Genomic DNA, 288,358 nt, shown 5'->3' on the forward strand with positions numbered 1-288,358 from the left:
GGAATGGCTCACTAATTATGAGGAATGAACTATACTAATGGATGATGTTAATGGTAGGTTAAGCTGGGCGAGGAATATATAAAAATTATTTATACTATCTTGGCAATTTTTCAGTAAATAGAGTCTACATTTTTTAAAGTTTATTTAGAAAAACATGCCTTTGAGGAGTGTAATTTATTGGGGAGATATGAATTCAACTAAAGTATTTATATCTTGAGGGGAGAATCCTCCTGCTGTAAATATGTTTGGTAGAAGAATATTATTGAAAAGAGAGCCTGTCTGGAAGAGATGGTGGTTTTCTCAACAAAGGAGGAAATATTTGGGCTGGGGTTTGAGGAAAAATATAGCCACTCTACTGAAGAGAAGAGAAAGAAGTACTTTTTAAATTTAGTTTGCATTTAAACAACACAAAATTGTGAGAACAACACCGTTTTTGTTTTTTGTTTTTCACTGTGGGAACACCACCATTTCTTTTTTCTTTTTGGTGGTTTTGGGGTCTGAACTCAGAACTTGTGCTTATTAGCCAAGGGATCTGTCATTTGAGCAACGCCCCTACCTTTCCTACTTTGAAATGCATCTTGGGATATGTCTCATCGTTTTTTTTTTTTTTTGGTCTGTGGTGGGGCCTGAACTCTGTGCCTGGGTGCTGTCCCTGAGTTCTTCAGCTCAAGGCGAGCTCTCTACCACTTGAGCCACAATACCAAGTCCAGCTTTTTCTACTTATGTGGTACTTAGGAATCAAACTTAGGGATTGATGCATTCTAAGCAAGCACTTTACCACTAAGCCACATTCCCAGTCCTCATCTTAATGTCTGCTTTTTATTGTTGTTGTTGTTTGTTTGTGTTATTTTAGATAGGGTCTTGCTAGATGTTACTTAGGTGCTGGTCCAAAACTCAAGGGCTCAAGTCATCCTCTTGCCTCAGTGTTTTTAATAGTAGACTACAGGTATGTACCATTCCAATCTGTCTCTTTCTTTTTGTTGGGTTTTGATTTCTAGAATTATGGCGCATTTCTCACTAAAGTTTCTAGTTATTACAATCATGAGAGCTCAGGATGGAGCTGAATAGTAGAGAACTGCCTAACATATATGAGGCCCTCTCAATCTCCACACAGTAAAAAATAAAAGCAAAGTACAAAAATAAGAGGATGATGGCACTGGTGGCTCATGCCTGTAATCCTAGCTACTCAGGAGGCTGAGATTGAGAATCATGGTTCAAAGCCAACCCCGGGTGGGAAAATCTGTGAGATTCTTATCTCCAACAAACAACTCAGAAAAAGCTGAAAGTGGCACAGTTGTTCAAGTGGTAGAGAGTTAACTTCAATCACAAAGAGGCTCAAGGAGGTGCCCAAGCCCTGAGGAGTACCCCTAAATAAATAAATTAAGGAAAAAAGAAAAAAAGCAAAAAAGGATAAATGAATTCTTTGGTTTTAACTTAAAGATTTTGTTATCAAATTCATAAAAACTTCCACTATTAAAATTTGGGCAGCTGGGCACCAGTGGCTCACGCCTGTAATCCTAGCTACTCAGGAGGCTGAGATCTGAGGATCACAATTTGAAGCCATCCTTTTCAGAAAAGTCCATGAGAGTCTTATCTTCAATTAATCACTAAAAAGCCAGAAGTTATGCTGTTAGCATGCTAACCTTGAGCACAGAGGCTCAGGGACAGTGCCCAGGCCCTGATTTTAAACTCTAACCAGCACAAACAAAATAAAAAAAAAATTGGGGGTCTGGGAATGTGGCTTAGTGGTAGAGTGCTTACATAGTATGCATGGAACCCTGAGTTTGATTCCTCAGTACCACATAAACAGAAAAAGCTGGATGTGGTGCAGTGGCTCAAGTTGTAAAGTGCTAGCGAAAGAAGCTCAAGAACAGTGCCCAGGCCCTGAGTTCAAGCCCCAGGATTGGCAAAACAAACAAACAAACAAGTAAATAAATAAAATGGGGCAACACCATTTGTTAAGAAATGGAAAGACCTGGAAAAAATTATATTAAGTGAAGTAAGCCAGGGGCAAAGAAACATAAGTCCCATGGTTTCCCTTATTTGCAATAACTAGTATATGTCTGAGACAAGCAGAAAATGTCAGATAAGATGATGTTAAGTGAAATGAACCCCAAGATAGGGACACAAGTGATTTTTCTTTTTTTTCCTTTCTTTTTTGGGGGGGAGGTCTGGTCATGGGGCCTGAACTCTGAGCCTGGGCGCTGTCCCTCAGCTCTTCAGCTCAAGGCTAGTGCTCTACCACTTGAGCCACAGTGCCACTTCCGGCTTTTTTCTTTTTGCATATGTGGTGCTAAGGAATCGAACCCAGGGCCTCAGGCAAGTAAGGTAAGTATTCTACCACTGAGCCACCTTCCCAGCCCCGTGATTTTTTTCTTTCTTGCTATAGTTTCTAATGTATTTATAAGGAACCACATGATTTTTTGTTGCTCTGTACGTCCCTCCCCCACGGTAAACCCCTGTTTTCACTGTATTTGATGTCGGTATAATTTGGGGAGCAGAAGGGAAAAAACAAATTGTTTAAATAGGGATACAGGTTGACCTCTTGCAACAATGAGATGTATAAGACGCTATGTCAAAAAATGAACTTTACAGTTTAGGCAGGGGATGGGAGTGGGGGTGGGGAATGTAGCCGTGGAGAAGGGAGGGCAGGGATGGTAGGGGAAAAACAAAGGAGGAGGCAACAATGCTTGATAAGAAATGTACTCATTACCTTGCTCATGTGATTGTAACCCCTCTAAACAGTATTTTCACAATAAAAAACTTATTTAAAAAATGGGGCAGCCAATGCTCTTTGAGGGCATGTTTTATGCATTGTAACATGTTTAGTAGCATTCTTGGCCATTACCCACTGGATAACAGTACACCCCTCTACCCCCTATGTCTCCCCCCATGTCTCTCCCTTTTTTTTTTGTATTTGTCCTAGGACTTGAACTCAGGGCCTGGAAGCTGTCCCTTGGTTTTTTTCTTTGCTTAAGGCTAGTCTTCTACCACTTGAGCCACAGCTCCACTTTTGACTTTTTGGTGTTTAACTGAAAATAAGAATCTCATGGACTTTCCTGCCTAGGCTGGCTTCAAACTGTGATCCTCAGATTTCAGCCTCCTGAGTAGTGAAAATTACAGGGGTGAGCCACCCGTGCTCAGCTCTCCTGCCTCTTATGACAACCAAAAATGTATCAATATTGCCACATGCTTCTGGAGACATGAGAGAAATACTGCTGAGTTTTAGTGCACATTGCAGTTCATTGAGGTCCTAAAGGCAAGCGTTGGTTGCCAAGAATTGATAACCCTCTGAGGACGCTTCTGCCGGCACTCATGATCTTAAGATCGCTTCAGCCCAAGTTGTGCCTTCAAAATTTAGTACAATATTAGAACTTATTTGTGTTGGAATGCCAAAAAATAAGTGGGGGAGTATTTTGAAGTGTTTTTGATGTTTTATTTCACATTTATTCAATCCCAAAATATTTATTGAGGACCTGCCATGTATTGGGTTTCATGCCATGTTTGCAGATTTGGTGTTTAACAACTTGGATCTAGCTCTGTTGCCAAGATCCTTGGCTCAGTTTTGTTGTAAGCCCCAGATCCAAGAACACTGAAGAGTGGATTTACATGAAATGGTAGGATTTTTTCCTCCCTCCCTCCCTCCCTTCCTCCCTCTCTCTCTTCCTTCCTTCCTTCCTTCCTTCCTTCCTTCCTTCCTTCCTTCCTTCCTTCCTTCCTTCCTTCCTTCCTTCCTTCCTTTCTTCCTTCCTTCCTTCCTTCCTTCCTTCCTTCCTTCCTTCCTTCCTTCCTTCCTTCCTTCCTTCCTTCCTTTCTTCCTTCCTTCGTACCACTGGGGCTTGAACTCAGGGCCTGGTTGTTGTCCCTTAGCCTTGTTTCACTCAAGGTTAGCACTACCACTTGAACCAGAACTCTCCTTCTGCTTTATGGTGGTTAATTGGAGATGAGACTCTCATGGACCTTACTGCCTGGGCTGACTTTGAACCACAAGCCTCAGATCTCAGTATCCTGAATAGACTGGATTACAAGTGTGAGCCACCAGGGCTTGACTATCACAGAGTTGTCTATAATCTCCAGCCCTTTCACAATCTCTGAGATAAGAAAGAGAGAGACTGGTACTCCTGGAATCCTACGGGCTTCTGGTCGTTGACACTCATTATCAAGGTAGATAATTTCGCTGATCCCTACCTACAGAAACTGCTCCCAAGAGAGGAATTTAGAAGTGGAAAGCCTAATCATTTTGACCTTGATACTCTATTCCGAGCTTTCTTGGCTACGTACTGTGAAGTCTTTCTGTACAAGTATGGACTCCAGCTTGCAGAATTGGTCAGATCAGGACTTTTGTGCTTGTCTCAGCCCCTGGTAATGCCCAGGAATTCCTGTGATGGTGTCTTTTAATCTTGTCTTTAAACAATTTCTTTTCTCATTTTATTCAACTTATTTTCAATCAGTGAGACTTGTTAGTTGCTGCTGTTTCCCTAAATCTTTGCCAAGATTTTTCCTATGACTTCATTCACAAATCAAGAAGGTTCAGTTGTCATATTAGACCTACAGTTTTCATTTTTGGTGCAGAAATTATGGCTAGTAGAAGGCTGTCCCTTTAGGTATTGGTGAGGTTTTCTTAGCCCTGATAATCCACCAGGAACATGCAGCTAACTAATAGCTCAGGACTGTTTCTGAAACTGACAAGTTGAAAGTAACTAGGCAAACAATGCCAGAAATTCTTTGGCTGTTAGTAGATGAGCTACCTATGATGTCTTCTCTTTAGACACTCTTAGTTGTTGCTGTTGTTGTTAGGGATTGAATCCAAGGTTTCGGACATGTTAAGCCTTTTTTATTTTCTTGTCAGTTGTGAGGGCTTGAACCCAGGCTTAAGCTCTTTTGCTCAAGGCTAGTGCTTTACCACTTTGAGTGCTACTTCTGGTTTTCTCATGGTTGATTAGACATAAGACTCTCACAGACTTTCCTGCCTTGGCTGGCTTTGAACTGTGATCCTCAGATCTCAGCCTCCTGAGTAGCTAGGATTACAGGTCTGAGCCACCAGTGCCCTGCAAGCCTGAGTTCTTTTTTGTTGGTACTTTTGTTGTTGTTGTTTGGCTGTTTTGAGAAAAGGTCTTGCTACTTGACTCAGGGTGGTGTGTGCTGGTCCCATGGCTTGAACTCATGGCCTGGGTGCTGTCCTTGAGCTTCTTTGCTCAAGGTTGTTGCTCTAACACTTGAGCCACAGCTCCATTTTTCTACTTTTCTGGTAGTGAATTGAAGATAAAAGTCTCAAGGGCTTTTGGCTTTCCTACCCTGGCTGGCTTTGAACTGTGGTCCTCAGACCTCAGCCTCTTGAGTGAGCTACCAGTGTCTGACTGGTTTTGAGATGGTTCTCTTCCTTCATAGGCCTCCCAAATGATAGAATTACAGATGTGTGTCTCCATACCTTGGCCATTTTTGGAACTTTTTTTGGATTCAGCCTGGGTGTATTTTACAAGGGGCACAAATCCACTCAAGCTCACTGAAGCAAGAGGAGGACTTTTGTAAGGATCCACTTGGTTATAAACTAAAACCTGGAGAGCTACCAGCAGTTATGCAAACTATGAACCTATCTCTCTTGGTTAGGGCTCTTAATTAATGGCTTTAAGGCTGGAGATGAAGATAGTACATTTGCAGAACCCTGTGAAGTATGGATGAACTGTCACGTGAGGTGTGGGAGGTAGACAAGGAACAGGTCATACAGGGGCTCAGATCTGAGCAGAAATTTTTTGGAATTTATTGTAGAAAACAATGGGAAAATATTGAAGAGTTATAATCAGGAAAGTGATGCAATCTGCTAAATGATTACAACAATATGGTTTTGGCTATAGTGATGGAAGGCCAGGGAAAGTCAGGAGTGCTGGGCTGAGGGAAGTAGAGAGCCCTGGGGACATCTTTGATTTCTGATAATATCCTTTAGGGTTATTTTTAACCCCTATTGCAAGACCTACCTCAGGATTATGTGTTGTGTGGAGTTGTGATATCTCTAAGCACTTTCTCAAGCCTTTCTTTGTCATTTACAATCTTTTTTTTTTTTAATGTGTGTGTGTGTGTGCCAGACTGAGGCCATACTTGAGGCCAACTCAAGACCTGGGTGTTGTCCCTTAGCTTTTGTGTAAAGGCTGGTGCTCTACCCCTGAGCCATAGCTCTACTTCCAGCATTTTGGTAATTAGAGATAAAAGAGTCTCTGACAGATAGCTTTTGTTGTTGTTGTTTTTGCATCTATATATTTTTATTAGCATACATTTGATGTACAGGGGATTATTGTAATATTTCTATGTATGCATCAAATCAATGTATTGTTGCACTTGCTTTGAACTGTGATCCTCAGATTTCAGCCTCCTGAGCAGCTAGGATTACAAGCATGAGGCACGAGTTCCTGGCTTTTACAACCATTTTTGAAGAATATAAGTTGGCTATTTCCCGGAATGTCCCTCAGTTTGGATGTTCTATAAAATGAGAAAAGATAGGTTTGTCTGATTTTGTTGTTGTTGTTATAGTTGTTGGTTGTGGGGCTTGAACTCTGGATCTGGGCGCTGTCCCTCAGCTCCTCAGCTCAAGGCTAGTGCTCTACCTCTTGTGCACAGCAATACTTCCAGTTTTCTGGTAGTTTATTGGAGGTAAAGGTCTCATGGACTTACCTGCCCCAGCTGGCTTTGAACTTCAATCCTCACCTCTAAGCCTCCTCAGTAGTCAGTAGTTAGGATTACAAGTGTGAGCCACTGGCACCTGGCTTTTATTTTATTTTTTCCTGTGGTGGGGCTTGAACTCAGTGCCTGGGTGCTGTCCCTAAGCTCTTTTGCTCAGAGTTCCACTTCTGGTAGTTAAATGGAGGTAAGAGTCTCATGGATTTTTTTCTGTGTGGGCTGGCTTTGAACTGTGTTCCTCAGATCTCAGCCTCCTGAGCAGCTAGAATTTCAGGCATGAGCCAGTAGTGTCCAGCTTGATTTTTTTTCATAATTAGGTTTAGATTATGTATCTTTTTTCTTCAAGTCTAAAAAAAAGGAAGCTGGGCCTTGGTGGCTCATGCCTGTAATCCTAGTTACTCAGGAGGCTGAGATCTGAGGATTGTGGTTCAAAACCAACCTGGGCAGGAACGTCTGTGAGACTCTTATCTCCAATAGCCACTCAAAAACCTGGAAGTGGTACTGTGGCTCAAGTGGTAGAGTGCTAGCCTTGGGCTGAAGATCTCAGGGACAGTGCCCAGTCCCAGAGTTCAAGCCCCACAACCTACAAAAAACAAAAATAAAATAAAAAAAACACTAAGTTTGGCTTTGAACTTCAATGTTTTTGTTTCAGTTTCCTGAGTCTTGGAACTATATAAGCTTATAGCACTATGCCTATTTAGATTGTGCATGCCTATCAGGAATATCACAGAAAGGTACCTGGGCCCATTGCTGTGTGTGTCATAGTAGGAGGCAGATGATGTCAATTTGTCTTTTATTCACTTCGTTAAGCTACCTTTGGCTCCTTGGTCAATGTAGTGTCTATTGTGTTGATCATTTTTCTGGCTTCCATAGGGTAATGTTTTAACATCCACCCCACTTACAGGTATTAGGCACACCTCGTTCTGGATCTGCTAACATACTTGCATCACTTTACCTTGACTTCTTGCCTGTTTTTTTATTTTTTAATTTAATTTTTAATTGTTATTATAAAGGTGATATACAGAGGAGTTATATTACATAAGTCAAGTAAAAAGTACATTTCTTTTTGGACAATATCACCCCTTCCCTTGCTCTCTCCATTTTCCCCTCTCATCTCCACTCACAAGTTGTATAGTTGGTTTTCAACAGTGTCTAGTGAGTATTACTGCTGCATTTGTTCACCCCTTTCCTGCCTGTTTTTCAAATACAAATTTAGTCTACCGTAATTCTGCTGACTCTGCCATGTCTGTCCCCGCCCATGGAAAGTACTGTAAAGACATGTATTGTGATTTCTCCCTTTTGCAACTTCTGCCTTCCTATGTGGTCCTCTATGGCATGATGCATTCTGTTTCTCAGGATCTGTATCATTTATTATATTCTTTAATTTTTTCATTGTACTTGTCACTTTTTAATTTTCCTTCTGTGATCTTTCCAGGTCTGACAGTCCAGAACTTCTTTGTTCAGTTGTTTGCAGTCATTGAAACGCTCTGGTGGATGTAGCTTGAGACTTGGGTAAAGATGGAGGGATTGTGGAGATGTTTGCACCTGAGAGCAGATCTGAAGCTGGCTGCACTGTGCACTTGCTAGGGACTGTTAGCAGCATGGTGACTTAGTGGTTCTTTGGCGTCTCCTGGGTTTTTTGTCTAGCCCCTTTCCATCATCTGTAGGGACAGCCATGTTTGTCTATACTGTATCTTCACCATCAACTATATTTTCAATGGTGGTTTTCTTTTGATTTGTTATTTTTACCATGATTAAGCAGAAATAGAACCTATTAAAACACTTGCCAAGTTTCACTACTTATCATTCTTCTTTAGCTGGGTGTTGGTGGCTCATACTTAGAATCCTAGGTACTTAAAAGACATGAGGATCACAGTTGAAAGCCAGTCCAGACAAAAAGTCTGTGAGACTCTTATTTTCAATTAACTAGCAAAAAGCTGAAAGTGGAGTATGGTTCAAGTGGTAAAATGCCAGCCATGAGCAAAAAAGCCAAGTGAGAGAGTGAGGGTCTCAGTTTGAGCCCCAATACTCTCTCTCTCTTTCTCTCTCTCTCTCTCACACATTACTCTTCTCTCTCTCTCTTTTTTGGTCCGTCATGGGGCTTGAACTCTGGGTCTGAGCATTGTCCCTCAGCTCTTCAGCTCAAGGCTAGCGTTCTACCACTTGAGCCACAGCACCACTTCTGGATTTCTGATGGTTTATTGGAGATAAGTGTTTCATGGCTTTTCCTGCCCAGGCTGGCTTTGAACCACGATCCTCAGATCTCAGCCTCCAGAGTAGCTAGTATTATGGTATGAGCCACCAGTGCCTGGCTCTTCTCTCTTTTTTTTTAAGTAAAGATACCTCAAACTCTTTTGCCTGAAATATGTATGAGAGATATATTTTGAAAGGGGCTGAAGGTATGATTCAAATAATAAAGTACCTGCCTAACGCATTTGATGCCCTGAGTTCAATACCCAATAGTGCCCCAAAAAAAGAATGAAGAAAAAAGACAGAAACGTATTTTACATGGTGATACATATTACCATATATATGAACTCATGGAAATAATAGTTTTATGAAACAATACATATGTTTTTCACATGAAGGTTATTTTGCTTTCTATTCTGTTCTATCACATTTGAAAATAATTCTTAGCCTTGGTTTCATAACTTTGTAATGGAGAGACTTATCTAGGATTTCCCAGATATAAGTGACAGACATCACTTTGAATCATCTGGTTGCTGAATGGAAAATAGATAGCAGGCTAAAATTGACCTGAGGATTCATTATTCTGGTGAGAGAGATTGGTAACTGACAATAAGGTTGAGAAAAGTGGGTAGATCTGAAGCAGTGAATCACAGAATCTCATGCTGGTTGCATGTGGTTGTAGAGAAAAAGAGTGAGGAGTCATGTTTCAGGTTTGGCATCTGGAGTGGATGGTGGTGCTCCTTCCTGAGACCCAGAAGCTTTGCAGTTCAGGCTCCAGCTGCTAAGATAGAGGTATAGGGACACTAGATCAGAGCTGAGCTTTGGACAGTTGGGTGTATAGCACTCAGGAGGAAAATCAGGGTTGGATTATTAAAACAAACACATGGAGATTTTTATCGCTTTATGGCCACTATAGGAAGCGTGAAACTTGTTCATGACAGACACAAAAGGTTTTGGTGGCAGAAGTCTGTCACCTCAACTGATCTAAATGATAAGTTTGAGGCTAGTTTGAGCAAAATTAGACAGACCTATTTAAAAAACAAAATAATAACCAAAGGACTTGGGTGTGTTACTCAAGTGGTAGATTGTCAAATGTAATTCCCTGGCTTCAATTTCTAGTACTGTAACAACAACAACAAAAAGTATTTCCAGTAATTTGATGTTGAGATGAGGAGGTTAAATAATATAGGTGAGAAAAATTTATCAAGGGAGCTGATTAACACAAATTGCTACAAAGAATTTAACTTTGTCTCATGTTCTCTTGTTCCTTTTGGTTGACTGTTCTTTAATATGTGTGTATGGAGAGAGAAAGAGGAAACACCATGCAATTATACGTTTGTATTACAGAGTGACTTAACGATGCTGGCCTAAATGACAGCTCCCTTGGTTTGGGTTTTCTCAGATGTTGGTCCATAGACTTAATCCTCTCAAATCTAGATGCTCAATCTAAATAAAATACGTGTATGGGGTGTTAACAAGAGCCACGGATTTGGGATCACTTTGAGAAAATGTTCTGTTTTAATCGTGTGTGTGTGTGTGTGTGTGTGTGTGTGTGTGTGATAAAGAGTGCTAAGGATGGATCACACTCTTAGTGGTCCTCTATCCCCACCCTCTTCTGATCTCCTCTTTTCTCCCCTTTTCCCCCTTCTGCGTTATTCTGGGATTAACCGTGGGGTCGGCCCCATACACAAACGCAGCTGGCTCACACGCTCAGACTGAGCCCCGCTGTGCAACCTCGTCAGGAATTCCAGTAAGTTGGCAACACTGGAGCACAAAGACAACAACAATGAGGAAAACCCTTCAGTGCAGAAAGGAATGTTTGTAGCCCCGACTGCTACAGTGAAAGGACACACACACACATTCACACACACGCACACACACACACACACAAATGCACGCTCGCGCCTGCGCACCCACACCGCGCACCGACCAAGCCCAGCCCCTCTTGCACACGCGGTCCTCTCTTCCCACCTGCCGGCCCAGGGCTGGCGCGCACTTCCTGGGCCTGGCGGCTTCTTTGTAACTCGGAGGTGCAGGGACGCCCAGTGATTCTGCAGCTTGGCCCCAGTGGGCATTGGTTCAGCCTGACCCCGGCGCGGTCTCGTACCATCGCCCTGGCCCCTGGCCGCCTGGAGCCCGCATAAATCACTGGAGTGCAGCGTCGGCCCCCTCACCGCTCCCCTCCTCCCACCCAGGCCGTCCTCTTCCCTCCCCAGCTCCCTCCAACCCTCGGGTCCCCAGCCCTCCCCCTTCTCGGCGCCGCACAGCAGGAGGCAAGGAAGGGTTCCAGTGCCTGTGGCCAGGTCACACAACTCTGGATCGCGCCCCCCCCCCTCAAAAGTCCTTCCACATCATGTTCTTTTTTTTAAAGTCAGCTCTCTCTCTCTCTCTCTCTCTCTCTCTCTCTCTCTCTCTCTCTCTCTCTCTCTCTCTCTCTCTCTCTCTCTCTCTCTCGTTTTCCCAAAGAAACACCTGTCCCTACAAACTAAAGCCCATCAAAGCCACACAGTCTGGATGTTTGGAGCCCTCTGAGTCCCAGACTGTGGGTGATCGGGACAGAGGGGTTCTAGTAACTGGCAGGTGGTGTCCCATGAAGAGGGGGGTGGGTAGTGGGACCTGGTCCGGGGACCACGTGGGTGTAGGTTTGCCGCCTCCACGCGTCACAGCCCAGCTGACTGAGCTGGGGGTGGGGGGTGGGGGGGGAGGAGGAGGAGGAGGAGGAGGAGGAGGAGGAGGAGGAGGAGGAGGAGGAGGAGGAGGAGGAGGAGGAGGAGGAGGAGGAGGAGGAGGAGGAGGAGGAGGAGGAGGAGGAGGAGGAGGAGGAGGAGGAGGAGGAGGAGGAGGAGGAGGAGGAGGTTGGGTTTGTGACTGCAGGACTCTCCCTCCCAGACTGAGGCTCGCTTTCAGGGGCAGGGGCGGAATATTCTGGGACCTCGGGCTCCTATAGAGCTCCTAGCAGCCCTCGGTTTTCCCCAGCGCGCGGGGACTCGTGTGAGGGGACGATCAGCCGCACACTCTGGGGAGTCCGTCTCGGCCAGCCCGCGCAACAAGTCTCCAAAGAAGGGACCCGCCGCTAACTTTAAACCACTTTGAGCACTGGCGCCACAGAGACGCTCGTGCTTTAATTTTTGAAACTTTTATTTCTTACAATAACACGTTTAAGAAGCGCGATCTAGCCATGACACCTGTAGATGTGCCTCTTACGGAAAGCTAAGCAAGTGAAACCTCGTCTCTTCCTCAATGTTCCAAACACCTCTCCAACTTGGAAAAAACACCACCCAACCAAGCAGTCTGAACTCGATTAGGAAAAGCAGGGGCTCAAAAGAGCCAAGACAGGGAATGAACGGGACAGATTTCTCCAGCCCGAGAAATCCTGCGCTCCCAACCTTGTCTCCTCTCTCTTCTTCTTTCCTTCTGTCTTGTCTTTCCTTTTTCCATCTGTTCCTCCTCCCCGCCTCTACGCTTGACGTTTCCTTTCTGCATTCCTTCCCACGGCTCACTTGGTTTGTACGAGTGTGTCGGTGGGAGATTTCACGTGGATTGCCCGGCCCACTTCTGTTTGGGGACAAATTCTGCGGAGAGCCGAGGGCCGCGCGCGCCTGCCAGTCAAGATTTCCATGAGGCTGGAATGTGGGTGAATGAGGAGTGTGTGTGTGTGTGTGCACGCGTGAGTGAGCGTGGGAGAATGTCAGTGTGTGTGCCGGGGAGGAGCGTGTGCTCTTGTAGCATTGCACGCACAAGTGTGCGCGCGTGTGGAGGGCGCGCGTGTGAGCGCGCATGTGTTCGGGTGCCCACTCCTCCCCGCGCGGCGAAGTGCAGGGGGCGGGCCAGGCGGCAGGGGGCCTGCCCCGCTGGATTCCCGCATGCTAGTTCCGGGGCGGTCGGGTCTAAAGGGCTTTATGCACCGTCTGGAGGGTGGGGACTGGCGCTGCTAGAAAACGGGATGCCTCAGGCGTCGGGGCAGCCTTTTCGCCACTAGGAGGGAGCTGCAGCACGGACGGGAAGGAGTCGCCGGGAGTGGAGACGCTGCCTGGTCTGTGTGCGGCGCGCGCGCCCACCTCCCGGGGAAGGAACGGCGAGGCCGGGCACGGTCGTGGTGATGGAGCGCCGGGCGGCGGCGGTGGCTGGTACGCTGCTGCTGGCGCTGGCCGCCAGCCTAGTGCCGGTCCGAGGCCAAGGTAAGCGACCAGTGGCCGGCGCCCTGCGCGCAGCGCGCCCGGTGGGGGTTGAGTCCACGGGCCTGCGGAGAGCGAGCGAGGGCAGCGTGGGGCGGTGGCGTGGGAGCTGCCCCCCGCAGAAGCGCTCTGGCGGCCCCGTGAGCGGAGGTCAGCAGCGCCCCTTCTGCGTCCGCCCGGGAACCCAGCAGTCTCCAATTTGGAAACGCAATCCCGTGCGATTGCGTGACAGCGCACCCCACGGAGAATCGCGTCTTTGTCCCCACGCGGGCTTGTTCCGACCCTTTACGGAAAGCCCTGTGGGCTGGAACCCGGAAGACGCGGAGCTTCCCGCGCAGGGCTGCAGCCTCGGCCGGCGGCCGGCGGCCCGCGGGCCCGGCCCGGCGCTCCGTTCCTCCGCGTGGCCGCAGCGCAGCGCTCCACCTGCAGCGCCCCGCCGGCACGTCGGCTGGCGCGCCCGGGCGCGGGCGCCGCGCACCCCTCCCACCTCCGGCGAAACTTGGTCTCTCGGTGACCCCCAAGAGACCGCATCTCACGACACAGATCCTTTGCCAGCCCAGATAAGGCCAGGAGATGGGATTGGTTCAGAGAGCTGCTGATAGACCGGAGACTTTTTCTCGAAGGGTTTTCCTTTCCACCCCGGAGTGGAGGCTTTTGTGTTGATGAATGGGGCCCGTTTGCTCCGCCAGAGTTTGGGAGTTCGAATGCAGAAAGTTTCTAGTGTGACTTTAAGCTCTCTTTCACGTTGTCGGAGACGGTTTTTACAGAAACAGACGAGAGGGACAGAGAGGAACAAGCGGGGGGGGGGGGAGCCTGCAAGAAAGGGAAAGACAATCTTCAACTAAGTAGAAAGGAATGGAGAGAGTGAGAAAGAGGGGAAGAGCAGGAAAGAGCGAGTGAGCGGGTGAGAGGGAGAGAGGAAGGGGGAGGGAGGGGAGGAGGAAGGGAGGGAGGGAAGGGGAGAGAGAGGGAGAGGAGAGAGAAAGAGATGGACAGAGACAGAGCGAGGGAGCGAGCGAGGGGGGATAGAAAGAGAGGAGAGAGGGGAGAGAGAGAGAGAGAGAGAGAGAGAGAGAGAGAGAGAGAGAGAGAGAGAGAGAGAGAGAGAGAGAGAGAGAGAGAGAGAGAGAGAGAGAGAGAGAGACCCGGCGCGCGCTCGAGACCGGGAGAGGCCCGGGATGAATGGGCCGGGCGCAGGAACCTGCGGGCTCTCTCCCTGGCTTTGCGTTGCTAGGTAGCGGCCGGGAGCTGCGTGTGACCCACCACCAGACAGACAGAGAGGACGCTGCTGCCACCGCGGTGACTAATCTGTCTGTGGGGACGGAGGAGTCCCCCCTTTCCCCTCCTGCTCTTTCCCGTCGAACAACTTAATTGCCCGACAATAAAAATGAAACCCCTATTGTTGCAGGATTAGCCAAAGCAATAAATTGATTTCCCTGGATCACACATTGGGCTTGACTGGGGTGGTGGTGGTGGTGGTGGTGGTGGTGGATGGTGGAAGTCTGGGCTTGTGGAGAAGAGAGGGGAAGGCTTGTGGATGGGCCGAGGTGCCATGTATTCAAATGGTTAATCTGCTTTCTTTCTCAATTCTTAGCGTAAGCGCCTTACAGGGAATCAAGTAAGTAATTATACGGCAACTCCTAGCAGCACCCATTTCAGACTTCCTGGGAAGTTCAGGAAAGGCCAACAAACTCTGACTGTCGGGAAGGGGGGCGGGTGTTGTGGGGGATGGCAGGGTTTCTTGGAGCACCTTTCCTTAGTGCTGGAAACACGGAGAGAGGGTTATGTTATTGGTGGGGGTCGCCCAGTGCTAGGGGTCTATATGTCTGTAAACCACCCAGATCTTAATATCTATCTGCAAAATCCTGGTCATATTTAGCACATTATATACCTGTATCTAGAATGTTTCTGTCACTTGGAAAAAGAAAATCTTGCAAGACAGATGTGGAACTGTGGCTCAAGCAGTAAAGTGCTAGCCTTGAGTGAAAAACCTAAGGGGCAGTGCCTAAGCCCTGAGTTCAAACCCAAGAACTGCAACCAAAAAAATAAGTTTCTGAAAAAAAAGATAGCTGTTTATGTAGCAGGTAGTTTACCTTATATGGAAAAGACTCACTTGCGTAGTAACATGGGCAACCTGACATTTCTGTTGGGGCAGGAGGGAGAAAGAACTCACGTCAAAGGGATATTATGAAGATTAAACACATGGGACCTGCCATGTTGAAAGGGTATGCTATGCCATTATTACCATCCATGTTATTACAAATTATTACATAGAATGGGATATCTCTGGGGGGCTAGGAAGGTGGCTCAGTGGTAGAGCGCTTGCCTTGCATGCATGAGGCCCTGGGTTCGATTCCTCAGCACCACATAAGCAAAAAAAAAAAAGCCGGAAGTGGCGCTGTGGCTCAAGTGGTAGAGCGCTAGCCTTGAGCTGAAGAGCTGAGGGACAGTGCCCAGGCCCCATGACTGGACCCCCCCCCCAAAAAAAAAGAATGGAATATCTCTGGATGTAAACCACCAAGACTAGCCTACAGGTTATTTAGTAACTGGACCATTAACCCGGGGAAAGAATGTATGTTTAGGTGACACAGGGACATCTGTAGATGCAAGTATTTTATATGGTTTTTAATTTGTTCTACAACATATTTCAATTTAATGGTTTATTGAGAACTTTTCTGAAGCAAGTACTCTTATGCCAATTTTACAGATAGGAAAAGCAGAGGTACAGAATATTTTATCCAGGTCATACAGCCAGAAAATGGCAGAGGTCTGAGAAGCCTAAGGAATTCTAACCCTAGAGTCCTTAATGTAACTGCTACATAGTGTAGCTCTCTCTCTCTCTCTCTCTCTCTCTCTCTCTTTTTCACACACACACATCAGAAATATAAGGTAAATTACTTGCTGCTTAACTGCATATTTTTTCAGAAACTCTGTGTGTTGTGTGTGTGTGTGTGTGTGTGTGTGTGTGTGTGACAATATGGCTTGAATTCAGGACCTTGGGCACTGTACCTTAGCTTTTTCACTCAGGGCTGATACTTTACCACTGGAGCCACAGTTCCATGTCTGGCTTTTTGGTGGTTAATTGGAGATAAGAGTCTCATAAACTTTCCTGTCCAGGCTGGGTTTGAACTGTGATCTTAGCCTCTGAGTAGGTAGGATTACAAACATGAGCCACTGGTGCCCAGCTTTTTTTTTTTTTTTTTTCTGAGACCCTTCAAAAACCTAAATCCACATATGGTATCTGTATGTCTCAGTGTGGTATGATGAGATCTTTTACTTATCCTATGAAGTAAAATATGATGAAATTGCAAATGTTTTTAATAAAATTTGGCTTATTTTTTTGGTTTGTCATGGGGCTTGAACTCAGGGCCTGGGCACTTTAATTGAAGGTAAGAGTCTCATAGGTTTTCCTGACAGGTCTGGCTCTGAACTGCGATCCTCAGATCTCAGATTCCTCAATGACTAAGACTACAGGTGTGAGCCACCGGTACCCTGCAAGTGTTCTTTTGATTATTTATTAATTTTTTATTATTATAAAGATGATGTACAGAGGGGTTACCATTTCATAGGTCAGGTTATGAGTATATTTCTTTCTGGACACTGTCACCTCCTTCCTTCACTCTCTCCTAGTTTTTCCCTTCCAATACACCCCTCCCCTACAAGTTGTTCAGTTCATTTTCAACACAGTATCTAGTAAGTACCACTGCTGAATTTGTTCATCCTTTGTTCCTCATTTCTATACCCCTTAACCCCCACAAAAACAGATGAATGAACAAACAAGACAAACTGAAAAGAAAAAAAAAACACTTCTTGTTTCCTGCTTGGATTGGCTTCAAAGCATGATCCTCAGATCTCAGCACCCTGAGTAGGCCTGAGCCACTTGCTCCTGGCATGGATCAAATTTTTAATGATACAATTGACATAAAGATATCCCAGGACATTTTATGAGTATAAAGACATGAATTATGTCAAGTACTTAGCCTGGTGGGAGGCATATATACAGCAAAATTAGCTAGTTGCTGTTTTAATTATCTTTATGGACACTGACAGTAGCTTAGCCTTTTGCTTGCTGTTCATATTTCAAAGGTACTTAGAAGTCTTCGTCAAGCACTTTTTTTTACTAGCAGGTCTTTGAGGAATTCAGAATGTACTCTTGATTTTGTTTTCAAGAAATTAGTATTGACCTTAAAGTTACATTTTTTGATCTAATAACATTTTGGTTATGTGTTTACGGAGTAGCAATAAGGTTTATCATGATCACATCTTGGAGTGGACTTTCTGTATAAAAAGGACTATGGGAACAATGTAAACATGTGGCATTCTTGACCCTGAGCATCTCTAGGACCACTCTGATGCTTTCTATTTCAGAGTTGCCTTCTATTTTTCTGTTCCCTTCAATCACTGTCCCTTTTAATAGAAACGGTAATAGAAACTTAGATATCAGTTTGTCTGAGTCTGTTATTTTAAGATCATCAGTTAATTCTGCGGAAGTTAACTTCTGGGAAGGCCTGAACGCTCTGAAAGGGAAAAGGATTGAATACCTTGCCAAGGGTATAAAGTCTGAAGTAGAAGTAAAATCGAATTCTGAGTCTCTCATTCCTAGTCCACGCAGTGGCTCACATTCAGACGTGTCCTCTGAATGTCCTCTCTGTCCTTGTTCTGGCAGATGTCTAGATTCCTTTCTGGTGATCCTGACTTATCAGATGAGGTAAAGTATGTCAAGTAGTAGATGATCTTGGCGAATCCTTAAAAAAAATTGGATGTGCTTCTTATCTCAGGCCTAAGAGGAATTCTGTGATAGGTCAATCTAGTCACATGCCAATGCTTTCAGCTAGGTCTGGAATTTGCCTTATAGACCAACTACCAGAGATTATACCCTTTTCCAACCTCAAAGACCATGCCCTCTATCCACTTTTCAAATTGATGGGCCATTCCTGAAGAACTTTGGGGTTTTTAGTATACACCGCTGGAGAATTAGGCTTTATCTTCTTCAAGGTAATTAGTAGATGGTGGTTAATCACTGTCCATGTTCTCTATGCACGTAGTCATAAACATTTTATTATATATTTTCATTGAAGTTTAAAAAACATTGATGTCAAGAGCCTACATGTATATCCTGTGTTACTAAAATCATATTGTTACATTGACTTTGGGGTGCCTGTTAAGTGCTAGTACCTAGATCAGGGTAACTAGAAAGTAAAGGGTGATTACAAAAGATTTTATTTATTTAAACTAGTTATTGTAGTTTTGGGGATAAAATCCAGGCCCTTATGAATGAGAGGCAAGCTTTCTACTCTGACCTAAATTCTCAGCCTACAAACGATAATAAATTGAAAGAGATTCTGTTTGCATGAACATTGAACGACTAAAAAGGAACTAACTATGGAGCCCTATTTTAGAATGAGGGAAATGAATTATATCCTACTTTCCTCACGCGCCCCCCCCCCCCCCCCCCCCCAGTCCTGGAGCTTGAACTCAGCGCCCGGGAGCTGTCCCTGAGCTTTTTTGCTCAAGGCTAGTACTTTAGCCTCAACTCCACTTCTGGCTTTTTGGTGAGGAGTTGGAGATAAGACTCTTCTGGACTTTCCTGCTGTGTAGATTCTGGCCAGGATTATCAGATCTCATCTTCAAGGATAGCTAGGGTTATAGCCTGAGGCACTGCTATATCCTACTTTTTGATCTTGAGGAATGTATACTACCATCTTGAATATTCCAAAGCCTTTTCTAGTACTGAGTTTCTACAGTGTGCTGGTGAGCAGTAGTTCCAGTACTACAGAAAGGCAGAGGAGGGTGTGAACCCCCAGAGGAGTCTGGAATCCCACTTTGCTCTTGATTTTAGACAGAACCCATATACTATGTCACTGGCATGAGAAAAATTTAACAAGTTTCAAGATCAAAATTTTGGACTTCTTATAAATGATCAAGTTAGTGGTTTTAAAATGTCAAGAACGTTTCTTTGGTATCTTAAATGTTCCATAGAAGTCCTTGTATATGTTTGCTAAATAGACCTGTATTTGGTGGTACTAAGATTTGAATTCAGGATCTTGCACTTGCTAGATAGGCACTGTACCATTGAGCCACCTTCCCAGCCCCCTAAATAATTTCTTGACAACTCAGCATTATGAGAGGAAGGGGAATTTCTCAAGATCGGCAATCCTGGAATAATTCAATGAATTACAGGGAGTAAAGTACTAGACACATGAAGATAAAAAGACGTGGTTGATCTGTGTTAATGGCAGCATTGTGCAACCTTAAATTTAGAAGAGGAAATGGAAGGATTAATAGAAGATTTATTTGGAGCCTAAAGGTTTCTTATTTGAAGTAGGTCTTTGTGATAAATAGGCAAGTTCTAGAAAATGAACTGAGAGAAATCAGGAGCAGGAGCTCTTGAGTCCATATCATTTTTCTGCGACACCTAGAACTTTATTCCTTTTTTTTTTCTTTTTGTCAGTCGTGGGGCTTGAACTCTGGGCCTGAGTACTGTCCCTGAGCTCTTCAGCTCCAGGCAAGTGCTCTCCACTTGAGCCACAGTGCCACTTCCAGTTTTCTAGTGGTTTATTGGAGATAAGAGTCTCATGGACTTTTCTGCCTAGGCTGGCTTTGAACCATGTTCCTCAGATCTCAGCCTCCTGAGTAGCTAGGATTAGAGGCATGAGCCACCAGCGCATGGCCCTTTGCTCCTTTTCTAACTTACTTGATTCCCTTGTTTATGTGTCTAATATTTTGTCCCTTTCCCAAGTGCTTGATCTTTGCCTAGAGACTGAGATAAAGAGGTAAAGAAGAGAAAGTTTGGAGACAGGTTAAGATGCTTCTATGGAGCACATCTAGGAGCATATCTAGGACTTAATCTTCCATTAATGGTAGAACAGGTTTCTTTCATCCTTTACTGAATTAATTCAGAATATCAGAAAAAAATGCATTCTATGCCAATGATTACTTTGTTCTTCTTTAATTTAAATCTTGTTTCTAATAACAGGTGCTGAGAAAATGGAACCATTATCATTCCTAAAATAGGATGGTTAATTTATATTTGCTCACCTCTGGTGTAGTATAGCATGACATGTGATGAAAGAAATATGTCTCCTCTCTCAGAAGATGACAGAATAGACAATATGAAGTTTCATGTTGAAATCTCAATACTTTTGGTCATTAGCTGTCAGATCATACTTGACCCCAAGGTTATAGGAAACAGAAATGAATAAAAGTAGGAAATGTAATTCCTATCCTATGCATTAAAAAAATTAAGCCACTGTTGCCAAGGATATAAGCTTTATTGCTTCTTTTAGGTTTATATAGTCTCAGCCAATAACACATAATTCCTCTAAACTTTGAAAATAAGCTTTTATTCACTTATCTATTGAAATATATTTGGTGACAGTATATCTATTTTTGAGGGCCTAATGGGTATTTAGGAATCCTGAAAAGAAAAAAAGGAAGAGGACTGTAGCTACAATTTTGTTATATTATATATATATTTTGGTGCTTGGCACTATAATCTTAGCTACTAAGGCGGTGAAATTTGAGGATCACAGTTTGAAGCCAGCCTGGGCAGGAAGTGGTGTGGCTCAGGTGGTAGAGTGCTGACCTTGATCACAAAGAGGCTCAGACACAGACCTGACTTCAAGACCCAGGTCTGGTAAAAAAAAAATAATTTTTTTGGTATTTTCACATAAAAATATGGAAATATCCTGTCATGGTGTCAGAGATAGACATACCACTTCGGATCCAAATCTTTGGTTTTTCAACTCAGCTTGGAGAAACTTTTCTCAGTAAAGTCTGAAAAAATTTAAATCCTTCATTGCTAAAGGAAATACTTAAATTCTGTTCGATTTTAAGAATGGAAATATTTTATACCAGGAGTAGTAGTTCACATCTGTAATCCCAGCACTCAAGAGACTGAAGCAAGAGGATCATGAGTTCACGATCAGCCTGGGTTACTGTGACCCTATCTCAAAGAAAAAAGCTAATCAAAAAATTGAAATAATATATATGAAATATATCAATTGTACCCACAATTTAAACTTGTTAAAGGGGAGTTAACAAAGCTAGCCTATACTTTGACACTGGTTTAATTTTAATGTAGGGAAGAGTGTGGAGGACCCTTTTTGTTTCAAGAAACAAGAAATAGAAAACCCAACTCAAATTGGCTTAAACAATACAGGCTATTTCTTGGCCCATGAAAGTGCAAAATCCTGAAGGCAAGTGGAGTTCAGGTGAGGTACAGTCAGGGTTTCCAGTTCCCTTCTTTCTTTGTATTTTTCTTGACTCCCTTCTCCTTGCAGAATTTCAGCTTTGTTTCAGTGTAGTTTTCCATAGGATTGTAATATGGCTGCCAGGGCAAATAGGGCTACACGTTTCCTTGATCGTATCTGGGGGATTCAGCTTTACAAAGGGTTCAGTTTGGTTCTTAAAAGCATTGTTTCACCATAATAACTTGGAATGTTACAATTTCTAACATCCTTGGATGACTGTCAGTCGGCTTTCCAAACTTGGGATAGTCAATAATTACCTGGGGAGTTTTATAAAGTATATAAATTCTTAGGCCAAAACCCATACGTACTAAGTCAAGAGTATGGTAATCTATATTTTGAAGAGCTCCCAGAGGGTGCATAGTTTGGGAACAACCAATTCTGGGTAGCCCCTCTCATGTTTTTGGTTTATAAATGGAGATGAACTGACATCACTGCATTCCTTCCTGTGACTGAGTCAAATTTTGCCTTCAAGTGTCCAATTTTGTCTTCCTTTTATATAGGGAAGTTACAAGGAAAAATCAGTCGCTTTCTAATCTCAGGATGGCAAGAAGCTGTAGCCTGTTCCTGCTCATCTCTTCTGGCGACGATAGATCCTAAAGCTCTATCGCTGATCGTGTCTTTTGTAGATTTTGCTCTTTCTCTAGACATCCTTGAAGCCTTCTTTGCACTTTAGGGGGTTATGACTATTGAAGGTCTTCTACCTTTCTTACCCGAGTCAGGAATTTATCACTAGCTTCTAGAGCTAGTTTATAGTTGGAATGAGTGTATTGCAAAACTCTCTACCTCATTTCCTTTATACCCTAAACTTAATCTCTGTTGACCTCCCTGGGACTTAAACTCCCCTGATCCTATTACCCCTTCACCATCCTTCTAATCATTTATTTACTTCCTCAGCTTATATTTTATGGCCTATTGTTAAAATTACTTCCTATTTTCAGCAACTTGGCTCCTTTAACTTACATATTGTGCTCTGTAAAACTCTTGGTTAATACTCATCTGCAATGTTTTTCCACAGAGTGGCTAAACAATATAAAAAACTATGCTAAGTATTCTGACTTTCCTCACTTGAAATTCATGAAATGAAAGCCAGCAGCCACCAATGACCTGTAATCCTAGCTACTCAGGAGGCTAAGATGCGTGGATTGAGGCTGGAAGCCAGCCGAGATTGGAAAGTCTGCAAGATCTATCTCCAATTAACCAGCAAAAAGCAGTAAGTAGAGTTGTGGCTCAAGTGGTAGAGCACTGGTATTGAGTAAAAAAGCCAAGTGAGAATGTGAAGCACTTAGTTCAAGCCCGAGTAGTAGCAACAAACAGTCATTTTTGGATTTGCTTCCACACTAGTCCATTCAGTTTCCTGCTTCCCCGTTTCTCCTCGAATTTCTAAGAAGTTCTGCTTAGATATTGATTTTTCTTTTATAGAGGTGCAAATAGAAACATTGAAGAGAGGACTATAAGCTCTCATGACTACCAGCATCATGTGTCCTTCACTGCAGTCTGTCTTTCTTCAGTGTTCTAGAAGAACTTGGCCATGCTCTTATATTCAAAACTCGCTCATATTCTAGATTCTATCTTCCCTATCTCCCAGTATGTTTCCTCTGTGTTTTACAAAATCCCCTCTTTCTCCCTTTTAGGTACCAGCACAGTTTTTCTAGTCTTCTTTATAGTAACTTTGTGTGTGTATGTGTGTGGGTGTGTGTGTGTGTGAGAGAGAGAGAGAGAGAGAGAGAGAGAGAAAGAGAGAGAGAGAGAGAGGGAGAGAGGGAGAGAGAGAGAGAGAGAGAGAGAGAGAGAGAGAGAGGGAGAGACAGAGACAGAGACAGAGTCAGAGACAGAGAGTGTCCTGGTGCTTGAGCCACAGCACCACTTCTGGCTTTTCTGTTTCTGTGGTACTGAGGAATCGAACCCAGGGCTTCATGCATACTAGGCAAGCACTCTACCATTAAGCCACTTTGCTAGCCTACAGTAACATGTTGATAGGCTTGGCAATATCCGCTGTCCTTTGCCTCCAATTTTTCCTCAATCAATGCTCTTCAGGATTTCAGGATTTTTTTGACTTTTTATCAAAGTCTCTAATGACCTCCATGTTGTTGAGTCCAAGGATTCATGTTCATGTCTGTTCTCTTTATATTTTTGTGGTGCTGGGAACTGCACTCTGGGCCTTGTACAGAACAGGCAAATGTAGGCAAGTGCTAGACTAGCTTTGGTCTTATTTAGCTAGTCAGCTTGACTCGACATAGTGTATCCTGTCCTGTTTCATGAAACAGTTCATCTGGTTTCCAAGAAACTACCTTTCTTTCTGCCTTCCTTCCTTTCTTGTTGGCCCCTCCTTATTATCTCCTTGGAATCCTTTGCCTGTTTCTATCTCCCTAACCTGTTTTCTGCTGTAAATGCTCGACTTCTTTGGTGACTTCATTCAGTCCCCTGGCTTTAAATACTATCAATATGGTGAGAAATTTCAAATTTAGGAATCTAGTCCAGACCACTGTCAAGCTACCCACTTGACATATCCACTTAATTGTCTGATAGTCCCCTTAAACTTAACAGATTCAGAGTTGGACTCCTGATCTCCACTAAAGCCCTAAATCTGCTTTCTATGCGGAATTCCTTATCTCAGTGATGGCTGCTCCAATCCCACTCAGGCTCCAAACCTTTGATTCTGTGTTGACTCTTCTTTTTCTTTTCAACCCCAATATCTAATCCACCGGAAAATCCCAATGTTAGAGTTGGGTGTGGTGATGCACACGTGTAATCTTAGCACTTCAGAGGCAGAGACAAGAGGATCACAAAGTTCAAGACTAATCTGGGCTGCATATTGTGAAATCCTGCCTGCCCCCCACACAAAAAAGGCCGTGGATGTGGTTCAAAAGATAGAATGCCTGGTCAACAAGCTGGAGGCCCCTGAGTTCAACCCACTGTACTCCTAAATACCAACCAACTAAACAACAGCAAAACAACAAAGAAAGAAAAATAAAAGAAAAAAATAGAATGAAGGAAAAGAAAAGGATAATAAACTACTACCACCAACAACAAAAAAGGTCAATCTTGAAAATACACAGTCAAATCTGTTTTATTTATTTTTATCATTTGGGGGGCTTGAACTCAGGGCCTGGGATCTGTTCCTGAGCTCTTTTGCTCAAGACTAGAGCTCTACCACTTTGAGCCACAGTGCCACTTCCAGTTTTTGAGTGGTTAGTTTGAGTAGTTAGTAGTTAGAGATAAGAGTCTCACAGGGACTTTTCTGTCCAGGCTGGCTTCAAACTGTGATCCTCAGATCTCAGTTTCCTGAGTACCTAGGATTATAGGCATGAGCCACCAGTGCCCAGCTGAGTCCAATCTTATAAAAACGTATTTTTAAAATTTTTAATCAATTAATTAATTAATTAATTAATATTTTAAACCAATTTTACCTCCATTGTATGGTCCAAGTGACCACTATGTCTTGTCTGGATTATTGTAATATGTTCTGATGGTCATCCTCTTCTCTCTTTCTTTCTGTCTGCTTCCACTGGTAACTATAGAAAGCCTCTTCTAACATCACAACCTTTCACTGCTTTAAAACTCCATTGGCAGCTGCTCCAGAGGCTCACGTCTGTAATCCTAGCTACTCAGGAGGCTGAGACTATGATCTGAGGGTCACAGTTCAAGGCCAGCCTGGGCAGGAAGGTCCATGAGACTCTTATCTCCAGTTAACCACCAAAAACTGGAAGTGGCTGGCTCAAGAGCTAGAGTGCTTGCCTTGAGCTGAAGAGCTGAGGGACAGCGCCCAGGCCCAGAGTTCACGCCCCACAACCAACCAACGAAACAAAACCAACAAACAAAAAAAGCTCCATTGGCTTCTGTTACATACCAGTTGAGTGGTCCAGAAGCAGACACTGAGAGTGTAAGTGAAGTATAAGACATTCATTAATGTCAATGCCTGTGCAAGGAAAGAGAGTAAAGAGGACTGGCAGAAGAAAACTTGAACTGTGATAAGACATTGGGCAATCTAGTTGAGGCTGTGGAATAAGAGCTGGCTGTCTTGATTCAGGTTGAAATGGCCTTGCTCAGTCACTGGACATGGCTGGGGCTTTCTCCAGCAGAGACAGATCCTAAAGGAGCTGATTGTAGGTGAATATCTTCCTTTGCAGGTTGAAGAGGAACCCTAGTGGTGCATCTCTACTTTCTCATTTCATAAATCCAAGTCCTACAAGATTCTCCCTGTCTGGCTTCTACACTACCTCCCAGACCCCTCCTCCTTTTCTTTTCCCCTGCTCACATGCTCCAGGCACCGTTGCCCTAACACGATGAGTGTTTCCAGGCCTCTGTACTTCCTTCTCTCTTCTTGAATGCTCTTGGCTCTGCATGTCTTATTTGTTTTACCTCCTGCAAATCTTTGCTTATAGTCCATCTTCTCTCATTCTTTGATGATTTCTTTTCTTTCCTCCTCCTCCTCTTCCTCCTCCTCCTTCTTCTTTAAAAGTACCTCTTACCATCTGACATTAGCTGTATTAAGTTACATACGTATTATTTGTTATTATTTTTTTGGAGGGTCTTGAATTTAGGGCCTTGCACCTTTTGTTAACTGTTTTGCTCAAGGTTGGCTCTTTACCCACTTGAGCCACATCTCCACTTCTGGCTTTTTGTTAGATAATTGGAAATAAGAATTGGGGATTTGTCTGATTTTGAATCTCAATTCTCAGGTCTGAGCCTTCTGAGTAGCTAGGAATACAGACATGAGCCATAATTGTCTCCCATTGTCTTAACTTCTTCCATGAGGCAGGGATTTTAATCTCATTCATTGCTGTATCCTTAGGATATTAGAGAGGACAAAATAAGGTTGAGTGAATGAATGCATAGATGCCCATATTGATTTCAAGAAGACACAATCTCCTAGCATTTGGGAGGCTGAGGCAGGAGGATTACAAGTTTGAGCCTTAGCCTGTGCTACATAGAAAGATTCTGTCTGAAAGTAAAATATAAAAAAAGGGCTGGGAGTATATTGCAGATGTAGAGTATTTGGCATCCTCAAATCATCCTTATGTGTGTAGTATTGGCAGTTCTAAATTCCCCCAGCTCCCTGGAGGCCCATCAAGATCTGATGGAGAAAAAAAGAAAATTGCTGTCTCTATCCAAGCAAGTGGCTTAGCAACGCTGTTGCTTTCCATTTGACTGTCCTCCTCTTCTCTCCCTCCTTGCCCACCCCTACTGGTGAGCCCCGATGTGTTTGAGAGTAGCCATATCTGTATCTGTCTTTTTAACTTCTCTCTCAGACCCTTGGTAACCCTCAGAATTCCCCAGTACATAGAGCACGGGTTATTCTGCTGTTTTTAAATCCCAGATTTTATACAGTAGCTCTTATAAAAAGATAAGCCGAAGTTTTTCCACATTATATTTGTGGACTGCCATTCTGTATTTAAACAGAACACAAAAGAAAGCTGTCTGAGACCACTGCACAGTGAAAACAGCCTGGATGAGACAAAAGGCCCTCTTTGAAGAGGGAGTGGCTGCCCAACTCAGGGAGGCCTTGAGACCCAGGACGGAGGTGGGAAGACCCTCCCATGTCCAGTCAGGACATTCATGAGTCTTGTTCCTGATGAATGAAGGAAAAATGGGTCCAACCAAAGGGCCTCAGGCTACTGAAAAAGGCCCTTTAGGTGCTTGTGCTATGGGCTGTTTTTCTTGATTCAGTTCCTCTTCTTTTGATGACTCTAGTAAATAAGTTTGAGACAGAGGGATGGCTGAGTTACATGCATGCTCATGTAGAGAAGTTGGAGGAATGAATGAAAAGAATAATGACTGCAATTTTTAGTGCCTTCTCTGAACCTGGCCTAGATAGTCCTAAGTGTGTTTGAGGTATTAGTTCACCTGCTTTATCAACAGTACAACTTTTTCTGGGTAAAATACCAATGCAAAAACAGGTAGGGTCTTTGCTCAAAGGCATTCAGTTACTAAATGGTAGAAACAAGGTTTGAACTCAGAACCCTAGTTTGTGTTTGATGTTGCTCTGGATAAGTAGAAGGGTTTATTTGATCATGTACAAAGGAATGCTAAAACCCTTCCTTATGATAAAGTTACTCATCTCAGAGGCTGGTACCGTCTCAGCTCAGCTTTGGGGCATTTTAGTGCCACTTTCAGAAGTTCTTTAATTCTTTCATCATATATTGATGGAGACCTTATGCTCCAGCCATGATATAGCTAGATACTGTGAGTATAATGTCTCCCTTGACATAGACCTTGTCTTATACAGCTTCATTTTGAAAAGAGTTCATTTCTCCCTCAACCTCACCTTCTTTTCTATTCTCTTTAGGTACAGGCTGATTTTTTTTTCCTGCTGAGTTGCTCCTAAACTACCATGATATTATCTAGGAACACCATTTTCTCCTTAATTACACAACTTTTAATTCAAAACACCCTTAGCGTATCAGAGAGTTCTATTTAAGGTTTAGTAAGGGATAGCAGAGACATAGAGACTTTCAAGGGATTTTCTTGCTTGATGTTGGTAGGAAAAAATTCAAAGTTCTCTTATATGAAGTGGTAGAAGAAGGTAATGTACAACCAAATGAGAAAAAGTCTCTCTGCACCCCAGTGGAGGCTGTTCTTGTGGGTTCAAAGACATTATCTCTTCCTTGCCAAACACGTTTAAAGGTCTCCTGGCTCCATAACATCTGTCTCTGTGGTCAGAGGTCTGTTCTGTCATCATTAAAGCCAGTTCTTCAGAGGAAGTCATTGGTTCTTGCTGAAACCTCTGGTTACAAAGCATAAATGTTTTCTGTAGCAGGGAAAACTCATTGGTTGAACTAGTAATGCACAATAATTGTCAGAAGAAGGCTTGGAAGGAATAGGACTCAAGCTGGGAGAGGGAGAGGTGGTGCCCATCGCTAACAGTGAGCATTCAGGAAGCTGAGAAGAGGATCCTGAGTTCCATGTCAACCTGGGCTATGTAATGTGATCCTGGAAAGAGAGAAGAGGAAGGGGGGAGGGAGAGGGAGAGACAAAGTTGGTATGTTTTGATAGTGTCTAAGAAATTTTTTAAAAAGCCTAATAGGCAAAAAGGCACACACATAATTCTGAGTCAATAGTTAAATGCTTAACTGAAAAGTGGCTAATGGCTTTTGCAACAAAATTCTGGATATTTTTTTCTAGCTCACTTCTGACATGAAAAATTTACTTCTTTAATATTTGGTGCAGTGAGGTGTTGAAAGAATTTGCTAAGTAATCACTGGAAGTTGAGAATCTAGTGAAAAACAAAATTCACAGCTTAAAAATTGAACCTACTAACTGGAAGGCAGTGAAAGTTTGATTCTCCCTGCTGTAAATAATTAAACCAACAAAAGCACACATGGTGTCAAGAGAAACTCCTTACTAAGAAGGATGCAATTGCAGTGGACTTGTGCACTTCTCTGCAAGGAAGTGTCATCAGAGAGGTCTTTAACTGTAGATTCCACGTGCAATAAAAACCCACTGTAATCTAGATCAGTTTTTCAAGCATTTAGATGTGATTAAAGGAGAGAAGAGAATGTAGAGGGACAAAGTTTTACTAAGGTCTTAACACTCTTTAGGAGGTCTAAGTGATTTGTCAAAGTGACCTGGAACTTTGGTCTCTTCCAGAGCTTTTCTGCTTCATGAACACATCGGCAGATCAAAGACAGCGGGCTCTATTTGTGTACAATAGAGCCACTAATTGAGAATTGGATGGACTGGACACATATAGGATGTATTTCTGATTTTTTCCCCCTAACGCTGCTAATTTTCTTACCTCCCCCTGTCATTTTTGTAGTGGTGGTGTGGTGGTGGTTGTGGTTGGGGTTGACTTTAATTTTTCTAAATGTGAAGTAGAGGATACGATTTTACAGTTTTCATAGAGGAAGGCTCTGAGTATTAATATTTGATATTTATTAATTTACCTATTTCTTTATGAGAAATGATCTTGCTATGTATGCAACCCAGGTTGGCCTTACACTCTTGATCCTCCTGCTTCAGTCTCCTCAGGGCCAAGATTATAGCTTGTTACCAACGTGCCTAGATAACTATTGGCATTTACAAAGTGTGTTGATTTATAAAGGAAACATGTAATTGATGTGTCTGTGTACATTTTATAATAAAAAGTGGGTTTTTTTTGGTGCTGGGGATTGAACCCAGGACATATCATTTATGCCCCACTGAACACCTATTTCTAGGTGTTGTATTTATTTGTATAATCATCACAATCAGGATTAGAACAATTCAACCTCCATCAAATATCCTGTGCCATTCCTTTATGCTTTTAAAGTTTTCTTTTTAGAAAACTCACTTTCCCATATGAAAGTTCCAATGACTTTCATTTGTTCATTTTCATTCAAGAAGTATTTCTTGCTCATTTTTGAGGTAATTCAAAATGACACAGTTGGTAAGGGTGCGTAGTTGGCTTTCTTTTATTATAACAGAGGGGATCCCCCGCTGCCCCCCACCCAAGTGATGGCAGCTCTTTCAGAATAGCTACATAAGAAATGTTGCTTGTTGCTAGATTGGAATCTGCAAAGAAAACACACTCAACTATCTCCTTTGAAAGGAAGGACAGAGGTTTATTTTTTATTTAACAATTTACCCCTTGACACCTGGGAAATGATTAGTTGATGTTTTCAAAGAAGATTAAGTCAGTGTGGTTCATTAACTGTGGTAATCAGCTGACTTGAATCAATTAACTCTTTGTTAACAATTTCCATTAAATTTGTAAATAAATGACTAAAATTAGTAAATTGCACCCTTAAGATTAAAGGCTACTTGCTGATTTATTTTGTTGATGACAAATTAGAGATAGTTTTTCTTTTCATCTCATACCCTCCCTGCCAGCCTTACGCTAATAAGGAGAATACTAAAGCTAATTTTAGATTGAGAGTGACACTTGAGGATAATGTCTAATATATGGTTTTAAAGAAAAGTTGGACTTCAAGACTCCTTGCTTCTTCATTTCAGCTTGTTTTGAAAGAAAGACTTAGGAGAATGAAACTTTTTTTTCTTTTTCTTTTTTTTTAGGGGGGGTCTGGTCGTGGCCTGAACTCTGGGCCTGGGTGCTGTCCCTCAGTTTTTCAGCTCAAGGCTAGCTCTCTACCACTTGAGCCACAGCACCACTTCTGGCTTTTTTCTTTTTGCTTATGTGATGCTGAGGAATCGAACCCAGGGCCTCAGGCATGCAAGGCAAGCGCTCTACCACTGAGCCACCTTCCCAGCCCCAAGAATGAAACTTAATAAACAAGCATGTATGTGGTTTGAGGAACAGCAAGATGGACATGTACTTCTGTTACTGTTTTAGTTCTTGGCTAAACTTTTTTTTTTAATGTGAGGTGTGTGTGTGTGTGTGTGTGTGTGTGTGTGTGTGTGTGTGTGTGTGTGTGTGTGTGTGTGTGTGTGTGTGTGTGTGTGTGTGTGTGTGTGTGTGTGTGTGTGTGTGTGTGTGTGCCAGCACTGGGGCTTGAACTCAGGGTCTTACACTCTTGCTTGTCTCTTTTGCTCAAACTGGCACTTGAACCACAGGTCCACTTCCAGCTTTGGGGTGGTTAATTGGTGGTGTTTCATGGACTTTTCTACCTGGACTAGTTGTGAACAAAGATCCTTAGAACTCAACCTGCTGAATAGCTAGGATTACAGGCATGAGCCACCTGTGCCCACCTAAGAAAACTTTAAGGGATGCCTTAGGTGATCTATTCAGAAGGAGTATATTAACATAGTGGGATATATATATATATATATATGTATATATAAATATAATTTTTGCAATGCTGGATGGAATCTAAGGCCTATTGCATGCTAGATAAGCACTCTGCAACGGGGCTACACCCCTAACCTATTTAGATGTATTGATGATATTCATATGTGAAGCTTGATTACATTAAAAAAAATCCCATACCAATTTACAATTAAGTTGTTACTTTATAGAATCTTTATAACTAAAGAATTTCTTCTATGCTTATTTTCTTCTCTGTCCTCTTGGAGCTTGGAGTTTGGAATGACATGGGGACAGAGTGAGTGACAATGTCAGGATTAGCCATATGTCTCTTGGATAGTATTTAATGCTCCTTCCTCCAGTATCTTCATGCTCTAGCCCTTGTTAAAAAAAAACAAACAAACTGGAGTTCTTACTGACTTTAATTCATGTTTCATTTAACTATTCTAAAACCTAAGGACCAATAATCTACATTCATTGGTTAACTCAAGACTGTAACTGTAGTTACTTAATTTTTAGAGTTGAGTGATTTACCGGAAACTTCATTTTTGACCAAATCACTAACATTAGTTTATTTTCTCTGCTTACCTTATCATTTAAAAATGTGTAATTTGGAGAAAATTCTATTAAGTAAATAGCTTTAATTATTTATGTGTCAGTTTATGTATGTATGTATGTATGTATGTATGTATGTATGTGTGGTTGGTGTGGGGCTTGAACTCTGGGCTTGGGTGCTGTCCTCAGCTCTTCAGCTCAAGGCTGGCGCTCTACCACTTGAGCCACAGTGCTACTTTTGGTCTTCTGAGTGGTTTATTGGAGATCAGAGTCTCACGGGCTTTCCTGCCGGAGCTGGCTTTGAGCTGTGATACTCAGATCTCAGCCTCCTGAGTAGCTAGGATTATAGGTGTGAGCCACCAGTACCTGACAGTTGATATTTTATTATGTGTATTTTTTAGTATAATTTATTACTACAACCATTACTTTTTTCAGCATTAAAATACCAAGATTCTATTTTAATGCATGTTTAGAATTTTATAATTGTAATGGTAACAAAAGTTTTTTTTTTTTTACTTTAACTTATGATACTAAAAACATAGATTAGGGAAAATCTGTAAAATACAGATTAGCAAAATATTAGGAAATCCATGCTCCTTTTAAAATTTCTGTTTTGGACAGTGGCTGCAAATAAACTGGATTTTCTTTAAGCTACTACTAATATTTGGGCAACAAAAATTCCCCATATTTGGGCCGAAGCAGAGCATCACTTATCATAAGTAGGTATCAGTTGGTGACAATATAATGTTGATTCAGTGTCAACAAGCCTCTGAGTTGTTTTGAGTCATCACAACCCCATTATAACACTACGTGATGACATTTATAGTGCCTGAAGTGATTTGGAGGCCTATAAATGCCATCGGAACCCAGGCATGACAAGGCAGGGCCAAAAGACTCAGTACAACAGATAACCTGCCTGGCAGATAGGTCCTAAAGTTGTCTTTGCTTAGTCTGTGATGATTAGCTCAGTGGAAGAAATACAAGAAGTTTAGTATTGTTCTATCATAAGACTTTGCAAATACAGGGGCTGGGAAGGTGGCTCAGTGGTAGAGCACTTGCCTTGCATGCCTGAGGCCCTGGGTTCGATTCCTCAGCACCACATAAGCAAAAAGAAAAAAGCCAGAAGTGGTGCTGTGGTTCAAGTGGTAGAGCGCTAGCCTTGAGCTGAAGAGCTGAGGGACAGCACCCAGGCCCAGAGTTCAGGCCTCATGACCGGACCCAAAACAAAACAAAACAAAACAAAACAAAAGACTTTGCAAATACAAACTAACAAAATCAGCTTTAGCTTTACCTGTGAAATTAAAAATTGTGATCAGGGTTTGGTGTATAATTCAGTAGTAGAGTGCTTGTCTAGCAAGCTCCACTCAGGCCCTATATACCCAGCATCACACATACAAAAAAAATCATGATTATACTTATTCACACATTGCAAAATTTTGATTTATAGAATCAAATGTTCTCTTGTAGCCAACCCTTCTTTTCTTTTTTCCCTTCCACTCACTTCCCTTCTCTTTTCTTTTCCTTCCTTCTTTCTGCTTCCAGGCTTTAGTTTACTAGATGATTGGTTAAAGTTTTGCTCAGGAGAAGTACCTAAAGCGTATTGGTGGAAATCTTTTGGCACCCTTGCTATGCAATATTTCTTTGTTCTGTTTTTTCATTGCTGGAGGTTGAACCCAGGGTTTGGCACATGTTAGGCAAACTTCTACTTCTGAGTTACACTCCCAGCCCTTTTGATTTCTTTACTAATTAATAAATAAATAAATTATTATTAATGTGTTGTACAGAAGGGCTACTGTTTCATTAGACAAGTAATGAGTACATTTCTTTTTTGGACAATGTCCCCCCCCCCTTTTTTTTTCTTATCCTGAACTCTGATCCTTGGCGCTGTCCCTGAGATCCTTTCACTCAACCACTTGAGCCACAGTGCTACTTCCAGCTTTTTCTGTGATTAATTGGAGATAAGAGTCTCTCGGGCTTTCCTGCTTGGGCTGGCTTTGAACTGTAATTCTCAGATCTCAGCCTCCTGAGTAGCTAGGATTACAGGTGTGAGCCAACAACAGGAAAAAAAATCCCTTATTTCCATTTCTTAGAGTTTATATAAATAGTATTTTAAATGCTCAGAGAAGTAACACCTTTGAGTTTCTCCCCTAGGGTATCCTCCTTTAGTCTGTTTCTGTGTAGATGCCTAGAGTCTTCTATGGACTATTATGTATATTTATATTATAGATCTAGTTTCCACATAATAGGGAAAACACATGTCATTTGTATGAGCTTGGCTTACCTCACTTAGCATGATTTGTTTTGGGTCTATCCATTTTCTGCAAAAGACATAATCTTATTCTTTCTAATGGATGACTAAAAGTCCATTATATATATATATATATATATATATATATATATATATATATATATATATATATATATATATATAGCACTTTTTTTCATGCACTTCTGTCATAGGGTATCTGGGCTGTTTCTATAACTTGGCTATTGTAAATAATTTAGCAATGCACATGGATGTGCAAGTGTTTTTATTGTATCCTGGCTTGTGGGGTTCTGGGTAGAAGCCCAGGAGTGTTATGGCTGGGTCTTAGGGAAGTTCTATGTTAAGTTTTTTTTTTTTTTAAGTAACTTCCAAACTGCCTTCCAGAGTGGTTGTAGTAGTTTACATTCCCACCAATAGTGCAATAGGGGTTCCATTTTCCCCACAGCCCTACCAGCATTTGCTGTTGTTTGAGTTCTTGATATTGCCATTCTAACTGGGGCGAGATGGGATCTCAGTTGTTTTGGTTTGCATTTCCTTTATGGTCATTGATGTTTGATGTGTCTATTTGCCATTCTTATTTCTTCTGAGAAGTTTCTCTTAGGCTTCTTTGACCATTTATTAATTAGTTTGTTCATTTTGGGGGAGGTGATGGTTTTTTAAGCTCCTTGTATATTTTGGATATTAGGCTTTTATTGGATGTATTGCTAGTGAAAATCTTCTCCCAGTCTGTTGGCTGTCTTTCTAGTTTAGTAGCTATGTCCTTTGCTGTGCAGAAACTTTTTATTTTCATGCAATCCCTTTTGTCAAGTCTCTCTCCTATTTGCTATGTACCTGGGACTTAAAAATTCTACCTATGCTATAACTTCTAATATTTCTCCTACTCCATCTTTTAAAAATTATTTATTTGAAAATACTAAAACCAGAGAGATTCCAGTTACATAAGTCAGGAAAAGAGTACATTTCCTTTTGGACAATGTCACCCTTTCCTTGGCTATCTCCTTGATTTTCCCTCCAACTCTGTCTTGCAGTAGTTTCAAAGTTTCTGGTCTGATGTTGAGTCTTTGATCCACGTTGAGTTAATACTGGTTCATGGTGACAAATAGGAATACAATTTTAGGGATGCCTAGGTTTCCCAACACTGATTATTGAAGAGGCTATCTTTTTTTTCTCCCTACCATATATCTTTGGCTTTTTTGTTAAATACCAAATAACTGTAGATATATGACTTTATTTCTGAGTCTTCTAGTCTATTCCATTGATCTTCTGGCCTGTTATTTTGTTCCAAGCTGCTTTTGTTATTATAGCTCTATAATAGAGGTTGAGGTTTGGGACTGTGATACCACAGCAATGCATTTTTTTTTTTTTGCCTAGAATTTCTTTGTTGTTCCATATGAATTTTTGGATTGTTTTCTCTGTCTCAGTGAAGAACATCAATGGAGTTTTGATAGGGATTATGTTAAATTTGTAGATCATCTTTAGCAGTATAGCTATTTTCACAATATTAATTCTACCTATCCATGAACATAAGAGGTCTTTATATTTCCTGATGTCTTCTATAACTTCTTTCTTCTGATTTTTATAATTTTCACTATAGAGATCTTTGCTTCTCTGGTTAGGTTTATTACTAAATATTCTATTTTTGTTTTTTGAGGCTTTTGCAAATGGAATTGTGTCCCTAATTTTCCTCTCTGCTTGTACATTGTTAGTATACAGAAAGGCTTCTGATTTTTATGGGTTGATTTTTGTATGCTGCTATTGTGCCAAAGTTATTGATCAGTTCTACGAGCTTGGGGATGGAGTCTCTTGGGTCCTTGAGATATAAGATCATACCATCCATAAACAGGGATAGTTTGATTTCTTCTTTTCCTATGTGAATCCCTTCTATGTCCTTCTCTTGCCTTATTGTTCTGGCTAGGAGCTCTAGAATTATATTGAAAAGTAGTGGAGAAAGTGTGGACATCCTTGCATTGTTTCTGATTTTAGAAGAAATGGTTCTAGTTTTTCACCATTTAGTGTAATGTTTGCTGTTAATCTGTTATATAGCTTTTATTATTTTGAGGTATTTCCCTTCTATTCCTAGCCTCTCCAGAACTTTCAACATGAATGGGTGTCAGATTTTGTCAAAGGCCTTTTCTGTAACTATTGAGATGGTCATGCGGTTTCTTGCCTTTAGTTCTGTTAATGTGTTTTTTGATTTAAGTATATGATCATAGTGTATGATTTCTATTCATCAGTTGTTGAATTCCGTTGGCTAGTATTTTATTAAAGAGTTTTGCATTTATGTTCATCAGAGAGAGTGGTCTATATTGGGTCTTTACATGGTTTTTGGATGAGTGTAGTCCTGGCATTATAAGGACTGGCAAAAAAATGTGCTTGATCTTTCCATTTCTACTTCATGGAAATGTTTGAGGAGTATTTATTGGTGTTAGTTTGTCTTTAAAGGTCTTGTAGAATTAAGCTGTGAATCTATCAGGACCTGGATATTTTCTTGCTGGATGACTATTACTTTCTTGATCTCATTGCTTGATATAGGTCTGTTTAAGTGGTTTATATCTTTTTGGTTCAGCTTAGGCAGCTTGTATGTCTGTAGAAATTCATCCATTTCCTCTAGATTTTCCATCTTACTTGTGTATAGTTTTTGAAAGTAGTCCCTTATAACCTTTTGAGAATGTTTATCATCTCTAGTTTTGTCCATTTGGATCACTTCTCTCCTTTTTTTTGAGGGGGGAGGTGTCAACTTAGCTAGGGGTCTGTAAATTTTATTAATTTTCTCAGAGAACCAGTTTTTGTTTTGTTGATTCTATGTTTATTTTGTTTTTGAGATAGGATCTCATTGCTACCTTTGTCCTGACTGGTGTCAAAGTCATGATCGTCTTGCTTCTGCTTTCTTGAGTGGCTGGGATTATAGGCCTGTATCATCACAACTGGCTTGCACAGTATTTCTTAAGATTTGAAGAAAGTTCTTACTTTGTTGACAGAAACCATGATGATCATAGCTAAAATGTCACTTTTCAGTCATAAACATGCATATTTCACTATTCTCCTAACAAATGAACTATTGATAAGCTCTATGTTATGTAACTAACAATGTAATATAATGATCCCTTCCAGAAGTATTAAAACTAATGATGGTCATCAGAGTTATTTTATTGGTGTTGAAGCTTCTGTTGCAGTACTTATATATATATATATATATATATATATATATATATATATATATGTATATATGTATCTTCTTCTGAAAATATACACAGACTGGGAAGTAACTTAGCTCCAAGCATGTGATTTTTGACTTTTAAACATACATAGAAATTATATAGTAGTCTAGTTTGGATTTGAGTCATAGCTAAATAAAGATATGTTGCTCTTTGTTAGGGTACAACATACTGGATATAATTTAAACCAAATTTAGGGCACAAGATGCTCAGTCTTATTAAAATTTAAGCTTCTGGACAGTGATTGTAACCTTGAAACCTCTCATTTCTGCTCTCTTTCTCTCTCTTGGTCTGTTGCCTCTTTTTTCTCTTTTCATGTCTTTAGAGCTTGTTGTATAAGCATTGTGACGTAAGAACCAAATGAGACCCAAATAGCATAGAGTCAAGAGAGAATGCAGCAAGGTGTTCATTTGACTCGGCCAAAAGATCTTAAGGAAATTAGCCTGTGACTGCGGTGACTTATCATATCTACCAATTGAAAGTCAAATATCTTCTCCTTTACTGCTGCAGTCATAATTTGCAGTGTCAGCCATGGTTTATTTGCTAGCCAGGTGATATCATCTATTAAGAAGACCAAAGTAACAGTGATGCCTGTGCTGTGATATAGTCATGTCAGTTTCACTTATAGTTCAACACCTGGGTCTAATGATTCAGAAAACCTGTGGTTAAACACTGTGGCTTGTGCTGAGAGATGGCCTGTTGTATCATTTAAACCCTTAGGCAAGGGCTGAGAAGGTGGCTCAGTGGTAGAGAGCTTGCCTTGCATGCTCAAGGCCCTGGGTTCGATTCCTCAGCACCACATAAGCAAAAAGAAAAAGCTGGAAGTGGTGCTGTGGCTCAAGTGGTAGAGCGCTAGCCTTGAGCTGAAGAGCTGAGGGACAGCGTCCAGGCCCAGAGTTCAGGCCCCACGACCGGATCCCTCCCCCCCAAAAAAATAAACCCTTAGGCAAGAAAGCTCCCTACCCGGAAATGTGTGAAGTCATTAATTTCTTGTGAACATTTTTTTTTTGTGCTTCAGTCCATTCAACCATTTCCCCAATAATTTCCATTGTTGTAATCAGAAAAGATATATTGGAATCTTTTGGGTGATTGAGATTGGAAATCAGCTCTCAAATGGGAGGTGATTTATAGTTTTGGTATGGAGCATCAGAAATCATTAAGTGTTGAAGGGCTTTTTCCTCTTTTCTGAAGCAGTTTGATTCATTGGGTCCTTATTTATCAGGGCAGGCAGACCATCTTAAATTGTCTTCTGTTTAGATAGTGTTCTTTTCAACAACCTATAAGTGTAACTCTTGTGCCATTAAAGATGTAAATAACCAGTTAGTCTCTAACAGGGGTTGGGATGGGGTGGGGAAGATTTGGGCTTAGCTTTAGGGGGAGTCTTTCTATATGACCTAGCATTTCCTGGGTGACTTAGGAGATAAGCACAGCCCCACATGAATAATTCACAGTAAGCACATAACTGCATATTAATGCAGTTTCAGTGCTTTGGTAGTTGCTGGAAGGAAGTTTCATTGCTGAGTATTAATGGTAACTTCTTGGAGAGTCTTTTGAATGGGGCATGTGAGAGATTGTAAATTTATAATTAATGTTGTGAGTGGATGTGATTAGCGTGAAGAGGATAAAACTTAACCAATTGGTATGATTTTCTTCTGATGATTATATGAACAGGAGAGGACTGCGTGACAAAGATGGTGTATTTATGGCTTTGTTTGTCATAGCCATAGTCCTTTTGCATTAATCAACTGCTTGAGGATTTTCAGCGTGTTTTCCCCTCTAAAATGGGGAGCATTCCAGGGCATTGCAGGCCTCCCTGGAACTTAGATTCCTTATCAGGCTCCCAGGGGAGTTCATTTGAAGTTGCTGGTACCAGTGGCTGGCTGCAGCATGATATTGCTCAATTCTAAGTCCTCTTATTGATGGGTAGAAAAGATTGAATTGCTGTTTAAGAAATTTTATGATCATAGGAAGGGAACAATTTAGTATAGGAGGTTTTTCTTAGATGATCCCTTTCATGTGCTTAAGACATCTTGAACTCTAGACTGTTCAAGCTACTTAGAGGTTATGAGTTGGTCTTCACTGGGGATGATAGCAACATCTTCGTGAGTGTATGGCCATATACGGGAGTGCTTTTTATTGTCAAGTGATGGGGGTGGGAGAGGGGAAGGAGAGCCAGGGTGCTCCACATCCTGCTTTGCTCATTACAGTTCTACACAGTAAGTAACTATCCAAATGCCAACAGAACCCTGAGAAACATGATTCTGCTTATAGATAGTTTGTGTAGTACAAACAGCCTGACTTACAGAGGCAGGAGCTGCTCAATGAAAAACAAGCAGTATATAAGGGGCCAGTGAATGGGAGAAAGGCAGGTTCCTGGGGGTTAAATGAACACAGAGAATAGACTGGTTATGGAAGATGATAACTTCACTTCCTTCCAAGAGCCTATAGAGACCATGCACAGACTGCGTCTTATTATTCTGCTGGCTTTTGGTCATTGAAAAAGCAGTATTTGAGTAAACAGTCTATCTGGCTGTCTGAATCCTATGGACAGGATGCACATTTAGCTTGGAGAGGATGGTGGGCAAATGTCACTAGGGCTTGGGTGGTGGTACTCCGTGGAACCTGTTGGCAATATGCCATACAAGTGGAGGCTCGGATCAGGCCTGGGGGAATAGCAGGGGGATGACAGGCAAGCTAAATCTCTGCTAGCAGCCTTTTGGGAAATCACCCATCAGCCTACTCCCTGGCTCATGCTGCGGGCCAGGTCCTGGGGAGTGAAGCAGAGCTCTATGTCTCTCTCATGGTCACTGTCTGTGTGCTAGTTCAGGCTTTCTCTACCCAGAGTAGCCTTAGTTTGAACATAATTTCTGGCACAGATGACTATTCTTTCACACCTTTGATGGTATCATTTATATTAGTTAATTGGTTTTTTTTTTTTGAGACAGGGTCTCATCTGTAGCTCTGGCTGTCCTCAAATTAGGAACCTTTTTGCTTCTGCCTCCCAAGGTCTGGGACTACAAGAGTGTCACCCAGCTTGGCAATGTTGATGTTGTCATTCTTTTGCTAGGCTTTTTCATCTTCTCAGCCTAGTTGCCCTAGTTTCCTAGCTGCTCCCTTTGCTGGGGCCTTAGAGGCCTGCTCACAATACCTTCACCCATGCTGAGCTATCCTTCAGTTGTTCTGATCCCACCTTACCCATTCAAGGAGTATGGGGCCACATTAGAAGAAAGCCAAGCAAGCATTGAAAAATCCTCAAGGGGAAGAAAGTGACCCTCTTTTCATCTACCCAAGTGCTGCTCATTCACAAATTCCTAGCATTGTCCTCCTTAACTCTAGCTGAGGTACTAGCCACACCATCTCCTGCAATTTTAGTTAATTCTAAAAACCTACTACCATCAGGGGCTGGGAAGGTGGCTCAGTGGTAGAGCTCTTGTCTTGCATGCATGAGGCCCTGGTTTGACTCCTCAGCACCACATAAGCAAAAAGAAGAAGAAAAAAGCTGGAAGTGGCGCTGTGGCTCAAGTGGTAGAGCGTTAGCCTTGAGCTGAAGAGCTGAGGGACAGTGTCCAGGCCCAGAGTTCAGGCCGCACGACCGAACCCTCCTCCCTCACCAAAAAAACCCACAAAAACCTGCTTCCATCAGGCACAGCTTTGGAGCCAGACTGCTTAGGGGGTGGATCCCTGTTCCAGTATCTACTAGCTGTGAGATTTGTCTGTGAAATGGTTATGAATCCTGTCTGATCAAGTCCATGGAAATGATGTAGAACATCGCTGGCAAGTTCTGGGTGGATGGGAGCGTGTCATTTGTTGCATGGAAAGCAGGATGATGAAGAAGCCTTTAGGGACGAGAACCTCACAGGTTCTATATCTGAAGTGGAGTAGCATCTTCATCGTTGTGGTTCTGAGGGAAGTAGATTATCACCGAGGCTCAGTCCCCTCCCATTACATAAGGATGACTCATTCTTTGTGTAGTTCTACATGGATATACATAAAACTTCGTTTAATATTGGCTCATAGTTGATACACAATAGATAACAACTTTAGTTGCTGCATAGGAGTTTAATCAATAATGCCTAAGTAACTTTTCTTCCTGTAAACTATAAGCTTTATGAAAAAAAGGGACCATATTTTATCCTTCCTTATTTTTTTAGTCTGGCTGTTTTAGTGTATTTTAAAATATATTTAAATGACATGCATTCATAATAATGCATTAATGATATAATTATAATATTACAAATATAATATTATATAATATATATTATGTTATAATATAACAATAATTTGTGGGTTTTTTCTTGTCTTGAAACAGTCTTGTGAAGCCTAGAAATGCACTTTTTTTTTTTGTAGGTTGTGGGCCTTGAACTCAGGGCCTGGGCGCTGTCCTTGAGTCTTTTTGTGCTCAAGGCTAGCGCTTTAGCACTTGAGCCACAGAGCCACTTTTTGAGTGGAGATAAGAGTCTCAGGGAAACTTTTCTGCTTGGGCTGGCTTCAAACTAGGATCCTCAGTTCTCAGCCTCCTGAGTAGCTAGGATTACAGGTGTGAGCTACTGGCGTCCAGCTAGAAATGTATTTTTTTTTAATTTTTAGTTTAAAAAATTTATTTATTCATTTATTTTATTTTATTTTATTTTATTTTGGTTGTGGGGCTTGAGCTCTAGGCCTGAGCCCTGTCCCTCAGCTCTTCAGCTCAAGGTGAACAATCTACCACTTGAGCCACAGCACCACTTCTGGTTTTCTGGTGGTTTATTGGAGATAAGAGTCTCATGGACTTTCCTGCTCGGGCTGGCTTTGAACTGTGATTCTTAGATCTCAGCTTCCTGAGTAGTTAGGATTAAAGGCATGAGCCACCAGCACCCGGAAAGAAATATATATTTTTAATATTTTTTTGCTCTTAACAAAATATCACAGGCTCTGATAAAACAGTCCAATGATGTGTAGACCGGATAGAAATATGAGCTATTTTTAGCCCCCATTTGGTAATCTGTTATCAAAGCAGGTAGAGAAGATATTCCATAGAAGTGAGCTATTCAATCCAGCACTGTTCTCTGCCTTGGACATAAGCCGCTGCTCCTTCCTCTTAGCACTTGCTGTTACCCTCATAGCTTATCTTACCATGTTCTTAGTCTAATACTGGAAGCATGGGATATGGCCATTTATAAAAAAAGATTATCCCAACCCTCCTTAAAAAAATGCATTTGATCTGGGCTCTGGTGGCTCACACCTGTAATCTTATTAGGAGGTTGAGATCTGAGGATCAAAGTTTGAAATCATCCGGGCTAGGAAAGTGTCTAACCACCAAAAAGTTGGAAGTAGAGCTGTAGCTCAAGTGATAGAGCAAAGAAATTAAGAGACAGTGCCAAGGCTCTGAGCTCAAGTCCCAGTACTGGCATACACATACAAAATTACATTTGAGTTCTATAAGGTTTGGGAAACAATTGATATACATTTTTTGGAAGGGATCAAAACTCGTGTATTTCTAATTTAATTTGTTGCTTTCATTGTTAGAAATTTTCTAGAGCTCAAGTTTTTTAAAGTGCCATATCAGTTGCTGGGTATTTTGTTCTCCATTCAAAGTCTGAATGAGATGGATTCCATATCCGTCTGTCCAATGAATGAGCCCAGTCAATATTGATACATAGTAAGTTTGGAAAATAAATCAAATTTTTACATTCATTCTAGAGTTTAGTAGAAGAGAAAATTATTCTAGAGAAAAAGATCACTAGGTCAATGTGGTACAGATGCTGGCATAGAACTGGCAGGTGAAAATCCCTGCTTTCCCTTTCTTACTGAACTGCTTTCTGCCTCAATTTCTGTGTTTGTAAAAAGTTCATAAGAGTGACATCTATCTCATAGGCTTTTGCTATGAGGATTGATAGTAACCGTTACAAGATTTTGGAGTAAAAACTACTTATTTAAAACACTACTTATTTAAAAAGCTACTTATTTAAAGCAGAAAATAATATATATCTAAACCAATTGAAATCAAAGCCACCTGCAGTTGTTATCAGATTCAACTTAGACCTTTTGACTATTTTTTTTTTTTAAACAGCACATAGTTTCTTTATAATAGAATGAATGATAAGCTTCTGACACCAGTTGTGCTGGTTGCTGAGAGGCCACCCAGTACTGATGAAATAGCTGTTTGTTTTTCTGGGGAGATATTTCCAAACAGTGGTCATTTAGGAGTTCTAACAGGCATGGATGTTACCATGGAAAAGGTAATCTGACAAATGAATGATCATGGATCTCTTGATAAATTGAGTCAACTGGATGTGATGCATGATTTTAGATAATGGAGTGATTGAGAAATAAACGGAAAATCAGTGCCTATAAAGAGTTACTTACTTACCTACAGCATTTCCCATCAGTTTCAGTTGTGTGTGTGTGTGTGTGTGTGTGTGATTTAAATAACTGGCATTGAGGTGTTTTAGAAATAGTTTTTGGGTCTGTATTTCATGCTCTTTTCGTGATATATTTATAATGTATGATATATTTATAGTGTATGCTGCAAATAATATTTTAACAAAAACAACCTGCCCCCTCAATCTGATTTGCAAATATAAGTTGCTTAAGAATTAGCAATAATTGTATGTATTTTTCAAAGAAGGCAGTATAGTGTCCTGAGAATTGTCTTCTAGAAACTTAGTTTCTAAGTTTGTGCTGTTTTTTTTTTCTTGCAGCAATATGAAGTATTTTTAAAATAAGAAGACTGTTCTTCACAGTTGTTATAATTTTTCAATCAGAACTGGTTAGATATTAAGGGAGACAAATTTGTTACATTGGCTTACTAACAATAGGCCTCATTGATAAAAGTGATTTAATGTATGTTGTGTTAATAGCTTAACCTCTGAAGCCCCTAATCTCCCATGGAAATATTGCTTTGTAGAACAAAATCCAATGAGAAGTTCTGGGATTCCAGAGTGAATTTGTACATTCCTTAGGGGCATTTTTGCAAGGGAGGTTGTTGTGTTTTAAAGGTAGTTGATAAGAGACCTGCACCACCAACCCCAGACCCGTACCACCAACCACCATCCTGCATTAGTCTATAGAAGGTATTTGGGTGTATGTACTCCTGTACCAGCCGGTACCACCATTTAGCCAAGTGAAGTTTCTGACCATTTGCAGCATACATTATAAATCAGGATGTCACTACCAGACAATCAGATTTGAGCATTCCGTGAACAAAGTAGCCTATATTCCCTAGGAATAGATCACTTCACTATGTTTATGTCATGCTGTCCATGTGCCTGCATTTATACAAGTCAGGGTAACACACTGTTTATTTATTCTAGGAGTAGGTAATTGATCTGTATATTTACCTAATTTGGGGTTCATTAGCCAAAAATTGAAGTGGGCAATTTAGCATGATTACTTTTATGGGGAGGAGAAGATAAAATTATTCTTCCAACTTTTGAAAGTGATTCCTCTATCCCTTGGGTTTGTGAAGCGATAATTTTGAGTCTTCTCCAAGTTGGGCTGGTGTTGGCTGTTCTCAAAAGAAATTTCCTATTTGGCACATACTGTGTGGGGAAGATTGCTGGCCAGATATATGGGGAAGCTTAGAGGATTTCCAACTGTCAAACGAGACCTCAGGAGAGACCCAGGAAAATAGCAGGATATATTTGTTGAGTGAATGAAGTTAAGTGATACTCTTTCCAGTGACATGGGGGGTGTCCCTGCCACTTGGGGGATGTGATAATTTTAGGGCTAAGTTTGTACAGTCTAGTTAGTTGTTGAAAAATTGGTTTTGCTTTAAAATAAATTTTCATGCTGGAGATATATTTTGGTGGGTGGCATACATAATTTAGAAAAATAATACAATAAAATATTTTTATTTGTGGAAATGACCTATTAGATTTGACATAGAAAATTGATGTTTCTCTTATTGGATATTTAGGGAGCTTGTAATTTTTTTTATTTTTTTATTTTTATTTTTTCCCCTTCCCACCTCTGTAATTTTTTTTTTGGTTTGTTTATTTTTAACAGTATTTTTTTTTTTCATCTTTTCTTTTTTGGTACTGGGGATCGAACCCAGGACGTTGAACTTGCTAGGCAAGTGCTTTACCACTGATCTACATCCCAGCCCTATATTTTTTTTTTTTAGCTATAAGTATTATTGTGATGAAAATATTTATAGTACTTAAAACTTTGTCCAGTCCTGTGGTTAGAAAATTTTAGTTCTTGGTGCCTTTTATTTTCTTTTTCTAAGTAAAAATACCAAAACAAATACCTAGAGGTCAAATAAATCAAATAAATCATTGCTTTTTCTATTGGCCCATCAAGGTATACTCTAACCTACTGTGCATGTAAATGACCTTTGTGGACACTGTCCCCTTCCCTCCTGCTCTCCCAGTTTTTCCCTCCCATTCCCAGTAAATGACCTTCTTAAATTCTACTTAAATCTCAACAAATATTTTTATGTTATCATTATGAAAAATGTTTTTCTAATTTTTTAAATGATGTGCTTGCCTTTATTTATTGAAATCGTTTTTCATTTCTTCCCCAGGGTTTGAATTTCCTTCATGAAATATTTGACGTTTTCTGAACTGTCATTCTATTTCTTGGGTGTTACAGAATGTGACAGTGGGCATTTTCGCTGTGGAAACGGACGTTGCATCCCTGCTGCCTGGAGGTGCGATGGGACCAGAGACTGCTTGGACGATACAGATGAAATTGGCTGCCGTAAGTAGAGATGAGCCAGAGTAAGGTCTGCTTCCGGTAACCTAAGTGTCGGGATATCAGCAGTATCCAGTAGAGCTGGGAGTGCAGTCCAGGGCTAGACTCAGTTCTTTTGAGATTTATGGGAGTGAATAGACAGATGATGGCATCAAGAATAGACAGATGATGGCATTAATAACAATTTCACTTCCTTTTGAGAGAGGGGCTCAGTTTTTTTTGGGGGGGGTCGGTCGTGGGGCTTGAACTCTGGGCCTAGGTGCTGTCCCTCAGCTCTTCAGCTCAAGGCTAGTGCTCTACCACTTGAGCCACAGTATCACGTCTGGTTTTCTGGTGGTTTATTGGAGATAAGAGTCTCACAGACTTTCCTGCCGGGGCTGGCTCTGATCTCAGCCTCTTGAGTAGCTAGGATTATAGGCAGGAGCCACCATCACCCAGCTAGGAGCTCCATTTTTTTTTTTAATCAGTATCTTTCTTACCCTCACCCTATAACCAGAGTCTGTCATTGGCTGTTACTGATTATTCACTCTGGAAAATTTCTGAGAAGGCAAATGTAATTCTTACCTTTGTTCTTGTGTAAACAAGGTTTTTGTCCTTGGCTTTCTTTCAAAAAATTTTTTCCTTTTCTTTTACTTTCCTTTTTTCCTCCCTTCCCTTCCTTTCCTGGTCCTTCTTTTCTCTGCTCTTTTCTTCTTTCTTTTTCTCATCTCAGTAATAACATAATGCCAGTGCCAGTAATGATAGCAACTACCATTGCATAGCACTTTTACTGACATTTAACTTAAATTTTTAATAACAAACCATGAATTGAATACAATTCATTTATGATACAAATATTAAGATTCAGAGAAGTTGCTAAGGATCCTAAGGTAAGTAAATTGTGGAAATAGTAAATATTTGCCATGTTTCCAAATCTTGTGGATTTTTCTACTTTTGCAGGATACTCACATTTAATTTTTTACTTAGAAATATAATTGAGTAATTTGTCCTTATTTTGTAGTCATACATTTATCTTTTATTCTCAGTGTGTGTGTGTTTTAATACTGCTCTGGGTCCTTAGTTTGTTTTGATGCCATGACTGAGACTTATCTGACAGTAAATTTTTAGCAGACTCTACTGGAAAGGTTGTTGACTATTTGCCTTCATGTACATTGAGCAGGAACTGACATTCACTTTTTGGGAGCACTGTGATGGTATGAAGGCACAGTCATTTGCCATAATAGGTCCTGTTTTGGTCTGTTTTAGCCCACTCTTCCTGCCAGACGGGCTATTTCATGTGTCAGGATGATGGAAGCTGCATCCCTCACTCTTGGGTGTGTGACCAAGAGGATGACTGTACGGATGGCTCAGATGAACATCAGCATTGCCGTGAGTGTTTCTAGAGGAACCCTCCTCCTCCCCCATCCCTCCCCCTGCCTCCCCTCCCCCATCCTCCTCCCCCACATCCTCCCTCCCCTCCTCTCCCTCCTCCCCCTCCCCCCTCCTCCTCCTCCCACTCCTCCTCCTCCTCTTCCTCCTCCTCCTTCTTCTTCTTCGGCTTGAACTCTGGGCCTGGGAGCTGTCTGTCAGCTCTTCAGCTCAAGGAGAGTGCTCTATCATTTGAATCACAGCACCACTTCTGGTTTTCTGGGGGTTAATTGGAGATAAGAGTCTCATGGACTTTCATTCCCTAGCTGGCTTTGGACCATGATTCTCAGATCTCAGCCTCCTGAGTAGCTAGGATTACAGATATGAGCCACCAGCACCCAGCTATCCTTTTGTTTTTGGGGCTCCAAAAATCTCACATGTCATAAGTTCTGTATTTTGGGATGGTTCTTCATGAATGCTCACCTGGGCCTTATGGATGAGGGAAGCTACGTATGTTAGCCATCTCATTCAGAGCTTGGATCATGCTAGAAGTGTGTACCCACAGGTTCCAAACTGGGAGAGGTCCCTACTTGTTTGGGTGATGTTATGCTCAAGAAAGAAAACAAAATATTTCCTGGTGATGGGGTCTTCATCCATGTGGCTCTCTGCTCCATGTCTCCCTTTGCTCCTGTGCATTCTGCATTCAGACTGTCCATCCCTTCTCCCTCACCGCTCAACTCTCTTTCAAAAAAAAGGGAAGATAAAAAGGTGTGTTTGCAGATGGAGTGGAAGTAGGAGAGGGTAGGAGGCTCTGTGGGAGGCATTGTTGTTGGTTTCTTCAAAAAGAGAATGCAGTAGTGTGGCTGGCTCTTGGCAAGTGCTTCATTCGGAGTACTCTCCAGGGGTAATGTTGCCATCTTTAAGATTTCACTGGCCCTCTGTGGGCTTATGCAACACAAGTTTGTGCTCAGGGCCCAGATACTTGACTCTGGTATTATTAAAATGGATTTGTATAAATGACAGGAAAGGTAGTGGATACATCCAATGAAAGGATTTCACAGTTTGTGCTCTGGAACCCAGGCTGGAAACTTGGAAGCAATTCCTGATTCTGTCTATCAATTTTACTTTACTATCTATCTAGTCTTCTCTATCACTGCTTGGTTTAATCACCAGCTTCTATCTGGTTTGCTTTATAAACATGTTGAAACTTAGCTTTCCTTTTTCATTTATGCTAATCATTCCATGTCAGCATCTCTCATCTGGGTGTCTGTAGCAGGGTCTGGACTGGTCCCCCTTCTTGTCCTCCTGGGCTTGTTCAGGGTCTTCCTGACATTGATGCTGGAAAGATCCAACCCACCTTTGCCACCTCTAATCCAGGAGAAAAGTTCTGACTTTCTAATAACTTTACAATGACTGCTGCTTATTTTTTTCCCATGGCATCCTCTGACCATTTCTGTCCTGAAATGTCCATTTTGAGGTCCAGATTGCTTACAGTTCCTTCTTCCAGTCTTTTGTTTCTGTGAGTGCTGTCTGGGTGCTCATTGCTAGGGGGAGGTGTCATCTCCTCAAGGAAATTGTCCCTGTCCCTTGCTCCTATCCCACAGAGAATGGGCCCCATGATACTGTTTCTGTAATTCCTATGTAGCTATGATACGCTTCCATAATGGCTTTCTAATTATTCTCGCTTCTCCTCCAGAAGACTGTGAGCTCCTTGAGGGGAAAAATATGTATTGTCTTCTTCTATTTTTGAGAAAGAGTCTAGCTGTGTAGCCCAAGCTGCTGGTGCACTTGGGATCCTTGTGCCTCTGTCTCCTGAGTGTAACAATAGGTGTTGAACTGTCTGACTCTTCTTCATCTTTCGGTTTCTATTGTTGGTGTACTGGTGGCACCTAGAATACCCTGAACAGATGTTTGCATAATGAATGAATAAATAAATGTCAGTTTTAGATTGGTTGATGGAATTATAGAAATTTACCTGGCCTTTTGTAACATTTGAATGAGCTTTTAATTGCTCCATTATAAACCTAATTGGAGATAAGAGTCTCATTCTCACTGGCTTTCCTGCCTGGGCTCTTGATCCTCAGATCTCAGCTTTCTGAGTATCTGGGACTGGAGGCGTGAGCAACCAGTGTCCCGGTCTTCTCATATTTTGTTTAAGACCACTCACTCATGACAGGAATAAAAGGAAGTTCTTTCATTTTTGTGGAAATTGGCAATACATATTTTGATGAATTATATAGCAATTAAATGAGGAGGTATCTTTTGAACCTTCTTCATAAAATTTTGTCTCTGCCATGTGCAGAATTTAGACATTTAGTTCCTTTTAGAAGAGTCCACCTATTCTGTACTCACTATAGAAGTAAAATTGAGCCCATAGGTACATAGTAGGAGAAAATAGGGAATCATAATATGAAAATATAAGAAATAGGAAGACTGGAAAAGTTTTATTTTCTATTCAAGAATTTTAAAATCACAATCAAACAAATGGATGGAAGAGACAAAGTGACAAGAAAGATAGAATTAAGCAAGTATAGAGGGATGTTTAAAATATTTTATGGGTAGCCGGGCGCTGGTGGCTCACGCCTGTAATCCTAGCTACTCAGGAGGCTGAGATATGAGGATCGCGGTTCAAAGCCAGCCCGGGCAGGAGAGACCGTGAGACTCCTATCTCCAATAAAACCACCAGAAAACCGGAAGTGGCGCTGTAGCTCAAGTGGTAGAGCGCTCGCCTTGAGCTGAAGAGCTAAGGGACAACGCCCAGGCCCAGAGTTCAAGCCCCATGACCGACAAAAAAAAAAAAAAATTATGGGTCACATGATCATATTAATGTTTGAATATTCAAGTACAAACTTTACAGCAGTCATTCTCATACAGCTGTGTGTGTGTGTGTGTGTGTGTGTATGTGTGTGCATGCGCATGTGCCAATCCTTGGGCTTGAACTCAGAACTCTGAGTTTTTTGCTCAAGGCTGGTATTCTATCAGTTGAGCCACAGCTCCACTTCCAGCTTTTTTCGTGCTTAATTGGAGTTAAGAGTCTCACAGACTTCCCTGCCTGGGCTGGCTTCAAATCCACAGATCTCAGCCTCCTAAGTAGATAGGATTACAGGCATTAGCCACGGGAACCCAGCTCTGTCATTTTTCTTTTATCTTTATCATGCCACATCACTTAACAGGTCATTTTTTTTTTTTTTTACTCCAGAAAACCAAGTTTTGCTAAACCTTATTTCTTTAGTACCTACGAAGTTCTACAAAAATGCAGAGGAACACATTTTTTTCCATCAAAGATTATATTCTTCTTTAAAATGCCTCTCTCCTCTCTCTTTTTGCTGGTCCTGGGGTTAGAATTCTGGGCCTGGGCATTGTTCTTGAGTTTTTTCACCAAAGGCTAGCACTCTACCACTTAGGCCATAGCTCCATTTCTGCATTTTTGTGGCTAATTAGAGAAAAAAAGTCATACAGACTTTCCTGCCCTAGCTGGCTTTGAACCATGATCATCACATCTCATTCTTTTGAGTAGCTAGGATTATAGTCATGACCACCAGCACCTGGCCTCTTCCATTATGTACTCTCTCTCTCTCTCTCTGTATTATCTTTTTTTTTTTTTTTTTTTTTTGCTGGTCCTCGGGCTTGAACTCAGGGTCTGGGTTCTGTCCCTGAGCCTTTCTGTGCTCAAAGCCAGTGCTCTACCACTTGAGCCATAGCGCCACTTCCTGCTTTTTTTGTTTATGTGGTAATGGGGAATTGAACTCAGGGCTTCATGCATGCTAGGCAAGCACTCTTCCACTAAGACACATTTTGAATCCTTTCTCTCTCTTAAAAATATTCTTTTATTGCTATTACTAAGGTGTTGTACAGAGTGGTTACCATTTCATAAGCACTTCTCTTTTTTATGTGGACAATTAAAAGAATGATAGGATACTGTTATGAAGTTGAAGTATTTCCTGCTTCAGATTTGCAAAATAGTTTTCCTATGATGCTTGTAAGTATCAACACATCTGATTGTCTTTTTCCAGAGGCTCATGTGATGAATTGTTAAAGCTTATCTGTATAGAATATAGAATATAAATATCCATAAAGAATATAGAATATCCATATAGAATAAAGTCATGCTTTGTGGCACATGATCAATGTTACAGTGTTTATAAAATAGAGAATGCAATAAAGAAAAAAAAAACAATGCATTCTCAAATTCCTGCCATTCAGGAATAACCAGTTATCACTTTGGCAAGTGTTCTTGTTTAGACAAGGCTTTGAAGGAAGTCAGTGGTGCTTCTCCACCTTGGTTGATACCTGTCTTATGTCATTCATTGTCCTTGCCATACATCGTTCTAACACATATTAAACATAGTGAAATTGTCTACCTTATCATGTTGGGCATTTTGGTTCTGTAATTTTTTTTTTTAATGTCTGCTCAGCTTGGTGGTAGCTGGCTGCTGCATCTAACTCCATGAACTTTATGTTCAATATATGCTCTGTTCACCTTTGCTTTCCACATCCTTGTTCATACTTGGTAATCATCAATAGATTAGTCTGTGTCAGGCAGCAATTATAAACTAAGTGCTGTTTTTTCTCCCCCCCTCACAGCTGGGGTAACCTGTTCAAGTCATCAGCTGACATGCTCCAACGGTCAGTGTATCCCGAGAGAGTATAGATGTGACCATGTGAGAGACTGCTCCGACGGATCAGATGAGAAAGACTGCCGTGAGTCCCTCCCCTCTGTCCTTGTGCTCTTATTTAATTTCACCCTTGTCCTTTGGCATTTTAATCAATTTGTTAGATTTGTTGATGGACAAAAATGCTTACAATATGCCCCTTGTTGTTGCAATCTCTTGGCAGATTCTTTTGTGGATTAGCGGTGATGTTCTGATAGGGGTCTATTTTTAACCAGACATTCTAAGTTTGTTCTGACTTACAGAACATCAAATTTGAAGTAAGAAATTGTTCACATTAATAGAGAATTCCCCAAACAAAGGTCATTGAATATATGGACTACAGGATTTAGTTTGGCTGATGTTAATTTTCATTACATTGCTATGGGAAGTTTCTAGGTAAAAATCCTCATAATTCTTTTTCTTGTGGGTTCAGATTACTTTTAGAAAATGTTACATTTTGAAAATGGCTTTCCTGGACTGAAGATATAGCATTATGGTAGAACATTTGCCTAACATGCTTAAGACTTTGGGTTCAATTTACAGCACTGCCAATAAACAAAAACAAAAAAAGGTAACTAGCTTTCTAAGCGATTGCCACAAAATAATACATACAAGATGGATGCCTGTAATCCTAGCTACTCAGGAGGCTGAGATCTGAGGATCATGGTTTGAAGCCAGCCTGGGCAGGAAACTGCAAGACTCTTATCTCCAATAAACCTTCAGAAGTAGCTGGAAGTGGTGGCTGTGGCTCAAGTAGTAGAGCACTATCCTTGAGCAAAAAGAAGCTCAGGGATAGCGTCCAGGCCCCAAGACCAGTATTAAAAAAATACACATCATCAAAAAAAATACACATCAGACTGTCTGTATAATATATAAATATAACTAATAAAAATGTGGAATTATGGTGCATTATAAACTAACACGTTAGTAAGGAGGAACCTACCTCTCAAGGTTTATGTAAACCTAATAGAACACAGAAACTAGCCTACTTCTCAGTCTAGTAGTTTTTCTAATTCTGTTTTTAATCTCGGAAATAACTCACTTTCTCTTGAAAGGCTATTATTTATGAATTTATTTTCAATTTCCATAGGTATTTTTTCCCTGACATTTCTTTTGGTTTAAAACCGCATTTCCAAAGATTTTTTTCCTTTGCTGTTGTTTATGCTTTAAATATCAAGGAGTTATTGTAGTATTCCAATAACTGGTGAACAGAATTTGTTCCTCCAACTGATTTTAGATTATAGTCTTAGCCTATTATTATGGGATACAACCTCTTTGTTTGATAATTTTGATTTCATTTTAGTTCTTTGGGCTGTCCTTAAATTCTCCCCTTTGGGGAGGAGGCTACAATGCTTGATAAGAAATGTACTCATTATCTTGCCCATGTAATTGTAACCCCTCTGTTCAGTATTTTCACAATAATAAAAAAAAAACTCTCCCCTTTGGTCCAAATAATATATTTTATTCCTCTTCATGAATGCACCACCTTGTATAATTTTAATGAAATGTTTCAGGTTGAGAGTTGAAACATTCTGCACTTTTCTTGGGTGGGGAGCTGGTACGGGAACTAGAACTCAAGACCACAAACCCTTTCATGACTTTTGCCACTCAAGGCTGGTGCTCTACCACTTGAGCTATGTCTCGATTCTGGCAGTTTTGGCTTGTCAGTTGGAAATAGCTTTACTGCTTAGGATTGCTTTGAACTACAATCATCAGGTCTCAGCTTCCTTCATACTAGGCATGAGCCCCTGGCACCTGGCTCCTATTCTGTATTTTTTTTTTTTTTGTGGTTTTGTGTTTTTTTTTTTAAATTCTGTATTGTTAATGGAAGGAAAGTTTGCACTGTAAAAAGCAAAAACATGTGCCTACATGGATTCAGATTCATGCTGCAGCCATACCATTACCGTTGCTTGTACATTTGTATTTTATTGAATTTTTTCTGGAATACTGGGGATCCAGTATGGTAAGCAAATGTTCATCCACTGAGCCATACCCCACCCTAGACTTTTGCAATTGAAAGACAAAAACTTCTCTAGTCTTTCTCCCTTTGCGTGCTATTTTATTCATTTACTTATTCATTCATTCATTGATTTATACTTTGAGAGCAAGTATAGGCTATTTGTCTTTCCATTTCCCATAAAAGAGTTCTTGGTATAGTTATATTCTGGGATGATTTCCATCGTACATGCTCTCTTTTGAAAGAGGTATGGTGAGAGAGCATTCATAGACTTAACACTGGCAATTGTAGAGAAGGCAGTATGTGTCTAGAGACTACATGTGTCATTGAAATGAAGAAAATAATTTGGATTAACAATGGTGATAAATGATATGTTTTATAGAATTTTGTAATTTCAGACCATCATATAAATTCCCCTTATCTTTATTAGAGTGCTGTATGAGAATAATGGGAGAGGTACTATTATACTCTCTTATAAATGAAGAAACTAAGCCCGGCACCCGTGGCTCATGCCTGTAACACTAGCTACTTAGGAGGTTGAGATCTGAGGATTGTAGTTTGAAGCCAGCCTGGGCAGGAAAGTTCATGAGACTTTCTCTATGATGTCTATGAGACATCTCCAATTAAATATTAAAAAAGCCAGAAGTGGAGCTGTGGCATAAGTGGTAGAGTACTAGCCTTGGGCAAAAAAGCTCAGGAATAGTGCCCAAACTCTGAGTTCAAGCCCCAGGAGTGGCACAAGAAGGAAAGGAAGGAAGGAAGAAAAAAGGAAGGGAGAAAGAATTCAATAGCTGTAGACTGGCTTGTTCAGGATTGTATGGCAGACTGTCTTTTGATCCCAAACTGTTCATCATGAAGGATTTTATTTACAGAAGGGGAAAGATCTATACTGGGTGCCAGTTTAACAGAGCACTAGAGGCTTGTGCCACCAGCCAACAGGCTGTGTCTTTATCCCTTACTTACAAGTGGATAAAAACACGTGTTTTATTGCAAATGCAGTGGAACAGAAGGTTGGGGAATGAAAAGCAGCTGAAATGCACTGCTTGGAACTCTTCCATTTAAGCTCTCTGCAGCCAAGTCTAAAGCTGCTAGTACCATGGCCTCTGATTTAGCCAGTGGATCTTCTGGAACACATCTGGCAGGATAAGAGCCTACAGTAGCCATGATAAAGAGAATGATAGGAAGCAACTGAGCTTTATAAAAAAAATCTGAATAAGAATCTTTAATAAAATTTTTTATTGAATTTTTTACTTTTGGTATAAATAAGGGTGAAATCAGGATTCCTTAAGGAAAAAAGCCAGATTTATAGTTCATTGTTTTTAAAATGATCAAGTTGCAAACTTTTGGGTTTATTGAGGCCCCAAAATGAATCTCACATGTCAGAGACTTTACAATGAAGTTTTCTATTTATTGTTGATTATTGACTGATTCATTGATTGGAAGTATTGAGGTTTGAACTCAGGACCTTCCTTGTCCCTGCTAGACACCACTTGAGTCACACTCCATTTGCAATGAATTATTTTTCACTGTTTCCCTCAGCCATATTTATTTGTTGCTATGTTTTATTTTGGATGAGTATTGTGGAATGCTCACAAATCAGAGGAAATTGAGAAAACAGCTCTTCAGATTTCCTTGTTAGGGCTTAGATCTGGTCATAGCCAGATACCTACAAGGATATGAATGGGGGTTGGAAGCGTGGCTCAGTTGGTAGAGTACCAGCCAACGGTGGTAGAATGAGGTACTGAATTCAAGTCCCATTCTCTGAAAAAGAAAAAAAGAAAAGAAAAAGATTAAGGAAAAGACATGAATGGCCAAAGTTCTTAGAAAGCGACAATAGGAAGGGGACAGGCTGACCCTATTTTGTTTCCTCTCTTTGTCCATAGCACTTGTAAAACCCAGGAAAGGGAACTTTTACTCACCCAGCCCCAACCATGTTCTTATTCACTTTCCACATGAGCACTATGAATAGTGTAATAGACACCCTACTTTATAGAGATTAATCACCAATTAAAAAAAAAAGCAGTCCTGAGGGACATGATACCTTTCTTCTAAAATAGATTAGGAGCCAGAATTTTAACCTAGATTTAAATTACCTGCCCTCCAGATATATACTTTATTATTTATTTATTTTCTTTTTTTGAAACAAGTCCCCCTTCCCTTCCCCCGCCATCAACCTCTCACAAGCTGGGCTCAAATTCCTGACCCTTTGGAGTGCTGAGATTACAGACATGAGCTACCATACCTGACAGCATTTTTCTTTACCCAGGGAAGTTTATTAAGTCTTTTTTGCCTAAAGTTTACTTAAGTGCTTTATTGCTTTAAAAATTACTGCTTAATTTTTATTATGGAAAGTTTTTAACCTATATAAGAGAAGTTGATGTTTTATAATCTCATTTACCTAAATCTATTTATTCCTCTTCATTATTTTGAAATAATTCTCAAAAATAATTTTATCTGAAAATATTTAATATTTTATGACCCAGCAATCCCACTTCTGGGCATTTACCCCCAATGATCACAAACAAGACCATACTAAAACTACCAGCACAATTATGTTTATCGTAGCATTATTCACTATAGCTAAGATATGGAACCAACCCAGATGCCCCTCAGTAGAATGGATCAAGAAAATGTATATGTATATATATATATATATATATATATATACACATATATATGTATTTCTATATGATGGAATTCTATTCTTCCATCAGAAAGAATGACATTGCCCCACTTGTTAGGAAATGGAAAGACTTGGAAAAAAACCTATTAAGTGAAATAAGCCAGACTCAAAGAAATATAGGTCCCATGGTTTCTCTCATTTACAATGGTTAGTATATGTCTAGGATAATCTTATCTGATGAGCAGAAAAACCCAAAATCTATGTACGTATGACCATATAAGATGATGCTAAGCAAAATGGACCCCAAGATATAGACACAAGAGGTTATTCTTTGTTGATACTGTGATTTTTTTTGTATGTTCTTCCTTCTATGGTATATCCCTGTTGTCACTGTATTTGATTTTGGTACCCTGCATCTTGTATATACATTTGTCTAGTTTGGGGAGGGGAAAGGGAATAACAAAATGCTAAAACAGGATGACCCATTGCAATAATGATACTCATAAGACACTATGTTGGAAATGAACTTTACAGCTTTGGGGGGGGGTGTGGTGAGGAGTGGGAAGGTGGGGGAAGGAAGGGAGAGTAGGAGAAAAAAAAAAGGAAAGGATAACAATGCTTGAAATGTACTCATTACCTTACTCATGTAACTGTAACCCTTCTGTACAGCATCTTTACAGTAAAATAAAATTTAAAAATATTTTAATATTTTCCCTAGAATATAAGGACAAAAGCATAACTACAATATCATAACATCATGCCTAAAATTAAATTCTATTCTTTAAAAGAATTATATATCCAAATCAGATTTTTTTGGCCATTGTTTTGGGTTTGCATTTGATTCTCAATGTTATTGATTAGTCATTTATTTATTTAGAAAAATTGTTCCTCATAGTTGTTAGACTTATTAAGTTAAAATGTAAGGTTAGGGCTGGAGACATGGCTCAGGTGATGGACATCAGCCTGTGAGTGGAAAACGTCAGATCCAGAGTTCAAGTCCTGATCCTGGGGTGAAGGGGAAGGGCAAGCTGGGAGCTGGTGGCTCACATGCCCGTAATCTTATCTACTCAGGGGGTTGAGATCAGGATTGTGGTTCAAAGCTAGTCTGGGCAGAAAAATCCATGAGACTCTTATCTCCAAGTAACCAGCAAAAAGCAGGAAGTAGAGGTATGGCTTAAGTTGTCAAGCACCGGCCCTGAGTGGAAAAAGCTAAGCAAGAGATTGAGGCTCTGAGTTCAAGGCCCCTCCCCCATCTGTGCGCGCGCGCGCGCGCACACACACACACACACACACACACACACACAATGTTAGGTGCACAGGGATGGGAAAGTGGCTCAGTGGTAGAGTGCTTGCCTTGCATGCATGAGGCCCTGGGTTCGATTCCTCAGCACCACATAAGCAAAAAGAGAAAAGCCAGAAGTGGCGCTGTGGCTCAAAGTGGTAGAGCGCTAGCCTTGAGCTGAAGAGCTGAGGGACAGTGCCCAGGCCCAGAGTTCAGGCCCCACAACGGGACCCCCCCCCCAAAAAAAAAGTGTTAGGTACACAGTTATATTTGAATTTCACATAAACAACAAACCCTTTAAAGTATAATATTCCCAAATATTACGTAAGTGTATCTGACAACTCTTCTCCTACCCTGAGGTTATAAAAATATTTATTTGTCAAGGTTATAGCACATTACAGTTTCACTTAGTTTTTTTCCTCTTTTTATTATTATTGTCTTCCAATAGTTGTACAGAGGTTTTAGTTTAACCTATCAATTTAGGTGTACCATGCATGTTGATCAGTTACCCTCTCTGTCATTCTCCCTCACCCTTCTCACTTATTCCATCCCCATTTGTCTCTTCAAGATTCCCAGTTCTATCCTCACATGTCTACATTGACTATTACAACTGAGCTCTCCCTCCATTCATCTCTATTCATTCGCGCTCATTTGCTTAGCTGCCACTCTCCTCAGTTTAAAGCTGTTCCAAGCTTTTTGCTACTCGTTTGGTGAAAAAATATAACCAGCTTCTAAAAATTTCTTAATTGTCTTGCTACTACTTTAGCAACCTGATTATTTAATTAAAAATCTAAACAAAACCTTTCTGTTGGACTTGGTAAATATATCCCATAAGACTTTTAATTTGTAGATTTTGATCTTTCTTTCAGTTCAGTTCTTTACCCTTTGCAAGTTATTTGGTGGAAAAAAACAAGATCGCTTGTGTATTTGTGTGTGTGCATGTATTGGGGCTTGAACTCGGACCTCAAGCTTTTGCTTTTTGCGTATAGCTGGCACTCTACCACTTGAGCTGAATTTTTACTTTTAGCTTTTTTCCTGATTAATTAGAGATCAGGGAGTCTTGGATTTGTCTGCCTCATCTGGCTTCTAACCAAGATCCTCAGATTGCAGCCTTTTGGGTCCAGTCGTGGGGCCTGAACTCTGGGCCTGGGCGCTGTCCTTCAGCTCTTCAGCTCAAGGCTAGCGCTCTACCACTTGAGCCACAGCGCCACTTCCGACTTTTTTTTTTTGCTTATGTGGTGCTGAGGAATGGAACCCAGGGCCTCAGGCATGCAAGGCAAGTGCTCTACCACTGAGCCACCTTCCCAGCCCCAAGATCGCAGCCTTTTAAGTAGCCGAGATTATAGGTGTGAGACACTAGCACTCAGCCAGCTCACTGGTTTTATAGTTTCCCACAGTAAGGGTTTTGCTTGTGGCATCTTCTGATATTCTTTAACACGTTCTTCTCCCTTGTATTTCCTAGAAGTTAGTTAGATCTAAAGCAGGGGTTTTCACCTTTATCACTAATGACATTTGGGACTAGATAATTCTTACTCTGCAGAGCTGTTTTATACATAGTGGGGTACCATTTATGCACCAAAAGTCAGTAACACATCTCAGCTCAGATAACCCAAAATGTCTTCAAAACATTGTCAACTGTCCTGGGAGTAAAATCACTCTCTTTCTGCTTCTGTTGAAGGTGAGAGTAATCTAGAGGGTGGGTAGATGCTTGGATATCATTGAGGGGTGTTCAAAAGGCAATGAAACTTTGTGTATTAGGGTGTGTGCCTCCTTCAGGATGCATTCTCTGTCTGGCCATCTTCTCTGTGCTGTTAGTGGCCATCAATGGTCATTGTTGAGATCTACTTTGTCATAGTACTACTTAGCTATTTGCACTTTCGACATAGCGGCTGGTACAGAGTGCTGGGAAGACAGATGTGAGCCACTACCCCCAGCTTCAAATTCGTTTCAAAGATAATCTTTGATGATCAAGGGTTAGCTGAGACATGACCAGAAACTATGATACTTCACTCAGTTGTTATTATAATTTTGGTATACAGGAATAATCATTATGTGTGGGCGAACTTAGAATCAGCTTTGAATATAACTTTTGATTCTCTGTTTCTTAGAAATTTGCTGCAGAAATGAACACTAATACATCATGTACCTAGAAACTAAGTACAGATAGTAACAGATATTGGAGAAGCTCCAGAGAACTCTCTCCCTCCTCTCCTTAGTATTTGAAGGGATTATGAAGCTTGACCCTGTAATTTGTAATGTTGCCTGTCAGACCAGATCCCTAGGTTTATGGTCCCTACTCTCTCAAGCTTCTAAAATCAGAACATTGAGCTCCAAGACAGAGCACCTTGTGTCGGTTCCAGGAATTCCTTTCCAGAACAAAGAATGGTGTGTGAGTCTTCTCAGGGAGGTGGTAAGAGAATGAATGGTTGTGATAGTAGGGAAGGTCCCAAGAAGAAAATTATCTTCGAAATAAATTTGGGAAGTGGGTGTGGTGGCTCACTCCTGTAATCTCAGCTCTTGGGAAGCCTGGGTTAAGAAGCTAGTTTGTCAATTTATGGAGATCTTGTTTAAAAGAAAAAAAAAGCCTAAGTTAATTAAGAATAAATCAGTTGAGGGGCTGGGAAGGTGGCTCAGTGGTAGAGTGCTTGCCTTGCATGCATGAGGCCTGGGTTCGATTCCTCAGCACCACATAAGCAAAAAGAAAAAAGCCGGAAGTGGCGTTGTGGCTCAAGTGGTAGAGCGCTAGCCTTGAGCTGAAGAGCTGAGGGACAGCGCCCAGGCCCAGAGTTCAGGCCCCACGACCGGACCCCCCCCCAAAAAAAATAAATCAGTTGAGAGATTCTTATGTCTGACCTTTTTGCCTGCTTTGTTCTCATATACTTAAAGAACATTAGAAGTATTTTGGAATGAAAATATACATTAAAAGCTGTGCCACAAATTTAAGCTCATTTCCCCCCCCTGTGCTATTTCACCCATTAATCTGGTCATCAGAAACATCTGTAAACATCTTGTCAACTAAGTTGATTTTTGTTTTTTAAAATTTATTTAAAGGAACAGAGATTCAAAAGGGCAGGCCATTTTACTTCTAATGGGATTTAGCATCAAGGAAAATCCAGTCATGCAGAGTCTAAGATAAACATCGGAACAATGCAGCAATTATGGGCCATTCAATTAATATATCCAAGTGACTTTCAGTTGCTCAAAAATAGTCCAGTTCTGTTTTTTTTTGTTTTTTTGTTTCTTCTTCAGTGAAGTAAAAAGATGATGTTTGATTGAGTGGGGATGAGAATGGTTTTGGGGTGGGCAAAATGATCGCTAATTATCCTTGCCTTGCCAATGCCTTGCCACGGGCCTTTGTTACTCCAGGAATGCCAGAGAAAGGGTAAAATCCTGCCACAATGGAGGCTTTCTTGCTGGTAATCAGCAGTGTTTGGTCTGCCTGCTACTGAGGCTGCTTTGTCCCTGGAGTTTCATTTCTACTGACTTTCTGTTCTTTAGAATTTAAACATTTTCCTTTATATATCTCACTGTGGCAACCCCAACGGGGGGCACCATTGGAAGAAGGGTCCGGAAGGTGGCTGAAGTCACTGTGTGCACTGTGGGGGACTTGTGGAGAACACATTGCTTTTTAAACTCGATTCCACACTTGTGCTGCCCAAAGAGCCTGATCCTGTGAGCCGGCTGCATGTAGTTTAGTGCTCCCACAGTGGAGCCCCAAAACCTGGCACCAAGAGAGGGGAAAAAAAAACTCTTTTGTTTAATCTTTGTCATATAAGCACTTTATAAATAGCTTCTGTCTTTCAAACGTTTGGAAGATCACTCTCAGCTTCTGCCTTATTTCTTTCCTGATTCACAATACAGATATATAAAATCTCCCTTAACAACTGTCTTCATTTACTCTCCTCACCCATATCCCCTTTTTTTCTTGTTTCTTTTTATTTGAGATGAGAGGATGGGGTCTCACTAAATTTCTCAGGCTGCGTTTGAATTTGTGATCCTCCTGTTTCAGCCTCTGGAGTATCTGGAATTATAGGTGTATACTACTGTGCCTTCCTTGTCTTTTCTTTCAGACAACAGCCCTTTATTTTCACCAGCTTCCTGTGAACATTCTTGTCAGTGTCACCAATGACTGCCATTTTGCTATACCTAATGGTTCTTTCAAATAACACCATACTGGAGAGCTAACCCCACTCCATTGCTTTTCATCATTTTACCCTGATTTATTTCAGTAATGTTTTCCCCTCATGTAATATTTATTTTAGTCTCCGCTATTCCACCTCCATTAACAAAAGATAAAAGTTCCATGAGTACAGAATTTTTATTCCATGAATTATGTTTCTTTATCTCTAGAACCTCACACACTTGTGTGAAATAGCTTTTTATTTTTGGGGAATGATTTTTAAGTCTATAGGAAATTCTATTTCACTTGTAATTTTTTTCTCTTTTTCTCTCCCCACCCCCCTGGGCCCAGTCCTGGGGCTTGAACTCAGGGCCTAAGCACTGTCCCTGAGGTTCTTTGGCTCAAGGCTAGCACTCTACCACTTGAGCCACAGTGCTACTTCTGGCCTTTTCTCTTTATGTGGTACTGAGGAATTGAGCCCAGGGCTTCATGCATGCTAGGCAAGCACTCTAACACTAAGCCATATTCCCAGCCTTGGGACAAGATCTTGCCATATAGCATAGGCTGGCATTAAACTCATTATGCAGTATAGGCTAGACTCCAACTCTTTGGCTTTTTTGTTTGTTTTTTAAATTTTGTTTTGCTTTTTGGTTGTGAAGCTTAAACTCCCAGCATGGGTTATCCCTGCGCTCTTTTTGTTCAAGGCTAGAGCTATGCTGCATTGAGCCACAGCCTCTACTTCTAGTTTTCTGGTGGTTAATTGGAGATAAGAGTTTCAGGAAATTTCCTGGCAGGGCTGGCTTTGAACCATGATCCTCAGATCTCAGCCTCCTGAGTAGCTAGGATTACAGACATGAGCCATTAGCATCTGGCTCCAGCTCATTCTTAAAGGCAATTTTTTTAACAGCATAAATTATATGAAACAGTGTCATTATGATATTTACACACATATACAAATATAACATATTTTGATCAAATTCTAGACTCTTAACTGCTGATGCAGTCACCTCAATCTCTAGAGTGCTGGATTACAGGAATGTACCACCATTCTTGGCTTTGGCATATCTCTTTACTTAGCTCTTAGCACATTATCTAGGAAGTCAGATTTGAATAGCAAACATTGAATGGAATACAGTATTAACTGAGAAGAAGGCAACACTGTCACTGTCTGGTTCTTAGCAACATTTAGTAGTAAAGTGTTTATGTGCAAATTTCCAGCAAAGGGTCTTGTCACACTATTTCTAGTTATTGGAAGGAGGCCAATTTTATCATCTGGGGTACAGCTGGTTCTCCTGTCTCTTTTTACAAGACTTGCCTCTTTATTCTTCCCAAACAACTTGGGAGATAGGACTGGGACCAAGGTATTTGTATCATTCCCTCGAGTGACAGCATGAAGCTCCCATAACACCTTCTACCTCTAGCCAGTGATATTAAATATGGTGTGTATTATAAACATTTATTCCTCTGGTGCATTTGATACATCATTTTCCATCTTGTTTCTTGTTTACCCCTGTGTCAGAAAATTTATATTGGCTTTTTAAGTTTTAATTTTCTTTTTTGGTTGTTACTTTAATTTGGAACTATACCAGTCTCAATCTACTTTTTACTTATAGGTTGTAGCTCTGTACATGGAAAGGAGGGATTCTAAATCCAAGACCTTAGGAGCAGTGCTTTAGGTTACAGTCTATCTAAGATCTAGCCTCTGCAGATAGAATCCAGATAGGAATTTGGAGCTTAACACCCAGATCTTACAAAGGGACCCGGATAAAAGGATAAGGAGGACTAGATAACACATTGTGTTTCCCCTTTGGTCATAGCTTCCTGAAAGTGGCTCAGAACAAATTTGACCTTCGTTCAATTCTTCCAGTCTATGGGGTGATTATGCTTTCTTTCTCTTTGCAAGGTGCTGATTATATATTTTCATTTTATAAACCTCATCATATATACCTTTTATTGAAGGTCATTTCAAATTGTATTTAGAAAGTTACAAGAACATTCCTTTATTGTTCTCTTGTTGTATCACTCTGCTCCCTGGGTGTTGGTTCTTTCTGGGGCTTAAATTGAGGTTGTTGGAGGTGGGCTGAGGAGTGGCAAGCTGCTACTTTATGGCCTGTTTTATTGACTCTCTTGTTTGTCTTGGTCCCTCTTTTGAAAGTTGGGATTCCTAACAGAGTTTTTTCTGGACTACCTAAATTGTTTCAGATTGACATCTTTTGTAGAATGTACCATATGGTTCAGAAATCTAGAGAGTTGCCTTCTTCTGGAGTTGGCCTCACCGCTGTAGGCTTCCCAGAGTGCAGAAGAGGCTGACTGGACGAAAGAAAGCAGCTTTCCCCCTTTTCATGTTTTTTCTGCAGTGTTTTCCATCTCCATTTCACTTAATACCACTCTTTCTTTGATAATTTTTTGCTTCCTCCTCCTTCCTTCCCTTAGTAGGAGCCTCGAAGAATTCCGAGGGTCATGTGAGTTTTTAAGGTGGTTAGGAATGAGGTGTGGAGCTAGCTTGCTTGAGTTTGAATTTTATCTCTTCACTTCACAGTCCTGTAGCCCAGTTTTCTCAAATTCCTTAACCTGTTGGTGCCCCAGGCTCTTCAACTATATGTCAGAAATAATCATACTGTTTGCCTCATGAAGTGGTTATAAAGATGGGAGATACTCATGCATATTGAACATTCTGACATTATTGTGATGCATACTTTTCTTATTGATTTCTTATTGATTGCTTTGTTAGCAATGGGTATTAGTGTTAACTAAGGGCTGGCAGCCAAACTTTTTCTGGGAAATCATGGCATTGACTGGATGAACCTTTCTGATAGCCAGATTAAGAAACTTGGTTGAAGATGACTCTTGGACTTTGAAAAGCTCCTGGTATCTGGGCTGCCTTTGTCTATCAGTAACTTTGTTTTCTGTGCAATCTTGGGCTTCAGTTTCTTAGTCTATGATTAAGATGCTTTCTTTTTATACTGTTTGCTTTCTTTTATCCATTTTTATCATTGTGAGAAAAGAACATACTTACAGTATGTATGGCAAGATAATAAAGAATAGTGTCCTCTATTAGTATCTTACTTAGCTGTAAATGATTTCCATTCTGGTTGGTTTACTGGGACCTCAAACTACATTCCTATGTTTTCCTCCTTGATTAAATAAGCAGGACTATTGTGTTAACTTTACCACTAACATGAATTATTAGCAGAGATTACATTTTCCAAATCTTCAAACACCAATCTTTGTATATTTGGAGGCAGCTCTCCTTTTGGCAGGAACAAACAAGTTTAGAACTGGGAGCTATTACGTAGAAGCAAGAAATGGTATGTGGACTGGTGTCTCACATTTTTGTGGCCGATAAAGATGAAAGGTTGCAGCCTGAGTTACTAGGTGCTTGTCAATCTTCTCCTTGGAGCGAATAGTCTTCTTCATGTCCTCTTGCATAATTTCCTGTCATGTTTCATTTTCCTCATGCTTATAATCCTGCAGGACATTGACTCACATAGTAGATTTGATCTATCTAGTTATATAGTTAAACCCAGGATCGCCAAGCAACTAGGCCCCCTAAACAAGATTATTTTAGCTTTCTCCCAATGGGAAGCTCATAGGATGGTGACTCCCCCCCACTTGTCCCCACCCCTGGATTACATCGAAACTCATTAATGGCTTTAGCAAAGGAAGTGGTGGGGCTATTCATTTCTTCCTTTTCTCAGAGTGAGCAATTAGAATGGATCCCTCGGTGTGGATCTCCAAAGGGGGGAAAACATTTGATTTCCAAACAGTTTCAGTGTTTAGTGAAGATTTCAGTATAGTGTTTTCTATGGTTTTGCACCTCTGGGGGTACAGGAGTTGAGGGGGTCCTCTATTGATGGAGAGAGAATCATAATCATTGTGGATAGAGACAAGAAGTCCAGTGTGACCATATAATACCTCCCTGATGACAGCAAGCTGGTCTTGGTGTTTTTTTTTTATCCCTATTTTGTATGCACACACACACACACACACACACACACATAATTATCTTTAAGTAATTGTACAAAAGAGTTACTATTTAACACAGCAGTTTATGAATACAATGCATCTTGATTAATGTCACCCCTTTCAACATTCTTACCCCTACCTCTCCTGTCTTTTTGAAGGAAGGAGCTGTCAGTAAACTTTTACTTGAGTCCGTGGATGCTGATTTATTGCTGAAGAAGGCAAGAGCTCTGTCCAGCACAACTCATAACTTACCCAGATCCCTCCTGGTTAGAACAACCACCTCTGTGGTAGCCACAATCTTAGCCCCTGTAAATTTCCCCTTGACAGCTAGCTTATCTAAGGCAGAGAGCTGCATTTTCTAAGATTTTTTTTTTTTCTCTGCTTGCTTGCTGCTGTTCTTGAAAGGCTAGTTACCATACTGATTCCAGGAGCTATATGGGGGTAGGGAATTGCTTGTTGGCCTCACCTGGTTTTTTGCATCCTCTTGAAGGCAGAATTAATAAACAGTGGAGTAACCAGTATAAAAGAACTTGGGCAAAGCTGAGCTTTTCCATGCTAGCGATGATATTGAACACTAGCTTCTTTGGAACTATTATAAAATAAAGTTCAGAAAAATGCAATATTTTAGTCAGCACTTAAAAATATCTTCCATTTCATTTATGTTTGATTCTATTTGTTTGCTATTCTTTTTTGTTGTTGTTGTTTAAATGTTTTTATTTAGTGCCTGTCCTGGGGCTCGAACTCAGGACCTAGGCACTGAACTTGAGCTTCTTTGCTCAAGGCTGGTGCTCCTCTACTTAAGCCACAGCTCCACTTATAGCTTTTTGGTGGTTGATTGGAGATAAGAGTCTCATAGACTTCCTGTCCAGGCTGGCTTTGAACCATGATTCTCAGATCTCTGTGATTACAAGTGTGAGCTACTGGCACCCAGTGAGTTTGCTATTCTTTTTTTTTTTTTTTATTGTGAAAATACTGTACAGAGGGGTTACAATTACATGGGCAAGATAATGAGTAAATGAGTACATTTCTTATTAAGCATTGTTGCCTCCTCCTTTGTTTCCCCTTCCCATCCCTTCCCATACCCACCTCCCGCCCCCACCTCCCCTACCTGATCCTCCCCCCACAAAGTTGTAAAGTTTGTTTTTCGACATAACGACTTGTACATCTCATTGTTGCAATGGGTCCACCTGTATCCCTATTTAAACGATTTGTTTTTTTCCTTGCCCTCCACAAATTATACCAACATCAAATACAGTGAAAGCGGGGGTTATACCATGGGGGAGGGACATACAAAGCAACAAAGAAATCATCTTATAAATAGGTTAGAAACAATTGCATGAAAGAAAAAAAACATTTGAATACTTCTTAAAGGAAACAAACAAACAAATCAAAGAGACAAACAGACTTTGATTTGAGTGGACTCAGAAGCGCTTAGAAGCAGGAAGCAGGAAATCTGCTCTGGATGTTTTTCTTTGGCTTCTTTTATTCTCTTGGCCAAAAATGTTCAGCATATTCTGAAGCCTTTTCCTTGTTTTTACCTCACTGTAATTTAATTTTACAATTTTAGTACACTGTTTTTTAGAGAAATATGCTGGCAAGTGCTTGAGGACTTGGAGTGACCAGATGCTGCATCGTGGTTGTAGGGGTCTTACCCTCTTCGTCAAGGGCTTATGGCAACATATTGGGAGAATGTCTTAATTTAAGGTTTGTTTTCTTTTTCCATTCTTTCTCAACATAGAATATCCAACATGTGAGCAGCTTACTTGTGCCAGTGGAGCCTGCTATAACACAAGTCAGAAGTGTGATCAGAAAATTGATTGCAGGGACTCCTCGGACGAAGCCAACTGCAGTAAGTCATGTGCTCGGGACGAGCAGTGGTATGTCCATGTCGCCTTAGGAGACGTGAGGCCCTCTTGGTTCTTGGAGAATTTGTTGGTTAAACATTTATCAGGAAACCATCGCCTAAGAAGAGTCACCTTGTAAACTTAAGGTAGAGATGAGATTAAATGGCTCGACTGGAAGTAAAATGTTTGTTTCCTTTTCCTTCTTGACTTTGTGCTCCAGCTGGGATGTGCACACACAGTGAGTTTGAGTGTGGCAATGGAGAGTGTATCCCTCGAGCCTATATCTGCGATCATGACCTTGACTGTGATGACGGCACTGATGAACATAACTGCGGTATGGTGATTTCCTTTTCCTGACTTATGTGGTTAGGGATATTTTTTATTGTTATTGCTGTTTTTCTCACTGTTATACCAGTATAATTACCACCCCCCCCAAGTTGAGTCACTGAATTTGATGGCAGATAGAACCAAAACCTTATATAGAGCTGGGTGCTGGTGGCTCACACCTATCATCCCAGATACTCAGGAGGCTGAAATCTGAGGATCTCAATTTGAACCCAGCCTAGGTAGAAAAGTCTGTGAATCTCCAACTAGCCACCAAAAAGCCAGCAGTGGAGGTGTGGCTTAAGTCGTAGAGTGAAAAAACCAAGTGAGAACACTAGATCCTGAGTTCAAGACACAGTACTGGCATAAAAACAAACAAAAGATCAGGTAGGGCCAGGTAGTCTTAGCAATATTGTTGGGCCTAAGACTCTGTGTTCTCTAAGGGTCTGTACAGAGCTGAAGTGTTGCTGCTGGATGGTTTGCTGACTTTCCTTCAGCTACAGGGTACAGGTAGTATTTATCCTAAGACTTTTAAATTACCCATACTTCAGGAATAGATTTCTAATAATGTTATCAGACTTTATTATAGACTATTTCATTTTTAATGTTGAGCAATAGAGACTGGCACCTGAGTTAATTTCCTGGATCCCAAGCTGCTGCTATCTTCTTTTTCTCCATTCTCTTTTACTCCACCCTCATTTCTAGTGCTGGTGTTGGGGCTTGAACTCAGGTCCTGGACACTGTCCCGGAGCTTTCTTTTTTCCTTCAAGGCTAGAGCCCTACCACTTGAAAAATAGCTCCTCTTCTGGTTTTTTTGGTGCTTAAAAATATAGATCTCATGCATTTTCCTGCTGGCTTTCAATCTTGCTCCTCAAATCTTAGCCTCCTGAATAGCTAGTATCACAGGTGTGAACAACTGGTGCCCAGCTCCTTTCTCTTTTCCTTACTTCTTTTTTTCATTTTGTCAAGATGTTAAAGGGGGTGATTGATAACAGAAATCTGCTTGGTGATCAGGGTAGGCAGTGAGTGAGTGCTTGGAATCTTTCCCAGGGATGATGTCTCTGATTGCTCTGTTGTCTTCTTCCAGAGTACGAGTCCTGTGGTGGCCATCAGTTCACTTGCCCCAGTGGGCAGTGCATTCATCAGAACTGGGTTTGTGATGGAGATGATGACTGTCAAGATAATGCAGATGAAGATGGATGTGGTAAGGGGTAGGGGTGTGAGAGCCTTGTAGAAATGTATTTTTCTTGAAGTTTTATTTCTGTTCCTCATTAGACATCTTTGGTATGATAAGCAAGCCTCAGGTTTGAGGAGTCATGTAGGGACTTAGTGGGTGATGGCTCTCAGCCTTCCTAAAAAGATGGAACTCATATAGCATCAAAAAGCCTTCTTCCCATTACTAAGGAAAAATAGAATACTTTCTCCTCTTTCTTTTTTCTTTCTTCTTAAATCACCAAATTATAGTACAAGAGGGTTATAATTTAACATGTCCATTTCTGTGTCCAGAGCATCTTGATTAGAATCACCTCCATCATTCTCCCTCATCCTACCTATCCCTTCCCCTTCAAGTCATACCAAATTTCCACTTCCTGTTTCTCTCTCTCTCTCTCTCTCTCTCTCTCTCTCTCTCTCTCTCTCTCTCTCTCTCTCTCTCTCTCTCTCACACACACACACACACACACACACACAGTGTCATGGTTGTATTTGTTCCCCATTCCCTTTTCCATTCATCTGCTTCTCTCAGTAACATCTCTGCTTCCAGTTTAAGCTATATTTCAACTTTTTTTTGTTGGTTATGGGCCTTGAACTCAGGCTGTGGGTACTGTCCCTGAGCTCTTTCGCTCAAGGGACTCTGCCTTGAGCTACAGCTCTACTTCTGGTTTTCTGGTGGTTACTCAGAGATAAAGTCTCATAGACTTTCCTGCCCCAGTTGGCTTTGAACTGTGATCCTCAGATCTCAGCCTCCTCAGTAGCTAGGATTATAGGCATGAGCCACCAGTGGCCTGGCATATTTCAACTTCTTCTTTTTTTTTTTTTCCGTCCTGGAGGTTGAACTCAGGGCCTGGGCACTGTCCCTGAGCTTCTTTTGCTTAAGGCTAGCACTATGTGGTACTGAGGAATCGAACCCAGGGCTTCATGCATGCTACCCAAGCATTCTAACACTAGGCCATACTCCCAGCCCATATTTCAACTTCTTGATACTTTTTTTTGTTGAATTGTCTCTTCTGACCTGTTCCCCTTAAGACCACCCATTTTATATATGTTAAAGTAGTAAGCTGGGAAATGAGGGAAAAACAGATTTAAATGTGATTTGACTTAGACTTTACAACCTTGAAAAGCGATTGAACTGTGGTAAGAGTTTTATTTTGATTTTTACAAATTCTGAACTCTAAATGGGTCAAGGTCCCCTGTGATGGAGAGGCCAACTGGAAACATTTGGCATGAAGCTAGGGATTGATGGGTGTAGGACATGTCACTGCCCAGGGATGGGGTGAAGGGTTATTTGAGAAGGAATTGCCAATGATATTCATCTTCTCCCCTGCTGCTGTCATCAGCAACACCTTCCAGAGTTTTTTTTTTTGTTGTTGGAGCTTGAACTCTGGGCACTATCCCTTAGCTCTTCAGCCCAAGGCAAGCAGTCTATCACTTGAGCCATAGCGCCACTTCCAGTTTTCTGTTGGTTAACTGGAGATGAGAGTCTCACAGACTTTCCTGCGTGGGCTGATTTTGAACTGTGATCCTCAGATCTCAGCCTCCTGAGTAGCTAGTGTTACAGGTGTGAGTCACCGGTGCCCAGCCCTCCCACAGTTTTGAAGTTACAAATACCCATACCATATAACACGTTACATGTGCTGTGCTAATCCCGGACATAATCAAGGTGATGCTTGTTCTGAGTTTATGTTTTCATGTTTTCAGCAGTGTTTTTCCTACATTTGAGTTATAGTTTTCCTTTTATTAACATTTCACTGAATGCAAAACAAATCAAACGAGAAAGCCTCAAACTCAGGAATCGTGGAGTTACCTTGATAGCCCTAGTTTATGAATAAATAACTGAATATTCTCTTAGCAGAATCTAGTTTGTTGATAATTCAGGCTCATATCTGCTTCTCACTCTTGTAGCCTATGGGGGCTATTTCCTCCGGAGGCAAAATTGCATTTTGTCATTTCTTAGAATCTCAGTAAAAGGTTAATGGTAGAGTTAGGAATGGAGTGTTTATCGTAAATTACAGAGTATTGCAAAGTATGAAGGATATAAAGATTTCTTTTATCAACCCAATCTTCTCTTAACCATGAATCAGAAAAGCCGCCTCCTCCTTGCAGTGGCCTGCAACTGTCTCTTGTTCCTCCACAGAAAGCAGTCACCATCGCTACCACACATGCTACCCAAGAGAATGGGCTTGTCCAAAGTCTGGAAAATGCATCTCCATTTTTCAAGTTTGTGATGGGGTTTCAGATTGTCCAGAAGGAGAAGATGAAACCAACACGACTAGTGGAAGAAATTGTGGTAAGTGTGGAACAATTTTGATGACTCCAAAAATACTTAGATTTTATTATTACGATTATTATTGATGGTGATGATGATGATGAAATTTTTATAATGCTAGGGATTAATCCCAGGGACTTGCACATGCTAGGCAAGCACTCTACTCTAAGCCCTGTCTAGAACATTTAATTTCTAGTTTCATCATTAATAGACAAAGGCCTTATCTGTCTTTACTGTTTCACATGATGCTCCTAATTTCCAGGGTATGTACTTTGAATTCTTTTCTTTGTTTTTTAACTATAAAATATTTGTCCTTTATTTTTAGACTTAGGAAGCCTTTTCCACCTAGTGATCAGGTCTATAGTAGCGTAATTCTTTTTATAGCAGTTTCTTTTCATTTAAAAAATTTTTTTATTATCTTTAAGTAGTTGTACAAAGAAGTTCCCATTCTATAAAACAGTATATGAGTACAAAGTGTCTGACAACATTGTCATCCATCCCTTCTCTCACTTTTTTTTAAATTGAGATTAGGTGATCACATAAAATTCACACATTTCACAGTATTGTGGAATAGTGATACTTAGTTATAGTCACAAACACATTTTAACCTTCACAAGGCCAATTGTCATTATCATGGTCTATAAAGTTTGTGAATTCTATGAGCTTTGACAATACAATTATATCTTCCACATCAGGTGATATGGACATTCTTTCCTTTTGCTTACTGTAAGCTGTTCCCTTTTTCCCTCTCATCCCTCTCTTCCCATTGCTGTCTTTGGGTTGTTTAGTTCATTTTCAGCTGATGGGCCCTTTTGTTGTATGTTTTCCCATTTCCCACTGATCCTGTGTCCTCCTCCTAGCTTCCCTCCGCTGTGCACATACATATACCATATATGTGGTCAGGAACATGGAGTCATTTAGCAATGATATGACAAAATGAGTGGCTGTCCTTTGTTTCTTGAGACCTGTTTACTTTGTCATATCTCCTTGCTTTGGCTTTGAATTGTTTTCTAAAAGTAAAATTGAATTGATCATGGCCAGTGTTGTATGTTGATGTTTTTTTTTGTGTCAATTTTCTTTTTATTTTACTACTTGTGTCAAGGAATAGAAACTGTGCAATATGTTTAAGATCAGTTATTTAACAAATTCATTTATGAGTTTAATATTCCATAAAAGACAAGCAGCTTAAATACAAATTTTGTGACTATCATTAATGATGTTTTATTTTGTGGGGAAACTGTGTGGCGTTCTTTTCTTTTATTCTTTTTGTGGCTGTAGAACATTCCTTTCACCATTAACAACTCTGGACAGCTGATAGGCCTCTAGGGAATGCAATATATAGACTTGATTTAATTGGCTGTGTATTTTCTAAATCAAGATTGTCCAAATGCATCTATAGTACTATAATAACCCCGAGGATTTTTCCATGAAAAAAATCTAATATTTAAATATGTTGAGATGTTCCATCTTATGTAGGAACTCTGCTGAAAAGCTTTAAAATTAACAGATTTATTGTCATTGCTGAAAGGATTAAAAAAATTAACGAAGGGAAATAAAAATGGAAACACCAACAAAAAAAACCACACAGAATCTCACCACTTGAAGATAGCCATGCTCTAACTTTTTTAGAGCATATTGTCAGTCAGTTCCTTGTGAGTTCTTTGTCCCCTTTAATGCTTAGACACAATGATAGACTTAGGATCTGATTTTTCCACAAATAGCATGTGTGATGGTTTTGTAATTGCACCTAACAGCATTGGTAATGCTTTATGGACAAGGCTTTTACTGGACAATATTGCAGGAAGGTTTTTAATGTGGAAAGACTTTTCCTCTTCTACCACATGGTTGTTTTGGCTTTTACTTACAGGAAAAGAAGCTGTTATCTAAACTGCTCTTTCCGGAAACTGTTCACTTAACAATGATTTTTTTCCCTCTCCTTCTGTTTAGATATGAGTATGTGCTCTGTTTTAAACTGTGAGTACCAATGCCACAAGACACCAAATGGAGGAGCGTGCTTTTGTCCCCCAGCATCTATCATCAACCACAATGACAGCCGTACCTGTCTTGGTAAGTGACAGGAGGGAGCTCCTGGGAATCATCACAGTGTGCTGATAGGCTCTGTGACCTCTGACCTCCATAGGGGTGATGGTCTATATATCAAAGAGTGCTCAGTTCTCACGGAAAACCTGCAAAGTGGGAAGTGTGGACTCTGAAGAGCTTGTGTGAGGTACACGAAGTTCAAGAGTGGTTTCATATGAGGGGGTTGACTAGAGCTACATGAACCTGTCCATTCCCTGATGAAGGGAGTGGTATTTTATGTTTCTTTCTGTAGTGTTTGGAAGAAGGGTCAGTACCATGTTGTATTAAGTAAGGAAATACTTTCACCCGCATGGTTGGTAGATATCTACTGCCCTAAGCCCATCAAGTGCCCCTCCTGGGCCTGCTTTCTTGGCCTGTTTTCTAGGATGCACAAATATCCATAAGATCCAGCAACTAAAGAGTTGTTACCTGATAGAGTGGAAGATCACTAGATGATTGCTCTGGTGATTGGCAGGGATAGGCAAAGTCAGTGCCTACGCTCAGCTGATGGCTAATTTCACCAATTTTACCTCTGCTGGAGCTCACATTCAAGACAAACAAGTTTTGTTTTTAAATTATGATGCTTCCAGCTCTGGCTATCCCTCACTCAGACACCGGTTCACCAATGATTTCCCCACATCTGTGCTATCTGAATCACAAGAATGATTTCTCCAACTGGGACATTTTTGGTTCTGATTGCAGCTTTACGTGCTGCTATGATTAGAGTGGGGAAATTAGGCATGACCATGGATTACCAAATCTTAGGCTATGAACAATAAGCTTTAATGCTTTCATTTCCTTTTCCCTTTTCTTCCTCCCGGATTTTTGTTTTCTTTTATTGTTTTGTTTGTTTTAACCAGTCTTGCTATATAACTGGCACTGCCTCTAGCTTTCTGTCTTCCTGCCTTAGCTTCCTGAGTGCTGACACACGTGCATGTGCCACCATGCTTAGCTCTTATTTCTGATTTTTTTTTTTTTTTTTTACCAGTACTGGGGCTTGAAATCAAGGCCTCAAGATTTCATGTGTTTTATTTTGCTCAAGGCTTGCATTCTACCACTTGAGCTGCAGCTCCACTTCCAACTTCAATGTTTTGTAACTTCTTAAATGAAAAGGTTATATTACACATACATATAACAAGGTTATTTTACACATAGCCTACTAATGAATACAATGAGTGTAATATAGAAAATGATACCATATGTTGTGTACATGATCGTTTCAGAATTCATAAGAACACTTTTACTTTGTTGTGACCCAATGCACAAGGGGTATTTGTTTAGCCTTCACAAAAAACATCTTTTAGTCTTCCCAGTATCTTTCTGGGACTTTTACTATGGACAACCTTATTTAGAGACAGGCTCATGAGTCCATATATATGTATATTTTTGTCAGTCATGGGTCTTGAACTCGGCCTGGGCACTGTTTCTGATCTCTTCAGCTCTATTGCTTGAGCCACAGTACCACTTGCGGTTTTCTGGCAGTTAATTGGAGATAAGAGTCTCAAGGAGTTTCCTGCCCAAGCTGGCTTTGAACTGTGATCCTCAGATCTCAGCCTCCTAAGTAGTTAGGATTATAGGCGTGAGCCACTGGTGCCCATCTTGATATTTGAAGCCTTTGTGAATGTGAGGCCCCTGCTACCTACCTGCTGAGATTGTTTTCCTGTGACCTTCCCTCTCCTTCAAAAGTGCTTGATGAGTTTTGAAGCTAGTTTAACATTTATTTCATCTTTGTTTCAAAGAAAACCATATTTTTCTGTAAAGAGAACTCTTTAAATACATGATATTATGAAACCAATTGTACTTGTTTAACTAGCTAAATTATTGTTTTGGTTTGCTATCTCATGCATTTCAAACCAACACATACTCATGAGAAGATTTCCTTGTGTGTGGCTGGATCATGCCAGAAGCTTCTTGTGTTGGAAATATATGCAGTGTTTCTCCTCTTTAGACATAGCCCATTGATGAAGGCCTTTTGGTAATCAAGAATAAAATTGAGTTGATCCTGACATGAGATCTGGCATCTTCCTGCCCTTTCTCTGTTCCTGGTAGTCTTGACTTTATAATGGACCCTCTATGGCATGCTGAAGCAGTTTAAAGGCTCATTGTTTCTGGTTGACAGGACACACTGTTTGTTGATAGAATGACAAGGTGGTGCAGAGTTAGGGTTGGGCAGTCATTCAGCATGGAGGAGAATTATGCAGCAGAAGGTCAGAGATGCCTATGGTGGCCTAAACTAAAAACAGGTTTTAAATTATTTTCAGAGCAGTATTTGGTGGTAGGAGGAGGCACAAAATAAGAAGAAAACTATATAAGAATAATGGATTATGTGTGCATATAGTGTTTCACTTAATTTTCACTCCCTTTGATTCTCATGAAAAAAACTTAATTTCTACTCTCCTCACGCTTTCCTTCTTCTTCTTCTTCTTCTTCTTCTTCTTCTGCTTCTTCTTCTTCTTTTTTTTGTTGGTCGTGGGGCTTGAACTCTGGGCCTGGGCACTGTCCCTGTGCTCTTCAGCTCAAGGTGAGCACTCTACTGCTTGAGCCACAGCGCCACTTCTGGTTTTCTAGTGGTTTTTTGGAGATAAGAGTCTCATGGACTTTTCTGCCGGGCTGGCTTTAAACTGTGATCCTCAGATCTCAGCCTCCTCAGTAGCTAGGATTACAGACGTGAGCCACTGGTGCCCAGCACACTTTCCTTCTTATTTAACTGATGATACATATTTGTTGTGTGTGCATGTGTTTCAGTGAGTTGAACCTAGGACCTAGCTAGGTAAGCATTCTACCACTTGGGCTACACCCTCAAAACCCTTTAGTTTTTATGGTAATATCTCACTAACTTTGCCTGGGCTGGCCTTGAACTTGTGGTCTTCCTGCTTCTGCTTGTTAACTGTATAGAGCTGTCATGTGGGCAAGTCAAGTCTTACTTGTTCTGAAATAATGTTGCCTAATAGAGCCTTCTTCAGTATGTATACATTCCTGCATGTTTACTCTAATACTCTCTAATGTGTGACACTGGAGACTTAAAATGTAGCACATATGACCAGGGAACAGTATTATTAATTTTATTTCTTTTTTTCAAAGAAATGCCAAATTTAGATAAATATAGGGGCTACTATTTGAAAAGCAAAGTTTTAGAGGTAAGAATCTATACTAAAAGCCATATATGACAAATAAGTGAAATCTGGTGCCACAGGGCTGTGAATCCGTGTTGTGATCTTCTGTAACAATAGCCTTCAGGTAGATTTAACAAAGTGATTTCCATGATCTTGGGTTTGTTTCTTCTCACTGAAGGTGCCTGTTCTGAGTTCCTATTTTTTACAGTACTCCTGGAATTGGGGCCAACTGCTAGATGGAGTCCTTTTGGAGAAGGGAATAACTATATTCTTCATCATGCTTTCCAGGATTTTGTCTGAGAGCACTCAAGAAACTCTTCTAAACATGATTATGCATGTGTTTGTTTTTTAAACATGACAGACTTTGATGACTGCAAGATATGGGGAATCTGTGATCAGAAATGTGAGAACCGATTTGGCCACCATCTGTGCCACTGTGAGGAGGGGTACATCCTGGAGCGTGAGCAGCATTGCAGAGCTAATGATTCCTGTGAGTAAACTGTGCACACTGTGTATCTCTTGACAGTTAACTTCTGTGTATCTTCCTTCTGATGGCAAAGAGCTATCCACATTTATGCTGCTGGCAGGATTTTATCATCTCAAATTGGCATGACCCCTGCTGCTGGGAAGGATGGGTCAATATTAATTTCATATCAATATATGTATTAATAGTGATCATTAATTTTTATTAGTTTTTTTATTGGCTTAGGCTACTCTGACATCCACCACTTTTAATTTTAGAGTAAGTCTTATGACTATATTTGACTGACTTGAACATTCAACTTTTTCTTGTGTGTATATGTGTGTGTGTGTGTGTGTGTGTGTGTGTGTGTGTGTGTGTGTGTGTGTGTGTGTGTGTGTGTGTGTGTGTGTGTGTGTCTGTGTGTGAATCCAGGGCCTTGGTACTTTCCCTTAGCTTTTTTTCCTCAAGGCTAGTACTCTATCACTTGAGCCACAGCTCTATATCCATCTGTTTGGTGATTAATTGGAGATAAATCTCAAGAACTTTCCTGTCTGAGCAAGCTTAGAGCCATAATCCTCAGATCTCAGCTTCATGCATAGCTAGGATTACAGGTGGGAGCCACTGACACCTGGATGTTAACTTTAATTAATTTGCTTACCACGAAATTGAAAATAATTTTGGCATTACTCATACCACGTTTAGTCATGTTTCTAAATGGATATGTTAAATTTGGCTGAGAATTTTCATGTCTTCATTCTGGATATTTTGTTGGTCTCTGTCTAAGAGTACTATAATCTCTCCAAACCACTTTTGTTACTGTAGATTTCCACATCTCTATTTTACCTTCTTATTTTTCTTGTGGTGCTAGGAATTGAACCCAGAGCCTTTTGCATGCTAGGCAAGTGTGCTGCCACACACCTAGCTTTTACCTCTGTTCATCAGCTATTGTTTTATACTTGATTATGATGTGCTTTTGGTGCTTTCTGAAACTATATGCTTCATCTGATTTATGAATGCCCCATTTTCTAGTTATTTTTGTCTTGCAATAACTGATTTCTTATGCATTTACTTTTAGGTGCAGCTGATTTTAAAATTTCTTTATTTATGAATGGGTAATATATTCATGTTCAAAACTTTCAATTTTTAAGAGAATATATAGTAAAGTGTCTCCCCTGCAACTTTCTACTTCACCTCTCCCACAAGTAATTTCTGTTTCATTATTCCAATTCTAGACATCTTTAAATGCATGAATAAGTATAAGTAAGTATAGATATTTAACTATTTTTACATATACAGCAACAAACTGTATGCAGTTTATTTTGCTGTCAATATATTTTAAATATCATTTTATTGTTATTGTTAAGGTGTTGTACAGAGGGGTTACCATTTCTCAGATAATGAGTACATTTCTTTATTGGACAATGTATCCCTTCCTTCACTTTCACCTAGATTTCCCCTCCCATCCCTGCCCACAAGTTGCAAAGTTTATTTTCCATATAGAGTATACTGAATACTATGACTGCATTTGTTCACCCTTCTCTCCTTTTCTTTATCCCACTTTGCCCCTCTGAAAAGACATACACATACATATCCAAAGCATAATGTCAATATATTTTTGAGAGCTTTCCATATGAGCACATGGAGCTCTTCTTTAATTCTTTATAGTGGCATAAAATTCCCTCTTTGGAAATATACTCATTACTTTGCTCGGGTAACTGTAACCCCTCTGTACAGTATTTTTACAAAAAAATGTACAAAAAATAAAAAAGATTCCCTCTTTTTATGTACATAACTTATTTAATTAATCCTCTTTACTAATGGAATTTTAAATCATTTCTTACTTTTAGCTATTGCAAATAGACAGCCCACATTTGGACTTACCACTTGCCATATTAATATCATATATATATATATATATATATATATATATATATATGATTTTACAGAACAAGGAATTCTTCAGTGATCTTTAAAGTATGTTCTGAATTTAGAGTGTGTTCATACAATCTAAAGGAGCACATAAAGATAAAGTGCCCTCTCTTTCATGTTGTTGATACTTCATTGGACTATTAGGATGGTTGAATTCTCGCCAGATTCTGATCCTAACTCACTGTAACTTTGGATATGTTTGCTAGGCTTCTTTGTGCCTTAGTTTGTCCACCAAAAAAATGGACAGAATGGTTATCATCTGTCTTTCTTAGAGATTTATTTTAGGAAGAACTAAGGTAACATAGAAGAAAACATTTTCAAATGCAGAAAGCATGTCAGTCCTTGCTCACTTGAAGGAGTGTTTCCTTCTTCACCTTTAGTTCAAGAGGCCTCCATTATCTTCTCCAATGGTCGAGATTTGATTATTGGTGATATTCATGGAAGAAGCTTCCAGATTCTAGTAGAGTCTCAAAACCGTGGCGTGGCCGTGGGTGTGGATTTTCACTACCGTCTGCACAAAGTTTTTTGGACAGATCCTGTGCGAGATAAGGTAAATAGAAATTTCTGGAGTGTAGCTTGGGAGCTGACTAGAACTTGCCAGTGAAAAGTGCTGATAGCTTCTCATTTTGGTGGGGGGGAGTTGAAGGGAAAGCACCATTGTTTTCTAACAGAAAAGGCCCTTAAGATATTTTATGTTAATCAGCACCTTCTCCATGCTATACTGTTTCATGGGACCTATTACACAAAGCAGTCTATTATATGGATTAGGTTGGAGCAACTTTTAATTTTATTCCAAAATGAGTCCAAAAGCCTAATTAAAAGAAATAGTAGACATTCTTTCAAAAACGAGATTTAATGTAGTCAGTTTTGAAACTTGATCATTTAAAATGTAAAAAGTACACTGCTTTTCTGGATGATAGAAATCAGACTTGTACTTGCATCTTCTAAGTGGAATTGTAATTGAGGATTGGGATAAGAAACACTGACACTATGTAATAGCCACATTTTCATTACACTGTCTTATTTGGAAAGTGAGATGATTTAACTTCAACTTTGAGTTATGCAGTACAGATTTTTAAAACCTAAGTTATAGAGACCCCCAAAGAGGTACAGAATTTTATTTATCCTGTTATTTTTCCTTTAATATATTATATACTAATAAAACCTAATTCACTTAAATATTAATTTGCATAATTTTTCTAGAAATATAGATTACTAATAATTCAGATTTGATTACAACCAAGGATCAACACAAACCATCACCACCATCTTCATCCAAAATATCCATACTCTAATTAAACTTGACTCAGGTTTGTGTTGTACCACGGAAGCCACACCTCCAATCTTCTAATTAAACTTATGACAAACACCAAGAAGGTCTAGAAGATAACTGATTCCTACAAAATAGACATTCTGAATGAAGTGGGAAAACTTCCCACAGTCATGCCTATGTAGTATAATTCTAGCTTTTCTTGTAGGTTTTTTCAGTTGACATTAATGGTTTAAATATCCAAGAAGTTCTCAATGTTTCTGTGGAAGCTCCAGAGAATCTGGCTGTGGACTGGATTAACAATAAACTTTACCTGGTGGAGACAAAGGTCAACCGCATAGATATGGTAAATTTGGATGGAAGCCAGCGGGTTACCCTTATTACTGAAAACTTAGGACACCCTAGAGGAATTGCCTTGGACCCAACTGTGGGGTAAGTCATGTGAAAACGTACTAATTCCTGTATGTTCAAGTTTTGTTCCTCCCCCTAAATATGAAATACCTAGTGGATTATTTGGTGGTTAATCCAAATTACTTGTTATTTTGTTGCTATTCATGAGGCCATTAAAGAAATTGTCTAACTGTAATCTTATTTGAGGACACATAATACAAACACATCTACTGCTGTGCTAAATATACTTGATGCATTGAGATATGAACTTTATTTTTAGTATTTGCCATAATTGCTAGCCAAGAGTGAAGTCTAGTCTGATTCAATTATTATTAGTTATTTAATTATTATGGTCAAACAATATTATATTGCTCCATTATAAAATGTTGCTCTAACATGAGTTAGCTAATATTTTTTTTTAAAAAGAGAAAGGCAGTTGTAATGTTCCTTTTAGTGGTTGTTACAGGCTGGAGCTGAGATTAATGCTTATATCTCATTATAATGTGAATCAATCAGCTTTCTTTCAAGCTTAAATGCAAATGTTCCCAATCTCCACATTTGAGAAGTGTTTTAGAAGATTTAAGTTTTCTAGAATTTTGCACCAGGGTCTTAGGTACCCTTGGATGAACTATAGGTTGCTTAAGTGTTGATGACTAGTAGTTGTTTGCAATTGTATTGTATCAGCTGTACTTGAAAATAGTACTGTCCAGTGGGTTATGCCACAGAGTGGAGGACTGAAGGAAATTATAACTTGATGGCTCTGTGAGTGTATGAGTGTGTGTGTGTGTGTGTGTGTGTGTGTGTGTGTGTGTAAATGTGTGCACATGTATACCATATTAGGGCTTGAACTCAAAGCCTTATGGTCTCCCTTAGTTTTTTCTCAAGGTTGGTGCTCTACCACTTGAAAAATGCCACTTTCTGGCTAATTGGAAAAAGAGTCTTTTGGATTTTTTCTGTTTATGCTGTCTTTGAACCAATATCCTTAGATCTTAGCTTCCTGAATAGTTAGTTAGCAGATTGGTTAGAGATACCAGCACCCAGCTTGATGGCTCGTCTTAAACTGTATTTTTAAGTTTTCTTTCATATCAACAAGAAGTGAAATACAGAGCTAGGGAACAGAGGAGAAAGTTAAGGTAACTACACAATTTCAGACTGCTATATTAATGCATTTTAGCAATTGTTATTTAGAGTTGTTTATTTTTTTTTTAAATGGAGTATATTTCCTCCCGTATCTTAAAAAATATGGAGTGTTTATTCCTGATCCTTTTTATATAGTGTGTTTACTTCTGTATCTTTTTGTTGTTGTTGTTTTTTGGTGGCAGTCCTGGAACTTAAAGTCAAGGCTTGGGTGCTCTCTCTGAGCTTTTTTGCTCAAGGCTAACACTCTATCACTTGAGCTTTTATGGTGGTTAATTGGAGACAATATTCTCATAGACTTTCCTGCCCATTTTGGTCTTCAAACCATGATCCTCAGATCTCAGCCTCCTGAGCAACTAGGATTACAGGTGTGAGCCACTGATGTAGTGCTGTGTTTCTTTTTTTTTTTTTTTTTTTGGTCAGTTGTGGCACTTGAACTCTGGGCCTGGGCACTGTCCCTCAGCTCTTTAGCTCAAGGCAAGTGCTCTACTACTTGAGCCACAGCACCATTTCTGGCTATTTTTTCTGTTTATGTGGTACTGAGGAATTGAACCCAGGGCCTCATGCATACAAAGCAAGCACTTTACCACTGAGCCACCTTGCCAGCCTCCTGTGTTTCCTTTTGTAAACACTTTTTCATATCTAATTCTTTATCCCTCCATTGGTAGTCAATGGTAAATCCCATTGATCCAAATACACTGAATAAATATTTTCTGATAATCTTGCAAAATGACAGAACCTTTCATCTTTGGCTTTTTCTTTTGTAGCTATTTGTTCTTCTCAGATTGGGAGAGCCTTTCTGGGGAACCCAAGTTGGAAAGAGCTTTCATGGATGGCAGCAACCGGAAAGACTTAGTAAAGACAAAGCTGGGGTGGCCTGCTGGCATTACTCTGGATATTGTATCCCAGCGAGTTTACTGGGTTGACTCCCGCTATGACTATGTTGAAACTGTAACTTATGATGGAATTCAAAGGTAAGGGGCATTTTTATAGTTTTACACGTTTTGTTACTTTCTCTTGTGTTTTGTAAAGACAGTCATAAAATATTACATAGACTGATTCTTTGAACCTCCTTAACTCATGAAGCACATGTGTCACTTACCTTGAAGTTCATTTATTTCTCTCATGCTTTATTTTCCAAGACCACTTTACCTGATTTTTCTAATGTTTCCTCAACAAACATTATTATCATTATCATTATCATTTATTATTATTATTATTTGCTTTCACAGTATTGGGATCTGAACTACAGCTGAGCCACATCTACAGCCCATCTTTTTTTTTTTAATACTGCTTATTTTTGATATAGAGTCTTTCAGAAAAGACAGCTGTATGATTTGGAAAACATCTGATCTATGAAATCAGTTTCCTGTTTTTCTCTGCATAGCTGGGACTCTCCATAGATTGGTGCATAGCTTGGTGAATATGATGCATGCCACTAAATTCAGCTTTTTCTATTGAGATGGAGTCTAATGAACTTTTCTGCCTGAGCTGGTCTGGAAATTTGATTCTCCAGATCTTAGTCTCTCAAATAGCCAACATGACAGATATGAGCCATAGGCACCTAGCTACATTTTAACTTAACAGTGGGAATTGGTTGGATTTTACTCTGCTCATATGTATTTCAACTTTATGTTTTCAAGTTTACATTTGTTTTTGCTTCATGTCTCATACATGCTAAACATATGTTCTGACACTGAGTATACACCAATGGAGTATACTTCAAGTCTGGTAGAATTTTTTTTTTTGACAGTATTGAGGTTTGAACTTAAGGCCTTGTGCCTCCTAGCCACGTTCTCTACTACTACTTACATCATACCTCCAAAATCTCTCTCTCTCCCTCCCTCTCCCCCTCTCTCTGTCTCTCTATCTTTCACCTAGGCTGGCCTGAACTAATATCCTACATACATAGTGCATATAACTGGATCACTATTCTCAGTCTCATCAAGTTTTTTATTAGAGCCCTATGTGCTGTTTTAGCTAAGATTTTTTTTCCCAAAAGAAAGACAGTGCCAAAATAAAGAAAATAAGGGAGTTTTAGTGAGATATAGTGAAATTCTATCTCACTTGATTCGTGTGTCTAATGGAATCATTGTTTACCTAGAGGTGGTCATGGTAGGCAAGGTGGATTTCTTCCCTTTGTTTAGCACTTTTTGGTCTTCTTAACTTCCTAATTAAGCAGCTCTGTGCTGTGTTTCTACTAGAAAAATATGATCTAGTGACTTTTTTTTTTTTTTTTGTCGGTCGTGGGGCTTGAACTCTGGGCCTGGGCGCTGTCCCTCAGCTCTTCAGCTCAAGGCGAGCACTCTACCACTTGAGCTACAGCACCACTTCCTAGTGACTTTTTTTTAATCAAGCAGATGCATAAGGTCTGGGTGTTTGCTGGGGCTGAACTCTTATACTTATAGTCTGCTCCCTTGTTGTTGAGAAGTAGTTAATGGGTACTGGGGGCATTTCCCACCAGACTTCCAACTTTTAGTATGCTAACCCATCTATGAAATTTAAAATACTGACTTACATATTAGCCTTTTATATAGGAAAAAAGGAATACTGAGCAAGGGAGAAAATAGTAATTTTGCCTCCAAATCTAAAAACAAGCTGGATGGTTGTCTAGGACTGGAATTTAAGTCTTCATGGTCTTTTCCAAGAAACCACATGAATGTCCCATCAAATGAAGATGGAACTTTACATGTATCTTAGGATGCATCTGTTCTATGTTTTCTATGTGGTAACAAGAAATGATTTAACTTTTTAGGCATTTCACTGTACTACCTACACCTTGACTAAAAATATAGCAAGACAAACCAAAAAAATGATTTTTATATTGTTTGCAATAGGAAGACAGTGGTTCATGGAGGCTCCCTCATTCCTCATCCCTATGGAATAAGCTTGTTTGAGGATCATGTGTTCTTTTCTGATTGGACAAAGATGGCCGTGATGAAGGCTAACAAGTTCACAGAGCCTCACCCCCAGGTATACCACCAGTCTTCCCTGAGGACCTACGGAGTGACTGTTTACCATGCTCTCAGGCAGCCCAATGGTAAGCGTCCAGCCACATAACCCTGGTTTCTGAGAACTATGGAAGTTAATGATGAGGAAGCTTGAGAGAATTGGGTAATATTCTCAAATATATGAAGGGCTATCTAGAGTATTAAGCCCTATGAAATTGACTTTGCTGCTCAGATATCTAAAGCAATGGATATATTTTGGAGTTAAAATGTTTATTGGTCTCTGCATTGTTTGAAGATGCTGGGGAATCTAGCAGCAAGCAAAGCAAATCCACATACCTAGTTTCATTCTACACTGAGAATTTCATCCATTTGAAAACTCTTCTGTTTTGTTTGGGGGTCAACAGAGGAAAATGACAAGTGTCCATGCTCATGCTAAATCGAGTCAGATCATTAAGATTTTATTTTGATTCAGATGTTATTTTAGTCCATTATCTTAAAGTTTTATTTGTGTTTTAGAGTTTTAAATTGAGCTTTGATGTATCTATCTGAACAGTCTATGTCTTTCCTATATTTGCTTGTGGGCCAAAGAAAAGAGATACAATAATAAGTGAGGCTATGTTGGTAGACAACTTAATATTGGTGAATTATAATTTAGAGAAAGACATCTTTGTTTTAGTTTAGTTCTCTATTAGGTAATGAGTCTAGTTAAATGGAGAAAGGGTATAAAGTAATTTGGTTGACTTAGAAAAAACAGAATGCATATGTTTAGGTGACTATTCTTTAATATTACCATTTTGGGCAAGAGCATGTTTATCTGAAAATGTTTTGGAAATCTCTATTTGGGATAGTTTTTGACTCAACTTACGAGCTACTTATTTGACTTCTACCCCTGCCTAAGTTTGATCATCCAGACTGTTCCTGTTATTTGACTTAGAAGAGTTTCTGGTGTTGTTTCCCAAGCCTGTCAACCTGAGAAAGGAAAGTAAATTTTTGAAGAATAAGTCTCAGAAGAGAGTATAAAAAGCAGGTAGAAGAGCTCTCTCTGTGGCCTGCCAAAGTTCCTACCTTTTAGAAGCATAAATTGATTTGTATGGCAGACATGTAGGGTTTTCAGGCAAAACTGGATCTGAATCCTATTTTAGCAGTTTATCTGGCCACTGAATAATCTTGGGTAACTTTTTTTTTTTTTGGGTCTGGTCGTGGGGCCTGAACTCTGGGCCTGGGCGCTATCCCTCAGCTCTTCAGCTCAAGGCTAGCGCTCTACCACTTGAGCCACAGCGCCACTTCCGGCTTTTTTCTTTTTGCTTATGTGTTGCTGAGGAATCGAACCCAGGGCCTCAGGCATGCAAGGTAAGCGCTCTACCACTGAGCCACCTTCCCAGCCCCTGGGTAACTTTTCTAATCCTTTGGATCTTTCTGGAGTAACAATATTTATCTCTTAGGATTATTGGTTGTACATTTGCTTGCTTAAAAAATAAGTACCCAGGCGAGTAATAGTTGTATCTCATAAATAGTAAAAATAGCACTAAAGGCGATTTGGTGGCAGTTATTTCTAATCATGGACATAGGCAGACAGACTCTAACATAATTATTGTGGGAGAAAGAATCCCATATTTATCCAGCTGTGGGCATCCCGCTGGTTTGAGAGTGGGCTGGTGTGGCTAGCTCTGGATGCTTGCAGGGGTAGCCAGGAGCGATGGCTTTATGGAATTGAAACCCCATCTCTCACCAGCAGAGCCCACGTGGTCTTGCATGCTGTGCATCATTTATCCATTTTGCATTGTGATTTAGCCCTCTGCATTTTCCCTTCCAGCTAGCAATCCCTGTGAAGTCAACAATGGGGGCTGTGAGCAGATCTGTGTCCTGAGCCACAGAACAGATAATGATGGTCTGGGCTACCGTTGCAAGTGTACATTTGGTTTTGAGCTGGCCGCTGATGAGCGCCACTGTGTGGGTAAGATATCTATGACAATTTTATAGTAGGTAGTGTAGGGTATGGTATATACGCACATCTGTACCCTGACAACAGCTCCCCCTCTGCTTGCTCACTGAGAATGAGCTTTCTGTAACCCATATGGCATCTGGGTTTATAGGCACTACTTTTTCTGTACATAGAGCTGTGTTTGACCAAGTCAATATCTGGTCTTTGGGAATTTCCTATAATTGCTTGTTTAGAGGATTGTGATTGTGTGTGTTCATGTATGTGTGCGTGTGTGTGTGCACGTGTGTGCGTGTGCATACACATGTGTGCATATACGAGCACAAGCACAGAAATGTATGTGCCAATTTTGGGGCTTGAATTCAGGTCCTGAGTTCTGTCCTTTAGTTTTTTTCCCTCAAGCCTTGTGCTCTACCATTTGAGCCATAGCTCCACTTCTGGCTTACTGGTGGTTAATTAGTGATCAGAATCTCAGGGTGGCTTAGAATTTTGATCCTTAAATCCCAGCCTCCTGAGTAGCTAGGATTACAAGTGTGAGCCCCTGGTGCCTGGCTTCTAGTTTTCTTGATCTTCTTTTTCTCTTTGTTTCTTGAAACGTTAACTATGGCATTCAGATTTTTATAGGATTGAATTGTGAGTTATTTTCTATTTTCCAGTTCTATAATAGAGCCCAAGGCCTTATGCAGAGTGCGTCAACACTCTCCCACTGAGCTATATCCCCATCCCTGGAAATCATTGTTTACATAAAAAACTCTTTCATTTACATATAAGTATATATATATGTATTGGACATATATATATATATATATATATATTCTGTAAGGAAGTGTTTCTTAGGAAAAAGTGAGATTAGAATACTTGTGTCACCATCATGGTTGCTTATCTTTTCTCTTTTCCACCCATTATTTCCAGTTATGACTTTACACAAAATATCATAATAAGTTCTGTGGAGCTTAGGGAGGCTAGAAATACACTCTGGCTGACTGTGGTGTGTCCTTTTCTTTGCAGCTGTCAAGAACTTCCTGATCTTTTCCTCCCAGCTGGCTGTGCGTGGAATCCCATTCACGCAGTCTGTTCAGGAAGACGTCATGGTTCCAGTGACTGGGAGCCTTTCCTTTTTTGTTGGAATTGATTTTGATGCCCAGGAGAGAACTATCTTTTTCTCAGATACATCAAAAGACCTAATATATAAGCAAAAGATTGATGGCACAGGTAAGAAAATTGTATGTGCATGTACATTTTGCCTATTTTTACTACTACTAATAATAATGATAATAACAGATTCATTCAGTATAATTTTGCATCTGTTTCTTAAACAGTATCCCCTTATGAAGCTTGGCAAATACCTTGAGATCAGGAAAATAAATATGTTTTTTTAAAAAAAATCAAGTTAAAACCAGTGTCATCCTTTATTAACATGAAAGGAAGATGAAGTGTCTGGAAGTCCTTAATAGATATTGACTAGAAACTGCTCACATTCAAGCAGTAAAATTTATTCGGTGGGCTATCTATATGCTAATAAGTTTGGAATAATAATAACTTCTTAAGAAATGAATTTTAGATATTGAAAGGAGTGACACTCTGAGTTCATAAACAGCTTTGTTGAATGACTACTCCTTTGTACAACTCTTAAAGATAATAAAATATTAAAAAAGAAATGAATTTTAGGCAATCTGAATATATCATTCAGTTTTTAGTTGTTTGGAATTCTGTTAAGATCTTCATCATCATTGCAGGTAGATATGTTATGGCCAATCACCCTGTACTGTTAGGCACTTTACTTGAATGATGAATGATTTGTTGATTTTATACCAACTAGTGGATTGAAATCTGCAATTTGGAAATAGCTGTCTATATAGCAATATATCAATATAATATAGAGTCACTAAGAGGGCGGATGACTATCTGTGTTTAAACTCTGATTCTCTGCATTGTCTATCTGTATAACCAATAGGAAAAAGATTTAAGGTCTCTTTATGCCTCTTCACACCTCAGTTTCCTAATACGGATAAGTAACAGGAGTAATGCTAGATATGCCATTGTTCATAGAGTTGGTGAGAAAATTCTAGGCTATCCCTAGAATAATGCTAGCTGGAAAACTTTTATGAAAATATCTCAGTTGTCATTCTTGTAGTATCACCTAGTAGGGATAAACATATGTTCAAATTGATATTTTGAACTAGAACTGATCTAGTCTGCAGCCCAGAGAACTCTTTAGCTGAGCTCTAAGCAAAAGATAGCCTTGAGTTTCTGAACCTCTTCTCTATGTTGTCCTGCTTTGCTTTGTTGATCTGCTGATTTGGAATTCTCACCATAGGGTTTTTAAATTTTTTTCTTCCTTCTTTTTCCATGTGGAAAAAAGTGCTGGGGATCAGTCCCCAGCATTCAGGACCTCATGCATTCACTATATTTTAAAAATCAACTTCAAGTATGTTAAGCAATATTGTAATTGCTCCATTTTTTAAGAGAGAAGATTTTTCAATGGATATATGCAGACAATGAGCCAGAAATCAATTGAAGTCAAGATGGGTTGAATGAAGCCTGTGAGGGAATTCTCTCTATCCATTATCCTTCTTCCTCTATACCTTCTTTTTTCCTTGCTTCCTAGGCTACTTCTTATCAGATATCATGAAGTCTCTTTCATTTTAAGAACACACAGCTCTATGCTCCTCTCTGTTCCAGTCCTCTTTCTTCATGGCCAACCATCTTTTCAGGCCCCTCTTCTACCTTCTACTGATTTCTCACCTCTGACTCGCCCACTATATCACAGTTCCGGAACCCTCTCATGGCAGTTATCTCTTTGTTGCTAAAGAAATGCTTTTCTTATCTTTGGCTCTTTGGTCTAATAAAACATTCTCTCTTATGATGACACACTCTTGTGTTTCCTTCTATATTGTGTTCCTTATAATGACTATAATCCATAAATAACTGTGATCTCTGCCACCCCACATTAGTCTTTTTCTTTTTCTGCATAATTTCATAACTCTTCCCCCCCCCCCCCCCCCCCCCGCCCTGTCAGTTGTGAGACTTGAATTCAGGGCCTGGGTGCTGGCTGTCCCTGAACACTTTTGCTCAAGGCTAGTTCTCTGCTACTTAGAGCTACAGTTCCACTTCTGGTTTTTGAATGGTTAATTGGAGATAAGAATCTCATGGGGACTTTCCTGCCCCAGGCTGGCTTTGAACCACAATCCTCAGATGTCAGCCTCCTGTGTAGCTAGGATTACAGGCATGAACCACCTGTGCCCAGCACTTTCATGACTTTGATTGCCATCTTTCTAGGAGCTATAAGTCATCATGGGGAGACTTTTAAGACTTTTACTGGATGTTTTCTTCCTAACCTGGAAAGTGAGGGACAGAGCAAGGCAAGCTTCTCTTGTGTGATGATGAAGATCATTATCAAGTTCTCTCTTTGAGATTAAGAACGATCTATAGCGCTAATTGTCTTTGGGCATCCTGGCATCCTGGGCATCCTGCTAACACCTCAATCCTCACAGTCTTCACAGATCTCCCTATTTCAGAGAAAGAACACCATTCACCTTCTTCTACCTCCTTACATCCTGTGATCCAAAGTACCACCCTTCTCCCTGTCCTTAACTCCATCTCCAGCCATGTCCAGAGCATTTGTGGCTCAAGTCTCATTCCCTCCCACTTGCAAGTCTTTGCTACTCTCCAGCCCCTAACTCCTCATTTTTTTGGGGGGGGACCTCTCTACTTCTATATTGTCCTGTGCTGTCATTCCACTTGTTTCTTTTTGTCTCTGGGCCCAATTGCTTCCTCTTCTCTTACTTCAGCATTATTAATCACTAGAGGGAAGTGCCTTCACTTCTTTACAAGTGCTTCACTTCCCTAGGACATCTATAAAATAGACACATTATCAATGTGTCTTGGCTTGATCGAGTGGTGTTAAGAGGATGGATGAATGAATGCATGGATGAATGAATGCATGTAAAGTTCCTGTCCTAGTGTCTGGTTCCTAGTAAGTGCTCAATCCTATGAAGATTTTTTTTTTTGTTGTTTGTTGTAGGGCTTGAACTCAGGGCCTGGATGCTGTCCCTGAGCCTCTTTGTGCTCAAGGCTAGTGCTCTACCACTTGAGCCACAGAGCCACTTCCAGTTTTTGAGTGGATAATTAGAGATAAGAGTCTCATAGGACTTTGCTGCCCAGGCTGGCTTTGAACCATGATTCTCAGATCTCAGGCTCCTGAGTAGCTAGGGTTACAGGCATGAGCTACCAGTGCCTGGCTTGCTATGACCTTTTTATTATTATCGGCATCGTGTTGCCTCAACAGCTAATAGGTAGTCTAGACCACAGAGGACTCTTTTACAATTTGCTGGGGAGAAAATAAGAGTTCTTGTCTTTACTATTGCAAAGTAAGGCAATATGTTTGATGATTGTGACTGAGATTTTGTTGATAAAGAGAGGAAGAAGAAAGAGAAGGAAGAGGAGGAGGAGAAAAGGAAGGAGGGAAGGAGAGACAGAAAAGAGATAGGAGAGAGGTGAGGATGGACAGAGAGAAGCAAAGGGAGAGGCAGAGAAAGAGGAGAGAGAAAGAAAGAGAGAGAGGAAGAGAAAAAGAGAGACTGAGGGGGGGAGGGGGAGGAAGAGGAGAAAAGACAAGGAGGTGAGAGGGAAGGGACATAGCATTTCCCAGGCAGGAAATGGTCTTTTTCTCCTGTACCCAGTACTGATTTTCTTTTTGGCATCGTTGCTGCTCTTCTCCAGTCTTGGCAACTTTGTGGCTGAAGTGTTGAAAGTAGTTGGGAGGGCTGGGCAGTACTGCCTCAGGTTAGTCCTGGTTGTACCTGGCAGTGTCAGCTCCTCAGAGCGTTCTGGGTGGTAGTAGGTGAACTCAGGTATCTTTTTTTTTTTCAGATGTGCTGCAATATGAAATTTTTTTCTTGGAAGGATGAACAAGGGAGTAACTCCAGACCACAGCCCTCCTGGTTCTGTTTATCAGTGTCATAACTAGTCTTTGAGATCTAGACTTTAGAGAATAGATATAGCCAAAGCTTATCTCCTGCTGTTGCTTCAAAATGTTTTATTTTAAATTTAACTCTTCCACATGTGTTCCTGCGCTGTGCCCTGACTTTAATGCAACATTTAAATGAGAAAAAAATTCCTATCTTATGTAATATGTTGAGTTTAATATTTTTTTTACTTATAGGAAGAGAGATTCTCCTAGCTAACAGGGTGGAAAATGTTGAAAGTTTGAGTTTTGACTGGATTTCAAGGAATCTCTACTGGACAGACTCCTCGCACCACAGCGTCAGTGTCATGAGGCTGGCTGATAAATCCAGACGTGAAATAGTGAAGAATTTAAACAATCCACGATCAATTGTGGTCCATCCTTCTGCTGGGTAAGTGTGTTTATGATGTCCTAAAATCCTGGAACTGATATGTTTTACTGTCATGGAAATGTACCACAAAGATCTGTCAAGTTTAACAAATAGAATGAACTGACTTGCAATCACCTTCAATTTTATCCCTTGTGTGTAAACTTAGGCAACCACGTTATCTCTTTCAAAAATGGTTCTTCTAAGTTACAGCCTTCCTGGTTGCTGAAGTGTAACTTTTCCACAGTTGCAGAGGACCAAGCAAAGTGATAGAGTTTGGAGGAGGAGGAGCAACTATACTGAATGCAGAATTATCTAGAAAGGCTCAGATTCCTGCCCTGCTCTAATGCATTGCTTATGAAGCTTTGTAAAACCTGCTTAGTCATTCAGTAATCCCCAGAATGAAGGTTTCCAGATCACAGTTGCACCATTTTGTGTTATACTTGGTGCTGAAAGACCAGAAAGCACAGACTAGCCTACAATATTCTTTTTGGCTCTTAACTTTCTTAATTGAAGTATGTTCAATGGCCAACAGGTTTGTGTAGAACAAGTCTGAGATAGGCAGTTGCATAGAATGGAATAATGAAGAAGAAGGCTGGTGATTTACGTAGCCTGCTCTGTCACATAGTGAGCTGTTAACACATTACTCATCAATACAGAAATGAAAGGGTATGTGTGATACCCAGTATCAAGACAGTGAATCTGGGGCTCAGTGAGATCAAATGACTTCAGGGAGCTCTATTGTGAGGCAGGAGTTAGCACTCAAACTCCAGATCTGTCCATATACAGCTGTGAGCTTAACAAACTCCTTTGTTCATTTCAGTATTTTTATAGTTTTATTTTCTCTGAAAAATAATATAAGAAACAGACTTTAATAATAGTACTGTTAAGAAATCCTAGATCCCTCCAGAAAGTTAATCTGTTCATTTTTCTAATGTCTTTATTTCAACCTAAATCTTGAGCTCATGGTTTTGCAAAAGCTGTTAAATTCCTAATGACTTTTTCATTTACAATGCCATAAAATAGCCACATAGCGAGCTGGGAAGGTGGCTCAGTGGTTGTGTGCTTGCCTCGCATGCACAAAGCCCTGGGTTCAATTCCTCAATATCACATAAACAGAAAAGCTGGAAGTGGTGCTGTAGCTCAAATGGTAGAATGGTACAGTGCCAAGTCCTGAGTTCAAGCCCCAGGACTGGCAAAAAAAAAAAAGCCACATTATTGAAAGTCACATTTTGGAAAAGACTAAAAAAATTTGATTTCTAGGATTGTATGAGAGAGGAAAAGGGTTTTTTGGTGGAAGAGGGTGATTCTTTTTTAATATGTGTATCTTTTTGTCAGTCTTCAGAATGTAAATATTGCATTGGGTAAGATACTGTTGATATGTTTCAGTGATGGATGTTTCCATTCATTACCCAGAATGAAATGTTTTCCTGTGATTTTATAAGTTCCTTATAAAAAATAGGCAAAGATTGACCTAGAAGGGGCTGAATTTATATTTTTATTATCTTTAAGTAGTTGTACAAAGGAGTCACATTCAACAAATCAGTTTATAAGTATAATCCATCTTAATCATTCTTCCCCCTCCTTCAACTCCACTCCTTCCCCCAATTTTCCTAGCATATGCATTGACTATTATGACTGCATTCTCTTATTTCTTCTCTTCATTCATCTTTCCCCATCATATCTTTTTTTTTTTTTTTTTTGGGTCCGGTTGTGGGGCCTGAACTCTGGGCCTGGGCGCTGTCCCTCAGCTCTTCAGCTCAAGGCTGGCGCTCTACCACTTGAGCCACAGCGCCACTTCCAGCTTTTTTCTTTTTGCTTATGAGGTGCTGAGGAATCGAACCCAGGGCCTCAGGCATGCAAGGCAAGCGCTCTACCACTGAGCCACCTTCCCAGCCCCCCATCATATCTTTGAAGCACTAGTTTCTTCATTTTGTTGGACTGTGAGTTAGTTTTTCTAAGAAATTACATTGTTTGAATTCTCCCCTGCAAATTCCATATTTTGGTTAATACATTTGCATTTACTTGCATATAACCTTGTCTGTGTTTATTTGTATATTTATACATTAGTTCTAGTTTCCACCTATGAAAGAAAATATGCTATATGGATGGCTTGAGGCTAGCCTAGGAGTCAGAGTGAGACTCTCTCAACAAACAAAACAAAGCCCAACAATACCCCAAAGTAACTCAACTGTCTTTTCAAAGAATTGCTGGGTTACCATCATTTTAGGTTCTAAAATTTAGCATCGTGTTTTTTTTTCTTTTTTTGCATTGGGTCTTTATTTTAATGTCACTTATATTTGTAACGTTGAGAACACGTATCTGAAACTTTTAGAATTGGATAGTTATGCAGACTTCAAGTCCCATTCACTTGTACAGAAAATGAAATTAATTGCAGCAAATTTCTAGAACATCTCTTTGTGCCCCATCCCTTCAAGCCAGGCAATTTGTGCAAGTGTTAAACATCTTCAACTTATTGCCTCTTTTCCTAGATACATCTTCTTCAGTGATTGGTTCCGTCCTGCTAAAATTTTTAGAGCATGGGGCGATGGATCTCACCTTATGCCTATAGTCAACACTACTCTTGGATGGCCCAATGCATTGGCCATTGATTGGGGGTAAGTTGAAGACATCCTGTATTACTGACTTCCCACTTCCTGTACAACACACAGGAGGCACACTGGATAACATGATGCTAGCTAGCCCTTAGAAATTTTTATCAACTAGTTGGTGATGGGAGAAGGATATTGAATGATGTAAGAACACAAAGAACACATAATTTGCCTAGCTACTGGGGGGACACAAACCAATGTAGTCTTTAATACTCTGAGGAAGGTGCTGGAAACAGAAGAATGACAGGACTTAGTGAAGGGAGGGTAGAGAAGGTGTTAGGGAGTCCCAAAGCCCACTAAAAGTCGACAGGGATATGATGAAATGTAGGAGTTGTGTATTTCCTTCTGGGGCATCTTGAGAAGAGGGAATTTTGGAGATGCTCAGTCAACAAATGTACATTTGTTTATATGCACTTGGGGAAAAATTGTTTTTAAGCATAAGTACAGGTCTCATGCACTGACGATCTATTTTAAAATATGGAAATTAAATAAGATAAATAACCTTAGATATAGGAAATACCAGATTAATTCATGGGAGAGATAAGAGAAGAAATTTATCAAATCTTGTAAACATACATCATGACCAATATTTTTCTTAATTTGTTGGTTTCTCAAGGCAAAAGAAACTTTAACATTCCTAATTCCAAGGTACAATGTAACAAGTTTGAGACAATTAATTGAAAGGCATTTGATGAAGGCTGTTTTTCTGGGAGAAATAAAACTCAAACTTTCAATGAATATAACAAGTTTTAAGACCTTGTGTAAACATTCTAAATGAGCCCACAGAATTTAAATGTAGTGGCATGCAGGGACTCGACCATCTTCTGGATAACAACATGAATTATTTGATTATTCTAGAGCTTCACGATTGTACTGGGTTGATGCCTTTTTTGATAAAATTGAGCACAGCACCTTTGCTGGGTTAGACAGAAGACAACTGGGCCATATAGAACAGATGACACACCCATTTGGAATCACCATCTTTAAAGGTATGCTTTGAATGAATGCAAAGAATGTAAGGTCCTGTGCTTTGTCAGTTGTAAGAGTATCACCATTTGGTATTGTCACAGTTCTGAAAAAGCTTGTTACTAAAACCTCAGAAAACCCACAGTAGTGCTATAATCTACATAGACATAACATTTGGTTTGTTGATGGAAAAATTCACTTTTAGAGTATGTTGTTTTGGATACATTTAGATAATGTTGACAGCTTTTATGGGTGCATCACTTTACACATTTCACTCATACAATTTCTGAGTGTGTACTTGGTATGACACAGGAAATATTATTTTCTGTAAGGTTTTGCCTTCATTATTTTTCAGACTAACATAGCAAGAGCTGTTTATAGTAACTTGTAAAGTTGTGTTTTCTGGTGTTTTAAGAACATCATGAAAATCCTTGTGGAAAGGTGATTGCATATGTGTACCAACTGTATTCTCATTGGACAGAAGCTTTTTAATAAGAATGTTGGGTAACTGACATCATCTGTTACAGAGAAACTATAGGCTCCAAAATAAAAAAAAAATATTTATTTAAAAGTTTTCTGGTAGTGGAGATTGAACAAGGATCTCAAGCATTGTTCCACTGAGTTAGATCTCCAACACTGAGTTATAGCCCCAGGCCAGGAGGAAATTTATGAAAAATGGAAAGACATTGTTGTTTTTTCAGCAATTCTGCCAAATAGTCTTCATGTTACTAGTAAAGATTGCCTGGAAGCATGGAATTCTGGGAAAGTGCAACCACACACACTCTTGTCTTCTCCCAGTATTCTTTTTTGGGGAGGGGCAAGACTAGGGTTTGAATTAAAGGACGCATACTAGGTAGGATGGCACTCTGTCACTTGAGCCACACACTTAGCCCTTTTTTGTTTTTAGTTATTTTTCCAATTGGAACTCAAGTTTTTGCCTGGACTGGCCTCAGATTATGATCCTCTTATGTATGGCTCTAGCTGGTATTACGATGTGTACCACCACACATTTGCTAGGGTCTCTCTACCATTTTTCCCAGGCTGGTCTCAAATTGCAGTCCTTTTGAATTCATTGTGAAGTTCTCCTGAGTAGCTAGGATTATAGGCATGAGCCACCATCAACTCCCTTGTCACGCATAGGCATGCTTCTATGAGCAAGATTTCTGGGAATAAGAATGTGACCTTGCATCACGAAACAGGTGGCTCATTTAGTCTTGAAAATGGCTGTGTGACTGGTTATGTAGGGTGTTCACTGCACAGAAGTGCTAGTCCAAGAGAGTAAGGAGGGATGAACTCTACCCTGGCTGTGTGTGACAAGCTTAATTTGAGGGGTGACATTTTGTTGGACGCTTTTGGAGGCCATATGTATATGTTCTGTGTTTCTGGTTGAAACTTGCTACTTTCAATAATAGGCATAGTGCCTTATAAAAGTAGACATTAACTATAAATCAAGATGTTCTTTCACACATGGAATAGAGATTAAATAATAAATATGTTTATATTCCTTCCTGCTATCCATTTGTTTGGAGTAATATTTAAAACATTTTTAAATGGTCTTGTGAAATTTTTGATCCACTCCAATACTTACTCTTCTTTCTTAGGATGGTAGGCACAAGCCTACTGTATAAAAATACAGTTTTAGTATCTTTTATTTTCATCAGTAAGAAAAAGAATTTGAGTGTACAACACAACATTCCCAATTATTAGTTTCTGGTAACCATGGAGGGTTAGTGATCTCTTCTCTCTATCCTTCTCTCCTTCCTGCCTTCCTTGTTTTCGTCCCTTCCTCCTTTCCTTTTTCTTTCCCCTTATTCTTTCCATTTCCTTTCCTTCTCTTTCTCAGGTTAGCCTAGAACTTGCTGTGTACCCAAGCTGGCTTAAATTTGCAATCATTCTGCTTCAGCTTTCAGTGTTAGATTATAGCCCTCCATTATCATTCCCGGCCTCATTATACATTTCTTATTGTGCATTACAGAATTTCATAGGAATTATGTAACGTTTTGTCCAAAGACTAGAACTTCTTCACTATACACAGCACACTAGTAAAAGTTGGATTGGACCTCTTATCTATTATCAGATAGCTTACTGAATGACTGGACTCTTAACTGACAGTGGAGATAAGCTTTAGTGAGTTCAGTGACCCACTAGTCATGGATTAAACCATAGATAAGGAAACTTGGTCTAATGATAACATTTATAACTATGTAGGCATTATCTGGTTAGCTGGAATTTCCAGTTATACAAAGAGAAGGTCCTTTTCTCTTCTTTCCTTCCTTCCTTCCTTCCTTCCTTCCTTCCTTCCTTCCTTCCTTCCTTCCTTCCTTCCTTCCTTCTTCCTTTCTTTCTTTCTTTCTTTCTTTCTTTCTTTCTTTCTTTCTTTCTTTCTTTCTTTCTTTCTTTCTTTCTTTCTTTCTTTCTTTCCTCTCGCTCTTTCTTTCTTTCTTTTCTTTTCTTTCTTTTTTCTTTCTCCCTTCCTTCCTCCCTCCCTTCCTTCCTTCCTTCCTTCCTGCTTCCTTTCTCTCTCTCTCTCTCTTTCTCTCTCCCACCCCATCCCTCCCTTCCTCCCTCCCTCCCTTCCTCCTTTCCTCCCTTCCTTCCTTCCTTTGAATGTGTTAGTCTTTATTGGGGGTTGACCTGAAATTCAAGATACTCCTACCTATCTAAGCATACTGGGCCAGGCTCAAAGATCCACTTTGATTCAATTCTTTCTTTTGAAGACTGTTGAAATTGATCTTTACTTTTTTGCACTTTTTAGTTAGTATAAACTAAACAATTATTTTTTTTTCTGTGCAGAATCTTACTGTGCCTCTCTTTATTGTTCTGAGCACCATGGAACACTGGTATGGTGTAGGCATATGCAAACTTGTACTGATATTTTTATTATTTACCAAACATACACTGAAAGTTTTTTTTTGGACTAGATTATGTTTTATTTTCTTGACAGTGATTTATTGAAATTGACTATCAGTCCCATATAAGCATATAAATTGACATTATCCAGGATATTTCAAAAATGATAATCATGGATGTGTGTAGCTCACACCTCTAATCCTAGCTACTCAGGAGATTGAAATCTGAGGATCATGATTCAAAGCCAGCCTGGCTTTAGTTAACCAACTAAAAGCTGGAAGTAGAGCTATGTCTCAAATGGTAGAGGGATAGCCTTGAGTGGAAAAGCCAAGCATGAACACAAAGTCTCAAGTTCAAGCCCCCCAGTACTGACATATTAAAAAAACCCATCTTCCTGAAGATACAGGTTATGGTTATGGATTATGGGCTTGAAAAAGATTTTAGAGCTGATGTGGTTCATTTTCTTAACACAGTGAGATATTTGCCTCAGAGCTCTCATCGGATTGGTGCTTTAGCTGGGATAAGAGCTGTCTTCTGAGGCCTGCACTATAGAATACTGAAATTTTTAATTTTATTTTTACTTATGGAAAATTTAACCTAATTACTACTAAATGCCATCATAAACCATATGTTTGCTTGAAATTGAGCCATGATATTAATAAAATCCAGGTTTCTAGGAGCATTGTGAGTGATACTAGTCATGGAAAATGGTCCCAGGAACCAGTAACAGATGTTTGTAGGAGAAGATTCCTCAGACTTGCAAGAACCATTAACAGTCTATTTCATTTCCTCATGTAGTTTCTTTGTGAGGAAGCTAGAACCGAAAACACTAAATGCTCTGGTTTCTTCTTAGATTCTGTGTTCTTCACCGACTGGAGGCTGGGTGCTATTGTTCAAGTCAGGAAGTCAGATGGGGGAGGCATGACCGTTATTCGAAATGGCATCACCAACATCATGCATGTGAAATCATATGACACCGACATCCAGACTGGTGAGTGACTTTGCTGAGCTTTATTTCAGCAAATGGAGGTGTGTACTTGGTATGGTGACTGTTTTCTCTTACAACCACTTAGGTACCACAGCATTTGATGGTGTCATTTGATTCTGTCATCCATGTTGTTTGACATTATGAGATGTCACATCTTTATTCAGCTGTGCTGACTCTAAAGATGTTGAGAAAGACACCTTTTTAAAAATTTTTTAGCACTTTACTGTACTTGACTGTTCTGTTAGGCTGATTTCCAAGAGGTTGACTGATAACTTCTTTTTTGGTTATTGTTGCTGGTACTGGGATTTAGACTCAGAGACTGAGCTCTTGGTGGGCTTTTTCACTCATGGATAGCACTCTACCACTGGAGCCACACTTCCACTTCCCACTTTTTGCTGATTGATTGGTCTCAGATTTGTCTGCTCTGGCTACCTGGAACCAAGCTCTTCAGAGCTTAGCCTCCTGAATAGTCAGGATTATAGGTATGAGCTACCAGCTCACGAGCCACTGGTACTCAGCTTCTTGGTACTTCTTAATATCGGGGCTGGAAAACATACTTTATTCAAACCTGGGATCATATCACGGGGAACATGCTGACTGATCTCTGGCTTTGCCTTGGCAGGGTCGAACTTCTGCAGTCAGCCCACTCTCCCCAATGGCGACTGCAGTCACTTCTGCTTCCCAGTGCCAAACTACCAGCGGGTGTGTGGCTGCCCCTATGGGATGAAGCTCACGTCCAATCAGCAGACATGCGAGGAAGACCCAGTTCACGAACCACCCACAGAGCAATGTGGCTCTTTTTCCTTTGCATGTGACAATGGCAAATGTGTACCGAACTTTTACCGCTGTGATGGAGTCGATGACTGTCATGACAACAGTGATGAGCGTCTGTGTGGTGCATTTAGTAAGTAGCTGTGCCATGATGTTTCTTCCTGGAGTAAGATTACACATATAGAAGCTTGGGTTACGTGGATTGGAAAAATAGCTTTAACATTTTTAAAAAAGAATATCAGGGGCTGGGAAGGTGGCTCAGTGGTAGAGTGCTTGCCTTGCATGCATGAGGCCCTGGGTTCGACTCCTCAGCACCACATAAACAGAAAAAGCCGGAAGTGGCACTATGGCTCAAGGGGTAGAGTCCTAGCCTTGAGCTGAAGAGCTGAGGGACAGCGCCCAGGCCCAGAGTTTAGGCCCCATGACCGACCAAAAAAAAAAAAAAAAAGAATATCAGCCTTCTAACATGTACTATGAAGTCTTTTAGGAAACTAAGTCATAAACACTACTCCTAGGTAATGTTAGAGGTGATGTGTATCTTGCATGAAATTTCTTTAGACATGAGCAGTTTAGATTAATGCAGAGTCATTGCATTTTGATTACATTTTTCAAAAAAGTTAAATCAGGGCTGAGAATAGAGCTAGAGGATTCAGCATTTGCTTGGCAGGCAGGAGGCTTTGGGTTTGATGTCTAGTACTGAAAAAGAAAAGGCTGAAACCAAATAAATGGATTGGAACGAGTGTTTACAATCACAGACTTGGAAAGTCTCTTGGGTTGTGCTCCTTCCTTCCCCTTTTTGGAGTAAATTAAATACTGAAATCATTTTTTTTTTTTGTCCATTGTGGGGACCTGGGCGCTGTCCCTCAGCTCTTCAGCTCAAGGCTAGCACTCTATCATTTGAGCCACACACCACTTGCAGCTTTTTCTGCTTATATGGTGCTGAGGAATTGAACCCCAGGCCTCATGCATGCAAGGCAAACACTCTACCACTGAGCCACCTTCCCAGCCTGTGAAATCCGTTTTTATGTTCTTCATGTTAATTTGAGCTATGAGGTTTGAGGCTTAATTTAAAGCTATTGCAGAAGGGGTAAGTATTCTGATAAAGTTAAAAAAAAATACAAGATACGATACAAGATGATCAAGAGGATAGAATAGAAGTAGCAATAACCTGCCTTTTTGGAGAAACAGAAGCGTGCCAGGCCTGGGGATGTAGATATATAGCCACATAAATGTGTATATATACAGTATTCGGTTTATAATCCTTGAGGATGAGCCACAACCCAGCTTGGGCTACATACGAAGACACTGTCTTTTTTTTTTTTTTTCCCCCTCCCATCCCCTCCCTCCCTCCCTTCCCCAAGGTTCTTTTTTTTTTTTTTTTTTTTTTTTTTTGATCGTGATTAAGTGATTACTTAATTTCCGGAAATTCACAGTATTGTGGAATAATGATAGAGTATTTCAAAAAGTGTTTGGACCAGGCACTAGTGGCTCACACATGTAATCCTACCTACACAGGAGGCTGAGATCTGAGGATCAGGGGTTCAAAGCCAGTCCAGTCAGGAAAGCCCCTGGGGGCTGGGAAGCTGGCTCAGTGGTAGATTGCTTGCCTTGCATGCATGAGGCCTGGATTCGATTCCTCAGCACCACATAAGCAAAAAGCAAAAAACCGGAAGTGGCGCTGTGGCTCAAGTGGTAGTCGCTAGTCTTGAGCTGAAGAGCTGAGGGACAGCACCCAGGCCCAGAGTTCGGGCCCCACCCCCAGACCCCCACTCCACCCCGTCCCCTACAAAAAAGGAAAGCCCATGGCCCTTTTATCTCCAGTTAACTACCAAAAAGCTGAATGTGAAGCTGTGGCTCAGGTGCTAGAGCACTAGCTTTAAGAAAAAAACAAAAAACAAAAAACAAAAAACAAAAAAAACCCAAAACCCTTCAAGGACAGCAACCAGGACCTGAGTTTAAGCCCCAGGACTGACCACCAGACCAAACCAAAAGGAATTTGGTATATGATAAATACTAAATAAATATTTTATGATGATGGTGGTAGTCATGACAAGATACACATTTCTCCTTATTTGTGTAATGTTCCACTAAAACATAATTTGGCCTTTAGAAGGTGACAACTGATTTAAATGGCAGTAACAACAAAATGTCTTCATGACCAGTTTGTGGCTATTGTAGATAACACCTGTTCATCTTTGGCATTCGCCTGTGCCCACGGAGGACAGTGCATCCCTGGACGCTGGCGCTGCGACAGACACAATGACTGTGCAGATGGCAGTGACGAGCAGAACTGCCCCACCTATGCACCTACCGTCTGTCCTCAGTCCTACTTCACTTGTGATAATAACCACTGCATCTCAAGAAGCTGGCTCTGTGACACAGACAATGATTGTGGGGATGGATCTGATGAAAAGAACTGTGGTAAGTTTGGAATGGATTTGTCAGTAAGCCTCGTAATCCATTTGCACTGTCAATAGAGCCTCACACATTTTAGGCACTTCTGTTGTCATGCTTGTCAATCTCTGTATCCACTGACATGTATCTGCATATGGGAGGCTTTGAGTTCTCCTACAGATACTGAGTTTTATTTAAGCAAAACAAGACTGTCTCTGATGACACACGTTCTGATAGGAACTAAAAACAAAAAAGACCCAGAACTAGGCTCCGTGGTGTGTACTTGTCTCAACTGCCTGGAAGGCTAAAGCTGAAGCAGGAGAATTGCTTGAACTGAGGCTTGGAGAAAAACATAATCCCCCAATTACTAATTCAGATATTTAGAACAATTTCAAAAATACCATATGAACATGTGTGCACCACCACACCTGGCTTGAAATTTCTAATATTTTTACATAGATGCCTTTTATATTCCTAGTTGTCATTAGGTTATTAATATTCTCCATGTCTTAAATAGTAATTTAAGGTACATCAGAGTTCTCTGGACTAAATTCTAGTTGTTAATGACTAGCTAATGACTAATCAAGTCAATTTTCTTTTTTTTTTTAATTTAATTTTATTTTATTTGTGAACATACTGTACAGAGGAGTTACAATTACATGGGCAGGATAATGCGTACATTTCTTACCAAGCATTGCAGCCTCCTCCTTTGTTTACCCTTCACATCCCTTCCCAGCCTCCCCCCTCCCCCCCATCCCAATCCTTCTTCTTCCCCCCCTTCCCCCCCTCCCCCCCTTCCCCCCTCCCCCCTTCCCCCCTCCCCCCTTCCCCCCTTCCCCCCCTTCCCCCCTCCCCCCCCCCCCCCGCACCAAAGTTGTAAAGTTCGTTTTCTACATGACAACTTGTACTTCTCATTGTTGCAACAGGTCCACCTGTATCCTTAAACAACTGGTTTTTCCCCATCTCCTCCACAAGTTATACTGACATCAAATATAGTGAAAGCAGGGGTTATACTGTGGGGGAGGGACATACAAAGCAACAAAGAGATAATTCAAGTCAATTTTCTTTTAAAGTCAATAGGCTTCGAAATAAATCACTTCTAAATTTTGAATTCCATGCGTCTTAAATAATCACTTCATTTTGTGACTTGGATCCAGCACATCTGACTTGAAGGCTGTGCCTTACTTAGTAGGTCTCTGGGTTTTAGAATTGTTCTGTTTAGACTTTGGGGTGAACTGTCCATGTGAGCTGTCTACACACTGTTGCTGTGGGCGTGTGGGTTGGGCTGACCATACTGCCTAGTTGGCCTCCATTGGATGGTTGGCTTTTGTCTAGAGTCATAGACTTACTGAGTATTTGTGAGCTGTAGTGCCAGCCCAAATATATGGTACTCATTTTGACTATCTTCTGTTTTGACTGTCTTCTTTTGACTGTAATCACATTTTTGGACTCTTTCCTTTCATCGTTTCATTTTTGATTTCCCAAATTGTCTAAATTTTCAGATCTCTTGGTGGGCTGACTGACATTATTGCTGATTTGAAGGAATTTTGGACATATGTAAAACTAAGATAACTTAGGTAGCTACTTCCTGGGTATATTTTTGGTTTGATATCTATTGAGCAGGAAGTGAACTTAACTTGGCTTTATTTTTCTAATACCATTAGAAAGCTCACAGACTTGCCAGCCTAGTCAGTTTCGTTGCCCTGACCATCGGTGTATTGACCCATCTTATGTCTGTGATGGGGACAAAGACTGTGCAGATGGATCTGATGAGATTGGTTGTGGTAAGTGGATTAGTTTTATTTATTTACTTTTTTTTTTTTTGCCTTTTAGGAGAATCTAGTCATTTTAACCCTGATCTAATTTCTAATGATCTTCTCTTTCATCCTTAGTGTTAAACTGCACCAGTTTACAGTTCAAGTGTGCTGATGGGAGTGAATGTATTGTCAAGGGCTATCGTTGTGATGGTGTTTTTGATTGTGCAGACAACTCTGATGAAACTGGCTGTCGTAAGTACTATGTACCAGCTAATTTCACACCAAGGGATCATTTCTTCCTTTTCTTTTCTTTTAAACTATTGTTGCTATCACTGCTCTGTCAAAATGGGGAAAGACATCCTGAATTACAAAGTATTCTTAAAAGAATCCAGTGTGTGTGTGTGTGTGTGTGTGTGTGTGTGTGTGTGTGTGTAATCTAGGAATTACCAGATATTTTGCAATTGGCAAATCAAGTATTTGTATACATGTGTCCTTCAACTAATATCTTAGGTGGGTTAAAACATGTTTTAGGCATTTTTAGTCTCACTTTTCATTTTTCTTAGGACATTCCAGATTAGTAGGTTTCAAACTTTTAAGGCTTTGCTGCTTATCAAGATGTGTGATTGACTTCTTTTGAATCTCAATTGAGACATTTAACAATAAAAATAAAGAATTAGGGGACTGGAGAAAGTTCATGGTGGAGGGCCAACCATGAGCAAAAGGAGCTGGGGCTAGTGGCTCACACCTGTAATCCTAGCTACTCAAGAAGATGAGATTTGAGGATGGTGGTTTGAAGCCAGCCCAGGCAGGAAAGTCCATGAGACTCTTATCTCCCATAAAGTTCTCAGAAAAACTTGGAAGTGGCACTGTGGCTCAACTGGTGGAGTGCTAGCCTTGAGCTCAAAGAGGCTTAGGGACATTACCCAGGCCCTGAGTCGAGCAGCAGCAAAATAACAACAACAAAACAGCAAAAAAAGGATTGCAGAAATTCAATGATGATTCTCACAGAGAGACTGATAAATTCTGTTATATTAAATCTGCAGTTGAACAAATATTAGACATGTAGGAAGTAGTTTGACTCAGGATCTCATATTCTTTGAGTTATGTATTCTGTACTTAAGTTTGTAGTCATATCCACGAATCTCACATATAGAACTATTTCGGTGTACCACAGTGTGGAAGACTCTATATCATGTTAGTCTTTAATATTAATTTTGTCATAGTCATTATTCTAAACCTACTGTTGAAGCTAGGGGCTGATGACCTGCAATTCTAGTTACTCAGGAGGCTGAGATCTGAGGATCCAGGTTCAAAAACAATCTGGGTAGGAAAGTCTGATATTTTTTATCTTTTTTTATCTCTAATTGACCACTGAAAAGCTACAAGTGTAGCTGTAGTTCAAGTAGTGGAGCATCAGCCTTGAGTGAAAAGGCTAAGAGATGGTGTCCAGACCCTTGAGTTCAAGTCCAAATACAGTAAACACCACACACACACACACACACACACACACACACACACACACACACACACACACACACACACACACACACACACACACACACACACACACACACACACACACACACACACACACACACACACACACACACACACACACACACACACACACACACACACCCCTATCAATTTTTGATCCAAAGTAATTTTCTCTGATTTCTAGACTAGACAAAGGATTATAAATGGCTACTTTTCCTGTGCTTCTTTCCTTCTAGCAACCAGGCCCCCTGGTATGTGCCACCCCGACGAGTTTCAGTGCCAAGGTGATGGTGTGTGCATCCCGAACACATGGGAGTGTGATGGACATTCAGACTGCATCGACGGGTCGGATGAGCACCATGGCTGTGTCCCTAAGACTTGCTCTGCATCTCAGTTCCGCTGTGACAACGGGAACTGTATCTTCAAAGAGTGGATCTGTGATGGGGACAATGACTGCAGGGATATGAGTGATGAGAAGGACTGTCCTCCTCCACCCTTTCGCTGTCCCAGTTGGCAGTGGCAGTGCCCTGGCTATAGCATCTGTGTGAATCTGAGTGCTCTGTGTGATGGCGTCTTTGACTGCCCCAATGGGACAGATGAGTCCCCACTTTGCAGTAAGTTTTCTGACTACACCTTACTGGCCCCAAATTCATTCTGAGCAGCAGCCTTGTGTGCCCTGTGTCCCCTGTCACAATCCCCAGGAAGCTTTTTAGGAAGGGATCTTAGTTCCTCTGTGACTTTAAATCTGTTAGGGGTAAAGAGAATTGAATTTAAGTAAACCATCAATGGACAATATTTCTCATTAAATCCTTTGCACTTGGCTATGTATTTTTCCTTCATTATATGTCATTGTGTAGAAAAATGAGATCAAATTAGGCTTTTAGAAGGTCAGATTATTTGGGTTCTGTTGGTAATAAGCTCGTGAAGTTTTCTAGCTTTAAAACTTTGTAATTTCAATCAGAAATTGCCACAAAATAAATGAAGTCTGGGGATTTGTGTTTGCTGTGATTAAAATGCTGTGATTGGCATGTGATCCTAATTACTGTCCTTTCTTTCTTTCCTCCTTAATCAATGTTCACTCTCAGATGAACTGCAGCCAGGTATGATTGTAAAGTATTTAGATTCTTATGATTTCATGTGTTGTGTTTGTGCTAAAAGTGTCCTGATGGTCACAACTTCCCCTTCTAGTGCATGCTATGTGTTGTGACTGTTAAGCTACTCACAGCAACAGAAGGTACTTGCATCCCAGTCCTGAAACCTGTCCTTGGGTGGCTTTGATTGTTGCTGCTTTGTCCCCAGGTATAAGGAATGTTAGTGGATCTGTGCCCTTGATTATTCCAAGTACTTTTCTTTTCCCTGTGTTCACATTCCTAGACATTTCACTCTTTCTTTCACACATCTAAGTCCTGTCCTTCATTTTTACATAAGTAGAAGAATGTCAGCAAATTAGCTTTCTTTGCATGTTTTATCAGTGATCATTTTGTGTACTGATGACCACAGTTTTTCTCCAAGATTCTCTTATTGTACCAAATGGAGTTATATTGGAGAGTTGTGATGAAGCAAATGATCTAAATCCTGTGCATCATGTTCATCTGAGCAACTGTGGTCCTTAGTTTTTATCTGAGCGTCATAGTGATGGTAGCATGGGACATGACAGATATTACATCAGAATGAGTTAACGAAGCAAAAATGATTGACTCTTTCACTTTGTGATTATCTTTATTCTAGACCAGGACAGCTGCTCAAATTTCAATGGCGGTTGTACTCACCAGTGTGTTCAAGGGCCTTTTGGGGCTAGATGCATATGTCCACTGGGATACCAACTTGCCAATGATACTAAGACATGTGAAGACATAAATGAATGTGACGTTCCAGGCTTTTGTAGCCAGCACTGTTACAATATGAGAGGTTCTTTCCGGTGCTCTTGTGATCAAGACTACATGTTAGAAGATGATGGGAGGACTTGCAAAGTTACAGGTAATTAATTGCTAAGCTTAAAGGGAATCAACGACTGCCAGTTTACCTCACAATAATTTTTTTTTGGGGGGGGTCCGGTTGTGGGGCCTGAACTCTGGGCCTGGGGGCTGTCCCTCAGCTCTTCATCTCAAGGCTAGCACACTACCACTTGAGCCATAGCACCACTTCTGGCTTTTTTTTTTCTGCTTATGTGGTGCTGAGGAATCGAACCCAGGGCCTCATGCATGCAAGGCAAGTGCTCTACCACTGAGCCACCTTCCCAGCCCCCCCGACTGCCAGTTTAATAGCCCATCCCAGAGCTTATGATCATCTACTATTTATGAGTATGTGTTAGCATTCATTAGGAGTTAGACTGGAATCCTGGACATATTATGTAATATCTTAAACCTCAAAAGTCTTAATGGACTTTGGAAAAAAGTTATTGAAACAATTACAGAAAGGTGATGATTTACTTATTATTTAAAGGAACAGAATGTTTTAAAATATTATTTTAAATGATTTCAATATTATTCCTAATAAACAATATAATATGAGATATGAGATATTATACATTGAAGACAATTGTATATATAATTTTATAAAATATTTAAAAAGATAAAACTGTACATAAATTTGTAAATATATAAATATATATTTACATATATACATTTTTGCAATACTGGCTCTTAAACTCAGGGCTGGATACTTTCATTGGCTTTTTTACTCTTAGCTTGTGTTGTATTACTTGAGGCACAACTCCAGTTCTGATTTCTATATTATATTTAAGTTTAATTCACTAAGATACTTAGTGAATTAATTCAGCCAAAATGAATTCAGTTTCCAGTTTATGAAAATGATTATACTATGCATTGGAATTTTGATGTGGCTGTTTTTAAAGTGGCCAAATAAAGGAGGATAAAGATACCAAGTTTCTTTATTGGACAAATAGATAGATACACAGAGGGTAGGTAGCCCAGGGTGTGGTACTGTTACCTTCATGGTGTGGGTTCCATCCAGGATCCAGTGCTGTTGTTGCAATCTTTCCTTCTTCAGAAAGTAAGAAAGGGAAAGGGAAAGAGGGAGAGCAAGCAGATTTCTTTTAAGGATGCATTTTGGAAGTGTAAATCATTTCTACTCACATCCTACTGATCAGATCTTAGTCACGTGGTCACTGGAAGCTCATTGGAGTCAGAGATCCCTACTCTAGCTGAGTGGCCTTTGGTAGAACTACTATGCTGCATGCCTTACTGCTACAAAGAAAAAGAGGAAAGAGGAAAGCAATTAGAACTTTATGTTGCAGCTAAGTACCTCAGGGAAAACTAAAATGTTTTAAGACATGACCTCTGCTGCAAAAAATATTTAAGACATAACTTCTGTTACAGAAAAGTCTACATTTTAGCAAAGTAGATAAGTAAAATACAAAAATACAGAACAGGGAAGATGCTAAGCTCCCTTCACGTTGGTATTTGCCCTTTGAAAGGAAGGCAAGGATGACATTTCAGAAATAATTTGTTTTAAATACTTATTAATATCATCTAACTGTTAAAGTTAAGAATAATGTGATTAAACAATTTTTATTAGGGCTTTCTCTCCCATTACTGTGGTTTGGAACCATAAAAGTTAGTGAAAATCTCACACCAGATGTTTCAGAGAGCCTGGATTTGTTTTGTTTTCCCAGTATCATTGACACTTTTGCCTTTTTTTCCTTGGACAGCATCTGAAAGTCTGCTGTTACTTGTGTCAAGTCTGAACAAAGTTATTGCTGACAACATCACCTCCCAGGTCCACAATATTTATTCATTGATACAGGATGGTTCTTACATTGTAGCTATTGATTTTGATTCAGTCAGTGGTCGGATCTTTTGGTCTGACTTACGGCAGGGCAAGGCCTGGAGTGCATTTCAAAATGGAACAGACAGAAGAGTGGTAAGTCTGTTTTCTGTACACCTTTGGTATATGTAGCTCCCTATCTTAAGTCTGTTTTGCTGCTGTTCATGAAGGTCTGACCTTCCTCACCCTTGACAGTTCTTAGAGTCCTTTCTGGGATTGAACTCAAGGCCTTGTGCTCGCTAGTCAGATACTGTACAGCTGAGCCATGCCAAGAGTATTTTCTGAAGTTTAACACACTTATCATGAGGTCTGGATGTTTATGACTCCTATCTGTGGGTACTTAGAGTGTGGACTTTTAGAAATGGACTGTCCATGATTCCATACTGTCACATGGTTCAGAGACTTTTCATGTCTCTTAGGTTCCTTTTCCATTCTTTTGTGAGTGTGAGCACAGGAAACTATGAGAGAGTCTGAAGGATTATTTTTTCTTCACTTTAATTTAGTTAAATATCTCAATCAATTTCCAAGAGTTTCTCCTGACAGTTATGTTTCATCTGCCCCTCAGGACTTTATTTTTGTTGGCACTTAATCAATAGAGAAACTGCTCTTGGCATAGGAACATTATAAAGGATCATAAGGTTGCCAGTTTAGCAAATGGGTAGAGTTCTTACATAGTGTAAGTGCAACAACTTTGGAAATCAAAATGGAGCTAATGGAATATTAGAGTTATTATAGAATACCTACTAATTGAATAATAGAGTTATCTCATCATAGTCAGTGTTAGAAAATCTTGTATATTTTCCCTCAGAAAAGCATACAGTTAACTTACTGGTTAGCTATGTGGACAACAGCTGTCATAAAACATGTTGTATGCTTTCTTTAGATTTTCATATGATTTCTGTATTTTCACTCACTGTACTCTTTAGTATTCACCTTTGCTTTTCCTTTTGTTTTTAGATCCATGACAGTGGCATGTTTGTTACTGAAAGTATTGCAGTGGATTGGATAGGTCGTAATCTTTATTGGACAGATTATATTCTGGAAACAATTGAAGTCTCAAAAATTGACGGGAGTCACAGGACCGTGCTGATTAGCAAAAATGTAACAAATCCAAGAGGACTAGCATTAGATCCCAGAACAAAGTAAGGGTTTTTATTAACTTGGCAATGCTAGTAATGAAATGATTGCTATGTATTTATATAATTAAGTTGCTAATTAATGGATGCAATAACAACCCACAGGCAGACCACTTAACAATGACTTTGATACCACAGAAAAATAACCAGATTTTTCTGCTTCAGTTTCACATTGTTTACTAGAGTTCCCTTTTAAGTTGTATAAACAAAATTTTACCTGATGATGATAAAGAGAAGAAAGAATTTCTCCCATGTGTTTAGGTATCTTGATAGGGCTTCTTTCTTGGAATTGAGCTAGTTTCTAGAACTTAAGATTCTGTTCTCCATAATTGTAAATTAGGCAATTCATGTTCAATTGAGGCAAATTCCTAGATAATGTAAAGTATTACCTACCAGTGATATTTATGATGAATCTCTGAGGAGGAATAAATTGATTCTCTTATCTAAAATGTATCAGGGTAGACAAACAAGGACAGAAGGATTTTTCTGGGTGAACTATTTATGGTTTAAACACAAACATGAATCAGCATTGAGACATTCCAGTGTCATTATGTACTGCTTGTTTTATGAATGTTATAAAAACACCCAGAAGGCCTGTGATTACATTATGATTATAGTTTTCCCTTGTGGCACATAGAGGAAATACGAAGCTATGTGTATTCATTCTGTATTGGAGACAATGTATTTTAAGCAGAGCATGAAAAGGACACATATTGTTATTATTATTACTATTCCTATTAGAGTAATTATAGTGTCCTTTATTTTGGTTAGGAGTAGATTTCTTTTCAAATTTAATGGGAATAGTTTTAATTAGCTGGTCATTTTCCATTGAGATTCCAGGCTTTATATCTGAGCTGAGAATTTTGCATTATTTTAAGTAACAGTTATTTGTTTATTTTGAGCTATGCCCTCCAGTTGGTAACTAACTTCTTTTCACAGTGAGCATCTGATGTTCTGGTCTGACTGGGGTCGTCACCCTCGTATTGAACGTGCCAGCATGGATGGCACTTCACGCACTGTCATTGTCCAGGACAAGATCTACTGGCCCTGTGGCTTAACCATTGACTACCCCAACAGACTGGTCTACTTCCTGGATGCCTATCATGATTACATAGACTTTTGTGATTATGATGGACACAATCGGAGACAGGTGGTAGCCAGTAGTTTGGTAAGTTGTCAATGAAGGAAACCAAATTAAAACTACCATAATCGCTCGAGTATCAAGAAAACTCAAGAAGTTAATTTTCACATCAGGAACATCATCAGGCCAAGCTAGGAAATATCAACAGCAGAAAGGAACAGCCTGTCCTCTGTTAATTGGAGGAAAAGAAATATTTTGTATTATAATGCATGATCGGCTTGCGCTATGATATATTAATAGCGTTTATGACCAAATCAGTTTGTAGATGGTGATCTCTTCCTCTTCTACCTTTAAAAGTTATGGTTAGTCAACTCAAGGGCAGCCATGGGAGGGAAGAAGAGGGAAAGAGGGAACAGCTAACACTAAGCAAAAGGAAAGAAATGTAGATACCACTTGAAGTGGAAGAAATGGCTGTATTGTCAAAGCTCATAGAATTCACAAACTTTATAGACCACAATAATGACAATTTGGCTCATGAAGGTTAGAATGTGTTTGTGACTTTAAGTATCACTATCTCACAATACTGTAAAATTTATGTAATCAATCACAATAAAATTATTAAAAAGGTTATGCTTAGCAAGAATTAATCATCTAACTAGTTTTAAAATTTTCCAATTAGTTTATAGCTTGGTGTATGTGTGTGTGTATGCTGGATTTTTTTTTTAAAGCAGTACTAAGGTTTTAAGTTAAGGCTTTATGCTTGCTAGGCAAATGTGGGGAGCACAGTGACTGGGCATGGTGTTGTGTACCTGCCATCCTAGTGACAATGGGAAACATGAATAGTAGGACTGTAGCAGAGACTGAACCAGGCACAAAATCCAGATCCTATCTTGAAAATAACCAACATAAAAAGGGGTGGTAGAATAGCTCAAGAGGTAGAGTCCTTGCTAAATAAGTACAAGGCCCTGAGTTTGAATATATATTTCAAATAAGCAAATAAATAAACTGTTGAATTAATTTTCATAAGTTAAATGGACAAGTTCAAAGCAATGTACTTTTACCAAAAGTTGTTATTGACTTTAAGATTATTATTGTTTGGAAGTGGAGCTGTGGCTCAAAGTGGTAGAGTGCTAGCCTTGAGGAAATGAGCTCAGAGATAGTGCCCAGCCCTGAGTTCAAGCCCCACAACCAACCAAAAAAAAAAAAAAGATTATTATTGTTTATAGTTCCTGTGCCTTAAAGAGATCCTGAGAGGCCTCTCTCCTTTCAGGAAATATGTACTTAAGCAATAACAGGTTGATGGGAACAGTGAGTGGCTAGATAGCACCAGGAAAGGAGTGGTGAGGATGTAGGGGCCAGGTAGGGGAGGGGTGCCTGGGGACTGGCAGTTAGCGATGAGGAGCTAGGTTTTTAGTTACATCTTAACCTCTAGCTAATTGGTGATTTGGACAGGACCTATTACTTTCTATTCTTTTGTTGTATTCTCATTTTAGAATAGGCTGCCAGTATCATTAATAGAGTAGACACTTGTGTGTGAAATTATGTTGAGTGTTGTCGTGAGGTTTTTGGTTTGGTTTGGTTTTGCCTCTTTCCCAATTACTTCTGGATGTATTTAATGATTTCTTAAATGCTGAAGAAAACCATCTTCTTAAGCAGCTATCTATTTAAAATTAGTTCTCCTCGGCTCTTGCGTGTGGGTGAGAATGATTCTCATTGTTGATTCTGCTCCTCAGGTCCTGGTGCATCCCCATGCCCTGACTCTCTTTGAGGATTCTGTGTACTGGACTGACCGTGGTACTCGGAAGGTGATGAAAGCCAACAAGTGGCATGGGGGCAACCAGTCTGTTGTAATGTACAATGTCCCCCAGCCACTTGGGATTGTTGCCATACATCCTTCAAAGCAGCCTGACTGTAAGTGATCACACTAAAACATCCTGCCTGGGCGGTGCTTGCAGATCATTTCTGGGGATGCTAAGTGCAAGCTGTTGCAGCTTATTTGTTTGTTTGGGCAATAGCTTTCTCTTTTCACTAACCACACTGCTCCATGCTCTCACCAGGCCTACACTGCTATGTCTTTCCTTTATGATGGGAAACTCAAGCCTTGTAGATTGTGTAGAAAATAGCACATCTGCATTGGGTTATCTTCAGCAATTAGTTACTGCTGCTGTGATTTTTCTGAGTCTCAGTGTCTTAGCTGACATATAGCACCTGAGATCCTCTTACCCTATCCCTGGATAGCTCAAAGCAGCTTGTTGTGGGGACTCATTTGTGTGTGTGTGTGTGTGTGTGTGTGTGTGTGTGTGTGTGTGTGTGTGTGTGAGCGCGCATATACGCACACATGTACTCACTGGTACTGGTACTGAGAACTAAGAGCCAAGGTGCTGTTCCTTAGCTTTCTAGCTCAAGGCTGGTGCGCTACCATTTAAGCCACATCTCTCCTTTCACCTTTTGATGGTTAATTGAATAAGAGTTTCACAGACTTTCCTGCCCAGGCTGGCTTTAAAGTATATCCTCAGCTTTCAGCCTGAGTTTCTGGGATTACAGATATGAGCTGCCTGTATCCCGTTTGGGACTCTTTTTTTAAAATTAAATTTATTTTATAGAATACTGCCTTGAAGGTACCACCCAAGTCACCCTTGTGCATGAATGTGGTGTGGGTAGCAACTTAAAGATTTGGTTTTGGTTGTATTCTTCCTGGTGGTAGAGGGAAGTAAGTGAACTAAACTTTCCATAATCTTTCCTCAAAGCCCTCCACTTTTACTTTTGTTAGCAATACTGGGGTTTGAACTCAGGACTTTGCATTTTCTAGGCAAGCACGCTACCTCCTTAGCTACTCCTGTAACCCCTCTGCTCACACTTCAGAATCTTGCCTTCTCTGCCTTGGCTTCTTCTCCCGCTTACTTTCACCAACTCTGGACTACATACATCATGGTCCAGCGGCCTGCTAGGCCCACCCGTGAACTTTTGCACTAGCTTTGCATTCTGTCTGGAACCTTTCCCTTCTAGGTCTCTGTATGAGTTGCTTTCTTGTATCATTTAAGATTCTTCTCAAATAACATTTTCTTAGAGAGTCCTTCTTGACTGTCCTATGTAAAATAGTCATTCCTCTAATAATTAATTCTATTGTTCTTTACCTTCATGTTATGAACTTGCAAACATACATGTATACACAGAACTAAACTATAAGTTTTTGCCATGTTTGTATTGTCTCCAGTGTTTAGAATGGTGTTGGGTAACTATCTAGTTAATACTTGGGGTGTGTGTGTGTGTGTGTGTGTGTGTGTGTGTGTGTGTGTGTGTGTGTGTGTGTGTGTGTGTGTGTGTGTGTGTGTGTGTGTGTGTGTGTGTGTGTGTGTGTGTGTGTGTAGGGGAGGAATGAATGGCTTAATAATCTAACTGGCATGTGTAGTGAGTACAGATAGTATCAAGAAACATCATGCTAGCTTGGGATGCATACAGGGTCTCTTTTTCAAGGAGCTGAGACACACAACGATGTCATCAGTGGAAAAATAAAAGATTATTATCTAATAAAAAACTTGGACAATGCTGTGTAATAGTCAAGGTCACAGAGCAAACATAAACCTGGTGTAAAAAGATATGTTTTAGGTCAGGCAAGGAGACATTATTTAGCATCATGTTTCTGTTACTAAGTTCCAGATCACACAGTGTGTTTGTTCATTACTAGTTATAGACTATATTGACCTGTGACTTTGGGTACACTGCACTCCTCCCTTGAGTGCTTCCAAACAGAGGTTACTTACAGTGTTCATGGCTCCTAATACTAGGAGCCTTTGGGAGGATAATCACAGCATGGCTGTGCAGACTGCAGGGTGGGGGATTTTCCACTCACAGATGTGTTCTTTTCTGTTCTTTCTCCTACAGCCCCGAATCCATGTGCTTCGTCCCCCTGCAGTCATCTCTGCCTGCTCTCCACACAGGGGCCTCGCTACTATTCTTGTGCTTGTCCTTCGGGATGGAACCTCTCTCACGATTCTGTGAATTGCATGCGAGGTACAGTATGTCCTGTACATGTGGTCTGAAGATAAACTTGTCATAGTTTGTGCAATCTGTGGAAATTCTCAGTCCACTTGTGACTGAACCTGTGCATGTTCCCTTTGATTCAGCAGGTGTGTGGAGTGAGTTTTGTGAGGTAATTGGAACACCTCAGATGTAATAGATGTAGAGCTAATGTTATCTGTGCATAGGATGGAACAATCTTTGACCTCTTATATTGTCACCCTTGACTACAGTTAGATTTTTTTTTCTGACAAGCCATGATCATGGGAAGTCTCAAATTTGACATCTGATTTTTTGGGTCTATTGTCTCATTTTTTACTGTTATAACCAGTGATCAGCAGTCTGTCCTGCATCTTCTAACTCTAATTTCTTTACCTTTAATATTACTATCTGGTACTTTAAAAATCAGAATTGTCTCTGTGTGCAATATACAGGTGACTATTTGAGCAATTTAATCTTTATCTCATCCTGGACATATCTTACTAGGTTGATTGAAGAATATGTGAAGGATTATTCTAAGAATTCTAGGGAGTACAGAAGGAAAGAAAATATTATTATTATTGTTATTACTAAAATGATTCCAATCCAACAAGTTGAAAAGAGATTTCTTTGGGAGGGAGTGTGCACTTGTATGTAATAAACACTTTAAAAAACAGTTAATATGCTTAACAATCTACAAGGTCACTTGAAATCTATTTCTGTGAAAAGGAAATCGCACTGGTGGCTCACACCTGTAATCCTAGGTATTTAGAAGGTTGAAATATGAGGATCTCATTCAAAGCCAGCCAGGCCAGAAAAGGCTGAGTGACAATTTTTTTCCAATTAATCAGCAAAAATCTGGAATTGGAGGTGTGGCTCAAGTGGTGCAGTGCCAGCCTTGAGTGAAGAAGCTAGGTGAGATCTTGAGGGCTAAAATAAGCCCCAGTAATGGGGGGAGAGGAATTTTGATAGTTAGCAATATTGCCATAGACAGTTGCAATTAAATGGCTAATGATCGTATATTCCTAAATGAAGGGATAATAGTATATTTCTAAGTGAAGGGATAATAGAGTCAGCATCTAGAGAGAAATTCTGTCCGCAAATGGAATTTTGAAACCTGACTGCAGCAAATATATAGTGCCTACAGATTATGAAGATGTAGGCTAATAAAGATCAAAATTCCATCAGGATGTAATATTTAACAATGGGACTTCCATGATGAAAGATTTTTAATTATTGACAATGATTGCATAAGGGTTTGGCAGTCACTGTTTTTCTCCAGAGACTTATTATGCTCCTAATCCTTGTTGACATTGTTTAATTTAGTGTGTCCTCAGAGTCCCTCAGGAGAAAATTAATCTGGGCTATAGATATATTTGGGTACAAAGAGTTCTTTCTCCACATACGATTTGTTTGCTGGGCTTTGGGGATCTGTGCTGCCTGACGGAGATTGCTAAGTGCTCATTCGAAGTAGACCCTCTTGTTTCACAGATCACTCTACTCATGGGTTCCTTGTGTATTGACTTTACTGAGATAGGCCTTTCTCAGTGTTTCCCAATTGCCTTTTGAATACTAGTGAGATAAGTTGACTAAACAGCTGCTCATGAAATAATGGTTACATAGGTTCATTTTTATTATCTTTAAATATAAGGTTCTTTGTGTAAAAGAAGTTTGGAAGATAATACTATATATAATTGAAAACACATCTTCATATTAGCCACTCAGTAGCCTTGAAAACAATATTTTTATATGTCTGGAATATCTTTAAGAATGAATGAATGATACTGCTACATGAAATGCAGATGTAAAAATATGCGAGGAAACACAAATGCTAATAGTGGTTAGGATTGCATAGGGGAATTTTGGGACTCTATTTTTTTCTAGTCTTATATTACAAATTTTAAAGCTAGAACTTTTTGTAATTTTTATTCTTTTGATCATTGTTTATAAAAACATGTTTCATTGGGGTTGGGAAGGTGGCTCAGTGGTAGAATGCCTGCCTTGCATGCCTGAGGCCCTGGGTTTGATTCCTTAGCACCATGTGAGCAAAAAGAAAAAAGCCAGAAGTGGCACTGTGGTTCAAGAGGTAGAGCGCTAGCCTTGAGTTGAAGAGCTGAGGGACAGCACCTAGGCCCAGAGTTCAGGCCCCACGACCAGACCCCCCCCCCAAAAAAATGTTTCATATCTTAGCTATGGTAAATAATGCTGCAATAAACATAGTTGTGCTGGTAGCTTTAGTATGGTCTTGTTCATGACATTTGGGTAAATGCCCAAAAGTGGGATTGCTGGGTCATAGGAGAGTTCTATGTGGAGTCTTTTGAGGAACCTCCATACTGCTTTCCAAAGTGGTTGAACAAGTTTACACTCCCACCAACAATGTAGTAAGATTCCCTTCTGTCCACATCCCCTCCAGCATCTATTATTAGAGTTCTTGATTATAGCCATTCTAATTAGGGTGAGGTGGTATCTCAGTGTTGTTTTGATTTGCATTTCTTTTATGGCTAGAGGAGTTGAGCATTTCTTCATGTGTTTATTGGCCATCCTTCTTTCCTCTTCAGAGAAGTTTCTCTTTAAGTCTTTAGCCCACTTATTTATTGGGCAGTTTTTCTTTGAAGATTTGTTGTTGGGGGATTTAATTTTTTGAGTTCTAGGTATGTTTTAGATATGAGACTCTTGTCCATTGTATGGCTAGTGAAGATCTTCTCCAAATCCGTGGGCTTTCTATTGATCTTGCTATCTATGTCCTTTGCCATGCAGAAGCTCTGCAATTTCATGCAATCCCATTTGTCCAACCTTTTTTTGATTTGTTGTGTTTCTAGGTCTCTATTAAGAAAATTTCGGCATGTGCCAAGGAGACCTATATGGAACCAACCCAGATGCCCCTCAGTAGATGAATGGAATAAGAAAATGTGGTATATATACACAATGGAATTTTATGCCTCCATCAGAAAGAATGACATTGCCCCATTTGTTAGGAAATGGAAAGACTTGGAAAAAATTATATTAAGTGAAGTAAGCCAGGCCCAAAGAAACATAGGTCCCATGGTTTCCCTTATTTGCAATAACTTAGTATATGTCCGAGTCAAGCAGAAAAGGTCAGATAAGTTGATGTTAGGGGAATGAACCCCTAGATAAGTATTCAAATGTTTTTTTCTTTCATGAAATTGTTTCTAACATATTTATAAGATGATTTCTATGTTGCTTTGTATGTCCCTCCCCCACGGTATAACCCCTGCTTTCACTGTATTTGATGTTGGTATAATTTGTGGAGGGGAAGGGCAAAAACAAACTGTTTAACTAGGGATACAGGTGGACCCATTGCAACAATGCAATGTACAAGTCGTTATGTTGAAAAATGAACTTTACAACTTTGGTTGGGGGGGGTGCGAGGATCGAGTTGGGGGAAGTGGGTGGAGTATGGGAAAGGATGGGAAGGGGAAACAAAGAGGAGGCAACAATGCCTGATTAGAAATGAACTCATTATCTTGCTCATGTAATTGTAACTCCTCTGTATAGTATTTTCACAATTAAAAAACAAAAACAAAAACATGTTTCCCACAATATGAAAACCAAGTAGACAGAGAATACTTAAACTACTCTCCCTTCTAGTGCCCTTAGATCCCAAGGAGACTTCTGACTCAGTGTAAGGGAGCTGGCCTTGGCTTTCAATACTCGGTAAAATAAGAAAATCCTCCTTTCCACCTGCCAGGCAAAGCCACGGGATAACTTAGGTTAGGGTCATACATACCATCTTTTTTTTTTTTTTTTTTGTGCTGGTACTGTGGCTTGAACACAGAGCCTGGTTGCTCTTCCTGAGATTTTTCTTTTTTAATGCTCAAAACTAATGCTTTACTGCTTGAAACACAACTCTACTTCTGTTTTTTTTTTTTTTTTTTGGTGGTTAAGTGAAGATAGGTGTTTTATGGAATTTACTGCCCAGGTTGGTTTTGAACCATGGTCTTCAGATTGCAATCTCCTGCATAGCTAGGGTGACTGGTGTGAACTACCAGTGTCAACATAAATACTATTTTTCACATTTATTCCTCCTTCCTGCTAATAGTGCATACACTAACTTTAGTGGGATCCTGACATAAAAAGGTTATCTCTGAGACAGATTTTAACTCTTACTTTTGAGCTCCTCTCCATCTACCCTTAGGCACTCCTGTTTTCCGCTTGAACAGTGAATTATAGTCTCCATACCTGGTCCCAGAGCAGCTAAAGCCTGTCTCCCTGATTTGTGCACATATGTGTATTGCCAGTGGTGCTTTGTGGCACAGTAAATGCTTTCCTGCATTTTTCTCTTTTCTCCCAGGCCTGTGTTTTTCACTCATTTTCTTCTCAGGTTGGTGTATGATATGATAGGTGTTATGACTATTGTTCTTCCTATTCCCTTCTGGGTTTTTCTCCTTACTTTTCTGTATATGCTTGTACTGGGGCTTGAATTCAGGGCCTAGCACTCTTGGTTGGCCTTTTTGTTCAAAGCTGGTGCTCTACCAGTACAGCCACATTTCCATTCTGTCTTTTTGGTGGTTAAGTGGAAATGTTTCATTGACTTTTCTGTCTAGGCTGGCTTAAACCCAGTATCGTCAGATCTCAGCCTCCTGAGTAGCTAGGATTTAGAATTATAGTTGTGAGCCTTTGACACCTGGGTACTGCTTACTTTTTTTTCTTGCACAGGCTGTCATGCTGTCAGTCAGTAAAATTTTAAATGATATCTTACTCTCTGGTACATTGGTAAGCCTCCTGGAATATTCCAGGAGAAAAAAGGCCCCAGAAGGAAGCAATGATGAGGAATGATTAGAAGGAAGGTACACATTTTATGAAGCTTTCAGTCCTTAGCAAGGCTTCAGTGGAGAATTTCTCCAATTAAGCAAAAAGAAGACCACTCATCACAAAAAGCAGTACCAGGGTTGGAATACTGAAAATTTCAAATTCCCTAGAAGAACTGAGTAATAGCTCGGTTCTGTTGGCTCATAATGCTAGCTACTTTGGAGGTTGAGATCTGAGGATCGTGGTTTAAAGCCAGCCCTGGCAAGAAAGACTATGAGACTCTTACCTCCAATTAACTACCAAAAACTTGAAGTGGAACTGTGACTCAAATAGAATGCTAGCCTTGAGCCAAAAAAACTAGGGGTAGTGCCGGGACCCTGAGTTCAAGCTTCAGTCCTGGCACAAGAACAGAAAGAAAACAAAACAAAACAAAAAAAGAAATTGAGTTATACCTTTTTTTTTAATTGGTTGGTACTAGGGCTTGAACTGGGTACTGTCCCTGAACTCTTTTGCTCAAAGCTAGCACTCTTCCACCATAAGCCACAGCACCACTTCTGGTTTTCTGGTGATTAATTGGAGATAAGAGACTCAAGGACTTTCCTTGCCATGGCTGGTTTTGAACTGGAATTCTCAGATATCAGCCTCCTGAGTCTCTAGGATTATAGTCATGAGTCCCCAGCCTAGCTGGTGGCTAGCCACCTGGCATAGCTTTTGTTTTTATTTTGGACCAATAAGCATTTACAATACATAACAATGATTGAATACCAAGGTACATCTGAATCTTATAATCTAGCTTTCATTTTTTGTTATTGCAGTCAAGCTGAAGGCAAATCAGTATATAGTCCCTGACTGGTAGAGCATGAAGAAAAACATAGAGTCTTGGAGCCCAAGAGACCTGCTGTGTGACATTGGTTAAATTGATAAATTGTTTTGTTCTTCATGTGTGAGTTGGGAAGATAACTATCTACCAAACATGATTGTGTAAAGGCAGGAAGAATAAGTGATACAATACATCTGATGCATGCCAGGTGACATATAGTTTCAATAAGTGGGGGGGAGGGTTGTTATATCTTTTGCAGGTGTTTACAAGCAATGGATAGTGGAGTGTGAGCCAGGTAGGAGGGGCCAGGGTTTAGGAGCTACTGTTCTACGTCTGATTACATTTTTCCCTATGGCAGTGACATATATCCAGGAAGTCTCCCTTGCCCCAGCTGAAAGCCACTTTCTCTGAAGGCTTGTTTCCAATAACAGAATGTTATATGTCACTATGCTTTGTATAAGAAAAAGAACTGGTAGTTGCAAAATTTACTTCCAACTCATTTTAAATTTGTGCCAGTTCAATCAGTGCTGAGTTATTTCTCCATAATAAAAAATGCTAAAACAAGGAAAAGTTCATAAGATGTAGAAATGAAGAACAAGTATGAACCTAATGCTTTTGAGTATGTGAACTTTCCCAGATTATTAAAATAATGAAAATATTTTTAGTTCATGGGAGCTTTTTAGTAGCTAATCATTTATATTTTGTTTTGAAATATGATATACATGTATCTTAACACAGAACTTGCATTCAGAAGTTTTCCTTTCCTGTGGAGTTTTGAAATGAAATTTCACTCAAATTTTATTGGTCTGTATATATAGATGTATATCATCTATGTATATATGCATGCATGTATATATGTATATATGTATGTATGTATGTATGTATGTATGTATGTATGTATGTATGTATGTATGTATCTGTCTATCTATCTGTCTATCTATGTATCTATCTATGTATGCAGTGCTAGGGTTTGAATTCAGGGCCTCAAAGTTGCTTGGTAGACATTCTACCACTTAAGATATACTCTTGCTATTGGTACTTTAGATTATTTAAAATACAGTCTTGTGGTTTTGTCTAGTACAACTATTCATGCTTCTTATATAGCTGAAATGACAAGAAGTTTGGCCACCACACTCATCTTATTCATTGAGATGAGATCTCACTAACTTTTTGCCTGGGCTGGCCTTTAACTAAGATCCTATCAGTCTTCACCTGTTAAATACTGGGATAACAGTTATGAGCTATTGTGCACAGACTAATTTATATTTTTAGGTGAAGTGATGATAGCTAGGATAAAGATTAATTTGTTTTGGGGAAAAGCATTTTATCATCTGTTAAGGAAGCTAAATGAATAGTTTCAGATATTATAGGGGCTATTTAAATTGCAATTAAAGGTACCTAGAGAACTTTCTTTTTTTTAATTGTAAAGGTGATGTACAGAGGGGTTATAGTTACATAAGTCAGGTAGTGAGTAAATTTCTTTTTCTTTTTCTTTTTTTTATTGTGAGAATACTGTACAGAGGGGTTACAATTACATGGGCAAGATAATAAGTACATTTCTTATCAAGCATTGTAGCCTCCTCCTTTGTTTCCCCTTCCCATCCCTTCCCTTCCTTCCCCCTTCCCACCCACTCCTCCTACCCCCTCACTCCCCACCAAAGTTGTAAAGTTCATTTTTCTACATAACGACTTGTACATCTCATTGTTGCAATGGGTCTACCTGTATCCCTATTTAAACAATTTGCTTTTTCCCTGCCCCTCCACAAATTATACCAACATCAAATACAGTGAAAGCAGGGGTTATACTGTGGGAGAGGGACATACAAAGCAACAAAGAAGTAATCTTATAAATGTGTTAGAAACAATTGCATGAAAGAAAAAAAACATTTGAATACATATCTTAAGGTTCATTTCCCTAACATCACCTTATCTGACCTTTTCTGCTTGTCTCAGACATATACTAGTTATTGCAAATAAGGGAAACCATGGGACCTATGTTTCTTTGGGCCTGTCTTACTTTACTTAATATAATTTTTTCCAAGTCTTTCCATTTCCTAACAAATGGGGCAATGTCATTCTTTCTGAAGGAGGCATATTTCTTTTTGAAAACTGTTACCCCCTCCCTTGTTTTCTTCCACTTTCCACCCCTCCACTCTTCTCCCTTTCAGGTTGTAAAATTCATTTCCAACACACTATGTAAATATCGCTGTTGCATTGGTTCACCCTTTGTCCCACTGTTTCCATGCTTCCTCTTCCTTTCACCCAATCGAATAAACTTACATACTAGACAAAGGACACTGAAATCAGAAACAGTGACCCTGGGGAGTAAACCAGAGCAGAAATAAAGAAAGACAAAAGAAATAACTGCAAACAGTACACTAAAAAGAGAAAAAAGAAAAACAATGCAACCACCCTCTTGTTTCCATGTCATGGAGATCATTTTGATTAGCATCATTTTTATATGGTCATATGTGCATAGTTATTGGGCTATTGTGAACCTCTGCTAGGACTATCCTAGGCATATACTAGTTATTACAAATGAGGGAAATCATGGAGCCCACATTTCTTTGGGCCTGGCTTATGTTACTTAATATGATTTTTTCAAGTCTTTCCATTTCCTTACAAATGGGGCAATGTCATTCTTTCTGATGGAAGCATTGAATTCCATTGTGTATATATACCACATTTTCTTGATCCATTTATCTACTGAGGGGCATCTGGGTTAGTTCTATATCTTAGCTATGGTAAATGATACTGCAATGAACATGGTTGTGCTGGTGCTTTAGTATGGCCTTGTTTGTGATCATTTGGGTAGATGTCCAGGAGTGAGATTGCTGGGTCATAGAGGAGCTTTATGTTTAGTCTTTGAGGCACCTGCATACTGCTTTCCAGAGTGGTTGAACAAGTTTATATTCCCACCAACAGGGTAGCAGCGTTCCTTTTTGGCCATATCCCAGCCAGCATCTGTTATTATTTGTTTTCTTGATAATGGCCCTTCTAACTGGAATCTCAGTGTTTTTTGATTTGCATTTCTTTTATGGTGAGACATGTTGAACATTTCTTCATGTGTCTATTGGCCATTCTTATTTCTTCTTCAGAGAAGTCTCTCTTTAAGTCCTTAGCACACTTGTTCTTGGGGTGGTCATTTCTTTGAGAATTTGTTTTTGGGAGGGAGTTTAAATTTTTGAGTTCTAAATATATTTTTGATATGAGACCCTTGTCTGTTGTATAGCTTGTGAAGATCTTCTCCCAATCTGTGGGCTTTCTATTTATATTGCTAGCTATGTCCTTTGCCATGCAGAAGCTCTGCAGTTTAATGCAATCCCATTTATCCAATCTTTCTTTTGTTTGTTGTGTTTCTGGATATTTATTTAGAAAGCTTTGACCTGTGCCAAAGAGTCCCAGTGTTTCTCCTATTCCCTCCTGCAATGTTTTCAGAGTATCTACTTTTACTTTGAGGCCTTTGAACCATTTGGAATTGATTCTGGTGCAGAGTGATATATAAGGATCTAACTTCAGTTTTCTACACATGTATAGCCAGTTCTGCCAATACCATTTGTTGAAGAGGTGGTCTTTCTTCCATCTGATGTTTTTGGCTTCCTTATCAAAGACTAGGTTGCCATAGGTCTGTGGGATCATTTCTGGGTCTTCAAGTCTATTCCATTGGTCCTCAGTCCTGTTCATGTGCCAGTACCAACCTGTTGTTATAACTACAGCTTTATAATTGAGTTTGAAATTTGATATTGATATTCCTCTAGCACTGTTTTTCCTGCTAAGGATTGTTTTTGCTATTTAGGGTCTTTTATTATTCCATATGAGTTTTTGGATTGCTTCTTCTATTTCATTAAAAAATGTTGGGATATTAATGGGTATTACATTGAATTTTTAGATAGCTTTTGTTATTATTGCCTTTTTCACGATGTTAATCCTACAAATCCAGGAGTATGTGGTTTTTCTACTTCCTTAAATCTACTTTAATTTCCTTTTTTAGGTTTTTAAAGTTTTCATCATAGAGGTTCTTAACATCTTTGGTTAAGTTAATTCCTAGCTGAAATCAGGAAATCAATCCTTTTGTAATAGTCTCAGAAAATAAAAAAGATAAAATATCTAGAGAACATTTGAAGACATTATTCACATATTCACATATCCATCCATCAGTTTACTCTGCTGTCTGGTCATTATTTACTAAAAATTCTTATTGGGAAATTAATTTATATCAGTCTCTACCAGTCTCTGGGAATAGTAAGAAAATTAAATATAATCTCTGCCAGTATGGGAGTTATAACATAGCAAAAAAGACAGATATCAGGTAAGTAACTGATGAGATTGTAAATTGAATTTATTTACTATAAGTAGTTAAAGTCTATAATATACACTAGACCAGTAAGTCTAGTAAGCTGCTATTCATTAAATTCCTTTTCATTTTTTTTCTCTCAAAAACCCAACTTTTCTGGAGTTCTTCAGTGTTAGGTTTGTCTGTGTGCAGAAATGAAAGATCTTAACAGACTAAGTAAGGAATTATTGAAGAGTAAGGTAAACTAAGCATGGTGACTCACATCTATAATCCTAACTACTCAGAAGGTGGAGAGCAGGAGGAGTACAATTTGACGTCAGTCTGGGCAAAAAGTTGGCAAAACTTCTATCTCAACAAAAAAAAGCCAGACATGGTAACGTGTGTATAATCCCAGCTCTGTGTGAAGCATAGGTAGGAAGATCAACATCATAGGCTGACCCTTGGCAAATATGAAGGCCCTCTCTACAGTGAAAAAGTATTGGAGGCATGCTCAAGCGGTAGAGCCTGTCCCTAACAAGGCCCCAAGTTCTAACTCCAGTATTGAAAAAGAAAAGTAAGATATTATCTTTGTGTTACTGTTGAATCAAATGTAGAAAGCCATAGTCAAAGTCATGCAATTACACATGGACAACGCAGATCATTGCATGTTCTTTTGCTAATATCAACAGTTTAGGTGAGACAAACATGTCATTAAAAGAAGCATTCCATGGGATGTTTTACATAAATGAATGCAAATTGAACATTTATTTTATATGTACTGCCATAGAGAATCTCTAATAATGCATTAGGCGAATAAAGTAAGTTGCTGAATATCATTTATCCAGGATGCTATTAATTATATATAATAAAGAAATGTTTATAAACTAAAAAAGTGAAAGTAAGGTATTAAAATATTTACTTGCCTTGGAAAAGGGCATACATCATTGTATAGGGTCTTTGAAGACCATCGTCCCACTGATCCCCATAGAAAGCTTGTAACTTGTTAGCTGATGAAATATCAGCTATGTGGAGTATATTTATTACTGCAGAGCTATACTTTTCAGCTCATATGATAATGACAGTCCACTGCCTCCCATTACTCTAAAATGTCTGGGAACACCATGATTTAAGTTTGACTGATGGTCAGCTGTTTTCACAGGTGATCAACCTTTCTTGATGTCTGTACAAAACTCCATAATTTTTGGAATCTCCCTTGATCCGGAGGTGAAGAGCAATGATGCCATGGTCCCCATACCAGGGATACAGAATGGTTTTGATGTGGAGTTTGATGACTCAGAGCAATTCATCTATTGGGTTGAGAATCCAGTAAGTTATAGATAGCATTCAAAGTCTATCACTTAACCTCAAAAAGTGCATCTACAGACCATCCTTGCTTTTCTTCCAGGGTGAAATGCACAGAGTGAAGACAGATGGCACCAACAGGACTGTGTTTGCTCCTCTCTCTCTGCTTGGGTCTTCTATGAGCCTGGCCTTAGACTGGATATCAAGAAACATTTATTATACCACGCCTGCAAGTTATTCCATTGAGGTAAAGCTCCCACAGTACTACTTAAACAGACAGTGGGTTTGGACTCACATAAATATCTATTCTTAGGAAATGCTGTCATACGGATGTTGAAATTATTTTTCAACAAGTAGGAAATGGGAAGAAAGAATAGTTTTAACTATCAAAGTCTCTGAACCAAAAAAGGAAAATCATCTTAAAAATAGATCATTGGAACGCTGTTCTATCCTGTTTTATTTCCTCCTATTTTCAATACCACTGTGTTTCTATAAAAGACTATTAGGGAGCTAGGAATGGTGTCCACACCTATAATCCTAGTACTTGGGAGATGATTCAGATTTAGAAGCTAAGTCATAGAGTGAGTCTGTCTCAAGTACCCCCCCAATATATGTATATATATATATATATATATATATATATATGCATATAAAATATATACAAATATACAACATCATGCAATATGTAAATAAATGTTTATACACGCATATGTATATATTTATACATAGTTATAGTATTTATGCTAGTTATATAAATATATAACCTATTTATATATTTACTTATATTTACAGTGCATATATTTTTTTTCTATAAAAAGAAACTGAGATCCTGTCCCAAAAGCAAATACATAGAAATAAATTAAAATTCTGTAAGAAATTTGGCCAACAGTAAGACTACAGCAGGCAAGAAATTTTCATTAGTTTTCTTCACCTAATCTCCAGTGCTATTTCAGTTCTCCACTGAATTTCTGGGTTACCTCTGTTCCTAGATGGAAATCTCTCTATAACTACACTATAGTTTTTCTAACAGTGAAACAGAAAATAGAAACTTGATTCTAATGCCTTTGATATTCTCCTCTGTGAGATAAGTGTTCTTTAGTTCCCAGAAGAAATTCTAGATGGGCTGCAGGCTTGGAATCATATGAAGTACAACCAGAGCACCTTGATTTAGTACTGGATTTCTCTGCAAAAGAATTATTAATTTGTCCTAAGGTAAAAGGAGGGTTTTAGGAGAGGGAGAGTCAGCAGGGTTCTGCAGAGTGGCATTCCACTGCTGAGGGGCATCAGATAGGGACTTGGCTGCTCTTGGGAGCATTTGGAATGGAAGATGCTGGAGAAGAGGAAGGCACAGGGCAGCCTGGTGTCAGGTTGGACAGGAAGAACTCCCTTGGGAATGGTGCTTCCTATCATACAAAATCTTTTCTAAGAACTCTCTCCTTTAATTTTCATATCCATGGGAGTAAAGAGGTATATGGGTGCCATTCTCAGGAGAAGGGAATTTACAATAGATGTATGTGCTAACTCAGGGAATATTTCAAACCAGATAGAACCAGTGGGTGTTAAGGAGATATAGGAAGATCTGGTTCAAGCCTTTTGCTTTATACAAAATAAATTAAAGACAAAGGCCAGGTGGCCAGTGGCTCATGCCTGTAATCTTAACTACTAGGAAACAGACCAGAGGCAGAAGGATTACAGTTCAGGCCAGTCAGAGCAAAACATTCTTGAGACTCCCTCAACCAATAGCTGGGAGCAGTGGTGCACGTTTATCATCCCAACTACTTGGAGAGTGTAAATAGGAGGATTGAGGTTCAGGCTGGCCCCTGGCTGGAAAATAAAATAAATAAAGCAAAAAGGGTTAGCGGCAAGACTCTGTTTCCTGAGTGCCTGCCTGGCCAGCTCCAGGCAGAATCTAATTCCAAGTATTACAACAACAACAACAACAAAAGCAAGCAAACAAGCCAGAAAAATAGAAAATTGGTTTAAATGATTGGTTGTTATATGCATTGTCATGGCCACAATTCCAGTAATCCAGACCTTTTTAACCCCATTAATAGATGGAGAAGATCTTGCACAATCTTAACTAAAAATATCCTCCCATGGAAACACGGGGAAATCTCATTTCTGTTGTGGCCACATAGTACAAAGTTGTCTCCCTCCCAAATGAAGATTAATAGGCACTTATTCTGTCTCCTACTTTCTTGCTTGGTACATGGGGAGGGAGAAGGAGGGTGTCTTCTCTGTTAAACTGAACGTTTTCCCAGAGTAGCAAACAGTTCTACCCTGGTGTCAGACACCATGGCAAGGAGCCCCCTGGAGAGTAATGGAGTGCATAGCGTGAGTTGGCAGGACCTCTTGTCCACATTAACCTCAAGTTTGGGGTTGTGTCCTGATTTGAAAGATAATATGACTGGAGTCCCACGACCTGACTTTGGGTGCATCTTGCTTGCTCACTTGATTCAGTTGTTTAACAAGACTTAGGCAATATGGATCAATCTGATGGGTAGACCTGAGTATTCAAAGGTGAAGAAAGGTGTTTACCTTTTAAGTAGCCCACATGTCTGAGATGGAGCAAGGAAAAAAAAATGGAAATCATTAAAGTGAATTTGGTAGGAACAGTGAATGTGAAGCTCTAGATCAGGGGGCAGAGCTCAACCTGAGGACTTCCCTTCTCTAGAGAACAAGAAAGGCGATTTCTTTTAGTGGTTATTTGAGAGCTGAACCTTGAATGATGAGCAATATTTTATTTCTGCCAAATCAAGAAGTAGGGAAAAGGGATCCCAGGCAGAGGGATAATGATCCTGAAATACAAAAATGCATTTTAGGTAGAGACAGAACTGGGTTTCCTTCACTCATGAGCTCTTTGACTTTGGACAAATGACTTAACTTCTCTGAGCCTCTGTTTGCTTATTTGTAAAAAATGGATGATGACACAGTAAGTACAAGTAGTTCATAACACTGAGGCATCTTATGACTCCAGAGTGCTATTTCTCTTAAATTGTCAATGTATTTAGAATATCCATAAAAGGCTTATGAAAATAATGATCCAAGAGTAAATGAGCCTTTTAAAAAATATTTATATTCATTTCTTCCTAAGGTAATAAGTTTAAACAAGTCTAATAGGTGAATGATAAACTAAGATAGTAGGAACAATTCCCACTTACAGTTTACCTATATTCCAGCATGAGCAATTCCCGTTTATTTCCAACTTGAAAACAGAAATGTCAAAGAAATTATTTTCCACTAGGGGTAGCTGTGTGCCAGTTCACAGAAGGAAGTGTATATGAAAACATGACACCTATAGTATGTGAAGTAGAGCTTGAGGGGAACTTAACTTTGAACCAGAGGTCCTTTGTCCCAGGAAAAGGAGAAAGATTATAGCAAAACAAGAGTCAAACTGAGAAAAGAAAATAAAAAATACAGACAGGAGAGAAGAGAATGAGGGAGAGAAGGATGTGTGTGTGTGTGTGTGTGTGTGTGTGTGTGTGTGTGTGTGTGTGTGTGTGTGTGTGTGTGTGTGTATTAAAGTGAGAGATGAGGGAAACAAAGTCACATAAATAGCCTATTGCCTTGAAAAGCAATTTTATAAGAAAACCCTCGTGCAAATCAAAAGGGATTTTCTGATTTCCCGTCCCGTGTATTATAGTCAGATTAAAATGGCCCTGGTTCCATATGAAATTGGCGCCTAGGTCAGTAATCTGCACTTCTATTTTACCTTATAAACACTGTAAATCCAACATTGATAATTAAAAATGGATAAATTTGGGAAAGCCACTTGGTCTCCTTTACATTATCTGTAATATGAGCATAACAATGGTATCTACCATAGCATTACTGGGCGGATCAAATGTGATGATTCTTAGTTTAATGCCTATTGAATAGCAAGTTTCCAGTAAATGGTCCAATAAAAGTATGGGCATCTATGAAGCATACTGTACTGGTGCAGTGTTAAGTGATTTCCTTGTATTTAATCTCTTAGCCCTGTGATGGTATGTAGAAAGTACCACTAAAATCCACATCTTAATAGTGAAGATACGGGATTCAGAATTGGACTTAACTTGTCTCAGGCCATATAGTCATGGTACAGCAAGGCAGAGCTTTGAACCCATGTGTTTAAAACTCAGGCTGTTGATTTGGAGCAGAATGCACTTAACATTGTGTGAATCTGATCTGTTTTGATCAACTGTGTTTGCAATGATGGATCACTGAGTGCTCTGGCCCAGTCTCTTGGGATGCAGGAGGACTGTAGTGGTCCTATTTGTCTTCTAGGGGTTTTCTTCTCGCTCTGTCTGGAGGCATTTTTGCAGTATACCCAGGCAGTGGTTCTGCTTGTTTATCCATTGGAATCTTTCTGTTATCCATCTAAATTTCTTTAGAAATTTTAGGTGAGTTGGAACTAGGTGACTTTCCTCATTTAGCTCTCATTTCTCATGGAGCTGATTCCTCATCACTCTAAAATATAATTCTAGGTTATCTGTTTATCATGAAACACTCATTCCTACTTCAGCATTTGTAGTTTTTTTGTGTGTGTGTGTATGTGTGGGTAAATTCTTCTTCACCTCAGTGGTCTTTGCTTCCCTGAAAAAAAAACTGAATTCTAATAAATGATTCTGTGCTGTAGGTGTTGACACTCCGGGGTGACGTCAGATACAGGAAAACACTGATAACCAATGATGGCACAGCTCTTGGAGTTGGCTATCCTGTTGGCATAACTGTTGATCCTGCACGTGGGTGAGTGTTCATAGTGGTATCATGCTCACAGTAGTGTTAGTATCCTGGATAATTTCTAATTTCCTATGTTATCATTTGCAAAATACAGATCTTGGTGTAGCTCCAAGTTCTATTCAATATGAGGAATGTAGTTTGTATTTTGTTCTATGTACTTCAAGTTAATAATACCAAACTTCAGCACCATATAAGCAAGAGTTCCAGGAATTTTGAAAAACAGAATTGTAACACTGGATAATATATTTTGACTTTGAATGAGCACAGAAAGCTTTTAGGTAACGTCTGTACCAGGCCTTGAAGGAAAGAATGGATTGCATCTTGGGAATGGTGGGGAGGATCTTTGTTGCCTCCCTGACCTACCTCCCATCCTAAAATGGAGACAGGAGAAGACAAACATTTCAGCAAGTCAGAGTTACACATGATTAAGTTAGGCACAATGGGTGCGCAAGAGAATAAATGAAAATATAAATGAAGTGGCTACATATGGGTTCTGGTGGAGAGAGGCTGAAGGTTTTGGATATTCAGGTAGGGTTTAAGGTCAGAGAACAAGTTTGACAGGGAAAATAAAATCGAAGCATAGAAGAGATGAAAGAATTTGGTCAAATCAGATAAATACAGTATGTGAACTTAAAGGCTGAGATGTGTAGCACCGAAGATAAGGTCAGTGGGTGCATGTATTGATTTAATGTTGGAAGAGGATGAGTGAAGATTTTTTACTTAAAGGCTTCCAAGGATTTTCGAGAAAGAGTAGAAATGCTGTCTAGTGAGGCTACAGCAGTAGAAGATGAGGTAAAAAGGAATTAAAATTTCAACAGTGGAAATGGAAAGTAGCCCTTTAAATACTTAATGAATTTGCATTCCATGTGCTTAATAATGCTCAGTTGTCATTAATATGTGTGTAGCTATTGAGTATTGTTCATTGATATCACTATGAAGTAAAACAAAACATTTAAAAATATATCTCCTAATAGTATCATGCTAACTGGATTCTGACATTGCCAGGAAGGTGTTATTTATTAATTTGCTTATTTTCTGCCTTAAATTTAAAACTTTTTGTTTCCATCATAGATATTAGATTAGATAAGAAAGTAGTAACTGGTCTTGTGTTGGATGGTGATTTGGAGAAGAATAAAAAAGTGAGCAGGGAAGTATGGGAACTTTTCACACTAACCAGTGTCCTGGTTAGCATGCGATGCTCTGAAGGATGAGTGGTTTGTGGAAGCTTTTCCTTTGTCATAAACCTCCCACTTGTCTGACTAAATAAAGCTTTAGCCACCAACAGGTTAGCCTCCTGTTTTAAATGGCCTCTACCCCCAAAATGACTAGGAAGCATACCAACTTTGATGAAATACTATATGTGACAGGTATTGATGTTTCAAACACCTCTATTGGATTGTATCTTGAAGACAAGAAATACATATTTCTAATGAAATAATGAAGTTCCAGACAACTTTCCAACTTCTGTTCGTTAAATGTTTTTTTTTCTTATGGCTATTGCAGGAAACTGTATTGGTCAGACCAAGGAACAGACAGTGGAGTCCCTGCCAAGATTGCAAGTGCTAACATGGATGGCACATCATTGAAGACTCTTTTCACTGGGAATCTTGAACATCTGGAGGTTGTCACTCTTGACATCAAGGAGCAGAAACTGTACTGGGCGGTCACCAGCAGAGGAGTGGTATGGCACCCGTTGGTCTTCATTACTGAGCTTCAGTCCTGGTTCTCAGTGTTTTGACTTGTCTAGACGAGGTTCTTGAGTAATCTTTTTTGCAACTTATTCTTGTGTTTTATTGCTTTTTCTTCCAATAATTAATCTCCACTGAGTGAATCTCATCTTGAAATCCCATTCTCTGTGGTAGAACGTATGCATGTGCAGTTCCTGTCAGATAATGTTTATTATTCCCCACTCAAACTCTGCTTTTCTTTATGATGAATAACTCAAGTTGTTATTCCTTGTATTTTCAGAGACATGTATGTAATGTTTTGTGATCTTAGGTTTTTTTTTTTACTTTGAAATGACTCAAGATTCTGCAGTTTGCACAGAGCAGACAGACAGAAAATAGACTGAGCAAGCATCTAAGCTCAGCATCCTTTCATGGCTACACATTACTCTTCTCCAGTATCCCAACATGACTGATAGACATGCAGAACTTCCTTTACTGGTAGTTTAAACTCCAGTATTGAGTTCATCATATTTTTCAGAAATGATAAAGTTTCATTGAAATCACATTTGACCTTTCCTGCTTATGCACCTGAGCAGGTGTGAGAGACACAGCAAATGATTATTGTCAATTAAACATTGTTTTGTATGTTGGATTTAATACATGCTCGACTCTTTCTTGCTTTTGAAGCAGAGATTTCAGGTCGTTGGCATTGATGTTTTCCATAATACTGTGTAGTAGTTTAGCTTCAGTTCATTGTGTGTTCTAACTTCTAACATAGATTTAGAATTATAATAAGCTTTAAGAATTAGAACGAAGTAGTGATGTGTGCAACAGCACTTCGCAGGTGTGTGTGAAGCTCTTGCCACATGAAACCCTTGTCACATATATGGTTACTACATGTAAGTTGCCATATACCAGACAGGACTTACAGGCTCCCTCCCCTACTACTGCACTCCTGCTCTGCTCTCCTGAACTCCTGAGCTTGCTAGTGGTGCAACTTTCTGTCCTTTCCTCCAAGCCAGCGTCCTTGTAGTTCTCTTTCTCTTTCCTTCTTTAGTTATCACAAAGTCCTGCCATTCATCCTTAGCCTCTTCCCTTAGGTCTTTCCCTTGCCATCTCCACAGTTCCTGGCTCCCATTACTGAACCCTGTTTTCATGTTGGAGACACAAACCCATAATCACCAAGTTTGATCATTGCTCAGCTGAAGGCCTTGGATTGGAGGAGTAGCTTCCGACACTCCAGTTGAGTTGCTTGGCTAATCTGCTCTGGTTATCTGCAGCTCCACAACTCACATTCCCTGTGTTCTAACTTTCTGCCATTTCTGTCAGTTTTGGAGACTTAGTCTTCTCTAGGAATTCTGTGTTTCCTTGTCCAGTAAGGCAGTGAGCCAGACTTCATGTCTCCCTTTGACCAATACCTAGTTTAGATTTGGTACAGAGAAAGCCCTTGAGCTTTTGGAATTAAGCCAGCCCACATGTACATTTTATTTTACTCACAGAGGAGATTGCTTGCCATTTCCTTTTTATGAGTTCTTTTTCGGTGCGTCCAAGTTATTTTGACTAGCACTTTTACCTGTTCTTACATAACAGCATCATTCTTAGCTCTATCTAGTCTTGCTGCCTTGTGATCCTGGGGCCATGCTTCTTACTCATAATATGAAAATTTGGGTGAAGTTGTTAAAGCTAGGGCTCATCATCTCCTGTGTGATGATCACAACTGGAGTTTTCCATACTCCTTTGAGCAGAAGAGCACATGCAGAGGCTATAGCTTTAGTCTTTTTCTCTTTGCCATGCTGTCAGTTTCATTATCAATGGAACACCTATAGGGGAATTTGCCTGACTTTTGCTCAGTTTACCTGTGATGCTCCAATCTGATAGTAGGTAAGAAAAAGCTCTAGAAAAGATGGTGTGTAAAAGCAATACGAAATATTATTAGTAGGAGAATATTGTTTTTAATATCTTCTCACCTTTTACTCTGAATCACTGAAACTAATGAGAATTCTGACCCTTCAGATTGAACGAGGAAATGTGGATGGGACCGAACGCATGATCCTGGTGCACCATCTTGCCCATCCATGGGGACTTGCCATCTTTGATGCTTTTCTTTTTTATTCTGACGAGCAGTATGAGGTTATTGAGAGAGTTGACAAGGTCTCTGGAGACAACAAAGTAGTCTTGAGAGATAATGTTCCAGGACTGAAGGGCCTTCGAGTTTATCACAGACGCAGTAAGTATTGGTCATTGAAACACATTTGGAATGTGTGATTCATAGTCACACCTCTGTATACACTGAACTTCTGTAAGTGTAGCCCTTCCCTCCAGTCTCATGCATGCATGTAAGCATGTAAATTACTCACTGTTATAATGATGGGTGCTAGTGGCTTATGCCTATAATCTTAAAATCTATACTCTTAGATGCTGCCTATTGAAACATGATTTTGTAGGGACAATCTAGTTTGATTTACTCTTCTAAGTTAGCATTGTAATGTAGAGGTTTTTATGGTATTGGAAGGTTTTTTAAAAAAAATTTAATCTAATTTTTTGTGGTACAGGTGGTTGTGCTTGCCTGGAAAGCACTCCCACTTGGACCACACTACCCAACCTGTTTGGCTTTCTTTTTTCATATAAAGCCTTTTTTTTTCTCTAGAGGGTCATGTTAATGCTGTGGCCAAACTGGACTGTGACTGTGGTTTACATTTCTCATTTGGCTGGGATAACACAGCATTCACTTAGCTTTTTATTATTTGCATAGTTCTTTTTGGATTAACTTTTTGTCCTGGCTGGCCTGGAACTGTGATTCTCCCCATTTCTACCTCCCAAATAGCTGGGATTACAGGCACAAGCCTTTACAACTGGCTAGAGACTTATTGATAGTTTTGACCTTACATAGTTTTAAAATTACCGAGGATTGATTATCAAGAAATTTATTTCCAATTTTATAAACTAGGTATACCATTTGGTATTATTTTTTCATGTAAAAGAGCATTTTTAGTGCTGTTCTTTTATAGGTTTGCAACAAATATCCATACCATTTTTTATCATGTAATTAAACTAATAGATGTGCCACCGCATAGGTCAAGAGGTTAAAAAAAAGAACAACAGATTTGTACATTGACTGACCTATCTAAATTACTTGCATGCTTTGCAGAAGAAAAGCTTCATTAAAAAACAAACAAACTACTATGCAATATTTGGGGTACTCATTATGTTATGGTGTAAGCTCTCCTCTCAATATTATTTTTTAGTTTAACCCAGCAATTATATAGTTGTTATTAATTTTATAATACATTATTCAGTAACCCAATTTCAGATATTTGAGTTGAAGTGGCATATAAGCATAGTCAAGTCACAAACTGATTTTGGTTTCATTTAGGCATTGGCGAATCCTCAAATGGTTGTAGCAACAACATGAATGCTTGTCAGCAGATTTGCCTGCCTGTACCAGGAGGATTGTTCTCCTGCACTTGTGCGACTGGATTTAACCTCAATCCTGATCATCGGACCTGCTCTCCATATAACTCTTTCATTGTTGTTTCCATGCTGTATGCAATCAGAGGCTTTAGCTTGGAATTGTCAGATCATTCAGAGGCCATGGTGCCCGTGGCTGGCCAAGGTATGCCAACTCAGAAACAAGTAGCATTTGACTTTAGCTGATGCCAAATTGAAATCCTTGGTTCAATGAAAGCATTTATTTCTTCATGTTTGACTTCAGCACATAGCCATGCTTGTCTTTCCCTTTAAATAAGTTGACTCAGACTGGAGTGGTTTAAAAACTTAGTGTGCAAGAAGAATGATCTAGAGGACTGTTAAACACAGAGATGAGCCCTATCTCCAGATTCTTCTGATTTAGTATTCTGGAGAATCTGCATTCTTAACCAGTTTCCAGGGCCTGCAAATGTTTATGGCTTATGAAAGCCATGAGCTAAAGCAAGTGAAGAATGTAATATGGATTTGCAGGAAGTATTACGGAACTATGACTGTTATTTCAGTTAATAGAAGTTTAATTTAGTAATAAATTAGTCCACAAGTGTTTATTAGTATATAGTTGGTAAATTGATGTAATCAGTTCACAGAAGTCATCACTCCTAAGCATATATTTGCAACACATCATGCAGGAATCCTATGAATGTCTCAAGTGTTAACTTGTCTCCTAGATGAACTATGGTTTGTAAGTATACATTACAATGAGGAGTGTTTGTTCAGGAATATACAGAAGTAGAAGAGTAGAGGGTAGAAGGGAAAGAAAAAGGATTAAGGGATTGGAGGGGATGGTAGAGCTCTTGCTTAGAAAATTCCAGGCCTTGGGGTATACCTTCAGCAGTGAAAAAAACAAAAAAGAATACTTTATAGGTAGTTCTCAGTACTTGACACAGACTACTGATCTTAGTGATGTTTAAGTTTGATCACTTGAAATTCCTGCCTTTTTAAAGTATATATATAGAAATAGAATTTCACCATTTGCTACAAAAGAATTACCTAACACACAGTATATACCTCCAAAATATAATATTCAGTGTTATTGCCTAAGCATATTTTGGATAAATATATTAACCTGTGAAAAATCAGTTGACTTTAAAAAATTTTTGTATGAAATCTATGAAATTCAGCTTTGACTTTGTGAATATCTTGCTTCCCAAGCATCTTTTGTACATTACAAATGGTGATTTTCTTATTCTGTCACTTGTCACATTTGTTAGATAACATGTTGGTAAAGGGAAGCTCTCCCTTATTCTATCTAGTTTATATTATAAAGAATTCTTATCATTTTGGACTCATTTAAATTTTTTTAAAAATTAGTAGGTTATCAATAGTTATATTTGTTTCTTTGATATCTCAAATGATCAAATTAGGCCAAGGAGAGCTTTTTAAGTAGATCCCTAAGTTTTCTTCCCCTCTCTTATCATCATCCCATTGGTACTGAGTACTTCCTTGCTTTGTGGTGCAATAAGATGTTGTAGATTTACCTTATTTTCCTTGTCCACACCTATAACCAGCCATTTCTCATTGGAATTGAAGCTCTTTAATGTAGGGAGTAGTATTTAGTAACCAAGATCTGGATTGTAGATATGTTTATTGCAAGTGGTAAACAGTTTGGGCATTTTAAAGATCTAGTTCTAGCTTGAACATAGTTTAATGGTATTTTCTTAAAATTTTAGGACGAAATGTACTACATGTGGATGTCGATGTGGCTGCTGGCTTTATTTACTGGTGTGATTTTAATAGCTCTGTGTCTTCATATAATGCAATCAATAGAATCAAATCAGATGGGTCTTCTTTTACCAACATTGTTACTCATGGTATAGGAAGAAGTGGAGTTCGGGGTATTGCAGTGGACTGGGTAGCAGGTAAGTAGGCAATGTGCTGATTTTTATTGAAAACCCTTTTGTTTTTCATCTCTGTTGTCATCTTTATGTGGGGGACTAAGCACATGTTATAGTTTTGTTTTTTTCTAGACAATCACTTATATATCCATATTTAAGATAAATTGAATTGCATAACTAGACTAGGCTCACTAAGCACTGTGTTTATTGAATAAACAATAAGATGTTTTGGTTGACAAATTCATTACAGATTAATTATTTTTGTTATTAACATAATCAAAACTTCAGGCCAAGTGTTTAGACATATGTTATATTCATTCAGATGCTGTATGGAGGGGTTACAGCTACATGAGTAAGGCAATGAGTACATTACTTATCGATCATTGTTACCCCTTCCCTTGTTGTTGTCCCACAATTCCTTCCCCATCTTCCCTCTCCCCTCCCCCCCCCGCCCCCAGTCCAAAGTTGTAAAATTCACTTCCAATATACTGTCCTGTGGGTATTGTTATTGCAATGGGTCATCCTGTGTCCTTGTTTCAGCATTTTGTTATTTCCTTTCCCATCCCCAGATGAGACAAATGTATATACAAGTTGTGGGGTACCAAAATCCAGTACAGTGACAATAGGGGAAGAACATACAAATGAAACAACAAAAAATCATGTAGTACATTTAAAACAATAACAACAAAGACAGACCTCTTGTGTCCAAGTCTTGGGGTTCATTTCACTTAGCATCATCTTATATGGACATATGTACATAGCTTTTGAGCTTTTCAGCTCATCTGATAAGACTTTCCTATATGTATACTAATTACTGCAAATAAGGGAAACCATGGGACCTAAATTTCTTTGGGTCTGGCTTACTTCACTTAATATGATTTTTTTCCAAGTCTTTCTGATGGAAGCATAGAATTCTATTGTGTATATATATATACCACATTTTCTTCATCCATTCATCTACTGAGGGGCATCTGGGTTGGTTCCATATCTTAGCTGTGGTGAATAATGCTGCGATGAACATAGTTGTGCCAAGAGATATGGATATTAAAATATAATGTAAGCTTGGTACCAGTAGCTCACAACTATCCTAGGTACTCATAGTTGCTCAGGAGGCTGAGGTGAGAGGATCAGGGTTCAAAGCCAGCAGGGGAAGACAAATACTAAAGACTATTATCTCCAAGTCACCAGCAAAAAGCCAGGACTGGAGGTATCATTCAAGTGGTGAGAAAAAAATGATGTGAGAGTTCAAGTCCCTGAGTTTAAGCCGTTGTGCTGGCCACATACACGTAGGTACAAAAGTATGCACACATACATCCCCATGTACATATACAAATTATGTTGTATCCTATATTATATATTATGTACATTATGTATACATTTTATATGTAATATAAAACAAAGTAGCATTCATTTATTTTAAAACCACACGATTTTACTTGCAAATTCTTGATTACTTTCTCTTGTTAATAAGTAAATGTCTTTTTGTACATAAGGTGCTCTTCTGTTAGTAGTTATATTGACATACCTGACTCAGTGTTATTTAACCTAATTACATTGATTAATGCACTTACATTTGAATTACCAATCTTTTTTTTCCCCCTAGTCCTAGGTCTTGAACTTAGGGCCTGGGCTCTGTCCCTGGCTTCTCTGTGCTCAAGGCTGCCACTTGAGCCACAGTGCTACTTCTGGCTTTTTCTGAGTAGTTTATTGGAGATAAGAGTCTCATGGACTTTCCTGCCTGGGTTGGCTTTGAACCACGATCCTCAGATCTCACTTCCTGAGTAGCTAGGATTACAGGTGTGAGCTACCAGCACCTGGCTACCATTCATTTTTAATGATACTCTGGGAAACAAATGTATTGGAATTTTTTAAAACATGTAATCCAATTTTGATCAAAACAGTAATCATTCTAAATTATTGAGCTTAGTACCAATCTTTTAGAAGATGAACATAAATAAGAGGATCATGGTCCAGGCATAAATTTGAGAATGTATCTCAAAAATAAAAGAAGTCAGAGGAGTTGGAAGCATAGCTCCAATGGCAGAGCACCTACCTAGCCTGAGTTTAAACCCCAATATTGCCAAATAAAAATATAATGACAGACTTTCTATTACATGGAATCAATAATTTGGGATTACTCTCTTTTTGTTACACTATCTTCACATGATTGTTGTTTTACTGTAGCCTTTGTGATGTACTTTAATACCAGGGAAGTGGATGTTGGTGGTTTTCAGAATGACCTCATTTTAATCTTAAGCACAGGAATATTTGATAATATTGGTAACAACTCAAGATATTGCCGGTTTTTCCTCTGTGCATTTTTCACCATGTTTGAGTAGAAGTTATAACATGATAATCTATAGATAGTCTTTGAAGTGGGTGGTAAACGTTCAGTACTTCAAGGGGGAGTGGAAGAACATTCTGGAAAATTGACCTTTTAGTAGGAAGTGACCTAATGTTGACTATAAATGCTGATCTGCTTTAGAACCTGAAAATGGATCCATTTTTTTTTTCTAAATTGAAAGAAGCACTCCCTTTAGTTCCAGAGAATGTATACCTATGTATGTTTTAAAGCTTACACAGAGATACTTATTTTCTTAGAAAAATAACATATATTGACCCAAACTGATTTTGATATGGAATTCCCTTCTTTTCTCCTCTTCATTTTCCATTCATCACTACCCTCTCTGATGATGATGATTATTATTTACAGGAAATCTTTATTTCACCAATGCCTTTGCATATGAAACAATGATTGAAGTTCTACGGATAAATACCACCTACCGCCGCATTCTCCTTAAAGCCACAGTGGACATGCCTCGGCACATTGTTGTAGACCCTAAGAACAGATACCTCTTCTGGGCTGATTATGGGCAGAAACCAAAGATTGAACGTGCTTTTCTTGACTGTACCAATCGAACTGTACTAGTGTCTGAAGGCATCGTTACACCACGAGGTTTGGCGATGGACCATAGCAATGGCTATATTTATTGGGTTGATGATTCTTTAGATTTAATTGCCAGGATCCATCTTAGCGGAGGAGAATCTGAAGTGATTCGTTATGGCAGTCGTTACCCAACTCCTTATGGTATCACCGTTTTTGGAGATTCTATCATATGGGTAGATCGGAATCTGAAAAAAGTCTTCCAAGCTAGCAAGGAACCCGGGAACACAGAACCCCCCACAGTGATAAGAGACAATATCTCCTGGCTCAGAGATGTGACTGTCTTTGACGAGCGTGCCCAGCCCCGGACCCAAGCGGAGATCAACCACAATCCTTGCTTGGAAAATAATGGTGGATGCTCCCATTTCTGCTTTGCTTTACCTGAATTACCCACCCCAAAATGTGGCTGTGCTTTTGGGACCTTAGAAAGTAATGGCAAGAACTGTACCATTTCAACAGAAAATTTCCTTATCTTTGCTTTGGGCAATTCCTTGAGAAGCTTACACTTTGATCCTGAAGACCATAGCCCACCTTTCCAAGCCATAGATGTGGGAAGAGCTGTGGTGGCTCTGGACTATGACAGCATAAACAATAGAGTCTACTTCACACAAAATACAGGCCTTGGACTTGGCCAGGTTTCCTACATCAGCTTGTATTCTGGCATCCATTCTCCAACTGACATTGTTTCCAGTAAGTGCACTCCAGGTGGAGTTTACTTTGGAAGTAGTTACACAAGGGTCAAGACACACACATGACTATGTGTTTGTAATGCATATTGGGATTCTAACATCTTTGTGGTGTTTTTGTGTATGTCTGCCTGTGTGTGTCCAGATGTAGGGACTGCTGATGGTATTGCCTTCGACTGGATCAATAGGAGAATTTATTACAGTGACTTCCTCAACCAGACCATTAATTCCATGGCCGAAGATGGATCTCAGCACACTGTGGTAGCTCGTTCTACAAGGCCAAGGGACATTGTGTTAGATCCTTGCCGAGGGTATGCTGTGGTCTTCTTTTCTTGTATTTCTGTCTGTTCATTTTAGGAGGAAGTGAGGCCAGGAAATATTTTTTTTTTTTTTTGTCAATCATGGGGCTTGAACTCTGGGCCTGGATGCTGTCCCTGAGCTCTTCAGCTCAAGGTGAGCACTCTACTACTTGAGCCACAGCACCACTGCCAGGAAATATTTTATAGGCTTATAACACTATGGCTACATTTACAAAGGTGAAAGTGATGTTTACCTAGAAGGAGAAGTCAGTACATAACACCCTTTAGAAGGGAGGGTGCTCGTATTCTAGGCAATCGATGCTGCATCTTAGTAAGTCCCCTTTGAGCAAGTTGTATGTGTGTCTATTAATGTCAATTTGAATATGAAGAGTATTGATACTTTTTAAAGGAAAAAGATGGAACTGAGTATCAGTTTCCTTATGGTAAATTCATTATGCTTTCTTTTGGATGACTAGGTACATGTACTGGACTGCCTGGGGTATGGTTGCCAAAATTGAGAGAGCTACACTTGCAGGAAACTTCCGGGTTCCCATTGTGAACACCAGCCTGGTTTGGCCCAATGGGCTCATTCTGGATTTTGAGACAGACCTTCTCTATTGGGCAGATGCTAGTCTGTATGTATTTTGCTGACTTTTGTGTGTTTTGAAGAGATATTCCCTCTGTTTCCAAAGTAGAAAGATTCCTTAAGATGAGAAAAATATAACATGCCAGAAAGATATTGCCTAAACATAGAATCATTGTTTAAGAACTAGACTCTATTCTAGCTTGGTGAATGTATTTGTGAAAATTTATCTGTATCATGAGATTGAGTAATTATGAACTAAAAGACATCTGAAGCTGCATCACTAATTGTATCTGTAATTTCAACTATAATTGCAAACGTAGTTATTCACTTTATAATCAATAGGCCTCAGGTAACTATTATAAAATATGAATGGCTTTTAAATGATAATAATTTTCTTTCTGGATTTTATTATTGTTTCTTTTAAAACATGAGTTTTTTTTTTAGTCTGACTTTTGGAGCATTTTTTCATATGAATGACAATTTATGTATGAAGAATGGTGCAACTCAAATAGATCCCCTTTCTTTTAAAAAAATCAATATATCAATTTATAAGTGCAATGCATCTTGATCAATGCCATCTCTTAAACAGATCCTTTTTATCTGCCATGCTTCTCAGCAAATTTCATAATATTTTCATTGTAATTTTTTGTTAACCCTAATTTTTTTTTTTTTTTTTTTTGGTCCGGTCATGGGGCCTGAACTCTGGGCCTGGGCACTGTCCCTTAGCTCTTCAGCTCAAGGCTAGTGCTCTACCACTTGAGCCACAGCGCCACTTCCGGCTTTTTTTTTTCTTTTTGCTTATGTGGTGCTGAGGAATTGAACCCAGGGCCTCAGGCATGCAAGGCAAGTGCTCTACCACTGAGCCACCTTCCCAGCCCAACCCTAAATTTTTAAATTTTTTTTTAAATTTTTTATTTTTTATTGGGAAAATACTGTACAGAGGGGTTACAATTACATGGGCAAGATAATGAGTACATTTTTTATCAAGCATTGTTGCCTCCTCCTTTGTTTCCCCATATCAGCACCCCCTCCACTTCCCTACCTACTCTTCCCACTCCCCCCCCCCGCGCCAAAGTTGTAAAGTTCATTTTCTACATAACATCTTGTACATCTCATTGTTACAATGGGTCTACTTGTATCCCTTTTTAAACAATTTGTTTTTTCCCTCCCCCTCAACAAATTATACCAACATCAAATACAGTGAAAATGGGTTATACTGTGGGGGAGGGACATACAAAGGAACAAAGAAATATCTTAAAAATATGTTAGAAACAATAGCAAGAAAGAAAAAAATTTGAGTCCTTATCTTGGGGTTCATTTCACTTAACATCAACTTATCTGACCATTTCTGCTTGTCTCGGACATATACTAGTTATTGCAAATAAGGGCAACCATGGGACTTATGTTTCTTTGGGCCTGGCTTATATCACTTAATATAATTTTTTCCAAGTCTTTCCATTTCCTAACAAATGGGGCAATGTCTTCTTTCTGATGGAGACATAGAATTCCATTGTGTATATATACCACATTTTCTTGATCCCATCATCTACTGAGGGGCATCTGGGTCAACCCTAAATTTCATGTTAAGTTTACAAGTAATTTCCAGTCATCTCTCATTCCATTTAGCTATTTTATAATTGAAGGGAAAATGATTTTGTTCATTGTAGTTGGTGTCTACATGTCAGGAAGCTTAACTGTTGATTTCCTCATGATTTTGGCTTGTGATGACAAACACCTAATGTCTAGATCCTTCTTTCTGGATTTCTTATCTTATTTGAAACACAGCAATGATGTTTTGTATCTGATTTTGGCTCATTCTAGTAAATACCTCATTGTAATATATGTCAGATTGAGAAAAATCATTCAGGTTGTGGAAGGACAGATAATGGACACTTTGTGGAGAGTCAGTTGTGTGTTCCATCCTTTCATAATTTTGTCTTGTTTGTACTATCAGCCTAGTTCCTTTGGTAGTATCTCTTGTAGGCTGTATTATATTTATTGCAGTGTATATTAATCTAGTTAATAATGATAGATCTAGGCAGTTGAGTGATATGCAAATAAACTTCCATTACCAAAAGAAACATTTCTAGCTGCCATATGCCTCATGTAAAAAACCAGTTCAGGGCCGAGTGTAAGAGAAAGCTTGGGCCTAACCATCATTCTTCTTTCTGGATTTCAGTAATGCTTTCTATTTTACTTCATTTCAGGCAGAAGATAGAGCGCAGTACTCTCACAGGCACGGGCCGTGAAGTCATTGTTGGTGCCTCCTTTCATCCTTTCCGTCTGACTCTCTATGGCCAGTACATTTACTGGACTGACTATTTCTCACAAAAAATTTACCGAGCTAACAAATATGATGGATCAGATCTGATTCCAATGACCACGAATTTGTTTTTCCAGCCTAGGGATATTTGCGTAGTTAGGAAAGATGAGCAACAGCATTGTAGCAATCCTTGTGATCAGTTCAATGGGGGCTGCAGTCACATCTGTGCACCAGGTAAGGCTTTGCCCATGAACATGAAAACGTGTATAACAATAGTAGTAGTAGTTATAGCATCTATTAAGGGTGTCTATGGGAATAGTCATCTCTAACAAGAAGAGAAAAACATATGGCTGTCCTTGATTTCAGAGAAGTTAGTTGTTAGCAGATTTCTTTTTCTGTTCTACATGAAACCTTTTTTTGTGTTCTTATTTGACTTTTCTGCTTGTCGCTGGCCCTCTACCACTTGAGCCACACCTCCTCTTCAGGTTTTTATTTTCTTGTTTATTTGAGATAAGAGTGTCTAGGTTTTTTTCTGCCTGAGACTAAAAGCATGATTATGGCTCTGATCCATGATTCTTAGATCTCAGCCTCCTTAGTAACGAGGCTTTTAGGTAAGAGCCACAGGTGCCTGGCTCAATAGAGCTCTTTTATTAAGGCATTGATGAAATGAGAAAATAAAATGAGAGCTAGGCTGCCTCACTTCATGACTTGAATAGCGTTTACCCTAATGTGCTTATTTCCTAAGAAAAGCATTTGATTTTTTTCTGCTGAAGAGGTATTATTTATAATTTAAAGTATTTTCTGTAACTGTTTGGATGAGATAATTATGTTTCATATTTTTCTCCATTGTTTCTGGGGCTTGACTTCAGGGCTTTGTGTTCTGGCTTGTGTTTTTTGCTCACTGCTGGAAATCTACCATTTGAATCACATCTCCAGTCTGGCATTTTGCCGATTCAGTCTCTTGGACTTACCTGTTCAGGCTGGATTCAAGCCAATATCCTCAAATCTCCACCTCCTGAGTAGCTAGGATTACAGGCATGAGCCACCAGCGTCCAACCTCATGATGTGTTTTACACAGAACAAACTCATAGGAATATGTGCCTTTTGTCACTCTTTGCAAATTCTGCTGAGAACAATCATTGCTATTTCAGATAGGAGTGGTTGTTTGATGATTAGAGTATGTCAGCACATTTATTTAGACACTGGTAGCTGTTCTTGATGGAAGAAAGACTCAGACATAGTGAAAAGGTTGATGGACAGTGTTTCCATATTTGTTGTGAGGAGCGTTTCACATGAAACTGTTGGAATGCTATTCTACCAGGAACTCAATGAATGGTTGCTACACTAAATCTTTGGTTTATTTTCTTGTCCCAGGTCCCAATGGAGCTGAGTGCCAGTGTCCACATGTAGGTGACTGGTATCTAGCCAATAACAACAAACACTGTATCATGGACAAAGGCTCTCGATGTGAAGCATCACAGTTCACCTGCCTCAATGGGCACTGCATCAGAGAGCAGTGGAAATGTGACAATGACAATGACTGTGGAGATGGCAGTGATGAGCTGGAAAGTGTCTGTGGTGGGTTGGATTCAGTGCTCTGTGTGTGTGTGTGTGTGTGTGCTCTCGCACACACCAGCCAGTCTAGTCAGAGTGTGCCAGTATGCCAGTCAGAGCGTAGGAGCTGTCCCTGAGCTTCTTTTTGCTTAAGGATGGTGCTTTCCCACTTGATTCACAGCTCCACTTCTGTTTTTTGGTGGTAAGTTAGAGATAAGAGTCTCACAGACATTTATGCTCCAACTGGCTTCAAACTGTGATCCTCAGATCTTAGCCTCCTCAGTAGCTAAGTTAAAGGAGTGAGCCACTGGCACCTGTCTAGATATAGTACTTTTGTCAGGAGCTAAGTGTATCTTTATTCCAAGTGTTTTTGATGCAGAAAGAGTGGGTTTGAGGTTTGTGTACAAGAATTCTATTAGAGTTGAATTACATTCACTCTGAAAGCCAGACCACATTTGTTTAATCATCTCTGGAGTGGGTCACAAGTAAAGGTTTTGGATTTAAATCCTGAAAATGCCATTCACAATCTGTAGCTCGGGGAAATTTAACAGACAGCTAAATTAGTGGTTATTATGTTTCTTGTAGGGAGTGAGAGAATATCTGAAAAAACACTTAGGAAAGGATATGGTACATGCTAAGCAGGACTTACTAGCTTGAGAACAGGGGCACCACTGGATGACTGCTGTCATTTTATTAATCTTCATAGCAGATAGGTCACCAACATAATCATTGTATTGAAGTCACTGTCAATCTTTAGTTTTCATGAGAATGAGACCAAATAAATATTTTGGGATTTTTGAGTTTGAGTATCTAAATATTAAGACTAAAGACTAGGAGGTTTTTTTTTTTTTTCCCTTGGTGTCCACTCCCAACCTCCCCGCCCCCCAGTTCTGGGGCTTGAACTCAGAACCTGAGCACTGTCCTTTAGCTCTTTGTGCTCAGAGATGCCACTCTACTATTTGAGGCACAGCTCCTTTCCAGATATTTGGTGGTTAATTAGAAATAATAATCTCATGGACTTTCCTGTTCAGGCTGGCTTTGAACTTTGGTCCGCAGATCTCATCATCTTGAGTAGCTAAGATTATAAGTATAAGCCACCAGCACCTGGGTAAGACTAGAAATTTTTGTTTTCCCTAAGGAAACTGTATTTGTATGCTTTTCAAAATGAGATACTTTTAAATTGAGATTATAGAGAAATAGAGTGACTTTGCTTTCTGCTTCAAACATGTCTTCGTTTAAAAGAGACCTAGAGCATATTTTTGCTTAATTTAAGATGTCATCTTGATTTGCAGTGCAGTCTGATTTGCAGCCATTTTTGTTTAGGAAGGTGAACTCACAGTATACAATTGTAGAAATAAGGATGCTGCTTGGATCAGGGGTTTCACTTCAACCTGTTTTGTCTTCTCGTAGCCTTTCACACCTGCCGGCCAACAGCCTTCACCTGTGGCAATGGGCGATGTGTTCCCTACAGTTATCGCTGTGATTACTATAATGACTGCGGTGACAACAGTGATGAGGCTGGGTGCCTGTTTCGCACCTGCAACAGCACCACTGAATTTACTTGCAGCAATGGGCGGTGCATATCTCTACAACTGGTCTGCAATGGGATGAACAACTGCTTTGACAACGACACTTCAGATGAGAAAAATTGCCGTAAGTGTATTCTAAGTACATACTGTTCTTTTGGACATGAAGTCTTAAGACCATCAGAATGGAATTCTAATGGAATTAAAAAAACCACCCTAAGTATTCATCTAAAACATGAATAAAGCCATTTGATATAATCTGGTCAGTGATTTTTCAAAACAACTACACTTAATATTTGAATTACACATTTAAATGGATGGATCTGTGGAATTACTGAGCATTTTGACTGAAATACTTTGCTCCTGCTTGACTATCTGCTAGATTAGAAATTTCACTGGTGGCTCATGCCTGTAATCACAGATATTCAGGAAGTTGAGATGTGAGAATCATGTGAGAATCCAGCCTGGGCAGGAAATGTTCATCAAACTCTTAACTCCAACTAAATACCAAAAAAGCTGGAAGTGGAACCTATGGCTCAAGTAATAAAATGCTAGCTTTTAGCAAAAAAGCTCAGGGACAGCAGCTAGGTCCTGAGTTCAAATCCCTAGACAGGCACACATGTGCATACACATACACACACACACACTCACACACGCACACACACGCACACACATGCACACACACACACACACACACACACACACACACACAAGCTTCACCTTTAGTTACAGACAAAAATTACTAAATAATGCACTTTGGTTAAGGCATTGTGTGCAAAAACCTATATAGTTTCTGTTGACTGCAATATTTTTCTTCAGTTTTTCTAGTTAAGAATTTTAGTAAATTGATTTTCCTAAGCTTTCTGGCACTTGTACCTTAGCATCTTAGAGAACAAAAAGAGCAGAATATAGGTTCATGTTTGCTGTTCTCAATATAGATGTATTTACTTGCTTTGCTGCATAGAATCACACACAGTATTTACTTGGCTCAGTTACTCCCTACCCCTTGGTGCTGGAGATTGAATACACTTCAGGCAGACACTCTGCCACTAAGCTATACTCCCATCTGGGTCCGTATTTTTTAAAAAGTTGTAGAAAAGTTCAAACATATACTAAATGAGAATAACAATGTACTTATCACAACAACATCAACAATTACTCCCATCTGGGTCCGTATTTTTTAAAAAGTTGTAGAAAAGTTCAAACATATACTAAATGAGAATAACAATGTACTTATCACAACAACATCAACAATTATCAATCAATACCAACCTTGTTTCACATTAGTAATATACAAGCAAAGTGTTGTCTTAAAACATCTGAATTTTTTTTATCTGTAGAGTTATGGTATCAACTCAGCTTACAGTTACTCAGTTATTAGTCTTGCCAAATTTTAAGAGTTAGTTTTTTTTTTACCATCTTTATTTTGTTGTTTTATTTATACAAAATTAATGTACAAAATAATGTTCAGAGTTAAAGCTATATGATAGGATACATTTACCCTCTTTCTCCTCCCTTCTCTCTCTGTCTTTCTCTCTCTCTCTGTTTCTCACACACACTCACTCACACACACACACACACACACACACACACACACACACACACACACACACACACACACACACACACACACACACACACACATTGAGCACCATTAATCCAAAATTTGAAAATCCAAAATCTGAAACTTTTCTGAGTGCTGACATGAAGTAGGAAATTCTACATCATTTCATGTCAGAATGATGAAAAACATTGCATGCAACTACCTTGAGGCTGTGTGTATTAAAGGTACATGAAAAGCAACAACAAATGGATTTAGTATTTACACTTGGGTCACACTCCTAAGACAACTCATTACATATGCATAAGTATTCAAAAATGCTATTAACACTTCAGGTTTTAAGCATTTAGAACAGGAGGCACTCAACCTTAATATCCTTTGTCTTACAGATAGCCTACTATTTTGAGTTTTAGTTTTATTCTATTGTCAATATATCTTGGAGACTGTTATTCCTTGAGCACATACAAAAATTGCCTTTCTTCCTTTTATACTTATATATTGCTCTATTGTGTGGATATACCATAGCTTCTCTAACTGAGAGTTGGGCCTTTTGTTGATACTATTACGTAAAGGAAAGTGTAAAGAAATTACAATTCCTCATCTCTCCCCCACCCTGGGATCAATTGGAACTATCTCTTTACTAGAGAGACTGCAGGTAACATAAATATCACAGGTTGCACTTCTCTGATATCTCTGAACATGCCTTCCAAGCAGTGGTTTGAGTTCTGCAGTAGATCTGCAGGACATGGATGTTATAATGATTCGGGTGGGTGGTTATAGTGGATCTGTTCCAAATGTTTCTCTGGTTTTCTCTTTCAAGCTGATCGGACTTGCCAGTCTGGATATACAAAATGTCAAACTACAAATATTTGTATTCCTCGAACTTACTTGTGTGATGGAGACAATGACTGTGGAGATATGAGTGATGAAAACCCCACTTTTTGCAGTAAGTAAGATAAAACTGCCTCCATTTCTGTGACTCCAGAAACACATATCTTGAACATGCATCAACAATTATAGCCCAGATGTGCTAATTTTGCCATCTCAAGCTGAGTTTGTAAGTGGATGGAAAGGCAATTGCTTTAGGTTGTGATGGAAGGGTGGGAGAAAACCCCAGACCCCAAATCTGCAAATCTACTGTCATTGGAGAGATATTTTTTCCCTGAGTGTTGAAGGTCTTTTGTGTTCAGGTCCTTCAGGCAGAATTTGCCATTTAGTTCTATTTACTCTGAGTAAGATGGTAATGGCCATTAGTACAGGTATTTTAGTATCCCTTAATATTTGAATCTCAGAAACTTTTATTTTATATTTAGCAGATTGGTTCATTGAAACAATTTCCTATACTTATAGCTCAAGTTAAAAGGTCTTTCTCAAGTTTGATAACTTTGAGATTGTAAGTATAAATAGACATGTGCTTTAAGAATTTAGTACTTTCCTTTCCTTTGTTATTTAGGCAGTTGTTACCAATTGTCACTAGTACTCTCCCAAGGAAACGACAGAGCATCATAACATAATTTGTCACCAGACTAGGCTGTAGTCCAAGAACAGGAATCAGTTATGGTAACAGCATAACTAGGAAATAGAACTCAGGCTGCAGCACTCAGCTGAGACTGAGCAGATTGGAGTTATTGCTGAATTTTGAGGGACTTCTGCTCCCCCAATAATTCCCACCCCTTATCCATTCAACAAGCCATCAGAATCATGGGCCAGAATAAGGGAGCCAGCAGATCAGGAGAATTATATGATTTGATTTGTATCCACATACTAGAAAATATGTCTGACCAGAGCTAACTAAATCTACTTGAGGAGTAAGTCTATATTCAAAGGCTGACAGGATCTCCCATTTACTCAGATTAAAATTGAGCATTGCAAGGATGAATAGAGAACTGTTAACTCTCAGAGTCATGGTTAAAATATGTATAGGGGGCAAGCTCAGGTACAGTTATATTATTGTTTTTTATTTCAATAGAATTTGTTATATATATATATATATATGTAGCAGAAAAAGTATTTATTGCTATTTATTTATTTGTTTCATTATTTATTGGTTGATGACATGGATTGACTTGAGGTGTGATCTTGCTGTGTTGTCCAGGATACCCTGAACTCATGCTCATGTGATCAGTCTGTTCCAGCCTCTTAAGGTGCTGAAACTATTGTCATATGCCATTATACCAGACCCTCTTCAGTATTTCTATGAAATAGAACATTTATTTTTAATATCTGTAACAAAAAATTTGGGAGATTGGGGCAGTACTGCTCTATGTTGGTAACAATCTTCCCTTCCTGTGGAAAGTTTATATAAAAGTCTTTTTCTCAGGCCCCCCGACTTCCTTTTGTGGCAGCTGTTTTCCAGTCTAAAGATTGAGATAGCTCCTTAAAACTGATATAAAGTCAGGTGCTGGTGGCTTATGCCTGTTGTCTCAGCTACTCAGGAAGCTGAGTTTTGAGGATCACAGTTTGAAGCTAGCCTGAGCAGTAAAGACCCTGAGACTCTTACCTCTAGTAAGCTATTCAAAAAAAGCTGGGCGTGGAGCTGTGGCTCAAGTGGTAGAGCACTAGCCTTGAGCCAAAGAGACTCAGGGATAGCACCCACACCCCAAGTTTAAGCCCTAGGACTGGCAACAAACAAACACATGAACAAAAACCAAAAACAAACAACCCCCCCAAAACCTGATGTGAATCTTGCTGAGGTTTGCTTATGGGATTTATCTTCTGTCCCCCTTCCAGCCACACAAACATGCAGCAGTACTGAGTTCCAGTGCACATCTAGTTGGCGCTGTATTCCACACCACTGGCACTGTGATGGTGACGTAGACTGTCCTGATGGCTCTGATGAACCTGCTTCCTGTGGTAAGAAAACCAACAACCTTGAAAGGCAACAGCAAAGAGCTCGAGAACCTCACTCTCCTCCAACCACTGCAAATGCAACTCGGGGTCAGGCTGCTGCATGCTGGTTCTCCCCGCTTCCCTGCCCTCCCAGATGGGGTGGAACCAATTAGCAAATGTTGATCCAAGCCCTGCTAGTTCATAGCACTGTGTGCAGAGCTGATCAGAAAACCACAGCTGCTGGTTGTTGTGATAAAATGAGGTTAGGTTGGTGATGTATATATAGCACGTGGCTTGCAGAAGTCAATTAATTTTAGTTGATTCAGGTGGAATTTCCAAATTTGGCTGAGTTGTGTTTCATGACTATGGGAAGATCCTGAAGTAATTGGAATCAGGACAAGGGACATGTTGTAGGCACATATACTCTTTTTTTTTTTTTTTTTCTGTGCCATTTTATATGGAATGAGGTCCCCTGGGCACTGAGCTTCCCGAGAATTTCCAGAGAGCCTTTTGCATGTCTACTTGTTGTGTCTTGTTTGCATTTGGAGACTTATTTATTTACATTTGCAAATTCTAATCTCTATCCTTACACACTTACAAATTTTAAGCATCTGAAGTAACAACTACTTCTTGTTTTAAGTCTGTTAATAAATCAAATTGCTATATTAAAGGGCCTTAAGCTCTTTGTCAGCTTTTTAAAAATTTTGTTGCTCATGGCTTTACCATTTCCATTTGACCCATACCCCCATTTCTGGCTGTTTGCTAGTTAATTGGAGATAAGAGGCCTCAGATTTGTATGCTGTGTCTAGCTTTGAACCTGATCCTCAGATCTCAGCCTCTTGAGTAGCTAGGATTACAGGTGTCAGCCACCAGCATTCAGCCTCATAGATAGTTTTAAAAACACACACACACACACACACACACACACACACACACACACACACACACACACACAGATCGTGCTAAATGGTTTTGCAATAATATTTTTTCCTGTTTCATATGTTAATATCCCTTTCCTAACTGTTGGAAATTTAGATTTCTGTCATTTTTCCCTAATGAAAAAATAATGTTGTAGGAGCACTATTTTAGAAACTGCTTTGTGTGTGTGTGGAAGCTTTAAAGTCTAGATCTCTAGAAGTATGTTGCTGTGTCAAAGCAGATGAATCTCTTCAAGAAAAGTGTTTTTCAGTGGACATTCTTCAAACCAGATTTTTTCACTTAAATTTTTTATTATCTTTAATCTTTAGTTGTACAAAGGAGTTGCCATTTAACATAGCAGTTTATGAATACAATATATCTTGATCAATGTCACCCTTTTTTCCCCTACCCAACACTTCTTCACTCTTCTTAATTTTGTAGGATATTCATTGGATTCTTTTTCAGGCCCAGAGACACAAAGGATTCTTATATGTGAAAGCTAGATTTAGCTTACAAGTGTATCTAAGTAAATACGTTGGGTGGTATGCAAGTGTATACAAATGTATTAACTGAAATACAGTAGATTTAAGGAAGATCTCAAATAGTAGTTCAGCAAATCAAAATCAAAGTTCAGCAAAATAAAACATCAGGAAGTGAGTTCTCAAAAAGGGTAAGATAGGGTTATGGAGAAAGGGATAAATGAATGAAGAGGAAGAGAGGGGGATTATGTAGACAAGAATCCAATGTATGTCCTACAAAATTAAGAAGAGTGAGGGAGGGTTGGGTAAGGTAGAGATGTGTGAGAACATTAAAAGGGGTAACTTTGATCAAGACATCTTGTATTCATAAACTGCTTTGTTAAATGACAACTCCTTTGTAAAACTACCTAAAGATTGAAAAAAAGAACTTTTCTGACAGGAAGCAAAACATTTTGTTGGCCATAACAAATAACCTAACTTCTAGAATAACCCAACTTTTAGAAGGTAGAAAAATATAATTCTCTCAGTTAGAAGAACAAGAAGTATTAGTAAAAAGTTCTAATTGTTAAAAAAGAAAAAGAAACCAGCTTTTGAAAGATTGTTGTTGCATATGTATATGTTTTTTGCCCCTTACTGCTCTCATTCTGTTGTGTCTTTAATGATTAAAAATTCCTATACTTTAGTCTACTTTGAGTGGGCCTTGAATTTCTAGTTGAAGGATTTGAGTCAGGGAGAGCTTATTTAAAGTAGAAGGTTGACATGTCACTTTAATTCCATGTTTATTGAGCACCTATATTCTAGGCCCTTTGAAACTGAATCAATAAGGCAAAGTTCTGTGCTCAGGTGGAACTTATTCCCAATGAGAGGAAACAGGCAGCAAATACAATAAAGGAAGAAATTGTATAGTATTATGAAAGGTTTTCGGCATTACACAAATGAGGAAAATGAGATCAGGACAAGGGTGGGAAGGGCTGGGGAATAGCATGCCTACTAAATTTTAAAATGCAAACACATGCAATAGTAGGTGATTCATATTATTCCTTGGAAAAACTTGCTATTTCTCTATTGAATTTTCTATTTCTTGATTGGATGTTATTCTAGTCACCAGAGACCATTAGGACTTTGCACTGTCAGTGGACTGCTTTACCTTTGCATCCTGTCACTGGCACATCTCATTGGAGGCTCCCTCTAGCTGTACAGGGTGAGGTCATACGAGGCTGCACATTTTCTAGACCTGGGGGACAGCCTGCTTCAAGATTTATGGACTGCAGAGCACTCTTTTCACTGAAACTGCTTCTTATCTCCTTTCAGCATATGCTGAACGAACGTGCTTAGAACGTGAGTTTAGGTGTGATGCTGGCAGATGCATCCCAAGAGCCTGGATCTGTGATGGAGATAATGACTGTGGGGACATGAGTGATGAGGATGAAAGGCACCACTGTGGTAAGTGAAGCCAGTTAATTCCTTCTTGCTGGAAACACAGTAGAGTTACTTTTCTGTTTGTCAGGAAGATTCCTGTTTAACTGAATGTGCACTAATAGAATGTAACCTTTGTGTTTTCCTCTGGTCTGCTTGACACCATCCATTTGCATGCTTCACAATGAAGGAAAATGACTTCATGTTTGCTTTCTTTCTCTTGCGCTTAACTGATGGAAATAATGTCCTAGGTTTCTAGAGCAGAGGAAGAGAAGTCAGTTTGCCACTCAAACTGTAATAACAAATTATGCTTCCAGGTTCACTGATAGCCTTAGAACCGGGGTGGGGAGAGTGAATTTGGAGAGGGGTGTTGGGAGGTTTGAGTTAGTCCTTTTCAATGGATTATGAAACATTATTTTTACCAACAAAACCTTATGTTTTCACTTGGAGTGTCTTAGTGGAATGTCTTATCCAGATAAAACAGTATGAAATCAGTGGGTTCCTGGCTTACAGATGTAGAAAGTGGTCTATAGCCAATGGAATAGAACTGAAGACCCAGAAATGAACCCGCAGACCTATGGCCACCTAATCTTTGATAGGATGGAAGAAAGACAGCTTCTTAAACAAATGGAGCTGGAAGAATTGGCTTAACACCTGTAGAAAACTAAAGTTAGATCCTTATATATCATCCTGTACCAGAATCAGTTCCAAATGGATCAAAGACCTTGAGGTAAAAGCAGATCCCCTAAAAACATTACAGGAAGGAATAGGAGAAAGACTAGGGCTTCTTGCCACTGTTCAAACCTTCCTTAATAAAGATGAAGAAATCAAAGAAAGGTTGGATAAATGGGATTGCACTAAACTGCAGAGCTTCTGCATGGCAAAGGACATAGCTAGCAAGATAAATAGAAAGCCCACAGATTGGGAGAAGATCTTTAGTAACCATACAACAAACAAGGACCTCATGTCTAAAATATACTTAGAACTCAAAACATTAAGTCCTCCCAAACAAATCCTCAAAGAAACAGCCACTCCATTAGTAAGTGGTCTAAGACTTAAAGACTTAGGACTTTGCATTGTCAATGGATTGCTTTTCCTTTGCATTCTCAGTCACTGGCACACATCTCATTGGAGGCCCCCTCTAGCTGTACAGGGTGAGGTCATGCTAGGTTGCATACTTTCTAGACCTGTGGCACAATCTGCTTCAAGATTTCTTATTTCCTCTGAAGAGGAAATAGGAATGGCCAGTAGACACATGAAGAAATTCTCAACTTCTCTGGCATAAAAGAAATGCAAATCAAGGGCGCGAGTGGGGGGGTGGGGGGGAAGGCTGGGAAGGGATGTGAAGGGTAAACAAAGGAGGAGGCTGCAATGCTTGATAAGAAATGTACTCATTATCTTGCCCATGTAATTGTAACCCCTCTGTACAGTATGTTCACAAAAAATAAAAAAAAAAAAGAAATGCAAATCAAAACAACATTGAAATTCCACCTCACCCCAGTTAGAATGGCCATTATCAAGAAAACAAATAATAACAGATGCTGGCTGGGATATGGCCAAAAAGGAATGCTACTACACTGTTGGTAGTAATATAAATTTGTTTACCCACTCTGGAAAGCAGTATGGAGGTGCCTCAAAAGATTAAATATAAAGCTCTCCTATGATCCAACAATGCCACTCTTGGGTAAATGATCACAAACAAGGTCATACTAAAGCTACCAGCACAATCATGTTCATTGCAGGATCATTTACCATACCTAAGATATAGAACTAACCTAGATGCCCCTCAGTAGATAAATAGACTGAGAAAATGTGGTATATATACACAATGGAATTCTATGCTTCCATCAGGAAAATGGCATTGCCCCATTGGTAAGGAAATGGAAAGAGTTGGAAAATATCATATTACGTGAAGTAAGCCAGACCCAAAGAAACATGGGCTCCATGGTTTCCCTCATTTGTAATAATTAGTATATGTCTAGGATAGTCCTAGCAGAGGATCACAATAGCTCAATAGCTATGTACATGACCATATGAGATGAGGCTAAGTGAAATGAACTCCAAGTTGTGGAAACAAAAGGTTTTTCTTTGTTGTTGTTTTTAATGTACTGTGTGAAGTTACTTTTTTCTTTTGTTTTTCCTCCTTTGGTGTATCCCCTGTTGTCACTGTATTTGATTTTTGGTACCCTGTGTCTTGTATATACATTTATCTGGATTGGGGAAGGGAAGGGGAACAGCAAAATGGTGAGACAAAGGACAAAGGTGAACCAATGCAACAGTGATACTCACAAGACAATATGTTCGAAATGATTTTTACAACTTGTGGTGGGGGGGTGGATTGGGGAGAGGGGAAGTGGGAGGAAAAACAAGGGAGGGGCCAACAAAGTTCGATAAGAAATGTACTCATTACCTTACGTATGTAACTGTAACCCCTTTGTACATCACGTTAACAATAAAATTAAACTAAAAAAAGAAACCTGTCTTGCATATTTAAAAAAAAAGTGGTCCATAGATCCATGTGTGTTCTTCCTATTGAGATGAGTGGCTGGCACATGAATTGTAACAACTTAGCACCCTTCCCCTTATCTCTCATTTATCTACAACAGGATTGGGGAAATACTTGTTCTGATCTTCAGCAGACATTAAAGATTCTGAATCAGCATCTCATCGCTTACCTCTTACTGGCCTACACCTCACTACCCACCCTCATTCTATTGAGCATGTAATGAAGTTATAAAGCCTTCAGCTTCAGAAGAAAAAGATGTGTGTTGGAAGCCTTAATTCTTTCCCTATTTAGTTCTCTGCCTTTGAGTCATCTAGTATTCCCATCAGTAGAATTTTCATAAAATACCAATCATATTTTCCAATTGCACAATTACACTTCACAAACTAAAACATGATAACAAAATTAAGACATTTGATATCAAAGTTAAAAAAAAAGGAGTGAATCTCTGAAGCCTTGAGGAAAAAAAGATGTTCTTACATTAATTCTCTGAAAAAGTAAGTGAGGTATATTATGATATTCATTTCTTCCTTGTGAAAAAAATCCAGGGTCTAACACAATTAAGATGGAAATTTTGGAGATATTTATATTATGATGTTATTCCCACAGCATTATGATTTCCTTCCATTCTCCTTCCATTTCCTTTAAGGCAAGAGAATTGAATGCTTACAAAGAGCTCTTTGATGGTTTCTTATTTTGTTTGTATGCTTTGGTTTCAGAGAATCAAACCTGCTCAAGTTCCGAATTCCTCTGCGCAAATAACAGACCTCCAGACAGAAGGTGCATCCCCAAAGTCTGGGTCTGTGACGGTGATGCAGACTGTTCTGATGCTCTTGATGAGCATCAGAATTGCACCAGGAGATCTTGCTCTGCTGACGAGTTCACCTGTGGTAACGGGCTGTGTATCCGACAATCATTTAGGTGAATTGGGGATTGAAAATTTTTCCAGCCAACTCTAAATGTCTATTGAGGGGCTGGGCTGACTTACCCATTAGGCTTAGTGTCCTCAGTGCTTAGCACTCATGATACTTTTGATTGGCCATGGAAATGTTGGGAGTCTTCTGAAATCAAAAGAAAAAGAAATTATAATTTTTTTTTCTCCCCGCCCCAATAATCAGAAATTATAATTTAAAGAACATGTTTTAATATGTAATATTCACTTACGTACATTTGTACCTCTTTGTCAGTTTGGTCATTTTAACTTATACAGGGAACTCAGGACCTTGTGCTTGCTAGGTAGGTGCTCTGCCACTTAAAACATGCCTTTGTTTTTTGCTTTGTTTTTTGGTCTGGAACTGAGACTTTAACTTGATACCTGATGCTATTGCTCATTGGTAGCACCTACTAACTGGGTCATGGCTCCAACCCTGAGCATGACTTTAGCTCCTTTTGCCCTGCTTGTTTTCCAGGCAGGGTCGAACTTTATGCTCAGGTTGACCTGGGAGTGTGATCCTCCTACTTTTGCTTCCCTGTCACTGAGGATGACAGGTTAGTGCCATTATACCCAGCCATTGGCCAAGATGGAGTCTCACCAAGTTGTTGTCCTGATTTCCACCTCCCAAGTAGTTAGGATTACAGACTTGCGCCACCCCACACCTGGGCATGTAACTAATTTTCCATATTTTTAAGGATGAAGGGACCCAAGAAAGGCATCATATTGCCTTGCAAAGATGAATGAAGCAAGTCTGATAGATGAAAAGTTGCCTTTGAAATCAGTAACTCTTGGTTTTCTATGGTATAAGCATAGGTACAAGAAATATTTTAATATCCTTTCTCTATTATAAGAAAAATAATAATGAAACATGATGAAGAATAGAGCCTGGTACTTAGTCTCCTGGTTAAGGAGACAACCAAAGAGACAGGTGAAACAGAGCTGAGATGCAGGTTCTTGTTAAGGCAGCAAATACTGTTCAGTGTCCTGGAGAAAGGGCAGGAGGGGCAAAACTTCTGGTACTCTTAAGGAGAAGCAGGAAATCAATTGTAATGTAGAAGATGCTGATTGTAAATGCAGGAAACAAAATCTGAGGTTCTTAGCCCACTATGTGGGCAAAACAAAGTCAGCTCAAAGCTTGCCAGTTTGGGAGATCATTCCTGCTTGGTTTCTTCCTACTTCTCCAAATGGGCTACTTCACATGATTTGTATTCTTAATGTCTCAACCATGTACTCCCTCCACTTACGAAATCTTGGGATATAGAGAGAAATGTTGAAGACTGGTGTGTGTGTGTGTGTGTGTGTGTGTGTGTGTGTGTGTGTGTGTGTGTGTGTGTATGTGTGTGTGTGTGTGTGTGTGTGTGTGTGTGTGTGTGTGTGTGTGTGTGTGTGTGTAAGTTTCCATTCTTATGGATGAGGTAAATAACATTCATAAAAATGGAATACTGGTGGCTAACACCTGTAATCCTAGCCTCTCAGGAGCTGAAATCTAAGGATTATGGTTAGAGCCAAAGCAGGCAGGAAGGTTTGTGAGACTTTTACCTATAATAAATTACCCAAAATGCCAGAACTAGAGCTGTGGCTCAAGTAGTAGAGTGCTAGCCCTGAGTAAAGCACAGAAGCCACACCTAGGCCCTGAATTCAAGCCCCAGGATGGCGTGCTCTCTCTCTCTCTCTCTCTCTCTCTCTCTCTCTCTCTCTCTCTCTCTCTCTCTCTCTCTCTCTCTCTCTCTCTCTTGGGGAGCTCTGAAGAGAATCCGCTCAAGGGGAAAGGTAAGGTATTTTGGGTATTGTAGGACATCCTCAGGTAGAAATAGGCATTTGAACACATGGACCTAGAGTGAAGGAGAGATTTGGTGTATGCCAAATGGCACCCATTCATACCGAGAGCAGGAGGAGCTGAGAAGGAAATGATGAGATAGAGGGACAGGCAGCAGAGGTCCCGGGAACCTTTGCTTCAGTGGCAAAATGTCGAACAGCAGGCCAAAAGTACCGGTGAGATAAAGTACAATGCACAATTGCCTGTGAGTGATGGGAGCTTGAAGGAAGAAGAGAAGGTTAAATTATGTTGTATAAAGGTGGCAAAAGGAGCAGGGGCTCGGCATCTGCCAAAGAAAATGTAAGAACAAAGTAACTGTCATCTAGAACATGTAGGTATTCTGTGGGATGATCTGTCTGTCCCTTGTCGAGGCCCAAGCAGCTGTTGCTGAACAGACAGCGCCAGTGTTGCACTGAAAACTCGGATATAATAAATTCTGAAAAGTTAGGCAAAGGATCCAAGGCATAGAGCTGTAATGCATCTTAATTTAAATGAGGACTTGTCTGAGTCAAGAGAATGAGATGTCTCTTTCTTCCATTTCTAAGCTTTGCCTTTATTATTACTGTGCTCTTATAGCTAACTTGGACTTCTAGGGATTTCATTCATCTTTGTTCTCTTCCCTTCCTCCCTTCTTTCTTGCTCTCCATCCCTTTCCATGTCTCATTCTCTCTTCCTCACTCCCTGACTTGCTTTTGCCAAGGTCTATGACAGAGCAGAATATATTATATATTATATTTTTGGGCAGGGAGAATTAAAGTTGCAATCTTGTAATGTTCTGCCTCTAGCTCCAAGGCCTTTTAGGCAAATTTGTTCTAACTGATGGTCATATATTAGCTTTGTGTGTCCGAAGCTTATATTCCTTTATTCTGATGACACCTTTGTTACTGACAGCAGGACCCCCTTCAGTTAACATAACCTGTATGGGATCTTGGGGTACCATAGAGAAGAGACCAGTCTGGCAACAGGAAATGGAATTGTCCTCACTATGCTTAGGAATGTTAGGTTCTATAATAGCTTCTAGAACAACAGACCTCCTTCCTTTATCCATTTCTTCCATGCTAACTATGCTAATCTACTAGTTTGAGCTTCTTGTCACCATACCAGCTTTGCTTCTCACAACAGGCAATAGTAGAATTGTATATAAGATAGAAGGAACAGGTTGGTCAATGTGAGAATCACTCTAGTGAAAAGTAATATATATGTTCATAAGGGACACATCCAATAATTTTACCTTTTTTAGCTTATACCACTTACCTGAAAGTTTCCATGTAGGTACAGGTACTTTTATCATATGGCTACTTGGGATATTGTCAGTGCTTATAATCTTACCTCATTATCTGATGAACAAATCAGATGAACACTGGAATTACAAACACATGATAGATTGTTTTGTGTAGCTCTAGATCTTCATTTCTCAGAGTCACCACGGGCACCATCTCTTCCAGAGATAGAGGTTGATAAGGGCGAGAGGATGTATCATATTAACTATAGTAGTCAACCTGGCAGTCAGGTAAATAGAAGAGACAGCAAAACCCCACATGGGTGAAAGCTAAGACTTACTGTCAACTTGTCTAATAGTAGCCCTGGGTCTTCTAACACAGGTGTGACCATCGCAATGACTGTGGTGACTACAGTGATGAGAGGGGCTGTTCATACCCAACCTGCCCAGGGACTCATTTTACCTGTCAGAATGCTCGCTGCGTCTATAAGCAGTATGTCTGTGATGGTGAAAATGACTGTGGAGATGAATCTGATGAGCTGGATCACCTGTGCCATACCCCTGCACCCACGTGTCCTCCTCATCAGTTCAAGTGTGACAATGGGCGCTGCATCGAGATGGGGAATGTCTGCAACCACGTAGATGACTGCACTGACAACAGTGATGAGAAAGGCTGTGGTGAGTGCCACAGAAGGCTTGGGAGGAAATCGGGGGACTGGATGTAGAATCTCAGCCTTTAAAGCTTATGTTGGCTGTCTAATCTGTCTTCTCTATAGAAAGCTTACAGACTTTTATTCTTGCCTTCATAACAAAAGCAAAGATTTCTTGGTATATAGTACAAAACATTTTGGATGAATTCTTCAGTCAGGCAGAGAGAATAGATAATGAATACCATTCAGGCCATTATTCAGGTTGAGATCTGAGGCTCACAGTTTGAAGCCAGCTAAAGCAGGGAAGTCCATGAGACAGACACATTATCTCCAATTAGCCATCCAGAAAAAAAAGCCAGAAGTGGAGCTGTGGCTCAAATGGTAGAGCGCCAGCCTTAAGTGAAAAGGCTAAGGGACAGCGACCAAGTTCGAGTCCTAATATGGGCATGTGTGCGCACACGCACACACACACATGTTGCTAATTAATGTTCCTAATAATAAAGATAATGTGCTGATTTTCCTTGGACTCTTAGAATGTTCCTTGCCTTAAACTTTCTGGAGTGCCTACAAGTCCCTATCCTGCTTTGTTACCCATCAGTTTCATGCTCAGGTGATGGATTGTGATAGTTTTAGTTTCCTTGATGCTCCAGCCACAGTAAGTGAGCCAGCTGAGTTTATAAAATGAGCATTGTTCATAGTATTAATCCTGGTCACCATTGGTTTATAGAATGTTATCATTGTTCCCATGGTAAAAATTTAAATGCTTGGAAGGAAAGAACCTATCAATTTTATTTCTATTTTGTTTTCTTCCACTGGTTTATGTCAGTACTTACTACATGCTTCTGCCTAATTGAAATTTGTATATGATACAGTTTCTGCTCTTTAGGAAGCAACATGGAAACCAAGTGCTAGACAGACAAATTCAGAATGAAAAGACTGTGTGAATGTGAAGGAGGTACAATCCATGCAGTTGAAAAGTTAGCGACTTTGAATAATCTAAGCCATCAGGAATCCTGATGATCTGTCTTGTCCTGGCATGATTTGTTAAGAATTGTCCAGTAGACCATGGTGAGTTCATGGCTGGAGTTTTAGATTTTGTAGTAACTGTCTTTCATCTGCAGGAATTAATGAGTGCCAGAACCCTTCAATCAGTGGCTGTGATCACAACTGCACAGACACCCTCACCAGTTTCTACTGCTCCTGTCTCCCTGGATACAAGCTCATGTCTGACAAACGGTCCTGTGCTGATATTGATGAATGCTTGGAGACACCACACGTGTGCAGTCAGAAGTGTGAGAATGAGGTGGGCTCCTACATCTGTAAGTGCGCCCCAGGCTACATCCGCGAGCCAGATGGGAAGACCTGCCGGCAGATCAGCAACATCGAGCCCTATCTCATCTTCAGCAACCGTTACTATTTGAGAAATCTAACCACCAATGGCTATTCTTACTCCCTCATCTTGCAAGGATTGAGCAATGTGGTGGCACTGGATTTTGACAGAGTAGAAAAGAGGTTGTACTGGATTGATAAGGAGAGGCAAGTCATTGAGCGAATGTTTGTCAATAAGACAAACAGGGAGACCATCATAAGCCACAGACTACCAGCGGCAGAAAGTCTAGCTGTAGACTGGGTTGCCAGGTAAGGAAACATGCATGAGGTTTCTGAAAGTTCAAAACTAAAAATAAGTCTAACCACGTTTTTATATTGATAGGAAAGTAATCATTTCATCTTGGGTTAGCAGGTAGATACATTTATCATTCTTTATACTTTCATCTGATTTGCACTTAATACTGAAATGGGATACCCCAGAACCTAAAAGCTAGTGACTATAACAATGTGTGGTGTTATATTATGGAGAGGGGCATTATAAGGAAGGAAAGAACTCCTAGCCCCTCTCTTAACTGGAGATGATATTAGAGGACCATCCATGGAATCATTGGTGCATCCAGCCCTTTCGAAATGCTGACTGAGGAAAGCCTACTTCAAGGCATGGTGTTGGGCCCTAGAGACTTAGAGATGAGCACAGTGTACCCAAGATCTCTTGTCTTAGAGTCCATGAGTGAGTCATTCCCAACCTAGGCTTGCTCATGGAGCAATGGAAAGCTAACTTGAAACTCTTGTTTTGAGATGGCCCTTCTAGAGAATGAGGATGTGTCAGATGGGCCAGTGATGTTTTAACTAGAACTTTACCCCTTTGCCTACACATCTATGTGGCATGGACTCTATCAGATTCTTGGCAGCATAACTGAGTTAGATATGGAACTATGAGCATGCATGCTACAAATATTCTTGTCATGGACATCATGGACCTCAAGATGGCTTTTTGCCATGTGACCATTTTAAAGATAAAGGTTCAAAAATTGGGAGGAGAGTTTGTTATCTTGCTCTCCCTGAGCAGCTAGACTGCTGTAAGTGTTCTAGAATTGCTTGCTGAGAACGAGTGAGCCATTGTCCACATGTCTAAGACAACTGTGCTCTACTCCACCATCAGAAATGGTGGTGAGTGATTGGCAGGAACAGAGCTTCACATGGTACAGCTGCTGCCCCGATCTTTGCTCTGGTACAAAGAAAGAAACAGTCCTTCAACCCTTTCTCCCCAAACTGATAGTGTTATTTTCCACTGGATTTTAACTACTTCTCAATCATGGTATGTTGGCCAGAGGGGAACTTTACATAAGTGTGTTCCAGTGAGAAAAAAATGGAGCAAGCAAATCTGAGTGAAGGTAAAGAAGAGTAGCTCCCACTGAGGTATTTTCCTGAAAATCTAGGAAATAGTAATACCAAGCTAAACCTTCCTCAAAATGCAAAGGGAAAGAAGAATCCTGTCACATTTCATTGGGCAAGGACATTTCTTTTCCTCCTCCTCCTCCTCCTCCTCCTCCTCCTTCTCCTCCTCCTCCTCCTCCTCCTCCTCCTCCTCCTCTTCCTCCTCCTCCTCCTCCTCCTTCTCCTCCTCCTCCTCCTCCTCCTCCTCCTTCTCCTCCTCCTCCTCTTCCTCCTCCTCCTCTTCCTCCTCCTCCTCCTCTTCCTCCTCCTCCTCCTCCTCCTCCTCCTCCTCCTCCTCCTCCTCCTCCTTCTCCTCCTCCTCCTCCTCCTCTTCCTTCTTTTTTGCCCATTCTAGGGCTTGAACTCCGGGCCTGGGTACTGTCCCTGAGCTCCTTTTTGCTCAAGGCTAGCACTCCCCCACTTGAGCCACAGTGGCACTTCTGGCCTTTTCTGTGATTAACTGGAGATGAGTCTCACAGACTTTCCTGCCAAGGCTTGCTTTGAATAGTGATCCTCAGATCTCAGCCTCCCGAGTAGCTAGTACTACAGGTGTGAGTGAGCCACCAATTTCCCTGGCAGGCAGGGACATTTCTAAGATATTATATATCCTGAGATTTAAAATGAATTTTCCTCAGTATCAATATTGCCAACATAAAGGGTGTTTGATTTCCAAAAATCTTAAGTTTGCTATGCTATTTTTTTTTAAGTACCACTGTGCATATTGGAAGACACCATTGGTTCCCAGTCCTCTTTATTTTCTAGGAGAGGAGGTGAAGAAACTCTTAATGTTTTCATGAAAAGAATCTGATTGTAGAATCAGTCTTTTGTTAGAAATTAGTGGGAAGACAAGAAGCTTACGTGGATAGAGTGCCCTGTGGTATAATGCGTCAATATGCCAGGACTTGAATTCTTGCTCTTCCACTTACTGATTTTATAACCTTGGGGCATCTATAGCTTCCTTAGGAAAATAGGATAATAAGCACCGCTGTCCAGGGTTCTTGTAATCTTAAGTAATAAATTGTCTTATGAGTGTGTAGTTTGCAAGGGGGAAGGAATGCCCAGCTGGCGGGCTACGTGCAGCTTGTGAAATCATTTGGTACATGATGTATACTACTTATATGCTTCTCACTGGCTTTTATAGCCTTCTACACATGTTGATAATTTTACATGACCTATGGATGATGTTCTAAAAATCTAGATGGCCCTTGGCCAAAAAATGGTTGCCCACTCTTGGTAAGACCTATCATTTACTAAGTGTTCAATAACTACTATTGGCTGTTTTTTTAAATGTATATATTTGAATTAAATTTAAGTAATTGTATAAAGCAGGTTAGAGTCTTGTCAAAGATGGAGCCATGCTGTGGCCAGCTCTCCCATCGAAACATACCCATGCATTCATCTAAGAAGATGCTCCTGTTCCAACAGTTAAATATTGTGATTTCTGACATGGTTGGATAGGGGCTTACTCTTGTAAAGTGGCATTTGAGCCTTTTAGTAGAGAAACCATATATACTCTGACCAGTTGGTAGTGATTATCAGACTATGATCTGATGAAATCCTACAGCAGAACTTTCAATTCTTGGAGTACAAAACCCTTTGGAAGGTTTGGGAAATTTTAAGAATGACTTTAAGGATTATAGCACTTATAAATTTATGCAAGGTTAAGACCTCAGGTTAAGAGCACTTGTTCTGGGCTGGGAAGGTGGCTCAGTCGTAGAGTGCTTGCCTTGCATGAATGAGGCCCTGGGTTCGATTCCTCAGCACCACATAAGCAAAAAGAAAAAAGCCGGAAGTGGCGCTGTGGCTCAAGTGGTAGAGTGCTAGCCTTGAGCTGAAGAGCTGAGGGCCAGCACCTAGGCCCAGAGTTTAGGCCCCACAACCGGACCAAAAAAAAAAAAAAAGCACATAAATAGAATGTCAATATAAATACAAATGGAATATACATAGATTTTATTGACCTGCAGAGTATTTGGAGCCTGGAATAGTTCTGAAGCAGGAGTATGTAGCAGATTCTACTGCATTTGTAAGACTTCTTAAGTTTGATTAAGTAAAATATATCACAGGGTGTAAGGTATTCATTCATTTTGCCAGCCAAGTCTGACAGGGCTAGGCACGTGTGAGGTTTCATTATATTAAACCTGTCAAAACTCAGAGTTCTTTCCGTTGACGATGACATTTAAACTGCATTTCATGGCAGTCAGTTCTGCTTGCTTGTTTCTCTAAGCCTGTGTTGCTTGGGAAGGATGCTTTAGGCTGTATTAGGAGAGTAAAAACTAGACTCCTGGGGTGAAGTGTGGATCCAGACTTCCCCATGTAACATTACGTGAAAGAGGGGATCACAGGCACATGTTTGTGCATCTTCCGTTGCTTCGATTGCAGCAGAGCCCAGCTCCTGTTTGCCCTGTCCTCATCTGGCTGGGGAAAATTACCTTCTAAGAGCAGCTGCCTGTGAAATCCTCAGGTTCCTTTGATAGAAAATTGGGTTGCTGAATAAAGTGACTAAAATAGGTAACTCATGGCTCTCCATTTCAGAAAACTCTACTGGCTGGATGCCAACCTGGATTGCCTCTTTGTCTCCGACCTTGAAGGTCGATACCGCCGCACTTTGGCCCAGCACTGTGTCGATGCCAACAACACTTTCTGCTTTGAGCATCCCAGAGGAATTGTCCTTCACCCTCAAAATGGGTACTGTCTCCTTGTAATCTTGGGCTCTTCCTTTATGCCCATATTCTACCTCTTTCAGTACAAAAGGCTGCTCTATGATCTTAAGGCCAGTATCTTGCTGGAATTTGTCTTCTACTTTGCTGTCTGGTAACTGGTTTAGTATAATAATAGAAGCTTGTCTTGACCACATGATTTTCATTTGCTAGTCTCTTGTCTTTGCTATGACACAGTTTTTCACTTTTCTGAGTCACACACTTTGGTTACATGCAAGGAGAGATGTGGTTAAAAAGGAACACCTCTTTAATGGACTTGAAATCCAGTTTATCATGTTCATTTTTTTGTTGTTGTTCTGAGGCTTGAACTCACAGCCTGGATACTGTTCCTGACTTTTTATTTCCTCAAGGTTAGGTGGTCTACCACGAGAGCCATAGCTCCACTTGCAACTTTTTAATAATTTATTGGAGATAAGAGTCTCACAGACTTTCGAGTCTGGCTTTGAACTATGATCCTCAGATCTCAACTAAGTGGCTACAATTAAAGATGTGAGCCATCGGCACCCAGCTAATTATGTTCATTCTTGATCACTGTACAATATCCCCTCCTGCATTTTTCTCTTCTAGATATTTTCTGTTGGATTTCTTTCTATTCTGAGAGGTGCTGCAGGATGTAAACGTCATTTCTTTGTAGCCTTTTGGCAAGTGACTTCCTTTGGCTTTAGGACCTCACCTTCTGTGTTTACTCTCACAGGCATCTCTACTGGGCAGACTGGGGTCACCGTGCCTACATTGGAAGAATCGGCATGGATGGAGCCAATAAGTCAGTGATTATCTCCACCAAATTAGAGTGGCCCAATGCCATCACCATTGATTACACCAATGATCTTCTGTACTGGGCAGATGCTCACCTGGGTTACATTGAGTATGTACATAGAAAAAAGATAAAACAACTGTAAATCTGTGCTTCTATTATACTCATCTTCTAACTATATATTAGAAGTCACTCCAAGGTTACTTCCAACTAAAACTGCCTAAATGAAGTTTACTAAGCTCTGTGGTATTATGTAATAGAAAGAGAGTTTATAGCCTGGTACTTTTGTTTATTTTTCAATATTCAATCCATGTTGCTTTCTATATTCCTTTATTTCTTTCTCCCCTCCTAAATATATAATGAATAGATTTCAGTATGATTTTTCAACAACCATTGAAAAGGCTTTCCCTAAACTACTTTGGTGCATTTGTTGACAAGTATAATGAAATTGTTAATGTAATAGTAGAGTCTGTTCACATTTATTCAATCTGACAATACATTGAAATCCTGGGATTTTTGTAGGGGAGGGGAAGTGCTGTTGAGAATAGAACTTAGGGCCTTCCTCATGCTAGCAAATATTCTACCACTGAGCTATATTCCTAGCCCTAGGAATATAAAAAGTGTGTTAACCCTTACATGGTTCAGTAAAGATAATATACATTATCATCCAACCAGAACATGTTTATCTGGGGCATTGCTACTTATGGTTAGTTGTGATATAGTAATGTCTTCATGCATATCCTCTAGGTTCAAAAACTTGGAAGTACCATTAACTTGGCAAAGGTGGATAGAGTGCTTTTAGAAGATCTGGTGACTTAAATTCTGATTGTTTAGCTGTGTGTTTTATCAACAAACACCAAGTTTTCCGTGGCATCTGTAAATGATGGTATTTGGGGAAATATTTTTAATACTGCAGGACTAATATTGCCAAGTCTCTTAGTTGCTAGCGCTGCATATTTTTGGATTGAACTTCAGGAATTAAAAAATATGAAAACACCAGTATTTTAGAAATGGCTTCCGACATAGCTTCACAGTAGTAATGCATGGACATGGACAATAGGAAATGTGGCTGAATTTGCTGTTACACATTGAAATTTGAGAAACTTTTTGGAGGTTCACTCATCTGCAGAAGTATTCAGTAATAATACCCATGATGTGATTAGTAATAATAATATTCTGCTGGAATATGCAAAGTTAATTCTGCTAGCCTGTAAGGTATATTCCCCCTAGGTTATGTTGAGAACTAGCTGTCTCTTAAGCAGCTTCTCTCCTGGAATTTTCAGGAGCAGACAGAATTTCAGTTTTAGTTTGCTGTCTTTCCTCTCCCAATGATTTAGCATTTTAAGCAGGAGCATCATCATGAGACTGTAAACCTGCAACTGTTGTACCACCTGCAGGACAGCAGCTGTGGTTAGGAGTCAGCCATTGTTCAATCCCTGTGGCTGTTCCTAAATTGTAAAGCCTGCTTTGTCAACACTGATGTCTTTTGTTCAACCAAAATTCATCCTTTAAGTTTACTTTTTATTTTTATTAGAGACTAAGAAGGGCAGAGATTTTTAAAATTAAGTGACAGTAATAATTTATTTATAATGATGGCATTAGGGGCACAGGATGAGCTTTTTCATCGAGTGATTGTTCTTGCTGCCCCAGGTACTCCGATTTGGAGGGTCGCCATCGGCACACGGTCTATGATGGCATTCTGGCTCACCCCTTTGCCATCACCATTTTTGAAGACACTATTTACTGGACAGATTGGAATACAAGGACAGTTGAAAAGGGAAACAAATTTGATGGATCTGGTAGGGTAGTGCTGGTGAACACAACACACAGACCCTTTGACATCCATGTGTACCATCCGTACCGGCAGCCGATTGGTAAGTAGATGATGGAGGCAATGGAGGAGTTTGGCACTGTTGTTTTAGGTTCTGTCCATGTTTCTAAGGATGAATGCCAAGATTTAAAAGATTGTTTAGTTTTCCATATTAATGTTTTCTTAAAAACATATGCTGAGAATATGGAAATATCTATAGTTTGTTTCTTTTCCCCTGAGTAAGGTTACTTTTAAATTAATTAATTAATTAATTGATTGATTGATTCTGGATTTAAGCTCAGGGCTTTGTGCATGCTAGGTGAGCACTCTACTATTAAACTTTATCCCTGGCCCTCCTCTCCCCCCATGTCTCTCTCTGTCTTTTGTGGTGATGCTGGGGCTTGAACCCAGGGTCTTGCATTTTTGCTTGATATTTTTCACTCAGGGCTGGCAATCTACCACTTGAGCCATATCTCCAGTTCAGCTTTTTACTGGCTAATTGGAGATAAGAGTCTGGGCTGGTTTTAAATTCTAATCTTTAGACTTCAGCCTCTGAGTCTCTAGGATTATGGGTGTGAGCCATGTTATCCAGCTTTGGCTCTTTTTTTTTTTTTTTTTTTTTTGTCTTTTCTTTTTTGATACTGGGGATCGAACCCAGGATATTGCACTTGCTAGGCAAGCGCTTTGCCACTGAGCTACATCCCAGCCCCTCTTTTTTTTTTTTATTTCTACTATACAGTGTATTTTCATTTACAAATCAAAGGAATGTATTTCTCATATTATTATTAATATTATTATTATTTGCCAGACCTAAGGCTTGAACTCTGGGCCTGGGCACTGTCACTGAGCTCCTTTTGTTCAAGGCTCATACTCTACCCTTTTGAGCCACAGTGCCACTTCTATTTCTTTGAGTGGTTAGTTGGAGATAAGAGTCTCACAGGGACTTTCCTGCCTGGGCTGGCTTTGAACTGCTATCCTCAGGTCTGAGCCTCCTGAGTAGCTAGGATTACAGGCATGAGCCACCGGCACCTGGCTCTGACTTACTTTAAAATAAATATTTTAAATAAAATGACAACCATTGTAAAACAATGATTAAGTGTCTTTTACATATGACATTGTATTATATTAAGTAAATAATATTCCTGGCTTCTAGATGACAACTGGCAACCACAGCTGCTTTAGTGTCTTTTATGTTAGAAAATCTGGTGTGTGTGTGTGTGTGTGTGTGTGTGTGTGTGTGTGTGTGTAAACTTCTATTAACACTGTGGCATATTTTAGAACTAATCTAGGTGAGGCCAGTTGTATACTTTAGGTATACATTTCATTTTTCTGAGTCTGCTTTGTTTCCTGTGATGTATTGCTAAGTATGCAAGGAGTAAGAAATTAGCAAAATAACAGTATTCCAGTATTCTCCCATGCTTCTCTCAGAAGTTAATATTCTTCATATTATCTTAGTGAGATTGAAGTTAATCTTCATCTTCACAGCCCTACTCAGTGTGTTCATCATGTGTCCAAGCATCTGTGGCCTGTCTTCTTAGGATAAGAGACAAGGACAGATCTTCTAGAAATTAAAACTTCAACTCAGATTCTGGCATATGAATATGATCTTACTTATCCAATATTCTGAGAAACACATGTCTTCTAGTCATCAAAACCACTAGTGAATGGGCCTCAAGTATGAGGTTATTGCTTGGATAACTCCTGTCATTTGTCTTACTTATGAACTTTGGAAAAGGACAAAGGTAGGATAATGAGTTTTCTTAGTCTCTAAGATGTGATTAAGTCAATGTCAGCAGAGGTAACCAGATAATCTGTGCTTAATTTTCCCTTTAACCAACAGAACCTCAATTTTCTTCCTTTCCTTTCTAGTGAGCAATCCCTGTGCTATCAACAATGGTGGCTGTTCCCATCTATGCCTCATCAAAGCCGGGGGACAAGGATTCACTTGCGAGTGTCCCGATGACTTCCAGACCATTCATTTGAGTGACAGAACCCTGTGCCTGCCCATGTGCTCCAGCACCCAATTCCTGTGTGCTGACAATGAAAAGTAGGTGCCCTTTCCTTTCTCCCCACTCTCTGGTTCATGTAATGGAATGCCAGTCTCCAAACTCAATAATACTTTCCTTGACTAGAAAGAATTTGTTTGCCAAATTGATCATCTATCTATCTATCTATCTATCTATCTATCTATCTATCTATCTATCTATCTATCTATCTATCTATCTATCTATCTAACTATCTATCTATCTATCTATCTATCTATCTATCTATCTATCTATCTATCTATCTATCTATCTATCTATACACATATACATATATACACACATATATATTGTGAGGAAAAAAATTACTTCTTACCTCAAATAAATCGTATATATATTTATCTCACATAAATTGTGTATATGTATATATGCATATATATGTACATATGCACATATATATGTACATATTTATGTATATAGTGAGGAGAAAATTATTTCTTACCTCAAATAAATTGTATATATATTTATCTCATATAAATTGCATATATATGTACATATATACTCATATGTACATATATGTACATATTTATGTATATATATTATGAGGAAGAAAATTATTTCTTATCTCAGATAAATTGTCCTGAGTGTTAGGGCCAAAGTATATATACATTTGTACTGAAAAGTAACCTTCACAGAAGAAAGAAAGACACTGTCTTTTTCCATACCTGTTATAGTCTACTCCTTGGTTACCTATACCGAGATCTAGGGTGACTTGTTTAAGTCCACTTCTGATTTTCTATGTTTGCTGTGAAACAGGACTATAATTATTTACCTAATAATGGTCACAGGCCGTTGATGGCTATAGGAAGTGAGTCAGAGATTCAAGTGGAGAGGTGTGTATTCATGCAGATCACACCAGAAATACAATGACTGATTATTTTGGGGATTAAATAAAATATCTGAAATTAAGAATATAGTATACATCTCTCATAACTTAAGCACTTAATAGCTTTCCTAAATAATAGCCAATCTTTAAGAAATGCACCTTGGCATACAACCTTTAATTACTGGCTTCCAGAACTCCAGATCAAATACTTACTCCATTGTTTTTTGTGCAAGGAACTTCATCACCATAACCCAAATCATGTTTCAGCTTTCTTAGCTCACCTGTTCTATCAAGTGATCTTTTTGATTAAGATTCAGCATAGGTAGCGAGGATTTAATTGATCTTCTTCTAGGGCCATGAGAGAATTCACACATGTTATATGGTGTTGATTTCTTCTCTGATAGCTGTTGCTTACTTCTTTCCCCCTGCCCTCCTCACCTCCATTATTTTCTAGAGAAATACTGTAATGTCTTTGCATAGGTGTATTCCTATCTGGTGGAAATGTGATGGCCAGAAAGACTGCGCCGATGGCTCTGATGAATCAGCCCTGTGTCCCCAACGCTTTTGCCAGCTAGGACAATTCCAGTGCCGGGATGACAACTGCACCAGCCCCCAATCCCTGTGCAATGTTGACCGGAATTGCCCTGACGGCTCTGATGAAGACTCTGCCCTCTGTGGTGTGTTGAGCTGATTTCTCTGTTGCTTAATTTATAATTGATTGTATACCGTGATGATACTGTAGTGATCTCCTCACTGGCCTAAACCAAAAGCTTATTTAAAGTCCTAGAAGTAAAGTTGAGACCCACCCTATGTCTTACAGTTTTAAGAATAGGATTTCTAGCCAGGTGTTGGTGGCTCGTAACTATAATCCTAGCTACTCAGGAGGCTTAAGATCCTGAAGCCAGCCAGGGGAGAAAAGAGACTCTTATCTCCAATCACACACACACACACACACACACACACACACACAAGGGGAGAAAAGAGACTCTTATCTCCAATCTCACACACACACACACACACACACACACACACACACACACACACACACACACACACACACACACACACACACACACAAGGGGAGAAAAGAGACTCTTATCTCCAATCTCACACACACACACACACACACACACACACACACACACACACACACACACACAGAGCTGGAGGTAGAACTGTGGCTCAAGTGCTAGAATGCAAATCTTAAGCAAAAAAGGCTCAGGGACAGTGCCCAGCCCTGAGTTCAAGCCCTAGAATTGGCAAAAAGAAAAAAATCTTTGCAAAGGAAATGGTTGTGGCAGATAGTAAGTTGTTTAGATCAGTGGTTCTTTGCCATGTGATGTTAAACCTAAGTTAACATTTAGGGTGAAATGAGGAATTTCTTGCCTTCATTTAAGCAATCACTGTTGACTGGAATATTCATTATTGCTTTACTTAAAAAGACAAAAAAGTCTTCTTAACTAAAAACAACAAGGCAATAAACACAAAGTTAAAGACCATCGTTTAACAGGGGTACAGAAATAAAAGGTGTGTTTAGTAGCTAGGTCATTCAGTTCCTGTCTCTTAATTTTACAGTCAAGGAAAAGATATTTAAGAACCTGGGAAACTGTAATTGTCAAAGGAATAACAACTAGATACTTGTAATGATCGATAATAAGTATGCTAGGATTTAAGTCTTATGGAAAGAAATTAAGTTTGAGTTCTCTAGACTCCATGAGAATAAATTAGAAACTTTCATTCCTAATGCAATTTAAGCTGATAACTAATTTTTTTGCTTGCAGAGAATCACCGGTGTGAGTCCAATCAATGGCAGTGTGCCAACAAGCGTTGCATCCCTGAGGCCTGGCAGTGTGACTCAATAAATGACTGCCAAGATAACTCAGATGAGGATAGTTCCCACTGTGCCAGTAGAACGTGCAAGCCGGGCCAGTTTAAATGTGACAATGGACGCTGCATCCCTCAGACCTGGAAGTGTGATGTGGACAATGACTGTGGAGATTATTCAGATGAGCCCATTCAGGAATGCAGTAAGTACCTTGGGGAGGGGGGGCCTGCCTGTGCATGGAGACAGGACCCAGAACCCTCTGCTTCAACACTTAGGACACTCCTGTTTGATTTGCCACATGAACATTGGCACTACAAGGCAAAGCATAGCTGGGTGGTTGGAACCAGACTCTGTGTCTGAATAACTGATACCTCCTTTCATCTAACCATGCAGACCATGACCATAAGAACCCTTACATTTTGTATATCTAGTATGTTCTCATTTGAGAACACGCTAAAGCAGGGAAGTTGAGAGCTAGGCAATGCTCCTTTTACATGTGAAGAAGTGAAGGTTGTATTCCAGAAGTGTTAGTGGCAGGACAAATCCTTCAACTTATATATTTTACTTCAAACCTACTTTTCACTCTCCCCTCCCCCTGCCAAATTACACTGCAAAACAAATGCATGGTGCTGAGATAGAGAGCAAATTTAGGACTCAATATTTTGAGTCCTGCTCATAGTAGTTAGATCACACCTAAAGCAGATGTATGGCCCTGTCATCCATTTAGTGGGTGACATGGCTGTAGTTACTCATCAGCACCAAGACCTTGAAGAGCCACTGGAAAGATGCCTTCCAGTGCCATTTCCCAGCAGACTGAGACCTCAAGTCTGACTTTGCTATCTGCCCCCTTTTCAGTGAGCGCTGCCTATAACTGTGACAACCACACAGAATTCAGCTGCAAAACGAACTACCGTTGTGTCCCCCAGTGGGCTGTGTGCGATGGTGTCGATGACTGCAGGGACAACAGTGATGAGCAGGGCTGTGGTAGGAGGGGCTGTAGGGGAGTGAGGGTTGGGGGGGGGAGCTGTAGGGGAGTGAGGGTGGTGGGGGGGGGGAGGCAAAATCATTCCGGGGTCAAGAGTGGATTTCCTGTCATTGTTCCTGTTTTTTGTCCTGAAAAAGAATAATTTGTTGATCCTTTACAAACATGTTACATTTTTCATAGCAGTTCGCAAAATTATTAGGGGAATGTAATTTATCTCATCTCAAATGATAGCCGATCCCAAATGATGCTGTAGTTGAAAAAGATATTATAAGATATTGGAGCAAGGTACCTGTGGCTCATGGCTATCTTGACTTCTTAGAAGGCTGAGTTTGGGATGATCACAGATCAAGGCTAGCCTTGACATACAGATATACAACTTTTTCTCAACTAATAGATGGGTACAGTGCCGTCATTCCAGGTACATGGGACGCTGAGGTCAAGAGGATCATGGTTCCAGGCTAGCCCAGGCAGAACAGTTCATAAGACTTCCCATCTCAACAGAAGAAGCCAAGCACAGCAGTGTACACCTGTTGTTCTAGCTATGATGGAAAGCATAAACTAGATGGAAGATGGTTTAGGCATGTGTCCTAGACCACGTCTAAAAAATAACCAGTGCAAAAAGGGACTAGAGGCATGGCTCAACAGTAAATACCTGCCTAATAAGCATGAGTCCCCGAGTTAAAACTGCAGTACCACCAGGAGGAAAAAAGTAAATGTTAGGCACTTGTGTAACTTCTCTTAAAGGTAGAATCCTTATTTATACTTGAAATTTTGATTTAGTAAACTTTTATACCTTGATTGAAATTGGTGAAAGGCAGTAAAGATTTGGTATATGTAGCCAAAGAAACATTTCCAAATCAGAATGTATCTTATTGATGCCTGTCACATTTTGAATGTCTTTCTGACTTTTCTTCCAATCATCTATTGGATTGCATAGCTGTGGTCATTTAACATGTGCCCAAAGCACCGAAGGCAATGTGATCATGTCTTTCAGTCCCTCTTACCAGGTCTTTGTTGTAAATGATAAACCAGACACCAGTTTATTTTTGGAGTAGTTTCTATAAAAGGGAACAGATCTAATTTCAGGGATTAAGATAGGCTCAACTTCAGCTTTTTAGTTGAAGTGAGTATTGATTGACAAATGAATATTGCCAACATTCCTTTCTCTGAAAGCTTCAAAAACATGGTAGCACAATTCCCAGACTATCTACAAGGAAACCAGTAGGACTTAGTACATTTCTTGACCATTGGCTTTTGGAGCCTTGACTATGATTGTTTTCTGCAGAGGAGCTAACATGCAATCCTTCGGGGGATTTCCGCTGTGCAAATCACCACTGCATCCCTCTTCGCTGGAAGTGTGATGGGCAGGATGACTGTGGAGACAACTCAGATGAGGAAAACTGTGGTAAGTGATAAGGGTCTGGTGATCCTGAGTGCTATTAGGACTGGGCATCTGCTTTTGGTCCATAATTCATCTGTCTGTGCCACTCATCCCCAAAGAGCAGGAGGATGCATTTCCTTCTGGGATAATTTTTAACCAAGCTTCAGGAGGATGATATTTGGTGAAGTACAGTTTTGGTCAATCACATTTATTTATTCAACTTTTTAAAAATTGCTTAAAAAATTGTGCCAGTCCTAAGGCTTGAACTCAGTGCCTGGGTACTGTCTTGAGCTTTTTTTGCTTAAGGCTGTTGCTCTACCACTTTGAGCCATAGCTCCACTTCCAGCTTTTTTGGTAGTTAAGTAGAGATAAGAGTCTTGGGGCTGGGAAGGTGGCTCAGTGGTAGAGTGCTTGCCTTGCATGCCTGAGGCCCTGGGTTCGATTCCTCAGCACCACATAAGCAAAAAGAAAAAAGCTGGAAGTGGTGTTGTGGCTCAAGTGGTAGAGCGCTAGCCTTGAGCTGAAGAGCTGAGGGACAGCGCCCAGGCCCAAAATTCAGGCCCCACGACTGGACCCCCCCCCCCAAAAAAAAAAAAAAAAGAATCTCACAGACTTTCCTGTTCTGGCGGCTTCAAACTGTGATCCTCATATCTTAGCCTCCTGAGTTACTAGGGTTACAGACATGAACCACTGGTGCTTAGTGTACTCAATTTTTTTTTAATCCAAAGAGGTAACTTATGATAAAGGACAAATATAAGTGAGACAGAAATAATCAGTACCAAGAAAAGTAGAAGGTAAGGCCCTGCTTAGTAACGTTTTCCCTAATGGCCCTAATGATATGTTTTAAAATTTCAAAATTCCAAAGTACAGCTTAACTTTAGCTACCATTTGGAAGTAAGGAGTGATTATCATTGTGCAATATTGATTATACCTGCAAATACTAGTCACCTAAAAAGTTCTTATGCAAGGACTAGGAGCATGACTCAAGTGGTAGAATACCTGCTAGTAAGCTTGAGCTTCTGAATCCAAATCCCTGGGCTAGGCACAAATAAATACATAAATATTTTTTACATGAGAGCATGATCAAATGTTAACATTTTGTTGTTCATTACAAAAAACAGTCCTATTGAATTATATAAGAGGTAATCTCAAGTTTTATGAAATAAAAAATTATCTTATAGTCAAATCACCTTTGGATGAACTTCTTAGAGACCCTTCTGTATAGCCTTAGAATTAAGACAGACATCTTGTTTTAGAAGGTGAATGTTTTTCCCAGACAGACTTCTGGGCCTGGAACACAGAAGGGTATTGGGCATGAATGTGGAACTTCCAGCTCCCAGGCCTGTCTTCTGTGTGTGATTCCTGGTCCATACTCATGGCCACACTCTTTCTTTTTCAGCTCCTCGGGAGTGTACAGAAAGTGAGTTTCGCTGCTCTGATGAGCAATGCATTCCTTCTCGATGGGTCTGTGACCAATACAATGATTGTGGGGACAACTCAGATGAACGGGACTGTGGTAAGTGTTGGAGGCATATATTTTATAGAATCTTATACTATAACAGAGTAGGGACTTCAAGCTAGTGTTGACAAGGTTCTTTAGAAGAATAAAATGACCTTTGTATAATTTATGTAACATATAAACCTTAGCATGTTGTAGTGTCTTCTATCTTTCTTTGTTTTAATTTTTTAAAAAATATACTTTTGCCATTATGAAGGTGTTGTACAGAGGGGTTATCATTTTATAAGTCAGGTGATGAGTGCAATTCTTTTTAGACAATGTCACCCCTTTCACTAACTCGCAGGATTCTCCTTCTGTCCCTGCCCACAAGTATAGTTCATTTTCTTTGCTTTATTTTTTAACCTACAGCATCTAGACCAATACTAATAGAAGAAAACAGCCAAGAATTTTGAAAGTCTCATTTAAAGCTAGCCATTCTTTAGGATATTTTTATCTATCCTTACCTTGTAAACAAAGCCATTGACCTTCCTACTTTTCCTCAAAAGATTGTCCTGGCATATCCTAAATTCCAAATAGTGTGTGTGTGTGTGTGTGTGTGTGTGTGTGTGTGTGTGTGTGTGTGTGTGTCCACGTCCTGGGGCTTGAACTCAGAGCCTGGGCACTGTCCTGGCATATCCTAAATTCCAAATAGTGTGTGTGTGTGTGTGTGTGTGTGTGTGTGTGTGTGTGTGTGTGTGTGTGTGTGTGTGTGTGTGTGTGTGTGTGTGTGTGTGTGTGTGTGTGTGTGTGTGTGTGTGTCCACGTCCTGGGGCTTGAACTCAGAGCCTGGGCACTGTCCCTAGCTTTACTTCTAGATTTTTTTGGTAGTTAATTGGAGATGAGAGTCTCACTGATTTCCCTACCCAATTGGCTTCAAATCAAGATCCTCGGTTCTCAGCCTTCTAAGTAGCTAAGATTACAGGCATGAGCCACTGGTGCCTGGAGATATTCCAAGTAATTTTTATAATTTTGAATGTTGGATCTGAGGGAAGTCAGGTGACAGGAAAAATTGGGGAATTCTGGTATCAGAGGGAAGGCTTTGAGAACTGGAAATTAGGAAGGTGAGGAGGTTCCTATGTCAAGTGGAGATGTGAATTTTGAGGGTCTGTTTATTTGATGACTACAGTTGTGGGCTTGCTGTAAGTTAGGTACAAGATGTGGCTAGGCAGGTGATGAAGTCCTCACTATACACTTTGTACTACTACCTGTCTGCAAATGACAAGGCCTTAAGGAATGATGGTCTCTTTTTCTTCAGAGATGATGACCTGCCATCCTGAAGATTTTCAGTGTACAAGTGGACACTGCATTTCCAACCAACTGAAATGTGATGGAACAGCTGACTGTTTGGATGCCTCGGATGAAACCACTTGCCGTAAGTTCCTGGATCCTTGGGATCTTGTGTGACAGAATGTGTAGACGTCATAGTTTAGATACCCAGTACCTACCACTTCGTAGATGAAAAGACTGGTGTTTTCTGTTCACCTGAGATCTGAGTGATATCATTTGCATAGTGATCATTCAAGTTCATTTCATTAACAATGTTTTAAATATCTAGTAGTCTGGGCTAATAACTGCATGTTATTAGTTGCTATATAAATCATTACTTAAATAAAACATCTGTGGTAAAGAAAGTTTGGACAATGAATAAATAATTTAGGCTGAGTATTAGGGCTATATGGAATTTATATCATCAAAATTCTCTAAATTGCATGAAGATATAAAAATGATTTAAATGGGGAATTAGTATGATTTATTCAGTGATTCACCTTTAAAAAATCAGAAAGAGTATGTAAAGATGATGTAAAGAGATGAGCGTAAAGTGAGTTTTGAAATGCATGATGTTTAATGTCAGTTCTGGTATAGTTGAACATTTAGTTAATGTCAGTTCTGGTATAGTTGAACATTTAGTTATACTTGCACATTTAAGACATACCCTATTAAGGCTATGGGGATGAATCTATAAGGATGAGTGGGGTAAAATAGAAAGATCTAAGGGACAAAGACTGGAAAAGCATCCCCAAACGAGTAAATTCATCTCATAATTTTTGTCTCCTCTTCTCCAACAGCTACTCGCTTTCCCAATGGTGCATACTGTCCAGCTTCTATGTTCGAATGTGAAAACCACGTTTGTATCCAGCCACGTTGGATATGCGATGGAGATAATGACTGTGTCGATGGTTCTGATGAAGAGCTTCACCTTTGTTGTAAGAGCAGAGGGAATGGACTGCATAGAAGTGATATTGTCTGGCACAGTCTTGATGTTTCTTACATGCAGTGTGCTACTGTGGGGGCAGTTAGATAGTCTTTGAAAATAAGATACATAATCAGTATTGATGGAATTTTACTTGGTCTTCATTTCTCTATGTGGAATCGGAGAAACTTGAACTGTGTTCATGGATTTAAACATAAACAATTTATTCACAAGAAATCCAACTTGGCAACACAATGTGCCTAAATGGAGGCAGGTCTCTTGAAGCTGAAGTCTGCAGAGGAGTAAAGGGGTACATTGCTGCTCTCTTGCTCTGTCCTACTTGGTGCTCTTTAATGTCCATACTCCAAATCCCTGGACAATCTTAATACTTACTTATATAGTCATTTCCCATTAATTTCATAATTCAAGGCCTTATAATTCTCTCTCATTGTGGGCTGTGTGTGTGTGTGTGTGTGTGTGTGTTTGTGTTTGTTTTGTGTGTGTACTAGTACTGGGGCTTGAACTCAGGGCCTGGGTGTTGTTCCTTACCTTTTTTACTCAAAGTTGGTGCTCTACCAGTTGAGCCACAGCTCCACTTCTGGCTTTTTGGTGGCTAATTGGAGATAAGAGTCTCACAGACTTTCCTGCTGGGCTTTGAGCATTGACTCTCCTTCTGAGTAGGAGATTTAACTCTTAAAGACATTTCAGAGTATTTCCTTCCCTCTAGAGAACTTTATTGTGTATGTTTTGTTTTTACAATTGTGTTCCAATACTTCTTTCGCCATCTTTTTAGTTGTTGGGAACATGTAATGGTTTTTGTTTTGTTTTGTTATGCTTTGCTTTTAACTTGATGAATCTTGGGAAATACCTGAAGCATGTAAAATCTCCAAAGAAAGCTGAGCGCCAGTGGCTCAGGCCTATAATCCTAGCTGTAATCCTAGAAAGCTGAGATCTGAGGACTGGTTCAAAGCCAACCTAGGCAGGAAAGTCTGAGACTCTTATCTCCAATTAACTACCTAACACTTAAACATGGAGCTGTGGTTCAAGTGGTAGAGTACCAGCCTTGTGAAAAGAAGTTCAGGGACAGTCCCCAGCCCCTGTGTTCAAGACTCAGTACCAGGACACAAAAAAGGACTAAGGAAATCATTTCTCTTCATAAAATAAAATATCCATAGTCAGAGAAATTAAATATTGGAGAAACACACACATACACACACACACACACACACACACACACACACACACACACACACACAGATCAGCACTGTTGATCTAATGTTGTACTTTGTCACAGCAGGTGACTTCTTACAGTAATTTTACTGACAACAATTCTAGTGACCCTCTCAGGGCTGTGACTTTTTCTCTGTAGCAGGCCTCCTTACTAGTTGTTTCTCCTTTATCTCTACGTTGGTGTAAAGTCAAAAGAAAACCAAATAGCCCAATTCCTCCATGGGCAGGAGGACCCATGTGCATGTGGAGTTCATTGACTTTCAGGGACAGGCACAGAGGACCAGGCTTCCTCTGTTAAATAAGCAAAGGACCTGCATTCTATACCTGGGTTCTACTTACTTGTATCTAAGCAGCCCCTGGAGGCCTTCAATGAGTTATGCTCTCATTGGGAGATACCAACTCGAAGTGTAATGGGGAATTTAGACTAAAAATCTGATTAATACTTAATGCTCTGGAGAGTCAATGGCAGCTGGAAATCTGGAAGACCAAACAGGCTAGTATGATAGAAGTCCATCTTCTACTAGCCTCTCCTCCTTCATGATCATTGCTGTTCTCCTCACTCTGTACTCTAGCAACAGAGACTTTTCTCAAGGTCCCGATTTTGCCATGCTCCTCCTCCATGGAGCCTCTTCTGACCCTTCCTCCCTGCATAGAGTATGAACTCTCCCATTGAATGCCCCTCAGTGGTCTATGTGTGAAGTTTCTTCCTGTTGGAATAAAGTTCCAGGCAGACAAGGATTGTTCTTTCTTGTTCCTGATTGGTGCATAGTAGAGACTCAAGATGTGCTTGTTGATTGATTCATAAGCAAATGAAGGAAGGAAGGAAGAAATCCCGGAACTGGACAAGCACGGGGTTCTGGGTTTTAGGTATTCATATTCTCCTCTTAATTCACAATTTCATCTCTCCATCTTTCCTTTCAGTCAATGTTACCTGTGAAGCGCCTTCCCGTTTCCGGTGTGACAATGGTCGCTGCATTTATTTTCACCAGCTGTGCAACACTCTGGATGACTGTGGAGATGGGACTGATGAGAAAGTGGAGCACTGTAAGCAAAAGGAAAAGGGGGGAAGGATGAATGAGGGGCTGCCAATTGTCTGCAGTTTGCAAAATATACCTGTGGGAAAATTAGGTTCATTCAGTGGAGGCTCAAGTGGTGCATATAATCTGGTGACACAGATGTTTGTAAGACTGTAAAACACATATATAACTCAGGTGAAGCCCTGTTATCTCATTTGAGCAAGAGGTTAGCAAATCCCTTAACATTTCAATCTTTTCCAACATTGAATACTGTGTTTTCTTTTCCTTTATCATCTATGAAAGCAAGCCTTAAATATTGTTTGTGTCATACTCAATAAGGTAATTAGTTCTTTTCAACAATGAGGCATGGTCTCATTGACAGCTTGTGATTGTCAGTTGCTAATCTTGCAGAAGAATAAATATTCTTCCTCATCTCCAGCTGGAAAGATGGAGCCAAGCTGTTGTCACCGCTGGTGTCATCTAATCTTCTTGAAAAATGGAAATTTAGTCCCCGGAAGAGAAAAAAACATAGTAGATTAGTTTTATAGAGAAGTTTCAAAGTGGCTGCATTTAATCCTTTAGGCATTGGACCTATTTGTACTGTCCTTCTGCTTTGAGAATGTTTTAAAATAAATCCATTGTGGGAAAGAGTTGATTTAATTTTCTGGATAATTTAATTTGCCTGACAAAGTTAGGAAAATTATTTCCCCTGACTCCAATGACCTTTTTCTTTCTTTGTTTTTTCCTGAGGAGATATTATGTGGGAAAATTGATATAAACACCTAATTGTTTTCATTTTTCCATTCCTTGTACTGATGGGGGTCTTAGCATGCCTTATCTTAGAGTGCTCACTGCCAGTTCCATCCCAGCAGGGATGGTGTTAGCCTGGCAACATTTCAGTTTGTACTTTTATTATTCTTTTTTGGGGCAGAAATAATCGATGATTATAATACTGTTACTATACTTTTTTGAGACCTTACACAAATGAACTTTAAAAACTTGGTTTCCCCCAATTTTTCTCCCCATTTCCCTTACTAATCATGCCATAACTTGTATAAACCAAGGCATCTGCAATTATCATCAGCCAACAAATCCCAAAATCTCAGTGGTGTGACACACACAGATTTCTTTATCCTCCTTATAATGGTCATCTTGTACCTACACCTCTGAACATACCTGGCAGCAAGGTGTGGCAACAGCAAAAGAGTCAGACACCTTGGAGACACCTGAACTTCAGCCCAGAGGTGGCACACATCACTTACAACTTATCTCCCATTGGCTGGAGCTAGTTATATGATAACCTAGCTGTAAGGGATCCTGGAAAATGTAGGGAAGCATGCATTTCTTTAGTAAGTCATAACTGCCTTTGTCATAGAGGGAAGCATCTTGTTCACAGGAGAAAAGATTTGGATTTCAACCTGTTCTTAAATTACAGGTAGAAAACCAACTCCTAAGCCTTGTACAGAAGAAGAGTTTAAGTGTGGCAATGGAAATTGCATTTTACAGCACTACATATGTGACAACGTCGATGACTGTGGTGACCGTTCTGATGAAATAGGTTGCAGTAAGTAAACACATTTTTATATTTCATTGTAGTAACCCAGGTTTACAGAATTGAAGCATGCAGTGACATAAAGCAGATGATAACCACATAGTTTTTTGAACTGCAGTCATTCCCACAGCTAACCATCATTGAGTACTTGTTCTGTACCAACACTGTACTAATCTATTACATTGATTATGTCATTTCATCCTTGTAACAATCCTATGACTTAGATATTAGGAGCTCCCCCACCCCCTTTTTGGTGACATTACTAGGGCTTGAACTCAGGTCCTGGGCTATTCCATACCTTTTTCACTCCAGGTTAGCTTTTTACCAATTGAGCTACAGCTCCACTTCTGGCTTTTTGGTGGCTAATTGGATATTGAGTATCATAGACTGGCTCCAAACCAAGACCCTCAGATTTCAATCTACTATCACATAAAATGGTGGTGCATCAGAGATGTCTTAGATGTGAAAAAATATAATATAACATAATTTATTCTCTATGATTCAACATACATTTAGTTTTTGTTCAATAATTTTTTTACTATAAATAATGTCATAATCCTAATAAACACAAATCGTAGTGCTTATTTATTCACTTATTTATATTTTTTTCAGTGCTGAGAATTAAACCCACAGCCTTGAACGTACTAGATAATTGCTCTATCATTGAGCTACATCCCCATCCTATTATGAATATTTTAGAAAGTTCCTTTCTATCTATTACCAGTTTTTGGTTCTAATAGCAATTGCATAACATGACTATTTTATTACACCCTAACCAATGTAATATATGTAATTGATTTGTAATATATGGCAAATTTGTTATTATAATTTCCTCGTATTTGAGGTTTTTTTTAACCTCATTATGTCTTCTACCAACATACCTACCTGCTACCTACCTACCTACCTACTTACTTACCACCTACCTACCTACCTACCACCTACCTACTACCTACCTACCTACCACCTACTTACCACCTGCCTACCTACCTACCACCTACCTATCTACCTACTACCTACCTACCTACATACCTACCACCTACCTACCACTTGCCTACTTACCACCTACCACCTACCTACCTACCTACCACCTACCTACCTACCACCCACCTACCTACCACCTACCTACCTACTACCTACCTACCTACCACCTACCTACCTACCTACCTACCTACCACCTACCTACCTACCTACCTACCTACCACCTACCTACCTACCACCTACCTAGCTACGTATCTACCTCTGTAGAATAGAATGAAAAATTAGGAGAGCAGGTGGTTTTAGTTGTGGAGTCCCTGGGTCATAGTTCTGAAGTGCAGAAGTGAATGCTGTGAATGTGAGACTAGCAGTGCAGTGTATAATGGGAAATGATATTATACACATTTGTGTAGGTGACATTGTGCAGGCCATTCCTAGAATGCAGAATGGAGATTCTCTCTATCCATTCAATGGCTTTGGGAAGAAGTCATCTCAAGATGCTATCCAGTTGATAATAGGCAGTTGCTTAAGGTTCATTTGTGACTGATCTAGCTTGTATGACTCATGAATGATGCTGGGATTTTGTTTTTCAGATCTGGGAAAAGAAAGAACATGTGCAGAAAATCTGTGTGAACACAATTGTACCCAACTGAATGAAGGCGGATTTATCTGTTCCTGTAGAACTGGGTTCAAAGCTGATACTTTGGACAGAAACTCCTGTCAAGGTAGACTAGATTTCCTCTCATCCTTACTAAGAGAACCTTATGAATACTTCATAGGTTCTTTACCTGTTTTCCTTTACGAATTACTTGTAATGCTTTAGTCATTAAAATACTCAAGAATGAGTTGAGTACCAGTGGCTCATACCTGTAATCCTAGTTATTCAGCAGGCTGAGATCTGAGGATTTTGGTTTGAAGCCAGCTTGAGCAGGAAAGTCTGTGAGATTATTACCTCCAAATAATCACCCCAAAGCCAGAAGTGTAGCTGTGGCTCAAGTGGTAGAGTACTAGCCTTGAGCCAAAAAATAAAAAGAAGAAGCTCAGTAACAGTACCCAGGTCCTGAGTTCAAGCCCCAGGACCACCCTCCCGCCCCCCGTACTCAAAACTGCCAATTACTTGCTTTCTCTGCATCAAACCATCTTAATGGTCCTTAGAGAACTGTGTAGCAGATAGTGCACCCAAAGTAACATCTGCAGATTTGATAGGAATAATGAAAGATTTGATTATGAGGGCTGCTTTTGTACCCATGTATAAAATCAAATTTAAAAAATCAAACATAAGGATTTCTGTCTTGATCTTAAGTCAAGAAACATATTTATTATAGATCTTCTTAGCAAAAGCATACACAAGTTGTAGGATATGGAGATGGAAAATAACCATCAAGGTTGTCAATGATGACTTTACATTTTAAATCTCTTTAATGTAACATTATTTAATTTAATTATGAAATTATTTTATTAATTAATTTTTATAACAGAATAAATAGGTAATACATTAAAATTTAACAAAATTTATTACATTATAATTAATAAAAGACATAATAAAGTGTTGTCTAATTTTTATGTCATACTCAGATTATTTGAAGAGTTCTTTGGTATGCTGAAGCTTAAAAACTCAATTGGAATAGCACAGCAGTGACTCTTATTCCTAAAACTAGTGAAGTACCAACCCTACAGATGTTTTCTGAAAGTGGAAAATCTGCTATGCTGTTTTAAAAAATCATACTGTTTCAGTTGTTGTTTGCATCTGATTAGTTTGGGGACCTTTGGGCTTAATGATAGTATATATTTGATGGATTTCCTTTTCCAGGTTAAATGAGGAAAAGACATGTGAAACACTATCTGAAACTTAAATACTAGTGTCATTGCTTGTCTTCATCTGGACTCTTCTTGTTCCGCATTGCTTAGGAATATGGATTTAAAATTTTAAAAATAGGTCTTGGAATTGATTGGAGCAGTTGTTAATATTTAGTTTCATTTTGCCTGCAGACATCAACGAATGTGAGCAATTTGGAATTTGTCCTCAGAACTGTGAAAATACCAAAGGAAGTTATGAATGTTTCTGTGCTTCTGGCTTCCAGTCCATGAGCACTCATCATGGAGAACGGTGTGCAGCTGATGGTAGGTTGAGTTCACATCAACATCAAGAGACTTTGGGGGGAGAGAAAAGCTGATAAGTATATGATATGAGGAAATAAACCTTTGACTCGAATCTTCTTTTTAATTTGCCAGCTACTTCTTTTCCAATACCTGCTAGTCTATCTCTTCTTGTTCTCTCTTCTCTTCTGCTAGTTTAAAACACTAACTACCATCTCCCAACAAATAGGTTTGGATAGAGATAAATCAGGAATTCCTTATTGTTCTAGATATAGTCTCATTTCCACTGTGATAAAATTGTGAAAAAAAATGGACAGAACGTTACCTTCCAGAAGACTCAAAACAATAACATAAGCTTGTCAGAAGACAGTCATCAGTAGAAAGAAATGAATGAGACCCTTCCACTCCTTCTCTACTGAGATCTAAAACTAAATAATTCAAGAGGAGCACAAAGAATTTTGATTTAGGGCAGATCAAGGACACTGCTGACCTAGCTCCTTGCTATTGTTCATGGATCACTGAGCAGACAGAAAGGAGGCCTTGCCACTGAGAACTTCAGTCATTAGTTTTACATTTCAAGCTAATGTTAGTATCTGAGAATCAGGCTAGATGAAAAGCAGTAATGAATTCTAGATTGAAAACACAAGAAGAGGAAGAATATATCTTCTAAATTTCAGAGATCAGATCTAAATCAGCACATCCCAGTGAAAGGGTATATAGGCCTTTGTTTGGGATTTGAAATTTGTACTAGAGTTTAAGAAAATTAGCAAGAAAATAGCTTTTAATTTCTAAATTAAGGGCAAAATTGTCGTACAATATAGTTATATAAATTGGACATGCTTCACATGCATTTGACTAGCATACTTAAATGTTTTATCTTCCAAACATTTCTGATAGTGGATAGAAACTGGAGTTAAAGCATGTGAACGGTTGGTCTGTATTAAAAAGGAAATTAAGGAAGTCCAACTCTTAATTAAGGGGATGAGTGGCATAAATTAGAATAGCCATATGACACATAATGTCAAGATTTAGAAAATATATAAAATGAACTCTTAAAAGTTACCTAAATTGCCTTTAATCGACATTTTGCAAGTAAATTACATTTTAACAATTCTAGACAAGCATCTTAGAATGAGTCACTGTTGAAAAATCTACTTTAGGTAATTTTTTTTAAATCAAGAATGACTTTTTTCCCCTCTCTCCTCATTAGCGAGAAACTAAATTTCATTATGGAGATAATTACTTGCTAAAAGAATCATAAAATTTGTCAGGAAAGAGTGAGAAGTGAAAACTCCCTTAGTAAAGTTTTATGAAGCTGTGAATGTTCTATATCTCCTGTGAGACAGAATAACTACAGTAGAATATCTACAGTATTATCTGTTTTCATTTTTTAGTTTTTGATGCCTGGGGCTTGAACTCAGGGCCTGCACGTGCTGTCCCTGAGCTTTTGTGCTCAAGGTGAGCACTCTACCACTTAAGCCATTTCCAGCTTTTTGGTAGTTATTTGGAGATAAGAGTCTCACACTTTCCTGCCTCGGCTGGTTTTGCACTTGTGATGATCATACCTCAGGTTGAATAGCTAGGATTAGAGATGTGAGCCACTGGGGCCTGGCAGTCTTATCTGTTTTAATGTCAGTGGGCAAGGTAGAAACTTGTAGTGAAAACAAGGTTTCTCTGTAGGCATTGCGACCTTGCTTACACTTCTACTAAGGATTACAGAATAATGTCCCTGGCAGAAGTACTAGCTTTCCATTTGTACTGGGGCCTAAAATGTCCACAATCAGAGGTTTCCTAAACCAGTAGGACAGCCAGCCTTGTTTATTAACAGAGATGGTCAGATTCCTATTGTTAAAGAAAATCCATGTTTCTTTTTTGAAGGATAAAACACTTGCGATGCATTTTATAGCATAGTTCACATCTTAAAGTTTGTAAAATTCAAACAAGATAAAACAGCTCTTGATTCTCTCCCATCCCCCTATCCCCAGGGGACCCACCTTTGTTTCTTCTGCCTGAGAATGTTCGCATTCGAAAATACAATATCTCATCTAAGAAGTACTCAGAGTACCTTGAAGAGGAGGAACACATCCAAAGTATCGACTATGATTGGGATCCTGAGGGCATAGGCCTCAGTGAGTATAACATTGGCATTGGTTGTTGATACAAATTGACTTTATTGACTGTTTCATGTTGAATTTTGGAGTCTTTATTTATTTTTAATGGTGAACTTCACCAAATGAATGCATAAGGAAACTCCCAATGGGCATGCTCTTGACAGTGTCTAGCAGCTGTAGGTTCTTGTCAACCTTTTCTGATTTCTCCAAACCTGTCCCCACTTCTCCCTATATTTTATTTCTTCCTCATCTTTGCTTGTGCAGCTCCCATTCGTCCCTATCATTTTATGCTTGAGAAATTTCTACCTGTTTTCAGTGCCCCAGCCTCTGTGACATCTTGGATGGTTGCTCTCAGCAGAGTTCCTATGAGCACAGCAGTTTATACAGTCCTTGCCAGAGCACATTACATTGAGCCATACAGCTAGCTGTCCACAGTCCCTCAATATGCACTCTTTGGAATGAGTGTATATTTAGCATGAGTGTATATGAGTGTATTTAGAATGAGTGTATATGTCTAGCATCTGGCTTAACATGGAGCACAACATATGTGGTGGGTGCTCAAAAAGCTTAGCTGCTTGATGGGAGAAGAAAAAAATGCCTACCATTGACCTTTGTTATGTCTATGAACTTGTCTTCTATCCTGGCCTCTCTGGTCTACAGATTTGTGACTTTAAGCAACTGTAACAATTCTCTGGGGCTCAATTTTTTTCTCCTTTACTTCTTTATTTTATTGTTAAGATGTTATACACAGGAGTTACAGTCATGAGTAAGGCAATGAGTACATTACTTGTCTATCATTGTTACCCCTTGTTACCCACAATCCCTTCCCTCCCCCAGCTCTCCTACTCCTACCCTCCCCCCACACAAAGTTGTAGAGTTTGTTTCCAATATAATGTCCTGTCCTGTGGGTATCCTTGTTGCAATGGGTCATTCTGTGTCCTTGTTTTAGTGTTTTGTTATTCTCCATCCCCTCCCCAGATGAGACATATGTATATACAAGATGCAGGCTATCAAAATCAGGTACAGTGACAACAGAGGATATGCCATAGTCTGGAGCTTAATTTTTCATTTGAAATTTAATGTAGTTTTGCTGTTCTTTATACCTACTTCTGTGAGGTGTTTTGAAGATTGGATGGAAGAATACATATGAAATACATATTATTTATACACACAATAAGCTTTTCTGCCCTTCTTTGTTCCTCTATTTCTTTCTCCATTCATTCATTCTTTTTTACAATAAGCTGTTCAAGAGTGCTGCATACCTAAGAAAGCAGCAGGTGCCTAATATATACCTTAAAAGTCATGGTCTTATGTCCAGGGTTGTGGCATATGCCTGTGATCAGCTCTTAGGATCCTGACTGGGGCAGGAGGATTGCCAGTTCAAGACTAGCTTAAGCTATATTAGCAAGGCCCAGTTTTCAAAAAAATCCACCACAGTCTTCCTACGCTTTAACGATATGTGTAGTATACTGCTCTTAAAACTGTACATGAAAAGGGACTTCTTGTCTACCTGTTGTTTTTTTTTAAATTGACACTAATACTGAGCATGACTCCAAACTGTCAGAAGTCTAATATGGTTTATCTATACATTCTATTTTGGAAACTAGACTTTGTTCCCAATGAAGTCAATAGGCTTTTGGTCAAAGTATATATATTAGTAAATTACCTTCAAGTAGGAACCAACAAGTGATCTGTTGAATAATGTATAGTTATGATAGGTTTTGATATGGTAGATTTTGAGGCTTGATCATTTTGATAATTGAATTGTTGGTATTATGAAGATGAGGAGGTCAAGATGTCAGTATTTGAATCCTTGGCTAGATTCCAGTTCTACTCTTACCTGCTCTTAACATGAGTCTCTGTGTGTGTGTGTCTTTCTCTGTAGGTGTTGTGTATTACACTGTGCTAGCACAGGGCTCTAATTTCGGTGCTATCAAACGTGCCTACATCCCCAACTTTGAATCTGGCAGCAATAATCCCATGCAAGAAGTTGACCTGGGCCTGAAATATATAATGCAGCCAGATGGATTAGCAGTGGACTGGGTTGGAAGGTAAATTTGCCACATGTCTCCCTCTTGCCTATTCTGTCTTCCTGGCAAGAGTTGTCTACTCCTCTTCACCATATAAGTACCATATGGGTGCAGCCTCTGGTGTAGCTCAGTAATTCCTGGGCTTTCCCTGGCCCTAGTGCCTACCTCTGTTTATCCCAGTGTGCCATGGGACACGTGATTATCTCTTGTCTTCTATGTGTGACATGATTGAAGAGGTTGAAAAGCACGCAGGCCCGGCTTCTGGATTCCAAAATTATCTTTCAATATTGCTCATTGTACATTTTGTGAAGAAATCAGAGGGCCTCATGATTCTTCCAGCAAAGCAGTTGAGATCAAATATTTTTTTTCTTGTAGTAATCATTTAAAGAAAAATCTAGACGGATCATTTCAGGGGAAGAGGTTTGAAATGAGAAAAATTTTCAAAGTTCTAGCCAGTGAGACAACTACTCAAGATTGCTAATCTCTTCAGCCAAGGGGACATCTTTGGAACCTTCCAGGGGACTCCTGTGTGATCAGCCGAAGCCACCAAATCAACCATGACCAATCCTGGTTGCTGAAGAGATTAGCAATCTGATTTTTCTGTTGTTTAATTTTGCTCCTTTGAACTCAGGCATATTTACTGGTCAGATGCGAAGAGTCAACGGATTGAAGTGGCTAGACTTGATGGAAGGTATAGAAAGTGGCTGATTACCACCCAACTAGATCAACCAGCTGCAATTGTTGTGAATCCCAAACTAGGGTAAGTACTTACAGGAATTGTTTATATTTTGGAGAATCTCTCTCTAGATTCTTATAAAATTACATGTGTGCAACGTATTTTTCCTTGTTGTATTGAAACTGTCCTTTGATTTAATTAATTAACTAATTAATTATTTTTTGTGTGCTAGTCTTGGGCTTGAACTCAGGGCCTTCGCACTGTCCCTAAGCTTTACTCGTGCAAGGCCAGAGCTCTGCCACTTTAGCCACAGCTTCACAGCGTTTTAGTGATTAAATGGAGATAAGAGTCTCATGGACTTTCCTGTCTGGGTTGGCTCTGAACTTTGATCCTCAGATCTCAGCCTCCTGAGCAGCTAGGATTATTAGGTGTGAACCACTAGTACCTGGCAATTATCTTATTTTTATTTCCTACTGTCTTGGCTTGCTTCTCAGCTGGAGTTCTACCACTTGAGCCATAGCTCAGCCTTGGTTTCTATTGATTATTTTGATTATGTAGTCTCAGAGACTTTCTGCCTCTGATTCTCTGATTTCAGCCTCCTGAGTAAGTAGGATTACAGGTGTGAGCAATCAGCATACGTCCTTCAATAATTTTTTTTTGGGGGGGTCTGGTCATGGGGCCTGAACTCTGGGCCTGGGCGCTGTCCCTTAGCTCTTCAGTTCAAGGCTAGCGCTCTACCACTTGAGCCACAGTGCCACTTCCGGCTTTTTGCTTATGTGGTGCTGAGGAATCGAACCCAGGGCCTCTTGCATGCAAGGCAAGCACTCTACCACTGAGCCCCACGTCCTTCAATAATTTTTTAGAGTGGGTTTTATGATGGTTTAGACCATGCCATGGGATCATGTAGGACCAACAATTTTTGATAAAAAAATTCCTTTGAGGATACACCTGAGAAATCTTTCTGAGGACACAAATTTCTTGTCTGAACTTTAGCATTGTACATTTAACTGCTTTAAGTGAAGGTTTCAGCAGGATTGTTTTTGTTACATTTAGATGCTTTAAAAATAATCTGATTGCAACAGCTAAGAATTTGATCCCATTTTATTGGCTATAAGAAGCCTTTATTCCCTCACTATTAAAATTCATAAAATAACACATCTGTACAGATATACTATTAATTTGTAGTTTGTTTGAGAGCCATCTCAGCATGAGAACTAGTTTGGTCATTTTTTCTTCATTTTCTGACACTTATTTGGATAATTATATACATACTTAATTTCAAAATAGTGACACTATTGACATTATTTTTGCTTTGTTTGTTTGATTGGCCACAGATACTTTCCCTATTTAGACAGGCCCAGTATGTCCTTTTGTAGTTACAGTAATAGTTGTACATGAAACACTATGAGTTGTTGTTACTTTGGTTCTGTTACTTACATATGTTAACTCCTGTCCTCAGAACCTCAGCATGGATGTTTGGAAAATGCTTGCTGATAAAGACTAACTTGCAATGTGGACTTGATCTCAGCATCAGTCTTTGCTTCTTCTGTCTTATACATAGAACTGCTTAGGAGCAAAGAGGCTCTCCTTGTCTTTAGTAGAGTTTAAAAACAGTGTCACTTAGCACTCATATCTCTGTGCAAAAGCTGTTGATCAAAAAGCTGTTGGGAACACTCATGGCTCTGTGGTAGGAGCAGAGCTCCACTGGTTGAGTTAGTACAGAAAGAACTCTTGGGTTGCAGGCTTATGTTCTGGACGGACCAAGGAAAAGAACCTAAAATCGAGTCTGCCTGGATGACCGGAGAGCATCGTGTAGTTCTAGTTTCCCAGGACCTTGGTTGGCCAACTGGTCTTTCAATTGATTATTTGAACAATGACCGGATCTATTGGAGCGATTCCAAGGAAGATGTGATTGAAACCATAAAATATGATGGCACGGATAGGAGAATCATTGTTAATGAAGGTAGGAAATGAATTAGGATTTGATATAGTAAATAACTTATTAACATAGTTTGAATGTCTTTGTCTATTTTCTCAAGAAGCAGCCACGGTTTTTGGAAGTGATTTATACAGTGTCTAAATTAAATGGAAATTCATCCATTAGTCATGATTAAATCTTGGGGGAGGGGGCATGCATAGTTTTTAAAAAAATGTTTCTCAGGAGCAGACACTGAAATAATGGATGTTTCTGTCTGTTGTCCTGAGGTGGTGCTCATGTGTGCATATGAACTGCTTTTGGACATGTTCATTCTCCATGTGCCAGGTTGCTCATTATGCACAGCTGGAAACATCAGGAAGAAAAGCAGCATTTGGCTTCCTTATCCAGAGTCTGCAGAACTGCAGTGATCTAGTACATTTCTTTGTATCTGACCAGCATTGTCTTATGTTCAAAAGAGTGAAAAAAAGAAAAATCTCTGCTTTACAAATTGTTTTTCCTAGTGGAATAGAATCAGCAAATTGGAACTGAGCTAGTACCCTATAATTGATGTCAGACAGTATGCATTTTGTTTCATTAACTTGTTTTGTTTAATTTCTATCATCCTAAGCTTGCATTGTAGAACTTTCTCAGTCATATGTACACAAAGTCTGTCCCTGAAAAACCTGGGCTTTCCAGCCATTGTATTAAGACATAATTGAAGCAGAAAACCATCACACATAGAAAGTCATGCTGGGGTGTTGGATTTTTAAGAACTATGTTTTGTTTTGTTCTTCCACAATGGATGAGCAGCAAACAAGCCTTACAATCTGGACATCTTCGAAGACCAGTTATACTGGGTAGCTAAGGAGAAGGGAGAAGTGTGGACACAAAATAAATTTGGACAAGGAAACAAAGAGAAAATGCTGTCCGTGAACCCTTGGCTCACTCAAGTTCGAATCTTTCATCAGCTTAGATACAATCAGTCAGGTAATTACCAACCTTGGAATAAATGCCCTTTGTTATCATTTCAGAATAATGGCTATAGTGTTGGAAAAGGGTAGGTGATGATAATAGGCCTCTTTTGATGCACAAAAGAGGTATGTGTGTGTACAGTATGTGGGTGTCAGTATGGCTAAGTCGTTTAGACCATTTGGGCCCAAAAGGTAAAATTGGAGATCAAATGCTATTGCATGAGGAGCTTTTAATGTTAATATTTGAGCTCTAACCCAGACCAATTTGAATTAGAGTTTGCGGGAATGAAGATTTATATTTTGAATAGCTCCAGTGTGGTTCGGATGAGTCACAGCTACAAATTTCCTTTTGTTGTAAATATGGAAATTAAAGCCCAAGTCTCCTTGGAGGGCTACAGTGGAAATCTTGTCTATTACATGGGCTAGGCAGGCCATCTATGTAACTTATTTGGATAATGACAAATCTTGACCTAGTAGTGGTTCTTACTGGTCTTTTGAATCATCTCAACTTATTTATCACTGATGAGATTTTGAAGTGAGGCAGTGAACCAAATAGATGACCACTTTCTAGAGCATCTCTCCAGGGTCCAGAGGAGCTGAGTGATGTCAGTAGAAAGTGGGAGTCGTACAGAAATGGCATAGAGGGCCTGGGGAGAGACTGTATGTGGGGAGCAGCAAGGATGGTGGTGAAAACGAGGGTGACTGTGATGGTAGCACAAAGCCTGGAGCTGTTCGGATGTTACCTGGGCTCTGCTATCACCTAGCACAACCTCACTCAATTGGTGGGCTTACCTTCAGTTGAGTATTCAATCTCCTTCTAGGAGCTAACTGCTGTTCTGGTCTTCTTTCCAGTGTCCAACCCTTGCAAACAGATCTGCAGTCATCTCTGTCTATTGAGACCTGGAGGATACAGCTGTGCCTGTCCCCAAGGCTCCAGCTTCCTAGCCGGAAGCACTGTTGAGTGTGATGCAGGTAGGGGACCTCCTGAGCAGCCATGGGGCTTTCAGGAGCCAGAAGAATCCTGTGTGCTGGGTCTTACGCAGAGGAGAGTGGGAGTATATGGAGGGGGAGGGATGAGAAATATGAACAGAGTCGAGTGGGACCTGGGATTCTGAGAATTATTTGTGAAGATCTGCAAAGGTTTGTGTCCCAACTCTACAGTTGTATTGTTTTGCAAAGATGCCTCTTCCTCATTCCTTTATCCCACACTGCATTCTTGTCTCAGAATTTGCTCAGCCTTCCTTCAGGTCTTCTGGGCTGAGAACCACATTCCTGAGGAGGGAAGAGCTTGTGCAGTGAATATCCTGTTCACTGTGTTCGTCACATATTTATTTAAGAATTTTAACAACTGTAAAAGGCCATATTTGGAAGATGCCTTATGCTGTTAGGAAACAAAGACCAGAATTAGAAAGTAGTGATTTAATTCCATCCCACCTCTTTTTGGAAAGACCTTTTCTCAATAACTCTTGAATTAAACAATTAACAGGTCACAGGGAATAATATGAATGTTCCCAACCACTGTGCTAGCTAAACAAGCATGTTAAAAAGTCATCCTGCAGCTCATCCTGTAGCTTGTTTATGACTAACACAGGGGACATTTACAACTTTACTTGGAGGGAAACTAAAGCGATATAACCACCTTCTTCCACCAGGGGGCAAAAGTGGCCAAACAAGGAACTACCCTTTGAACCTTCATCCTAACCAGATTTAAAAATTGTCAGGTTTGGAAAGTGAACTCAAGAGGGGGAAAAAAAAAATCTCTTCCTTTCTCCTCTTTTGCCTTACCTTTGTGGTCATACTAACACAGCTAGGGAAATACTGGTAAACGTCCAATACTAAAATCAACATTTTGAACAAAATAACCTTAGAGATCTGCTCTGTGCTGAGGATGCATTATTCTGATGTTTATTGTAGAGGAGCTGTTGGGTAAGCTGTCACTCATGCATTACTATTTATGTATTTTTGTTGTTGTTGTTGATCATGGGGCTAGAACTTAGGGCCTAGGCACTATCCCTGAGCTTTTACATTGAAGGCTAGCACTCTACCACTTTGAGCTCTTACTTCTGGTTTTCTGGTAGTTAATTGGAGATAAGAATCTCATGGGCTTTCCTTCCTGGGTTGGCTTTGAACTGTGATCCTCAGATCTCAGCCTCCTGAGTAGCTAGGATTACAGGTGTGAGCCACCAGCACCTGGCAGAATTTTTTTTTTAACCAAATGGATTTTATTAAGATTCTCACCTAAAATGACTTTAATTAAGTCCATTAATGGTGGCAGTCATCCATGTAGGGCCTTGGTTTGGTATTTGACTTAGTCAGTTCAGTCAGTAATAAGTTCTTACTATGTGGATAAAACCAAGTTCCTTGGTTTCATTGAGCTTAGTGGTTAATAAGATAATAGAGAAACTGCAAACATATAATAGGTCAGGAGGTAAAGGTGCCAAGAGGACAGAGAAGGATGTGGGTAGCATGATTGTCCTTGCTCTTTTAGGGAGAATGCTCAGGAATAGCTTCTCTGGTAATCAGAACCCAAACTGAAGGACTAAGCCTGGGAGGTAGGGGTGGAAAGCTAAAACCCACTCCTAAATAAAGTCTTCAAGTGTCTTTGAAGATTTTGAAGCATACAGGACCCATCAGGCATATTCAGGGGTATGGGGAGGTATGGGAGGGGTGGGGGAAACTGATGGGGAGCAGTGACCCAGAGAATGAAGTTTAAAAAATCAGATGGCCTTTGGTTACCTGTGTACCAGGTACCTGTGTGTCTGTGTCTGTGTCCACCTGTTGACTTGTCTCCTTGTGATGCTCTGGAGCCTCTTATTTGTTTGCTTTTGTTTTTGTGCCAGTCTTAGGATTTGAACTCATGGCCTGGTCACTGTCCCTGAACTTTTGTGCCCTAGGATAGTGCTCTACCATTTTTGAACTACAACTCCATTTTTGGCTATTTGGTAATTACTTGGAAATAAGAGTCCCATGGATTTTCCTGCCTGGGCTGGCTTTGCACTAAGATCCTTGGATCTCAGCTTCCTGAGTAGCTGGGATTACAGGCGTGAGCCAATAACACCTGGCACATTGCAGTTTGAAGCTCTTGATCTTAATGGTTCTCAGAGGGGACTTTGAAGACCTTCAATGTAGATATAAAAATCTTAAGAGATTTTCTTACCACAAACTAGCTTTTGGTGATGAGTCTAGAACTTAGCGTCTCTCCAGTCTTTGACGGGGGTGAGAGAGGATGAGATGCTATAAATTGCCTTTTTCTTTCCACAAAATGCCCTCCTCCAATTGTATTACTGATAAAGGAATTTCCTTGATTTAGAGAGCAGAGAGATAGCCTAGCGGCCCTGCCCGCAGGCCTCAGTCCCAGCCTCACCCCTAGACACACAGCCGCAGCCCTGGGCAGGTCTGGATGGCGTAGGAGCTCTGCTGAGCATGCAGACTTAACACATGTCTGACTTTCCCTTTTGCAGCCATCGAGCTCCCCGTCACCATGCCTGCACCGTGCAGGTGTATGCACGGAGGAAGTTGCTACTTTGATGAGAATGACCTCCCCAAATGCAAGTACGTCTGAATGCTGAAGTTCCAACTGTAGGCCTTGCTGTTCTGGGGGAATTGAGATGCTAACAGTAGCTAGAGAGAAAGCACAGGAGCCTGGCCCGCTCACTTATTTTCTCATTTGAAGCAGTGGGTCTTCCTTTAGGGGAGTCCATGGAGACTAAGGCTGTGCTTCTCAGATTAGATCAGGTGTTACAGAATAGCCCGTGCAGCAGGTGCAAATGCCCGTGCTCACTCCCAGGCTCTCTGTGTTCTGAACAAGCTTCATGAAAGCCTGTCACAGGAAAACACCACCTTGGGGCCCATCTTCACTCCCCGGGGAAGAATTCTCCGGTATAAGGACAACTCCTGTAGGTTAATTAGATGTGACTGGCCCTGTAGGTGTCGCAGTTACTCCTTTGAAAGTGAATTTCTGGACTCAGACCACTGCTTTATCAGCAGGATAAGCGGAACTTATCCTTGCATGGGCTGCAGTGCTTGACCGACAGGTCATTTATTCCATCAGAACTCTGTGGCCCAATGTGCTAATAAAGTTGCAGTAAAACCCCCAAGATGGCAACAGGAACAGTGAAGGTTCTCTTTTTACTTCCAGGTGTTCCAGTGGCTACACGGGTGCATATTGTGAAATTGGGCTTTCCAAAGGCCTCCCTCCAGGGACAAGTAAGTGTTCAGAATTTGAGCAACCTGTAAGGGAAATAAACAAAGATAATGAATTTAACCAAAGCCTTCTTGTTCAAGACAACTAATAAAATAGACAAGGCTCTATGGAGACTGAACAGAACTAAAAGAGAGCTGTAAGAAGTTGCCATCATGTGAACTTGGTGGGTATGGGATAATGTCGGAGACTTACAAGTTCAAAGCTAACATTAAAAAAAAATCCTGTATTTGGAACATGCAAGGGACTATCACGATATATTCTACAACTGTTAATACAACAATAAGGAAAGGAAGTAGGAGTGGAACATGGCTCAGGTGGCAATGCATCTGCCTAGCAAGAGTGAGGCTCAGAGTTCACACCTTTGTATTACCAAAGATAGATTTCTAATAGTTGTAACCCCTAAATTGAAAACTGTCATACATTATTTCGTTGTTGTCGTTTGTTTGTGCTGGTATTGGTGCTCAAATATAGGGCCTTGTGCTCCTGATTGACTTTTTCTTTCAAGCTAGCGCTCTACTATCTGAGCTACAGATCCACTTCTGGCTTTTTTTTTTTCTGGTTAGTTGGAAATAAGAATCTCATGGATGGGCTGGGAAGGTGGCTCAGTGGTAGAGTGCTTGTCTTGCATTCATGAGGCCCTGGGTTCGATTCCTCAGCACCACATAAGCAAAAAGAAAAAAGCCGGAAGTGGCGCTGTGGCTCAAGTGATAGAGCACTAGCCTTGAGCTGAAGAGCTGAGGGACAGTGCCCAGGCCCAGAGTTCAGGCCCCACGACTGGACCCCCCCCCAAAAAAAAAAAAAAGAATCTCATGGACTTTTCTGCCTGAGCTGGCTTTAAACTTTGATCCTCAGATCTTTGCCTCCTGATTGGCTAGGATAGAAGGCAAGTGCTGCCGGGCTCTTTTCAGACATTCTTTCCTAAAGAATGGATTGATTCTAGCCCTCAGCTTCCACAGCTATGTTCTTTTTCCTTGTGTTAATGGCTCTTTGTTTCTTCCCTCTCCGACTGCAGCGATGGCTGTGCTGTTGACGTTCCTCCTGATCATCATCATTGGAGCCCTGCTACTTGTAGGATTTTTCCACTATAAGAAAACCGGCTCCCTTTTGCCTGCTCTGCCTAAGCTGCCAGGGTCAGTTGCATTCTATGGAACATCTGTTTGAGACGCCTGGGATGAATATGACCCAGTAGATGAATTGTTTTTTGTTTTTGTTTTTTTTTTAAATACAATGCTTAGTCCAGTTTTTCTTCAGAGACAAAAAGAGGGGAGGGTTTAAAGCAGTCACCACACACCACCATGTCTTCAAGCCTGAATGACAGATCATGTTTTGTAGCCCAGGTGGTTGTGCCCCCTGGTGGTCACTGGGTCCTCCTGCAGCAGAACCAAGCCTCTAGGTATCCCTGGGCTTTGTCCCTGGGATGTCTTGGATGTCTCAGGTCTCAGGTCTCAATGTTTGAGAATGACCTTGAATGTGATCAGGCAGACCAGGGGACTTAGTGGCCAGAGTTCATGTGCACACTGAGTGGGAGTTGCATATTTCCTTTAAGCTTTAGCAATGGGGAGGGGAGGGGTGGGAAGGAGCTATTGCAAAGTTTCTTTTAAATAACAGGAGTTTGTGTTGGTTACTTCCAGCTTAAGCAGTCTTGTCAAACCATCTGAAAATGGAAGTGGGGTGACCTTCAGATCAGGGGCTGATGTTAACATGGATATTGGAGTATCTGGTTTTGGTCCTGAGTCTGATATTGACAGATCAATGGCCATGGTGAGTTTGTTTTCCCAGTGATGATTTAAAGGTTGCCATTTATTTTAGCAAAGAAACACTTTTCATAAAGATGTATAAGTAACCTTGGGAATATTGAGATAAAGAATAAACTCTACGCTATTTAAGCCAGGTTAGAAAACAGTACGCTGCAAAAAAAATGTGTCTAAACATATCAGTAACAGTAAGAAAATTGAAATTTATCCCTACTCTAAGCCACACTGCTTAATTGGAGCCATAATGAGCCTTAAGCTTAATTGGAATCTTAGTGAACTTTATGAGTAGTTTAAGAGTGGGGAGGGAGCATGATATTTTACTTTTATTTGATGACTTTTTGTATACTCATATTGTTATGCAATTCCCTACTCTATAATATGTCACATTTTTTCTATCATGTAGAGTTGGCAAATAGTGTTTTTTGGGTTGATTGAAACCATGGCTTTGCTACCTTTGACGTTATAAAAGGCATAGAGTTTGTGTTTTGACCTCACTGGTCCTACCTGTAGAATGGTACAAGCACAGATCCTGGGAGGGTCAGATGAGTGACTTTATAAGGGCCTAGCACAGAGGGAACTGTGCATAATCTGTTCTGGGAACCGACTTCCAGTATTTCGTCCTTCCCCTGAATTTTTCAGTTTTTGCCATGCCTGGAGGATACAACATTACCCGTTTCTCTCTTATTTTCCCCCTCTCCTTTTTTATTCTCCTTCTGCTACCCACCTTCTTCTCTACTGTTCAAAACCAATCCCAAAGTGCATTAAGGGGTCATAGAGAATTCAGTTATAGGAAATCTCTCTCTTTTTCTAGACCTGATAACTTAGCACCTTTATGTTACTTTAAATAATGGCTGGCCATTTGGAATCGTGGGTCTCTCCTGCCACCCCTCTGTTGTTCCCTCCTCCAATTCTCTTAAGCCCTCATTGTTTTTAGTAACTTTGGTAAAGCACCCTGATTTCTATGTGGTCTGACCTCTCTTCCCCTCCCCTGTCAGAGTGAGCATTTCGTCATGGAGATGGGAAAGCAGCCGGTGATATTTGAAAACCCAATGTATGCAAGCAAAGACATTGCCGTCAAAGCGGAGCTGCCAGCCCAGGTGAGGCCCCATGCACTGGTCCTCTCAAGCCATACTGTTGCTGGTCTCACTCTATGACTGGATAACATTGTAGGCATCTCCAGATGCTCTTTCCCCCATGCCTCAGCCTTCCTCTCTGCAGTAAAGGGGATGCCCTGTACACAAGCCCTACAAACAATCACTACACAGCCCTGATACTTGGCAGCCATGATGGGGGTGCTCACCATCACACTCTCTGAGTCACACATTTTGAGAGGTGTCCTAGGGTCACATACCCTAGGAGTCTAGGGTGGGCAGAGGCCTGGGAAACACCCTGACTGATGCCACTCTGAGAGGTGTGGTCACAGTGAGTGAGGGAGTAGCTGGTCACACAGCTGTGGTCTAAGCAGGTTAAAGGGAGGGGAGTCTCCCAAGCTTGCCTTTGCTAGACTTTTCTGGAAATTACGGAGCTCTATCTATCTATCTATCTATCTATCTATCTATCTATCTATCTATCTATCTATCTATCTATCTATCTATCTATCTATCTTCTCTCATTCAGCCCTTACTATTCAGCATCTTTAAGAACAGCTGGTGCAGGTAAAGGAAAAGAACTTTTCATATCCAGAACTTGCCTGTGTCCACCTGCATTTGTCCAAGCAACTATGACGCTATTGACAATGCAGAACTTTCAATGCTCACACCCATACTCCTTTCAGATCCAACATGTGGCATATTTTAGTAAAATAGAAAGAGTTTTCCTAAGTACAGAAATCTTTGACTCTTGGAGTCATTTTGCCTGATTCTTTGATAATAGACAGCAAGACTTTAATACTTGATGGAATAGATGTGACATTTCATGCTGACATGTTCAGTTAAAATAAAATGAGGCCATGCATACAAACACATAGACAAGTTTGAGAAGATACAAAATGGTTAGTGTAAAGTGTTAGGAAAGGAGAAAATTGCATTCTATAATTTGGATATTCAAGGTAATTTGGGGTTAAGGAGGAAACTTAGAATCAAATGAGTATTATAAAACTATGTAAAGGCATATTCCACTGTGCCTTTACATATTTTTATAATACTCATATATATTTAAATATAGGATTCTCTCTCATGAGTAAATTTGGGCCCCTGTACATGCTGTCCTTCTAGTATTGGGCTGCCAGTATAAAATGAGGATATCTTTTATTCAAAAATGTGATCAACAACAGGAATAAAGTCACAGAAATTATAGGAATTGTCACTGGATTGTGGAAGATATTTGCCTTCTAGGATTAAATGATGTGATTTAGTGGCTGGTGCTTTTGATTTGGGGGTCTAGGTTGCCAGGCTTATTTGTCTGGTCATGTCTGTGAGAGACCAAGGTACACACAGAATCAAAGACTTTATAAAGAACTTTATGGCAAAGTTGCTTGTTACTGAATTATTTCAAAATTGGATAAGCATTTGAAATGTTCACAGGTGACTGTATCTGAAAATGTGGAAAACAAGAATTATGGAAGTCCTATAGATCCTTCTGAGATAGAGCCAGAGCCAAAGCCAACTTCCCCCAGTGCTGATGGGACTCAGGTAACAGCGGTGACTCCTGAAATAACCCTTCCTTAAGACTCTTTTCTTTAATGATGTATGGTCTCAGCTCTGTTGTTACTCATAGTTAGCACCAGATGGCACTAATTTACATTCTTTTCATCTAGTCATCTGACTTCATCATTCCTGTTTGTTAGACCGTTCATCCTGTAACATTATTACCCTCCCTGAGCCATGCAGTGTGTAATACTAGAGATTAAAAGAAGAAAAACACTACTTGATGGAGTTTATCACACCTGCTAGAGTGACCTTTGCAATTTTAGGCTGTCATGTAGAGAGAATTTCAGTGAACACATTTGATGTAAAACTCAAATGTGTTAATGGACAGTCTATAGCTAGTCCGAATGCACACGTACGTATGCCGTTGTGCCAGCTCCAGCTGCTTGATCCTGATAGACTATTTTATCTCAGAGCATGACAGTCCTCATGGGTGCTCAGAATATTAGGTACCTAGTTCCTTGTACCTCAGAAAGTGCTCTGTGAATTATAGGGCAGTGTGTAATCCCTGGCCCTCTCTAAAATCTTCCAGTAATGTATTTTCTAATTCAGGGTAATTTCTAGAGGCAGGGTTCTGAATTCCTGTCTCCTCTTTCCGGGGTGGTATCCTGTATAGAATAGGGCTCCTTAAACGTGGGTTTGTGAATGGCGCTGTCCACTTCTCCAGTAGCCATGTGCTCCTCACCTTTCCCAGAGTAAGACACTCCAGAAAATGTGGCAGGAGTAGGGTGTCTGTTCCTTTGTCTCCTCCCAGGTTTTGAACTTTGTAGTCAGAGCTGTGGCTAGCAGGACAGGCATGGTTCCATGAGGGGTGGGGCCACCCACCATCACCTAGGGAGTTTCTCTTTGGACTCTCCAGATTAGAGTCCTCTGAGTCCCTTGAGTACTTGTGGCTGGTTCTCATGACCACAACTGAACTACTTAATCTTTATTTATGACTCTTATCTTACAAGGATAATAAAGGGACCTTCCTCAAGGGGTTGCTGAGATCAAATCAGAAACTTGTAAAACTCTAAGAATAATCCCTGACACATAGTAAGCACTCAGTAAGTTATAGTTGTTATTGTTGTTGTTGTTGTGATGGTTAACAGGGGAAAATGAAGTGAGAGTGGCCACTCTGCTGCTTTGGTGCCCTTTCCCCTTTGGTGCTTGAACTCAGGGCCTTGTATTCTTTTTCATTTCTTTTTAATTTTCTTTTTTTTCTTTTCTTTTATTTCTCTTCTTTTCCTTCCTTCCTTCCTTCCTTTCCTTCTTCTTTCCTTCCTTCCTTCCTTCCTTCCTTCCTTTCTTTCTTTCTTTCTTTCTTTCTTTCTTTCTTTCTTTCTTTCTTTCTTTCTTTCTTTCTTTCTTTCTCTCTTTCTTTCTCTCTTTCTTTCTCTCTTTCTTTCTTTCTCTCTTTCTTTCTTTCTCTCTTTCTTTCTTTCTCTCTTTCTTTCTCTCTCTCTTTCTTTCTTTCTTTCTTTCTCCTTCCTTCCTTCCTCCTTCCTTCCTTCCTTCCTTCCTTCCTTCCTTCCTTCCTTCCTTCCTTCCTTCCTTCCTTCCCTCCCTCCCTCCCTCTTTCCTTCCTTCCTTCCTTCCTTCCTTCCTTCCTTCCTTCCTTCCTTCCTTCCTTCCTTCCTTCCTTCCTTCCTTCCTTCCTTCCTTCCTTCCTTTCTTTGCCTGCCCCGGGCTTAGATTCAAGGCCTGGGCACTGTCCCTGAAATTTTTTGCTCAAAGCTAGCCCTCATTTGAGCCACCGTTCCACTTCCAGCTTTATCATGATCATGATCATTGTTATTATTATTGCTGGTTAATTTGGAGGTAAGAGTCTTACAAACTTTCCTGCCTAGGCTAGTTTTTGAACCATGATCCTCAAATCTCAGCCTCTTGAGCAGCTAGGATTACAGGTATGAGCCACTGTCATGTGGCATAGGCCTTGTATTCTTGCTCAGCTTTTCAGCTCATAGCTGCACCATTAGAGCCATGCCTCCAGTTCAGAATTTTTGCTGGTTAATTGGAGATTAAGTCACAAGGACTTTTCTACTCTGAGCCTTGATCCTCAAATCTCAGACTCCTGAATAGCTAGGATTATAGATGTGAGTCACTGGTATCTGGTTGAGTGGCTATTCTTGAATTGTCCAATTTAGGAAAGGAGTTTTACAATTTATCTTTTCCCTCTGGTTTGTAGAGAGCTCTAGAAACTTCTTTCCCTCCCCAAAATGTGTATATCTTAGCTTCATTTGTCTTCCTTGACCAAAGTAGTCACAATTACCTGTGTGGCAAAGCTTCTAGATTATTGGCAGGTACAGATTATATGAAAACAGTCTGAAGAATTTCAGTTACTGTTCAGGGACTCTAGGAAGAATTGAAAAATCTATCACATGAGCCTTGTTCCAAATGATTGCTTTCATGGGAAGTAGGCTTACAATTTGAATCAAAAGAAGAGAAACCTATGAAAAACTCCATTATTCAAGTTTTTTATTTCCTTCTTCTTCTTTTTTTTTTTTTTAATTCAGACCTCAAAATGGAGTATCTTCAAAAGAAAACTCAAACAAACCAGCAACTTTGAAAATCCCATCTATGCAGAGGTAATTTTTAACCATTGTCCTTAGCCTAACGCTGTTAGAAACAATTTGAATAGCCTCTTAGATTCTTGCGAGAAATCTGGCCAAGATTCATCTTGGCACAAAACTGTGACTAGTGTGGTTGGTTGGGACTAAGGAGTTGATTCCCATTTCATTGTGATTGCAGATGGACAATGAGCCAAAGGAAGGCGTGGCCGTGGCCCCTCCTCCATCCCCCTCTGTCCCTGAGAAAGTGTCTTCCAAAAGAGACCCCAGCATAGGCTACACTGCAACAGAAGACACATTCAAAGACACTGCAAATCTTGTTAAAGAAGATTCAGAGGCCTAGCCACATTGGTTATTTAGGGAATAATTAGAAACACACTTTTGCACGTATATTTTTTACAAACAAATGAAAAGAGATAACATTCAGTACTTTATAAAAAAAATACTGTACAAAAAATATATTTTTCTCGGGTTGCCTGGAGTCAGATATGTCTTATGTGTGTGTGTTTTTTACTCATGCTGTTTCATATTTTTACAAATAATTATCACGATGTACTATATGTATATCTTTGCACTGAAGTTGTCTGAAGGTGATGCTATAAATATATTGTACATTTGTAAATTTTGGGAAGATTATCACATCACTGAATTTGCAAATAAAATTACCTGTTGACTTGGTTGGTGATCATTAGAATGGACTTAGACCTTTGATCATGTGTTATTATTTGTGTTTCCTTTAAAGCTATTCAGGAAAGGAATCCATTCTTGGGTTCATTAATTAAGTGCATCAGCAGTTAATTACTGCTCAAAATTACATGTCGGCTTGATTAATAGGTGCATGGCTAGAGGCCATAGTCTCTGTATAGACATCTGGATTTGCCTAGAGATGCTTCAGATGATACAGAATTTAGGGGTTGTGAATGCATTTCACCTGTCTGCACATTTCTGTTGTCTCACCAGCTACAGCTTCACGTGTTCTCCGACTAGCTGCCAAGTCACCATTGTTATTTTTAATGTCTGAAGGAAATCCCCATGTGATAAAGCAAACATGTCACCTACACTGAGTTGGTATTCGACTGAATGAGCTTTTTTCCTTAGAGCAATGTAAGCCCTTGCCCAGCATTTCTGGTGGTCACCAACCCCTAGTGACTGGAGCTCAGTAGCTGAATGACTCAAACCAAATCCATGTCTGCATAAAGCAAGGTGCAACACATTCCTAAACTGCAAAGCCTCAGCTAGGCTTTGCTTTCTGTGTGTGAAGATATCATTCTATTGACTATTTATTTCCTGAGTTGAACATGAATAGAAAGGGAAACCATTCTCACTGAGCCTTTTTTCAGGTCCTTTGCCTAAATCTGTCCATTGGAGTCAGGATGTTCCGATAACCCTGATCTTCTCATTGTAGCTGGTCTAGTCTGAAGAACAAGAACCATGACAGGAATATACAGTTTCCACAGCCAGGAGTGTTCCTGCCTCTCTGTGCTCAAATTGCACATTTGTTAAACAAGAATGAATGGGTGGATGAATGGATGGATGAAACGTACTACTGATTATTTTAATCCTGAGCTCTCAAAATATTTGTATTTTGAGTGTTGATTGTAATTACTTTGATTAGACATGCAACTGGAAATGCTGCTGCTGAAAATTTTCTAATAAATGTGTATTTTATCAGACTGGTGTATTTCTTATGTCTCTATCACAAATCACTCGTATTTTACTGGGGAAAAAAGAAAGCTTGATTGCTTTCTGCTTCACTAATTCCTTGCCATTGTTTTTTTTCTAGACACAAATCCATAAGCTAGTTGCTTGAAAAATCCACAAATCTCTGCATCCATTTTGGTGGTGTCTATGATATGTGGGAGTAAGTTAAGAGGGAAGAAAGCAAACAGGACTCTAGGAAGTAGCACGAAAGTCAGATTCACGATTAGACAACAATTGCTGTCAACAATTGCAGTCATTCACTGAGATGACAGCTAGTGTTCCTATGTCCTAATGACACAGTCATTTGTCAGGAAGACCACTTCTCAACATTACTTTCAGGGTAAGGGTAGGGCCATCCTCCTGATGTTAATCTCAATGAGCTATGGGAGTTCCGTGTGAAACTGTACGTAAGGAGTGTGGCCCAAAGCCTGGTGTAAAGTGTGCTTTTGATCAGTAATGGCCATGATTATAATGACTGATGAGGCAGAAAGAAAGGGGAAGAGATACCTGAGTCATTTTAAACTTTCTTCACATTGATTTGTTGAATTGAAGCCCCTTTATACGACTACTTAATGGCAATAATAATTTAAAGAACTTCCTCAAGTGATTTTAATGTATAGCCAGGGTGAGAAGTCCTAGTTTAAGCAGAGAAGCTAGTGATTGTTTTCCCCCCCTTTCCTTTCCTTCTTTCTTCTTCTTTTTTTTTTTTTTTTTTTAAATTCAATTTTTTGGGATAGGGTCTGTCTGTAGCCCATGCTGGCCTTGAATTTGTGATCCTCCTACCTCTCTTTCCCAAGTGCCGGTGTTATAGTAATACACCACTATGGCTGGCTTTTCATGTACTTGTAAATAGAGAAGATGATGGAGTTTTTAGCAGGGCTTTTGATAGAATACATGTTTTTAGTTTATGAAGGAGTGGAAGTAGTCATGATTGAAAAAAAGTTTAGTGTCATCCAGTCACCTGTGGCTCATGGCTATAATCCTAGCTATTCAGGAGCTAAGTCCTGGAGGAATGTGGTTCAAAGCCAACCTAGACTAGTGGTGTGGCTTAAGTGACAAAGTGCCAGCCATGAGCAAGAGAGCTAATATAAAATGTGAAGCCTTGAGTTCAAGCCTCATAACTGGCAAACCCTCCCCAAATTAGGTAGTCTTTTCAAGGTGATTGGAAGGGTAACCAACACCTCTATCTATGGGGAAACCTAGGCTGAGAAAGATGGAAATGCAGATTCAGGTCACAGTCTGGAGAGCAGAACCACACATGACTGAAATCACCTCTCCTGAATGCTTCCCTGGCTCTTGTCTTACGTCAACAGTATTTGCTCCGATTCAAGGATTAGGGTCTCTTACCTTAGCATTCCCTGTGTCTAGTACCTGGCCCCTTTCCTGTGTTCCAGCCTCCACCACAAGGATGGTTTGTTACTTAAGCAGCAATTGCCCTGGGAGAACTTTTAGCGGCAACTCCAGCAGAAAGGATTAGAACGTCCTGTATTTGCCCTCACAGTGTAGGAAAAGTATGTTTCCAACATGACAGCTGCATGTGTGCTTTTAGAATGTTTCTTTTTGAGAGGACGGGGCGGTGGGCAGGGGGAGAATAAAGCATTGAGAGACACATTTTGGAAGATAAGCACCCTCGAGCTCTTCCTGCTACAATACTTTACCATCACTTTCCCCCAAATGTAAAGGAACCAGATTTATTCTGGGAAAGGCAATGGAGACTTTATTTGCAAAACAAAAACATGGTCTGAGCCGGGTGCTGGTGGCTCATGCTTGTAATCCTAGCTACTCAGGAGGCTGAGATCTGAGGATCATGGTTCAAAGCCAGCCCGGGCAGGAAAGACCATGAGACTCTTATCTCCAATAAACCACTAGAAAACCGGAAGTGGCGCTGTAGCTCAAGTGGTAGAGCACTCGCCTTGAGCTGAAGAGCTGAGGGACAGCACCCAGGCCCAGAGTTCAAGCCCCAGGACCGACAAAAAACAAAACAAAACAAAAAAACCCAAAAACCCATCAAAAACAACAATAACAAAAACCTGCATGGTCTTGTAAACTACAGAGGTAGGATGTAGGCTTTGTGCTGGGAAGTCCATTTATCTGCCTTGGCCTTTGCCAACAGCCTTGTTCAAAACAGCACATACAGAATCCAATCACAGAAGCAAGTAGGATTTTTCCCAGAGCCGCTGACCTCTGACTAACTGACTGGAGGTCAGTGTCCCCTCCCCAGAGGTCAAGGAAAGTGAAGGAGCTGGACAAGAACTTGAAGCTAACTTCAAGTTCTCCTCAAGCTTTGAAGTCCAAGAGCTCAATAATTTATCTCCCCTCCAGTCTTCATTTGAAATTCAGTTAATTTCAAACTCACTGTTAAAAGTAAATTCTAAGCTTGTTATAAGTAACTTCAAAGAAACCAGACTCCATGATAACATTTTTCTTTTTATCTGCAAATGCTCCATCTCTCTCTTGGTGAACTGTCAGAGGGTGCACTTTAGAAATTTAGTACTGCTATTCTTTTTAAGTATCTGAAGGCCTGGCCTGGTGATTTCAGAGTGAAAGTTACTCTGTGTCTGTGAGTATGTCCTTTTCCAGGGTACTCATGCAAATGTCCTTATAGATCCAAGGTTCCAGGAGATTTTCATGGGATCCTAAACCCACACGGAGTTTCTTTAGATATAAGAGAGACTTAACTGCCTCTCTTATCTCTTCCTCCTCCCCTGGGTGAGCATCTTGGGAAGGTGGGTAGCACTCACACGTTGCCCTTGATAGTGAACTTGGTATAATACGTGTTAGCCAAGTAGGGAAAAAAAAGAAAGGCAGGAAAGAAGTCCTCAGCCTCTAGAGGTAGATAAATGATCCCATGGATGCTTGTCTAGCTCACAGGACTTATGGTGTGAGGAGTTAGTAAATGGAATGCTACTCTGATCACGATTGGGTGGTAGCATCCTTTCCCCCACTGAAAGAGATCATACTGAGTATGACACATACTACTGCTGATATCCATCTCTTCCTGAGGAGGGCAACCCCCAAAACCAGCTGATGGAGCTGATGGAGCATACCATATTCACGGTGGAGAAACACCTTGATGTGGAAGAGACAACTTACTGGTAACTCTACTCTTTCCATTTAGTCAATATACTCCTTGCCATCACATACTGTGAATGATGCTTGGATGCATCCTTTTGTGAAACGATATTAACTCTGTAGGACTTCAAGAGTTTCTGGATGCATGGATACCGCTGTAAAGGTGGGAGGCCGGAGGGAAAGGAAGGGTAGATGAAAAGGCTAGGTTGTGAAGCCCTTGCTGCGGAGGCCTCAGCCAGTCTTTAGGATGTTCGGGAGCTTGGAATAGTACTTCCGAGCTGTCCCGAATGGAGGCAGAGAGCAACTGTGGATTTCTTTGTTACTAGGCATTGGTCACAGACCACTCCCATAACTGTGGTGGAGAAATGGCCTGGATAGGGTCAATTCCACTGAGAAGCACAGCTCTGAGTCTTACGCAGCTGCGGTGGGGGCAGTGTCTAGGCCCTATAGAGAGACCCAGAAGGCACATAAAAGTGGCTTCAGCTTCCATCTGATGCTGCCACCAAATGCTAACATTTGACAGAGAACAGAGAAGAGTTGCCTAGTCAGGATGATGTGGCATTTAGCGAAGGATGGATTAACCTACCAATGACTACCAATGACTTAGCTTCCATTTGCCAGATCTGCCCGATTTAGAGTAGCTACCCTAAGATTGAGCACCTTGAAGATTTCCAAATCCACACCCATGTACTCTCTCCGTCTCTCTGTCTCTGTCAGTCTCTCTTATTCACAGCATGCCTTCACTCTTTTTTTAATCCTTTTTTAAAAAAAAATACATTTTTATTATAAAAGTACTGTACAGAGGGGTTACAGTTACATGAGCAAGGTCATGAGTACATTTCCTATTAAGTATTGTTGCCTCCTCCTTTGTATTTCCCCTACCCTCTCTTCCCTCCCATCTCCACAACTACACTCCCCCCTCCCCTTTTCCTCCCTCCCTGCCTAAATTGTAAAGTTCTTTTTTTCAACATACTGTCTTCTACATCTTATTGTTACAATGGATCAACCCGTATCCCTATTTAAGCATTTTGTTTTTTTCTTTCCCTTCCCCAACCTAGAGAAGTGTATATACAAGATGCAGGGCACTGACATCAAATACAGTGAAAAAAGGGGTTATACCATGGGGGAGGAGCATACAAAGAAACAAAAAAATCACATGGTACATTATAAATATGTTAGGAACAATAGCAAGAGAGAAAGAAACATTTGTGTCCCTATCTTGGGGTTCATTTCACTTAACATCATCTTATGTCTTATGTACATAGCTTTTGACATTTTCTGCTTGTCCCAGACATATGCTAGTTATTGCAAATAAGGGAAACCATAGTACCTATATTTCTTTGGGCCTGGCTTACTTCACTTAATACAACTTTTTCCAAGTCTTTCCATTTCCTAACAAATGGGGCGATGTCATTCTTTCTGATGGAGGCATAGAATTCATATATATAGATAGCCTTGGGAAGTATTGCCATTTTCGTGATGTTGATCCTTCCAATCCAGGAGCATGGGAGGTTTTTCCACTTCCTAAGTTCTGCTTGATTTCCTTTTTCAGGTTTTTAAAGTTTTCATCATAGAGGTCCTTCACTTCTTTAGTTAACTCCTAGGTATTTTATTTTTTGTGGGGCTATTACAAAAGGAGTTGCTTTCTTGATTTCAGCCGCGCTCTTCTCATTGTTGGCATTGATTTTTTAGGGTTAATTTTATACCCTGCTACTTTGCCAAAGTTTTGAATCAGCTTGAGTAATTTGGGAGTGGAGTGCGTGGGATTCTTTAAATACAAGATCATGTCATCTGCAAAGAGGGAGAGTTTTACTTTATCTTTCCCTATTTGGACCCCCTTTATGTTTGCATCTTGTCTTATTACTGTAGTGAGGCATTCTAATACTAGATTGAAGAGAAGTGGAGAGAGTGGACATCCTTGTCTCGTTCCTGAGTTTTGAGGAAATGGCTTTAGTTTTTCGCCATTAAGTAGAATGCTATGCCTTCACTCTTATTCTTTTCCCCTTCTCAGCTGGCTGAGGTGCCTTTGAGGGTGGGAAGTTGGTCCTTTCTGTGCTGCCTTGAAGAAAGAGAAGGCAAAGAAGATTGGTGCTTGAGACTTGGGGTAAGGAAGGAGAATCTCAGTGGGAAGGAGGAATGGGAGGCAGCAGGCCGCTTTCTGAGTCCAATCTTTTGGTCACCAGAACTGTGAGAAAGGAGATGGCTAGCAGTCTTCTGAAATATAGAATTTAAAATGGAGCTAGATGGTTCCTAGAGCTTTGTAGTGTGGAAAGAGAGATATTCCGGTCTTGCTGACAAAAAGGGCATTCTGAGGTCTCACGTTAGCTAAAGAAGCATGGCCTGGTGGTTCCCTTTTGCTTTGGCAGGGCAATGAGCCCGAGAACAGTGCTTATTCCAGAAAGGTCAAGTCTCTTGGAGACTGTGCTGGCCCTGAGCTACGGTGACTGCTTTCTAGCATTTTCAGGAACCCTAGCCACCTTCACACTATCGTTAGTTGCTTCTTTAGCTTGTTGACTAGTGAACATTGCCTGTCTCACAATAGATTGTATGGGGAAATTCATTCCTAATTTTACACATGTAAAATGTACTCACCATTTAGATTCCAGGTAAGAGCCATTTAAGAAATTTATTGTTGTAAATGATTTTAAGGTGGGATTGTCTATACAACAACTTAACCTCTTTGGTGATTGCCCTTCTTGAAACTGTGAGAGGGCTTCAGAAGGCTCTGCTTGGATCTCTGGGATCTGCCATCCCGAAGGTCACCCCTAGTCTCCAGCTATGGCTCCCAGACTTCCTCCCCACATCTTGACTTGGGGAAAATGGGATAGAGTCTCCGGAGAACTCATAGATTTAGAAGACAAGAGAAGAAAGACATAGAAAAAAGCAAGAATAAATAGGACTATTGTGTCCATGATTTGGACCTCGTCTGTGGTGGGGAAGTCAGGGATCTGGTTCATAGAAGACCAGGCCCAGGGCTCAGGCACTACTAAAAGCCTGGTGTGGAAACCTGATCTCATGATTCCACTAGCCATGTTCTTGGGGCATGTTCTTTCATGTCTTTATACTCAGGCATTTTCTTGAGAGAGGAGCTACGACAGCACCAGCTTCCGAGGTTACTATGAGCACTAGCACTGAGCTCCATGAGGACGGAAGCAGTTGTGCCATTTGTACTGGAACCTTAAGTAACTGCATGATGGTTATTGGTGCTCAAGTATTTGCTGAATACATGACCAGTGGGAAGACTACTTAACAAGGGTGGAAGCTCAGCCTGAGCTCAGAGCAAGAGGGAAGGTGTTTCTGCCATGGTCTCCTGCACCCTGCTCCTGCCTCAACCCTTACCAGTCCCATGGGCACTTGGCCCTCTCAGGCAAGTCTGCCTGTGCAGCTGCGAGATTAAGGAGACTTAATGGTGCCTGGAGCCCACCGAAGGGTGGGCCACACCTGTGTGGAGTATGAGCTATGAGCTTTCAGAGCCCGGGTCCTGGAATGCTTGAGAAGAAATCATGAGGTGCTGGAGAAGGAGTTGGCAGGGAACCCAAGATGCAGGTGGCTGGTTTGTTTCACGAACTTTCCCAGGACTAGGCCGGGACCCATTCTTTTTGCTTTCTTTTGCATTCTCTTTTTGTCTCATTGTGTGGGTTTTCTCTTGCCAAATCACAGAACCAGGCTTCTTATAGCAACTTCTACAGCTGAGCCCCGCTGCGGATGCAGCAGGCTCTTGCTAGCCAGAAGGGGGACCCCAACCACCAGTGGGCACATTGTTTCTGGGAGAAATTCCCTCTCACTTCCAAATGCTGATTAATGGTGTAGGTCTCGGAACAAAACCCAGTCTGTGCCCTTTCTGGAATCTGGACAAATCAAGCTTGTCTTTGGTGCCTATAGATTTGGGGAGACTGGGGGTTCTATTAGCATAATAAAAAGCTTGTAGAGCCCTGGAAGTGGAAGGTAAACTCTGGGGCTAAGAGTCAAAAGCCCAGGATAGAAAAATTCTTGAACAGATAGGAAGGAGGGAAGGAATAGAAGCCAAGGAGACTTTTACTCTGTAATATCCCATAAAGCAGTCTGGCAGGGGAAGAGCTCAGCTGGAAAAGAGCATGCGCCCTTGCCCAGCTTGCAACTTGCCCTAGCTCCTCTGGAGGCTTGCAGAGTAAAAGGGGTCTGGCATCCTGTCTTCCCTCCCAAGAGGCTCCCCAGAGGCGTGTGGCAGGGTTCTAGGGAAGAAGGTGTGAAACTAGGTGAACACCCAGGGAGGGAAGTCTTTCTTTTTAGGCACCTCCATTTGTCCACTTTTTGTCACTATAATAAAATACCAGGCACGAGACACTTACAAAAGAAAAGAAGTGCATTTAGTTCCCAGTTGGAGAGGTTCAAAGACACGATGCATGCTCTTCTTTGGCAAGGGCAAGAGTGCGAACCTGTATAGGAAAAGAGGGCAATTCAATTCAGGAAGCAAAGAGGATGGGCAGAGCCAGGCAAGCTCCTTATAGAGCATTCTAGAAGTCTCATGATAATGACCGTCTAAGAGCCTGCCTCCATGGCTTGAAGATTCCCACTAGCGTCTGCCTCTTAAAGGACCCCCTACCTCCCAATATTGCCACTCTGGGGACCAAAGCTTTTCTACGTGAGTCTTTGGGCAGGCAGGATTAAACCTTATTCAAAGCACAGCAGGACTCCATCAACCATGATGGTGAGAAAGAGGTCTTCTCCCATCTCAGGGAGCTGTAACTATGGCTTTGTCATGGTTGAGGGAGGGGAGAAAAATGATCAGGTCATTGTTTGGCCGGCAAGAACTGACCAGGTCACCCAGGAGACCAACCCGGAGGAGCAAGCAGACGATGAATGACCACAGCCTCCTCACTTCCAGATGCATCCAGAGCCCCCACACCACCAGATGCAATCTTCTTGGATGGTGTCACTTGGGGAAACTTAGATCTAGTCTCATAAAGAGAATTCTACAGTAGGAAGCTTTTGTAATTTAGTGATTTATTCCACACTTTGCAGCTTGAGGTCACCTCCTATCTTCTCTGTAATGAGGATAAGAAATGAGGAGTGTGAGTTGCTGTCCAGATGGGTACACATGTTAAGGGGTCCATCTACTTGCCAGGGATACAATTGTTCCGAAGAGTTCCCTGCCTCCCTTGGTAGCCACAGGAAACAGATTTCAGAGTTTCACTTGGAGAACTTCCAAATTGCTTCCCCTTTCTCTGCCTGCAAAAAGAATTCTGGAAACTGTTGCCCAAGGATTAGAAAAAAGAAATGCGATTTGGAGGGGTGGTCCTACCTTGTCATCGTTCCTTTTATGAACTGTAAGATAGTGGATTATCATTTAAAAAAATGCCACCAACTGTCACAATCATCCTCACTAATGGGAGAAAGGCGGAGAAGTCATTGCACAAGTGGTTAAGTGAAAGGGTAATTCTGAAGTCTAACATCAGCTACACCTGGCCCCCAGCCCACTTTTAGAGAGATGCCACTGCCTAGTGGAAGCACCAAGGGAAATCAGCACCTGTGTAGGAGAAGGCAAAGGAGCAAACGCCCAGGGTACTCCACGAAGTCAGCCAAGAGCAGTGGCCTGTTGGGAGCAGGAGAGCTTGATGCCCTGTGTTGCCTTGATACTCAGTGTCCTTGGGAAGGTCATTTGTGGTCACTTTTCCCATCTAAAACATGTGATTCCTCAACCTACCTAGCAACCAATGGGTGGATAAAGAAAATGTGGTACAGACACACAACGGAATATTATTCAGCTATAAAGATTGAAATTATGCTATTCATAGGAAAATGGCTAGCACTGGAGATCATCATGTTAAGAGAAATAAATCAAACTGAGAAAGACAATATTGCGTGTTCTCTCTTGTATGTGGAAGGGATCTGGACCTTAAAATGATCCATACATCAAAAAAGGACTATATTGGGGGGAAACCAGTGGGAGGGAGTATAGGAGAGTGTGACAGGGAGGAAGAGGGCAGTGAATATAACCAGAGCACTTGATATGAGTGTGTGAAGGTAGAATAATCAAATTTGATAAAAATTGTTTTCAAAAGAGGGAAAAGAGGAACAAGAGTAAAGTGCATATGTATGTATATCAAATGCAATCACAAGGAATTCCATTTGTACAATCAATAACAAAGTCAAAACTTAAAAAAAATGACTCCTAATACCATCCGCATCTCAATAAGAAGATAAATTCCCCCAAAGTGCTAGAAGGTATTGTGTTACCTCAGAGATTTCTTTCCTTACCCATTGCTGGGGTCATGGCTGGGTCCCCTATAACAAAAGGCAGGTGAACAAGAGAAAACATGAGAATCAATTTAATGTAAGTTTTATATGATGAGGAATTCTCCAGAAGTACAGACTAAAGAAGCAAGGTAAACGTGTGTATTTTTTCTTTAGGTTTGAGGAAAGTGCACAATTGTGAAGTATAACTGGAGACTGGATCGACATGAGTTAATGACAATAGGTAGGGGTGGGGAGCAAGGCCCGTTAGTCCAGACTCTTCTCTGGGTCATTGGTGTCTGGCTTCCGTCTATCCCCTCACATGAGGGCCTTCTGATTTGCTACATGGGAAAGCCAGAAGTCCTTTTTGGGTTTTATAAACTGCTTCCGGGAAAGAAAGCAGAAGAGGATAGATCTTTCTGCTTTTCTTTCCTCAAATGCCAATGGACCATATTTTGTAGTAATATTTCTAAACTCCGGCAAGGGACAGGGGTCCCGGAAGCAGCAGATACAAAAAACTATTTGTGTGTCACCCCAGAGCAGAAAATGGCCTGGGAGGTGACCAGAAGAATGGGTATGGACTAGAATTTTTTGAAAAAGCTGCATTCTCTGAGTACTCAAAGCACTGTTTTTTTTCTTGTTATTAATAATAATAATAATTATTATTATTATTATTTAATCCCTTCACCATTCTGTGGTGTGCCTTAGGTTTAGTTTGACAGAAGATGCCAATTGTACCAAATTGTAGCTCCTCCACTAGCAAGGAGGTTTTGCTATGGGGGTTGGCTAGCCAATTCTTGTCCTGTGCTGGGCCTTGTCCTCAGAGCACCGGGCTGGGAGACTCCTTCCACTCAGGATGGAATCTCAGAAAAGCAACGCGTAATGAGGCAAAATTCTTTCTCATAATCACGTTTCGTCAGCAAATTCCTCAGATTCATTGTCACATCTTATTATGAAGCCATGCCTGCCTCTGAGCTGCCTCCTGCAGGCCTGTGGGGGGTGGAGGTGGACAGGCAGACAGGCAAACAAAAGAAGAAGTATGGAAGCCAGAGTGGTTATTTGGAGCAGTATGGCAGGACGGACAGTCTGTAAGGAAATGATCTGCACAATTAGTGGCCTGGCAAGTTTACAGACACAGTCCTGTTAAACCTCCCCATGGCTGCCGGAATACACTGAGAAAGGCTTTGTAGCAGACTTTAGCTTTTTATACATTTTTATAGCAATGAAAATAGAGCAACTGAAGTTGATTGACAGAGCCAAGGAGGGGCTTTTTAGCCCTCACAAAGCTTTTGTGAGAGAAGGTGAAAATGTCCTGTGCATTAGCAGTCTCTGGCTCCTGGTTTCGCCTAGCCAGCTCTCCCTGGTCTGAAAAATGCCTTGGCTCTCCACACAGAGAGGTCACTGGGGGAAATCAAGCTAAAGTCTTTTGCATTTCTTTCTTTCTCCTTTATATTTTGTTAGTCATGGTTAGTGGCTGGATTTTTTAAAAAAAAAGACCCAAAGCATGAAGTAGGGGAACTGAGCATTCTTATTTGCATATTAATACCAAATCTGTGTGGCCTGTACCCAGTAATTCCAAAGGCTGTTGCCAAGAGCCTAGCTTTGACAGGCCTCCATGTGGAGAGGGGGCCATGCGGGCCTCTGAAAGGGGCTTTTACAGAATGAGAACACACTGCCTGCCCTGCCCGGGCTCTTCCTGCTGTTGCCCTCTGGGCTTCTCAAGTTCAAGGAATGATAGATTCTCCAAGTGGAGAAGTTCCTCCCTCCACATCAAAGGGTTTGAGGCACAGTGAGCTGTGGGTGCAGGAGGTAGGTAGGCAGGACTCTTCTGGGATGTCTGGTTATTTTTCTATTTTGTGGAGGACCATTCTTGATCACTTGGCTTTTTACCACATCTACTATTGATTCACTGCTTTCAGTGTTGTTCTGGATGACCCTAAGGGCTGGTTATAACTGAGACAGGGCAAGTTTGGTTTGCTAGTAGACAGGTGCATGTCGGGGAGTGTGCTTTATTGTGTTCTCACAGTGCTATAGTTGAGATAGGTTGGATTTAGGTTGAGTGAAATAGCTTTTCTATTGGGAATGAGTTTATTTCAAAACATGGCAGACTTTGATCCATTTGTAAGTGATACTTGGGGATAGGATGGCCTGCAATGCCTAAGATCAAGCAGGGCCCACAGGTCCCTCCCTGAGAGAGCCTAGGAGTCTTATGAGCATCAGGTGCCCCCTTGTGGCCATGTGGTGACACTGGCCAAATGTTTATTTTCTTTTTACATTTATTATTATTATTTTTTATTTTTAAGTAGTTGTACAAACGAGATGCCCTTTAACAGAGTAGTTTATGAATAGAATATATCTTGATCAAGGACACTCCTTCCAACCTTCTCACCCATCCATGCCCTTCCCACTCCTTCCTTCACTCTTCTTAATATTGCAGGATATGCATTGGAGTCTTGCCTGCATTTCCCCTCTTTTCCTCTTTATCTATCTCTTTCCCCTCGACCCCACCCTACCCTTTTGGAGAACCTGTTTCCTGGTATTTTGTTTTGCTGAATTTTGATTTTAGATTTCTAAGGAATTATACTGTTTGAGATCTCTCTTGAATCTACAGTATAATGCATTTGGTTTTTTTTTTTGGGGGGGGGTCTGGTCGTGGGGCCTCAACTCTGGGCCTGGGCGCTGTCCCTCAGCTCTTCAGCTCAAGGCTAGTGCTCTACCACTTGAGCTACAGTGCCACTTCCGGCTTTTTTCTTTTTGCTTATGTGGTGCTGAGGAATCGAACCCAGGGCCTCATTCATGCAAGGCAAGCGCTCTACCACTGAGCCACCTTCCCAGCCCTGAGTATAATGCATTTGTTAATGCATTTGTATACATTTGCTTACCACCTGATGTATTTACTTATGCGTTTGTAAGCTAAATGTAGCTTCTAGATATATGGGAAAACATAGGCCATTTGTTTCTCTGGGCCTGAGTTAGTCACTTAACATATTTTTTTCCCAAATCTTTCCATTCTTTACAAATGGTACAATATCATTCTTTTTAATGGATGAGTAAAATTCCATTGTGAGTCTATACCACATTTTCTTGATCCATTCATCCATTGAAGGGCATTTGAACTGATTCCATATCTTTGCCATGACTCGTTTGTGCTGGTGTCTTCACTGTATCCTGATTGGTAAAAAAAAAAATGGAGCACAGATGCTGGAGGTAAAGCAGGAAATCACACTTGATTTTTGTTTATATGCTGGGTCTGTGACATAATGGAAAGGGATGTAAGGAAGGAGGGGACTGGATTCAGGAAGTGGCTCTCCCAGTCCCTTGGAAGCTGCAGCATGAACCACAACTCTGTGGAGGAAGGGCAAGGACTTACTTCCTTAAGTAGGGACCAGGATCATGTGGTAAGACGAGGTAGATTTGAGAATAAAACAGACTACAGGCCAGTCTCATAGCAACCACTAGCCAAAATTTCTTATTTCACTTGGAATAAGGGCTTAACCTTTCTGAAGGTTATGCCTTCAAAATGGTGGCAGGATTGAGTATATCTCAGGGTTGTTGGGAGCCTCCTGGGAGAAGAGAATGCACCCTGCCTCCTGGTAAATTCTGGCTTCTATTTACCTGATGCCCATCCCTCATCCCAATTGGAAACAATTTCTATGGGTTGTGTTCATGAATATATTATTTATGCTCGAAGAAGTAGATATAGAGAGGCTATTTCTGTCTTGATTGTGTGTGTGTGTGTGTGTGTGTGTGTGTGTGTGTGTGTGTGTGCATGCACATGCATGTATGCACTTGTACTGAGCTTTGAACTTAAGGCCTTTGAACTTTTTCACTCATGGCTGGCACACTTCCACACTTTTTTGCTTTTGGTAGTTAATAGTATGTAAGAGTCTTAGGGTTCCTGCCTGCTCTGGCTTCAAACCATGATCCTCAGATCTTAGTCTCCTGAGTAGCTAGGATTATAGGTATAAGACACTGGAGCCTGGCTGTATTTGAGTGGGTTTTTGTTTGTTTTACCTGTATTTTAAAAACATTTTATGTTTTTAAACTGAAAATTGAATCTAGGACATAGCATGTGCAAGGCAAGTGGTTTTCTACTGAGCTATATCCCTCCCTTGAATTGATTTTTTTAAACCATTCTGGGGCTTGAACTAAGGACTTGGGTGCTAACCCTGAGCTGTTTTGCTCAAGGCTAACACTCTACTATTTAAGCCAAAGCTCCACTTTATTATTATTATTATTATTATTATTATTATTATTATTATTATTTGGTAGGGGTGGTGTGTGGGAGAGAAGGTCATTCATTGGAGATAAGAGTTTCACAGAGCCGGGCGCTGGTGGCTCATGCCTGTAGCTAGCTATTGAGAAAGCTGAGATCTGAGGATCACGGTTCAAAGCCAGCCTGGGCAGGAAAGTCTGTGAGACTCTTTTTTTTTTTTGGATCTGGTCGTGGGGCCTGAATTACGGGCCTGGGCACTGTCCCTCAGCTCTTTAGCTCAAGGCTAGCGCTCTACCACTTGAGCCACAGCGCCACTTCTGGCTTTTTTCTTTTTGCTTATGTGGTGCTGAGGAATCGAACCCAGGGTCTCATGCATGCAAGGCAAGCAGTCTACCACTGAGCCATCTTCCCAGCCCAAAGTCTGTGAGACTCATCTCCAATTACCTACCAGAAAACTGGAAGTGGTGCTGTGGCTCAAGCGGTAGAGTGCTCACCTTGAGCTGAAGAGCACAGGGACAGTGCCCAAGCCCAGAGTTCAAGCCCCATGACCGACCAAAAAAAAGAGTTTCACAGAGTTTCCTCCCTGGGCTGGTTTCAAACTGTGATCCTCACATCTCAGACTCCTGAGTAGCTAGGGCTACAGGTGTGAACCACCAGCACCTGGTTTGAATTGATTTTCAGTGGTAACTGTCTCTTAAAACTTTCTCTTGATTTGTTGTTCATGCAAACATTTACAGTTTACCTTGACAGTCATGAGAAGATGGGTGTCAGCATGAGGACTGAGCTGCTCTGGGGGCCCAGTAAGAGAACAGAACCTGGCTCCCCGAAAGTCAGTTTTCCTACAGGTCCTACAGGTCCATTGCACAGTACATTCAAATACTTTTACCTTCTAGTTTTCTTTCTTTTATGTTCAACTAAGCTGGAGGCAACATTCTTTTAGATCACAGAAGGGTTTGGCTTCATGATACAAATTTGTCTTCCTTTCAAGAATTTTTAAATTTATTTTCGGCGAGTAGCTGCACAAAGGGGTTTCAGTTTAACAGGTCAGTTGATGAGTCTATCACTTCTTGAACAATGTTATGTTGATCATTCTCTCATCCCCTCATGCTTCCTGGTTCGATTTTCACATATGTACATTGAGTATTATGACTGTACTCTGTTGTGTATTTTTGCTGTAGTCAGAGAAAAAAGGATTTTTTTTCCCCCTGGTCAAGGGGCCTGAACTCTGGGCCTAGACGCTGTCCCTCAGTTCTTCAGCTCAAGGCTAGTGTTCTACCACTTGAGCCACAATGCTACTTCTGGCTTTCTCTGCTTATGTGGTGCTGAGGAATCGAACCCAGGACTTCATGCATGCGTGGCAAGCACTCTACCTCTGAGCCACCTTCCCAGCCAAACAAAAATTCCCAGAGCAATTATGGGTAGCCCAGGTGGTATAGGTAAACATGGGCCCATGTAGCAATCAATGCAAAGCACCTTGCAGACTAGTAGTTGTAAGAAAGAAGAATGGATTTGAATACATGACTAAATCATTTTGGAAGCTTGCCCCGTGAGTCAAGGAAGAGGTAGGAGAGATGGAGGTACTCATTATGGTCTGGTGAACTAGAATGGAGTCCCAAGCTAGTCACTTGTATGTATGTTCCTAAACATCCCTGAGCTTGACATAAACGTTCCCAGATCCCTGGATTTTCATCTCTAAATTGAAGCATTGTGGTAGCTCCAAAGTCATATGAGCGATGTATTGATAACATACATTACTCACATTTCCATGAGTTCTCAGCAAATGCAATACCTTTCTGTGTCACTTACTCAATTTCTTCCCATGTGAACTTCCTTTGCATTCATACTGAGCCTTTTGCAAGGTTCCTCCTAAGTTACAGAAGTGTAGGTGGTCTTACTTCACTTCCTGTCGACCTGGAAAAGCAATGGCTACTTTCGACATCTAGGGATGAAACAGAGGTCTGATATGATCGTGCATGGAGACATCTTCACTTTCTCTTAGTTCAGGTTGAAGTGAAAACATTTGCAATCCAGAGCCCCAGCTCAGATCCTGCAGTCATTTATAACTATTTCTTTTGTGTGTCAAGCACCTGGTTGCTTTGTCACCTAAAGGAGGTGACAGAAGATCCTCCCTATTTTATACATTACTCTGTTTTATTCTCTAATACTGTTGTCACAGTGTTTGGGTTTGGGCTGAGAGTGAATGCTGACCGCAGTGTTTCCTGTGGCTGTGGCTGCATTTCATTGCCCTGTGCTGAAAGGTTGAGAGGAAATGCTGCAGTGTCATTTCCTGGGAGGAAAGTGCTGCTTTCAGCCAGGTCATGGTGGCAAAGGAGCAGTCAGCCCCCAGACCCCAATGCACGGAAGACCGCGAGAGAGCCTGATGATTTTTCAAAAATGTTTCCAAGTTGATTGAGCTCATTAATTTTGATAATGATAGTGTTTATAATTCAGCTTTTTACATCCAAAACCAAATGAACCAACTTCACAGATAGAATGTAAAACTTCTGGTGGTTGTGACTTGAAGGTTCTAGAACTATGTGATCACATAGCAAGAAGGACCCTTGGCAGCACTGCTAGTGGCCAACTCTGGGAGATGGTCCAGAGTACAGGCCGAGGGTCCTGACTTTGACCCCTGGATCTATGTAAGATGCAGGGTAAATTGCACAACCCATCTGAGCTCTGCTCTTCTTCATAACAACTTTTAAAAGTTGTTATGTGAAGTTTAAATGATATAACCATGTGCACAATCAACACTGTTAACTTATCAGTAAACACACAATATTGTTCTGTGACTGTTGCTCAATATTAGGTAGCAATCATTGTCTTCCTCCTCATCTTCTTTCTTTTTTCTTTCTTTTTGTCGTTCGTGGGGCATGAACTCTGGGCTTGGGCACTGTCCCTGCGCTGTTCAGCTCAAGGTGAGCGCTCTACCTCTTGAGCCACAGTGCCACTTCCCTCATCTTATTTCTGTAACTGTTCAGGGAGGAGGGGGTTGGTCTCAGTTCTCATCATTCTTTTGGGTCAATCTTCCTGCTATGCAACAGAACAGAACGTTCTTATCTTTCTCAAAACAGAGGAAGGCCATCTCTTCCTAGCCAAGTATTGCTCTATGCAGAATCTGACAAATATGATTCCAGTCTTTGCCCTCCTCCTCCACCTTTCAGGGCCTCTGTTCTTGTTTCTTTGGAATAGCATGGCACTCATTTCTTCCAGATCAGGAGTTAGGCCACAGACCTGAGAGGCCGTGAGCCCTCTATTCTGGATGGAAATGTCCTTCCAGTAACTGAAGTCCTTCTGGGACAGTGCTCTACCCTATGTGGCCACCACAGCCCCACATACACTGTGGGCTGTGGAGAGAATGGTGACCCAAGGAGTTTGGTGGGGTGGTGAGGTTTTTTCTTTTAATTCCTACAGATGTTGATTCTTCTCCTTTCACCATTCCATGCTCCCTTTTGTCACACTTAGATGATAGAGAAGAACAGAAAATCAGGAAAAATGTTCCTCCTGCCTCTCTCTTTGGCCAGTCTATATAAATGTGGGGGTGACCTACATGAACCGGAATTAATTTGAGATGGTGCTTACCAAATGAAGAAGACCAGCTGGCATGTACCAAGCTTTGCTCAGCTTTGTTTGTCTGAGGTAGGTACCCTTCTTACCCTCTGTCTACAGTGATGGTTTAGAGAATTAAGTCATCTGCCAGTGGACAAGGGCAGATGCTAAGGACAGAGCTGAGTTCTTGAACCAAAAGGTTTTCATCTTGACCTGTTATGAAGCATTTCCAGACAGATCCCCTCCCTTCCTGTGCCCTCTACGCCTATACCTCTCTCTTCTCTTCCTTCTCTCCTTCCTTCCCTCCCTCCCTCCCTCCCTTCCTCCCTCTCTTCCTCCTTCCCTCCCTCTCTCCTTCCTTCCTTCCTTCCTTCCTTCCTTCCTTCCTTCCTTCCTTCCTTCTTTCCTTCCTTCCTTTCTTCCCACCTTCCCGCCCTCCTTCCTGCCTTCCTCCCTGCCTTCCTGCTTTTCTTCCTTTCTTTTCTTCCTTTCCTTCTTTCCCTCCTTCCTTCTCTCTTCCTTTTTGTTTTAGTTAATTTTTGGATAGGGTCACACATTTTTATCTGGGCTGAGCTGGACTTCAATCTTCCTACCTCAGCCCTCTCCTAGCTGGGTTTATTGGTTGACTTGAGAATCTTGCTAAATTTTTGCCTAGGCTGGCCTAAAATTATGATTCTCTTGAGGTCTACTCATGAGTAACTGGGATTGTAGATGTGAACTATCACATCTGGTCCAGACAGATTTCTTACAAGTTTTTCTTCTTAACAATACTCATGCTGGGCGCTGGTGGCTCACGCCTATAATCTTAGCTACTCAGGAGGCTGAGATCTGAGGATCATGGTGAGGATTGTGGTTCAAAGCCAGCCCGGGCAGGAAAGTCCGTGAGACTCTTATCTCCAATAAACCACTAGAAAACCGGAAGTAGCACTGTGGCTCAAGCGGTAGAGCACTCACCTTGAGCTGAAGAGTACAGGGACAGTGCCCAGGCCCAGAGTTCAAGCCCCAGGAATGACAAAAACAGCAACAACAATACTCATGATGCTTTTACTCTATGAATTCACCAAAATAATACTACATCCAGGTCACCGTGTGGCTCCATGCTAAAGTCCTACAGACGTGGCTTATACAACAGAAATCTACTCTCATACTTCTAAAAGTCAGAAATCAAGATGGTAGCAGGGCTGGCTCCTCTCAGATTATGAGGGAAAGGTCTTTTTCAGGCCTCTCTCCTTGGCTAATAGATAGCCATCATCTTATTATTTGTGAGCATGTTTTTCTTTGTCCAAATATCCCCTTATGAGGACATCAGTCATATTAGATTAAGGCCTACTTTGATGACTTCATTTTAACATGCTTATGTCTGTAAAGATCATACAGCCATACACCTCCCTTCTGTCCTGTGTTTTAGGGTTCATGTCAGTGGGGTGGCTCCATTTCTCACAGCAGGGAAATGGTTTAAGAGAGAACTGTCAGAAAGACCTAGCTTTTAGAATCAAATAGAGAAAGTTTGTTGATGCTGTTATTAGCTAATTGTCAAGTAGGATATCTGAGCATCCATCTACACAAACAGAACAGGCTTATGAAATGAAGTGAAAGGAAGTTTCAGTCAGTATCTAATTTTTGAAAGTATTACTGTTGATATCATGGGACCGACTCTCAGTAAATCAAGAACTTAAAAGGTAATGCTGTGTTTTAGAAGTGGCTTTCTGAAAGAATGAATTGATTTTGTATAGGGGAGCAACACATCTTCCACTTGTAACAACAGTTGTTGATAAATGGCATTCTACTCTTAAGAACTGTTCACAATGAATACAATGACCTCCATTTCTATCTGAAGTAAAGATGATTATTGTACTAAGTTAGAGAGGAAACAAGAGTGTAGGAATACTGACTTCAATATGTGTTTTGTGAAAGGGTAACTACTTTGTTGTATAAAATCTGTAGGTGTTGTCTTCTTAAGTCAGGCAGGATAAAATGAACTGAAGCAGTCCTAGTCCACTATTGTGTAAAGTGGGCTGGACTCGAAAAGAGTCACTATGAGCATTATGATGATGAGGATGATGATGATGATGATGTTTGTCAGTCATGGGGCTTGAACTTTGGGCCTGGGTGCTGTCCCTCAGCTCTTCAGCTCAAGGCTAGTGCTGTACCACTTGAGCCACAGTGCCGCTTCCGGTTTTCTGATGGTTTATTGGAGATAAAAGTCTCGTGGACTTTCCTGCCCAGGCTGACTTTGAACCATGACTCAGACCTCAGCCACCCTGAGTAGCTAGAATTAGAGCCATGGTACCTGGCATGAGCCACTGGCATGAGTATTATTATTATTATTATTATTATTATTATTATTATTATTATTATTATTATTACTAGAGTTATTAGTCTTTTGTCCATTACAATTTGTGACTATATCATACAGCAAAATAGAGAAAAGTTGTGCAGTGCTGCTACAATTGATGAGGCTGTTCTCTGTGCCTCCAAATCTAGACATCTCAGGGGAATGCAAGAGGAACTCCTTGCTAGGAACTGGAGTGTGTGTGTGTTGGGAGATGGGAAGAATTATTTTACACCTTCACACAGTTCTATTGATTTATGTATTCCATGTCTATTTATAGCACCCATTTTAATAGGTAGGCCACAACCTCGCACTGACATCAAAATCAATTCTTAGTAGAAAATGCCAGTTATTTAATATAACCTATACACATCCTTCTGAATACTTTTAGTTATCTCTAGATTATTTGTAATACCTAGTACAAAGCTAATGCGATGTAAATAGACTTGACAGATAAGGAATGATGACAAGAAAAACCCAAGGTTGTATGTATTTAGCACAGATGCAATTGTTAAAATACTTCTAGTCTGTGATGGGTTGAGTCTGAAGTTTCAGAACTTGTGGATATAGAGCTCTGGACAGACAGCAGAGCTAGCCAAGGACCTCAGGTTGTAAATTGCTCTAAAAATCTTTCCAGTCTTTCTTCTTCCTTCTCTTCCTCCTCTTGCTCCTTTTGCTTCTCTTCCTCCTCCTCCTCCTCCTGTTCCCCTTCTCCTTCTCCGTATCTTCCTCTTCCCCCTCTTTCTCTTCCCCTTCTCCTCCTCTTCCTCCTCCTCCTTCTCTTCCTCCTCCTTCTCTTTCTCTTCCTCCTCCTCCTCCTCCTCCACCACCACCACCATTTCCCCCCACTAAGCTAATTCTGGGGCTGCCTCTGAGCAAGTCTGAAGTTTTGTTTAAGTTCATCTTGATTTCTATTTCCTTCTCTGGTGGCCCCATCCCCTTTGTTCTGGTTAGAGGCTAGAGCAAAACTGAAAAATGTAAAATCTCTGGTTTTGTGAGAACTGAGACAAGAAGCATTTAGCTCTTGTTACTTTTGTTACTTCCTCTGCCTTTAGAGACTAAGAATTCTTGCCCGTGTGTGCACTAGTGTGTGCCATATGACCAGAATGCAAGGGGAATTTAGGAATCCTAGATCATCAGAGATGAAAGAAGTTTGAATATTAGGCTCCTAGCTTCTAAAACAAAACAAGAAAATGCCTGCTGTATGAAAGGTGTAAACATTGAAGTAAATTCATGGATGGCATTGTGGGTAGTCTGGCTCATTGTAAAGGTCTGATGAACAGGAACAATTATTATTATGATGGCAGCAGAAGTGACAACACTTTCCTTTCCCCTCACCCCAGATATTTTTACTAACATTAATAAAAAAATGTTCTAGTAACTAGAGCTAATCATCAAGGCAATTAGAAGGTGGTGACCTTCCATTCTTCAGTAGTATTGGAGCAGAAACGTGTCACATTGGGAATGTTCTGAGTGAAATGTCTCATGACATAGATGCTGGGCTGGGTGACCTCTTTTAGCCAAATTGCAAACTTCAGCACTGACTGCAGTGGGGTGGTGCTGGGAGGCCCTGACCTCATTCTGGCTGGGATCCCCTGCTTCCCTCATCGGAGCTCCCGGGGGGCCGCTCTCCACACTGACCAGACAGTCTGCACAATCCAGTCATCAAGAAACAGTATTTGTGGCATTGTGATTTCAGATCCTTAGTCTGTTCTTTAAAAGCTGAAAGATTCAAGTGTCGGTCCTGGGTCAAGAGAGTTGATCCAAAGGCTTTATTGACATTACCAACAAATGCTTACAAATGTATTTCTAAGACAACTAACAATACAAAGTTCACAATAACAACAAGAAAAAACAAAAAAGAAAGAGTAGGGAAACAGAAAAAAAGGAAAACATACCAGAAATCTTCAAGGATCTAGGAATTTAAATATAACTGCTTATATTGTTTTAAGTTAGAGAAATTTAAAAAAAGCAAAAAGATATCCTTGAGCCAGGTGCTGGTGGATCATGCCTGGAATCCTAGCAACTTAGAAGACTGAGATCTGAAGACTACAGTTCAAAGCCAGGCCAGGAATAGTCCATGAAATTCTTTTATTTTCATTTAATTAGCAAAACACCACTTGAGCCATGCTAGCCTTGAGTGAGGTCTTGAGTGCAGGCCCTACTACCAGCACATACACCAACAAGAATATCCTTAATACTCAAAATGATACATCACTTGTATGCATTATTGGCTGGGCAAAGCTAATAAAGGTTGACTTTGTACAACCAGATTCAAAGTTTAGAAAGATCATCTGGAAGACTCTGATTCTTTATTAGGTAGCACAGTATTAGGAGCATAGTCAAGACATCAGCTGCTTGGGTTGGTGCTGGCCCATCCCTACTGGTAGGATAACGTTGGGAACATTGCTCACTTCTTTGTGACTTCATTTCTTCATCTCTGAAGAACATCCCCAACTAAGAGATGGTTCAGGTTAGATGAAATCATGATGTAACACGTAGCAAATGAATTAAGAATCGGACCTATATACGAAGAGTTAAGAAACATCATGGCTATTATTTTGACTATTATACCAGGGGAAAGACAGTGTTTTTGGATAACCTAGGTGAGATCTCAACACATTGTAACTGTAAGACAACCTTTAAATTTAGCCCTTTATCTTTCTGGAGATCTAGTGACACCCCAAATACAACATTTCTAACCAATGTCAAATGTGAGGTATACAGGAAGTCTTGGTCTGGTTACAAAGTAAACATAAATATCCTGTGTGTTATCCCTTTGGAAGGATTGACTTCTCTGTGATTTCCATCCTCCCACCAGAAAACTGGGTGAGTCAAGGATCAAGTGGCCTTAAACAGGATGCAAATCCTTGGGAGTGCCCCGTAGCATGGGATGCTTGCTTTGGGGCTCCTGCTACCATGTGTGTATCATTTCTACAGTCCCTTTATCAATGCTCCTTTTTCTTTCCTTTGATGTGCATTTCTACCTACTTTTGTTTTTTCCTGTGCGTTAGTTTGTATCAATGTCACATAATGAGTTAGCTCTCTTCCTTTTCTTGTCACTCTCAAAGGTGATCAAACTGAGTTCCAGTCCTTTGGAGTCTTATTCCAAACGAGATAAATAAACACATTGGATCTGTTTATGAATGTAAGTCTTTCAATCCTACAAAACAGGCAAAGCCTCCTCCCCCCATGGATGGGAAGGGGAAACAAAGGAGGAGGCTACAATGCTTGATAGGAAATGTACTCATTATCTGGCCCATGTAACTGTAACCCCTTTGTACAGTATTTTCACAATAAAAATAAAAAAAACCAAAATAAAAACAGGCAAAGCCTCGATATTAGGCAGGACTGGTCTACGTGATACGTCATCTCTGTCCCTTTGAGTTTCAAAAGTGACTTGAAACGGGACCTAGAAACAGTGTTGGGGATGGTGAGATTCCTTTTATCACCTTTCATTAGTTGATGAATTGCGAAGGGCTGGAAAGGTGTGTCCTTGGAGGTGGCCTATCTCATGGCCTGGGGCGGGTATTTGTGGCCAGCTGAGTCACACTGCCTTGGGATTAGCCAGCTCTACTTTCCGTTTCAACAATAAAAAGTCTTGAAACATTGCTGGCATATGAGACAGAGGTATCCAAAAAGTCTTGGCATCTTTTCCAGCAGTGTAGCGAGTCTTCGGGAAGAGACTTGTGAGAGCATGGTCCATACACTCCACCACCAAGGACAAGTCCACGTTTACAGAGGCTGTAGCTCTCTTCAGTCCTTCTAGACCTATTCAAAGAGACAGAAGCATACTGAGTCTTGGAGAAGAGAAAGAGCAGAGTGGGAAGCGAGGGTGCAAAGGGGAGGGACGATTGAGAGACTCTATTTTGAATTTGCCATTAGAATTGAGGCCCACTGGTATGACTTTCTATCTGGTCCCCAAGGAAGGAGGCTGGCCAAGTTCAGGTGGCAAACCTATAGCAGGTTTGTTAAAAATCAGATTTCTGGGTTCCAAATCTAGAGTTTCTGAGTAAAAAAGATGTGAGGTAAGGTCAAGGCATTTGTATTTCTTTTGTTTGTTTTTTTTTTTTGGTTCCGGTCGTGGGGCCTGAACTCTGGGCCTGGGCGCTGTCCCTCAGCTCTTCAGCTCAAGGCTAGCACTCTACCACTTGAGCCACAGCGCCACTTCCAGCTTTTTTCTTTTTGCTTATGTGGTGCTGAGGAATCGAACCCAGGGCCTCGTGCATGCAAGGCAAGCACTCTACCACTGAGCCACCTTCCCAGCCTCGGCATTTGTATTTCTAACACATTTCTAGGTGAGATGCTTGCTGAGGTCAAAGGACTCTATTTTGAGGACTATTCCTTCAAGACAACAGGAGAAAGATACTTTATAAGGCCCATGAAGTCCCTAAGCCTAGGAGGTCATAGGTTTGGTTCCTAAATTGTCTTAGAGAAGTACTGTGAGTGTGCATGTGTGTTTTCTGTGAGTGTGTAGGAACTCATGGATATGAGAGTATGGACTCAATACCACAAGCCTCTATAATTCTGCGAGGAAAGCGTGAATCATTCCAAACATTCTGAGTCAAGAGGTTTGAAGTATCTCAGGAAATGAGTAATAAGCTAAGATCCTTTCTGAGAGATAGGTACCTTACAAGCAATCAGTCATGGTTTGGAGCCCATCTCTTCAATAAAAGGTGTTGGGAAAACTAGATGTCCATATGTAGAAGCGTGAAATTGGACGCCTGTCTCATGTTCAAAAATTAGTTCAAAATGGATCAAGGACATGTGTAAGACCTAAAAGTATAAAACTATTAGGAAAAAAATGTAAGGTAAACCCTTTTTGACATTGGTCTGGGCAATAACTTTTTGGATATGACTCCAGGATGCAGACAACAAAAGCTACAATAGATGGCTTTGTAGAAAATAAAAACTTCTGCACTGAGAAGGCATTAGTTAAAAGAATGAACAGACTGCTTATGGAATGGGACAATTATTTGTACACACTACATTTGATGAAGAATTAGTAAACAAGATGAATTGTTTTACTATTCAACATCACTACTCACCAGGGAAATACAAATTCAATGAACTAGCTCCTTGTACCTTTTAGAATGGCTATTGTAATAAGACAAAAGATAGGCTACATATATGTGTGACACACGCATGTGTGTGTGCTTTTGTGTTGGGGTGGTGGTAATTGGGGGTGTCAGTTATTTCAAATTCCTCCCAAGTATATCTGACTTGGCTTTTGCCTTTACCTCAAAACTTCTGACCTTGAACTGTGCCACAGTAGTGTCTATATAACTTAAAGCAAGAGCTCTATAAATATTTGAGGAACAGGAAAATCAACATCAATAGAGACAAAAAGTGTGAGGTAAGTCTGACCAGCGTCCTCAATGCATTGTTTGCTGGCTGGGTTCAAATCTGGCTCTCCCACTTACAAGGGAAGAGCTGTGCAATTTCAGGTAAGTTTCTTTCCCAGGTCTTTATTTCTACAAAATGCAGGAGATCATAGCACTGTCTCTACAGTTTAGGGATTGTAAATGAACGAAGGCTTGTGAAGCACTTAGAATGGTAATAAATGCCTAGTAAATGTTCATAGAAGTAATCATCATTATGTAATCTTTATTATTATTCTTCCTCTCTGACTCAGTCTTTTGACTCATGACTTTTTTTCCCCCCACCAGTACTAGTTTGAACTCAGGGCCTTGAGCTTGCTCAGATTGCTGACTCACCTTGTTTGCTTGCTAGACTGGTGCACTATCACTTGAACCACACCGCCAGCCTGGTTTGAGGCTGGTTATTCTGGAGATGGTGTCTGATGGTTTGTCTGCCTAGGTTGGCTTCAAATGCAATCCTCTGAGTCTCAGCCTTCTGAATAGCCAAGGTTTCTGGCATGAGCCACCAGCACCCAGCTGACTCATGACTTTTATGACCTATTTCCCTCTCCATACGTTACTGCTCCTAGAAGCTTCCATCTAAATAATTTATTCCTGTTCCTTAGATGTTATTTCAAGCCTGACCTGTTCCACTAAGACTTTTTAAGCAGCAGTGCACATTTTCTACTCTAAATCCCTTGAGCAACTAAATACCATACTATCTAGTACTACTTCTGGGATTTGGGTTTACAGCTAAGAGGCTGTGTACTGTAGTTTCCTTGTTTCACAATCTCACTGTTTACATTTTGTTGTATATTAGATTGTAAGGGTCAGATTCTGAGTCTTCTTTATTCTTTTATAACTTCCAGAAATCCTCCAATAATATTGAGTGAATGACTGGTGCTTTTTGTAGAGATGAGGACCACGAGCCCTAGAGCAACCTACGTGAGTCCAGGAGTGGTTGCATAACTTTGGGGGGAACATTGCAAAGCTTCTGTCACTATTCCAGTAGCTCTTTCGAGGAATAAATTATGTATGTTAGATGGACTTACCATAGAACTTGCTACTTAGTGAACACATAGTGAATTTTATAGGCTCAGAGAAGCAAGAGATGACGTTGGAATTGATAATGACCTCTGATCCAGTTTTAAAATCTCGGTTGGTGTATTATTCTGAGAACATTAATTTATGGTTGGGTCTCCTTCATGCTGGCTAGGAGAGTGGCCCCAGACAATGCCCCAGAGGGCACTGGCTCCACCCTGCAACTCACATTTTTCAATGTATCCTTCTCCATATTGCTGTCTGATGTCTGGAGACAGATGTTTCCAAATGGCAAACTTCTTTTCAGTTGTCTTTATTGGATCTGACAAATGTGTTTTGAACAATCCTGGTTCAATGCATGAGACATGCACACCAAAAGCCTTCATGTCCCGTCTGTGGAAAGAATAGTTGAAGATGTTTTCTTATTTAAGGATTTTTTCCCAGTGCTCAGCATTGAATTTAGGACTTCATTCATGCCAGGCAAGCACTCCATCCCAAGCCCTAATTTTACTTTTAGATTTATTTGTAGGATGTATGCTGTTTTTCTATTTTCTCATAAATCTTTCCATGGAGCCACAGAATCGTGTGTATTGGAAACAAGCATCAATCCATTTTTACCTTGTCATTTAGCAGATGAGAAAACAGGTCCAGAGAAATTAGCTTGGCACACCACCATTCCAGTGCTTTATCTTTGTAAGCCACACTTATCTCAGGAAACTGATGAAAAAAATGGGGCTAAGACTGTTTCTTCACAGTATGCAAGCTAACTTATGGGGAAGTGGACCAATAGCCACTGACTGGCTTGGATGGAAAAGTTTACCTTCATTTTATAAATATGCAAAGACTACTGCACCAAATGAGGATGCTGAAGGCCACAACACAACCATGTCTGATGGACCTCACCGGGTCCCTAGGCTGTGGAGCAAGCTTTTATATCATGTCACTACAGAAAACCAAAATTCTACTCATTTCCTGGCTGTCAAGGATTGGAAGCCTTTCCTAAGTTTAATGTGTAAGCATCATGAATATACAACAAAGAAATGACTCATTTTGAAGAGGTCTTCACCATTAAAAGTTTTTAAACGCTCTAGTAGTGAACTTAAAATGTGATTGAATCCATTTTCCATTGTTAAAAATTATTTTTATGAATTTCAAAAGGTTGTAAATTTACTCCCCAAAACCTATTGTATAAGTTGAAATATACTTTATTAAAATGGATATCAGCTTGACATAGAAAGATTTTGAAAGATAGTTAACTTACATTACAAAAAGGTTATTTTCTGGCTTAATTATATTTTATTCACCTGCCCGCTGATCTCTGTTGGATCTTGGAAACAAAAGTTCCAAGAGAATATTTGAGAACTTCTATTCACTCATGAAAATAACATCTTATCTAGAGACAAGCCACCTAAGCTTACAAAGTAAAGAAAATCAGTAGGAAATCAGAATGTGTATTAGGCAAATGCAGCTTTCAAGAATCCTGATCCTTTCTCAGCCTATTGCCCGTAAACTCTACTATAGGTAGATATTTTGGAACTGGACTGTTTCTGAATGCAAAATACCACTTCACATACCAATCTCATGATTCAGGTATTGTATAGATACACTTTTCAGTTCACAAATCTGTGAACAAAGGGCTGGAATCCTCACTACTCAAAAGGCTGAGATCTGAGGATCATGTTTCAAAGCTAGCATGGGCAAGAAAGTCTTGAGACTCTGATCTCCGAAACTGGAAGTGGAGCTGTGGCTCAGGGGGCAAAATGTTAACCTTGAACAAAAGACCTCAGGGACAGTATGTAGGCCCTGAGTTCAATCCCCAGGACTGGGGTGTGAACAAAGCTCTAAATATACTATTTTGAAAAATTTCTTTTACAATACTGCTTGCTTGCAACCAATGGTCAACTAATAAGACTAAAGAAGGTTCTCCATGACCTTTCTACTCAATGTGTTAGATTGGATCCATCAGGAACATTCTGGTGGGTTCAAAAACCAGAAACTTGGGCTCTACTCCAGGCCCACTCCATTTTGCTTTTTTCACAACATCCAAAGCTAGCGACTCAAATTCACATAGAATGTTTTGTAAACATTATTCCAAGATTATTCATGTATTTCCTGGAAGAATCAAACTTGGCAACATGATCACATGGAAAATGAGTTATTTCATGGAGTTAATCTCTCCTTTTGCTAGTAAGCTACTTCTAAATCTATGGCATAGATGGCAAACTCTAACACATGTCTTCAACACATACTAGTTAATTAAATACAGAGATGAAATGAAGGAATGTCATCTAATATTGTCTTCTCTCACAGTATACTTAGCTGGCTATTTTCCGTTTACTTCTTCAGTCCCTTTTGCCAGCACCACATTTGTGGTGGTTCACCAATTTACCTATACCTTGGCTTCCAATGGGAACACTGATGTGCCAGAAGGATATCAGAGATGGAGAGAAAGGGAGGAAAGAGAGAAGAGCTAGTTATTCTTCCTGTGTTGTCAACATGAATTACTTTATCCCTCAATGGAAGCTGACAGCCTTTTTGTCTCCATGTTCTGGAAGCTTCCCTGACTCCTTGTCTTCAGTCTATGCATAGAAATGTCCCTAGTTAATACAGATGGACCCATTGCAACAATGAGATGTACAAGTTGTTATGTTGAAAAATGAACTTTACAACTTTGGTGTGGGGGGGGAGGGGGGGAAGAGAGGGACGGGGAGGAGTGGGGGGGCGGGGGGAGGATGGGAAGGGATGGGAAGGGGAAACAAAGGAGGAGGCTACAATGCTTGATAAGAAATGTACTCATTATCTTGCCCATGTAATTGTAACCCCTCTGTACAGTATTTTCACAATAAAAACAAAAAACAACAAAAAAAGAAATGTCTCTAGTATCATTAACTCCTAAATACTACACTTAGGATTTCCCTCTATGTCACCTACCTGTCTGAAAATAAGGTAAACTCTACTTCCTTTACCCAATTTTAATATATCATCTCTTGTCAGAACCTCAACTGAAAGAACCACTTGCAATCATTTCAGTGATAAATTCTGGTTTCAGAAAAATCCATTAAACACACCCTTCTCTCTTCCTTCTGTAATAGGTGGACTGAGTATATTGAGCAGGTAGGTAAGAATGCATACTTTTCTACTGAGGGTTTAAGTAAGATTATGTTGTATCTCAAATGACTAGTAGCAACCATGGTGAAGCCTACCTTGATTCACTTTCTCTAATTTCCTATCCTTATCTGACAAACTGACCCATTGAATATTAATTCACTACCATTATTAGTATCATGCATTAAGACAAAACTTAGAATTAGATGAGTTCAAATCTCAGTTGTGCCACTGATTTATGGGTGACCTTGGCCAAGACACTTAATTATTTTAGCTTCAGTGGTATCATTTATAGAGGAGAAATAATTTAAAGTACTAAACAGTGTGTCTGGTAGCTACTAAACATTCAATAAATGTTCACAGCTAATATTTCTTAAGTCAGTTACTTTACATTACCTTAAGCTGTCATTGAAGCCTTCCACTGCGTATTTGGATAGAGTGTAGCCCCCTCCACCAAATGCGAGACGACCTGCAATGCTGGAGACATTGACAATCCTCCCTTGAGCTTTTTTGACCAAAGGAAGCATATTTAATGTCACACTGATGAGTCCAAACAGGTTCACTTCAATGGGTTCTCTGTAGTCCTCCACGGTCAGCCAGTCGGTGGGAGCCAGCACACCAAGAATGCCGGCATTATTGATCAGACCCCAGAGACCTAGAACAGAGAGAGAGAAGGTAGCATGTGTATGGGCATCTTGTTGGAAGCTCATCTTCTGCTTTCTACAATGAAGTCATTTCCTCTTTGTAGTCATATATTTGCCTTGAATGACTTTGAAGTATGGAGAAATGATGACAGAGAGTGGGAGGCTAAATTATAATCGTTCTTGGGTTTAGTCTCACTGTTATTCTATTTAGGGTTCTGAATTTCAAATACTGATACTTTCCAAGTGAGACTATCTTTTTTTCTCATGGCAGATGTGTAAGTCTCTTGGTCTGGTTTTCCTACCTAGCTGGATGACAAATTCATACTATATTTATAAAATATTCTGTATGGGCAAAGAATAGTAATATGAATATACTCTATATTTTTAGTAAAAATGTTCAGTCATTCATGAAGCTTATTTTACACTTAGTGTTGTTAAAGGTGTTTGGAATGAAAACATTAACGATTATCTGGAGCCTTATGAAATCATATTCTCAGATACATGATAAGGATGTAAATGAGAAAAGAAACACACACACACACACACACACACACACACACACACACACACATCCTTTTGTGAGCACCAATACTTTCCTCCATGGGAGTATTTCTAATTTTGATCAAAGCTGATAAAACCCTTCCAGTTCAGAATGCAACCATCTTAGCAGAACCTAGTGTAGAGAATGTCTGATGGCTCATAAACACCTGACTGTCTAAGACTTAAACTGGTCCCTTTCTGTCTGACCCACTGAAAATGTATAGCCTCTAGAGCCATTGTGGTAGAAAAGTAGGACCCAACTATCCAGCTTTGAGGGTTGCTCTCATATTCTACTGGAAATTTTAACCCTGATTTCTTGTGCCATGTATGTGGCTGGAGTGGTCCTTCACAGGAGACCAGGAAAAGTCAGGATTCACAACTCTGTTCTGAATTCTCTCACTGTGACTTAAGGCTGAGCACCATCTGGGTGTGTCTTACACACACAGAGTCCCTGATGTGCAATAACTCCAAATTTCTGCTGATTTTAGATAAGTACACACCTTGTGTTCAGGAGACATTTTCTGGAAAGGCTGTTTTACAATGCTAACCTATTTTATTTTGTTTTAGTTAGGTCACTGCCCTGTATCTTTACCATCTTGACCTTCTCTCACCTTTTTCTCCAACATGATTTTTCACCCACTGGGCGGTGCTCTTGACTTTCTCTGGGTCAGTTACATCCAGAAGCACAGTGTGGAGTCTCTCGGAAGTTTCTGCTTTCAAAGCGGTTGATCCTGATTCAGTTAGACAGGCAGCAATTACACGAAACCCTTTTTTATCAAAAGTTTTAGCTGCTAAGTTTCCGAATCCAGTGTCACATCCAGTGATGAAAATATACTTCTCAGTGATGTCTGCAATCTGCAGTTGTTCTTTGTAATTCCACAGGAAAGCACAGAGGATGAGGAAGATCAACACCAAAAAGAACATTCTTTTTGTTCCTGTATGTGATAGATAATCAAAAATGATGTCTTAAGTCTTCAAAGTAGAAAGAAAATTCAAATTAGAACCATCAAGGTTGGTTAAATTTGAGGTATTTTGGGAAGATAAATAGGAAGTTGAATTGAAACCCCTTTGTGCAACTCCTTGAAGAAAATAAGAAAAATCAAGCTAAAAAAACCCTTAAAATAATCTTTAAGTAGTACCACAAAGAGGTTTCAATTCAACATTTTGCATATTGATCAATGTCACCCAATAATTTGTATTTGGATTGTCTGTTGAGAAGATGGTCACTGAAATGATAAACCATTCTTCTAAGGAAATGCACAAGCCAACAAAGTGGAAATCAAACAATTGGGAGGTAGAGAAGGTGGTGATATAGCACAGCAGACACAGGCCACTGGATGGAGCCCAAACAGAATGGTGACATCAGTCTCATACATGAACTTATCCATCTGAGAGACAGGCTCTCACAGTAAAACTTACTTCTTGCTGCTCGGTAGGATTCAAGAGCAAAACGGGGAGGGGAAGGGGAATAATAAAATGCTGAAACAAGGACACAGGACGACCCATTGCAGCAATGATACCCATAAGACAGTATATTGGAAATGAACTTTACAACTTCTGGGTGTGGGGGGGGAGTGTGGGAGCTGGGGGAGGGAAGGGATTGTAGGAGAACAACAAAGGAAAGAGTAACAATGCTTGACAAGAAATGTACCCATTGCCTTACTCATGTAACTCTACCCCCTCTGTACAGCACCTTTACAAGAAAATTAAAAAGAAAAAAAATCTGTTAGAGTGTAACTGTCTGTATTCTGTGGCACTCCCAATTATGTTCAGATTTTCAAGAAAGGAAAGCATTTTTGCTATTGTCACTAAGAAAACATTTTCTATTCCCTTCCATTTTCTTGTTTTCAAAAGGCAAGTGTCAGCCTTCTACCTATCTTTGAGAACATTACTGGTCTGGGAGGTCCTTGTGCTCATAGCTGAAGGGGTGAATTGAACAGGAAGAATGAGAGGGAAATGCTAAATCTTAAACCCCTATCTCCAGTGCCTTATTTCTAAATGCCAGCTTCCTGTGAGAAAAATAGCCATGTGTAATGAAGACCAAGTGATCAAAATCATGCTGTAAAACAGGCTTTGGTGGTGCGTGTTATCATCAAGCATGAGGAAGACATCTTTTCCCCTTGCCTCTGAAGCCTGCATTTATCCTCAGCACGGGCCACCCTGATGCCCAGGGAAGAGTAAGCCTACCCCAGCAGAAGAAGGAAGTGAACAAGAGGTTGAGGGCAGACTATGCTCCATGGCTGCCCAAATACCCCACATCTTGGAGGCCCATCTATGCGGAAAACCAACCTGAGGGAAAGAGGTCATTAGCTCCCTCCCCACCCAGGATCACCTGGATTGGCTCCCTAGTAAGTGTAGGGAGGAGCAGGGAGCCAAAGAGAACAAACATACTCAGGAAAGTCCCTCCCCCATGACCCAGATAATTTCCAACCCTGATCTGGGCCCTCCCTTAGAATCACAAGGGCCAGGACTGCCTCACCGAGGAAAATCAGTAACTGAAGTTCAGACTTCTGGTCATGGATACTGTGTTCAAAAGGCAGTTTGGAGCTCCAGCAATTTTATAAATTTGGACTTTATTTTCTTTTGATAATTTCTGATTTATCATTTGAATCCTTTAACAATTTGTTAATTCAGGTTGTGTTTTTCTCTCTCCTTTCTTTCTTTCTTTCTTTCTTTCTTTCTTTCTTTCTTTCTTTCTTTCTTTCTTTCTTTCTTTCTTTCTTTCTTTCTTTCTTCTCTCTCTCTCTCTTCCCTTTCTTTCTTTTGTCTATAAGCAATTTATACTCCAAGTGAAACAAAAGGAACAAGTACAGAAAAAAATAAAAGAAGGTAACAATGATAATAACTTTGACTCAATATTTTAGTGCATACATTATATTTTTGTCTATATATTTTCCTAATAAAGAATATAAATATCCACACAGAAAAACCTACACACACATATACTTCATTTCTATTGGTGTGCAAGTGATAGATAAAATAATTCAGTATAATGTACCTTCTTTATGTCTCAAGAAAAATTTGAGCTTGGCTTTTATCTCTTCCCTTCTAAAAGATCCAAAGCTGGGGGCTGGGAAGGTAGCTCCGTGGTACAGTGTTTGCCTTGCATGCATGAGGCCCTGGGTTGGATTTCTCAGTACCACATATGCAGAAAAACCTAGAAGTGGCACTATGGCTCAAGTGGTAGAGCACTAGCCTTGAGCTGAAGAACTGAGGGACAGGGCCCAGACCCAGAGTTCAGGCCCCACGACCAGCAAAAAAAAAAGATCCAAAGCTGAAGAAAGGATAAAAGAATGTCCATCAATAATTATTAATTCATAGTAAAATACTAGAATATTTTAAGTTTGGGAAAACTATTAGATTCATGTGATGTATCTGCAACTATCTCTAACATAGTTTTAGACTACTATTATTTAATAATTTAATGTCATTTCCCTGAATTTTTCTTGTGATTGAGTTATGATTTGTTGCAAGTAAATGTCCATGTAACAGGACATTCTCCTTCTGAAATACATAAATACATTAAAATATACAATGGGGGAGGATAAACTAACTTTTGTGAAAATATATGTTGAAGTATTTTAATGAGATTTCATATTTATATTTGTCTAATTTCAAGAGTTTTTGAATGCCAAAATGTTTAGTGTATTCCTTGAACAGATGCCTGTAGCCTTCATTGTGACTGAAAATCCCAAAGCAGGTATTTGAAGGTGAAAATGTATGGGTTTAAAAGTTCCTGAGAGCAGAGATGGAAACTCTGTGTGGTCAGTTTCACCAGAGGCCATCTTGGAGTCATATAGCTCATGGCTTACATTCCCGCACTATACTTAACTTTGTATGCAGTTTCATTTGATACTCTCTCACCTTTTCATTAGAGAAGGCATGTTATCTACTTCATTTAACGAAAGATAATGCAGATTTAACACCATAAGGTGATTTGTAAAAGCCACTGAGGATGGGAGGATGAGGGACAGGGCCCAGACCCAGAGTTCAGGCCCCACGACCAGCAAAAAAAAAAAGATCCAAAGCTGAAGAAAGGATAAAAGAATGTCCATCAATAATTATTAATTCATTTTGAAGGTTAGCCTAGACCAAAAGCCTCCTATTTATGCACCGCACAGTGGCTGGAATGACAGATATACACTATCACACCTACATTTGTTTCTGTTAAGATTACAACCTCATGTTTGTCCAGGCTGGCTTCAAACCACAATCATCCTAGCCTTAGCCTCCAAGTAGCTAGGATTACAAGTTTGAGCCACTGGCCTTTCTTCACAGCTTGATTTCCTAGGTTTCATATTTATAATCTTTGGTAAAGTTAATGTTAGAGGTGGTAAAGTACAAAAATGAGCCAGGAACATATGCTACAAAGCAAAAAAATGGTCAAAGAACATTGGTGTATATCAAAAGCAGAAGGGTCTTTCACTAGCCAAGTAGATAATTTGTGCCTCAAAGCAGATGGACATTACTATTTCTGGGACAAACCATTGCCACGGAGCAGTAGGAAAGGCACAAGACTTTTGTGTGTAAATCCAAGCTTGTTACATAACCTTCAATTCTGTAAAATATGTGCCCTGTGTTGCTCAAAAACATGAAAATCATGAAAGGCGAAAGACAAGATTTCCAGATCAAAGGAAACTAAAGAGAAAATGCAGCTCAATATAGCACATGATGGTAGACCAGAAAATACTTTCAATATGTCCAGAAAGAATATTATTAAGTTAACTAATGGAATTTGAAGATATGTACACTTAACAAATACAATGGCACCAATATCAATTTTCCTATTTTGATAATTATACTACAGTTTTGCAGAAAATGTCCTACTAATTAAGGAAATATGCATTAAAATGTTTGATAAGGAGCATGATGTCAAAAATATTAGAAAATAATAATATGTACATAAACATATTGAAAACAACATATGGAAATAAACGGAGATGAAATGAAAATGTGAATTGCTTATGTTGGAGAAACCTAGATTGATTCTTCCTTTACCTTTTCCCTAAGTGTGAAATTCCAATTGGTCCTCCATGTCAGTATTTTTTGTATCTGAAGATTCAACCAAGAGCTGATTGAAAATAGTTTTAAGAATTGAATCTGCACTGAATGCGTGTAGACCTTTTTTCCTTGTTATTATCATTCCTAAGGATTTATGAGCCATTTGTGTTGTACTAGATAGTCCAAATAATGCAGAGATGATTTAAAGTGTGCTGGAGGATATACACAGACACTATTTTAGACCAGAGAACTGAGCATCTATGGAGTTTGGTATCCATCGAACAGTCTCCTACATATACCTACTGACAGATGAGTGTATTTCAAAAAAAAGAAAAGTTAAAAATTTGGCAAAGTAAAAAATAAAAGCTGTTTTTTTTCGAGGGGCTGGAGATTTAGTTCAGTGGAATAGCACTTGACCTGAGTTCAGTCTTCAGCTCTGCAAAAAAAAAAAAAAAAGTTTCCATTGGTTTGCTTTCAGTTCCATGCACAAAATAACTAAGAAGTCCAGGATTTCAGAGTCTAGTTAGTGACGCTGGATACCAAGGTGTCTGCCTTCTACTCTTTAGTAAGTTTACCCATACAACCTCTGGAGAAAACAGAAACTCAACTAAAATAGCTACCATCTTCTCCTTGACTCCTCCCCCCCCTCCTTCCCTACATAAGTCAATTTTCCTGGTAACATCAAAGGAGAGTAGCTAAGGATGGGCTCCCATTTGATCGTAGCTGTTTAATTAGATGCCTGCCCCAATGGTTGAGGGCTGTTGCAGAGCATTGTGTCTTAGAGTGTAACCTGGATGGTAGGGACTAATTCTGACCTATGTTTTTGAAAGCGTGTTCTTATCCCAAATATTATTGTCCAAAAACGATAGTTCTGACTCTAAATTCCACATTCCTGTAGGTCATTGGACTAAGTTAGCTACAAGCCAATACTCACCTTTGACCTCTGGTAGTATTTTAGTCAAAACACCATCTGGGAGCAGCAGTACCGAGTCAGAGGAATTGAGAACATGACCTGTACACTGAGGCTGATTGATGGCCAATTGGTTCATATGAGTAAATGAGTAACATCAACTTATAAGGCTGTCTCAACCACACTCCATAACTCTGGTCCCCTCTCTGTGGCTTTCTGCTTCCAACAATTCAGACTTGGGGCATTGACCCAAGTTGACTCAGTTGCTTCAGTTGTTTGCCTATGTGCTGTGCCTTCAAATTGATCTCACAGCAAACTGTTTAGTAAGAGTTGAAACCTCTTGGCTCAAAGCAGGGGAGTTTGGAGTTTAGGAGTCTGACCTTCAGAATCTGGTAGGCAGAGGTGTATTTATGAGCACTGAAGAGATTTGAATAATTGACTCATCTTTCAACTAGCCTTTTCCTATTTGCAAAAAGCAGTGACATAATATCTACCTCCAAAACTGCCTGGCAAACTAAATTGACTGAACACTTGCACTTTGTCTGTTCCATATGTTGCTAATATCTAGGTCTGTGCTTCTCAACTTCAGGCCTTCTGACATTTTTAGTGTTATTTGTGTTTAAACTCAGGGGCTTACACTTGCTAGGCAGGTGGTATACCATATGAAGCAGGCTCCCAACTGTTGTGGCTTTTGTTAATTTTCCAATAACATCTTGCCTTTTGCCTAGGTCAGGCTAGACCACAGTCCTCCTATCTATGCTGCCTGCTCTTGGTTGAAATGGGGTATCACAAACCGTTTGCCCAGGTTGACTTCAAACCAAGACCTTCTCAATCTCAGCCTTCTGAGTAGATAGGATTATGGGTATGAGGTACCCATAATCCTCTGCCTTCTGACATTTTGATCCACATAACGACTTCTGTCCTGTCATTATGGCATGCTCATTAGCATCTTTGGCCTAGCTGCCAGCAACTCTTCTTCCCAAGAAGGATGTCTTCAGATACTGCTTAAATCTCTCTCTCTCTCTCTCTCTCTCTCTCTCTCTCTCTCTCTCTCTCTCTCTCTCTCTCTCTCTCTCTCTCCTTATTTATTTATTTATTTATTTTCAGGGCCTGGGCGCTGTCCCTCAGCTCTTCAGCTCAAGGCTAGTGCTCTACCACTTGCACCACAGCACCACTTCCAGCTTTCTCTGCTTATGTGGTGCTGAGGAATCAAACCCTGGGCCTCATGCATGCAAGGCAAGTGCTCTACCACTGAGCCATCTTTATTTTGGTAAATATTTTTATTTACCAAAATATCTATTTATAAAAATCTTTATTTTGGTAAATATTTTTACAATTATTATCATTTTTTATTTCTTTTTATATTGTGAAAATACTGTACAGAGGGGTTACAATTACACGGGCAAGATAATGAGTGCATTTCTTATCAAGTATTGTTGCCTCCTCTTTTGTCCCTCCTCCCCCCACCCACCAAAGTTGTAAAGTTCGTTTTTCGACATAACGACTTGTACATCTCATTGTTGCAATGGGTCCACCTGCATCCTTAGTTAAACGATTTGTTTTTATTCTTCCCCTCCACAAATTATACCAACATCAAATACAGTGAAAGCAGGGGTTATACCGTGGGGGAGGACATACAAAGCAACAAAGAAATCATCTTATAAATATGTTAGAAACAATCACATGAAAGGAAAAAAAAACATTTGAATACTTATCTTAGGGTTCATTTCACCTAAAATCAACTTATCTGACCTTTTCTGCTTGACTCAGACATATACTAGTTATTGAAAATAAGGGAAACCATGAGACCTATGTTTCTTTGGACCTGGCTTACTTCAATGAATATAATTTTTTCCAAGTCTTTCCATTTTCCTAACAAATGGGGCAATGTTATCCTTTCTGACAGAGGCATAGAATTCCATTGTGTATATATACCAGTCATCTACTGAGGAGCATCTGGGTTGGTTCCATATCTTAGCTATGGTAAATAATTCTGCAACAAACATAGTTGTGATGATAGCTTTAGTATGGTCTTGTTTGTGATCATTTGGGTAAATGCCCAAAAGTGAGATTGCTGGGTCAAGGGTGATGTACAGAGGGGACATAGGTACATGAATCAGATAAAGAGTACATTTCTTTTTGGACAATATCACCCTTCCCTTGCTTTCCCCAAGCTGTAAATGTCTCTAAGGTTAAAAAAAATTAACCTCAATTAAGAATCCTTGTTTTACCTTGCTCATGTAATTGTAACCTCTCTCTATGGTATTTGCACAATAAATAAAAAAAACAAAATAAAAGAATCCTTGTTTCATGGGTCCAGAACTTCATAGCACCCAGATGTACTGCTTTGGAAATTCCATCACTGGTTTCTTGGTAATGTTTTATTGATAATAGTTTTTTTGTTTTTTGGGCTGCTACTGGGTTTGAACTCAGGGCTCTCAGCTCTATCCCTGAGTGGTTTTGCTCTAAGGCTAGCTCTCTCCCACTTTAGTCACATCTCCATTTGAGGCTTTTGGGGAGTTGATTGGAGATTAGCATCTCAAGGATTTTCCTTCCCTGGGCTGGCTTTGGATTGTTTACTTGAATCTCAGCTTTCCAAGTAGCTAGGATTACAGGCGTGAGCCCCCAGTGCCTGGCTGAGGTTTTTGGTTTTTAATGGCTTAGCAGGAAAGATTTTTTTCACCTGTAAGCTATGGTAACAATGAGGTCTGGATTCTGGCTGAACCTTTTGACCAGGCACCTTTTGGACCCTGCCAGGTTCTTTTCGTGTGCCCTTCCCATGGATAGCACAGGAAACCCATAGTCCTTGATATTCTTAGTTCATTCAGTCAGGTACAAGTGATAGTACAGTACAAGTGATATGGTTGGTGAGTGCTTAGCATTTTCTAAGTCTCTGCAGGATCTACAAATATTTACTACATTTAAACCCCTGATAAAATGATCTCCATTTGGACCAAACCTGGTAATTCATTTCCATAATCCCAGCACCTTGGTGTCTGAGACCAGAAGATGTCAGGTTTGAGGCTGGCCTGAGCTATGTAAGTGCGATTCTGCTTCACAGTAAAAACAAAACAAAATAAAATAAGAATGATTTCTCTTTTGTAGATGAGTATCAGATCAGATATGTAGGCTAAGTGGGTGAAGATGCCATATACACGTGATTTGGGGACAGCTATCCAGACACTGTGGCCCTATCCCTGTTGTCATCATTCCCACCTAACTCTGGGGATTGGGGCTGGGTTGTACTTTCCAAGTCCTGGTGTCTGGCATTAGGCTCTCATGCAGTATTGTTTCAGGAAAGAAGGAAGAGAGGAAGGAAGAAAGAAGAGGGAGAGGAAGAAGGAAGAAGGGAAGGAAGATGGAAGAAGTCTTCACTCTGGCTCCAGAAATCTGATGATAACTTGATACGTCTTTGTTATCCCAGGCACATGGCACAAAAGGATGATGGGAATTAAACTAATATTATATTCACATTACAATTGAGATAATTTCCAAACACTCTGAGAAGCATTCATGTTGTATTTATCTGTTTAACTATTGAAATGTTTCTGGGATAGGCTAGGTATCATACATAAAGTCTTTTGCCAAGTAATGTCTAGGGCTCAAATGTCTCTGAATGCTTTGATCACTTGAAAAGAAGGGAAAAAGCTATAAAGACAGAAACCATCAGCAGGTGGCAGGAGGAATGAAAATACTTTATCAAAAACATCCTATTAGGCCTCAGTGATTTGGAAGCAACCAAAAAAGGAGAAGTATTTTTTTGCCACACAGGATGCTTACATAGGAACTACTTGTCAGAAAATACTGTACTGCCCTGACCTACTTCTGCTTCTCTGCAGTTTCTCTTCCTGGGTCTCTTTTCTTAGTGAGAAACTTAAAAACACAACTCACACCTGTAATCCTGTAATCCTACTCAGGAGGCTGAGAGCTGAGCATCATGGTTTGAAGTCAGCCCAGGCAGGAAAGTTCGTGAGGCTCTTATCTCCAATTAACCACCAGAAAACCAGAAGTGGAGGCATGCCTCAAAGTGGTAGAATGCTAGCCTTGAGCAAAAGAACTCAGGGACAGTGCCCAGATCCTGAGTTTAATCCCTACAACCAAGGATAACAAGAACAACGGAACCCCCACTCCACCCCCCCAAAAAACCCCAGAAAAAACCACCAACAATAAACTCTTAATCTTATTTTTCTTATCTACCTTCTTCTGATCCTTAAAAAGTGACACAGTTAATTAAAAATAGAGAGTAATGTTTCAATTACTGATACATAGTTTTTTTTTTCCTTTTTGAGACAGGGACTTTGTACAGTCCAGGGTAACCTAGAACTCTATCTTTCTCCTCAGCTTCCCAGAGCTGAGATTACAGTCTAAGCCATTGAACCAGACTATAAAATAGAAATATAAAAAAAATAGTAGTAGGGTTTTTTTTCTAGATAGTTGAATTCTTTTTTTTAATTGTGAAAATACTGTACAGAGGGGTCACAATTACATGAGCAAGGTAATGAGTACATTTCATATCAAGCATTGTTGCCTCCTCCTTTGTTTCCCCTTCCCATCCTCCCCACGTCCCCCCCCACCCAATCCATTGTTGCCTCCTCCTTTGTTTCCCCTTCCCATCCCTTCCCATCTCCCCCCACTCCCCACAGTCCCTCCTCCCCCCCCACCCCCGCACCAAAGTTGTAAAGTTCATTTTTTGACATAACGTCTTGTATATCTTCCTTCTAGACCATTTCTTTTTATTTCCAAATAACTCCAGAACAGATATTCTTTCAGAAAACAATATTAAAACTAGGCAATCATATAAATAAGTTTGTTTAATCTGTATTTGCTTTCAATTTCTGCAAAAAAATTATAGCTCATGTTGAGTCGACAGCAGAAATACATCAAACAGTAGTTAGCAACAACTGAATATTTTCTTTTGCAGATTACCTTACTAGAGCTTTCTCATATTGACTGCAGAGAACACACATGCTCCTCATATATTTAAATACTGTAAATGTGGTTAAATCATACAGAACTCATTATTTTTTGCCTCCTTAGTAAAGGAAAAGTTGTTTTTTTCACCTAAGTGGCTTTTCAGACTTCTATTGCACTTCTCTTTAAGGAAAATAAACAGTGAAATCTAATGACAGGATAAATTCATATAACTAATGCATTCTGTGAAATAGAATATTCACAGAAACTGGAAACTCAGAAACCAAATAAAGCTAAAAACATTGAAGACAAGGGACGTTACATGACAGATGCTTGCAGGTTTTGAGGACTGATTGAAATACCGCTGCTGCTGGTGATGACACACCTGTGACTGTATTCATCATCGCAGGAAGCTCACTTCCCCCAGTCAATGGGATGAAACAGAGCCTGTTTCGTTATATTTCTCTTGAATCATGATTCCAGGAAAGAGGGAGGCAGCCCTGGGTACCGAGGCTGGACCTGGGTGGCAGGACAACCAAGTGTGGAGGAGTGTATACATGCTTCCTCTGGGGGTACAATCAGTTTTCTGGTACTGCATCCTCAGTGTGTGTGCCAGGTGTGCTGGCCCGCTCCTACATAAGGAATAATTGCCTCATTTATCTTTGGCAGATTTTGGCCTAAGGATCAAAGCATCTATGATTTTCTTTTTCTCTCTTCAAAACACTTAAATTATAATCTATCATATCATTTTCAATTATTAATGTATTATTCCCAGTCCATTCTAGGTTTATTATTTTGCCAATATAGATACAGTTCTGGTAGGTGAAGAATTGCTGTGAAATCCATGGTTACTTTATGATCACTGAGGTCTGCAATGTGGACCCCAATGGATTATATGTTGTACATTGTTCTAATTTAGGGTCACCAAACTTCAAAGAAAGTTAATGGAGAGAATGTCTGCATAGAGGCAGGAAGTATGTTTAGCTCTTCAGGTTTATTTTCATGCAGTAGAAAAGTATCGATTTTACATACTGCCTTTTTAACAAAGTAACATTTGTGTCAATGGTTTCAAAATCAATTTCCCTTTTCCTCATTTGAAATATATGAGGCAACAGTTTTTCTTGTATTTAACCACCCACTGATATTTATTCTAAAATAGTACATCTTTCTTAAAACTTAAACAACTCTAAGACCTTAGGCATTTTGTTTTCATCATGAAGCCCAGGATATATTTAGATCATCTAACATAGGCCAGGCAATGCTCAGATAAAGTACAATCCTTATCTTTGGGCTAATAGTGTCATGGGACATTTCAGAGACATTTAAATGACCCTAAATTGACTATGTCTCTTACCTGAGAGAGAGAGGGAGATGCACGCGCGCATGCGTGTGCAAGCACATACACATACACACACACACACACACACACACACACACACACACACACACAGTCGAAATACCAAGTCACTGGATCATAAAAACAAAAACAATCCTCTCATATCTGAAAGGGTTGTATACTGTCCTCCCAGTATCCAGGAATCAAATGATTCAAATTTGAAGTCTTCTGCTTCCTTTCATTATTCTATCTCTCCTTCTCTCCCTCTCTCCCTCCCTGCCTCCTCCCTCTCTCCACATGTTTATGGAGCCACATTTGATAACATATCTAAAGCAAGTCACAAACAGACCAGACTTGCATTTGGCAGTAAATCCATTGCTCCAGTAAGAAACTCATCTAAGATTCATAAACCTTTTGGAATTCTTCTCTTTCCAGTTGCCACTTAACCTTAAGATTCACAGGAGGTAGCACATAGGCATGGAGTGAGGGACAAGAAGAGGTAAGGTTGGGACTCTTGAGTGCTAAGGACATTCACAGAGAGTCCTGGAAGAGGTCAAGGCAGGATCTGGACTACATGGACATTTCTTGTTGAGACACACATAGCTCACATCACTGCCTGCTAATAGACTTCATTAAAGAAGTATTGGTAGTTGATCACAGCCTGAAAGACAACTTGATTCATTCTGTAGGAGTGAGGCATGCCAAAGATAGTTTAGGTTGATTTGATTATTGAAGAAGTAAACAATCAAACTCACTCACCAGTTAACTTACAAAAGATGACTTGAGGCTCGTAACTGCTGCAGCTCTTCTTGCTCAGTCAATCGCAATCTCCCTAAGGTGTCCAGGGGAAGGCAGTGTCACCTGAGCACGCTGATCCTCTTGTGGTTGAGGTGACTATGCTTCTCACAACTCTGAGACCTACAGGCGTGAGTCCTCTGGTTCTCTCCTCGTTCTGTGAGTTACACCCATTATGACACTGAGTGATGACTAAGCTTCTCCTCAGTGGATGAAGGAAGCAAAGCAGCTGGAGGTCACAGGTTTCCAAAGGAATCATTGCTATTTTGAGAAATTAAACTTAGCTAGCTGCAGAAGGAACTTCAATATGACCAGAGCACTCTTGTACCTGTGATTACAATCTTTTCACTACATAGAACAGATGAAGTAATATGACAGAGAAACATTTCATAAACTGCCTGGTACATCAGGATAATATTTCAATTTGCAAACTAGAATTATTGTTAACCATCTACTTTCATGTAATATTTTTCTTTTTTCTTTTTTTGGTGCCATTCCTAGGGCTTGAACTGGAGGCCTGGATGCTATCCTTGAGCTTTTTCATTCAAGCTTAGTGTTCAACCTCTCAAGCCACACCTCTACTTCTGGCTTTTTTGGTGCTTAATTGCAGGTAAGATCTCACGGGCTTTCCTTCCTGGGCTGGCATCAAACCATGATTCTCAGATCTCAGCTTCCCGAGTAATAAGGAATACAACCATAAGCCTCCAGTGTCTGGAACATGTAATAACATGTAATAACGTTTTCTTAGTAATTTAACTATGAATTAAGATTATTGTTCATGACTTAGCATTTTCTTCCTGTTACCATGATTTTGACTATTTAGTGTCCTTTCCTGCTAAGAGAATAAGTAGGAAAACTCAGTCTATGATGATTCTAACATATTTTTAAAAAGACAGTCAAGCAAGAAGATCAAAAGAATGTAATGAAACTAGGTTTTGGTATTATTCTTGGTTCCTAATTGTGACAGGTACTTCCTCAAGTGGTCTTTGGTGCTGAGAAGAGGAAAGGTTGCTCCTGCAGGGGGTGAAAGACTGGAGCTTTTCTGAAGCTTTTCCCCAGTGGGCCTGTTTCTCCTTGGGACTACAATAGGAGGTGCTGAGGTTGCAGTTGATGGGGGGACAGGATGGTTCACACCTCTCCTTCCAAAGGCTAGAGGAACAGATACCTAAACATACTCACAATGTAGTTTTAGCCCAACAACGAACTCACTTGACTGACTAGCATGCTTTTAGTTATGTAGGTTTTAAAAAAAGGTAATTTTTTCTTTTCTTTCTCATTGTCTTTTCTCCCTTCCTCATTGCCCTTTCATGTGAAAGGAATGGAAGAATTACAATTCCATGCAAGGCTGCTCTCTTCATTTCTCTGACCATGGGAATGCAGGAGCATTTAGGACTGCAAGAAATATAGCTCCAGAGACTGACACCTGCACAGCAATAAATGAGCAGACTCAAAGCCACCATGTGACTCATACCAAGTCTCAGTGAACATATCTGGAAGCTCATGCTGCTGCATCCTTTAAAAAAAAGTCTGTTTCCCCACCCCTGCCTATTCCCAGACTGGATAATTATATATATATATATATATATATATATATATAATATATAATATATAATATATATAAAATATTTTTCTTTTTTCCCCTGAAGATAGCAGTAAGTGTAGGTTTTCATATTGTTTGGAAACACCAGTAAAACCTCACTTCCTTTGCTCCAAAGACTTGTTCTCATTATTTGTGACATGGCATTGAGTTCAGAGGACTGAATTTCTGGTCTCACAGCCTGCCACGCCTCCCCATGCTGAAGTCACACAGAGAAAACTCCACCAATGTTTTCATTTCCATTTCCTGTACGCCTATTTATTCCATCTTCAGATTTTCCTGGCTCTGTGTTCCTTCTTTGGAACATGTAGTTCATTATAGTTTCACTGCAGTGAAAGGAATGTCCAGTTAGATGGGGGCTAGATACTGCGCTCTCACTTTAAATTAAATGGCTGGGGAACATTGGTAAAGAAATGGAAAGGCTTGGAAAAAGTCATATTAAGTGAAGTAAGCCAGACCCAAAGAAACCTATGGTTTCCCTCATTTGTAGTAATTAGAATATGCCTATAAATCTACAAGTAAACACAATGGATGGTAAAAGACAAAAAAATTACACTGGGACATGACAAATTACAGGGCTCTAAACATTCACACAGTGAGATCAAAGGAACATTTTCTTAGGAGAGGATTACAAGAGCTCAATAGCTATGTGTACAAAATGATGTGTGTCAAAATGAACTCCAAGAAATGGAGACAAGGGTTTTTTTAAAATTTTACCTTCTGTGTTCCCCATCCCCTTTGTACTTTTTTGTCTTGTAAGTTTATCTGTTTTGAGGAGGTGAGGGGGTGAACTAATGTGGCAGTGATACTAGACAAGAGGCTAAAAATGAACTATACAATTTGTGGAGGAGGAAAGTTGGGAGGGGAAAACCAGGAGAAAACAAGGGAAGAGGTGACTCTGCTAAAAAAGAAACGTATTCATTACACGACTTACATAACTATAAGCTCTTTGTACATCATTTTTACAATAAAAAGAAATAAATAGGGGGGGGGAAGTCTCCTTTGTCTTCAAAAGAATGAAATAAAGCCCAAGAATGAAATTTACTCAGGTAAACTTTGATAAACCCAAAGTGGGTCAGACATACTTCTTTAAGAATTCACAGGTCAAATATAAAACCTTAGAGAAAGAACACATGCCCTTAAATCCACATAAAGAGAGTTTATCAAATAATTAACACTGCCCCTTCCTTGTGAGCAGGTTTTTGCAACTGGAAGGTGAAGAGAATTCAGATACCTGGGGTCCTGGAGTACATAAGGGAATAGGGTAATAAAAAACTTACAAACAGAAAGTTCTACTTCCTTAATAACCTTGCCTCATAAAACTTTCAAAGCTTTCCAAGCTAGGCATTTTAAAACAAAGCAGATGTTTAGAATAATTACCAGAATTCTTGCTATTGCGCTGACAAACCCAGCTGAAGAGTTGTTCCAGTCTCATGACACTAGGGTTGGCACACTCCCCTTCTTATTGTCAGCTGGTCCACTTAGGCATTAGTTAATGGAATCTTCTCCTAGTGGTACCTCACCCAATGTAATCATATCTACATAAAAATTCACATCTTAGCTGGGTGCCGGTAGCTCATGCCTTTAATCCTAACTACTCAGGAGGATGAGATTTGAAGATGGTGGTTCAAAGCCAGACTGGGTAGAAAAGTCACTTTGAGACTATTATCTCCAATTAACCACTAGAAAACTGGAAGTGACATTGTGGTTCAAAGTGGTAGAGCACCAGCCTTGAGCAAAAGAGCTCAGGGACAGCACCTAGACCCTGAGTTCAAGCCCCATGATGACACAAAAGAAATCATATATTAATTCTTAGGTTGTCCTTCAGTCCACCCTTTTTTTTAATTGTGAAAATACCACACAGAAGGGTTACAATTACATGAGCAAGGTAATGAGTACATTTCTTATCAAGCATTGTTGCCTCCTCCTTTGTTTCCCCTCTCATCCCTTCCCATCTCCCCCTCCTCCCGCCCCCGACAAGTTCACCTCTTTAATATGTAACCTTCGAACTTTCCCTCCATTGGACTTTTTGCCACTAATGTCAATCTATATATCACCAAATTACCATTTAATTTTTTCACCAAGTTCCTATGTAAAACAGAGGGCAGAGGGTTGCACTGTGGATTTTACTCAAATATGTATTTCAGTTGATAACATGGGCTAAAATTTCATAGGAGCAAGAGTAGATACTGCTGCAGACAAACTCTAAAGACATGGCTGTTATTTTTCTTCTAAAGTTGTGTGTCCTTCATATTCCTGCCCAAGGGCACCTTCTCCATCCATCCTTTACTTTCTTTCTTTTATTTGTGTGTGTGTGTGTGTGTGTGTGTGTGTGTGTGTGTGTGTGTGTGTGTGTGTGTGTGTGTGTGTGTTGTTTTGGGTTCAAGACTGAGACTGGAACTTGGTACCTCACACTTTTACTCTTTGACTAGTTCTCTATCAACTGTGCCATGTCTTCAACCCTCAATCCATCCTTTTCGAACACCAAAGCACAAAGACAATGTTCAAGTCCTTGAGTGTCCCCAGAAATGCACATCAGATATCTTGTACCTGCATTATGCCAGAGATCGGTGGTCCAAATCACAAAGGATCCTGTGGAGAAAAGCACTTATCTACAGCAACTGCTGGAGTATATCTGCTGTCATTTTCTTAAGGTTGTCTGTGGCAAAGCTGGCTACAGATGTGACTGTTGCCCTTCTCCTTCCCAGCAGTGTAATGTGATACCATTCCCCGCAGCCACTTAGATTTCCTGAGTAACTTTGCATTGGTATTATGACCTCAGGTTTTCAAAAGTATATTGTATTTTTTTCCACCTCCCTTTGTCAACAGACAAACTATAAAGGCAACCTACCCTGAGATCTCACTTTTTACACCACTTTTGTTGTGTGGGCGTAGGAGGAGCTAGGCTTGACTCAAACCAGGAACTCTTTTATCATCTTGGCTTTTCATGACCTTCCTGACTGTAAGCTGAGGCTGGGCTGATCTTTCTTTCTTTGCACTTTTTGGATTTTCGGTACACTAGCAGCTGGGGATTGAGTCATGGGAATGTTCCGTAAAGTCCTTCAGAAAAGACTTTTTCTTATTTACAGAACACACTTCCTTTAAGTTTACTCACAGGGTCCTGGATTGAAAAATGGGGTGAGGAGTATTACAGGGGATCATTGTTCTGGGAAGCAAGACGGAACAAGAAAGACAGGTGGTAGGGAGTGGAGGCAATGGATGACCAGGAACAATGGGGATGCCTGGCAACAGGGAGGCTTACCAGAAAGAAAGGTGGGGACTGAGTCAGAACATTGACCCTCACAGAGGGAGGGAGGTAGTAATCTTTTAATGTGGTCACATTTAAGAAATCTCCCTGAAAGCAAGCTATAACACCCCCCTGGCCGGTCCTTAAAGAAGGTCATAAGATCCTCATTTCAGAGCCACCCCCATCCTGTGAGGAAAGAGGTGTCCTTAACCTTGAAGACCGGGGATCCAGATGAATCTAATCAAGACAGTCTTGCTAAATTCCCTCACTGGGTCACCATATGCTCACATCTCCTTTGTCGATCACTCAACTGCACAACCACCTACTTCTTCTCTGTTTCTTGGGGTCTACATTCAGGACACTTCCCATGTCATGTAAAACTTACATTAAGTAATTTGTATACTTTTCATTGCAATGGACCTAGCAATGAGTAAGGAAAGACATGTTTCCTTCCTTACATTTCATAGCCTGGCACTGTCAACATTGCTCACGAAAGCTACCAAAAAAGAGAGGACATCCTGTTTGTAACACCCTCTTGATGGGATGTAGGCACAAAATATGCCCACAGAGTTGATGATCTGTCCTGATGCAGGTATTTGTTGGGCAAATGTCCCACATGAATACCTTGTGCTGTACCTTTATCATGTACTGGAAGTTCTTCATGACTGGTGGTTTCTCAATGTGGGAGGCCTATTTTTCAAGCTTCTCTCTGAATAGAGAACCTATATTGCAGTCTGAATCAGCCCTGCAATACTGATTTCCACTCAATTCTACCTGCGTACAACTTTTAATGACTCCTTTTAGTATGTTGATAATTATTATTATTTTTAGTATTGGGGATTGAATTCAAGGGCTTGTACTTGATAAATAAGTATTTTACCACTTGAGCCACACTTAGTCATTTTGCTTTTAGTTTGTTTTTCAGATGAGGTCTGATGCTTTTGCCTGGCTGGCATCAGACCATGACCCTCCTAAGAAACTGGAATCACAAGGTATATGTCACCATGTGTGCATTTTGTGTGCGTCTGTGATAGGTCAATAAATTAAGTCATATTAACTAGTTTTGCTAAGAAGTTGGTCCTGTCTATCTTTGTCTCTTGAGTAGCTGAGACTACAGGTGTGCACTACCACACCTAACCTATAAATTACTCTTTATTTAACAGGCCAGAGTCATTTTAATAACATTTATTTACTAGGTACTACTCTGCATGCATTTTCTTATTTAAAGAGCCAATCACATTCAATTGCTCCTGTTCTAATTTGTATTTGAGAAAATTAAGACTCAGAAGGGCTAAATCCTTATCTAATTATTTAAGTCTGTTTTACTTAAGGAATTGTTATACTCTTGATCACTGTTACATTTAAAAGAGGAACTAGAGATAATCATGCTTAGTAAAATAATCCAGACTAAGAAAGTTTCACATGTTCTTTCTCAAATGCAGAATCTAGGTCTTAAAAATGAGTGACAGGAATGTAAAGCAGGTTCTGTTTGTGGGTGGGTGGCACAGGGGAAATGGCAGAAAGAGAGGGTATCAGGGGGGTGAATATGGTCAAAGTATTTTATATATGTGTGGAAACAGAACAATGAAATCTGCTCAAATTATTCCAAGAAAAGGGTAGAGTGGTAGAAGGGATGGATGGTTTTAATTGATGCACATTTGTATGCATGTAAGTAAGCATCACAACAAAACTCTTTTGTACAATTGCTACATGGATAATAAAAATGCATGTATTTTTAACTCTGAGGTATGTCTTAAAAGTTGGTTATTAAAAATTCAAACATTTTTTCCCCTGGTACTGGGGCTTGAATTCAGGGCCTTTTGCTCAAGGCTGTCCCTATTATTTGAGCTACACCTCTACTTCTGGTTCCTTACTGTTTAATTGGAGGTAAGAATTTCACATACTTTTCTGTTCAGGCTGGTTTGGAACCACGATTCCAGATCTCAGCCTCTTGAGTAGCTATGAGTATAGACATGAGTAACTGGACCCTAGCTCAAACACTTCCTTCAATAAATGAACATTGTTTTACTCAGTGAATTCTTTTCTAGTGGTATGGGGATTTTTGCTTGCTAGGAAGACACTCCACCATTTGAGCCATATTCATATCCCACATGGACTTTAGTTAGTTAATTTTTGTTATGCAGTCTTGTGGTTTTGCTTGGAACTGGCCTCCGACTGTGATCCTTGTGCCTATGCCTCCTTCTAGCTGGGATTATAGAAGAGAAACACCATGCTTACTTTGTTTATGGAAATGTGGTTTTATTAGCTTTTTTGCTTAAACTGGCCTGTGATATAGATTGAGATCCGGAGCTAAGATGACCTAAATTCTTAGCTGACAGAACTGCTGCCAGGGCTCAGAACACAATGCTCCAAAACATGCATGTTCACATAATTTGAGTATTTGTAGGGAAAGAAATTCAGAAAGCCACAGAGTCAGGAAGACCTCATTCTGATCTCCTGTTTTTCTTCCCTGAAACTGACTGTTAACAGATCTTCTGTGCTTCCCTGACGTAGACCATGAGATCCTCATTCCAGTGGGATCTTGTTCTTTACCTAGTGACTAAGAAGAATTGAAACAAACAGGGCCTGCTAAATCCCAGGTTCACCACCAACAGGTCATACTCTGTTATCCTCCAATCACACTTTTTTTTGGGAGGGTCTGGTCGTGGGGCCTGAACTCTGGGCCTGGGCGCTGTCCCTCAGCTCTTCAGCTCAAGGCTAGCGCTCTACCACTTGAGCCACAATGCCACTTCCAGCTTTTTTCTTTTTTCTTATGTGATGCTGAGGAATCAACCCAGGGCCTCAGGCATGCAAGGCAAGCACTCTACCACTGAGCCACCTTCCCAGCCCTCCAATCACACTTTTGTGTGACTGTCATAAAAACTGTTTCCCTGGGTGGGTCTTTCTTCTTTCTCTTTCTCTTTATGAAGGCTGCTTTGTCCTGAACACTAATCTCTTGCTAATCTGTTCTATGCTATCCTGTTTCCAGCCATGTCCCTTGTGACAGAGGGAGGGAGAAAGACAAAAGATATTGTCATTCCTCCCTTACAGCAGCTGGTTAAAAGCTTGTTGTTTTAAGCCACTGAGTTTGAGGATGGTGTGTTATACAGCAATAGTGAATGTAGCAAATGGATACATGCTGGAATAGCAGATGTTTATTTTTATACATGATTACTATAGAATCATTGCTATGGATCAGCTGTGTCAAAGCTGTAAAGCTGTCTTTGAGGGAAGATGGTAGGAAATTGAGGAACACACACACACACACACACACACACACACATACACACACACACACACACACACACTTTAGAGAAAGCTGGGACCAGGTGGGCTGTCAGCAACCAGGAGTCTATTTATTTATACAGATTTTTTTTCATAAAGAAGGGAAGGGGCAGATCAAGATATTAATAAAAGTTGCATTCAGCAGGTACTGGCAGCTTTGGCAATATAGGAAACAGTAGGTTTGAGTAAGCTCAAGCTCTAGCTTAAATGTTAAGATGAGAGAACCATCCTCTTTCTATGCCTTGTGGCCAGCCAGCTACTACCTCTTCAGGCCACACACAGGTGTGCTGGGCTCAGGATTGTGGCCCCAAGAGCTCATGTCTCTGCCCATGCATTGGTGTGACAGGCTTTTGTTTCTGGCTCCCAACAAATCATTTATAATTCCATGATGGTCCATGACACTGCAAAAGCTTGACATTGAGCATTTCAGAGGATGACGTATTAATCCTTCCTAATTAACAGATCATTTAACAAGTGTCTTAAAGATACAGAATAGCATATGTTTTCAGAAAAGCCCCCTAATTTTTTTTGCACTAAGCAACTGGTTATTGCTTGAATATTTGAAAAGCCAGCATTTACCCAGGCATGATTGTGAATACTTGTAATCCCAGCACTGGGGATGCTGAGACACTAGAACTCACGGTTTGAGGTTAGTTTGTGCTACATAGTGAGACCCTGTCTTAACAAAACCCTCAAATATCAACCTTCCTGCCCAAACCAAAACAACAACCTAAGACAACCAATTCCAGTACGATTCCCCGAGAAAATATAACTTTTACACTTGTAAGGAATTGAAAATTCTAATTGATACCATCCTGTTTTCAACATAACAAAGGCAATATTTTAAAATAATAAATATGGCAAGTAATTACTCATTAATAATCTAAGAGTTTTACTTGGGGGGGGTCTAGATGCTTTTAGGATTTTTTTCTTCTCTAGCCTTGTAATTTGAAATTGTTAAGAACTAATCAGGTATTCTTCTGTCTTAATTGAACTTCAATCTTTATATTTGGGATTTTTTTTAGCAGAAGATATACTTTGCTTTCCTCCTCCTTTGTTTTCCCCCTACCATCCCCTCCCTCCCACCTCCATTACATAGGAAGTAAATTTATTGACATCACGATTGCTTCCACTCCATAGGTCTTGTGTCTTTAAGAAGCCTCACTCAAACAATGCTCCATAGGAAATGTACTCATTACCTTGCTCATGTAACTGTAACCCCTTTGTACAGTATTTTTACCATAAAAATGGGCAAAAAAGATAAAAAGAAGCCTTACTCTTCTAAGCCCCCAATTTTTATCCTTTATATTACTAATCTATACTTCATAATTTTTGCATCTTGCCTTTTTCCTCAGGAGGAAGTCTGGAAGAATTCTCACAGTTGAAGCTATGTGGTGCCTAATACCTAGCTCTTTAGAAGGCTAAAATCAGGAAGATCACATTTAAAAGCCAACTCGGACAAAAATTAGTTTGTGACACCCTTGTCTCAACCAATAAAAGTTGGGTGTGGAGGATGCACTTGTTACACCAGATATGTGGGAAATATAAATAGGAGGATCATAGTCAAGGCTAAACTGGGCAAAAAAGGAGAGCCTATTCATCAAATAAAGAATGCAGAAAGAGCTGGAAGTGTGGCTCAAGGGACAGAGTGACAGCCTGGCAAGGGTGAGGCTCTGAGTTCAAGTCATAATACCACTGAACAAACAACGGGAGAATTCTTACCTTTGTACAATGATTACCTCTTAATAATGAGGATACATTTTGAAAAGCATGTCATTAGGTGATCGGTCACTGTACCCATCACAGAATTTATCTACTCAGGCAAAACCTGGGAACAACACTTCTTCGCTTTGCTGGCATAGCAGTTCGGGAGGGTGTAGTGGGAGAAGATCTCCTGCAATCATCGTCAAGGTTCCTTGTTTGTCCTGTGCACACCGGCAGTGTGTACTTATTAATCCCTTGAAGGCCTTGGTTCTCACTGTGTCCAACAAGGGTTTCAAGGTACAGCCTGCAGTGTTGCCTCCAGGCAAAGCTGTTTACTGTTTCTTAAAAAGACTTACAATGTGGCATGGACCAAGCCTCCTTTCATTTCTGTTTCTGGAATCAGGAGGTTTCATCTATATTGAATATTTGCTCTAGCAAGTAGTTTTCCACTATTATCAGCTTGTCTAGAATTCTCAAAAATTCTTCAGCTGACTTCAAACGAGTCCCTGCAGACTTAGCTCTCACTCCCTGAGTCATTTGAACCATGGAGGTCACAGTATTCAGCAGTGCCAGGGGGCCCAGCCTTTTCTTTCACATTGCAAACACATGATTTGCTTTGGCTGTGACATGAGGTGCTGATTGGGACTTGCTCTGAGCCTGGTCTTCAGTCTGGATCACTACATGTCTCTCTTTAACCTACATAGGCCATTCCCACATTTTTGTTAGTCTGATTGCCATCAATAAAATATGTCCTGTAGTAGCTTCTGAGACCATAGTTATGGTGGAATGGGACATGACTCACTGGAAAGCAATTATCTGTCACTGACTTTCCACCTTTGTAGACTTTCATAACTTTTGGTTTTGTTTCCCAGCCAGTCATTTTATGTGGCCAATTTCTGGCTACATTAGCAATGGATTTTGTAGCTTAGTATCATAAGGAACAAAATATGAGATTGATCAAAAGTAAGGAAATGATATGAGCAAGAGATAAGCAAGTCTGTGATGAATGAAGCTGCCGCATGCAGAACAAAGCATACTGTCTTCTAGCAAATGTTTTGTTAGTAGAAGGTCTAACCTAAAATCACAGCAAAAAGTATTGTAAATGTACAAGTCAGGAGCAGCCCTCTATTGTCATGTTCACTCTGTATCTTAAGCATACTTATATGCACTGTATTTTTGTCCACTGGCAGCACAGTAGGTTTGTTCGCTTATAGCATCTTCATCACAGACACACAAGCAACACAGTGCGTTAGGACCTGTCACCACTGTAACATATCTTGGCAACAGGCATTTGTCAGATCCTTTATGCAATCTGTTGTGGAACAAATATATGCCACCTGACTGTCTACCTGTTTTTTAGTTGCTGTTAGTGTTGCCTTGAGTTTTACTCTTTACAAGGAAGATTTCAATTTTGACAATGCATTTTTTGCTTTTCCTATTCTTCCTTAGCTTATACCATCATCTTTTCACCTAACTGTTTTCTCTCTTTGTGTTAGCCATTTCTATTTCACTTAATCTCTAATGCCATGCTGTAGGGAGCCGAGGCGAGACTCCGCCCACTCCCTTGCAGTTTTGAGGATTACCACTCCAGACGGTGCTTGGCGGGACGCCTGGGCTGTGCGCGTGCGCGAGCAAGGTAGTGTCCCCAGCCAATCCCATGACACCTGGTGACGGTAAAAGGCAGGCGACCAACAATAGAAAAGACCCGTGTTCGAATTCCCTATATAAGCGGCTGTGTTTCGGGTGCACGCTCTCTCGCGCCCAAGCTCTCCTACAACTAAAAGGCTCTCCAATAAAGCGTGATCTGAGAAGACTCCTGGTGTGGTGGTCGTTTTTCCTCGCTGGTCGAGTAGGCGGTCACTACAACTGGTGCATGCTTTCTTTTTTCTCACTACTATTTTTTTATTATCTTTAAGTAGTTGTACAAAGAAGTTCCCATTCTACAAAACAGTATATGAGTACAAAGTGTCTGACAACATTGTCACCCATTTCTCTTAACCCATCCCTTCTCTCATTTTTTTCTTTAATTGAGATTAGGTGATTACATAAATTTCACATATTTCACAGTATTGTGGAATAGTGATACTTAGATAGAGTCACAAACACATTTTAATTTTCACAAGGCAAATTGTCATTATCATGGTCTATACAGTTTGTGAATTCTATGAGCTTTGACAATACAGTTATTTTTTCCACATCAGGTGATGTTTATATGTCTTTTCTTTTGATTAGTGTAGGCTGTTCCCACTTATTCTGTTCCTCCTTAATGCCATGCTTTCTATGTGGCAGTCCAAACAATTTTCTAAATGTTTCTTTTTTTCTTTTCTGTGGATTGTATCACTTTCAGGTCTGTTGTGGCTGTTAAGTTCCCTGGGGCTCCCATGACAGAACACTACAGACAGGGTAGCTTGCACTTAGAAAGCTCACTGCTCTGGGATCATTATCAGTTTTATTTTTCTGTGAGTCTCTCTCTTTCACATGAATGCCCCTGGGCTCTTACATGGCCTTTTCTTGCTGGGTGAACATTCCTGGTGTCTGTTAACATGGTACTTATTATTTTCTTCTTCTAAGGATGCCAGGTGAGATTGAATTAGAGCTCATCCCAACAGTCACATGTTAGCTCCTTTAAAGGCCCTATCTCCAAATATTAGCACCTTCCAAGAATTAAAGCTTCAATATATACCTTTGTGACAGAAAGACAATTTAACCAAGGCAATATTTCACCTGACAGATGATATCCCCCTTTCCTCATGAAACACTCTGTGAGGGATGGTGCCTTGTTTTTATTTATTTCCTGTATCATTGCCCTTGCACCAGAAAAAGTGATGTTTGAAATGACATAGAGGTTTATCTTGAAAGCATTTTATGTTCGCTTGGATTTTCCTTTCCTTTCCTTTCCTTTCCTTTCCTTTCCTTTCCTTTCCTTTCCTTTCCTTTCCTTTCCTTTCCTTTCCTTTCCTTTCCTTTCCTTTCCTTTCCTTTCCTCCCTCCCTCCCTCCCTCCCTGCCTCCTTTCCTTCTTTCCTTCCTTCCTTCCTTCTTCCCTCCTTCATTCTTTTTCTTTCTCTTCCTTGTTTTTCTTTGTTCCTTCCTTCATTCTCTCCCTCCCTCCTTCCTTTCTTCCCTCTCTCCTTTCCTTCCTTCTATCTTTCCTTCCATCTTTCCTTCCTTCATTTCTTCCTTCCTTGCTTGATTTATAAGCACGCTAGGTTAAAATATAGACAGGCTTGTATCTTTCTCCAATGTTAGAATAAATTAATAAGCTATGTCAATTTTATTGACATGAATTTTCCAGGAACTGGCTTTGCTTGATTGCTATGAGCCAATCAACAAGTAGGTTCTTTTACTCCAATCTTAATTACTGATATTGTCTCTGATCTCACATTATACTCACGATAACATAAAGGGTACAGGAAGCCGAGAAGGGTTAAAGTAGCCATAGGTACAAAGAGACATTGCTGAAGGCAAGGACAGAAAGCTCATACAAGCACAAAGATAGTCACTATAAGTGACTAAGAATAAGATGCTAGTATGAGCCCTGTCAGAGGTATTGGGGCACTATAGTGTCAAAATTCGGAGCTAGTTCAAAGTTCAATATTGACCAAGGTACAGAGCTGATTTCAGGTGCAGAGCTGATTTCAAGCCTACTGGATCCATCTGGATGGTGCTTTGAGTGGATCGCATCAAGTAGAAGATTCAAACTCAATTGTTTACCATAGCCAAGATATGGAATCAACCCAGATGCCCCTCAGTGGATGAATAGATAAAAAATGTGGTATATAATCAAAATGGAATTCTACTCCACCATCAGAAGAATGATATTGGAAATGGAAAGGCTTGGAAAAATTATTTTAAGTGAAGTATGCCAGACCCAAAGAAACATAGGCTTCATGGTTTCCTCATTTGTGGTAATTAGAATATCTCTATAAATCTACACGCAAACTCACTGGATGGTAAAAGATAAAAAATACACTGATAAAAAATACATGATAAATTAGACAGCTCTCTAGACTCTCACATGGTGAATCCAAAGGAGGCTGTTCCTAGGAGAGGATCACAAAGGCTCAATAGCTATGTGCATATGATCATATAAAATAATATATATCAAAATGAACTCCAAGAAATGGAAACAAGGCTTTTTTTGGTTGTTTTGTCTTCTTTACCTTCTGTCTTGTACGTTTATCTATTTTGGGGAGGGTAACAGGAGGAACAGAAAGGGTCAGATAAAGGGTGAACAAATGCAGCAGTGATACTTACTAGACACTATATGGAAAATGAACTATACAACTTGTGGGTGGAATGGGAAGGAAAAACTGGGAGAGAGGAAGGGAAAGGGTGACATTGTTCAAAAAAATACTCATTACTTGACTTATATAACTATAACCCCTGTGTACATCCCTTTCACAATAGTAATAACAATAATTATATATTATAGAGAGAGAGGAGAGAGAGAGAAAGAGAGAGAGAGAGACAGAAAGAGAGAGAGAGAGAGAGGAGAGAGAGAGAGAGAGAGAGAGAGAGAGAGAGAGAGAGAGAGAGAGAGAGAGAGAGAGAGAGAGAGAGAGAGAGAGAGAGAAAGATTCAAGCTGAGCTGAAGCCCTGGAGACAGAATTTGGAATGGGTAACCTGTCCATCCTTAGCACGTACACCAGATGGTCTGATGAGAGACTGGTGTATGCCACCATACACAAGTGTTAGATGTTTCTCCTGATGCTCACTCTGTATAAAAAGTTATTCCTAGTGTGTTTTTTAAAATATGGATTTGATATGACCAGTATTCATGTGTTTCCTAATTTAGTTGGTAAGTTAGTAGAAAGTAATCTTTCGTTTACACAGGTAAGTTATTCATTAGTCTGTCCCATGGTTTGCGGTGCACAGATGGTGGCTGTTTGTTTGTATAAACAGATGTAGTCATTCCGCCTCAGCATTTGCACTCAAAGTGGTGCAACCTGCTATTTCATAAAATGAAATCCCTCAGGGTGAAAAAAGCAGAGGCTGAAAGTTACTGTTCTATACACTTTGAAATAACTTTGGAGCAGGGCATAATCTGATTTCCACAGTTATGAAAGTAAGCGGAAAAGTGCAATCAAACAAATATTGAAAATCTTTCAACATGCATCCAGGAGGCCACTATGGAAGCAGAGCTTAAGCATTATTACAACTGATGGCTGGAATGTGCACTTCATCATTTCTACCTTTTGGCACCCTCCCCCTCTCTCTGGAAGAACCTGGCTATGACTAGGCAATTACAGTATGCCCATAGGCTCAAGATAAAAATCAAGACATCCTCTGTCTCTCTCTGTCTATGTCTCTGTCTCTCTCTGTCTCTGTCTCTGTCTCTCTCTCTCTCTCTCACACACACACGTCCATGTCTCTCAAGCTAAAATTCTTAAAAATAAAGGTTTTTTTTTTTTTCAGTTTCTGAGTCTGAATTAATTGAATGGTAAAATAGATGACACATGATACTTATCATTTCAAATTTTAAAGTGCACTATGGAGGCACTCTGTGTATTTATGAAGTTGAACAATCAGCACCACTATCCAGTTCCCAAAACCTTTTATCATCCCAGTGGAAATACTGGGCTCAATAAATAGTTTCTCCCTTCTCTTAGTCTCTGTTTTCTTTCTCTATGGATATGCCATTTGACATCTTTCCTATAAAGAGAACCACGCAACTGAGGGCTTTTGTGTCTGGTTGTTTTGTACTTACTGTAGTGTTTTCCAGGTTCATTCATCTGTGGCATATATGAACACCACTTCATTCCTTTCTGTAGATGAGAAATGTCTCATTGTATGGGCATATTTAATAGCAGCTAAATATGAGCAATGAGAAGCCAGTAAGAAGGATAAGATGGAGAATCAGAGGTCTGTTTTAAGAAACATTTCCACTCAGTTCCCCCTGGCCTAACTCCATGACCTACTTACTGTCAAACTCAGAATGCCCCAGTCCCTTGTGATTCATCCATCACAGGTGACAAGGCTGACTCTGATGTGCCTGATAGAAAAGACACTCCTCACACTAACAGATTCACACTCATAAAGACTGAGCAGGAATATATCAGCAGCTGACTCCAAAGGGGGACATCTGGCCTCTTAAGAAACAAAAATGAAGCTAAAGGGAACCCAAAGCAGCACAATATGTTTCAGCTCAAATCAGCCTGATCGATGGAAAGTTCCCCTTTGGTTCACTACCATACAGTAATAATCACATTGTACTTTTACAGTTTCTCTCCCTGTGGGTTTTCCCTACATGATTATGGGTAAAGACATACACAGTAGGGACTTAGAAATTGGACCCAAATGCAGCTGTCAGTCTAGAGCTAGGATGTGGCATCTGGGCAGGAATCTCTAGCAATGTCCCGTAAAGCCTGAACTGATATGAATGAAGGTCTACATCCTCCCAGAGAGGACCTGCATTCCTCGAAGGGAGTGTATTCTTCCTTCTCTTAATAATTTTTATTATATTAATAAACATCCTTATTACTTCCATTATGTTTCCTGCCTTGTGTGGATTTTCTCAGCAGAGGCAAGAAGGGGAAAGCTGAACAGAAACTCCTCTCATGTCTCTTGGTGCTGAGACTTGGATGGACTGAGAGGTAACTCGCCCCTTCCCTCATGCATGTTTTGGTTAGAATGATCTGAATTACACTCTCTCTATACAACAAGTACTTTTGTGTCTCCTACTTTCTTGTTTCTGATTAGATCTATCTCTGAGCTGACTTCCTTTATTCAATTTATATTTCAGTTCTCCAAATTGCTGCCTTTCATGTGCATCTTAGAAAAGTAAATGTTCTGTAGCTGGGTGGCAGTGGCTCAACCTCAAATTCTAGGTACTTCAGGAGGCTGAGATTTGAGGATCATAGTTCTAAGCCAGACTGGACAGGAAACTCATGAGACTCTATCTCCAATTATCTACTAAAAAGCTGCATGTGGAGTTGTGGATGAGTGCTAGCCTTGAGCAATAAAGCTCAAGGACAGCATCCAGGCCCTGAGTTCAGGCCCTGGACTGGCACAAAACAAAAGTAAAGCAACAAAACATGGTAAATGCTCTGATTTCCCCTTCCTGATTGTATATATAATCTCAGAACAGCAGAATCCAGGAAACTCTGTTCCTCTATTTCTTGCTCTGGATGTATGGTATTTACCTTCCACTTTACAGAAGTAGATTTGTCTTTCTCTCTTTTTGTGTGCTTTTATAAGATGGAGTTTATGTTGAAGGGCTGTTAAACAATGTAAAACTTGCTCGCATTTTTTGTGGAGGCTCAAACTTGTGAAGGTTAAATACTGTGAAGGTTAAATACTTGTGAAGGTTAAATACTTGAGAAAGTTAAATGCTTTGCCCATTTCTTATTAAAAACAACTTGTAAATTTTTTTTCCTTTCCCTCTTCTGATTGTTGGTTCAAGATTTGTTTCTGCAAGTAATCCAACCACTACTTAGTAAGAGGAACTAACCCACTCTCTTTATTTTCCTTTCTCTGTTTTTAAATTCGTAGATGGTTCATCTCTGGTCTTTTCTCCCGAAAGAAAGCAGGGGCTGAATATGAGCTGATGGCTCTTCTTACACACTTTTTTTCAGTAGCTGAATATCCTCAAAGAGATGTAAAGGCCCTTCTTTCATTATGTTTTGTGATCTTACAAATGAAACCTGAAAGATTAAAAATTAGAGCTACATTTCACAATTGCTAACTGCTGATTTTGCTTCTGTAAACTTGCTTGCACTAGCACTGACCCTTCCCCTCCCTGGAAATAAGTAAAGTTTCGGAGTCCGGATGCCGGCCCTGGGACAAGGTCTGTAGTCATAGATAAAGAACAAACGAGTATGTTCTTCTAAGTTCCTGTTTGGAAATTCCCCAAATGGGACCCAAGATAAGGACCATCTGGCGATTCCAGCAAACTAGGTCAAATGTCAACCAATCACAAGCCTGTAACTATGTGAAGTCCCCTCCAGGATGACTGCTCCCCCAGATTTGCCCTGAGCCAACCATTTCACGAAGAGTGTTACAAAGTTTCCTGCGTAACAAAATGATTGCTAGAATATGTAGTGACTTTTAAAATGGGCCAATCCAGGGACACTTAGTGTTATATGCTAATCTTGTGGTTTTTGCCTTTAAAAATGCCTGTAACCACTGTCCGGGGCTCTCTGACTGTCTGAGGCAGAGAGTCCGTTTGCGCAAATGCTGAATAAAGTCCTCTTGCTTTTTGCATCTACTGGATTGGAGTCTTGGTTTCTGGGGCGCCCTCCCGTAGACGAAAGCATCCCAGTGAGTCTGGGGTCTTTCAGTTGGGGGCTCGTCCGGGATCACGGCGCCCCCAGACCCAAATTCCAAGGCCAGTTAGAGGTAAGATAGAGCTCTAACGTTTCATGTCTTCCGTATTTGTCGTTTTTGTTTTATGTTTTGGGATCCAAAAGTGCCTGTACAGGACTTGTATTTGAATTTCAATTTGGGCCAGTGGGGAAGGCAGACATGCCCATCCCTGGTCCCGCCCTGGAGTCCTACTCTAGGGTCGTTTGGAGGAAGGAAGAGATCCAAGTGTCTCTTTGTTCTGGGGAGTTAAGGCACGGCCGGCCCCTCCCATCTGAAGTTTCCTTCCTCATTTGTACTCACTCGGGCACCGCGCAGCGTTTGTCTGGTCTCGTCTGTTTCTATTTAGTGTAGATTGTCTCTGTTGTCTGTTTTGTTGTCCTTAAAGGGATGGGGCAGCAACTAACAATGCCCTTAAGTCTGACTTTAGATCACTGGAAGTTACAGCCCGAGCCCAGATTGCCAGGTTTAAGGAACTTGCTTGTTTGTCAATTATAAAATTGCCACTGACCACCTGCGAGTGGCCCCAGTTAGATCTCAGCCTCAGGCCTTGGTTCAGGGGGTCTGAGCATGGGGGAGAACCTGTCAGTCTGAGGGGACGGCCGCTAGGGACTTTTGTCCCTTGCCCCAAGATGACTGGGAATTCTCCTCTGCCTTGGAAGGCCCCTGGGTCAACGTTTGCAGGAATCTAAAAAAAAAAAAAATCCTCCGGAGGTGAGTAGGGGGGTTGAGTCCCCTGGTAAGTGAATGGTGGTGAGATGTCACCCTATTCACTGAGACTTGATTTTGTCTTTGTGGCCACTTGTTTGTCTTGTTAACTTTAGTGTGTGTTTGTTTTATGTTTTCTGGGGTAGGGAAGTTCTGGGTGAGTGTGGCAGGCTCACTCAGTAGACTCTGGATTCAGCTTGCTGAGTGAGAACAGCACAGAGTTCCGGTAGGGATAAACTGGGGCCCATTAGTCCCCAACTCAGCCTTCAGTTCTTGTCTAGTTCTGTTTTAGAATTGGTACCAGTTTTAAATGTGGATCCTTGGTTTTTGTGTTTATCTGTGTTTTTGTTATTTATTTAAACATCTCCGGGGGAATAAAAGTTCCAGCCTCCCACTGGGCTTGGTCACAGCCCTGCTAAGATCCCCCCCCCCCTTGTGTTACAGCAGCCAAGAGGCAGGGCATGGACAAGCCTCAGGCTTCACCTTCTCCCAGTGGAGGCTGCTGAAGGAGAGGAGAGGGTGTAGAAAGTTGTGAGCCTGGTCTGGACTTTCAGCTACTCCAGACAGCTTAACAATTTGTAAAGTGCTCTTGTCAAAATTGGGTAAAAATCAGGCCAGTTTAGTTGCAGGTGATCCCTCCCACCCCCAGCCTTCCTCTGACAGAAGGGATTCAAATGACTAATTAGTGAATTGCCTTGCTAAACAAGCAAGCTCTGGGAAAATGAAGCCCAACAAAGGCACCTAGTTTAAAAGAAATACTGTCTTAAATTTTTGTTTAAAAACTTTAAATAATGTATGTACAACTGATTTTGATTTTTGCACGCTTTAATATGTGTGTGAGTGTTTTGTGTGTGTTTGTGAACATGTTCAAAGATAAGAATTGTCAGCATGTTGTAACAAATGGGTTAGTTTTAATTTAAAAATTCAAAAGGTTATGAGGTTTGGACATTACCAAAAATTAAAAAAAAAATCTTCACATTGTTTTAAATGGCTTTTTAAAGATTCTTTAACTTGCTAATTAGAAAATCTGGTATTTTAAAAACTAATATTTTAAAATGCATAAGACTGTTTATACTGTAATCAAGTTACCTGGCTTAACAAAAATACATTGGCAGCTTGGGATATAATTCCCTTGGCTAAAATTTGGGGATAAATATTAAAAATTTAAATGTAAAGGTTAGTTTAACACTGTCAAAGATGTTACCTGTTCTGTCTGTCTAAAACTGTGTATTTCATCCGAGAACCAAGAGAAGAGATGGGGAAAAACTTAGAAGCCAACAGAAGACCTATCTTTAGGGGTAAGGGGTGAACAAACAGAAGTGCAGTTCAGCTGGTCATGCATGGTGGGACAGGCCCTGGGAGGAGTCCACGCATGGTGAAAGAGGGCAAGCTCAGTTCATCTAACCCTAAAGAGTCAGATTGGGTGTGTTCCCATTCCATAGAAGGGACTGAGTGGCCCATCTTTGTTCTCTCTTTTCCCTGCAGACAGACACTGAAAACATGATGGTTAAAATGAGTGATGTGATGATCTGATTAGTATTGATAAAACTTCCCCTTGGATGTGTTAACATTAAAATTAAGAAGGCCTTAAAAAGAGGGTTAAAAAGTTATTTGTATAATGTGACTTGCTTTTAATGTTTTGCAATTAGGATGTTTTTAAAAGTCATAAAGACGCTAAGTCTAGCTTTTTGGTTCAGTTATGATGATTGTTATTTTTGCATTAAGGAAAAATTGTCATTTGAGTTTAAAAATCTTAATGTGTGTCTATTTTAAAACAAGCAGCCAAGAGGCAATGAGTGACACTTGGCCTCAAGATTTCAAGGGATCTTTTCAAAATGCAAATAAAAACTAAAGTATACAATATTAAAAGAAAGATTAATAGGAGACTTAAAAATAGGAAATGGATTTTTGGATATAAAGTTTAAAAGTAAAGTTGTTTTTAACATTGGCTTCAATATGCACAGAGGAAAAATTAGGATTACCAAAATGATTGCTATTCCAGTTTGCTCTTATAGGTTTTTTTTTTTTTTTTAAGTTTCCAACAAAGTCCAGAGCAAAGCACAGAGGATTCTTACAAGTTTGTCAGATGTAACTTTGACTCTTAATAAGTTTCAGGTAAGAGCATGCCTAAAAGCTATTTCTATTTTGACCACCTTGTTGCTTTTAATTGGAGTAAAATGGCCTTTTGTAAGACTCATTGATCTGAAACTGGTTCAAAGCCAGCCCGGGCACAAAAAGGTTCCTGTGAGACTGTCACCTCTATTCAGCCAGCAGAATACTAGCCCTGGACTAAAGAGTCAGGGGACAGTACTCAAGCCCCAAGCTCGAGACTCACAGTGGCAGAGTACTAGCCCTGGACTGAAGAGTTAGGGGACAGCATTCAAGCCCCGGGTCTGGGACTCAAAGTGGCAGAGTGCTAGCCTTGAGCTGTAGAGCTGAGGGACAGTGCTCAGGCCCCAAGTTCAAGTCCAGCAACCAGCTAAAGGGAAATGCCAATGAGGCATTTATCCCAATATGGAGGAGACACTCCTGGGACAAAAGCAATGGAGGAGCATCCAGAGACAGTATGCCACTGCTTGGATGGCAGAAATGTCAGATCCTAGAGTCATTTGTGCGTGGCCCTTCAAAACTGGTCAGAGCCGGGAGGTCATAAAAAGAGTTTGTAAGCATGCCTAATGTCCATGACTATCTACCTTGTAAGGACAGGAACTTGCCAGTCCTCTCTGATAGTAAAAAGCTAACGTTATAAAATGTGGGGAATAGTTTAAATCTCAACCCCTTTATGTGCCAAAAAGCTCTAATTGGCAGCTCTAATTGAGCTGACACTAGTTACATGAAGTTCATCTGCTCAGGAAAAAGTTTGTAAACCTGAGAGTGTGTTTCTATTGATATCTGTCTAAAGGCATGCAAAGGTAACTTAGGCATTGTTGGGATCATTAGAGATCACATTCCTAAGCCATCTAGGAAGATGCTTTTGCAAACCAGAGTGCTAAACAAGCTACACTGCTGTAGACAGAGAAAAGTTCTGTACAGTTGTCAGAAGTTAAAATATTGTTCTTAATGACATCTAACCCTGATAGCCTCTTTGTAAGATAGGCTAAGGTTATAGGTTCCTGGCTAGGTAGGATCAACGCCCCTGAAGTCAGCTTGAAGAAGTTACAGAAGATGGACCTTCGCCCTTCTACCCCCATTTTAAGATCAAGGGTCCAGAGTCAATTTTGGAGAAATGAAGCAAAATAGATAAAATAATTTTAAAAAAAGGCATAAAGAATAGTGTTAACTGTTGTAGGTGTGCAAGGTGTGGAGACTGCATCTGTTAGAGATGGCTACAAGACTAAGCCTTCTGAGCCTTCTGTGTCTATTTACAAAAATATCTGGTTAGTAAAAAAGTTGTTATTTTGGTAAATTGTCCTGGGCTATTACCTAAATGTTCTTAAAAACCAACGGGGCCACAGCCTGCCAAGCCTATGTATTATTTGCATCCTTAACTGAAAAGTAAGGATTGTCTTTAAGACAAACCTCAGAAAGTTTAAGTATGTAGCAAATGGTATGAGTATGTCTTAAAATTTGAGCTTACAAGTACAGCTGGTATAAAATTAAGTTAATTGTGATACACGGAGTCAGGACTGGTGGAAAAAAATATGTAAGGGGCTCTGGTACTGTTAATTTTGTTACAATCGGACCTTGTATACTCAACAGACGTGTGTTTTGTAAAAAAAAAAAAAAAAAAAAAAAAAAAAAGATCAGCACAGTGTATCTATTAGTTCTGAGATCCAAATACCAAGCATTGAGAAAAACTGACACCCCACAAGATAATATAGAGATACCCTGAATTTTAAGATTAAAATTAGTCCAAAGAAAAAGGAGGGAATGAAAAAATTAAAAATTAGAGCTACATTTAACAATTGCTAACTGCTGATTTTGCTTCTGTAAACTTGCTTGCACTAGCACTGACCCTTCCCCTCCCTGGAAATAAGTAAAAAGTTTCAGAGTCCAGATGCCGGCCCTGGGACAAGGTCTGTAGTCATAGATAAAGAACAAACGAGTATGTTCTTCTAAGTTCCTGTTTGGAAATTCCCCAAATGGGACCCAAGATAAGGACCATCTGGCGATTCCAGCAAACTAGGTCAAATGTCAACCAATCACAAGCCTGTAACTATGTGAAGTCCCCTCCAGGGTGACCGCTCCCCCTAGATTTGCCCTGAGCCAACCATTTCACGAAGAGTGTTACAACGTTTCCTGCGTAACAAAATGATTACTAGAATATGTAGTGATTTTTTAAATGGGCCAATCCAAGGACACTTAGTGTTATATGCTAATCTTGTGGTTTTTGCCTTTAAAAATGCCTGTAACCACTGTCCGGGGCTCTCTGACTGTCCGAGGCAGAGAGTCCGTTTGCGCAAATGCTGAATAAAGTCCTCTTGCTTTTTGCATCTACTGGATTGGAGTCTTGGTTTCTGGGGCACCCTCCTGTAGACGAAAGCATCCCAATGAGTCTGGGGTCTTTCAAAACCCTGTACAAAAAGACAAGTTGGAATACTTTGAACTTTGTACAAGGCTCCCTCAACCTAAAAAGCTTCAACTTTAGCAAACAGGTGGACCTTAACAAACTTCTAATCCATTTAGCAAGGCAGGGCCAGGAATAATGCTTGGGAAGTCTAGTTACACTAGGTTATTGGAACTTCAGAGGGGTACCTTGGAGTTTCCCTTTTAATCTTAACACTACCTTATGGTTGGACCTATTCTGTAAATGAGAGGACAAAATGGATGGAGGTCTCCTGTGTACAAGCTTCTTTTTCCCTAGAAAAGTAAAAGGATTTATGCAAAAAGTGTCATGAAGATGATGCTTGTTAGCAGTATTAAAATAAGAATCCTCATTTAAATTGGTTCCAATACCATCAGCCTCTGGAGTCCCAAACCAAAGAGAAAAGGAAATTTTCTTCCCTATTGCTCTAATTCTTATTTTACAGTACATTTCTTACCAAGCATTGTTGCCTCTTCCTTTGTTTCTCCTTACTATCCCTTCTCATCTCCCCCCGCCACTCCCCCCCACTTCCCCCCACCACCGCCAAAGTTGTAAAGTTCGTTTTTCGACATAACGACTTGTACATCTCATTATTGCAATGGGTCCACCTGTATCCCTATTTAAACGATTTGTTTTTCCCTTCCCCTCCACAAATTATACCAACATCAAATACAGTGAAAGCAGGGGTTATATCGTGGGGGAGGGACATACGAAGCAACAAAGAAATCATCTTATAAATATGTTAGAAACAACCATATGAAAGAAAAAAACATTTGAATACTTATCTTGGGGTTCATTTTGCCTAATATCAATTTATCTGACCTTTTCTGCTTGTCTCAGACATATACTAGTTATTGCAAATAAGGGGTCTATGTTATTGCAAATGGGGCCTATGTTTCTTTGGGCCTGGCTTACTTCAATGAATATAATTTTTTCCAAGTCTTTCCATTTCCTAACAAATGGGACAATGTCATTCTTTCTGACAGAGGCATAGAATTCCATTGTGTATATATACCAGGGGCATCTGGGTTGGTTCCAGATCTTAGCGATGGTAAATAATGCTTCAACAAACATAGTTGTACTGGTAGCTTTAGTATGGTCTTGTTTGTGATCGTTTGGGTAAATGCCTAAAAGTGGGATTGTCCAGCCACTTCTTTATTGTCCTAAACCTTGATTCCATCCAACAATACTCAAATGGAGAAGGATAAAGGACCTAAAGTTCCATAAGGGTTTCACTCAGTACAACAGAAAGGAGGTGAATTTGGGCCCATTAGAACTCAGATCCTCTTTTCTATGCAGGACTTAACTAAGAGTTATCATAGACTAGGTTATTAAAGATTAGATCAAAAAATTTAAAAAGACAGCTATGTGGATAAAAAAGGAGTGTTTTCCAAAGCTACCGGCTGTAAAGAAACAACTTCAGACTCAGGGTTGATCAAGGAGATCATTGAGGTTCCCCACACCATGGAAGGCTATTGCCACCCAGAACTGAGCATGGGGATGACATGGGGAAGTCAAGCTGGAACCAATCTATAAGCTCCCTTCCTACTGGCTAGCACTCATGGAGGGCACTATGCTGGCTGCCAGGAGAAAACTGTCATCAATTGTCCTACTTAGCTACTAACTTCATGTGTTACACTACCATCAGTGCAAGTGTGGCTCATCTTGGATGGGTACAACCAACTGCATTCCAACTGGATCATAAACCTACTCCATGGGAAGGTCTAAGGACCTATGTGTAGTATGATAGGCCAAGACAAACACTCATGGCTAAAAAATTCATAGGCTCTAATGGGGAAGCCACTGCCAATATTATATTAAACATTATCTTATCATGCTTCTTTTTGTTGTTTTCATTTTTTATTGTGAAAATACTGTACAGGGGGTTACAATTACATGGGCAAGATAATGAGTACATTTCTTATCAAGCATTGTAGCCTCCTCCTTTGTTTCCCCTTCCCATCCCTTCCCATCCTCCCTCCCCCCCAACCCTCCCTCCCCCAATGTTCATTTTTGACATAACGACTTGTATATCTCATTGTTGCAATGGGTCCACCTGTATCCCTATTTAAACTATTTCTTTTTTCCCTTCCCCTCCACAAATTATACCAACATCAAATACAGTGAAAGCAGGGGTTATACCATGCAGGAGGGATATACAAAGCAACAAAGAAATCATCTTATAAATATGTTAGAAACAATCGCATGAAAGAAAAAAACATTTGAATATGTATCTTAGGGTTCATTTCCCTAACATCAACTTATCTGACCTTTTCTGCTTGACTCAGACATATACTAGTCATTGCAAATAAGGGAAAGCATGGGACCTATGTTTCTTTGGGCCTGGCTTACTTCACTTAATATAATTTTTTCCAAGTCTTTCCATTTCCTAACAAATGGGGCAATGCCATTCTTTCTGATGGAGGCATAGAATTACATTGTGTATATATACCACATTTTCTTGTCTAGATCAATTGTTAATCCAGAGTTCTACTTAAATACCTTGCAAAGTCTTTAAATAAATATACTTAACAGTTGTTTTTATGTTTAGTTCTTTGTATATTATTAAACTACAGTTTTACCTATATAGTTTATTATTCTAGGAACTTTATGATCATCCTGAAAAACTGACTCTCTTCTCTATGTCCAGATCCTAACACGTTTTTCTTTTTTCCTTTTTCTTTTCTTTTTCTCTCTCTCCCTTTCTTTTTCTCTTCCTCTTCTGTGTTCTCTTCCTCTTTCTCTCTTCTTTCTCTTTCCCTCCCTCCCTCCCTTCTTCCTCCCTCTCTCCCTCCCTCCCTCCCTTGCTTCCTTGCTTCCTTGCTTCCTTGCTTCCTTCCTTCCTTCCTTCCTTCCTTCCTTCCTTCCTTCCTTCCTTCCTTCCTCTCTCTCTCTCTCTCTCTCCCTCACTCGCTCAATTCTCTCTCTCTCTCCCTCTCGCTCACTTGCTAGCTTTCTCATTATGTAGCCCATGTTGGCCTTCAATCCCCAATGCTCCTTCTTCAGCCTCCCAAGTTCTGAAATTGTAGGTGTGTATGACTACACCCAGTCATATTACTCTTAATAATTAAATGATAGTTAATCCTATATATACTTCCTGAACATGCTATTTCTTACCAAGTCTACTACTAGCAGCATAAGATAAGGTGCCATTTCATATTTCCTTGAATTAATCCAATATCTTGTTTATCTATTTCCAAGCACATTCTAATCACCTTCCAATCAACCTTCCCCTCACTGTTAAAAATAAAGTCAATAGTGGTGCATTTTCAAGACAAGGCATTTGTCCCTGAGTGGCAAGTTACCAGTAGCTTGCTTGCACATGGATTTGTGGTGTGATGAAATTCATGGATTGGGAAGCAGTAGATCATCAGAACTGATTGAAGCAGGGGCAGTTCATAAAGAGAGAAATGGATTTTAATGAGAAAATTGATAGAAATTGTGTGTGTGTGTGTGTGTGTGTGTGTGTGTGTGTGTGTGTGTGTAAGCCTAACACAAAAGAACAAAGGGGGTAAAAACTCAAAAGCTTGCTTCTAAAGTTCAACTAACTTCAAGTGATGCATATATTAGAATTATTCAATAGAAAATAATGTACCTTAGGTGATGAGCCATGTAGTATTCAGACCAATGAAAAACTAGAGGAGGCATCTCCATTTGCCACATATAAAATTACTTGCTTAATCTCAGAGAATGTGCCTTCCATCAGATAGACAGTTGAATCTTACAAGGCCTCCTCTGAAGACTCACTTTTGCTGCCTTTCTTGTCTTAGAGTTCATCTATTAAGCTTGGATAGGTGTGTTTCTCACACCCATCTCAACTATCTCTGTGAGCTATTTTCCCACAGTTGTACTCTTCCCCGTGCCTTTTCCTGGTCATTCCCTTTAGGATCTCTTCCTTAGGCCAGCCTTTGATCAGCTTTTCCATAGCGTATTGAACTTTGTGTTAATGAGACTTAACAGTTTTCTCATTCTGTCCCCAAGCGTCTCCCCCACCCCCAGTCCTGAACTCTGGGACTGGGCACTTCTTTTGGGCTTGAACTCTGGGACTGAGCTTCTTTTGCTCAAGGCTTCTGCTCTATCACTTGAGCCACAGAGCCACTTTTGGCTTTGTCTGAGCAATGTATTAGAGATAAGAGTCTCAGACTTTCCTGCCCAGGGCAGCTTCAAACTGTGATCTCAGCCTCCTGAGTAGCGTGGATTACATGCTTGAGCTAGCCGTGCCCAACTTTTCTCCTTATTTCTATGGTCATTTACATCCTTATTTATTCATTACTGATTTTCCTTTTGACTGGTACATTTCATGAAACCATGTCTGTTTAGTTTGTCTTCTCTATCCATAGTGCCTATCAAAATACTAAGCTAATAATCACCAATCAGCAAATGTTTGTTGAATAAATAACTGAAGGAGTTATGGACAAGGGAGTACCTATTTTGGTTCTGCCCAAATAGCAATAAGCAATAAATGTTTCCTAGCCGTGTGCTCACATTCCAGTAAAGAGGGTGAGCCCCAGATTTTCCTGTTTCTTTTCTTCCCTTTTGAGGTCAGGGATGTGGTTGCTTTCCAATGATTGTGCTCTGGGATAGGGGACTTGAAGACAGGAGAGGAATCTTTATGGTGAAGATGAGCCAAGAATTAGCAACAGTGGAGGTGAGAAGTGAACCCCACTGGACTGTTTAAGGACTTTTAAAGGACATTGGAGATGGTAAATGATGTGAATAAAATACAAATGAGAGCAAAGGACCCCATAGGTAAGATAACATCTGTCTGCTATGTCAAAAAGCGCAGCTGAAAGTCCTTGCAAGGGGACATTTATTTAAAAATGAGAATCAGTGGGAATGTGAAGAAAAGATGAAGTACTTCCTTAATATTAGGAACACTGGGCTTAGAGATGCAAGGCACCACTGGAAATTATGAAGACAGATGTGCAAACTTTGGATTGCCATCAAATTTACTGCTAAAATTTAAAAGAAAAGTGACTGTTTGAGAATTTAGGGTATAGCAAGACACATGAGACATGATAATGTGGTTATGCATAAAAATACTTTTAGATATGAAAAAATCTTCTTTCCCATATGGTCTAACTTTATACTAATTGCATTCTGTTCCTACATGGTCCAACACACTCAAATAATAATAATAACATTATGGTCAGAGATATGGTTTGAGTTAACACTGGAATAACTAAGAATAATCTTAGTTCTGAATAGTCAGTGCTGCTATCCACACTTATGCTCTCTGATCTAAAGCTGTATGTATTCTCAGTGCTCAGGAAAGCACTCAACCTAGCTTCCTTAATCATGAAGCCCTTTGAGGCTCCCCTTTATGTACAAGTGGTTATTTTTTCCAAGCCCTAAGTACCAGTAAGACTCTCAGCAAGAGTGGAAGGATACAGCTCAACCTTGGTGTGATGCTAAAATGTAGCCAATAGAAGCTTCAAGTAAATTCAAGCTTACCAGTATCAGTTTTCTGAAGAAGTTGTGGGCAAACTGGGGCATACTTCTAGGATGTTCTTCACCCTAAATGGCTGGCTAGAACAGGTATAATAAAGCCAATAATAAGGAATCAGGAACGGATCCAGGAAGTCCAAGTGTGGAAGAGATAAAAGTTCAAGGCTTGAATAGACAAGTGATACATCAGGAATGCAGGTGAGGGAGGATTGGGAAGTAATGACATTAAGATGACAGGTTCACCCACAGAGGCCAGGCCAAGTCACGGGAATGGATTCCAGGTGAGTCACTGAAGAGTCACTTAGTAGAACTGTTGCTTCCTTTTGCCTTTCCTGTGTCTTTCACCTCAACAAAAGCATCATTTCCCAAACTTATGGTTAGTTTGAGAGCAAAAAGTGTCCTGGATAAAGCTAGACATGAAAGTGAGTCTATTCAGTGTCTCAGACTGGCTTGCACCTCCCTGGTGATAAGTGAGTTCATTCATCCAACAAGTTTTTGTTTGTTTTGTTTTGAAAGCAAGTGAGACTTGGTTCTCAGCACTATAGGGTCCTAGGATTTAGTTCTTTAAAATACTTAAAAATATGGTGTTGAAAGGGGTGTCATTGATCAAGAGGCATTATATTCATAAACTGCTTTGTTAAATGGCAACTCCTTTGTAAAACTTTTTAAGGATAATGAAAGTGTATGAAAAAAAAAAGAAAAATGGTACTGACATGAAATTCAAGTCACATGACGTTAACAACTTAAGGTTTATATATTGTGGTGCAGTCATTACCTTTTTCTAGTTCCAGAACATCACATCAACCCAAAGGCAGCCCTGTTCCCAAGAGCAGTTACTCTGTCCCTTTCCCAGTGTCTGGTACACACAAACCCACTTCCATTCTCTAGCTTGTTCTAGATCAATGGAGTCCCACACCGTGAGGGTGTTTGCTGCTTGATTCTCTCACTGAGCATTATATCCTCAAGATTCCTCTATGCTATAGCGTGCTAGAACTTCGTTCTGTTCCTGGCTGTGTGATGCTCCAGTGTGGATGGAATGGACCAATTGGGGTAGATGGACCACATCATTTGATAGTTTTTAATGATCACTCAACACCATGGGTACAATCACTTACTAAGGAGTTTTACTCTGTATATTTTTATCTTACTTATTTACCTATTACTTTCTCATCTGCCATTATTGTTATTCTTTTAAGATTCCTCCTATAACTTATTTGTGATAATAATTTTTTGTCAGAAGATAAGAGCAGGAGGAAAAATTTGCCCATGAATGAAATTTGTTTTTGTGCTCTTTTCCCCATTACAGAGAAATACAAAATAGAAATTCTGATCATGAACTAAGTGCTAAAGAAAACAAATATCTGTAGAGACTAATGCATTTCAATTAGATAAATATACACAAGAGCTTGCTAAGATTGTAGTTTTATTCTACTGGAGGAGTAAAAAACATATAGAACACATTGTGGTACTTATCACGCTCTGTATAATTTTCATAACTAAGATCTATTATGGTAGTTGTGGTGTTCTGGATGCTTTCTATGGTGGTGCGTACTTCTGTGTACATTGTCTAAAAATAGGATGCTGCCCAAAGTACAGCAAAAGAACCAGAAAGAGTAGGAAGACAGCAACGAGTAACTTATTAGCAAAGTGAGACTGAGGTGGGTATTATGGATAAGGACAAATGGAGTGGAGGTTGGGGGCTTGGGGTTTTATTATCCAGTGGGGGTGGGGATACTGTGTGGCATGAAATCGAGTGGCTGCCTGGGTGGGAGAAATCTTAGGCTACTGCTTTTGAGGAGGTGAGGACATGTACCTGTGCATTTGATCCTTTTTGTCCTTTTCAGTTTAGCAATTATAGTGGAAGTTCATCCTATGGGGAGCATGCTACATAAAGAAGGGCATAGGGCCATTTCATAATTGTTGGTCCAGCGTGTGGGTCATATACAGACTTATAAAGGAATATCATAATCCAAAGTATCTCCTAGGTTCTTCACATGTCTACTTAGCTGTTGATATTAACAGATTAACTAAAGAGAGCATATCTGAAGGTCACAATAAAGAGCTCTAAGTGACCAGTGTTTTACCATAAATGGCCAAGCAATGCAGGTTGGCAGAGTTCTAGGATCCATGGTCAGACACAGTATGGAAGAGGTGGAGGTGCTGACATTGATTGAACCAAGGGCCCTCCAAGATTGCTCAGATAAGAGGTAATATTAAGAGGTCTGTAGCTATGCCTCCATGTTTAAAACCTTTAGACTATCAAAGAGGAAAAAAATACTGTGCTGGGCCATGTTACCTTGGGACAAATCAGGATTGTAATGCTGACAGAGGCTTTCAATACAAAGAACCACTGCCTTTGATGTCAGATAAAGTCTCTGTTTTCAACACAAGTAAAGCCATCAGAGCAGCAAAACAATGAGTGAATCACACCTTTTATTTGGAGATCACTTATAATCTCTAGAATATATGATGAAAACTGATTGTTAAAACAGAGCACAGTGGTTTACATTTATATTCCTAGCTATTGGGATACTGATATCAAGAGAACCATGTTTTCAGGCTAAACCTGGCACAAAGTTCATACCCTCCTCAACTCCTTCTCAGCTGCGTATAGTAATTCACATCTATTGTCCAGTGATGTGGAAGGTTGAGATACAGATGATCATAGTTCTAGCCCAGTCAGGGAAAAATGTTATCAAGACTCCATGCTAACAGAATTTTTTGTGGTGCTGTGAAGCTGTCATTTCAGCTACAGTAATAGAAGTATCATGGTCTAGGCTCAGGCAAAAAAGTGACACCCTATCTCAAAATAACCAGTGCAAAAAAGAGGGGGGGGGACTGGAGGCATGATTCCGTGGAAGGATCTGAGCTCAAACCTAGTACCACTAAAAAGTTATTAGTATAAATTTTATTAAACATCCTTATAGGTATTACCTATTTTATATAATATATTATAAATTATAAAATTATAATATAAAAAGTATATTATATGTTAGGTGTAATATATAATAATAGTGAAATTATATATGTATATATATTTCTCCCATGTCCACTTGAGAGGAGATCCCTGAATAAAATAAAGTAGATAAGGAAAAATGCATGGGTGGATTTTCTCAGGGCTACTCTGCTTTAGTAATGTGAACTCATTCCTGCACAGCCAAAGGGCCGAACTTATTTGACACAAGCTGACTTACTAGGCAATGCTTGTATATATGGATTATCGTTACCCCATTCAGAATTGAGTAAACTCCTTAACTCCTCATCATTCATTCTTAGAGAGAATGATATTGACAAAGTTTATTTTTAAAATGTTAAACATGCAGTTTATTTTAGGAAGAGACAGCTGGACCCAAAAGTATCAGAGGCCATGGAAGAAGGCTGAGCCAGTGGTTTTGGGGTTGTTGGGGCTGGGATATATATTCTATGCTGTCCAGATAGACTAAACTTTGAGTCTGAAAACTCAAAACCCCGTGCTTCTTAGAGTCAGATCACATAGTTGGTAGCACTCAGGCTGGAGAGAACCTGCTCTGAACCCACATCCAAAACACTTTCCTGACAGCAGAATTTCTGCCCAGAGCCTACAGCAAGGGAAGTTCCAGGAGGCCGCATCCCTCTGTGGAGCTGGTAACCCACTCCATTTTACAGATGAAGGAAGTGAGGCTACTGGAGATTACATCATTTGCTCAAAGTCAATCAAATTGCTGTGATTACAAAGCTCATCCTTTTAGACTGGCTAGAATTTTCTTTTCTTTCTTTATTTTTCTTCTTTTCCTTTTATTGTTTTGTTTTAATGGTATGTGTGTTTGAACTTGGGGACTTGCAGCGCTTGCTAGGCATGTGCTGTATCATTTTAGTAGCTCTTTTTGCTTTAGTTACTTTTTTTTTAATATTATTTTATTTTATTTGAGAACATACTGTACAGAGGGGCTACAATTACATGGGCAGGATAATGCATACATTTCTTACCAAGCATTGCAGCCTCCTCCTTTGTTTACCCTTCACCTCCCTTCCCAGCCTCCCCCCTCCCCCCGCTTTAGTTACTTTTTGAGTGGAGTACTGTGCTTTTGTCTGGAATGGTCAGGATGGCTTTTCTCTTATTTTTGCCTCCCATGTGGCTGGGATGACAGGTACACTAATATGTCTCATTATTTTTAATTGGTTGAAATTGGGCCTTGTGTGTTTTTGGGCCATGGCCTCAAACCTCAATCTTCCTGATCTTTTCCTCCTTAGTAGCTGGGATTATCAGCATGAGTCACTGCACTCACCTAGACTGAGTAGCTTTTAACCTAAATCTCCTAGACACATAGTCAGGCCTCATCTCTCAGTCTCACAGCTGGACATGTTGCCAAGTCCTGTTGGATGGTATATGGGTGGAAGTAATGGAGGCCACTTCTAAGTGTGGACTAGGGAAATTATCCACACAAGACTCCATTTTTTTTTTTTTTTTTGGGTCCGGTTGTGGGGCCTGAACTCTGGGCCTGGGCGCTGTCCCTCAGCTCTTCAGCTCAAGGCTAGAGCTCTACCACTTGAGTCACAGCTCCACTTCCGGCTTTTTTTGTTTTGCTTATGTGGTGCTGAGGAATCGAACCCAGGGCCTCAGGCATGCAAGGCAAGCGCTCTACCACTGAGCCATCTTCCCAGCCCAAGACTCCATATTTTTATCTTTCTCTGTCTGATGTCTAGGCAGCAATGTCCAAGGAGACCTTGAGAGCCACATCTTGAAGATGAGCACACTTTTGTTGTCAGTTTGAGTCCCTGAACTCAAAGGAGAACCATCTTCCTTACCTCACCCAAGCCCTAGTAGATTTTAGACAAGGAGCCACAGTTGGCCAAGAGTCATTACCTACCTTAGAACACAAAGTAAGTGAGCAGCAGAAGCAGGATAGGAAGACAGCCTTGGGACTCCACCAACCTGTGTTCTCTGCACTTCACTCTGCAGTGAGTGACCCTCCAGGAATCCCATTCTTCTATAACACTTGCTTCAAAAGCACAAAGCCACTCCAGGAAGAGGTTCTTATTGAGACATTTTTTTTTCTGTGTGTTAGTCTCTGTGCCACCTAATCCAGCCAATTATATTGTGTTAGCTGACTCATGCTGACTTTTCAAGGTATGTATTGATTTTCAGGGTGTGAATAACCAAGTTGAAGTGTCTAGTTAATGCAAGTCTTACTGCCAGAGTCTTCCCCTAGAATGGCTCATTGCTGGATGGCTGGAATTGCCATCTTAGATGGTCTTAACCCATACAGTCACATTGGAAACTCTCTCTCTTTTAAACATATATTCATTTAGGCAAACATACCTGCCATTCTTGCCAACTTCCAGCTCTTCTGTCAGCCAATGTCTTGTTTTGTCCTATGATTCTGTGCGTTGTCTACAAGCTTGCTTGTGCTGTGGTTATGATCTGGTCTTCTACTTTGAGGCACCACTCTAATCATCCTCTCCTGTCCCAGGAATCTTTTCCTCATTTCTCTTATCCACATGGATGTCTCATTTATTTAATATTCAAGATCTGCTTCAAAATGATGGCATTTGATGTAGTTCTGTCTTACTAAGTTCTTACCTTGCTTTATATGTTGTGCATTATCATCCTTTAAGGGCTTGAATTTCTCAGGGACTCTGACTCTAATGTATACAACCCAGTAATCAGCATTCCTGATATCACGTTTTGCAACTAAAAGGGTCTTGATAACTTGTTTCTGAATAATACAAGGAATCAAACAGTGACCACTTCCTTTGTCTCTTCTCCAGTGCCTCCAACTACTCACCATACAGGTTTAAAAAATAATTGTTAGAGGAACCCCATCTTCATGGCTGAGGGCCTTCCTGAAGGCACTTGGCTATGATTATGAAGCATGGTCCAAACAGATAGCCACTGACCTTTAAGGCAAGTGGTTCTCAAGGTTGGGCTTGCTTGGCTCTGCTCCAGAGTTTCTGATTTAGTAGGCCTGGAAGAAGATGCAAGATCACTGAATGCACAGAATGTGGCAGGGGCAGCAACCATATTGTAGGATGACTACCCTGCAAGGTTTGGTCATCTCTATTTTCCCATCTTACTGACCCCATCCTGTGGGCTTGCTCTGCTTCTGCTGCTTTCATTTCCTTAACATACCAAGTGTCTCCGGCCCCAGGGTTTTTATACCTGCTGTCACCCAAATGCCTCTGTACTTTTTCCCTAAAATGTTCTCAGGTTATTGCTCATATTTCAACATCGCAATGTAACCTACTTGAATGACCTGACTTACAATGACAGCCCTTCCCTGTCACTGTGATCCCTAATTTTAATGACTGACTGCTCTTTTACATAGTATGTGTCACTGACATCCATGCTTTGCTCATTTGTCACTCTCTACCCAGGTCATGGATTCCCATCTGGTTTACATCTTCCAATACCAGAGGGGTTAGCACAGTGTCTGGCACATAATAAACTCTGAAGAAACCACAGCCATGTTTGCATCAGACCATAAGCCACAAGTACTAATCTACTATGGAAGCAAGTTAGGAATAATTCATATAGTGTTCACACTGCTGGGAATTGCTGGGAGCCAGAATGAAGGGCCAGAGGAGGCCACAGAACCCCAGGCTCTCACCTGGCCTGATAAGTTGGTTTGGTGAAACCTCAATACTGTTTCCAGCTTGAGAGCTGTAGGCTTTTCCTTAGGTGTCTGTGCCATTGGAAGGAGCAATATCTAAGTTATCTTCCGGCTCAACTTGAAGCCTGAACTAAGAGTTTCCTCCTGAGCATTTTCCCTCTTTGCCTGTTGTCAAGAAGGTCACCACAACAAAGGCAATAGATTTATAGAAAGCTTCTCCTAGTCAGATCTACAACGCCACAGCTGTACTGTTGTTACCTTTTTGTTTTAGTGTGAAACAACTCTTTTTCTGTGTATAATATGGTGCCAAGACAATATAATCACATTTGTATTGTTTAGTATTAAGTTAGCACAGGGCCTCTCGATCTAATTCAGACAAGGAAACCTATAAAACAAACAAACAAAAACATTGCTTTCCTTTGTTTACCTTCATAAATCAGTATTTTTGTATGCTAATATAATACCATGCACAATTTGGGGCTAAGACATGAACCATTTTATATATAGATGCCAGAAGAGGGAAATAGTAGTAGATACTGTATGTTGAAAAAATGAACTTTACAATTTAGGTGGGGGGATGGGGGTAACGGTGGGGGATGGGGGATGGGGGGTGGGGTGAGTGTATTTGAGGAGGTGGGTGGGAAGGGATGGTAGGGGAAAAACAAAGGAGGAGACAACAATGCTTGACAGGAAATGTACTCATTACCTTGCTCATGTCACTGTAACCCCTCTGTACAGTATTTTCACAATAAAAAAACTTATTTTTTAAAAAAGTAGAGAAGGTTAAAATTGAGAAAATTTGAATTATGGTTTGATGTCTTTTTTTGCCACTTCAACTTTATTTATTGATTTGTCCATATTGGATGTAAACTCAGGGCCTTGTGCACATGAAGCAGGTGCTCTACCATTGAATAGCACCATCAGTCTGCA

The 288,358-nt window shown here is 40.1% G+C and overlaps 3 protein-coding genes across 9 annotated transcripts in view; 2 read left to right on the top strand and 1 right to left on the bottom strand.

The window, feature by feature from the left end:
* Window positions 1–12,842: 12,842 nt before the first annotated feature.
* On the top strand, window positions 12,843–208,968 carry Lrp2 (LDL receptor related protein 2). The gene is made up of 79 exons (XM_070021406.1): window positions 12,843–13,037; window positions 45,576–45,683; window positions 46,923–47,045; window positions 51,609–51,725; window positions 67,363–67,473; window positions 67,689–67,802; window positions 68,880–68,996; window positions 71,145–71,297; window positions 73,224–73,343; window positions 76,830–76,958; window positions 79,241–79,410; window positions 80,339–80,562; window positions 82,425–82,631; window positions 84,495–84,697; window positions 86,422–86,562; window positions 87,556–87,759; window positions 91,712–91,904; window positions 94,373–94,498; window positions 95,351–95,481; window positions 99,162–99,299; window positions 99,919–100,200; window positions 102,246–102,488; window positions 104,126–104,245; window positions 104,354–104,470; window positions 105,952–106,329; window positions 107,444–107,692; window positions 109,386–109,597; window positions 110,459–110,643; window positions 111,577–111,805; window positions 113,452–113,629; window positions 115,601–115,729; window positions 126,737–126,903; window positions 126,983–127,126; window positions 131,498–131,607; window positions 133,105–133,282; window positions 135,282–135,495; window positions 136,642–136,881; window positions 138,425–138,613; window positions 141,303–142,223; window positions 142,365–142,530; window positions 142,995–143,153; window positions 145,312–145,601; window positions 146,742–146,945; window positions 148,332–148,574; window positions 150,829–150,954; window positions 152,739–152,861; window positions 155,546–155,677; window positions 158,873–159,074; window positions 162,505–162,800; window positions 163,894–164,410; window positions 168,071–168,223; window positions 168,950–169,120; window positions 170,660–170,883; window positions 172,689–172,866; window positions 174,168–174,364; window positions 175,469–175,714; window positions 176,368–176,496; window positions 177,783–177,902; window positions 179,278–179,394; window positions 180,632–180,748; window positions 181,443–181,580; window positions 183,719–183,841; window positions 185,249–185,377; window positions 186,934–187,065; window positions 188,330–188,461; window positions 190,423–190,566; window positions 192,434–192,599; window positions 193,210–193,338; window positions 194,997–195,217; window positions 195,983–196,159; window positions 196,996–197,115; window positions 199,605–199,695; window positions 200,282–200,349; window positions 201,360–201,477; window positions 201,979–202,108; window positions 203,097–203,198; window positions 204,624–204,731; window positions 207,242–207,313; window positions 207,477–208,968. The coding sequence occupies exons 1-79, from the start codon at window positions 12,959–12,961 to the stop codon at window positions 207,636–207,638; spliced, it is 13,965 nt and encodes a 4,654-aa protein (XP_069877507.1). The 5' UTR covers window positions 12,843–12,958; the 3' UTR covers window positions 207,639–208,968.
* Window positions 208,969–230,127: 21,159 nt separating this feature from the next.
* On the bottom strand, window positions 230,128–256,306 carry Dhrs9 (dehydrogenase/reductase 9). 5 transcript variants are annotated; one of them, XM_070021412.1, is made up of 6 exons: window positions 256,169–256,306; window positions 251,986–252,282; window positions 239,680–240,003; window positions 238,281–238,539; window positions 235,009–235,172; window positions 230,128–232,149 (listed from the first exon to the last, which is right to left on the bottom strand). In XM_070021412.1, the coding sequence occupies exons 3-6, from the start codon at window positions 239,990–239,992 to the stop codon at window positions 231,926–231,928; spliced, it is 960 nt and encodes a 319-aa protein (XP_069877513.1). In that variant the 5' UTR covers window positions 239,993–240,003; window positions 251,986–252,282; window positions 256,169–256,306; the 3' UTR covers window positions 230,128–231,925. The 5 variants fall into 5 exon arrangements, with proteins under 5 accessions (XP_069877513.1, XP_069877516.1, XP_069877524.1 ...); XM_070021415.1 differs by lacking the exon at window positions 256,169–256,306 and adding an exon at window positions 254,999–255,030; XM_070021423.1 differs by lacking the exon at window positions 256,169–256,306 and having other exon boundaries at window positions 251,986–252,296.
* Window positions 256,307–270,008: 13,702 nt separating this feature from the next.
* Abcb11 (ATP binding cassette subfamily B member 11) overlaps window positions 270,009–288,358 on the top strand; it is a 105,714-nt gene continuing 87,364 nt past the window's right edge. For 2 of the 3 annotated variants that reach the window (XM_070021436.1, XM_070021470.1), the window contains exon 1: window positions 270,009–272,980. The gene's annotated coding sequence lies outside the window, so the exon portion shown is untranslated. The remainder of the gene's footprint in view (window positions 272,981–288,358) is intronic. The other variant, XM_070021454.1, reaches the window with a different exon arrangement.

Source organism: Dipodomys merriami, unplaced genomic scaffold, assembly GCF_024711535.1.
Source record: "Dipodomys merriami isolate MVZ:Mamm:240054 unplaced genomic scaffold, mDipMer1.0.p SCAF_1, whole genome shotgun sequence".
In the NCBI taxonomy this organism is placed as follows: domain Eukaryota; kingdom Metazoa; phylum Chordata; class Mammalia; order Rodentia; family Heteromyidae; genus Dipodomys; species Dipodomys merriami.

Coding starts and splice junctions, on each gene's coding strand:
- Lrp2 (XM_070021406.1), top strand. CDS start 12,959: ATGGAGCGCCGGGCGGCGGCGGTGGCTGGTACGCTGCTGCTGGCGCTG. Junction 175,715..176,367: donor TGAGCCCATTCAGGAATGCA/GTAAGTACCTTG, acceptor CCCCCTTTTCAG/TGAGCGCTGCCTATAACTGT. Junction 195,218..195,982: donor GAGAATCATTGTTAATGAAG/GTAGGAAATGAA, acceptor ATGGATGAGCAG/CAAACAAGCCTTACAATCTG.
- Dhrs9 (XM_070021408.1), bottom strand. CDS start 242,181: ATGCATGCAAGGCAAACACTGTACCACGGAGCTACCTTCCCAGCCCCC. Junction 235,173..238,280: donor GGCTTCAATGACAGCTTAAG/GTAATGTAAAGT, acceptor TTCTTTCCACAG/ACGGGACATGAAGGCTTTTG. Junction 232,150..235,008: donor AGAAGGATACATTGAAAAAT/GTGAGTTGCAGG, acceptor CTCTTTGAATAG/GTCTAGAAGGACTGAAGAGA.